General features: G+C 45.3%; 1 protein-coding gene across 1 annotated transcript; it reads right to left on the bottom strand.

Annotated features, from left to right (window-relative positions):
* Positions 1–33,904: 33,904 nt before the first annotated feature.
* Positions 33,905–213,799, bottom strand: SLC9A8 (solute carrier family 9 member A8). The gene is made up of 16 exons (XM_030212977.1): positions 213,437–213,799; positions 213,163–213,341; positions 203,476–203,556; positions 179,561–179,619; positions 146,850–146,933; positions 140,425–140,526; positions 137,128–137,162; positions 111,982–112,125; positions 102,082–102,220; positions 96,912–97,017; positions 68,828–68,944; positions 66,176–66,258; positions 45,741–45,852; positions 42,262–42,482; positions 37,593–37,739; positions 33,905–34,311 (listed from the first exon to the last, which is right to left on the bottom strand). The coding sequence occupies exons 1-16, from the start codon at positions 213,448–213,450 to the stop codon at positions 34,204–34,206; spliced, it is 1,731 nt and encodes a 576-aa protein (XP_030068837.1). The 5' UTR covers positions 213,451–213,799; the 3' UTR covers positions 33,905–34,203.
* Positions 213,800–286,828: the final 73,029 nt, after the last annotated feature.

A 286,828-nucleotide genomic window follows, 5' to 3' on the forward strand; every position in this document is an offset into this window, starting at 1 on the left:
TGGGTTGGCAACTAGGAAAACCCGGTTCAAATGCTACTGCTACTCCTTGTGATTTCAGGCAAGTCACTTACTCCTCCATTACCTCCGGTACAAACCAAGATTATAAGCCCTCGGAGGATAGGGAAGTACTTACCGTACCAGAATGTAACTCACCTTCAGTTCCTAGTGAAAAAAAGAAATGAGATAAATACAAAATTAAAATTTCCAGCATTCTGTTATGCAGGTAGCATAGAGAAATTTTCATTTCCAAACATTAGCAGTTAGCTACAGTTTTTGAGGTGGCATTCACTGCACTGAGTTATCTGCTGCATTAACAGTTAACATGGTTCTTCACCTTCATACTTAGGTTCTCTGATTACCCCATATACCGCTGTAGGTACCCTCCGCGCCCTTACATAACAGTCTAGTCTTACTGCACCCTTCCAAAGCAAAATGGGCGTCAACCAGATCCATTGCTTTTTATTTTCTCACAACTGCTTTGTGGAACTCACTGCCACAGCACCTGTGTTTGGAGAAATCTTGTCCTCTTTACTGTGCATCCTTAAAGACCTACTAGCTGGCCTTTGACAACTAATGGTCTAGCATCTGGCTCCTTCCACAGGCAAGGTGGCCTCTGAACAAAGAATAGGTATGAACTGAACTGTATGTTGCATATGAAGGCTGTAGTGCATGGTCCTGTACTGTTTGAGTGCCCTCTGGTTTGATTGCGCTATCCTGTCATTGTATGGAGTTCCTTTCTCTTTTTTATTTTATAGATTGTAAACTGCCTCGATTTGTTTCAATTAGAGGTGGTATATTAAGCAAAACCAATGATAAATAATGTCCTAAGCATTGACTGTATGGTGCAAACCCCCCCCCCCCCCTCCCACCACCATCACCATATCCCCTTCTTTATTAACTGTTTAATGACGGCATTACTGCATGCCAGCTGCTCAGGCAGTCTGGTTTTTTGGATATCCTCTATGCCTACACATACTATAGATTCACATACATTGGAAATAAGGTTTACAACTCTGTCTCATTCACATTACGGTTTTAATCATGAAAACCCAACTGATTAGAGCAGGTTTGTCCAAGTTCAGTCCGTGAGGGCTGCAAACAGACCAGGTTCTTAGGATACCCCTAAAGAATATGAATGAAAAGATATGCATGCCCAATACATCCATTATATGCAGATTCTCTCATGCATACTCATTATATTAATGTCAACTGAGTATTCTTTCCTAGTTGCACCCAATCTAATATAAAATAGTAACTATAGCTTACTACTTAATATATCAAAATTTCTATAGCCTAGTGCTTAGTGCAGTGGACTTTGATTCTGGGGAACTGAGTTCAATTCCCACTGCAGCTCCTTGTGACTCTGAGCAAGTCACTTAACCCTCCATTGCCCCTGGTACAAAATAAGTACCTGAATATATGTAAACCGCTTTGAATGTAGTTGCAAAAAACTCGGAAAGGTGGTATATCAAGTCCTAGTTCCCTTTCCCCCTTTCCCTTAGGACATCACAATATCAGAAGTGAGCCAATTATTGGGCAATCAAGCCATTGTGACATCACTGATGAGGTTGGCTCTTATTGGTGGAATGAGTGGAGGAGTAGCCTAGTGGTTAGTGCAGTGGACCTTGTTCCTGGGGAACTGAGTTCAATTCCCACTGCAGCTCCTTGTGACTCTGGGCAAGTCACTTAAGCCTCCATTGCCCCTGGTAGAAAATAAGTACCTGAATATATGTAAACTGCTTTGAATGTAGTTGCAAAAACCTCAGAAAGGTGGTATATCAAGTCCTAGTTCCCTTTCCCCCTTTCCCTTATGACATCACAATATCAGAAGTGAGCCAATTATCGGGCAATCAACCCATTGTGACATCACTGATGAGGTTGGCTCTTATTGGTGGAATGAGTGGAGGAGTAGCCTAGTGGTTAGTGCAGTGGACCTTGATCCTGGAGAACTGAGTTCAATTCCCACTGCAGCTCCTTGTGACTCTGGGCAAGTCACATAACCCTCCATTGCACCTGGTACAAAATAAGTACCTGAATATATGTAAACCGCTTTGAATGTAGTTGCAAAAACCTCAGAAAGGTGGTATATCAAGTCCCATTTCCCTTTCCCCTCTACTATACATGAAAATACCTTCCCACAGTCTTAACCATGCACTCCTCCCATACATACCTAAAACAAAATATATTAAAAAAATACAATCCCTCTATTCCCAGTTGTACAAACAAGCTGCTATGATGAATAAACACATATACTTATGAAGCCCTATATTAAAGTTCAAAATCTTCAGTCATATAAAAAAAATAATAGCGCTAAAACAAGGCTCTTCCTTTGGATATCTTTGGTGATGTATACTAATCAGAATGTTCATACAGCGTTAGTTTGTAAGTTCCACCAGATGAGAGCGTTGTCACTTGCTACTAATATTTCATCCATGGGCAAACTAAGTCGCCTCCAAAATATGTTGAAATGTTCACAACAATCTTGCAAAACTGCACCAGCTCCGATTTTCTTGTTTTGCAGTCTCTCCCGTCTTCATGAAACCCTTCATGAGGGATATCCTGAAACCCTTATCTGTTGCAGCCCTCAAGAACTGAACTTGGACAAGCATGGAGTAGAGGGAGTGCCAGAGGACCCAACTGTGCACCACTGGTCTAGGCCAGGAATATTGAACTCGGTCCTCAGGACACACCAAGTCAAGTTTTCAGGATGTCTTCAATGAATACTATATGCATGATGTAGATTTGCATGTACTACCTCCATAATACACAAATCTAGCTCATAAGTACATAAGTAATGCCACACTGGGAAAAGACCAAGGGTCCATCGAGCCCAGCATCCTGTCCATGACAGCGGCCAATCCAGGCCAAGGGCACCTGGTGAGCTTCCCAAACGTACAAACATTCTATACGTGTTATTCCTGGAATTGTGGATTTTTCCCAAGTCCATTTAGTAGTGGTTTATGGACTTGTCCGTTAGGAAACCGTCTAACCCCTTTTTAAACTCTGCCAAGCTAACCGCCTTCACCACATTCTCCGGCAACGAATTCCAGAGTTTAATTATGCGTTGGGTGAAGAAAAAGTTTCTCCGATTTGTTTTAAATTTACTACACTGTAGTTTCATTGCATGCCCCCCAGTCCTAGTATGTTTGGAAAGCATGAACAGACGCTTCACATCCACCTGTTCCACTCCACTCCACTCCACTCATTATTTTATATACCTCTATCATGTCTCCCCCGCTGCACCCTTTCTAGAAATGTTAAGTAGTAGTAGTAGTAGTAGATGCAGCGACCAGTGGGTAGCCTGAAAACCTGATTTGGTTGGTGTATCCTGAGGACTGGGTTGAGAACCCCTGGTCTAGGTTAGTGGTTCTCAACTCAGTCCTTGGGGCGTATCCAGCCAGTTGCGTTTTCAAGATATCCACAATGAATATACATGAGATATCTTAGTATGCCATGCTGTCTTGGTATGCAAATCTATCTCATGCATATGTGTTGTGGATATTCAGAAAACCTGACTGGCTGAGTGTGCCCTGTGGACTGGGTTGAAAAGCACTGGTACAGATAACCCTAACTTCCCCCCTCTAGGAAAGTTCCGAGGCTATGTGTAAGGTTTAGAGCATAAATCACGTTATCAAATACCCCTGGTGTTTTCACAATGGCAAAACGGGTAATTGTTTGCTATATGTGTCCAGGCTTTAAGCATCAGTCTCGAGGAACACTGAAATTCAGCGCCTTGCAGCAAAACCTGTAGTGCACATACTGAGTTTAGGAATTGCCAATAAATCTTCATGAAGGTGAGTTAAAAGCTCAGAGTCCCTATAACCCACCCACATTTAGTCAGTTTGGATCCTGTGTTCTGATGCTCCCCCGCAGCTAGATGTGTAAGTTGCAGTTGGTTAGCAACGAAGCACAAAAAAGCTACAGCAAGCTGATCCAAATTACTGTTAAAATGTAGAAGAAAAAATGGAACGTTGGAGCCAAAGAAATCATTGTGAGCACAGAGCAACTTTCCCCCTAAAAATATTTGTTGGAAGTGAAACTAAACCTGAAACCACCCAAAGAGATGAGAACAAATGATCAAGCTTCAAGGACAGAATATATTATCTAGGAGAATGCAGAAAAGCAATGTTTACTGATCAGGTCTAGCCTCTGAGATCTGCAAGATAAAGTTATCACCTGTCTCTATTGTCCCTTAAATAAAATATCCTTCAGAAGACGATAATAAGAAACCATTCCATGCAGATTTTCTTTAAATAATGAGCCAACAGTGGAACAAAACAGCAAGCGCAATTCTAAATCACTGGTTTTCTCTGCAGATGGTTGGTTAATGAATTGACCTGCATGACTTCTACGTTTTGGGAATCCTTTTCAACTTGTGCACTCTCACATATCTCAGTTCCGAGTGCAGTGTGCTGCCTGAAGGTCTGTTATCAGTCCTGTGCTAAATTTTGTCTTTTCTAATTTTTAGCGAGCTCTAAAGGGGATAAATGAGCACACGTTTGAGGCTTGTGAGCAGTAATGCCTGTGGTTAAACTATTCATACAGCTCTTTTTTTTAATATCTGCTTCTACACACACATACTATGGGGGTAATCTTCAGTCCGTGGCGGTCTGTGATTAGAAGCAGGGCCACCATGAGCTTTTTATGCTCAGATATACAGCATTGAACAAGCAGGTATTCGGCGGTCACTAGCACTTATCCAGGTAACAATATTCAGACCAGAGGCGTATCTGGACTCGGGCGGTAGGGGGGCCAGGGCCAGAGGGAGGGGGCACATTTTAGCCCCCCCCCCCTGCCGCCGCCACCACCGATCCCCCCGCCATTGCCAGATCCCCCCGCCACCAACAACTCTCTCCACCCCCTTCCCGCCGCCAACCCTCCCCCGTTGCCGTCACTTACCTTTGCTGGCGGGGGACCCCAACCCCCCACCAGCCGAGGTCCTCTCTTCTGTTGCAGGCTGCAAGTTGCAAAGCTTCCTGTTCTTCCGAGTCTGACGTCCTGCAAGTACAACGCGCAGGACGTCAGACTCAGTTTCAAATTCTGAGTCTGACGTCCTGCACGTTGTATGTGCAGGACGTCAGACTCAGAAGAACAGGAAGCTTTGCAACTTGAAGCATGCAACGGAAGAGATGACCTCGGCTGACGGGGGTTGAGGTCCCTCACCAGCAAAGATCGGCGACGAGTTGGTGGCAGGAGGAGGGGGTGGAGAGGGTCGTCGGTAGGGGGGGTCCAGGCCAAAATCTGCGGGGGACCAGGCCCCTGTGGCCCCACGCACATACGCCCCTGATTCAGACTGGTGCTAACCTAACTAACTGGATAAAGTTAGGGCAGCTTTTTTGCTGGTATAACTTGATCTGGATAGTTCACCAGTTAAGAGATTGAATATAGCCACTAACACTAGCTCTACCTAGACTCTGTCCCTGGACCACCCGAACACTGACTGGATAGAACTGAGGCAGTCTGCCTAGATGGGTGCTTATCGATTTCTTTGTGGATGTGACCCCATGATTGAGGCCAAATAAAATCGTGTGACCCAGTGGCATAACCATGGATGGGCCTGGGTGGGGTGGGCAGGAGTTTCCCTAACCACACCCTCTGCAAAGAAGAGCCTTCTCCGGAGTAGCCCCCGTGCTCTGGAATGCACTCTCTGAAAGGCTTGACTTAACACAAGACTATCTCTACTTCAGGAAGCAGGAGAAAGCTTGGCTCTTCAACCAGGCCTTTTAGTGTCCAATGTTCCCATCAATCTGTTCCTATATGGCTTATTACAGGAACATTGGACACTAAAGGGTTAATGGAAGAAGTAAATGGCACTAGCTGCACCTATTATAGCAGGACATGTTTATACATTCCTACCCTAGCCAAGATAATGTTCAAGCACCTTTCTGACCTCATTTAAAACTCTTTTTAACTAGTCCCTTATTTTCTTACTACTGTTACTCTATCTTATCTGTCTATATGTTCCATCTTTGCTTACACCCTATGCTGTCTATTAAAATTGTGTATTATGTTGGCATTGTAATGTAGCATACTGTGCCATACTTTGTATTGTTGTTTGAATATTTGTACTGCTGTAATTGTCTATTGCTTATGTTTGACTTATTCTTCTTGTACACCAACTTGAGTGAATTCCCTCAAAAAGGCGGTAGGTAGGTAGGCAATTCAGTCAAAGCGGTGTACAGCAAGAATAAGTCAAACATAAGAAATAGAAAATTACAACAGTAAAAATATTCAAACAATACAAAGTATACATTACAATGACAACACAATACTCAATAAAACGTTTTAATAGACAGCATAGGGTGTAAGCAAAGACGGAACATATAGATAAGATAGAGTAACAGGAGTAGGAGAATGAGGGACTAGTTAAAGGTACATGAACATTATTTTAGCTACAGTAGGAATGGATAAACATGTCCTGCTCTAATGTGCAGCTGGTGTCATTTACTTCTTCTGTTGAAGAGCCAAGCTTTCACCTATTTCGTGAAGTAGTCTTGTGTTAAGCGAAACCTTTCAGGGAGTGCATTCCAGAGCATGGGGGGCTGCTCTGGAGAAGGCTCGCTTGTGGGTATCACATCGTGTGATGTCCTTTGGAATGGTGTGGTTAGGGAAACTCCTTGGAAGAACCTTAGTGACCTTGAAGGTGTGTAGAGGGAGATCCTGTTCTTCAAGAACTCTCGGCCATTTCCCTTTAAGGGCCTTGTAGGTCAAACATACAGTGGGGGAAATAAGTATTTGATCCCTTGCTGATTTTGTAAGTTTGCCCACTGACAAAGACATGAGCAGCCCATAATTGAAGGGTAGGTTATTGGTAACAGTGAGAGATAGCACATCACAAATTAAATCCGGAAAATCACATTGTGGAAAGTATATGAATTTATTTGCATTCTGCAGAGGGAAATAAGTATTTGATCCCCCACCAACCAGTAAGAGATCTGGCCCCTACAGACCAGGTAGATACTCCAAATCAACTCGTTACCTGCATGACAGACAGCTGTCGGCAATGGTCACCTGTATGAAAGACACCTGTCCACAGACTCAGTGAATCAGTCAGACTCTAACCTCTACAAAATGGCCAAGAGCAAGGAGCTGTCTAAGGATGTCAGGGACAAGATCATACACCTGCACAAGGCTGGAATGGGCTACAAAACCATCAGTAAGACGCTGGGCGAGAAGGAGACAACTGTTGGTGCCATAGTAAGAAAATGGAAGAAGTACAAAATGACTGTCAATCGACAAAGATCTGGGGCTCCACGCAAAATCTCACCTCGTGGGGTATCCTTGATCATGAGGAAGGTTAGAAATCAGCCTACAACTACAAGGGGGGAACTTGTCAATGATCTCAAGGCAGCTGGGACCACTGTCACCACGAAAACCATTGGTAACACATTACGACATAACGGATTGCAATCCTGCAGTGCCCGCAAGGTCCCCCTGCTCCGGAAGGCACATGTGACGGCCCATCTGAAGTTTGCCAGTGAACACCTGGATGATGCCGAGAGTGATTGGGAGAAGGTGCTGTGGTCAGATGAGACAAAAATTGAGCTCTTTGGCATGAACTCAACTCGCCGTGTTTGGAGGAAGAGAAATGCTGCCTATGACCCAAAGAACACCGTCCCCACTGTCAAGCATGGAGGTGGAAATGTTATGTTTTGGGGGTGTTTCTCTGCTAAGGGCACAGGACTACTTCACCGCATCAATGGGAGAATGGATGGGGCCATGTACCGTACAATTCTGAGTGACAACCTCCTTCCCTCCGCCAGGGCCTTAAAAATGGGTCGTGGCTGGGTCTTCCAGCACGACAATGACCCAAAACATACAGCCAAGGCAACAAAGGAGTGGCTCAGGAAGAAGCACATTAGGGTCATGGAGTGGCCTAGCCAGTCACCAGACCTTAATCCCATTGAAAACTTATGGAGGGAGCTGAAGCTGCGAGTTGCCAAGCGACAGCCCAGAACTCTTAATGATTTAGAGATGATCTGCAAAGAGGAGTGGACCAAAATTCCTCCTGACATGTGTGCAAACCTCATCATCAACTACAGAAGACGTCTGACCGCTGTGCTTGCCAACAAGGGTTTTGCCACCAAGTATTAGGTCTTGTTTGCCAGAGGGATTAAATACTTATTTCCCTCTACAGAATGCAAATAAATTCATATACTTTCCACAATGTGATTTTCCGGATTTAATTTGTGATGTGCTATCTCTCACTGTTACCAATAACCTACCCTTCAATTATGGGCTGCTCATGTCTTTGTCAGTGGGCAAACTTACAAAATCAGCAAGGGATCAAATACTTATTTCCCCCACTGTAGAGTTTTAAATTTGGCTCTGTATTGTACTGGTAGCCAGTGAAGTTTATGCAAAAATGGTGTGATGTGGTCATATCACTTAAAACCTATTAGTCTTGCTGCAGTATTCTGAATCAATTGGAGCTGGTGCAAACCCTTTGTAGTCAGACCAATGTAGAGTGCATTCCAATACCGGGCAAAATGGTAGAGGCTATTACTAAGAATAAAATTACAGAGCACATACAAAAACATGGGCTGATGAGACAAAGTCAGCACGGATTTAGTGAAGGGAAGTCTTGCCTCACCAATCTACTGCATTTTTTTTGAGGGGGTGAACAAACATGTGGACAGTGGGGAGCCGGTGGATATTGTGTATCTGGATTTTCAGAAGGCGTTTGACAAAGTGCCTCATGAAAGACTCCAGAGGAAACTGGAGAGTCATGGGATCGGAGGTAGGGTATTACTATGGATTAAGAGCTGGTTGATGGATAGGAAGCAGAGAGTAGGATTGAATGGCCAGTATTCTCAATGGAGAAGCGGTAGTTAGTGGGGTCTCTCAGGGGTCTGTGCTGGGACCGCTGCTTTTTAACATATTTATAAAGGACCTAGAGATGGGAGTAACAAGTGAGGTAATTAAATTCGCAGATGACACAAAGTTATTCAGGGTCATCAAGTCGCAGGAGGAGTGTGAAAGATTACAGGAGGACCTCACGAGACCGGGCGATTGGGCGTCCAAGTGGCAGATGAAGTTCAATGTTGGCAAGTGCAAAGTGATGCATGTGGGTAAGAGGAACCCGAATTACAGCTATGTCATGCAAGGTTCCGTGTTAGGAGTCACAGACCTAGAAAGGGATCCGGGAGTCATTGTTGACAAGACGTTGAAAACCTCTGCTCAGTGTGCTGCGGTGGCCAAAAAAGCACACAGAATGTTGGGTATAATTAGGAAAGGGATGGAAAACAAACACGACCGCACCTCGAATATTGTGTCCAAGTCTGGTCGCCGCATCTTAAAAAAGATATAAAGGAATTGGAGAAGGTGCAGAGTAGGGCAACGAAAATGATAAAAGGGATGGAACGACTTCCCTATGAGGAAAGGCTAAGAAGGTTAGGGCTCTTCAGCTTGGAGAAAAGGCGGCTGAGGGGTGATATGATAGAAGTTTACAAAATAATGAGCGGAATAGAGCGGACAGATGTGAAGCGTTTGTTTACACTTTCAAACAATAATAGAACCAGGGGACACAAGATGAAGCTAGAATATGGTAGATTTAAAAGAAATACGAGAAAGTTTTTCTTTACTCAGCGTGTAGTTGGACTCTGGAACTCATTGCCGGACAATGTGGTGGCAGTGGCTGGCCTTACAGAGTTTAAGAGGGGTTTGGACAGATTTCTGAAGGAAAAGTGCATTGAACATTATTATTTTTTTTTTTTTTTTTTGGGGGGGGGGGGGGGTTGCCAGGTTCTTGAAGCCTGGATTGGCCGCTGTCGGAGACAGGATGCTGGGCTTGATGGACCCTTGGTCTTTTCCCAGTATGGCGGTGTTTATGTGCTTATGTTATGATGGCATGCACAACTGAGACAAGGCTTGCATTCTCAATGTAAGGAGAGAGGTAGCGTAGTTGTAACAAGTGATAGAAGCTGCTCTTGAAGGTTGCTTAGATTTGGGGGATCAGAGAAAGTGTTGAATTGAGCTGTATATTCAAGGTTCCTGACTTGTGATTTGAGGGGGAGTTCATATTTCCCAAAAGAAATTTTGATGTCAGGTTATTTCCCCACGTGTCAGGGACCCATAGAAGCTCAGTTTTACTTGGGTTCAGGCAAAGTTTGTTGTTTTTAGCCCATTCTTAAATTTATGTTAGGTAGTCAGTTTATTCAGGTCTGTGAGTAAGTCAGGTTCAATGGGTATAAGTAGCTGTACATCACATATATGTAGAACTGAGATCCATTGACCGAATCAGCTTGGCTAGTGGCTTGAGGTAGATATCACCCCTACCACTGCAATTTCCCCACCCCTAGCTGTCTGTTCGTCTGTCCAATTTAGATTGTAAGCTCTGTTGAGCAGGGACTGTCTTTTCATGTTAATTTGTACAGCGCTGCATAAGTCTAGTAGCGCTATAGAAATGTTTAATAGTAGTAGTAATATTGAACAGAATAAATGACCATATCAATCCTTGTGGTAACCCACAAGTTAGTGCCCATGATGGTGATGAGGTGCTTCTGATCTGAACCAGGCAAGTACTGTTCCACTGATACCTGTTTCTGCCAGTCGTGCTAGCTTAATATCATGATCCACAGTGTCAAAAGCTGCTAAGAAATCTAGCAGTACTAACACCGAGGCAAATCCTCTGTCTCAGTTTCTGTGAAGATCATCTAGTAGGAATACAAGGACTGTTTCTGTTCCATAACCAGGTCTGAATCCAGATTGACAAGGATCTAGCCAGTTTCTCTCTTCTGGCCAATCACTGAGTTGATCACATACTGTTTGTTCTATAAGTTTTCCTAAAAATGGAATGTTAGATACTGGCTGGTAATTTTCAAGTTTGTCCTGGTCACGGTTGTTTTTCTTTAGCAAAGGACACACCGCTGCCCTTTTTAATGCTGTTGGTAGTTGTCCAAGCAAACAAAAGGAAGGTTCAAATCTCCCGTAAAGTAAGACACAAACCACAACCAAGGCGGAAGATAAACCAAAACAGACCAGAAAAAACATAGGGAGTAAGAGCACCAAAAAAGTTTAATAGGACCCTACACGGTCCGTGTTTCGGCCAACAGGCCTTCCTCAGGGGTCCTGAATCTGACATTTACAGGTGCACCGCCGAGATACTCATGAAACAAAAAGCAAAATGTTCAATAATGAGGCCGTCACAAAAATGCTAGGGCTCAAAATGATTGGCATCCACCCGCTAATACTGTCTAATAGCGGACAAAAGCGCTAGCATACGCATACAAGAAGGAGGTATTGGTTCTTTCCCTGATTAAGTTCAATCCAGGGTTCCCTTGGCGTGCGGAGAACAAATATTTTGATCATGAGACTTAAAGGGGCTCCGTAGGATAGACCAGTTGTTCGATCAACAGGAATTGCTCTCTTTTCATGACATTAGAGTTATATTCCATAGGTGCTCAAAGTTTTTATGGGCATCTTTAGCTTAGGTACTATCTCACCTCAAAAGGGGTCAAGGGGGACTAAGAAGACTCCCTTCTGAACTGTAGATAGCAAGAGCAGGAAAGCTGCACGAACAAGGAAATGTATTTTCCAAGCTGAGCCCCCCAGCCTTTTCCCCCAGTTACGTGGTATGTATCCCTGATGCCTGTGTAAGCAAGTCACCATGGAGGAGACAGGGTGGTGTTCAGTATCACTGTCCTAGAGCAAGGGGTGGTCACCCTCAAAGGTGGTGACAACAGTGCATTGTGGAAATGATTGTCCTGGGTGATCAGACCTTCCAGATGGTTAAGAACTTGGGATTTATTTAGATCCTAGGTCTCTTAGCCTTCAATTACCAAGTGTTCTCTAGGATAAATTTAAATAGTCAACTGATCTCCAGCCTATATAACCCAGTGCTCTGCACAGCAGTAAGCACCACCCAGAAGATAGTAATGTACATTCCACCAGTGACTTCTGGACTGGTCAGAATGGTACATAAGTCTATCTCTCCCTGACGATAAACTGGTGGAAGCTGGATGAAACGAGAAAACTCTGAGGCAGCAATTCTGCAAATTAGTGCCTCCTTTTTGGCATCCTGATGCAGCACATGGAATGCCAAGTGCTATAATGGCATCAGAGTGCCCTGATGCTATTACAGAATACTAGTGCAAACCCACATTGGTGCACCAAAAAGGCATGCCCACTTTTGACAAGTCAGTGGCAGGCATAGGAGGGAGAGCATAGATCTGGGGATCAATGCACACATCTGATAGTATTCTGTAAGATGTATACATTGATGGGCTACACTCCCACATCCCACTCATGCTCCTTCCACATATACACTCCCCTTTCAATTGTGCATTGTTCCACTTATGTGAGCTTACAGAATAGTGCTTTGAACACGTACTTTCATAAGTGGCGCCTAATTCTGCTTTTATATTAGTCAGTTGCACTGAAATTCAGGTGTGCCTTATGTAGAATTGCCCTCCATGTATATTGGGGTGCTTTAGAAGCTGGATACAAATGGTTATACTGCACAGCCAGGTGATGGATGATAGCCATACCCCCATCCCTATCTTAGTGGAAGTAAGTGCAGTGATGAAGGCCTGGCAGCTAGGCCAGAGAGAGAGAGAAAAAAATAAACTATGGTGCTTGGCTTTTTTTGTAATAAATTGGGGGAAGAAGAGGTTAAGCCAGTGGAAAATAAAAGGAAGGGGGGGGGGGGGTTATGGTACATGATTTTTTGCTAACTGGTAGTAAGAGGCTCCCTAGGTCTGGAAGTACTACTACTACTACTTATCATTTCTAAAGCGCTACTAGACATACGCAGCGCTGGAAGTATGGGGAGTGGCAGTTCTATCCTGAAACCACTGAATGACACGTGCAGAAAAATAGTGGGGTATTTCCATCAGATCATGAGCTGCTGGAGAAGCAGGAAGCAGCAGGGGCATTAGCCCACCAGCTCATTCAGGATGTTGACCTCAGATGGAATTCCACCTCTCTGATGCTGGAGAAATTAACGGGGTTAACAGGCAGGACCCCATCAGATGTCATTTGATACTGATTTCTGTACTAAAAGCCCCCTGGAGCATTAGGATTGGATGCACATGGGTCAGATCATAGATTTCCCGAAGCCCTGAGGAACTGAATTCAAGAAAAGCCGCCCTGGGCGTTGTCATCCCGATTGTAATATCCTGGAGGCTAAGTTAGAGCGTTTTAGGCTGCGAGAACAATTAACCTCAAAGGTGTTGATGAATTCCTAGTGGCTGGAAGAATTAAATAATTTAAAAAAAAAGGTTAAAACCCTCATCAAGGAGGCTGCTTGCATCTTTTAACATTTTAAATAGCTATGAGTAATAGAATAGCTGCTATCCAAGCATCTGACCTCCTAACCAACCCAATGGCCTTTCCAGACAGTACCTGCTGCAGTAATGCAGTCAATCCTGATCTGGAAGAACTGAAATGCTGCAGTGTACCAGGGAAGCAAGAGAGAGCATGTTTTTAAGACAGGCACTGCAGCATCTCCATTACTAAGAAACAAATGTTTCTTAGTCATCTCTGCTGAAAGTCTACGAGCTGTACACAACATATGCCGTGCTGGCACGTACAACCACACACTCTAGCTGTGCTTCTGAAGGACTTATCGCTGCTTCAAATGGGCAAAAGATTAGGGTGGAAAGGAAATTTGCAGAAATGCCCACACAGCGGTGCCTCAAATTAATAGCAAACTCACCACACTGTTTAGTAATAGCGTGATGGCCACACTTACATATCAGGATGTAATCTAATGAGAAATCATTGTTCTCTGTAGGACCAGACGCCTGCTTTAATTACCACAATATAGAATATGAAAAATAATCGAGCAGTGTGATAAACTTGTTAAACAACACTGCTGTTGCACAGAAAGCGAACTGCTTCTTTTAAAACCCAGATTGCATTCTCTTATTTCCAAGTGAAGTTCATGAGTCGCCATGGAAAAACACATTCACCTTACAGTTTCAAACTCCAAGGTCCCTTGCAAAAGTTATAGAAATCATGTATAATTGTTAGAATGTTTGCTTTCAGACAATTCTGCTGTCTTTCCATTATCAGAAAATTGGAACTCTTTTCCATTGTGTCTTTGTGGTAGTACAGTAATATCTACAGACTTTAAGGCTAATTTTTTGAAACTAGCAAAAAACCTAACCACCATAGCTGTTTACATATTTTGTACCTGGGATGGTGGATGGTTAAGGGGTCCTTTTACTAAGGGGCGCTGAAAAATGGCCTGTGGTAGACGCATTTTGGGTGCACACAGAATTCTTTTTCAGTGCACCTACAAAAAAGATGCCTTTTTAAAAAAATTTTGCCGAAAATGGACATGTGGCAAAATGAAAATTGCCGCGCATCCATTTTGGATCTGAGACCTTACCGCCAGCCATTGACTTGGCGGTAAGGTCTCAGGCGTTAATGGCCTATGTGTGTAGCTGACGCACACCAGAAATTTAAAAATATTTTTCGGACACGCACCAAAACTGAAATTACCACAAGGGTCATGCAGTAACCGGGCGATAACTCCAATTTGGTGCACGTAGGGGCCTATGTGGCCTAGTAAAAGAGCCCCTAAGTTACTTGCCAGAGTCACAAGGAGAACCGGGTTCTCAGGCCACTGCACTAACCATTAGTCTACCTGATTTTATAACACAGACTACAGGGTTTACCGAGAAACAGCCAAGCACAAGTTACATGGTGAGATTGTGATGATCCCCAAAAGCACGCCATTGCACTTTTTAAAATCTAAAGTACCAGAAAGTAGTGTGTCAGTACATTCTAAAATCTGTTTCCAGGGAAACTGGAAATGTGCCTGGGGACCACGCAAGCGATAAATAAATAAAATGAGCAAGGATGCCCAATTTTAATGTGAACAACAGGCACATCTATTCCTCTTTAGGAAATCAATTTTCTTTTGCACATGCTCATATCCTGCTGTTTGTGACAGAATCATCGCTTCACTGGGGCAGCTGTAGTCGGCAGCTCTATGGACCAACTTGCTGCATCGACTGGGAGCATCCACGGAGAACACAAAGCAACATCCTCCACCGTTTCCCCCCCCCCCCCCCCCTTTGCATTCTGCTGTGTCACTCCCTGCGCATTAAGACTTGTCTGCTACAGCTCCTCCTTCCCACAGAGCTGTCACACTGCACCTGTTTCCCCAGGTCATAGTGAACACTGTCCACAACTTTTAATAGGAACTGTAAAGGGAAACTGCTTTCTTGAATCGGTTATTGAAAAGGAAGCAGCATTATACTGCACTAGTGATCAAATAACTACTTAGAGCTACCCCTATATTTGCCAGGTCCGAGAGAAGAGAGGGTCAGCCAGCAAGTGGGAACCCGCAGCTCTCTCCCCGTTTGTGAAAAGTGAAAAATAAAGATGTATTTGGAATTTACATTGCTGACGTTTTCCAAATTCAAGCACACAGAGAGTTACATCAGATACACAAGCTATCTATGTCTTACTAGCTACAAGGTACCTGTAGTAATGGAAGGTGGAGTGACTTGCCCAAGGTCACAAAGTATGAGACCCTTTTACTAAAGTGCAATAAGTTTTGCACTTACATTAAAGCATGTATGTAAACATACATAACATAGTAGATGACGGCAGAAAAAGACCTGCACGGTCCATCCAGTCTGCCCAAGAAGATCAATTCATATGTGCTACTTTTTTATTTGTACTGTCCTCTTCAGTGCACAGACCGTATAAGTCTGGCCAGCCCTATCCCCGCCTCCCAACCACCAACCCCGGCACAGACCCTATAAGTCTGCCCAGCACTATCCCCGCCTCCCAACTACCAGTCCCGCCTCCCACCACCAGCTCTGGCACAGACCGTATAAGCAAACGCAGGGAGTGTGCCCTGCATCTGCATTTACCACACAAGGCAGTCAGGTAATGCTCTACCATCATGTTACATGCAGTGCCTGATAACACAGGTGGTGGCAGTTAAGTTTAACTATGTTATCAGCAGTTGTGACAGCTGTCATGTGGTACTGACCCCCATGTGCTAGCTGTCACAGCTGACCACAGCTCTGGCTACCCATGCCATACCCAGATCCCACCCAGTCCATGTTAGGCAGTTAATGTAGGAGTTTTACCATGAAGCCTGCCTTTTTAGTTCAGAAGATAGTATGGGCCCTGCACTACTGTCTGTCGTACAGTAAACACCACATTAGCTGCTTAATGCAGCTGAGTAAAAGCACCACTATATTTCTGTTACTTCAGAGGGGACCCTATCAAAGCCCCTTGTTCCCTCAATTGCAAAGAGTGACTACCCCTCTCTCTCACTGCAAGTAAATTCAGCCCTGTCTATATCTAAGACGATTAAACAGGCAGAGGAAGGAAATGGCACTGAAAAAACAGCCCCGAAGAAAATTGGCATGGAACGCTATTCTATAAACAACACTCCAAGCTGCATGCCATTTAAAGACTAGTGCTTAGAGCTGATTCCTTGCTGAATTTTGATTGTGAGGATTTACGCCAAAGGCAATCTAGTGTAAATCTTGGCATGGGAGTTAGGCGTGGATGCCCAGAATTCAACAACATTGCACGCATCTTGGGAGAACTTCCCAAGCCACCCCATGCCCCTCCCTTGGCCATGCTCCCTACTGAGTTGCATGCCATGATTTCTGTGCGTGCGCAGTGCATGCAACTCCCAATCAAAGCCAATTAATGCCAATAATAGATTGTCGCAGCACAGCAAAAAGCAGAACAGTAGCCGCTGCAGTCACGAAGATGTGTCCCACACAACAAAGGTAACAAAAAAAGAACAGCTCACTGATGTCCTACATAAAAGGTGTTTATTAAAGAATCCAAAGACTCGACACAAGTCATGTTTTGGCTACACTGGCCTGCCTTAGGAGTCTTCAGTAGGATGACTCGAAACCTGCTGGCTATTCAAATAAACACCAATTATTGCACCTTTTAAAAGGTAAAATCAGTAAAATTACTAGCTCAAAGCAGCACATTTTAACACCAGCGCTGTGTGGGACACACAAATATTAAGATTGCTAGCATTTTATTTATTTATTTGCTGCATTTGTATCCTGTAGAGAAAAAAAAAGTGAGAACGAATGAGGATACCAAAAATGTATTTATTCATATAAAATGACCCGACACGGCTGTGTTTCTGCCCAAAGGCCTGCCTCAGGGGTCTTTAGCAATCGGGAGTAGTGTGATGTGAAGCGTGCACAGTGAAAAATTTTTTGTGATAGCCAGGAACAAGCCTGATATACTCCTCTCCGAAAAAGCGTGTGCAATTGCCAATTGCACACGCTTTTTCGGAGAGGAGTATATCAGGCTTGTTCCTGGCTATCACAAAAAAATTTTTTCTGAAGAGAGGAGACCCAAGAGAGTTCCGCTATACTATATTTTCACTGTGCACGCTTCACATCACACTACTCCAGATTGCTAAAGACCCCTGAGGCAGGCCTTTGGGCCGAAACACGGCCGTGTTGGGTCATTTTATATGAATAAATACATTTTTGGTATCCTTATTCGTTCTCCTCACTTTTTCTTCTCTACATCTCACGTTTCCGTGAGTGTTTTTACCTCCTTGTTTTTGTCGCTGCATTTGTATCCCACATTTTCCCACCTATTTGCAGGCTCAATGTGGCTTACATTATGCCGCAATGGCGATCACCATTAACGGAATGAGAAATTCAGAGTATTGTTACAATTAAGGTGCATAAAGAATATCAGGTAGATTAGAAGCAAATAAATAAATAATTCTTCCAAATATTTTATTAATTTTCAAAGAATACAAATAACAGGAAAACAATGATGGAAAAACCTAGGAAGCAAGAAACACAACAGGTGGGAAAGGAAAAAAAAAAGAGAAAGGAAAGAAGAGAAAAAAGGAGGGGAAAGCATCCAGGTGTTTAACAAATAAGTCCTTTGTACTGGTTTAAGGTGTAGCCTGAATAGTTTGGAGGTAGTTGTCCAAATAGACCAAATTTTTTTCTTAGATACTATCATCCGACTTTTCGCAGCCATGGCGAGCTCAAACTTCTGATGCTGCAGGACTGTATTCCACCATATCAGTAAATGAGATCAAGGACAAGGTATAACATCCAATAATAATAATGTGATTAAAGTAACCAGATTATAAAAGTTCAAAGTTGGTTTGTTCAGGTGTAGTTTTTAAAGTTAAGTCTTTATGAAGGATTTGTTTTATAAGTCTCTTTAAATAGGTTTGTCTTCAGTAGCTTCCGGAAGGTTGTCATATCATGCGTTATTTTTACATTAATTAGCTCATTAAGCAACTGAAATGTGCACATATCTAAAGATCATGCACAAATTTTGGCTTGCCTCTTTGAGTGCCATATATAGAATCCGGGGGGGGGGGGGGGGGCTGCATTTTTAAACCTCCATTGCATAGAGTAGTGCTGGGAATCCAATAAGAGACATCTAGGCTTCTCACCTACAAAGGTATATCCCAAGGGCTATTTAACTGTTTATCTGTACTTCAAACTGCTATGTGGAAAAATAAAAAGAACAGACAAAACAAATAGGAGGCTTCAAGTTAACAGAGCAAATGATGGCAGAGACCTGCATAGTCCATCCTGTCTGCCCTTTCAGGATTAAACACAGGCATCACAGAGGGCATTTGACAATTCACCACACTGCCAGCCACAGAAGGGCAGTTATACAATGATGTAATTGGAAGAGTAGTTTTGTATTTTGTCTGCAGTCTAGTCACATTCATTGTCAATACATGATTAAACCCACACACAATATTGTTATCAACATTTTATATGCTAATTTTAACCTTAAGATATCATCCCCTCCCCCACAGAGATACAAAACACCTGTACTCTTATCATTTGATATGAATGTGGTATAAAATACACATACTTGATCCTGATTTGATTCATCTTTGCCATTTTCAGGACAGACCATAGAAGTCTGCCCAGCCCTACTTCCCCACTACTGGAGCTGTCACTGAAGCCCTCTCCAGTTCTGGTCTTGCAAATCGATTATAGACGTCTCCCCAGCACAGGCCTTTCTTCCCAACAACTGGCGTGCCATCTTAAGCACTGCTCAGTTTTGTTTTGATTACATCCTTTTTCTGTATAAGGATTCTCTGTGTTTATCCCACACATTTTTGTCTCCACCACAGGCATCCAGCACCGTCTCTGTGGAAAAGTATTTCCTGATGTTACTCCTAAATCTACCACCCTGCAACTTCATATATTAATACCTGTCAAGTATTTAAATACACGCAAAAAATCCTGTTTCGCTAAAAAATGAAACGGGCGCTAGCAAGGCTATCGATGTAGACCACGTTGGAGTGTGCCTCTGCTTCTCCTCTCTCCCCTGCCCTCCCCTCCATGTCCAGCGATTTCCCCTCCCCTCCATGTCCAGCAATTCTCCTCTGCCCTCCCCTCCCGTGTCCCGCAATTCTCCCCTCGCCTCCCATCCCATCCATGTCAAGTGATTCACCTCTGCCTTGCTTTCCCATCCCATCCATGTCCAGCGATTCTTCCCCTCCCCTCCATGGCCAGTGACTCTGACCTTCCTGCTGCCCTGCCTTTAAGCCATTCATCTTACCTCAGGTTGCAGCGGCAGCAGGCTGGGCTTGTGCCGCCTCCAGTCTTCCCTCTCAGTGTCCCGCCCTCCTGACATCATTTCGTCTTTCTGCGAGGGCAGGTCACTGAGGGAAGGGAACGCTGGAGGTGAGCTGATGTTGGCATGCTGTTACAAACCCAGCCATCCAGGGAAGCAGAGTTACCAATTATTATATAGATCTGTGTCATATTACCCATATCCCTTCTTCCTCTAGGGTGTACATATTTAGGTCCTGAAGTCTCTTCTTATACATCTTTTGGCACAAACCCCAAACAATTTTTGTTGCTTTCCTCTGAATCACTTTAAATCTTCTTATGTCCTTAGCAAGATAGAGCTTCCAAAAGTGAATGTAATACTCAAAGTGGGATTTGACCTGTACAGGGGCATTAACATCTCCTGCTGGTTATGCCTCTCTCTCTCTCTCCCTATGCAGCTAAGCACCACCTTGTCACACTGGGATTAAGGTAGGGAGAACTTAAATTCAGTGAAACTACAGGGCGCCTGAACTCAAAAATGACCAGTGGAGTAGGTGAAACTTTAGGAAAGAAAGATTAGGTAGAATTCACTTGAGGATAATAACCATGTAATGTAAGTACTGCAAAAAAATCTGCCCCACAACCAACAGCTGGGCTGAGAGGGTGTAGATGGGCAGCAATGAAGTGTGTTGGCCAACACAAAGGAAATGTCATGGAGAATGTATACTATAGGACTTATTTTCAAAAGAAAACTATATCCAAAAAGTGGCATAAATCTGTATTTGGATGGTATTTTTTTTATATAAAACATGTCCACAAGGTGTCACTCTTACACCACTACTAGTACAATTAGCAGACAAAGGTCATATTTACTCTTTCATCTGTTAATATAAATATTTATAGCATTATGATTGTAATCTGTTAAAAATCACTCTCCTCCTTCCAACCATTTATTGCTCTTATCCAAGTCTTTGACTCTTCTCTCGCCTTCTCTGCTCATATCCAGCAGATTGCCAAGACCTGTTGTTTCTTTCTTTACAACATCCGTAAAATCCGCCCCTTTCTTTCCGAGCACTCTACCAAAACCCTCATCCACACCCTTGTCACCTCTCGTTTAGACTACTGCAATCTGCTTCTTGCTGGCCTCCCACTTAGTCACCTCTCCCCTCTCCAGTCAGTTCAAAACTCTGCTGCCCGTCTCATCTTCCGCCAGGGTCGCTTTACTCATACTACCCCTCTCCTCAAGACCCTTCACTGGCTCCCTATCCGTTTTCGCATCTTATTCAAACTTCTTCTACTAACCTATAAATGTACTCACTCTGCTGCTCCCCAGTATCTCTCCACACTCGTCCTTCCCTACACCCCTTCCCGTGCACTCCGCTCCATGGATAAATCCTTCTTATCTGTTCCCTTCTCCACTACTGCCAACTCCAGACTTCGCGCCTTCTGTCTCGCTGCACCCTAAGCCTGGAATAAACTTCCTGAGCCCCTACGTCTTGCCCCATCCTTGCCCACCTTTAAATCTAGACTGAAAGCCCACCTCTTTAACATTGCTTTTGACTCGTAACCACTTGTAACCACTCGCCTCCACCTACCCTCCTCTCTTCCTTCCCGTTCACATTAATTGATTTGATTTGCTTACTTTATTTATTTTTTGTCTATTAGATTGTAAGCTCTTTGAGCAGGGACTGTCTTTCTTCTATGTTTGTGCAGTGCTGCGTACGCCTTGTAGCGCTATAGAAATGCTAAATAGTAGTAGTAGTAGATTAAACACAGGCATCACAGAGGGCATTTGACAATTCACCACACTGCCAGCCACAGAAGGGCAGTTATACAATGATGTAAGTGGAAGAGTAGTTTTGTATTTTGTCTGCAGTCTGGTCACAATCATTGTCAATACATGATTAAACCCACACACAATATTGTTATCAACATTTTATATGCTAATTTTAACCTTAAGATATCATCCCCTCCCCCACAGAGATACAAAACACCTGTACTCTTATCATTTGATATGAATGTGGTATAAAATACACATACTTGATCCTGATTTGATTCATCTTTGCCATTTTCAGGACAGACCATAGAAGTCTGCCCAGCCCTACTTCCCCACTACTGGAGCTGTCACTGAAGCCCTCTCCAGTTCTGGTCTTGCAAACCGATTATAGACGTCTCCCCAGCACAGGCCTTTCTTCCCAACAACTGGCGTGCCATCTTAAGCACTGCTCAGTTTTGTTTTGATTACATCCTTTTTCTGTATAAGGATTCTCTGTGTTTATCCCACACATTTTTGTCTCCACCACAGGCATCCAGCACCGTCTCTGTGGAAAAGTATTTACTGATGTTACTCCTAAATCTACCACCCTGCAACTTCATATATTAATACCTGTCAAGTATTTAAATACATGCAAAAAAGCCCGTTTCGCTAAAAAATGAAACGGGCGCTAGCAAGGCTATCGATGTAGACCACGTTGGAGTGTGCCTCTGCTTCTCCTCTCTCCCCTGCCCTCCCCTCCATGTCCAGCGATTTCCCCTCCCATCCATGTCCAGTGATTCTCCTCTGCCCTCCCCTCCCTTCCGTGTCCCGCAATTCTGTCCTCCCCTCCATGTCCAGCGATTCTCCTCTGCCCTGCCCCTCCCACCCGTGTCCCACGATACTCCCCTCCCATCCCATCCATGTCAAGTGATTCACCTCTGCCTTGCTTTCCCATCCCATCCATGTCCAACGATTCTTCCCCTCCGCTCCATGGCCAGTGACTCTGTCCTTCCTGCTGCCCTGCCTTTAAGCCATTCATCTTACCTCAGGTTGCAGCAGCAGCAGGCTGGGCTTGTGCCGCCTCCAGTCTTCCCTCTCAGTGTCCCGCCCTCCTGACATCATTTCGTCTTTCTGCGAGGGCAGGTCACTGAGGGAAGGGAACGCTGGAGGTGAGCTGATGTTGGCATGCTGTTACGAACCCATCCATCCAGGGAAGCAGAGTTACCAATTATTATATAGATCTGTGTCATATTACCCCTATCCCTCCTTCCTCTAGGGTGTACATATTTAGGTCCTGAAGTCTCTTCTTATACATCTTTTGGCACAAACCCCAAACAATTTTTGTTGCTTTCCTCTGAATCACCTTAAATCTTCTTATGTCCTTAGCAAGAAAGAGCTTCCAAAAGTGAATGTAATACTCAAAGTGGGATTTGACCTGTACAGGGGCATTAACATCTCCTGCTGGTTATGCCTCTCTCTCTCTCTCCCTATGCAGCTAAGCACCACCTTGTCACACTGGGATTAAGGTAGGGAGAACTTAAATTCAGTGAAACTACAAGGCGCCTGAACTCAAAAATGACCAGTGGAGTAGGTGAAACTTTAGGAAAGAAAGATTAGGTAGAATTCACTTGAGGATAATAACCATGTAATGTAAGTACTGCAAAAAAATCTGCCCCACAACCAACAGCTGGGCTGAGAGGGTGTAGATGGGCAGCAATGAAGTGTGTTGGCCAACACAAAGGAAATGTCATGGAGAATGTATACTATAGGACTTATTTTCAAAAGAAAACTATATCCAAAAAGTGGCATAAATCTGTATTTGGATGGTATTTTTTTTATATAAAACATGTCCACAAGGTGTCACTCTTACACCACTACTAGTACAATTAGCAGACAAAGGTCATATTTACTCTTTCATCTGTTAATATAAATATTTATAGCATTATGATTGTAATCTGTTAAAAATCACTCTCCTCCTTCCAACCATTTATTGCTCTTATCCAAGTCTTTGACTCTTCTCTCGCCTTCTCTGCTCATATCCAGCAGATTGCCAAGACCTGTCGTTTCTTTCTTTACAACATCCGTAAAATCCGCCCCTTTCTTTCCGAGCACTCTACCAAAACCCTCATCCACACCCTTGTCACCTCTCGTTTAGACTACTGCAATCTGCTTCTTGCTGGCCTCCCACTTAGTCACCTCTCCCCTCTCCAGTCAGTTCAAAACTCTGCTGCCCGTCTCATCTTCCGCCAGGGTCGCTTTACTCATACTACCCCTCTCAAGACCCTTCACTGGCTCCCTATCCGTTTTCGCATCTTGTTCAAACTTCTTCTACTAACCTATAAATGTACTCACTCTGCTGCTCCCCAGTATCTCTCCACACTCGTCCTTCCCTACACCCCTTCCCGTGCACTCCGCTCCATGGATAAATCCTTCTTATCTGTTCCCTTCTCCACTACTGCCAACTCCAGACTTCGCGCCTTCTGTCTCGCTGCACCCTAAGCCTGGAATAAACTTCCTGAGCCCCTACGTCTTGCCCCATCCTTGCCCACCTTTAAATCTAGACTGAAAGCCCACCTCTTTAACATTGCTTTTGACTCGTAACCACTTGCCTCCACCTACCCTCCTCTCTTCCTTCCCGTTCACATTAATTGATTTGATTTGCTTACTTTATTTATTTTTTGTCTATTAGATTGTAAGCTCTTTGAGCAGGGACTGTCTTTCTTCTATGTTTGTGCAGCGCTGCGTATGCCTTGTAGCGCTATAGAAATGCTAAATAGTAGTTTTTCTCAGGGTTGAAAACATGATGGGATAATTGGTAGTGATAAAAATAGAATGGCACTGTAAAAGCATAGCTAATACCCTAATACAAGCCACAATCCACTCTTACTTTTTATAACAAATCTTTTTAAAGGGAAGAAAAGACCTTAGAGGAATAATTAGAAACAACATGAGTATTAACCTGAATGCTTTTAATATTAAAATTCAATCATGGTCTAAAAAAGGTCCTCAAATTTTCATAAAAATATTTTGAACTCCTGAATCAGCACACATTAAACGATGAAAAGTGGCAAAACAAAATTCTTCTTATAACATATCAAAATACCACTGAATCTAGTCTTCAAACTTCAACGTGACACAGATCTCTGTTGTTTAAGCAAAAATTGTTACCACACATTCTAGATTTAAGTGTCCATGTTATTAAGTCTCTGTTGGGAAACTTGTTGTTCCCAGATTACAGAACAGAAAAGCTGCCTCAAAAACAGCAAAAGTCCCTTTAATCTCTCAGCAATTGACATATCAAGCTTCTTTTGAAGTCCTCAAATGTTAGGCCTTCAACATGGATGAGAATGAAATCAAAGCAAAATGTCCTTCCAACTTTGAACAGAGAGCATAGAGGGGTGCGAGCTGCAAGAAGCAGGTACAATCAGGCAAAATGCATAATCTAAAGGCTGATCCACACTCAGCAAAGTTGTAAGATTTTGCTTTTGTAACCCTGACAGAGCCTGAGGGCGAAACATGGCCACGTCAGTTAACCTTGTAATAAACCACTTCTTCTGTTACCCTCCTGTTCCATTTTTTTGTCTTTTTTGATCTGCTTTTTTTCTTTTGGTTTGCTATTTCGGTGGCAGATCTTTGCCTTTTTTGTTTCTGTCACCAGAGACTTATACAGATACTTCCTGTGAGTGTCACTGGAATGCTTTTGTGCTTCATTTATATATTCTGATGTTTGCCAACATTTGCTTATTTCTGATCTGAAGAAGAAGGGTTACCTTCGAAAGCTAATCAAAAAAAGTATTGTTAGTCCAATAAAAATGTATGATCTTATTTGTTTTTCTATGTTTTGTCTTATTTCTATTTATTACCTTTAAAAGTGGACTAACACGACTACCACATCACTCTTAATTCTTAAAAAGAGTTATGCTATAGAGCCTGAGAAGTGGCTGCTTTCCATAGAAGATAAGGATCTTGCACCACAGCCATAGAAAGCAATGTGCACATACAACAGAAATGGATCAGTAGTATCCAGCCAGAGACGGTTCAGGCGTCTACGGTGAAAGCCGGGAGAAAGATATCAATATATATAAATGGCGAGTGTCGTACTCACTTGCAAATGCGCAGTAGAGACCCTCTCTGCTCCGGCCCCGCGTCAATACGTGATGACGAGGGCGGAACAGAGAGCGTCTCTACTGCGCATTTGCGAGGGACACCGCCGTCGCTAACGCTCCCCCCACCCACCTTCCACCCGGTCGGGCCCTCGCTCCGCTATTGAAACAGCAAGGGCACGCAGCACACAGCTCTGCTGAGCTGCCGTCGGCCTTCCTTCTTCTTCTCTGCCTGTGTCCTGCCCTCGACGACGTTACGTCACACGAGGGCGGGACACAGGCAGAGAAGAAGGAAGGCCACGGCAGCTCAGCAGTAGAGCTGTGTGCTGCGTGCCCTCGCTGTTTCAATAGCGGAGCAAGGGCCCGACCGGGTGGAAGGTGGGTGGCGACGGCTCAGGGGGGGGGGGAGGGACTTTCAACCTCCCCCCCTCCTATATTAGCCCGTTTTTACGGGCTGAACGGCTAGTACATCCAGAAATGCAACCATGCTCTACATCCTGGGATGAAAGGATGCTCTGCACTCAGAGATAGAAGTAGGATTAACCCAATATAGGAATTGGGCTCTAACTCTAGAAGAAGAAGTGAACAAAACATCTGGAGATAGCTTGTTCACTGTGCACAGAGTCAAAGCTTGTTCACTGGGTCAAAAGCCAGAGAGACCCAAGCTGGGGAACTAGTGAAGAAACTACTCCCGTTAACTAGAGTAAGCACTAAGACACTCAGAGCGATGATGGTGTCTCTGACATACTGCTGTACTCTACAATTAGAAACAGAACTATGTTCAACATGCAGATATGGGCCACAGCCCTCCATAAAATGATGAAACCGCGCTCAACACACAGAAATGGAGCCACACTCAACAAACAGCATAGCCATATTGGTCAGAGCAATGGTCCATCTAGCCTAATATCCTGTTTCCAACAGTGGCCAATCCAGGTCATAGGTACTTGGAAGAAACAGAAACAGTAGCAACATTCCATGCTACCAATCCCAGGGCAAGCAGTAGCTTCCCCCATGTCTATCTCAATAGCAGACTATGGACTTTTCCTCCAGGAACTTGTCCATACCTTTTTAAAACCCAGATAAGCTACCTACTGTTACCACATCGTCCAGCAACGAGTTCCAGAGCCTAACTATTCATTGAGTGAAAAAATATTTCTTCCTATTTATTTTAAAAGTATTTCCATATAACTTCATTGAGTGTTCCCTTGTCTTTGCTGGGCAAAAGTAGACATGGTAGAAAGGACACAAAGACGCCATAATGAATAACCACAGAGTGCTGCACACACAAAAGTCACTCGCTGAAGAATGTGAAGTGACCGAGGAACAGAAAGAAAACCATTTTTTTTTAAAACAATGAAAATTAGTCTGCTCTCCTATAAAACTAAAAACAGTTTACTCAAAGTTAGGAGGAAAGTAGAACATACTTGTCCCACTGAAAATATCCCAGAAGCTGAGGAAATCTTGCTCTATTCCACTTCGAATTGTTGCCGTGCCTCAGAGGCTTACAGGCGAGGGAGGGGAGGGACTCAGCATCACCGGGTGTCACTCTAGTGGGTGGATGAGGGACCCAGCTCCACTGGGTGTCATCCTGAATTAAACCAGAACCTTGGCAACCATCAAAACCCTTGCTCAACTGGCACCCAGAACTGGCCGGGACAGGACCTAATAGTAAAGCACCAAGAGGAGCTGCACAGTACATCCTCCAACCGGTAGGAGACAGAGAAAATTCTGAGCATTCCAAGATGCAAGATACCCTTAAGAAGCAAATTACATGGAACTATCTCCTTCCACTGATGGATGGACACAACCCATTAGAGTCTGGACTGTCTGATATGGATGACAAGGAGCACAGGATTGGGGGAGGGGCAAGAGAGAAAATGACACTGGAGGGCCCATCTAGCTGTCGGTGCCAAAAAGCTTCTGTTTCTTCATTTGGCATGAATTAAGGTCATACTACTTTAGAGGGTTTTTTCCCCTCCTCAGTAACTCCAACAGTTAATGCAAGATTTTTCACATTTGGATCAAATAAAAACCAGTGACTATGCTGCCGATGGGTGATTTCTTTTTACAGTTCACATTATTTTATTTTTGGATACATAGTAACATAGTAGATGACGGCAGAAAAAGACCTGCATGGTCCATCCAGTCTGCCCAACAAGATAAACTCATATGTGTATACCTTACCTTGATTTGTACCTGCCTTTTTCAGGGCACAGACCGTACAAGTCTGCCCAGCAGTATTTCCCGCCTCCCATCACTGGCTCTGGCACAGACCGTATAAGTCTGCCCTCCACTATCCTCGCCTCCCAACCACCAACCCCTCTTCCCCCACCTGCTCCGTCACCCAATTTCGGCTAAGCTTCTGAGGATCCATTCCTACTGCACAGGATTCCTTTATGCATATCCCACGCATGTTTGAATTCCGTTACCGTTTTCATCTCCGCCACCTCCCGCGGGAGGGCATTCCAAGCATCCACCACCCTCTCCGTGAAAAAATACTTCCTGACATCTTTTTTTGAGTCTGCCCCCCGTTTTCACATTTGGATCAAATAAAAACCAGTGACTTTGCTGCCGATGGGTGATTTCTTTTTACAGTTCACATTATTTTATTTTTGGATACAAACTGAAGATACCAAGAGACGGTGAAAGTGCTTGTACTATCAGCATCTCTTGCCTCGCCACCATCATAAACTTTCATCAGTCACATCACATTATATAAAATAAGATTCTATCCACTGGAATGATTTGCTGTAGACGAGTTAGTGCAACCTTAAGATCATCGCCCTGGCCATTAACAGGACAATTTTCAAGTATCTGTGGCTAGTTTTACCCGTGCGCTTTGTATCAGTTTCCCTTTAAAAAGTGCCCATGAAAACAGTTTCCAAAAAGAAATGTGCTTCCATTATCTAATCAGTACTTTTTCCTTGTAAAATAACATCACATTTTGTTGCCTCCCCTGACCACAGATTCACACAATACAGTAGAAGCATATTGGAACAATATCCATACTTTCAAGACCTGTGGAGACTGAGAAATTTCCAAAAGTTCATATACCTGGGAAGATCAGTATTTACTCAAGTTAATGGCTTCTGAAAGTTGCCCTGCAAATGAAATTCAGCACCACTAGACCCTCCTTAAAAATCAGAGCACTTAATATTAAGCAACTCTTGATATACTGATTGTATTTACGATGAAAAATGAGAAAGATTTTCTAAAGGTATTTGCCTGGTTGAAAGCCATTCCTCTCTGTCCACCTAAAAATACATATGGGCTTCTTCAGTGTGTGCACTTTTAACAAGTTTAAAAGGACACATAATTGCAGAGGGGAGCTGAAATTTAGTTCAAGGGAGGCGACACCATTTATACATTCATTTTTCCAATCATATATGCATGGTTTTACCTCCCATTAGTCATATATATGAACAACAGATGCAAAATAAATGCATTTTTAACATACACAATTTTCACACATTTATTAAAGGGCATCTGTACCTTGCAACTAGATGGGCTATTCAAAATGACCCTTCCCATATTCTCAGTTGGTACTTCCTGTGTGTATATTTCCATGCCTGTGCTTTTGTAGAAATACCAGCAGAGGGCAGCAGATAGACATACCAATAAAGTTAGCTCCCATGACCCAACCTCACAAGTACAGTACATAAGTATTGACATACTGGGACAGACCGAAGGTCCATCAAGCCCAGCATCCTGTTTCCAACAGTGGCCAATCCAGGTCACAAGTACCTGGCAAGATCCCAAAATAGTACAATACATTTTATGCTGCTTATCCTAGAAATAAGCAGTGGATTTCCCCCAAGTCCATTTAATGGTCTATGAACTTTTCCTTTAGGAAGCCATCCAAACCTTTTTTAAACTCCACTATGCTAACTGTTTTTACTACATTCCATAGTTTAATTACAAGTTGAGTGAAGAAATATTTTCTCCAATTCGTTTTAAATTTTCTACTTTGTAGCTTCATTGTGTGCCCCCTAGTCCTAGTATTTTTGGAAAGCGTAAACAAGCAATTCATGTCTACCCATTCCACTCATTATTTTATAGACCTCTATCATATCTCTCCTCAGCTGTATTTTTCTCCAAGCTGAAGAGCCCTAGTCACTTTAGCCTTTCCTCATAGGGAAGTCGTCCCATCCCCTTTATGATTTTCGTTGCCCTTCTCTGTACCTTTTACATAACCAGTAACAGTATTCCATATTGATATGTTCTCTATTTCACAACTAACGCTCAACACTCACCTGGTCAAACACAATCTAAGTATTACATGATATACTACAGTAGCATCTGATGATCAAAATGACACAAAGTACTGATAAAGAAATGGACACTCAGCAATGGTCATAGCTCCTCGGAAGCTGTCAGATATGCAAATCCACAACTCAGGGACCTAAATCTTTGCACCTGTGAAAAAAGGTCACTGAAAACTGGTAATGTGAATATTTTCTGGTAGTTCAACCTGTTAAATTTTACACAGCCGTGGAGATAGAGGGGAGAGGTGGGATTCCAGTGCATGCTGTATGAGGTTACACCTCAAATAGAAATTTGGTTGTTGAACATGTTATAAAGACCATCTCTGGATGAAGGAGGAATAATGCCAAAACGCCATTTTGTGCTGGACTGCATTAAAAGTTTTGTTTGGCTGGTTTCCACATTGAGAAAACTGTGGTTTCGTTATTGTGGCCATTGAGGGATCATTCGTTATCCTCTGTTCCAGCACTGATGCAGATAAGTGGTCAAATTGTTGCCATTTTCTTGTGGTTGGACACATATATTGACTGATTTTATGACTGCTGGTGACACGTTTTGTGAAATTAAAATATGTTTGGGAGCAGATGATTGAGAATCACATAAAAGGTCAGGTCTGTCCTTCCCTTATCCCTTACTTGTCATGTCTGTCTGTCCTGATTTAGATTGTAAGCTCTTTTACATAGTAACATAGTAGATGACGGCAGAAAAAGACCTGCACGGTCCATCCAGTCTGCCCAACAAGATAACTCATATTTGCTGCTTTTTGTGTATACCCTACTTTGATTTGTACCTGTGCTCTTCAGGGCACAGACCGTATAAGTCTGCCCAGCACTATCCCCGCCTCCCAACCACCAGCCCCACCTCCCAACCACCAGCTCTGGCACAGACCACTTATCTGCATCAGTGCTGGAACAGAGGATAACAAATGATCCCTCAATGGCCACAATAACGAAACCACAGTTTTCTCAATGTGGAAACCAGCCAAACAAAACTTTTAATGCAGTCCAGCACAAAATGGCGTTTCGGCATTATTCCTCCTTCATCCAGAGATGGTCTTTATAACATGTTCAACAACCAAATTTCTATTTGAGGTGTAACCTCATACAGCATGCACTGGAATCCCACCTCTCCCCTCTATCTCCACGGCTGTGTAAAATTTAACAGGTTGAACTACCAGAAAATATTCACATTACCAGTTTTCAGTGACCTTTTTTCACAGGTGCAAAGATTTAGGTCCCTGAGTTGTGGATTTGCATATCTGACAGCTTCCGAGGAGCTATGACCATTGCTGAGTGTCCATTTCTTTATCAGTACTTTGTGTCATTTTGTTCATCAGATGCTACTGTAGTATATCATGTAATACTTAGATTGTGGGAAGGGTCATTTTACATAGTAACATAGTAACATAGTAGATGACGGCAGAAAAAGACCTGCATGGTCCATCCAGTCTGCCCAAGACAAACTCATATGTGTATACCTTACCTTGAATTTGTACCTGTCCTTTTCAGGGCACAGACCATATAAGTCTGCCCAGCAGTATTTCCCGCCTCCCAACCACCAGTCCCGCCTCCCATCACCGGCTCTGGTACAGACCGTATAAGTCTGCCCTCCCCTATCCTCGCCTCCCAACCACCACCCCCTCTTCCCCCCACCTGCTCCGCCACCCAATTTCAGCTAAGCTTCTGAGGATTTTGAACAGGGACTGTCTTTTCTTCATGTTCAATTGTGAAGTGCTGCGTACGACTGGTAGCGCTATAGATATGATTTGTAGTAGTAGTCTTGCAATGTGTGTATATCCCATAAGAAGCCCTATAACCATGGCAAATAAGTACGATCTCTGTTGCTCTCATACGAAATAAAACAAAGAAATTATTATTTTACAGAAGGATAATATACATTATTTAAAGCCTTTACAAATTGCTCTCTCAATGGATTTCCCCCTCCCCCTCCCTACATTTTTGTATCACATTTGTTACTGGGGAACCGATATTTTCCCTTCTTTTTTTTGCTTGATTTATTTAGAAGAGTCAGAATTCACCACAGCAGTAGCAGTTATCAAGCTGGGAAATGAACTGGTAATTACACCTGTCCGGGTGTCCATCTAGTGCACCGAGAGGATGGACAAAGAGTGGGGGCAGGGGCAAGAATGGGTAAATGGGGAGGCCTGGTTCAACTATTAACATTAATAAACAAACGTATATTCCACCATATACCTCTCGGTTCACTGCGAATTACATTTGCTAAGAAGCTGGACATTTCCAGGAAGTACAAAAACTAATCAATAGAGCAAAATAATAATAAATAATTAACTACAAAGGTGACAACCTTGCTAATCATCACAGTTCAGGACAAATTTCTTGAATAAGTAGGTTTTTATTTGCTTACGAAAATGATTGTAATTTGTCACAGAAAGCAGTAGAGCTTGAACGTGCTTATCCAAATGAGCTGCTTGATAGGAAAACAAAAAAACATCTAATAATTTAGTTCTTTTAAAATTCTTTAATGATGGAAATGGGAAAGGGAAATGGGACGATATACCGCCTTTCTGTGGTTTTTGCAACTACATTCAAAGCGGTTTACATATATTCAGGTACTTATTTTGTACCAAGGGCAATGGAGGGTTAAGTGACTTGCCCAGAGTCATAAGGAGCTGCAGTGGGAATTGAACTCAGTTCCCCAGGATCAAAGTCCATTGCACTAACCACTAGGCTACTCCTCCACTCATTCCACCAATAAGAGCCAACCTCATCAGTGATGTCACAATGGCTTGATTGCCCAATACTTGGCTCACTTCTGATATTGTGATGTCATAAGGGAAAGGGGGAAAGGGAAATGGGACTTGATATACCGCCTTTCTGAGGTTTTTTTTGCAACTACATTCAAAGCGGTTTACTTATATTCAGGTACTTATTTTGTAGCAGGGGCAATGGAGGGTTAAGTGACTTGCCCAAAGTCACAAGGAGCTGCAGTGGGAATTGAACTTAGTTCCGCAGGATCAAAGTCCACTGCACTAACCACTAGGCTACTCCTCCACTCCAAAAAGCAAATAAGGCCAATGTTCTTGTAGCTCTAAATCTTTGTAAAGTCTACATAATCCAAACGATAGGGTGGAGCTAAACCATACAATATCTTATAAATAAGACCAGAAAATGTAAACAACACCCTAGCATTCACAGGGAGCCAATGAAGCTTTCTATAATAGGACACTGCCTGAAAGGACATGACAAGGCTTATTTGGATGAAGCCAGGGTTGGCCGAGTTGCGTTCCCCATGAAACATAAGTCTAACATGGAATAGTGGAAGGGGGCTTTGATGTGCTCTCAGGTACAAGGGACAGGAGGATGGTGTGGTTACACTTCTTAGCTACTGCCAAAAAAAAAGATAAGGAATGATCTTCTGAAGACACACAAGCCTGTGGAGCTGACAGTAGAGAGGTCTCTTCAAGCAATAGGTTTGACAGATAGGGAGGGCCAAAATCTTCATCCCTGATGTTATTCTCTTCTGTAAGGTGTATGTGAGGGGAAGAGGTTGCAGAAAAATATATTTATGAAACAAAAAGGGACATTCATTTCCTCCTCTTCAATGGCACAAGAAATGGATGAAGGATTCCCAGTAATTTCGAACATTTGGAAAAATGCTTCTGTTAAAAATGAGCTCCACTTTCAATAATTTCTAACGTGCTATGCCAAACCCCAAACTTTGAAAACTACACTTAACTACTCTGCAGTATTCTGAACCTGACACTTGTTTCAAGCACAGTCAGAGGTGAAACATAGATACCACTACAATTTATCAAGCAGACGGGGTTTTCTTTTCACTTACAGATCAGATATAATTAACTTGAAATCCGAAGAAGTGATCTTCAATTACTAACTTGATAAAAAGAGGATTTTGCCACTATTATCTTCTGACAGTGGCGTTCCTAGCCTCGACGGCACCCGGGGCGGATCGCCGATGCGCCCCCCCCCCCGGGTGCAGCGCCCCCCCCCCCCCACGAAATGACACCCCCCCCCCAGGGTGCACGCCGCTGGGGGGGGGGTGCCGTAGCGCGTGCCTGTCTGCTCCCAGTTCGCTATGCTCGCTAAATTCTCTCGTTCGCTGCAGCTCCCTCCCTCTGCCCCGGAACAGGAAGTAACCTGTTCTGGGGCAGAAGGAGGGAGCTGCTGCAGCGAACGAGAGAATTTAGCAAGCGAAGCGAACTGGGAGCAGACAGGCGCGCGCTGCGGCACCCCCCCAGCGGCATGCACCCGGGGCGGACCACCCCCCCCCCCCCTTGGTACGCCACTGTCTTCTGATACAGCTTCCAGTTATTTCAGAATCATAAATACTGTAAGAGCCAGGAGGTAAACTGCTTGAAATTCAAGGAGTAGCTCTTTCTAAAAATAGTGCAAATTGCGGTCATTTCTTTACAGAATGCAACTAACCACACACAGAAACTATCATAAATCTTGAAGATGTGTCTGCTTAGCACAGCATGTGTGCGTCAGTCCTGCAAAGGGTTCAGTTCTCTGAAACACAGGCTCTTTTCAGATTCCCAGAATGTACTTTGTAAGGCTGTTAGAACTGCTTTGTCCCTTTATAGCAGCTCCTGCTCGTCGTCTTCAGATCCGGACGGTCCCTGCCGTACCTCTTCATACCACTTGTTGGTGAGGCTTTTCATCTGAATTCGGCCATGGTGGAGGTCCTGAAGCAAAGGGAAAAAAACATGTGACATCTAGAGGAGGATTGCTGCTCTCTCTACACACAAACACATACAAGCGACATACCTAAGAGTTCACATACAAGACAATCTGTAAAGCATTCACATTTTCATCATCCACACGTCCTGCACATTAACACCAGGAATGCAAATGCATACTGAAACAGGATCAAATATACACAAGACTCCTGGCCTTTTCCTCCTTTTAAAAGAGGGGTGGAGGTGAGTTTCTGGGGTCTCCTTCCCTTTCTACCCTTCTCCCCCCACTCCCCAATGTTCTAGATTTCTCAGCTCAAATGTTTTATGGCTCAGTAACTGAAGTTATTGCAGCTTTGCTTAATTAAATAAAATAATCCCCCACCCCTCCTCCTTTGTTCTTTTATTTCTAATAGATTCTTTACAATGGCAGAGAACAGTATCACGCTAGTTTTATTAGGGGTCCACTTGGTTCTCCGAGTATAGGACAGAGATCACCTGCTCTACAAACACTTGTCCCTAGCAGCTCACTCAATTTAAGCTGTCCCTTCCTCACTAAAGCCCCAATGCTCAGAAGCAAATGCAGATGCTACAGGCCATTAACACCGGACTAGTGCCCGCATTTGCTACCGCCGAATGCTCAGTGCCAGCTCTGAGAATAATAAGTATGCAAATGCATGCTAAACAGGTCATCAATGCTCAGTGGGCAGCGCACCAACAAGGGCACTCCTCCCACAGCAAAACCAACGCCAGCACGGAGCTAGCATTAGGATTGTGACACGCAGGGGAAGAATAGGGAGCCCTGTCCTGTCAAACCTAAGCCCTGGTGGTCCGGTGAACCCCAGACCCCACCAACTTCTCAAAAAAAACATAAAATCATGGTGGTCCAGTGGCACCCCTGGCCATGCTCCCCCATCCCAAAGACTAGCCCTGGTGGCCTAGCGGTGTCCCCACAACCCCCTCCTACCTTGACAGAGGAGGGATGGAGTCCTAGTCCCTCCTCCTGCTGAGTGTGCCACCAAAATGATGATGCACTGGGTGGGGCTTAACTACCATATAAGGGAATAATATGGTAGTTTAGCCCCATCCAGTGCATTCTCCTCTGTGGTCCAGCATTTCTCCCTTTCTCTTCACTCCCACCCATAGTCCAGCATCTCTCTCTCTCTCCCTTCTACCCCTGGATCCAACATCTCCCTCCTTCTTCAGTTGTTGTGACAATGGAGTTGCTATGGAGGCCATTAATGGCATGCATTCTTCTTTGCTAGCAACTGCTAGGCAAAATGTTAAAGATATAATGATTATTTCTGAAGCTGTTCTTGCTCAAGACCAGGTTCAACAGCTCTTAATTCCTTAAAGACCAAGGTGCAGACTATGGAGAATTTAGAAATAGCTGTTCTTAAGGATAAAAATTATACCCATCGTCATTTAATATTCCCTTATCTCCTGTTTGTTCTGTCTGTCTGTCTGTCCTAATTAGATTGTAAGCTCTGTCGAGTAGGGACTGTCTCTTCATGTTCAAGTGTACAGCGCTGTGTATGTCTAGTAGCGCTTTACAAATGATAAGTAGTAGTAGTAGTAATTTGGAATATCTGGAAAATCAAATTAGGACACATAATTTGATACTGCTAAACTTTTCTAAGTCTCCTTTCGTATCTGCTTTGGATATGTTTAAGAAGTACTTGGTAGCAGTTGTAAAGATGCCTGCAGATTCATTGTCCCCTGTTACGAGAGCCCAATATGTTATGGGCATTGGAAGATCCCAAACAATTACAAGATTTTCTAAGGGCTAAGCAAGATGTTAATATTATGCAGCTCATATGTTCACTGCTTGACTGGCTAGATATAGTATCTTGGGAGGTGACTTTTCAGTTTTAATTTTGTTAATTCATTATATTTCCCTTATTCTTGGGTCTAATTTCCTACGTTGTGGATGAAATTATGTTTTCTTTTTCCTTTATTATATACATTTTTATTGTTTTTTTTGCTAGGATTTCTATGTATATAACAAAAGTACAGGGAAGAAGTATAAAACGGGGCAGACCCTAAAACATCAAGTATTCAAATAAACATCTTTTTCAGTGGCGTTCCTAGGGGGGCTGACACCCGGGGTGGATCGCTGATGCGCCCCGACCCCCCCCCCCCCTGCGAAAGGACACCCCCCCAGGTGCATGCCGCTGGGGGGGGGGGAGGTGCCGCGCGCGCCTGTTCTTCGTTCGTTCCATGCTCCCTCTGCCCCGGAACAACCTGTTCTGGGGCAGAGGGAGCATGGAACGAACGAAGAACAGGCGCGCGCAGCACCCCCCCCCCCCCCCAGCGGCGTGCACCCGGGGTGGACCGCACCCACCGCCCCCCCCCCTATGAACGCCACTGATCTTTTTAACTAATTAAAAGACACAACGGCATCAGATGTTCATAAAAAGAGCTCAGCTATTCCAGATCAAAACTTTATAACTTTTCATCAATCACTTGCTGAGGTATCTGTTTTTTATTCATCTAAATCTTTTATTTTGTAAAAGAAACAAGTGAAAAGGAAAAGAAAGTGATTACTTATCTTTAACTGTGCCAAACGCACTCCATGCTAGCAAACTGGCAGAAAAAAAAAACACCAGATGCCCATACTGGGAGAACAATGGCATTCTGGTCCAAGACCTGCGTCCGGGGTTATCAAATGTAGTCGCAAATGCAATCAAAATTGCTGGCAATCAAATAGCTAGTGAAAAAAAAATGCTCTCTTCTCAGGTTCAAAGCACGGTTATTTTCTGTTTGGGAGGGTGTATAGATTTTTCCCCCTTTATCTACCTAGGATTTCTATGTATTCCAGAATTATGGTGAAATTATATTATATATTGAAATCTTAAATAAATAATTTTAATAAAGAAAGAAAATAGTCTAACCCCAAGGCATCAAATCTCCTAAGGACTCTACATCAGGATCCTGCTACCAAGCCAGTCATGTGGGGAGATAGAAAAACAAAACAATTTAACCTTTTAACTTCAACACAATTGAATTCAGGAGAATTCTGAGCTAGAATGCATCCTAATGGCCCCCACCCCACCCCCTGTGCCATGGCCACTATAGGGGAGACAATGGAGGGGGAGCAATTTTTGCATCCCTGGTTCCCTTGCCCCCTTTCCTCGGGATGTCCTGATTGTATTTTTGTTCCATTCCAAAACACATTTTACCAAACAAAATGATGGGATTTAAACATGCAGTGGTGAATTACCACGTTCATTCTTTTTGGTTCTATCCCCCCCCCCCCCCCCCCCTTGTTCTTGAAAATAAAGACCTACTTCCTGTGTTAGCCTTCGAGTGAAAAAAGGGTTCAAATACTTGGCATCGAACCACATAAAGCCTTTGAGATCCTGCCGCTTGATGTACTGGGCTTCGTACTCTTCCTCGGTAAGTTCAGACAAATGCTCTGATTCAATAGTATTACCCTGGAAATAACGAGAGAGGCACACACATTGATTTTTATAAACTCCAGCACTTTACAGTATGTGCATATGCAAGTATGTTTTAATAACTTACAGTGTACTATGTTTTACTTTTTACATTCTTTTTTGAACACTTGGGGCTTTCTGGTTTTTTTTTTAATCTCATATAGAAGATATGAGAATCAACATTCAGATGTGTCACTTCTTCTAAGAAAAGAAACCAAAGTGTTGGAGGCAATGTGAGATAAAAGGGGATATGTTTCACGTGTGGTGGGCCTGTAGGCATGCTCAAAAGTTTTGGATCGAGGTGGTGGGTTTCCTGTGTGAAGTGACGAATCAGATATATCCCATGGGGGTGGAGAGCTGTCTGCTTCACTTTAAACCTCCAGGGATCAAAAAACTTACGCACAGCTTTGCCACTCAGCTTTTTGTGGCAGGCAAATTGGTCATTGCCTCAGCTTGGAGGAAGCCCACGATTCCGGGGGTACACACAGTCCGGGAAAGATTGGATAGAATACAACTGATGTCAAAACTTACAGCCATGAGAAACGGTCGAATCATACATTACCATAAAATATGGGATCCATATATTAAATGGAAAGCAACTACTGCAATATAAGACCTGTTGCATACCCAATATGACGGGGGGTGGGAGGGTTTAAAAGGAGGGGAACATGGTTAATCTAAGCAGTTCAGCTGATGTTTTTAGATGATGTTTGAAATCTTTATGCTGTTGGTTGAAGCCATGTATCTACAGAATTAATATATAGGTGTGTACTGTGTTTCAAAATGTTAAAACTATAAATAAATATTAAAAAAAAAAAAAAAAAGAAAAGAAACCAAAGTAAAATATTACATCAGAGAAGGATAATTTATTTTGGATCAGATACAATTTTTTTGGCTGGGGGGGGGGGGGGTGGTTGTGGAGCAGATAGACAAGCAGCTGATACCCCCCTACAAGGAGAAGATTTACCCATGGCATGTGCTATTTTCCTATTCAAACTGGAACACACAGCACACGCCACATGCGCACCATTAGAAAACCTGTGAATTTTCTTCCAAAAGTCTTTCTGCAAGACTAAGTAGTTTAGGGGAAATTTTATAAAGTCATTTTCATATGCATGTAGCGTGACATAAACATAGAAGATCCCTATATAGCAAAAGGATGGAATCAAAGCAGAACTTAAACGTGTATCTCCATAATTCAAAAAAAGGCACAGAGAGGGATAAACTGCCCAGAGCGACAAGTACAATTCCAGGCACATTACTGGGCAGACTAGATGGATCAGACTGGCCTTTATCTGCTGTCATTTTCTATATTACCAACTGGTGTAAAAGTAGGTGCCATGATATAATGATGCGTACTTTGCCAGTAGGCGTCTACAGGGGCGGAGCATGTGTGGAGTTTGCAGGTATGATTGTAAGTTATAAAATATGGGGATAATGTAGGCTCAGCAGAAAACAAGTGGGAAATTGACCGTGGACTCCAGAAACGAGAGTGACAACCTTGATACTTTAAAGAAGATTTATTGATAAAAAGACTCGTGGGATCTCAAGAGTTTTCCACTTTGTTGGACTTCTACAATGTGGGCTCAGTCATTTACATCTGTTCAAAAGGTAGGCGCAGCTTCTGCTGCTTCCACTAGCAATTTATAAGGATACGTGGAGGGGCATAATCGAATGGGGTGCCCACATTTTCCTGAGGACGTCCCGGTGAAGGGGCGAGGAACCCCGTGTTATCGAAACAAGATGGGCGTCCATCTTTCGTTTCAATAACATGGTCGGGGGGATGCCCAAATCTCAACATTTAGGTTGACCTTAGAAATGGTCGTTCCCGGTTTTCGGTGATAATGGAAACCGAGGACGCCCATCTCAGAAACGACCAAATCCAAGCCATTTGGTTGTGGGAGGAGCCAGCATTCATAGTGCAATGGTCCCCCTCACATGCCAGGACACCAACCGGGCACTCTAGGGGGACACTGCAGTGGACTTCAGAAATTGCTCCCAGGTGCATAGCTCCCTTACCTTGGGTGCTGAGCCTTCCAAAACCCACTCCCCACAACTGTACAACACTACCATAGCCCTAAGGGGTGAAGGGGGGCACCTACATGTGGGTACAGTGGGTTTCTGGTGGGTTTTGGAGGGCTCACATTTATCACCACGTGTAACAGGTAGGGGGGATGGGCCTGGGTCCGCCTGCCTGAAGTGCACTACACCCACTAAAACTGCTCCAGGGAACTGCATACTGCTGTCAGGGAGCTGGGTATGACATTTGAGGCTGGCAAAAAATATTTTTAAAGTTTTTTTTTAGGGTGGGAGGGGGTTAGTGACCACTGGGGGAGTAAGAGGATGTCACCCCCGATTCCCTCCGGTGGTCATCTGGTCAGTTCGGGCACCCTTTTGAGGTTGGCTGCAAGAAAAAAATGGACCAAGTAAAGTCGGTCAAGTGCTCGTCAGGGACGCCCTTCTTTTTTCCATTATCGGCCGAGGACGCCCATGTGTTAAGCACGCCCCAGTCCCACCTTCGCTATGCTTCCGACACGCCCCCCGGGAACTTTGGTCGTCCCCGCGATGGAAAGCAGTTGAGGACGCCCAAAATCGGCTATCAATTATGCCAATTTGGACGACCCTGGGAGAATGACGTCCATCTCCCGATTTGTGTCGAAAGATGGGTGCCCTTCTCTTTCGAAAATAAGCCTGATAGTTGCCTATATGTGTCTTTATTAAATGGTGTCTCCTTTCCTCTCACACTAGGCACCATGAAATAGAATTATTCTCTTTCGGCTACAATCACCAAATGGCGCTCAAAGATCAGTGCCAAAAAAAACCGGTGCTCAATGCTACTCTATAATAGGCACTCAAAGATGGGCGACCTTTACAGACAAGCATCGACAGTTGATTTCAGTGCTCAAATTTCGGCACCAGCACCCAATTTGGATGCATGCCCCCCAGTATTCTATAACTTTGCACGCAAATTTTAGGAACGCCCCTTACCCGCCCACGCACTTCCCATGGCTACATCCCCCTTATGAGTTACGCACTATGGGATTTGGGTGCACAGTGTTATAGAATAGCGCGTAGCAAGATACACACGCACATTCAAATTGGTGCCAATTAGTACCCAATTATTGGCACTAATTGGTTTGCTAGTTGATTTAGTTGGGTGCACATCTTTTGGGTGCCATATATAGAACCCTGGGGTTTATGTCAACAACAGCAAAGTCTGAGTCTCAAGTGTAATGAGAATTCATGAGATATATTTGGGTTTGCTTGACAGTTGATGAAATTAAAGGTCTGACTTACTAGGCTAGTCCTGTATTCTACAGATATCAGTTCAGAGCATTTCTCAGTCTAAGATCATATTCATGCATACACCTTCTCCACATCAGGCCCATTTGGAATCAACCTGTCATGACACTTTTTTTTATACCACTCCCTTTCTCTGGAATTTTCTTCTACTGGACTTGTGTATGGAGCAACCTTTTATGAAATTCCACTCAGCTCTCAAGACCCATTTATTTGAGAAAGTGTATGGTACTCAGGGCCCGATGCACAAAACTTACCCGGCAAGCAATGTGCAATTTTGACTGGTTCTAGCCAGTTTAGTGAGCACGGTATAGAGGCTCTGCGTATTCTTTACCGTTCACGGAAGCAGCCAAGAATCGTATGCAAAATTATTACAATGTGCTGATTAGTACTTAAATGTGCATTCTGAGTGATGCACAGCTGTTTTCAAGCAATGCACTGAAAGGGGTGTCTACCTTTTACGAAGAAATTTTAATGGAAGGTCAGGAGCCGTCTCATAGCATGGAGATGGCTTCAGCATTTGCATGTATGTGTGTCTCACACATAGCAGCACTGTGAAAAGGCAGTCTTGGAACAAAAAAAGCACGTTGGGGCATGCCCACAGCATCTATACTTTAGAAAAAAAAAGCTACACATGGCTTTCATACATGCACATATAAACAATAACCCCCCCCCCCCCCCGGGTAAGAAAGTTGGCGTGGAACTCCACAAAAAGAAACTTTCATGGCCCAGGTGGTTTATTGCTTGTAAGTATGTATGAAAGCCATGTGTAGTAGCAGTGGAACGCTATGGAGACTCAGCCATAGCACACGCTATTCTGGGCATGCTCATAGCATCCACCCTGAGCAAGTGACTGTCCCGCATATGCATGCGCTCGCATTTTCCCTAATTGAGCTGCTGGTTGTAATTCTGAGCAACTCATCTGCATGAGATTTCCTTTCAACATCGCTCGCTATTTCAGAATCGTTAACTTTTACCAGGTATCAAAAAGCAACGGGGTTTTTTTACGGAGACTTTTGTGCATCGGGCCTTAGACAGCTAACTGGAAAGTGAAGGACAGATTAACTTGTTCTACAATCTTATTTTATTCTTTCCCATCCTGCTTAAGAATTTGGCATTCCTTTCTTCCTTTTAAAAGATTGTTTTATGTGTTCTGTTATGCTTGTCAGGAGGTGCGGTATTTCAACTTTAATAAATCATAAAACAAACTGAAACAAACCATTTTTTCTGTTTTGCTCAGGTTAACATCTTTCTTGTTTCTCCTTCGAGCTTTTGAATCTTCAATGTCAATCAGTCTAATGAGTGGCATTGTCCCGCCTCCCAATAGCAAAATCGTGAACAAAACGATAATTATAGTTGTTGTCCCGATAAGCTGCCGTTTTTCTATTGGCTCCAAACCCAAATGAAGACTGAGAGCATATGGAATGGCACCTCGTAAACCTATCCAAAGAGGCAAATGAAGACTATGATTAAATACTCTTCACATCTCTACGAACACATTGATTATTCATTTTCAAGTTGCTTAATTTTTCCTAACCAAACGTTTTTTTAATTTGATATTTATAAGTATTTTAAACATAAATCAAGTAATACTTTACTTGTACAGAATCACTGATGAGGAAACTATTCCACATAACCAAACATTTTAAAACATTTCTACAATAATTAACTCCCTAAACCCTTATTTGTCTTGTTTGACTGTCTTGAATACAGAGTAAGCTCTACAGTGGCGTTCCTAGGGGGGCTGACACCCGGCCGCCCCCCAGGTGCAGCGCGATCCCCCCTGGCGAAGGGACCCCCCCCCCCCCCGCGAAAGAACCCCCCCCCCGGGTGCATGCCGCTGGGAGGGGTGCCGTGCACGCCTGTCCTTCGTTCGTTCCATGCTCCCTCTGCCCCGGAACAGGAAGTAACCTGTTCCGGGAAAGAGGGAGCATGGAACGACCGGACAGTCGCGCAGCACCCCCCCAGCGGCGTGCACCCGGGGCGGACCGCACCCACCACTCCCCCCTAGGAACGCCACTGAAGCTGTATAGAGCAGGGACTGTCTCTTATATGTTTCATGTATAGAGCGGCACGCATCTAGTAAGGGAAAGGGGAGGGATTTGATATTCTGTCTTTATGTGGTCACAATAAAAATTGTTTACATATTATACAGAGGTACTTATTTTGTACCTGGGACAATGGAGGGTTAAGTGACTTGCCCAGAGTTACAAGGAGCTGCAGTGGGAATCGAACCTGGTTCCCCACGTTCTCAGGCCACTCCACTAACCGCTAGGCTACTCTATAGAAATAAGTAATAGTAAGCAGTAGTAGTTAAAAATGGGTCAGAAGTGAACCCACTATGCAAAGATTGAAAGTAAGATCCAACTACTTATTTATACTATCCCCACCTGTCAACTTCCCTCTAAAAAGTGTTTGAAACACCCCCTTCCTCCTGTCTGTGGCTTTCCTTGTAATACTATGCCACAAAACAAACACTCCATTTGAATGTAACAGCTTTTTGTGTGGATTGTTATGTATCATATGCCCCAGATATTAAATGAGACAGTAAACTCTTTGGGAAAGGGATCTGCCTTTGGCACCTGAATTTTAACTTTCCTTGAACCCTGGATAACTGAATCCAAAATCCAAACTATGATTACGCTCTTACAGTTTCAGGATCATCCACTGAGAAGTTCTGAAATCATGGCAGTTGCACAACAAAAGCCCTCTTACTGAGGGCAAATGGAATATGCATAATTTGCTAGCTTTTCAACCAATGGTGCCGTATGAATCTGCAGTTACGATGCTTCAGCTGCTCTCTTCTATGCTTTAGTACAGTGGTTCTCAAACCTATCCTGAGGGACCACCAGCCACTCAGGTTTTCAGGATATCCCTAATGAATGTGCATGAGATTTGCATATAATAGAGGCGACAGGAATGCAAAGCCTTGGTCTTTAACTGACCCAATATGAGCGATTATCATCACAGAGGACCAAAATGTGACAAATGACAGTGTTCTCACAACAAATACAAGATTATCATAGACCTAGGCAACAACGTTGAAACGTAATGAAACGACTTCATTATTAAAATAAACTAAAATCTCTTAATCCTTTAACTGAGCATTCTGACTATGTCCAGGGAAGTTGACAAGCCTGAATGCTGCATCTCTGCTATATACTATCATACAATAATGTATAGATGCCTCTGCCCATTTTTGAGTATTTAGCATTTAGAAGAATGAAGTCCCACACAAACCAACTTACGCCATCATTCCTGCCATCCAATTGCCACTATAAAAGATTTTGCCAAAAATTACAGTAGATGCTCATAGCAAGAAATACAATTGTATATTTGTGAAAAAAATATAATCATTTTCAGGAAAAAGAGGAATGAGAAACAGAGATCTGTCCAGAGGCAATGAGGTCAACATCTGAAAGGATTTGACCTACTAAGTGAGGCTTCAGGTGGCTAGATTGAACATACCAAGCAGAGTGGCTAATTTTAGGATGCTAAGTTTCACCAGGTGCCTAAATCTAGCCAGGCAAATTCTGGGTGAGCTGAAGAGGGAGGGCTGGGCAGGTGGGGAGAAATGGCTAGTACCACCAATTTTCAGTGGTAGCTGGCCAAATCCCATTTCCCTTTCTCTGAAGGTAGAGTCAGACAGAAAGGTCCACAGCCCCTCATTACCCTCCCTCCTGTAGGATGCTGCTGGCTACTTGTAGGATCCGTCTTCCTCCTAGTCAAAAGTAAACTGCAAATTGGTTTATGGCAAAGTTGTGGTTCCACTATCCTGCCCACCTCTCAGATATTTATAAAAGAGTATGGTTCTGGGTCATGTATTTGGATATACTGCCTTACATAAGTACGTAAGTATTGCCATACTGGGACAGACCAAAGGTCCATCAAGCCCAGCATCCTGTTTCCTAATCCAGGTCACAAATACCTGGCAAGATCCCCCCAAAAAGTACAAAACATTTTATGCTGCTTATCCCAGAAATATTTTCCCCAAGTCCAATTTAATAATGGTCTAAGGACTTTTCCTTTAGGAAGCCGTCCAAACCTTTTTAAAACTCCGCTAAGCTAACCACCTTTGCCACATTGTCTGGCAACGAATTCCAGAGTTGAATTACACGTTGAGTGAAGAAACATTTTCTCCGATTCGTTTTAAATTTACTACTTTGTAGCTTCATCGCATGCCCCCTAGTCCTTTCTGTTGTTCTGCTACAATCCTCTGTCACAAACATCTGGATGGAAGCCGAAACAAGAGGGTGCTCTCCCCGTCTGCTTTCCCACAAAAAATAAGAAGCCTAGAGATCCTGATTTTAGTCTTCTATTCATGACTCCCCGTCAGTCCCTATAGAAGCCACTTAACTTTCCAGTGCTGAAATGCAGTTTAGACGTCATAAGCATGAGACTTACAGTATCTGTGTATCTGGATAACAAGAAAAGAGTAATACAGTTGTATAGGATAAAAATGATCAATATCCCCCCCCCCCACCCCCAGTAGCTCTGCTTTTTGTAAATAATTTTTCTATGGTTTAACAAAACAGCTGGTGTGGAAGAGTCACAAAGCTGTCCCCAAAAAGGAGGGCCTCACACATTCCCCCCAGAGACACTACAGAACACAGACCTGATCAACACATTGTGCCATTACTTTTAAATGTATATAGTCTGTTATCCTCAGTTACAAGAAATATATTTATATATATTTACCACTGAACCACATGATAAACATCATTTTAGGAGTGATCTTATGATCCCGAAAGAAATTCAGGAGGAAGGAAAGTGGGAAAATATTCACTGCTCGGCCCAACAGAACAAGCACCTGTGTATGGAAACAAGTTCACTACATTAGCAAAATGAGATGTTCAATGCTTTACCTACAGTAACATATCTCTTATCTGCCATCACATGTCTATGTTTCTAATTCCACTGTGATATAACAGGAAGCAATTCTTGAAAATTCTGAGCAACAGCGACCTATGAATAGCTGTTAAATGAGGTGAGATGGTGTTAAAATCACTACAGCCAGTCAAAAATGTGGGGCAGATTATGGAGGGACTCACAAGATGCTGCGTCACACAATACGCGTTGGTGGCCAAAAAAGCCAACAGGATGCTAGGAATTATTAGGAGAGGGATGCTGGTGGTTGGGAAGCGGGGATAGTGCTGGGCAGACTTATACGGTCTGTGCCAGAGCCGGTGGTGGGAGGCAGGGATAGTGCTGGGCAGACTTATACGGTCTGTGCCAGAGCCGGTGGTGGGAGGCAGGGATAGTGCTGGGCAGACTTATACGGTCTGTGCCAGAGCCGGTGGTGGGAGGCGGGGCTGGTGTTTGGGAGGCGGCGATAGTGTTGGGCAGACTTATATGGTCTGTGCCAGAGCTGCTGGTGGGAGGCGGGGCTGGTGGTTGGGAGGCGGGGATAGTGTTGGGCAGACTTATACGGTCTGTGCCAGAGCCGCTGGTGGGAGGCAGGGATAGTGCTGGGCAGACTTATACGGTCTAGGCCACAGCTGCTGGTGGGAGGCGGGGCTGGTGGTTGGGAGGCGGGGATAGTGTTGGGCAGACTTATACGGTCTGTGCCCTGAAGAACGCAGGTACAAATCAAAGTAGGGTATACACAAAAAGTAGCACATATGAGTTATCTTGTTGGGCAGACTGGATGGACCGTGCAGGTCTTTTTCTGCCGTAATACAATACTATGTAATACAATACTTTATAATTTCCATCAATAATAGACACAGATTAAGAAAAAAAAATCTTCATGAGTTATATTCCTAACAATTGCCTGAACAGATATGAGTTTTTATTCTGAAGCAAATGGCAACTAGGAGACAATTCCAAGTTTTAGCTGCTAGATAAGGAAATAACAGAAAGTAAATTTGTTTTTACTTTACGTTCACTGCAGAAGGAAAGTGAATAATTATTTATTTTGTATTTGCTCACACCTTTTTCAGCAGTAGCTCATTTTCAACAAGAGAAGCCCTAAGGGACGGTGAGAAGGATGACAAGTAGGGGGGGGATCATTCCATGGACAATTCTGAATATTAATATACATCATTTAAAGTAGATATAGACCTCTATTGGTAACCAATGCAAGCTTTTCACCCCCTTTTCAAACTTGCCGCAATTCACACTGTCCTACTGTTCCTGTTAGAGGACGTTTTTTTCTCTCTCTTCCTGAATGTCTTGTATGCTGCCCAAAACCTCTACTGCTCAATATACTCTTTTCAAACTACCAAAACAAAACAAACTATAACAAACAACCTACCAAGATTTGAAATCCTAAACAGAAAGAGGCAAGAGAAAACCATATGGTACTTTGTTGAGACGTACAACAGGGTTAAAAAAAACAACCCCCCCCCCCCCCCACATAAACATTATAAAGAGCAGCTGGGAAACACCTATGATCATCTATAGTAGGGTGGGCAACCACGATCCAAGGGCCATAATCCAGTCACGTTTTCATGATTTCCACAATGAATATGCATGAGATTGATTTGCATACACTGCTTCCATTGTATGCAAATAGATCGCATGCATATTCATTACAGAAATCTTGGAAACCTGACTGGGTTGTGGCCCTCAAGAACCATCGTTGCTTATCCATGGTCTACAGAACATAAAAAACATGGAAGCAAAGCAGCACTCGTATTAGCAGACCAAGAAATATTTGCGACCTGAACAGAGCAGTGGCGTAGACAAGGATCCACTTTGGGCTCAGGCCCACCCAGTAGCAGCCCACTTATGATGTGGCTGGCAGGGATCCCCACCAGCCGAAAACTCCCAACAACTGACCCTCCCGCTTACCTTGTAAATAGATCTTTGCCTGCAGCGAGCAGCGACTGATACATACTGCTTGCACCGGCCCCACAGCCTTCCCTCTGATGTCTTTCCACCTATGCGGAAACAGGAAGTTGCATCAGAGGGAAGGCTGTGGGGCCAACATGAGCAGTGTGTATTAGTTGCTGCTCGATGCAAGTGAAAATCTGCTATTTAAAAGGTATGTGGGGGAGGGGGATGTTTAAGAGATCATGACATGCAGGCGAAAGAGGGAGAGACCAAATCACTTGTGGGGCAAGGCAGAGTTCTTCTGCCCACCCATCTTGGGCCCAGGCCCACCCAAAATTGGGTGTCTGGCTACGCCCCTGGAACAGAGAGACCAGAAAAGAAGTAAGATGCAGAGAATCCGGATCCACAATGAGGCCGCTAAACCTTTTCAAACACCCATATGGTGAAAATAGATTTGGCTTAAAAGAATGATCAAAACCAAACTGAAGCTGTAATAGAATCCATCGAGTCACATTTCACAATGCCTTCTTTGGGACTGATATAGCCTGTGTGGAAAATCAAACTCATCAGTACTGACAGTGAACTCCCCTGCCCCCCACTATCACCACTTCACACAAGGAGTGATAGAAGCACAACGTATGTCACAGATGTGAAGGACCCACGAAAAAGAAACCTGATGTGCACTGTAAGAAATACAGTGGCCCTCATGATCCAAAGCCCCGCGCTGTTCCAAACAGCGCTCTAAAAATAGCGCTGGAACAGCGCAGGGCTTTTCTGCATCGATGATCAGAGATAATGCATGCAAATTTAAGTAGCGCAATTATCTCTGATCAAGGGGTAGAAGTGCGGGAGAATTGTACCTGAGCATGCGCTCAACACAATTCTCCCACACTTGTTTGACAGGTCTGGGCTGTCAAAAGCCCAAACCTGTCAAACACAGGGGCTGGAGGTCCCAAGCCCTGACTACCCCTGCCTTGAGCAAGGCAAAACGGGGGCTGGAGGTCCGGTGGACCTCCGGTCCCCCCGACGATCTCACCTCCCCAAGTTCAGGGAGGGCTGGAGATCTGGTGGGTCTCCAGCCCCCCGAACCCCCAGAAAATATCAAGTGGCCGCCGCTGGCCAAACCCTCTCCCACCCAGCGAGCGACGGGGGTGGGGTGGGGCTGGAGGTCCACCCCAACTCCCCCCCCCCTGCGTTGTCGTACCAATCCCTGGTGGTCCAGTGTGAGTAGGAGTAGTGACAACCCCCCTCCCCTTCCCCCTACCCTCTCCCACCCTCCCACCCAGCGAGCAAAGCCACCCCAACTCCCCCCCCCCCCAGCGATACCAATCCCTGGTGGTCTAGCGTGAGTAGAAGTAGTGACAACCCCCCCTCCGGCCCCCCCCTACCTTTAGTTGGAGGAGGGACGCAGCCTGCCTCCCTCCTCTTCCAGTGGATGACATCGCAAAATGGCGGCGCTCAGCCCCGCCCATTTCACCCTGGGATACGCTGGGTGGGGCTACAAACTATGTAAGGGAATCGCTCCCTTGATATTTTCTGGGGGTTCGGAGGGGCTGGAGACCCACCAGATCTCCAGCCCTCCCTGAACATGCTGGACAGGGCTCACCATTCCTCCCCAATGATCGGCGCAAACCCTAACGCCAGCTCAGAGCTGGTGTAGATTTTGCCGCGGCCAGTAACCCAATCTTTGGCGCGCTGGACGCTGATCATTGGGGATGAATGTGTTAAGCGCTGATTAGCATGCATTTGCAAGCTACTTGCGCTAAGAGCCCTCGAGTGCATTGTTTCACACGCTCGAGGGCTCTGATCATGGGTCGGCAGAAAACTCCGCGCTAGTATGGCGTTAACAGCCTCTAGCACCGGAGTTTGCTTTTGATCATGAGGGCCAGTGTTAGCTAGAGTGTGATTTAGTGGAAAATAACCTGCAGTGCAATGTGTGAACTGTACAGTCACATTGTCTTGTTAATGTAGTCAAACGGATGTACATGATTACTTTAGGAAATTATTAAAAACTTTTCTTTTCAAAAAGTTCCTGCAACAAGACAATGGAAAACAGGAATAACCACTTTTATGCAAAATGCTTTTTCAAACGTTTTCCTGTACAACTGCTTATAATTTGATGTTTGTTACACAATACAACCTTGTAAAATAATTCATAAACTAATTTTTGTAAAGTTTCATACGGCAGTATATAGAAGATTTACTCGACATTTTTTCCTTTATCAGAAGATTTATGTATGTACTAAATTGTCTGGATTGTAAGCCACATTGAACCTAAACTCTGTTTGGGATAATGCAGGATACAAATGTCATTACAAACAAACAAACAAACAAACAAATAAATAAAGGTCATTTCCTGTTCCCTCCCAATGCTCAGAAAACAGTGCACAAAACAAAGCCACCTTACTGCTGAAAAAAATAACACCAGCTCGGAGCAGGTGTGAGGGTGTTTGATTTCTTATTATTCTTCCTTTAAAATCTGCTGGGTTTTATATAATTTGGAAGCACAAGAGCCATGCAAGCCCCTAAGCACCAGTAGTAAGAAACAAATGTGCACGAGTTCGAGCAAACCTGAAAGTGAAAGCACACATTGGCACCTACTCCCTGCATTTAAATATAAGCCTTCCAAGTAAAAAAAAAAATTTAAAATGAAAAGCTTACATTTAAAGGCACAAAAAATAGATGCCAATGTGTCACTTCACATTGCTTGGTGCATGCGCACAATAGGCTTACCACAAAACTCTTCTGTGCATGCGCATAGCACATCCCCCCTCCTTGCTTTTGCCTTAACAGCGTGTATCAGGGGCGTAGCCAGACTTCGGCGGGAGGGGGGTCCAGAGCCCGAGGTGAGGGAGCAAATTTTAGCCCCCCCCTGGCGCAGCCACCCCCCCCCCCATTTTTGACCTCCCCACCACCACCTTTGACCCTCCCAAGCGCCAACCCTTTTGACCCCCTCTTCCTGCCGCCACCAAACCTACCCCGCCGCTGGGTACCTTTGCTGGCGGGGGTCCCCAACTCCCGCCAGCTGAAGTCCTCTTCTCTGGCGCGGCCGCATTGCTGATCTGCAAGGGCAGGCTTCTGTTGTACGTGCAGGACGTCAGACTCACAGAAACAGAAGCCTGCCCTTGCAGATCAGCAATGCGGCCGCGCTGGAGAAGAGGACTCCGGCGCGGCCGCGTTGCTGATCTGCAAGGGCAGGCTTCTGTCTCTGTGAGTCTGACATCCTGCATGTTGGGGACCCCGCCAGCAAAGGTTCTCGCCAGCGGCGGGGGAAGGTTGGCAGAAGGAGGGGCTAGGGCCAAATCTATGGGGGCCCATGCCCCCGTGGCCCCACATAGCTACGCCCCTGGTGTGCATATAATTTGAATACCATTTCTTTGAGCATTGGCGAGCTAATTTTCTGTGCTGTTCCAGCGGTATAGTTTCAGCGCTGTTGGCTTACCGCGGGAGTTCCGAGCATGGGGTTGCAAGACCTTTCTCGGTGACCCTCCCCTTTGTGTGACCTGCCGTTGTAACAGATTATGTTAGTTGAAGCTTCAACTCCTCTTCTTCCCGCAACTGAATGGCCGGGTCCCCTCCTTAATACTGAACATAGCACAAAAGTCATCCACTGATCATGAGCAAAGCAATGAATGTGAAAATGACAATCAAAGATTTTGGAATACTGGGGCTAGCTGGTCAATTAAATCAGTAGATTCAGCATGTTCCAGCTTCATGTCCTTGTTTAAAAGGTCCATTATTCTCTACAATTAAGTTTTCATTCCATGAGTAGTCACAAAGTGACACAGGATGTACTTGAAGTATATATAAAGTATTCTGTTCTCTCAACCACAGGAAATCGCTGCCTTTCATTCAGAATGAATGTGTGAAATAATTCTGAAAATACAGGCAGTTGGATCGCTGATCACAGAAAGATGGAAAGGAATGAGGCCTTGTGGGAGCTGAGAAATAATTGATCATAATAAATGGAAAACAAATTCTAACATTTTAATCAGCCAACAAGCATTTCTTTAAGCTAACAAGCCTCACTTGCAGAATGTTACCCAGGTACAACTCTAGCACCTCACTGAGCAGACCAAATGAATCATGCTGGTCTTCATCTGCTGTCATTTCTACATTATGTGATACAGTGGCCGTCACTATCCTCTGTATTAATTTTAAGTTGACCTGATAGTTTCCTTCAGATGCTTTGGACTAAGCTCAATCAGAACCAGCTTCTCCTAAGCTTTCATTTGCAACTCCTACCCTCCCTCCCCCACAGAGCACAGTTACTGAAGAAATAGTCAGGGTTGCCAGGTGGAAATTTTTTTTCCCACCCAAACGAGCCCAAATCCAGCCCAAAACCCGCCCAAACTCAAACCCCGCCCCTGACACCCCCACCCCCGCGTCATCACCCCCGCCCAAAACGTCACTAACCCCGCCCCTGCAGCCAAAAAAAACGCTCAAAAAACTGCCCAAAAGACACAAAACAAGCCCAAAAAACCACAACCCACCGCAGGCAAAAATTTCCTGTGGCGGGTCGCGGAAAACCGCCCACCTGGCAACACTGGAAATAGTCTATGGCCAAGGCTTGTGAATACAACTTTCTCTGAATGCACTGAATCTGACCACAAGGTGTCACCGTGAGATTGACAGACAGAGCAACCCCCCCCCCCAAACCCCCCCCCCCCAAACAAACAAACAAACTGTATTTACTTGTGTGGCACCAACCTAAGGATTGCTGTCAAAGGATCTTAAGCCAAGAGACTATCTGACCTTTCACAAACGTTGTAAAGCCTGGCTTTTTGAGCAAGCTTTTCAATAAAAAAAATCTCCGATAAAATAGATGCCAGTTTTTCCATCATGGATTCCTGGGCAAGGGCGTTTCTGTTTAAATTTAATCAAGACAAAACACAATGTCTAATCCTTTCATCTCAGCACAATAAAGTCGTCCAGAGTACACTCCACATTAAGGGCTACAAGCTTCCGATTTCCAATAGTCTGAGAATCCTTGGTGTAGAGTTGGATAACCACTTACACCTGGACAATCAGGTAAAACTTGTCACAAAAAGAATGTTCCACGCAATGTGGAGGCTGAAGCGTATTAGGCACTTCATAACAAGGGATCTATTCCGTACCCTAGTCCATTGGCTGGTCCTCTCCCATATAGACTACTGTAGGGGGATCTATGCTAGTTGCTGAGACTACATTCTGACGAGGCTTCAGACAGCTCAAAACACAGCTGCAAGGCTTATTCTGGGGAAATCGCGCTTCGACAGTGCTACTACTACTACTTAGCATTTCTATAGCGCTGCCAGGGTTACGCAGCGCTGTACAAGTTTAAACATGGGGAAGGACAGTCCCTGCTCAAGAGAGCTTACAATCTAAAGGTGACAAACTATGTAGTCAGTGTAGGTATCATGAATGGGGAGGGTGGTTAGGCGCCAAAAGCAAGGGAGAAGAGATGGGCTTTGAGTAAGGACTTGAAAATGGGCAGGGAGGGCGCATGGCGTATGGCGACAGTGCTCACCTACTACGTTTTCAACTACACTGGCTCCCTATAAAAGACTGTATTGCATTTAAAATCTGCTCACTAACACACAAGATGATTTATGGTGAAGCCCGACTACATGCACCATCTTATCGATCTACTGTCAAGAAATGCCTTAATCACTGCAAGGACCTACCTCAATCTACATTATCCCAACTGCAGGAATGTTAAATACAAGACCCTTTTTGCTTCGTCCTTCCCCTACATCCGTGCAAAAACCTGGAATGTTCTGCCGAAACAACTAAAACAGCTGGTCGACCATCAACTGTTCAAGAAGTCCTTAAAAACATACTTATTCGATAAGGCTTATTCCACTGTTTAACATCCGTCTCCTGTAGACTGAATAGGTTATTCGCCGGTTGCTTCACCCCCTGTTATCCCATGTTCCTTCCCCTCCTGTCACATTCTGTATCTGAGCCATCTATATATTGTATTGTATCCTCTTGAATCCATGTAAGCCACATTGCGCCTGCTCTTGTGGGAAAATGTGGGGCACAAATGCACCAAAAGAAAGAAACAGATTTCTTTTTTAAATTTCTCATTTTGTTGTCTTAGTTTCGATTATCGGCATGTGTTCTGATTCTCCTGTGTCTTCTTGAGATTGTCTCTGGTTTTATGTTCTATTGTATTTTGTGTTACTCTTACTGTAAACTGCCCAGAGTTTATATGATTAGGTGGGTAAAAATCAGAGAGAGAGAACAAGAGAGAATATTAAAAATCAGTCATGAATCAGCTCCCATCTATAGCACTGTCATACCGGGGTACAAATTATATCGTAGTGATAGGGTGAATCGGATTGGTGGAGGGGTAGCATTGTATATTAACGAGAGCCTTGAATCAAATAGATTGAAAATTCTGCAGGAAGCAAAACACTCCTTGGAATCACTGTGGATTGAAATTCCATGTGCAAAGGGGAAAAGGATAGTGATAGGAGTGTACTACCGTCCGCCTGGCCAGGACGAACAGACGGATGCCGAAATGTTAAAGGAAATCAGGGACGCAAACAAACTGGGCAACACAATAATAATGGGGGATTTCAATTACCCGCATATAGACTGGGTTAATGTAACATCTGTACACGTAAGGGACATAAGATTTCTTGATGAAATCAAGGACAGCTTCATGGAACAGCTAGTTCAGGAGCCGACAAGAGAAGGAAAAATACTAGACTTAGTCCTTAGTGGTGCTCATGATCTAGTGCAGGGGGTAACGATACGAGGGCCGCTTGATAACAGTGATCATAATATGATCGGTTTTGATATTGGCATTGAAGGAAGTGAAACTAGGAAATCAAGTACGCTAGCGTTTAACTATAGAAAAGGTGATTACGACAAAATGAGAAAAATGGTGAAAAAAAGACTGAAAGGAGCAGCTCGCAGAGTAAAAAACTTGCATCAGGCGTGGATGCTGTTTAAAAACACCATCCTGGAGGTTCAGGACAAATATATTCCACGTATTAGAAAAAAGGGAAAAAAGACTAAACGTCAGCCGGCGTGGCTAAACAGTAAGATAAAGGAAATCATTAGAGCCAAAAAACAATCCTTCAGAAAGTGGAGAAGAGAACCAACTGAAAGTAACAGGATAGATCATAAGGAATGCCAAGCCAAATGCAAAGCGGAGATAAGGAGGGCAAAAAAGGACTTTGAGAAGAAATTAGCGTTGGAAGCAAAAATACATAGTAAAAACTTTTTTAGATACATTAAAAGCAGGAAACCGGCCAAAGAGTCGGTTGGGCCGCTGGACGAAAATGGTGTTAAAGGGGCGATCAAGGAGGACAAAGCCGTAGCGGAGAAATTAAATGAATTCTTTGCTTCGGTCTTCACCGAGGAGGATTTGGGGGGGACACCGGTGCCGGAAAGAATATTTGAAGCGGGGGAGTCGGAGAAACTAAACAAATTCTCTGTAACCTTGGAGGATGTAATGGGTCAGTTCAGCAAGCTGAAGAGTAGTAAATCACCGGGACCTGATGGTATTCATCCCAGAGTATTAATAGAACTAAAAAATGAACTTGCGGAGCTACTGTTAGAAATATGCAATCTGTCCCTAAAATCGAGTGTAATACCGGAAGACTGGAGGGTAGCCAATGTTACTCCGATTTTTAAGAAAGGTTCCAGAGGAGATCCGGGAAATTATAGACCGGTGAGTCTGACGTCGGTGCCGGGCAAGATGGTGGAGGCTATTATTAAGAATAAAATTGCAGAGCATATACAAAAACATGGACTGATGAGACAAAGTCAGCACGGATTTAGTGAAGGGAAGTCTTGCCTCACCAATCTAATGCATTTTTTTGAGGGGGTAAGCAAACATGTGGACAATGGGGAGCCGGTTGATATTGTATATCTGGATTTTCAGAAGGCGTTTGACAAAGTGCCGCACGAAAGACTCCTGAAGAAATTGCAGAGTCATGGAATCGGAGGTAGGGTATTATTATGGATTAAGAACTGGTTGAAAGATAGGAAGCAGAGAGTAGGATTGCGTGGCCAGTATTCTCAGTGGAGGAGGGTAGTTAGTGGGGTCCCGCAGGGGTCTGTGCTGGGTCCGTTGCTTTTTAATGTATTTATAAATGACCTAGAGATGGGAATAACTAGTGAGGTAATTAAATTCGCCGATGACACAAAATTATTCAGGGTCGTCAAGTCGCAGGAGGAATGTGAACGATTACAGGAGGACCTTGCGAGACTGGGAGAATGGGCGTGCAAGTGGCAGATGAAGTTCAATGTTGACAAGTGCAAAGTGATGCATGTGGGTAAGAGGAACCCGAATTATAGCTACGTCTTGCAAGGTTCCGCGTTAGGAGTTACGGATCAAGAAAGGGATCTGGGTGTCGTCGTCGATGATACGCTGAAACCTTCTGCTCAGTGTGCTGCTGCGGCTAGGAAAGCGAATAGAATGTTGGGTGTTATTAGGAAGGGTATGGAGTCCAGGTGTGCGGATGTTATAATGCCGTTGTATCGCTCCATGGTGCGACCGCACCTGGAGTATTGTGTTCAGTACTGGTCTCCGTATCTCAAAAAAGATATAGTAGAATTGGAAAAGGTACAGCGAAGGGCGACGAAAATGATAGTGGGGATGGGACGACTTTCCTATGAAGAGAGGCTGAGAAGGCTAGGGCTTTTCAGCTTGGAGAAGAGACGGCTGAGGGGAGATATGATAGAAGTGTATAAAATAATGAGTGGAATGGATCGGGTGGATGTGAAGCGACTGTTCACGCTATCCAAAATACTAGGACTAGAGGGCATGAGTTGAAGCTACAGTGTGGTAAATTTAAAACGAATCGGAGAAAATTTTTCTTCACCCAACGTGTAATTAGACTCTGGAATTCATTGCCGGAGAACGTGGTACGGGCGGTTAGCTTGACGGAGTTTAAAAAGGGGTTAGATAGATTCCTAAAGGACAAGTCCATAGACCGCTATTAAATGGACTTGGAAAAATTCCGCATTTTTAGGTATAACTTGTCTGGAATGTTTTTACGTTTGGGGAGCGTGCCAGGTGCCCTTGACCTGGATTGGCCACTGTCGGTGACAGGATGCTGGGCTAGATGGACCTTTGGTCTTTCCCAGTATGGCACTACTTATGTACTTATGTACCTACCACTCTAAGCGCGGGGTACAAATGTAATAAATAAATAAATTCCCAGATGAGTTATTGTAGACTGCCTCAGAGAGCGAGAGAGAGAGAGAAATAAATCATTGTATGTATTTCCACCCTGGGACTGTAGCTGCTGACTGGCCAAGCTCAAACCCATGTCTCCCTCCAGGAAATGTGTGGTCCTGCCACTGTTGGGTCTATATTCCATATACTCACACCAAGGCTGACGAGACATATAGGGGGGAATTCTATACAGGGTGTCCAAAAATAAGCGCCCGAAAAGATCGATGCTATTCTTAAAAGACTGCGCACCCTTCACAAAACAGCGCTTAGGCCAATTCTCTGGGCGTCAGACTTGCTGAAACCTGGTCTAAATCCTGGAGCCCAAGTTGGGTGCACTGACAGGAGAAATTCAAGGCAAGCTCTCTCTTTATAGTAGGGAGAGTTAATGGTTATTTATCATGGCTGAGGCTGAGCAACATAGCTTTTCACCTCTGGGTCACCATTTTAAATCTAGAAAAGGCTGGCTATAATCCAAAAGCCCTCTACATAAAAGACTTTGGTGGTCTTAGTGAAATTAGTTGATCTCAGTTGAGCTTCCCAGTGCACCCCTGAAAAACGTCTCTTGCATTGTGTTGTAAGGATGTGTGCAGACAAAAAAACCCCCAAAATTAGGTTCATTTTTCACTTGTACTATTGCATTTTAAAATGTACTAATGGACTTACTGTGTATTAATTTGCTAGTGGGTGTTACATCAACTTAGCACTCTCAAGTTTTAAGGCATGCTAATGAACTGACTGCCTCTAACAAAGTGCATCCCTATTAGATAGTAATTGGCCCCCTGGTGGCAAACAGAGTGGAGTAATGAAAGGTATGGCAGCAAAGTCCTCTCTCTGAAGAGGAAGGAGGCTTTTATAGTATATAATACATCAAAAGGGTGCTCGGGGAACTTTGTACTGCCTGTGCATATCTGCTCTGAAGATGAAAAGAGCACTTCCAGCCAGCATTTCTTCACAATCATTCAATTTGCTGCAAGATGATGATGAATGGTGACATTACAGCTTCATAATACCAAGCTCCCTTCCATTAAAACCAACAGCATAAAAAAACCTCCTACATCAAGATTTTGTTTTAGAGATGTGGTTTCCTGTAACCGCTTCCGTTATGTCCTGAAGGATTTTACTCATTTCTTTTGTTACCTCATATGCCTGCCATGTTCGTTGTTGTTGATTGCTGGTTTTATAAAATTCCAAAACTTAGAAAAAGAAGTCTTACGAGGCAATCACACCAAAGATACATAGTACATACATAGTAGATGATGGCAGAAAAAGACCTGCACGGTCCATCCAATCTGCCCAACAAGATAAACTCCTATGTGCTACGTTTTGTGTATATCTTACCTTGATTTGCATCTGTCATTTTCAGGGCACAGACTGTAGAAGTCTGCCCAGCACCAGCCCCGCCTCCCAACCACCAGCCCCGCCTCCCACCACCGGCTCTGCCTGTACCAGCTACATAAAGTCCATCTTACCATAAAGCTACACCTATTAATGGATTGAGAAACTCCCTTTTAACACATACTGTAAGGACAGTATCAACAAAAATACAATCAGATTTATGTTTTTCTTGTAATTAAAAAAAACCCCTAAACTAATAACCTCCTGCCTTTCCCACTTTATATTTGTACAGCCGGGCAGGTCTGCAACCCAACCTCTTTTCCACTTGCTTTTGTTCTGGAAGACGTCTTAAGTTCAAAATGTACACACTGCTTGCTTTGGTTTGGCCCTTATTTGATGAGATTGATTTACTTTGGTGGCGAGGGCAAGAACAGTGAAAAAAAAATAAAAACAAATCCAACATGGGGAGGAACTCAACACAGTGCTTTCACTGCAAACCGAGGTTCCTGATCTAGGAGGAAGTCAGCAAACTGTGTGAGGCCTTAAGCCATTTGCCCCTTAGCATGATTTAAAGTAATGCTTCTCAAGTTAGGTCCTGGATCACTTACTACTACTACTTAATATTTCTAAAGCGCTACTAGGGTTACGCAGCGCTGTACAGTTTAACAAAGAAGGATAGTCCCTGCTCAAAGGAGCTTACAATCTAAAGGACGAAATGTAAAGTTGGGGCAGTCTAGATATCCTGAATAGAGGTATAATGGTTATGTGCCAAAGGCGACATTGAAGAGGTGGGCTTTGAGTAAGGATTTGAAGATGGGCAGTGAGGGGGCTTGGCGTATGGGCTCAGGGAGTTTATTCCACGCATAAGGAATAAACTTCTTGCCAGTCAGGTTTTCAGGATATCCACAATGAATATATGCATGAAAAAAGTTTGCATATAATGGAGGCAGTGTATGGAAATCAAGTTCATGCATATTCATTGCGGATATCCTGAAAATCTGACTGGCAAGGGGTACTCCAGGACTGGACTTGGGAAACACTGATTTAAATAATGTAGCTTGTGTTGCCCTACTATGGTGATATTTAGGTCACTGTGGATTATATAACAATGAGATGCAAAACATGCACACCAGTCACATTCTAGGCTTAAAATGGCAGTAAAATGGCTGTGGTTATTTTACAGTGCCGAGAACATCAGGCCTCAAAGCTGCAGCTTGATGTTCCAGGCCTAGATCCTAAAGAGCTGAGAATATCCGCCCACTCCCGATCAAGCCCTCTCCTGGTGACATCCCCCCCCCCCCCCACACACACAAGAGCCCCCTACCATCTTTCACCACCCACCATCAGCATCTCTGGTGATCCCACAGTCTACGGACAGCATTGATCTCCAGTCACTCCTGCCCTGCCACCGTCTACAAAATGGCTCCTGTGATAAATCAAAGTGTGGTAAAAGCTTGCCTTTTACCACACCTTGATAACCTCCCCCCTACTGTCGTCTGGCAATTGTGATAGGTTTCCAGTAAGGAAAAATGTTCATCGGACTGCTGGTACTCCTACTTAACCTTTCTATACCGATACTAGGAATATGCAGGGATGTACAAATACCACAAGATCACAAAAGACATTTCCTATATGGCTTGTGCTAGAATCTATATCAGACCCTCAGAGCTAGAGAAGTGTACACATGCATTCACTGTGCTTAACTTGGCTCATAAGACATGGAAACTCGTGCAGGGCACAAGGGCTCAGCAAAGATGAGAAAAACATTGGCCTGGACGTAGATTCAGTCATGAAGACAAAAACAGATACAGTCAGCACAAAAAAAAAACATTTGACAAACAAAATAACAAGCTGCACCAATAAATCTGACATCCTTTATGGTGAGGCCCCAGGATACATGACAGACCTCATCGACCTCCCAATAAGAAATACATCCAGATTAACACGAACGTATCTAAACCTCCACTACCCCAAGCTGCAAAGGACTCAAATACAAATCAACTTATGCATCCAGCTTTTCCTATATATAAGCACACAAATATGGAATGCACTACCAAAAGCCGTGAAAACAACGTATAACCATCTAAACTTCCAGAAATCACTAAAAACTTACCTGTTCAAAAAGGCATACCCTACTGACCCTACTTAAATACATGAACCCTGCAACACTACGAAACCAAAAAACGTAATGGACATGACGTAACTCTTCCTCTATACGATTCCCTAATATGTTGTTCTACTGGAAACTGATCCTACCATAACATCACCGTGTAACTGTTTACACCGGAATTGGCGAACGCCTTTACGGTACTATGTAAGCCACACTGAGCCTGCAAATACGTGGGAAAATGTGGGATACAAATGTAACAAATAAATAAATAAACAGCACAAATTACCTAACATGGCACCATGTTTCGCCCTGAGGCTGCTTCAGGGTGTAAAAGGTGTTTGTGTTCGCAGGAATCGTGAGATGGAACAGGACGGAGTGGCTACATCACCAAAAGATCAAGTTCACACCTTAGGGGTAGAATTGGGTGCTGGTTTAACTTTTGAAAATCAAATACCACATTAGTTAGTTCTTGCTTCTAGTACTTTCGCCAGCTCTTATTTTTCTCAGACCGACTTGGCCAAGTTGCTTTATGCTTGCACCACATCACGGATTGACTATTATAATGCTCTATTTCAGGGATTAACGACTAACAGCATAAAGCAATTACTGCACGACTTCTGACAAATTCAGGGTATCATTGTTATTTGTTATTTATTGCATTTGTATCCCACATTTTCCCACCTCTTTGCAGGCGCAATGTGGCTTACAATCATCGTGAATAGTGGAAGCATGTAAGAAGATATACAATTAGTACTATAGAAGGATCTTGGGTAACATGATAATTAAAAAACATAATAGTAGTTTAACACGCGAACAGGGCCGTGCCTAGGGTCTCTGGCGCCCCCCTGCAGACTATCAGTTGGCGCCCCCCTGTAGACTATCAGTTGGTGCCCCCCCCCCCCGGACCTGCCTGGCAATGTGCTCTGCATCCGCTAGCGAGGCTCCAAGGTGCGTGGATGTCAAAGAATAAAGTGGTTGCTCAAAGCATATACTAACCACAGTTGCTCAACTGCAAAACACTATACACAAACCTGTGGAAAAACACACTCATAACCTCACCAAACCATAACAGCACTAATTCCAAGGACAGGATGAGCTACAACCTTATGCGTGGAAAGGCAGCACTGTAATTACACCGGGCTCTGAAACACACTACCTAGTGAAACAAAAAAAAACACCATAAAGGGCTGAAAATACTACACGCTAGCAGAATACTGCACCTTGATCACACATGAAAAACACATGATACAACAGTCATGACACAATGGACTAGAAATCAAAAAATATGAAGGCAAAATACTGAACTGGAAAGTTACCTCAAGAAGTCAGGCTCAGCATGCAGCAATACTAGAAAAATTGAAACTTACATGCAAAATATCACAGATGCACATTTCCAAAAACTGACATATTCCAATAAATTCTGAATAAAATACTTTTTTCTACCTTTGTTGTCTGATCATTTAGTTTTTCTATTTGCTTTGGTCCCAGTGTCTTCTGTTTTATGCAGTGTCTTCTTTCCATTTGATATTTTTTTCTCTCACCATGTCCATCATCCTCCTGTATCCTTATGCGTACTGTCTACCATCTGTAGCCCTGTCCCTATCCTTCAGTGTCCCGATCCAGCTCTTAAATTCAGCAGTTTCCCTCATTCTGCCCCCTCCTTCCAGCATTTTTCCTTTCTCCCTCCTTTCATCCAGCATTTCTCAGTTTGAGTGCTAGGGTCTTCCCCAGTTTCTCACCAGCAGCTTCTCTCTCTCTCCTGCCCATGTCCCCTCTTTCTCTCCCCATCTTTAAACATCTCTCTCTCTCTCTCTCTCTCTGTACCCCTCTTCCATCCAGCATCTTCTCTCTGGCTCTCACCTGCTCTTTTCCATGTCCCCTCTTTCTCTCACCACCTCTCTAGGTCTCCCCTGTCTTCCCAATCCCAACCCTGGGACCAGCATGTCTTCTTCTCTCTTCCCTCCCTCCCACCCCACTCTCTGGGAGTTCAGCAACTATTTGTCTTTCCTGTCTTCCTCCTGGAATCCAATACTGAGCCTGCAAATAGGTGGGAAAATGTGGGATACAAATGTAACAAATAAATAAAATAAATAAATTATACAGTACTGAGCCACCTCTCCCCCCCCCCCCCCTCACATTGAGCAAACTCCCCAAATTAGTGTCCAGGGGAGGGATATTTTGTATGGTGTGTTTTTCTTGCACTAAAGATTTGATTTCCATCTATTACGTCTCCTCCATTTTTTTGAGAAGAGCCTACCCTTCCCACTCCTGGCTTCTGCATCTTTGAGGTAGGATTCTAGGGCACCTCCACCCCCTTGGGGTCGGGTGCATATCTTTGGGCATCCATTCCTCACAGTACTTTTAATAATAAATAAGTACATCCCTAATGTCATGCCCTCTTCACTCATGGTGGTACAGCCGCAAGGGGAGAAGGCAGAAGGGCAGCACAGCTCTCCTCCTCCCCTCCCTCTCGGAACCGGGGAGTGTAGGACCCCTGCCTGGAGGTGTGTCTAGTTGCAAGAGGGGCTGGATCTCTGCCAGTTTTACCTCTCCGTTTGCGAGTCCGTCCTGCTTCCCCCCCTCCCCCTCCCGAATCAGATTCCTAGAAAAGCGGAGGTGGCACCAACCTGCGCACGCACGGACCCAGCTGGCCCGGATCCAGCTCCCAGCGCGGACAGGTGCTGCCTGCAGCACAGCCACGATCCGAATTATCGGAGCGGCGGGTCAGTAGGGAGCAGGGCTGGGGGGTGCAGATCGCCCTCTTTACCCCTCCCTCCCCTGGGAAGTCCGGCGGGGTGCGAGATCCTGAGCCGATTTCTGTAGGAAGAAGCTGCTGCCTCATCATCCGCCTGCCACCTCCTCTCAGGGAGTGGGGGGAGATCCCAGGTCGCCCCACCTCAACTTTTCGTCTGCCCAAGTCACTCGGGGAGAGGGGAAGCCGCCATACCTGGCAGAGGAAGGCGCTGCCGCTGACATAAGAAGAAAAAGAAGTGCGGGGCCGCAGCAGCCTTCAGACATGCGCTGTCGGCTCTGCTGGTCCTCTGGGAAATTGACGTCAGGGGGCATGTCTGAAGGCTGCTGCGGCCCCGCACTTCTTTTTCTTCTTATGCTGGCTGTGGAAAGAAGCGGCGCCGGCGGCAGCAGCAGTGGATCAGCGTAGATCTTGTTCCTGCCCCTGCTCAACAGCAGCGGCGGCAGATTTCGTCGGGAGTCTACTGCTAACACGGGAAGCGGGGTAAGCGCGGCGCCCTTGAAGGCAGGCGCCCCCCTGCGATGCTTACCCCGCTTACCGTGTTGGCACGGCCCTGCACGCGAACATGATAATGATGAAACAAACTAGTAGTTTAACAAGCTAATATTGTAAGGCATTTCTGGACAGTTGTATTGGGGTTCATATTTGTTGGTTTTTGTGGTATGCCTTGTTAAAGAGATGGGTCTTCAGTAGTTTGCGGAAGTTAGTTAGCTCATAGAGCGTTTTTAGGTTGCGTGGCAGCGCGTTCCAGAATTGTGTGCTCAGGTAGGAAAGGTTGACGCATGCGTTAATTTGTATTTTAGTCCTTTACAGTTGGGGAAGTGAAGATTGAGGAATGTTCGGGATGATTTCTTGGCATTCCTGGGTGGTAGGTCTATCAGGTCTGACATGTAGGCTGGGGCGTCTCCGTGGATGATTTTGTGAACTAGGATACATACTTTGAACGTGATGCGTTCTTTAAGTGGGAGCCAATGATCATACTACACCAATTCTTGCCACATTGCACTGGCTACCTGCTCAGAAACATTGTATTTTTAAACTGTTTGTTCCTGCATTTAAAAGTTTTTTTATTGGGACAGCCCCAGGATATTTTTGGAAGAAGATTTATCATGATGTTCCCAATCATCTTTTGCATTCTCAAGGGGAGAAACTTTTTATCCTCCATTTTTGCTCCTCAAATGGGCATAGTCCCACTCTGTTGTTTTTTCTTAGAATAACATTCCTTTTCTCTGTAGATCTACTGATGAGTTTTGATGGTTTAGGAAAGCAATTACGATTTTATTGTTCTATTTATTTTAACACTGCTTTGTAATTTGGTTTTCATTTTTATTTGACTGAGGGGCATTTTCAATAGGACTCTAAATCCAACTTTTGATGTTTTGCTGAAAACGTCCAAAAATCAAGTAGTGAAAATGACCATTTTCAAACCAGAACAATGTCTACCTTTTTTCTTTGAAAATGACCATTTCCTAGATGTTGCTGTGCTTAAAATGTGTATCTTATTAGACCATTTTCCAAAAAAGAAAAAAAAAAGTCCATGTGAAAAATGCACAGAATCAACCATTAGGACGTAGGAGGAGCCAGCTTTCCTAGTAGATTGGCTACACAAGCATCCCAGCAGAGCAGTGGGGCAACCTAAGGGGCACTGCAGTGGACTTCACATAAGAAGTCCTAGGTACACATCTCACCATTACCCCTTATATTGTATGGTGAGCCTTTCAAAACCCACAAAACACTTACTGTACCAACTGTACACCACTACAATAGCCCTTATGGCTGCAGGTGTCACCTATATAAGGGTACAGTAGGTTTGGGGGGGGGGGAGCTGACATTTTCCACGAGTGGAGGAGTGGCCTAGTGGTTAGGGTGGTGGACTTTGGTCCTGGGGAACTGAGTTCGATTCCCACTTCAGGCACAGGCAGCTCCTTGTGACTCTGGGCAAGTCACTTAACCCTCCATTGCCCCATGTAAGCCGCATTGAGCCTGCCACGAGTGGGAAAGTGCGGGGTACAAATGTAACAAAATAAAAGTGTAATAGAGTGGATTATGGGCCTAAGTCACCTTCTCTACAGTGCTCTGCACCAACCACTAGGCTACTCCAGGAACTTGCCTGCCATAACATCTGAAGCTGTCATAGAGGCTGGTATGTACTGTTTCATTTACATCTTTGTGGGGTGGGAGGGGGTCAGTGACCACTGAAGGAGTATGAGGATGTCATTCCTTTATTCCTGCAGTGGTCACCTGGTCATTTAGGGCAATTGTTTGTGGCTTATTCATTAACGAAACAGGTCTAGACCAAAACATACAACTTCTAGCCCTGGATGTTTTTGTTTTGGTCCGTTAAGGCAGAAAAATGTCCAAGTGTTAGGAACATCCAGATCCTGCCCTTAACACACCCCAATTCGCCTCCTTGTGATTTTAATGCACTTCTGATGGACTTCATAGAAAAATGTCTAAAAACTGGTTTCCAAAATACCAATTTGGAAGTTTGTTGTGAGAAAAAAATCGAAATGCAGATTTATGCCACTTTTTGGATGTTTTTCTCTTTTGAAAATGAGCCCCTATGTATGTCTTGTTATAATCTGCTCTGGGCTTTATTGGGAGGACAGGCTGAATATCAAAAATCGATAACTAAATAACTAAAATAAAGTTAAAATCCTCACACAGTTCCTTCTTTAAAAGTATGAGAGTCAGAGTGATCAGGTGAAGCCTGAAAATACCTACACCTTGGTGTCTGTACCACTGAAGCGATGACAGGGTGAAATGTGGCACCATGTCGGGTAACTTTTGAGGTTCACAATAAAGCATGTCAGATTTATTGGTGCAGCTTGCTGTTTTGTTTCACAAATTCAGTCATGATAATTTACCAAAGCTAATAAAAGAAAAAAGAAGTCATAACCAATTCAGTTTAGTGAAACAAAGGGGAATATTGTAATCGGAAATAAAAGAATGCTTTCAATAGTTAAGAAAATACTCACAATGCACCAGATGACAAATGAAATCTCAAATTTGTGAGGGAAGCTGAAAATTGATAGACCAAGAAAAGCAAACACACAGGTCTCTGTGAAGAAAAAGAAACCAAACAATATAATAAACAACTCCTTTTTTTGTCCTTGCACCACATGCTGAGAAATATAAAACATTTGAATCCTATTTTAATTGCTGTTGCAATAATTACTGAAAGATATAATTCATCTGAAACTGACTGTAATAATGGGGCGGTCCAATGGTTCTGCACCAGTGCAGGACACATACAGTAGGATATTCAGATATGATTCAGGAAGTCTACTTCGGCTCTTAGGGTTGGCTGGGGGGGTGGGGAAGAGAAGGAAGGGGGAATCTTGGTCATTGTTCAACAAATGACACCTGCTGACTGGGTTCCACAAGGAATCATGGCCTGGGCACCCTGAGGATTTTTGCTGCAACAGAAAGGCCGGAAGGATGGGGGTCAAAATGGGAGAAAAACTCAAGAGCAGTTGCTCCATTAAAAACTGGTTCTGACAGAGTTGGAAGCCCAAAGGAACAGGAGAATGACTAGGCCTGACAAATAAATTCCCTTTCCTGGTGGGGTTAAGGAGGGGAGGGGCTATGGATGAATGGATAGGTTGTTTGTGTACTTATTTATTTATTGAGATTTACTGATCGTTTTTAGAAGAGATTCATCAAAAGGCGCTGTACAGCAAGTACAGATTGGAATAAAACTTACAACAGTGCTAACGGAATAACAATAGTAAAATGACCAAACATCAGTGTAAATATAATCAATGAGATAAACTTGGAGATAGCAAATTGAATACTAGTAATAGCTCTAACATGATACAGTATCAGAAATCTACACATTTAACAGCACTGTAGAACAAATTATATAACAAATATGATAAACATCAGTACAATACAAATGATACTGTAATAGGCATCATGGAAGAACATTCCAATAATAAGATGTCAGCATACTACCAACCAAAAACTTAGTAAGCACATATTAGAACATTCAAATAACAGATATGATGCAAACGCTGTTCATACGATATAATGAAACACCTTGACAGGTAGCCAAGGGGTCAAGATTGCATAGTACAAAAGTCAATTGAGATAAACAGATGGGGTGGCTAAACTGTTTATCCCAATTGACTTTGTACTATGCAATCTTGACCCCTTGGCTACCTGTCAAGGTGTTTCATGTAATCTGTTTAGATGGTGCTGCTGATCACTATAAGCTTCACGCATCAATTGGTACATTTATATCCCGGAGTTCACCCAAACGGCGCTTTGAAAAAGATGAAGATATCTTCTATCAGAAGTTGGTTGATTATGTTCCTTGAGGATGCTGGAGCAGAGCAGTGTGGGGACGAATTGGGGTGACTCCTGAGGCAGGCCTGTGGCCGAAACACAGTACTGTGTCGTCTACATTAAAGCTGGTTCATTGTACATAATCATTATCATGTTTCCTGGAGTCATTGGTCCACTTCCCACTTCTCTGTTTGTGGCTAAACTGAAGGCAGATTAAATGTACAGCTGAATAAGATATGAGGAACTGGTATAAGTTACAGGGTCTGCAGTGAGTGGACAGTCAGTTGCCACATGTATTACCGTAATTTTCGGACTATAAGACGCACTGGACCATAAGACGCACCTAGGTTTTAGAGGAGGGAAATAGGAAAAAAAAATTTGGACTATAAGACGCACCTTTTTCCTCCTCTACAACCTAGGTGCTCCGGTGCTTCTTGTCCAAATGTCTCCCGTTTCCAGGGTCCGTCCATCCGTCTCCCTCCCGAGTTCTGGGATCCCCAGCCCGCCCTCTCTCCGAGATCCCCTTCCCTCCCGCCCGCCCTCCCAAGTTCCGAGATCCCCTTCCCTCCCTCCCTCTGAGTTCTAAGTAATTTTACCTAGTCGGGGCAGCAGCAGAAGCGAAAACCATGCAGCCTCGGCACATTACTCTTCCCTGTTCTGTTTTTCTCAGCTCTGGTCCCGCCCAGAGCTGAGAAAAACAGAACAGGGAAGAGTAATGTGCCGAGGCTGCATGGTTTTCGCTTCTGCTGCTGCCCAGACTAGGTAAAATTACTTAGAACTCAGAGGGAGGGAGGAAGGGGAGCTCGGGAGGGCGGGCAATCTCGGAACTCGGAGGGAGGGCGGGCTGGGAATCCCGGAAGTCGAATTTCTCTACGTTCGGACTATAAGACGCACCCCCCATTTTCCTCCCAAATTTGGGGGGAAAAAGTGCATCTTATAGTCCGAAAAATACGGTAAATGTTTGAGAGAAGAGCCAGGCTTTTCATCTGTTTCCTGAATAGAGGCAGTCTTGAACTAGGCATAGCCCCTCTGGGAGAAAGTTCCAGAGGCTCGCTGGAAGGTTTCACATCATGCAATTATATATAAAGAGATTGAGTTCAGGTTAAAGTAAAACTGTACTAAATTAAAGTACACTAAGCTTGAATGGAAGCTGGCAGGCTTAGTTTCAAAAATGAATGGCAGCTCAGTCACACCAGTGCTCTTGAAGAGATGGATAGGGGAACAAATGCCAAGCTGGTCGTGTAATACAGCCAGATCAGTATTGGTCCATCTTCTCAAAATATATATTCTGATTCGTATATTAAAAACAGCTCATAATAAAGATATTTTCAAATACATACCACACATAAAAGCAACAGTCCTCAATGTTTGTTGCATTAGGATCTGTGTAACTGGGGAGAGGTTATGATGTGTGTAGTGAGACATCACAATGCCTGAAAACAGGATTGCCATAATACCTGTAGATTCAAGACAAGTCAAACACAAGCAATTAATGCAAACTAAAGAATCGGTCAATTGATGTCAAACACAGATATTTTCAAAGCAAAAACAATAGTGTCATTAATAACTCACGAATGCAGAAGTAAACACGAAAACTATTTTCTAAGAAATGACCTACCATTCAAGTTATGTGACTGTATTATGTATTCAGAGCCTAATGCAAAGATGCCCAACCCTGTTCTCATAATCCCCCAGCCGAGTTTTCAGGTTTTCCACAATGAACATACATGAGACATTTGCATATACTGGAAACCCTGTTTGTTAATTTATCTCATGCATTGTCCTCCACAAAATTCAATAGAATTGCCATCTTAAATACCACATTAAACACTTGATGGATACTTGTTATTAGGTTCTCTTCCTCATATTATCAGGAAAAAATACAAGTATAACTCTCTATATACAGTGGGGGAAATAAGTATTTGATCCCTTGCTGATTTTGTAAGTTTGCCCACTGACAAAGACATGAGCAGCCCATAATTGAAGGGTAGGTTATTGGTAACAGTGAGAGATAGCACATCACAAATTAAATCCGGAAAATCACATTGTGGAAAGTATATGAATTTATTTGCATTCTGCAGAGGGAAATAAGTATTTGATCCCCCACCAACCAGTAAGAGATCTGGCCCCTACAGACCAGGTAGATGCTCCAAATCAACTCGTTACCTGCATGACAGACAGCTGTCGGCAATGGTCACCTGTATGAAAGACACCTGTCCACAGACTCAGTGAATCAGTCAGACTCTAACCTCTACAAAATGGCCAAGAGCAAGGAGCTGTCTAAGGATGTCAGGGACAAGATCATACACCTGCACAAGGCTGGAATGGGCTACAAAACCATCAGTAAGACGCTGGGCGAGAAGGAGACAACTGTTGGTGCCATAGTAAGAAAATGGAAGAAGTACAAAATGACTGTCAATCGACAAAGATCTGGGGCTCCACGCAAAATCTCACCTCGTGGGGTATCCTTGATCATGAGGAAGGTTAGAAATCAGCCTACAACTACAAGGGGGGAACTTGTCAATGATCTCAAGGCAGCTGGGACCACTGTCACCACGAAAACCATTGGTAACACATTACGACATAACGGATTGCAATCCTGCAGTGCCCGCAAGGTCCCCCTGCTCCGGAAGGCACATGTGACGGCCCGTCTGAAGTTTGCCAGTGAACACCTGGATGATGCCGAGAGTGATTGGGAGAAGGTGCTGTGGTCAGATGAGACAAAAATTGAGCTCTTTGGCATGAACTCAACTCGCCGTGTTTGGAGGAAGAGAAATGCTGCCTATGACCCAAAGAACACCGTCCCCACTGTCAAGCATGGAGGTGGAAATGTTATGTTTTGGGGGTGTTTCTCTGCTAAGGGCACAGGACTACTTCACCGCATCAATGGGAGACTGGATGGGGCCATGTACCGTACAATTCTGAGTGACAACCTCCTTCCCTCCGCCAGGGCCTTAAAAATGGGTCGTGGCTGGGTCTTCCAGCACGACAATGACCCAAAACATACAGCCAAGGCAACAAAGGAGTGGCTCAGGAAGAAGCACATTAGGGTCATGGAGTGGCCTAGCCAGTCACCAGACCTTAATCCCATTGAAAACTTATGGAGGGAGCTGAAGATGCGAGTTGCCAAGCGACAGCCCAGAACTCTTAATGATTTAGAGATGATCTGCAAAGAGGAGTGGACCAAAATTCCTCCTGACATGTGTGCAAACCTCATCATCAACTACAGAAGACGTCTGACCGCTGTGCTTGCCAACAAGGGTTTTGCCACCAAGTATTAGGTCTTGTTTGCCAGAGGGATTAAATACTTATTTCCCTCTGCAGAATGCAAATAAATTCATATACTTTCCACAATGTGATTTTCCGGATTTAATTTGTGATGTGCTATCTCTCACTGTTACCAATAACCTACCCTTCAATTATGGGCTGCTCATGTCTTTGTCAGTGGGCAAACTTACAAAATCAGCAAGGGATCAAATACTTATTTCCCCCACTGTAAATTTGGGGGAAAAGACTTCAGATTCTTGCAAACACTTTATGACAATATCATACGCTCTTAATGATGTCAATCGGATTGCACACTGCTACCTCTCCTCTGCAGATCTTTCTTCTGCTACAATTGGGATCAGGTGCAGAATCGTCATCAGTCAGAAAACCCCCCGTTATTGTGTGATAGTTAATTCCGCTAGTGTATACTGTATAGTCCTAGTATACCATGCTTACAACTTAATATTCATGCAACCAAAAAAGAACCTACAAGAAGGGCAGCAACAGACTTGTGTTCTACAATATACGCAGGGAATTAAAAAAATAGCCCGTATATTTAAATACCATTGGCGGATAATGCAAGCACATCCTGCGTTCCATGAATATAACTTACGTATTGCTTTCTCAAGGGGACAAAATTTAAGAGAACTAATGCAACCTAAGATACAAGCAGTGAGGGGGGGTCTATAGCTATAGAGGGGCATCGGGCTTGCGGTAATTTTATGTACTGCGAGACTATGATTACAGCTAAAGAATTCATAAACCCTAAAGATAAAAAAAAATGTACAAGCTACGATATAATACTGACTGTAACAGCAATCACGTTGTCTATATATTAAAATGTACATGTCTTGGTATTACTGTTACACACTCATGGAAAGCTTGCGGGGCAATGTGCCATTGTATATTGTTGAGCATAAAGTGGTTATTGTATTGATTTCGCAATGTTCAATAAAGACTTCTATAAAATTAAAAAAAAAATGTACATGTCAATTATTGTATATAGGCAAAACAACGCAAGCAGTGAAACGTCTGACAGATCATAAATTCAATATAATACATCAACGGAAAGAAGCCCCACTTGTAGCCCATTGTTTAGAAAAAGACACATTTAATGATTTTAAATGTATTGTGATAGATCAAATGGGTTATTCGATAAGAGGAGGAAAACAGAGACAAAGCTTTGGTAAGAGTAGAACAACGATGGATTTTTAGATTGACTACAATAATACCGCATGATTTGAATGCACTTCCTAAATAGCTTTCCTAAATGCACTACTTATCACAAATTAACTCCACCCAAATACAAATCTCTCTGCCTGTGTGGCTTAAGAGTAAAGTAAATCTTGCATACTCTTAACCCCATCATAGCATACCTATTCATACCAAATAAATCAGCATGACTCTTATTCTCTGTAATAATTGTGGTGCTTTAGTTTCAAGGCCAATCATCTGGACACTAAAAGCTTGTCCTATGTGTCATCAGCTCGCTAGTTTAAAACAGGAGCTTAGTAAACTAAAGGAGGAATTAGATGCACTTAAAGCAGCTTCAAAGACTCCACAAAATCATACTGCTCAGAATCAAACCAAATTCACACCACTGCCTCAAAGGATAAAACCACCTAAAAATAGATGATTCACAGTAGGCTCAGGCAGAGTTCGTTATGTGACACACAAGCATCCGCCCTCACAAGTTTTGCCCCTACAGAATTCTTTTGCGCCATTACAGCACTGTGATATGCCTGAAAATAGAACGGATGCAGAAGAAAAAGGAATGAAGGTGGAACAAAAAGATAGGAAGGTACCCAAAGGGTTAAGACACCCCCAAATCACTAATGTTAAAACACATACCAGGAAATGTAGATGGAATGCAATGACCACAAATGCTCGCAGTCTAAGCAATAAAGTTCATGACCTTCAAGCCCTGATGGTGGAGGCAGACTTAGACATTGTTGCAATCACAGAGACGTGGCTAAATGGTTCCCATGAATGGGATGCAAACATACCAGGCTATAATCTATTTAGGAAGGATAGAGAGGGTCATAAAGGTGGAGGAGTAGCTCTGTATGTGAGAAATGATATCACGGCGACTGAAATGACAGGGACCTGGGGAAAAGAAGAAGCGATATGGATCACCTTAAAAAGAGATGATAGAACCTCAGTCCACGTGGGTGTTGTCTACAGACCCCCGACACAACTGGAGGAACTAGATAGGGATCTGATCGCGGATATTCAAAAGTTAGGAAAGAAGAGGGAGGGGCTGTTGCTGGGAGATTTCAATCTGCCGGATATAGATTGGAAGGTTCCATCGGCGGAATCGGAGAGAAGTAGACAGATCGTGGATGCTTTCCAAAGTGTTTTGCTCAGACAAATGGTGACGGAACCCACGAGGGAGGGAGCGACGCTGGATCAAATGGGGATAGCGTGTCAAATGTCCGAGTGGGTGCCCACCTGGGCGGCAGTGACCATCAAACAGTTTGGTTTGATATGACTGCTGTAGTGGAGGGCAGCCACTCAAAACTCAAAGTCCTGGATTTCAAGCGTGCTGACTTTACTAAAATGGGGGAATACCTGAGGAAGGAGCTGATGGGCTGGGAGGAAGTACAAGAAGTGGAAGGACAGTGGTCCAGGCTGAAAAAAGCTATAAATAGGGCTACAAACCTTTATGTAAGGAAAGTAAATAAAAGCAAGAGGAAAAAGGAAACCGATATGGTTCTCCAAGCAAGTGGCTGAGAAAATAAAGGCTAAAGAGTTGGCGTTCCAGAAATACACAAAAACTCAAGAACAGGAACACGGGAAGGAATACCGGAGGAAACTAAAAGAAGCCAAGAGAGAGATACGTCTGGCGAAAGCGCAAGCGGAAGAACAAATGGCCAGAAATGTAAGGAGGGGTGACAAAAATTTCTTCAGGTATATTAGTGAAAGGAGAATGACTAAAAAGGGAATTGTTAGACTAAAAGATACTGCGAACCGCTATGAAGACAGTGATGAAGAAAAAGCAAATTTGCTAAATAGATACTTCTGTTCTGTTTTCACAGAAGAAAATCCTGGAGAAGAACCACGATGGACTGCAAAAAGTACAAATGAGATTGAAGTGGATAGAGCACTGTTCACGGAAGAGAGTGTGTATGAACAACTTGTAAAGCTAAAGGTGGACAAAGCCATGGGACCGGACGGGATCCACCCCAGGATATTAAGGGAGCTCAGAGAGGTTCTGGCGGGTCCTCTTAAAGATTTGTTTAATAAATCCTTGGAGACGGGAGAGGTTCCGAGGGATTGGAGAATGGCGGAGGTGGTCCCTCTTCACAAAAGTGGTGATAAGGAAGTAGCTGGAAACTACAGGCCGGTAAGCCTCACTTCGGTTATTGGAAAAGTAATGGAAGCGATGCTGAAGGAAAGGATAGTGAATTTCCTGGAAGCCAATAAGTTGCAAGATCCGAGACAACATGGTTTTACCAAAGGGAAATCGTGCCAAACGAATCTCATTGAATTTTTTGATTGGGTGACAGGAGAACTGAATCAGGGACGAGCTATGGACGTAATCTACTTAGATTTCAGCAAAGCTTTTGACACGGTTCCCCACAAAACTGGATGGGCTGAAGATAGGACCTAAAGTGGTGAACTGGATTAGGAACTGGTTGACAGACAGACGCCAGAGGGTGGTGGTGAATGGAGTTAGCTCGGAGGAGGGAAAGGTGAGTAGTGGAGGGCCTCAAGGATCGGTGCTGGGGCCGATTCTGTTCAATATATTTGTGAGTGACCTTGCCAAAGGGTTAGAAGGTAAAGTTTGCCTATTTGCGGATGATACTAAGATCTGTAACAGAGTGGACACCCCGGAGGGAGTGGAAAACATGAAAAAGGATCTGAAGAAGCTAGAACAATGGTCTAAAGTCTGGCAATTAAAATTCAATGCGAAGAAATGCAAAGTGATGCACGTAGGGAATAGAAATCCACGGGAGACGTATGTGTTAGGTGGCAAGAGTCTGATAGGTTCGGACGGGGAGAGGGACCTTGGGGTGATAGTATCTGAGGATTTGAAGGCGACGAAACAGTGTGACAAGGCGGTGGCTGTATCTAGAAGGTTGTTGGGCTGTATAGAGAGAGGTGTGACCAGCAGAAGAAAGGGAGTGTTGATGCCCCTGTATAAGTCGTTGGTGAGGTCCCAACTAGAGTATTGTGTTCAGTTTTGGAGGCCGTATCTTGCTAAGGATGTAAAAAGAATCGAAGCGGTGCAAAGAAAAGCTACGGGAATGGTATGGGATTTGCGTAACAAGACGTATGAGGAGAGACTTGCTGACTTGAACATGTATACCCTGGAGGAAAGGAGAAACAGGGGTGATATGATACAGACGTTCAAATATTTGAAAGGTATTAATCCGCAAACGAACCTTTTCCGGAGATACAAAGGCGGTAGAACGAGAGGACATGAAATGAGATGGAAGGGGGGGCAGACTCAAGAAAAATGTCAGGAAGTATTTCTTCACGTAGAGAGTGGTGGATGCTTGGAATGCCCTCCCGCGGGAGGTGGTGGAGAGGAAAACGGTAACGGAATTCAAACATGCGTGGGATAAACATAAAGGAATCCTGTTCAGAAGGAAAGGATCCTCAGGAGCTTAACCGAGATTGGATAGCAGAGCCGGTAGTGGGAGGCGGGGCTGGAGGTTGGGAGGCGGGGATAGTGCGGGGCAGACTTATACGGTCTGTGCCAGAGCCAGTGGTGGGAGGCGGGACTGGAGGTTGGGAGGCAGGGATAGCGCTGGGCAGACTTATACGGTCTGTGCCAGAGCCGGTGGTGGGAGGCGGGGATAGTGCTGGGCAGACTTATACAGTCTGTGCCCTGAAGAGCACAGGTACAAATCAAAGTAGGGTATACACAAAAGTAGCACACATGACTTGTCTTGTTGGGCAGACTGGATGGACCAAGCAGGTCTTTTTCTGCCGTCATCTACTATGTTACTATGAGTGGAAAGTGTTCTTGTAGGTATGGGTAGTTTTCCTTAGCAAAAGATAAAGGGGAGGATGTACCTTTACGTAGTGAGCCAGTAACCACTGGACAGGTGATCGGAGTGAAGGTTTAAATACCCCAACGCCATTTTCATTTAGTAGGAGTCCGGCAGAAGCAGATAGCAGGACTCGTGTAAGGTAAGCTTTATCAGTTTGCAACCTGTTAAGTAGCTAGCTCTCCGTGGTCCACTCTCTAACGTGATTTTATTGCACTTGGTTATAGGGCAGGTGTAGCAGTTAAGGGTGCGACTCCTGAGGAAGCTACGGAGAAGCGGAGGCTCTCTGTTGAGCGTTCCCGATATATTATCTCTACAGCCCAGATAAGTGTTGAATGAATATTAAGTTGTAAGCATGGTATACTAGGACTATACAGTATACACTAGCAGAATTAACTATCACACAATAGTGGGGGGTTTTCTCACTGATGACGATTCTGCACCTGATCCCAATTGTAGCAGAAGAAAGATCTGCAGAGGAGAGGTAGCAGTGTGCAATCCGATTGACATCATTAAGAGCGTATGATATAGTCCTAAAGTGTTTGCAAGAATCTGAAGTCTTTCCCCCCCAAATTTATATAGAGAGTTATACTTAAATACCAGAAAGTTGGCTTAAAGAGATTAATAATTTGAGGAATATTTGGCATATGTTTAAATGATGTTTATGGTATTACATTGTAGTATGTGAGGCGAAAGAAGGATTGTGAGTGTAAAGATTTCAGGTTTGTGTATTTAGGTTTGTTTCTTTATAGTCTGATATTTAACTTGCTTGTCTGAGGATGTTTGGTGCTTTGAGTAAAGTTATCTAGGTGTATTGGTTTATGCGTGTGATTTTGTAATGCTACTATTGTATTTATTGAGATTTGATGGTACTTGCTGTTTTAAGGTCATGCCAACCTCTCCTATGCAGCAGCACTTAAGCAGATAGTGACACTTGAATATCAGCACTGACTGCCCTGGCACTGTCCAGCATATAATACCGTCCTAACTATGCCCAGTTAGCTACCCAGGTACAACACTGAATATCAACCATTTCTGGATAACTTCCAGACACCCAGGTGTTCAGCGCCGGTTGTTGAACAGATGCTGACAATGAAAACCTGGACCTAATTCAGTCTTTGGTGGTCGGTGCTTACTAAAACGCTGATGACCGCAGCCTAGATATTGCCCCCATAGTTTCCTGTAAAGAAACAGAAAGAGATTAAGGGGGTCCTTTGAATAAGATGCGGTAAGCACTAATGAATTCTTACCGCAGGTTAAAATGCACTACCACGGGATCAGAACACGTTACCCATGCAGTAAAAAAAATTTTAAAAAAATTTGGGGGGGGGGGGGGGCTGGGGCATGTTGGGAGGCTAATCAGCATGTGGACATTTCCACGCGATAATGCATGAGCTCTTACCGCCACCCGCACTAATGGAGAAATTAGCATGTGGTCATTATTGGGGAAATAAAAAAATCTGCCTTTTATCAGCTCCACTAAAAGTGACCTTATCGCACAGAAAAGGCCTAGCGTATTCTTTACGTAGCACCTAGATTTAGGCGCAGTATATGCTTAGTTGATATCCCGGCGCCTAAAACAATGTGCGTCCATTTATACCAGTGAAAACATGGCATAAATTCTGGCTCATAGATTTAGGTGCAGAGGGCCATCTTCTATAACTAAGCGTGTAAATTTTGGAACGTCCACAACCAGGCCCCTTTTCATCTGCCCACATTAGAAGTTAGGAGAAGTGCATTAAAGAATATGCTCAACATGCTGTGCACATTAATTCTAATTTATTGCCAATTAATGCTCATTGTTGCTTGTTAAGTGCTGTTATCAACATTAATTAGCTGAAGCCAATTAAGTTATGCGCGTTGTTATAGAATCCGCCTGGATTTCAGTGCAGGTCTCTAGGTGCACTATATAGAATCCAGGGGTTTGGGGATACCGCAGGCCACTTTTTAGTACTGCTTGGTAAAAGGGTCCCTAAGATTAAAGACAGGGATATTCTGGTTAGGAAACTAGAAAATCTTGGCAACCAAGGAAGAAGGAACAACTTAAGACTTCTTAATTTTCCTAAAGCACCTTTGGTGCCTGCAATTGATATGTTGAAAAAATATCTTGGAGAAGTTTTATTAGTTCCAATGGAGGGTTTTCCTCCTATTGTTAGGGCTTAGTATATTACAGGAATTAAGTCTCGGACCTTGGAACACTAAACCTGAAGTTAATATCACTGAATTCCTGGAAAGTTCATTAGATGTTGTTACACAGCGTACTACTTTACTAGTATCATTTGCATTCGAATCAGATAGGAATACTATTTTTTATTGTATTTCAGACATATGAGTGATAAATTTCTAAGGGATAGGATTCAAATATTTCCCGACTTAAACAAAGACACACAGAAAAGAAGAAGAGAATTCATGGCTTTAAAACCTAGAATTCTCTCTTTGGGTGGTACTTATCTATTAAAATATCCTTGTATCTATAAATAATGTAAATTACTTATTCCTTGACCCGAAGAAAATGATGGAATGTATCTTATCTAAGGAAATGGGTGCTTTGCCAACCTGAATTCTCTGCCATTAGCGAGCAGACTTTTGTTCTCTTCTCTGAATTGATTATAGTATTTCTTTTTTTTAATTTCCTATATCTTGTCTCCAACAAATGTGGTCAATGTTTCAAAAGTTTAAATACCTCCCTAAGTGGGAAATATGTTTTTTTTTGCTGTGTAATGATTTTCTAATTTCTTGCATCTGTAAATTATGAATGTACTAGCCGTTGAGCCCGTGTAAACGGGCTAGTTTTGGAATGGGGGGGTGTTTCCGAGGCCCCCCCCCCCCAAGCACTGTCTGTTATTGAACTTACATCGCACCACGCAGACGCAGCAGGCACATCAGCAAAGCTGCCGTCAACGGACGGGCTTCCTTCTCTGCCTGTGTCCCGCCTGTGTAACGCGGCGAGGGCGGGACACAGGCAGAGAAGGAAGCCCGTCCCGAAGGCAGCTTTGCTGATGTGCCTGCTGCGTCTGCGTGGTGCGATGTAAGTTCAATAAGAAAGACAGTGCTCGGGCCGGGTGGAGGGGCAGCGGTGGCGGCGACTCCGGGTGGGGGGAGCGGTAGCAGTGACCTCGGGGGGGGGGGGGGGGGGCGGAGCGGTTGAAAGTACTTCTGCGGCATGCGCAGTAGAGACTTCCCGCTCTGTCCCACCCCCCTCATCACGTATTGATGCAGGGGCAGGGCAGAGAGGGAAGTCTCTACTGCGCATTTGCGAGTGAGTACGACACTCGCCTTTTATATGTTTGATTATTAAAAATATGTAATTAAAAAAAAAGGGGGTCCCTAAGTGAAGTAGCTTAGCCATAACAGGTGTTCTCCAAGGATAGCAGTCCTCTCAAGTGGAATGATAATATCACCCACTTGTGAGACCTGGTATTTTTTGTCCTTGGAGAACTAAATAAAAACCTTACACCCCTATAACCAGAGTTTGTACAGAGGATGTGTAAGCACAACTGACTTTGCTTCCAGGAAAGGTTGCTGCCGTAGGATGAGAACCAGAAATGTGATAGCTGAAACAAGCTTCAAAAACATGAGCACAATTCAAATTATTAATCCTTTTGTATTAAAGCACTTTAGAAAACTGCACAAAACACTAAGGAAGTCAGTGAACAAAAACCAAAGGATTAATGGAAATTGATGATCTCATATATACAGTTGACATTCACTGTACTCACTGCATCAGCAAATCTAACCTTGAAGTACAAGGTCGTACATTACCCAAAGGAAAAAAATGCAATTAAATTATGTCAACTGTTTCAAATAGATATTAAATGTGCAAACTTGGGCTTAATCCTTTCTCTGTTATTTGTGCCCCTCTCTGGGAAAAGGTGACTAAAGTCACCAGAAACAAAAAAATGATGTTTTAATGAATTCTGTTAGAGCAAACAATTTTAATACAACTGTGTAAACCAGGGGCGTAGCTAGGTGGGGCCACAGGCCCTCACAGATTTAGTCCAGGCCCCCTCTACTTTTGATCCCCACGCCGCCCCTCCCCCGCAAGGTACCTTAAAATTTCACTTAAGGGAACATGCAGGACGTCAGGACTCACAGCACAGATCAGCGAACGCGCCAGAGACCAGCGCTGAAGACAACTAAGGCTGGCGGGGCTTGGGGACCCCCGCCAGTAAAGGTATCTTGCGGCGGGGGGGGAGGGGTGGTGGCGGGGTGGGGTGGGGTCGAAAGTGGCGGGGGGGGGGGGGAGGGTTGGCAGCTGGGGGAGGCGGGCTAAAATGTTCCCCTCCTCCCGCTGAGGTCTGGCTATGTCCCTGGTGTAAACCCCATCCTTTTTTATGTGAAAATTTTACAAAGTTACAGAAATTCAAATATTTAACTTTTTCAGATTACTTATGGACCCGTCATGAAAAATCAGCTATTCTCAACATTTTGGTTCTGCTACTTTAGTCACCTTTTCCCACAGAGGGGCACAAATAACAGAGAAAGCATTAAGCCCAAGTTTGCACTGAAGAACAAGAATCTTCCAGTACTACTTCCTAGAACCTAACTTTCTGGAAAAAAAAATTAAACCAAGGTAAGAATGAATCGCCTAGACCAGTGCTTCTCAGCCCATCCCTTGAGGCACACCCATCAGTCAGGTTTTCAGGATATCCACAATGAATATGCATGAGAGAGATCTGCATTCCAAACAGGCAGTGCCTGCAAATCTCTCATGCATATCCACTGTGGATATCCCGAAAATCCGACCCCAAGGACTGGTATGAGAAGCAGTGGCCTAGACGGAGGATAAGTCAATCAAGTAACAAATACAGAGGTTGGGTTCATAAAACTAAGCATTAGGCTTTCTTTCAGATGCCTGACATATCATCCAGGAAGGGCAATCGAAGTTGCTTGTGATCTAAAAACTGAACATTACCCATTAACTTCTAAATGTGGAGAATGGCCACCCATTCAATTAAGGGAGGAAGTTGTCAATGTTGGCTATGGTTAAGACAGGTTATTTTACTACTGAGCCCACAGAAGACAGAGGAAGTACCTGTATATAATAGGTAAACCGCTATGGATCAATGAATTACCCTTATCTTTGCAAATTGTGGTATTTATCACAGGGTCTCATTGTGGTAAAATAATGCATCTAATTTGACTGAAAACAGTGTTTTGGATACGTTTACAGCTATCTGAATTTTTTGAACCTGGGGCAATAGTGCTTTTCTGTCAGGTCACTGACCTGAAACCTTTTTTCAATTCACTTCCTTTCCCCCATTGCCGCTTGGTGTGGAATGTGGAATCCTGACCTAGTACTTTTTGTTGTTAAAGGAAAAGTACCACTGACCTAGGGCAGGCTTCTTTAATACAGGGCTGGAATAGTCCTGTTTATTCTGATATAACTGATACCTTTTCACTGGTTGCTCAAGGTTAAGTGCAGGTACAATAGGCATTTGCCTTCAAAGAGGCATTAATAATAGGTGAAATCCATTCTTTTAGCCTTTAATTAGCCCCAGTGGGCAGGGGGCAGGTAAGCAGACTGCTGCTTTTAGTGGCTGCCAGGATTCTGATGACTTCCTCCCGGATCACTGGATGGAAACTAGTCATTAATGTCATAGGTGGAAATGAGAAAAACAATTTGGGCAGAGATGTACTGGAGCATCTATCATCTTCCTAATCTGAGAGATTCTCACAGACAAATATTCAATGAACAACACTCAAATGTGCATGCATGGTTGCACATAAGGCCACTGGAAGCGGATTGGAGGTTTGGAAGCGCTCAGAATAGCATTGGTTCTATTAAATTCTCATTTTTCAATTAATTCCTAGGTCTCCTTTCTGTTTTGCTCTAGTAAATCTTGGCATTTTATGATCACGGTTAACCCTCGGATCATTTAGGGGTCCTTTTACCAAGCTGTGATAAACACCAATGCATGCTTACTGCAGCTTGAAATGGCTAGTGCGCTAAAAAATTAAATGTCTAGGGTGGAGAGTGGGTCTGTGCTAATTCGTTAGCGCAGTTACACTACCGCATGAGCCGTTAGCTGGCGGTAAGGGCTGATGCACTAATCTTTGTTAATGGCTGTGCGCTAATCGCAACATTAACGCCAGCAAACCAAAAATAAGGGAAGGAACCCTCTAAAGTAATTCACATACACAAAAATATATCTAGCAAGAGTTCTCTTATATATGGTCCGCCTTCCAAATTAAATAGTATTACAAGGAGCAAAAAGCCTCAAGAAGCTCACAATTGCGATAAGCAACAAGAGCAGGGCTGCTTCATCAATGGCCCAAAAAACCTCCTTATGAAGGTCTTCATTCCAACATTAAACATGCTAACGCTTTCATGCTGTATTGTTGTGTTCCAAAGTTGTATGCAAAAAGTACTTAACTTTTTGGGTCTGAGACCTTACCGCCAGCCATTGATCTAACAGTAAAGTCTCATGCAGTAACCGGGCGGTAATGGCCTAGGTGCGCCAAATGCCACTTGGCACTTGTATCGGACGTGCACCAAAAATGAAATTACCACAAGAGCCATGCAATAGCTGTGCGGTAACTACATTTTGGCATGCGTAGACACTTACGCGGCTCAGTAAAAGGGCCCCATAATTTCTTAAATTATTAGAGGAGTATAGTCAAAATGAATAAACCTCTAAACTCCCTAGGCATAAAGGTAAATTTCTTTGAATAGAAATTACTTTGCTCAGATCGTCACCAGTCCCAAAAACATTTTTATATTTATTTTTATATTTCTGCAATGTTCTTTAGTTAATCAACGCAAATTCTTTAAACTGAACTAGAAATATAAATGCACTGATGTGATAAAAAAATCACATTTGGGAGACAATCAGTTCCAAATCATCATAAGGACAGAGTCAACTTTATTCTAAAAGTGGCATACCAAATGCTGAATGAATAAATAAAGTCATTCATTTACCTGCAATTCTATCTAGATCAGGGGTGGGCCACCACAGACCTGGAGAGCAATAACCCAGTCAGGGTTTCAAAGACTGTCACAATGAAAATGAATGAAATCTATCTGCACATGCAAATCAATCTTATGCATATTCATTGTGGTAATCATGAAAACCCAAACTGAGTTGTGGCTCTCCAGTACTGTGGTTACCCGCCCCTGATTTTGATTGCTCAGTGTTCACTTTTCTTCTTCCTGAGTTATATTGTGCCCTCTCTTTGCCTTATTCATTAGCTGCTTCTTTTTTTTTTTTGTTAAATTTGTACCCCGCACTTTCCCACTCATGGCAGGCTCAATGCAGCTTACATATTGTATACAGGTACTTATTTGTACCTGGGGCAATGGTGGGTTAACTGACTTGCCCAGAGTCACAAGGAGCTGCCTGTGCCTGAAGTGGGAATCGAACTCAGTTCCTCAGATCCCCAGGACCAAAGTCCACCACCCTAACCACTAGGCCACTCCTCCACTGTTGCTACTATTTGAGATTCTACATGGAATGTTGCTATTCCACTAGCAACATTCCATGTAGAGGTCGGCCCTTGCAGATCACCAATGTGGCCGCGCAGGCTTCTGCTTCTGTGAGGCTGACGTCAGACTCACAGAAACAGAAGCCTGCGCAGCCTTCTACATGGAATGTTGCTAGTGGAATAGCAACATTCCATGTAGAATCTCCAATAGTAGCAACATTCCATGTAGAATCTCCAATAGTATCTATTTTATTTTTGTTACATTTGTACCCCGCGCTTTCCCACTCATGGCAGGCTCAATGCGGCTTACATGGGGCAATGGAGGGTTAAGTGACTTGCCCAGAGTCACAAGGAGCTGCCTGTGCCTGAAGTGGGAATGGATCTCAGTCCCTCAGGACCAAAGTCCACCACCCTAACCACTAGACCACTCCTCCACTTCAAACTTCTTTTTACATTATACACTTTTGAGACAAACGTTGTGTCTTATGGACACACCCCTGCCTCTTCTACGTCTAAGCACCGGCTGTCATGTTCTACTCCTGCATTATTCAGATGACAATGGCTCTATTCATCGATACTGACAACAGCTGAAGTCACCAGGCAAAAGATACACTGAAATGCTTAATGTGTGTACTTCTCCAAGATGAAATGCAAATCAGAATGCAAAAAAATTGGGGCTCTGAATTATTCTGACTGACAACTAAATTATTCCAAAGCTTTTCTGCTGGCACAGTTCTTCATGCTTACTAGCAGTCCACTTATAACAAACATTGCATAGAAAGTGGATGGCTGCTGGCAATAAACAGCCATTACTAAATGTGAATTGCTATTTCAATCTATCAGACTCTCTTCCATGTTTTGCTGCCTGCTAAAATGCCCAGAAGCTGACAGAGCACAGTGGATTTCAATGTTTGTTCTTCCACACTGCCACCCCACTTGATGATGGGAAATTCACAGTTTTGTTTTGCTAATTTTATTTTTTGTTGTTTACTGAGCTATATAAGTCAACATGCCAGCGGCCACTGTATCAATTGAAAAGGAAATTGACAAAGATAATCTACTCTTTAAAAAGCCTTTAATGTGCTCAATGACATTATCAAATGTTTTAATAGCACACCTATTGCATTGTGGTTTACCATTTGATTACCGTGGCCTCCTCATAAATTTAAAAAGTACCAGTGCTGCTACAAACCCCACAGGTAAATTTTGTTTGTGGGGTTGTACCAATAAACAAAGCAAAACTCTGGACGGTTCTGCTTTAATTATTATTAACCCTGCTATATTTACCCACTGAAGTTTCCACCTGTTTTCTATGTAATGTTTTCACCTACCTAAAACAATGTACATAGTTCTGAATAATCTAAATTACGTACATTGCTCTATCTCCAGCCTCCTCCTTGCCCCTGCGAATGCCTCTGTGTAATTCAGGGGCAAATATGTCCATTATGGAACATCCCATATTTTTCTCCCCACACTGAGGTGCATCCTATTCAACAGTGATCACGGACGTCTAGCACTCCTTTAATTACTTTTTACACCGCACTGAGCCTCTTTTTCAAGACAGCAAGAGCTCTATACTCCCAAGGTTTTTCATTCACGTTAAGTTGCTTTTTTTCAACACTAAGGCCCCTGAGGCAGGCACTTGGCCGAAACACGGTGCCGTGTCGAGCATTACTAATAAACTTTTTTCCACTGTTAATTCGTCTTCCTGTTGTCATTGGAGGTGCCTTTCTGATCACACTACTCCCTTGCTTGGACTTTTCTCACATAGTGGATCACGGTCTTCCGCTTTTGCGGCCTCCTCCATTTTAATGTGCAGTAACAACATGCAGCAATTGCTGCTTTATTCGGTTGGACCACAATGGATGAAGCTGTACCTTGAAGTTTAATGCAGGGGTCATTACCACATAATAACTGCTAGCAGCAGTTCATTACATTCCCCGTTAGAAGCCGTGCTCTTAATGCATGGTAGCAACCATGCTAACTGCACAACTGCATTCCCTAAAGTGCAATATTAACAGATGTCCATATTCAAGAATCATCATTCAAAAGTATGTCCAACAGATAAGTTGCTTAAAATCTACTGAAAGCACTGTTGGGCATGTTTTTGGATGATATTTCTTGAGTATGGACACTTAATTAATTAATTAATTAATTTATTTATTTATTTGTGGCATTTATACCCCACTCTTTCCCGCTCAATAGCAGGTTCAGTGCGGCTTACATGTATGGTACAAAGTATAACAGAGATAATACAAAGTATGGGACAGAGTGTCGCATAGATGATAGAGTTACATAGAGTAGGACAAAAGTGATCGGTGTGGGGTGAGAATTGGAGTGTGGGTGGTGTTAGTGGTGTGACTTAGGATCGGGTTTAGGATTTGTCATTTGGGTAGGCTTGTTTGAAGAGTTAAGTCTTCAGCAGTTTTCGGAAGGGTAGGTGTTCATTGGTTTTTCGGATATGTCGAGGTATGGCGTTCCAGAGTTGGCTTCCTATAACAGAGAAGTTGGATGCGTAGTAGGTTTTGTATTTGAGGCCTTTGCAGTTGGGAAGATGAAGATTGAGATATGTGCACACTTCATAAGTAATTGATATTTTCCAGCATCATAGCATGGAGTGGAGGAGTGGCCTAGTGGTTAGGGTGGAGGACTCTGGTCCTGGAGAACTGAGGAACTGAGTTCAATTCCTACTTCAGGCACAGCTCCTTGTGACTCTGGGCAAGTCACTTAACCCTCCATTGCCCTAGGTACAAATAAGTACCTGTATATGTAAGCCGCATTGAGCCTGCCACGAGTGGGAAAGTGCGGGGGTACAAATGTAACTAAAAAAAAAAAAAGATATTATTGTATCAAACATTTTTAAAAATATGTTTCTTGTAGTGCATATCAAATCAGGGCTACTGAATACAATGGCAGGGGTTCTTTCCATTCATTGGCAGTAATCTTCTATTTTGATAATGCCTCAATGGGAAGCTGAAAAATGTAGAGATTTGAGGTTCTTTATTATTTATGATCCTTTTGTCTGTGGTGATTTCCTTGGCTTCTGTGTTTGATGTAACAGAAGTCTAAGTTTTCTAAACATCTTTTCATCCCTATTTCTCTATATAAAACGCACCTCCAACGTTCCATTGAAGCCTCACTTTCCCAACGTTCGAAAGTGAGGCGGCTGAGACCACTTTTTGCTCCATAAGTGTCTGCCCCGCCCACGCGTCAAATGTGATGACGCAGGGGGCGGAGCAATGACACATGCAGCAAAAGCACTCAATGACGCCCCCCCCCCGGCGCAACAACATGGCCCCCCCGCGTTGCCCCACCCCCAAAGCTGCAGAATGCAGGAGGTGCAACCCCCCCCCCACAAGCCACCCACCGTCGCGTTGCTTTGCCAGCGGGGGACACGAAACCCCGCCAGCACAAGTCCTGTCTGCTGACTACGGCGTGATCTTCGGCGTTGCAAGCCTCTGCAGGCAGGGCTTTTGTGCGTCTGACGTCCTGCACGTGCAGGACGTCAGACGCACACAACCCCGCCCTGCACAGGCTAGCAACGCCGAAGATCGCTGGAGTCAGTCAGACTCAGACAACACAGGACTTCTGCTGGCGGGATTTTGGGTCCCCCGCCAGCAAAACTACGCGATGGTGGGTGCGATGGCGATGATGGGTGGGAGGCCGGCGGCCGGGTGCATCGCGGTGGGTGGGATGGCGGCAGGGGGGGGTGCATCGCGTGGAGGAGGCGCTAAGCAGGATCTCCCCCCCCCCCCCCCCCCCCAAAAACAGAACTATATGGCAGCCCATGGAGGGATGAGGTGTTGGGTCTGGCTGGCTGGAGGGAAAGCATAGGAAGGGCAGGAGCTTTTGGGGGTGGCAGGAGGGGATCAGGGGATTTTTAAGAGAATCAGAGTTATGCAATTTTGAGCTGTCCTAATTTAACCCAGTGACCAATGTGGGTGGTCAGTGCTGAATATCATTGGCACTCGCATAAACCACAGTGCCTGCCCAGTACTGTCCACAGCGCCCCCCCCCCCCTCCCCAAAAGTCCCTTAAGCAAAAGTTCAGACACAAGGAGTGGGAGGATGAGGGCCGGAAGAGGTCCAGAGACCACAGATGGAGGCGGGGGAGGGGGTCCTCACAGCACAGACGAAGGGGGACGGGGATCCACAGCCCTGACAGGAGGGGAGCAGGGAGACATAAGAGGAGGAGGGGGGGAACACTGACCAGACAGAGAGATGAGGGATCCTGCGACAACACAGTGGCACAGGCAGACGGAGGGGGTTCTCTCACTCTGTGTCTCTCTCACTCTCAAACACTGTCTACAACACACGCTATGTCTCACACTGGATCACATTCACTATGTGTCACACAGTCACTCTCAAACACTCTCTCACTCTCATACACTCTCGCTGTGGCTCACATATCCACTCAAAACACACTGTCAATCTCACACACAAACACTCTCTAACAGACACACTTGCAGCCACAAACATTCAATCTGTCTCTCTCACATAGTCACTCTCACACAAACTCTCTCAAACATACACACTCCGAAGAAAACCTTGCTAGCGCCCGTTTCATTTCTGTCAGAAACGGGCCTTTTTTACTAGTGTATACTAATAAGGCATGATATCATTTGAAACCGAGGAGCAACATACCCTGGGAAGTGAAAGCACAAAGCTGATGCGACAGTGTCACACAGCCACACTGACAGCTTTGGCACCTCCCAATTTACTGCACATGATTTCTTCTCCCTTTATTTCTTCCCAAGCAATAATTCAAGGAAAGCCAGTTGCATAACACATCTCTATTAAACAGGGAGATGTCCTGCACAAAGAATGAACTCAAGCAGTAACTCTGATGCAATTTAAAGTGGTTAATTGTTTCAAAAAAAAAAATATGTTGCAAGGCAGTACTTATTTTACAGATGCCAAGCACTCATTCACCCTCAAACCTTAGGGAGCCGTGGGTGTGGGATAGAAAGAACAATTGAAGTTCAATCATATGTAAATCAGTAAAGTGGCATTTGCCACTGACAGAACAGCCTTAGGCACAAGAGAGAAGACTTCTGCGCACACAGGGTAATAGTCTGAATTTCCACATTTCTGGTCAATATGAATCTGGGGTGACAATTCATTACGGGTCTTGCTTTCATAAACCTGCTAAGATTATGCACTCAGGAATGAACAGAATGCTACTATTTGTGGATTATTTCTTTTGTATGAAGCTTACAAGAATGATAACTAAAGTGCTTCTGATTAATAGATATGAAAATGAGCATTGTATTACAGTGTGTATGATGTATAATTTTCTTATTAAGCAACAAGACCGTACTGGGATTTCCTGATGTGGCAATCCAGATTGGCACAGGATATATATAAAGGGGGGAATATCAGAAAACTATGTTGCTTTTTTGCTGGAAATTGCTCGATCAGTGGCTAAAGATGTGTCCCTGAGCTATAAATAAAAGACCTCGCCATGGGATGCAAGCTGAAATCGACTGATGCCCAGGGAGCCCTCCGACAGTCCCATCATCTGCCTGGCCTTTTGCTTGCCTAACCGCAATGTGTGTAATAATAATCGTAGCGCTGTTCTTCCTTCTTTCATGCATTACGGGCAAGAGATATGTACTGACAGGCTACCCTTCCTTCAGACACCTGCCAGTCAGCTGTAACAGGTGCTTTCTTCTTATTATTATTACAACTACTAGTACTGGAGAGTGCTAATCATTGTGGAAGCAGCATTTACAGCCCTAGATGGGGGGGGGTGCTAGCCATCCTGCTTCAACAACATCTGCCAGTCAGCTGTCAAATGCAGTCGTACCAGGCTCCAAAGGGAGCCAAAGTCCATGCATCCTGACTGTAATAGCTAGAGCAAGAGAAAAAATAAAAATGGGAACAGCTCCAGCTAAAGCGCCCGAAGGCTCATGACATTCGAACCCTGCAGGGCTGGGTATTGGAGCAGCCTCATCCAGAAAGCCCAAAATGAGTTGTTCAAAGCTTGTAGGAAATTGCTCTAGATAAATATTTTAAAAACGTTAAATTTATAAAGGACAAACATTTTAGACAGGGCATTCAAATATCAGAATTGCTTGTCTGGGGCTCAGGATGCTGTGAAGGGAATGAACTCCAAAATCCTAATGGCCTGGTTCCACAGGTACACACTGTATCTCTTAAAACCCTAGAATCCTGAGCTAGAAGTACAGAGCAGTTGCTAGATTGTACAGTAAACAAAGCATTAAGCAGCCAGAAGCTACACCCATGCAATGTTTTCATTCCAAGTGCATTCAAATCTATCACTGTCAACATATATTTGAACTTATATGGAAACAGAAATTCTGTAACCTTGGAACTGGTTTTCTATATATATTTTTTTCTCTTCTTTTGAAATTGAACAGCTGTTATCATTGAAGTAAACTGCTGAGCAACCACGTGTGCCATGTTTACAGAATAACACCTAGCACTTATGCGCATACTTGAGAACTGAGGGCACCAATCCTGCAGGTAAGTGCTGGCATTCTGTAAACACTGGCACACAACTGGTGCTTTCATTTAGGTACGACTTATAGAATTGCACTTCATGGGAAGCGGGTGACGTCACGCGATAAGATGGCGGCGTGAGTGAACAGCTCTGCATGCCCAGCAAACAAAAGCGTTTTATACAGCGATCTCGGAGCTCCAAGCCCCCAAAGTTTGACGGACCCCGATATAGGAAACGCGGGTGAGGCATATAATGGCCGGGAAAGAGCTAGGAGGCCCCCGCAAATCGCTAAAAGCATTTACTTACCAGCCGCAGCCCGAGGGAAACAAGATGGCGACGGGGCTACGGCCTGCACAGTCAGAGAACATCAGGCGGGAAGCGGAACGGAACGCGATGGCAGGCGAAGGCGAGCTTTCAACAAAAGAAATGCATGCGCTATTGGTGGAGATCCGGGCAGAAGTAAAAGGTGGCCGAGAAGATATTACTAAGCTGGCCACAGAGCTCCGCGGCGAATTGGCAGAGATGGGGAGACGGGTGTCAGAAGTGGACGAGCGCATTGATGAACATCAAGAAACTATAAGCACGCTGACATCCGCTCTCAGAGAACAACAGGACATTTGCGGAACGCTCATGAATAAAGTGGAGGATTTAGAAAATCGAAGTAGAAGATCGAATATCAGAATCCGAGGTATTCCGGAACAACCAGAGTACATAAACTGTGAAAGGGTTGTGCAACAAGTTGCCAGCATGATACTCTCGGAGGAGAAGCAGGCGATACAACCGGATGATATCAAAATCGACCGGGCACACAGAGTGTTGGGCCGTACCCGGGCAAACGTGCCCAGAGATATAATAGCATGCCTTTCAGAATACCGGATTAAAGAAGCTATTATGAGCAAAGCCCGCAAAATGGACATAATCAAATGGGATTTACTCCCAATTGAGATATATCAAGATGTGGCCCCACAGACGCTGAAACGCCGTGCAGAATTCCGGAACTTCACGAAATATCTACGGGATCAAGGAATAGTATATCGCTGGCAATATCCATTTGCGTTGTCTTATAAGGAGGATGGAAAGTGGAACAAACTTCAATCGGTGGAGGAAGCACGTGCAACCTGGCCAGAGGTGGAGGTGGCGCAGGACACTCCAGAGTATGCAACAGAGCCGGCAACACGTCCGAAACATCAAGGATGGACCCGGGTGACCAGAGGTAAAGGGCGCCTCACTCGACAACAATCAAGTCAGTTGCAGAAATCCACTTCCACAGATGGACTTTGACAGACAAACTTGGTAGGCTATAACCCTGCTTGGCTACGGGTGAGATACTACACACAGGTTCAATCTAATGAACGTGGACTTGGAGACACTATAGACTAGAATAAGATAACTAGAATTAACAGTTGGGCATGTATGTTGTCACCGCTCTCTTGTTTAATGGGTGGGATATGTTGGACCCATTGGATGAAAACGGGAAGGTGGGGAGGGGTACCAGGGTAACTCAGAAGGAAGGGGCTCATATAATATTAGGATGGAAGGTACATGAGGTGCAGGCCAAACAAACAAAGCATAAAGATATGGGACTAGGATGGCACAGGTAAAATGCATGACATTAAATGTCCGTGGCTTAAATTCTCCACAAAAAAGGAAAAGTCTTCTTAGGGAAGCCCACAGGGTGGGAGCGGATATTATCCTAATACAAGAGACACACCTGCTGGAGAGAGCTGAGCATTTATTAGGTACTCCGCGGTACCCTGTTCAGTATCTGGCATCTAATAGGCAACAGAGGAAGACAGCGGGAGTCGGGATAATGTTAAAACAAGGGCTGGCTTGGGAAACGATAGCGATAAAACGGGACATAAAGGGACGTTATGTAATCCTGGTGGGTAAATTAGAGGGTCAAATATATACTATAGTGAATGTCTATGCCCCTAACCAGGCCCAGGGGGAGTTCTTTGATCAGGTCAGCTCTCAGCTTTTAAAAGTAGTACAAGGAGAGGTTTTAATAGGTGGGGATTTTAATATCACTATGGATCCTGAGATGGATAATACTGGGTTGGCAGCTGGATATGCGCAGGCAGAACGGGACAGACTGCTTTCCTTCCTGAATGCATGGGGCTTGGTGGATATTTGGAGAGTCCTACATAGGGCGAAAAAAGACTATACATGTTATTCGGCACCCCATGGTACACACTCTAGAATTGATATGTGGATGGGTAGTGAGGGAGTGCTGTTGCAGGTCATATCCGCAGAAATAGAGACACGCACATGGTCTGATCATGCTCCGGTTCTCCTCTCTTTGAGGAGAAAACGGGAAGTTCGTGGGCAAAGAATTTGGCAGTTCCCAGATAACTTGTTAACAGACCCTAAGCAGATGAAGGCAATCGAAGGTGAACTAAAAGAGTTTCTTTCTATTAATGATACACCCGATATTACACCGGGGATATTATGGGAATCTTTGAAGGCCGTGATAAGGGGAAAGATGATATCTCTTCAGGCTTATCTATACAAAGATACTAAGCAACAGGAAAAAGTACTAAGAAACAGGATACAGGACCTAGATAACTTAGTGAAACAGCAGTGTGCTACCTCAGATCAGCACAGTGAGTTACATAAAACTAGGGTCCAATTGGCTGCTTTAGAAAACAAAACCATCCAAGAGCAGTTGCAGAGAGTTCAGCAAGAATACTATGAGTTCAACAACAAGGCCAGCAGGATATTGGCATACAAATTAAGACAGTTAGCTAGTCGCAATAATATCCATAGCATAAAAGATGAGGAAGGAAAGATATGGGACCAGTCAGAGGATATTCAAAGAGAATTTGTCACATACTATGAACGACTCTACCGGCTGGAGATCTCTCCATCGGAGGAACAGATCCGCTCTATGTTAGAGGCCGTAGATTTTCCCAGACTGACAGAGGCAGATCGGGCTATGCTGTCGGCCCCTATAGATCAGGAGGAAATAGACATAGTTATTAGGGGACTCCCGGGAGGGAAGGCCCCTGGGTTAGATGGCTTTGGCAACCGTTTCTATAAATGCTTTAGGACTATCTTGACCCCAGTGCTGACCCGAGTGTATAATGATATTACATCGGAGGCCATCCTTCCACACTCTTGGAGGTTGGCAGATGTGGTGTTGTTGCTTAAACCACAGAAGGACCCGCAGAGGTGTGGATCCTACCGCCCAATTTCCCTGCTAGGGACGGACTATAAACTTTTCACCACCATTCTGGCCAATAGGTTACAAAGAGTGTTACCCCGTTTGGTCCATGAGGACCAGGCGGGTTTTATCACAAACAGACAGACCTTTGATAACACCAGACGAGCGCAATACATATTGGATAGAATTCAGAAACTGGGGCAGCCAGCGGTGTTCCTTTCATTGGACGCAGAAAAGGCTTTTGGTAGAATGCTGTGGCCCTTTCTTTTTGCACTGCTGAAAAGAGCTGGTTTTGGTGGACAGTTTATGCATTGGGTATCAGCGCTCTACCGACAGCCACTGGCTCAACTTAAAATTAATGGTACTCATACTATGCCTTTTGAGCTGTTCTGTGGAACAAGGCAGGGATGTGCATTGTCCCCCCTGTTGTTTGTGTTAACCATGGAGCCGCTTGCTAGGATGATAAGACAGGAGCCGAGGGTACAGGGAATACACATAGGAAGTCAAGAAACTAAAATCCTGCTGTACGCAGATGATGTCCTGCTAACCCTGGCAGAACCAGGGACCTCACTACCAATGGTACTGGATATTCTTAATTCATATGGGGAAGTAGCGGGCCTAAAAGTTAACATACAGTGGGGGAAATAAGTATTTGATCCCTTGCTGATTTTGTAAGTTTGCCCACTGACAAAGACATGAGCAGCCCATAATTGAAGGGTAGGTTATTGGTAACAGTGAGAGATAGCACATCACAAATTAAATCCGGAAAATCACATTGTGGAAAGTATATGAATTTATTTGCATTCTGCAGAGGGAAATAAGTATTTAATCCCTCTGGCAAACAAGACCTAATACTTGGTGGCAAAACCCTTGTTGGCAAGCACAGCGGTCAGACGTCTTCTGTAGTTGATGATGAGGTTTGCACACATGTCAGGAGGAATTTTGGTCCACTCCTCTTTGCAGATCATCTCTAAATCATTAAGAGTTCTGGGCTGTCGCTTGGCAACTCGCAGCTTCAGCTCCCTCCATAAGTTTTCAATGGGATTAAGGTCTGGTGACTGGCTAGGCCACTCCATGACCCTAATGTGCTTCTTCCTGAGCCACTCCTTTGTTGCCTTGGCTGTATGTTTTGGGTCATTGTCGTGCTGGAAGACCCAGCCACGACCCATTTTTAAGGCCCTGGCGGAGGGAAGGAGGTTGTCACTCAGAATTGTACGGTACATGGCCCCATCCATTCTCCCATTGATGCGGTGAAGTAGTCCTGTGCCCTTAGCAGAGAAACACCCCCAAAACATAACATTTCCACCTCCATGCTTGACAGTGGGGACGGTGTTCTTTGGGTCATAGGCAGCATTTCTCTTCCTCCAAACACGGCGAGTTGAGTTCATGCCAAACAGCTCAATTTTTGTCTCATCTGACCACAGCACCTTCTCCCAATCACTCTCGGCATCATCCAGGTGTTCACTGGCAAACTTCAGACGGGCCGTCACATGTGCCTTCCGGAGCAGGGGGACCTTGCGGGCACTGCAGGATTGCAATCCGTTATGTCGTAATGTGTTACCAATGGTTTTCGTGGTGACAGTGGTCCCAGCTGCCTTGAGATCATTGACAAGTTCCCCCCTTGTAGTTGTAGGCTGATTTCTAACCTTCCTCATGATCAAGGATACCCCACGAGGTGAGATTTTGCGTGGAGCCCCAGATCTTTGTCGATTGACAGTCATTTTGTACTTCTTCCATTTTCTTACTATGGCACCAACAGTTGTCTCCTTCTCCCCCAGCGTCTTACTGATGGTTTTGTAGCCCATTCCAGCCTTGTGCAGGTGTATGATCTTGTCCCTGACATCCTTAGACAGCTCCTTGCTCTTGGCCATTTTGTAGAGGTTAGAGTCTGACTGATTCACTGAGTCTGTGGACAGGTGTCTTTCATACAGTTGACCATTGCCGACAGCTGTCTGTCATGCAGGTAACGAGTTGATTTGGAGCATCTACCTGGTCTGTAGGGGCCAGATCTCTTACTGGTTGGTGGGGGATCAAATACTTATTTCCCTCTGCAGAATGCAAATAAATTCATATACTTTCCACAATGTGATTTTCCGGATTTAATTTGTGATGTGCTATCTCTCACTGTTACCAATAACCTACCCTTCAATTATGGGCTGCTCATGTCTTTGTCAGTGGGCAAACTTACAAAATCAGCAAGGGATCAAATACTTATTTCCCCCACTGTACAAAAATCAGAACTTATGCCTTTACAATTTCCCCCAGGTCTGCAAGCTGAACTCCAACCTCTTTTTCCGTTTAGATGGGCATCTAAAGCTATACGGTACTTGGGGGTTAATTTGACGCCTAGCACCTCTGACCTTTTTAAAGAAAACTTTGTGCCCAAAGCCCAAGAGATGTTCCATGACCTGGAACGGTGGGGGGGACTAGGTATGTCCTGGATGGGGAGGATAGCAGCGGTGAAGATGACCCTACTCCCCAGACTACTTTATCTGTTCATGGCTATTCCCATCCACATTCCAAAAGCATTTTTTCGGGCGCTAGATCGGAAGGTTTTTGCCTTTATATGGAGGAGAAGACCTCCACGTGTCAAACGGAACGTGCTGTATCAATCTAGAAAGGATGGTGGAATGGGGGTTCCCAATTTTTGGTTATACTATAGAGCCACACTGTTGCAGATGTTGTCTATAGGACAGAAGGGGATACCCAAACCCTGGTCACATGCAGCACAATGGGGCCTGAGGGGTGTTCCCCTGTGGGCAGTGCCATGGCTCCCACTACCATTGCTGAGAGGCCTCATAGAGGGATTACAGGGACAGATGGGAGTGGCTCTGGGGGAGTGGGTCAAATGCAGGCAAACATGGTTTCCAGGTCGAAAGTATCATCTGAATACCCCCATAATTTTTGCGCTGGATTTCCCGGCAGGGAGGGAAGAAGGAGTATATGGGCAATGGGCCGCAACTTCACTGAGATTATTGGGACAACTATGGGACGATGGGCACTGTTACACATTTGATGATCTGAAAGATGAATATGGACTGACTGACAGGGACAGATTTCATTATATACAGGTTCGTGACTTTATACAGCGGAAAGCTAAAAATGAGCTGTTATTAGCTGCCACGGAACTGGAATTGGCAATGGGATCTGGATCAGGAAAGGGAGGAGTATCTAGAATTTATAAAGCATTAATACACCATTCTCTCCCTTTGACCCCATACACTGCAAAATGGGAGGCCCTACTATCGGCCACTTATGCACCCGAGAAATGGACTAAGATATATAAAAATCTATTGTCTTTTTCGGTGTCGACGCCCCTGGTGGAAAATGGGTATAAGATGCTATACCAGTGGTATCTCACACCGCACAGGTTGGCACGGATATATAAAACAGGGGCGTCGACATGCTGGCGGGGGTGCGGGGCACAGGGCACATTCTGGCACATCTGGTGGGAATGCCCGATTATTCAGTTCTTCTGGGTAAACTTGATAACTTACATTCAAAGTAAATTGGGAATCTCAGTCCAGCTATCCCCAGGCTTATGCCTGCTTAACATACATGAGGCAGGTATACGATATACACAGAACTGCTTGCTTACATATATAGCCACAGCGGCCCGTACGCTAATTGCAAGACAGTGGAAACAAGCAGTAGCCCCCACAGTGGAACAGGTGTTTGCGAAAGTAGACTTTTGTTGTGTGATGGATAAATTAACAGCTATGAGAAGAGGGAAGGTGATACGTTTTTTTAAAATATGGAGCAAATATATGGAATGGAGGGGCCTGCAGGTATACTAAGGCACATGGGCCACAGTAACAATGGATTATGTTATAAGGTTTGAGTTACCTTGGGAGGAGGGAGGGGAGGGGGGGCAGGGAGGGTGGGGGTTGAATGTTGTAAATTGCTTATATCTGATGTTATATGCAAAAGCGGTTATGGAAAGCAGATATCGTCTGTATTGTGAAATGTTAAAACAATAAATATATTTGGGGAAAAAAAGAATTGCACTTCATGGCTCTTTGATTAATCCCAGCTTTTCAGCCACCTGGAGAGACGCACCAGCTTCCTCGGGAGATAAATGTGGAGATAAATTGTCTACCTTACCTGACAATGAGATACCCTCAGAAAGTCCATAAGGAAGATAAGCAAAGATGATCATCATGCCAAACTCCAAGGAGGGTGTTTTCCTTAAATCGATATGCTTCAATACGTACAGATCAGTTGTTAAGGACAACATTAGAACACATATAACTAGTACTTTATTTGCAAGAGCCAACACTGAGGGGAAAGGGAATGGGATTTGCTATGTGGTTCCATTAAAGCGGTTTATATATTATATACAGGCACTTATTTTACTACCATTTTAAAACTGTTTTTACACTACTACTTATTTTAAACCTTTACTAATAAGAGATTTTTGTATTTTTACTTGCCAATACAATATAAAACAGAAAAGAAAAACAGTTTAACAAATATTTTTAACATGTGGAGTATAATTTTAAATGGCTCTATGAAAGCTTTCACAAAAAAAGTTACATTTGCTGTGATGCCGTAGGAGCTTTATGCATGCATGCGCTGAGAAGAATACGTACAGAAGAGCCAATCCTGCTTCGGGAACGCCTAGGAGTACAGGGGGTAATTCAGTACAGGTCGCCTAAATTTCGGTGCTAAGCGTGAATTCTATATCAGCAATTACACATGTAACTGCCATTATAGAATAATAGTGTCACTTGGCATTTACTCACTAACGTTTAGGTTTGGCCACTTACATTGTGTCGATGGCTGGCGTAAACATCCACGACTGAATGTTACAGTTAAGTGCGTAACTGACATGATTCTAGAAGCTTAGGGCTAGATTCTATATATGGCGCCTGAAAAATCCACACGGGAAAAAAAATATGCCTAGGCGTATTCTCTAAAGTATGCCTAAATTTTATAGAATAGGCTTAAATTTCCGTGCAGTATATTCAATTATGCTAAGCGCCTCTCCACATGACCGAAATTGGTCGTGTCCATTTAGGCCATGTTTTACTTGGTGTAAATCGTGACACCTATATTATTCTATAATAATGTGCATAGATTTTAGAAACACCCATTCCACGCCTATAACCATGCTCCCCTTTTCAACTATGCGACTTGGAATTTACGAGCACCATGTTACATAATAAGGTTAAGGATCCTTTTACTAAGCTGCGGGAAAAAGGGTCCCGCAGTAGTGGCGGGAGCCATTTTTCCCATGTGCCAGGGCTCTTTTATTGCAGCAGATAAAATGCCCCTCCCCCCCACAAAAAATGGCCACATGTTAAAATAACTTCCAACCTATGGTTGTCAATGCAATCCAGCATCTTTACATCCACCCACAATTCACCCCCCTCCCCCCCGTACCAGTCTACCTTAAAGGTGGTCTTCTATTGGTCCATGGCACTGGCAGCATTGCACATACACACTGTCTGCGGCCTGGTCTAAAGCTTTCCCTCTGAGCCGTCCCGTCCATGCAGAAACAGGAACTGATGTCAGAGGAGGCAGGACAGGCCAAAGGGACAGCTTCGGAGCAAGCCGCTGGCAGTGTATGCACAGTGCTGCTGCTGCTAGTGACCAACAGAAGACTACCTTTAAATAGACTGGGGGAAGGGGAATAAGCTGCAGACCAGTGAGGGGAACTGGAAGAGCCACTGGTGGAAGCTATAGCTGAGGTGGTGAGCTCCAGCAGCCACGAGAAGAGTTAGGTGCTGGTCGCCACCAAGTTTGTGTCGCTGCTCATGGGGTTGGAGGGGAGAGAGAGAAAAGATTGGACCTAGGAGAAGAGGAGAGGAAAAGGTGTTGGATCTGGGGGTGGGAGGGAGGGAGATTATCAGTTCTTTAGGGAAGGGAAGGCTGATGGGATTTGATATACTGCTTTTCTGTGGTTACAATCAAAGCAGTTTACAGATAATACACCTGGGCAATGGAGGGTTAAGTGACTTGTTCAGAGTCACAAGGAGCTGCAGTAGGAAATGCATATATAAACACACCTTCAATTGTGCAATTAATCCCGATTAGAAATTTTAATCGAAATGCAGCCTTAATTAAAACTAAATTCATAAGCACTTCTCCAGGTCTTTGTAGCTGGATCTGCATCTGGACTCGTGCAATAATTCACAGAATATGTGGACATAATGTACTATATTGGATGTGAGCGTCCCTTCCATATTACATCTGCAACTGGTATTTCATAACTGGTGTTGAGATATAACTTCACCCCTCATGTTTCTGATAATATCGGTTTAAGTATTGGGATTCTCCAGGTTTACTTCACTGATTCTACTTTTATGCTTACATTTGCTTAATTTACTATTGTTACACTGTTGACACAATGAAAGTGGTTTATGTCAAGCTATACCAGTTGTACACAATATTGGGTGAATCTCTTCAGAAAGGCGGTTAATAAATCCCGATTTAAAAAAAAAATACAAAGCTATGGAACAATATCGAGGGCATGATATTCTAAGGAGTTTGGCAAGACAGGAGAGGCTGCTGTCCAGTTAAACCATGCTGAGCTGGCTGGTCACCGATATTCAGCGGCACTTAACTGGGTAGTGCAGCTAAATACCTACGCTACCTGGCTATTCCCTAACTGGCAGAACCACAACTTAAGCAGCGATATTCGGTCTGCTAATTACAGTGGCGTATTTAAAGCAGGTGTGTCGGTGGCGTACACACCCCATCAGACCCACCCTCTGCCCCCCCCCCCACCTTAAAATCCTGTCGGCTGCATTCTTCACCCATGAAGAAAGGGTTCAGGGAGGAAGTCCCAGAGCAGGCCGCAGGTAGCCTATGAGTGCCAGCTCCCAGGAGAAGACTGCAGCCAAGAGGATTTTAAGGTACCAGGAGGAGGGGGGGCAGTGAGTGGTAGAGACGAGGGACAGCGGCACAGGGAGGTGGGGGGAGATGCCTCCCACCCTTTGAAAAAAAATTCCTGGCTATGCTACTGGCTAACCAGTTAAGTAAGCGCATAAAGTTAGGACAGCAAAAAGTCTGTGGAGTTAACCGGGCACTGGTCTGAGTATTGCCCAGTTCCTGGTTAAATTCTGGGTCAGTGCATATACCAGGATTTTCAACACTGGAAGCCGCGTATGCCCTGGCATTTAATATCCAGGGCCAGTTCAGCCTGCGATGATGAGCAGCTTTACAAACCACTTACTGCTGCAGGCTGAATATTCTCTCTCATATCTTTACCTAAGCCTAGTTAGCTTAAACCCACCAAGTAAAAGGATTGTGCTTGGGCTGGCGGGTTATAAATCATTGGCAAATAGGTAAATCATTAGAAAACCAGGACAACAAGCACATTTCCAGATTTAACAAAGGAGAATCTGTGTAATACAGTGAAGGCATTATGAGCTTAAATGCTTTGCTTCCATTTGGCCTTCAAGATGTTGTGCAATTCATGAAAATCTGTTACATGACAATTGGGGCTCTTATCTTGATTTACAGTGCCATGTTCAGATGAGATTAAATGTTCATGCCATAATTCTTAAATAAAAACAGGAAATAAGTCTGTGCTTAAGCTAAACAGACTATTTTATTCATTCAAAGCGTCTGCAGCTTGTTCGGACACTGACAGGATAAGTCTAAGGGTGGACTTGGGTTTGCCCCAGACAATCCAGCAATTGTTTCTATTTGAAAATTGAAGGCATCATTTCAAAAGCAACAAAGGTGTCTGTGGCTGGAAGCTCTCTGGTCGTTTAGCAACCACCGCAAGCTGCTGTTATAAGGCAGAGATAAAAGTGAAATGTGCAAATTAGATGTGTACTAAAAACTGTAATTTTCTGGCCACATATCACAGAGGCTCTTATGAATTAAACCATATTTGGTGTTTTACATGGGTTTTAAGGTGTTCTGTTAATGCTGAGCTCTAAAAAATTATGATTTCAGTTAATGCGGGTGTTGTTAATGCATCATAATTGTTAACATAGCAGATAACATGCACATTGTCCTGTATTAGTGGCATGGCTGCCTTCTCCCAAGTGTTAGAACATCCCCTACAACTGCTATGGAAGTTCTGCAGTATACGTACGTTAACTACAAAACCTTAATGCTGTTTAATATATAAGGCTGAGAGAGTACCAAAATTTCAGGAACTGATTTTTCCTGGGGCTGGTAAAAGTGCATTTTATCTTAAATCATATATGAAAAGAGGATGAATTAACAGAAGTCTGAAACTTGTGAGTGGTTTTGTGCAAGTAGAGAAAGGATTTAATGTAATGTAGAGGATGAGTTTGCCGGGTTCCCCTTCTAGGCTGCTAACAATTCAAACAAACTATTAACAAACATTTTTTTTAGAACTGTTTTATTTATTAGGACATTTCCATTCTTTTATTTAAGGTTTTCAAATACATACCTAGACTAGATATTGCACTGAACTGATCACGTAAGATTCATTCATTCATTTCAGTATTTATAAACCACTTAGGCCCAGACAATTTACAGTTTCATTTTACAGGTACTGGGTCTGTTCCTAGTGGGCTCATAAATAAGTACCTGTATATGTAAGCCGCATTGAGCCTGCCATGAGTGGGAAAGCGCGGGGTACAAATGTAACTAAAATAAAATAATCTAAGTAGTACATTGTACTACTGTTGTACCTGGGGCAATAGAGGGTTAAGTGACTTGCCCAGGGTCGGATGGAGCTGTAGAGGGAATTGAACCTGGTTCCCCAGGATCTCAACCCACTGCCAACCATCAGGCAGCAGCAGGAATCAAACCCAGTTCCACGGGTCCGCAACCCACTACACTAACCATTAGGCCACTCCTTCACTCCAGATGTGAGCTCCTGCTTACTGGACTGGATAGAGCAGGAAGTTTTCCTTAAGCGGTAGTCATGGACATCCAGAGGACAGCAGACATCTTCATAATGAATAGCTTCAAGGGAGCAGCATCCCATGCAGTTACTTAGACACAAGGAGCCATTCAGAGGGCTGCAAACCAGTCCAGTTTACCAGATAGCCACAATAAATTGTATGAGCTATATCTTGTATACAATAGAGCTACTGCATTCAAATGTTCTCACATACAATCGCTATGGAAATCTGGTAAACCAGACCTATTTGCAGCACTTGAGGTCCAGATGCCCATCCACAGGGTGCCCTAAAGAGAGTTCGAAGGAAAGGCATAAGGAAAAATATCTACTGGGGAGCAGACGAGCAGAAACATAGTAACTAGTTAAAATTTATGACCACCATAGAAGAGATGAGATTTCCAGTTTTCACAGATTTTTCATACCAGGTAAAAAGGATATTAAAGCAGATATAAGGCCTGTTAGTGTCCCAAGAGCTGCAGAACCAAAAAACATCTTAAGGAAGTATCCGAGGGCTTGGAGAAAGGTTTGCCATCCACTTACATTTGACATATTGTCTCTGGTTAATCCTTCTGCCGTGCTGTGAATCAAAAAATAGGAGAGATCAGTCCAATGCTCTAAACATTCATCTTCAATGGATGAAAAATGTAGCAGCCTCTTTATTACTATTTCTTTTAAAAGGGCTTTTCGTGCGATACAATAAACAAAATATCACAAATGCAGATGCTACCCATTAGGAGAAACTCTCTATCAGGTATAGTAGGCAATTTTCTGTCACTGAAGGACTTACAATCTATGTTTGCACCAGAGGACAGTTAAGTGACTTGTCCAAGATCAACGGCTGTCTTTCCTGAAGAGAAACTGTTGAACTCATGATTCTTAAGGTTCTCAAAGGATATTTTCGTTTTGCACAGTTCACATCAATATTTGCTGCATTTGATATAGATCTGTACATGAAATCATCTTCATCTATACACAAAACATTCACAGTTCAAAACTGTAGTTACATCAAGTGTCCCACAGAAATCTATCCCATGGAATGTCTCAGATTCCCATGGGATACTTCAGCAAAACCACAAGTTGGTCCGAGTAGAATGATGTTCCTGTATTTGTAAGTCTTAGCTCCTGAAGATGCTTATTAAACGAAACACGGCACCATGTACAGCTGAGATTCAAGTAAATCCAGATGTGCTGGATGTTTTAATGGCAAGGATAGCGACTTTGTATTTCTTCAATGGAAAGAGTAAAATCTATTGGACATTAACAACCAGTGATAAAGAGGTTTAAGACTACTATTCATCCAGTGGGTTGCAATGCCTAGAAAGGACACTGGAGGGTAGCAAGTTCTCCAATGATATACCTCTAAGGACTGTGTGAAGTATGAGATTGTTAAGCCACAATTAAGCCAATTGTTATTCTTTTAAGTGGGTTTTAAATTTACAAGATTTACAATAAAGTGTTGGATGTACAGTGCAATCCGCTTAAGTGCAAGGGTCTGGGACCAAAGAAATACATGCAGTTAACCGGAGCATGCACGTAATCGTTGTGACCCAAACAAGCTTGACATCTGATAAACATATGTACAGTACTGTTTATTATATGTACAGTATACAGTCTCCTTTAACTGCCGTTAGGCTTACTTGAAGTAATCAGTGATAGTCCGCTGTACATTATTGTCTGTGAGTTCCATAGACTACGTCTGCCAGATGGTAAAAACTGTCATAGCACTGACATCCAGTGGCTTCCAGATAGGCCCGCACGGTGTTCAGACTCTCCAGCGCTCTTGCAAAAGTGACAGGAGGTTGTTGAATTTCATCAGCATGTGCCTCACTGCTCATTTCATCATCTGTTTCATCATCAGCCGTTGCCTGTGTGTAGGCACATCTCGACATCAGTGCTGTCGTCAGCTGTTTGAAGATCGTAATCAACAGCTACGTAGTGATGAAACTACTCTTCAGTAACACCGGCTGGGATGTCAATAGCCTGTTCATCTGATGCGTTTGCAACAGCTGCATCTGTTTTGTCCCTCTCCACATCCTTAACAAAGCTTGCCCGCTTGTAGCAGTTCACAATGGTTGCCTGTGTAACATGATTCCAGGCTTCTTTCTACATATGTAGGGAATCCAACAGTGATAGATTACGAGCCAGTTCAACAGCACGTTTATCCTTGCCAGTCTGGTCATCCATACCGCTCATCAGACGACGTAGCACAAGAGCCCGATAATGTTTTTTGAAATTGGCTATTATGCCCTGATCCATAGATTGGATCAGAGAGGTAGTATTTGGTGGCAGGAAGACCACCTTGACGTTAGACAGCCTGACATCATCACTGTGTGCAGCACAATCATCACAAAGCAACAAAATCTGACGCTTTTGTGCCTGCATTCTAGTTAACTTCTTTAGCCACTGCTTCCAAATTTCCCCAGTCATCTATGAATTTGCGTTAGCCTCATATGACACAGGAAGTCACTTAACATTCTTGAAGCAACGAGGCTGTTTGCTCTTTCCAATGACGAGTGGTTCCAACTTCTCACTCCCATCCATATTGCAGCAAAGGAGGATCGTCAGTTGGTTCTTCAATGTTTTACTTCCTGTAGTTTCGGCTTGTTTGAATGCAAATGTTCCATCAGGAATTGCTCGCCAGTACAGACCGTTTTCATCAGCACTGAAAATGTCATGAGGTGCAAACTCGTTCAAGATGGTAGGAAGAACTGAAACAACCCAATTTTCAGCACCAAAGTCATCAGTGTCTTGTTTTTCACCATGCTGTTTCTTGAATTTTATGTTCCTCTCCTTCCATCTTTCCAACCATCCAACAGTGACTTTGAATCCAGTTAGTCCAAGACTTTCAGGTACCTGATTAGCTTTCTCCACAAGCAGTGGACCACTGACAGGAAACTGTCTGCTCCTGACTTGAGTAAACCACCAAAGAAGAGCATCTTCTACATCCTCAGCTTTTCCCGCCCGTTTTCGTTTCCTGTGTGGATTTGTATTGTTTTGCCAGTCTTCTAGAAGTTAATCTTTCTGCTTCAAGATACGTGAAATTTGCCTGGGATTGACACCACATTCTTTAGCAATAGATGCTTGACTTTGTTTGTTTTCTAACTTTTTAAGAACTTCTATTTGTTCAGCCAGTGTTAAAGTCTTACAGTTGTGCAATGACGAAGACTACTCCAGTGTACACTAACAACTTTCTTTCACTTATTCTACCTGTGGCAGTTAACCGAGATTTCAAATTTACCGCCCCTTTGTCACGTGCCAATTGGCTTCCATATTCCGTGCGTATGCTTATGCGGAGTTTTTCCGGCAGAGGAGCGGTCTTAAACCATGCATATAAGTGAATCTTGCACTTATCAGTGGTGCGCTAAACCGAAGTTTATCCCCATAGAAACTGATGGCGCCAAAAATGGGACCAAAGTCGGCATGCAGTTAATCAGAGAATGCGCTTATCCAACGTGCACTTAAATGGAGTGCACTGTATATTCATTAGGGATATCCTGAAAATCTGCCCTGTTTGCAACCCTTGAGGACTGAATTTGAACAAGCTTGCCTTAAGGTCTGACTTGCTTTTTACAGAATCGATTTTTTGGCAAAATTGGGTGGAGGGGGAGGGGGTAAGATGGATACCGGGCAGCACAAGTAGGTTCCCACAGAATTACATCATTGGAGCAAGACTCCGTGATCCAACTGCTAAACCGCAGGAAGATCTGGGGTGTCATTGAGCCTGGCAACACTATTAGATACAATCTATATAAATAATTCTCAACGTTCTGAAGCTCACTCTGTGGCAGGGAAACACTGAAGCCCTGTACTGTTGGTACGCTAGGCTGTCAGCACGCAACACTCACTCTCACACTCATAGACCCGCCCTCAGCCACGCCCCTTCGACATAATTCGCAACCCCAACGTTCTAATGAAGCCTCAAGAAAATCTGCAACTTCTGAGGTGGTCTAGATCAAAATTTCCCCATGACTGACTGTCTGCCCTGCCCTCGCGTCACAACGTGATGACGTCGAGGGCAAAGCAATGACACTCAAGACTTAACCAACCAATCAATACAAATCAGGCGCAACAGAAGCCCCCCCCCCTCACGCATCACTGCCTGCTGCCCTGAACACAAATTCACCCTCCTACCCGAGTCCCCGCTGCGCCTGCCTGCCTCAACTCCCCGTCCACCCTCCCTCACCTGCACACTGACTGAATGCTGCACACCACCATGTCTCCCCACTCCCTCCCACTCGCCACTGGACCCACTGCTCTCTCCCTCCCCCCTCCCCAGTCGCCGCCACACTGTCTGCCCCGCCCTCGTGTCACAACGTGATGACGTTGAGGGTGGGCGAACGACGTGTCTCAAGCATGAGGCGCCAACGGCCCCGTCCACCTCGCGGTCGCTGTCGCTCCCCCCTTCACTTGCCCCCCCTCCGTCTGCCAGCGGCCCACAGCGCGGCCCCTCACAGCGCCTCTCACCTCCGAGTGAAGGCGCTGCAGCAGGCAACAGAGGATCGTTTCCCTTTGGCCCTCCCTGCTTCTTTCCCTGTGTCCCGCCCTTGCAGATTTCACTCAGACGACGGCGGGACACGGAGGGAAGGAGGGAGGCCCAAAGGCAAACGATCAGCTGTTGCCTCTGCTGCAGCGCCTCCACACAGAGGTGAGAGGCGCTGTGAGGGGCCGACCCCCCCCAAGCAACACTGACCCCCCCCTGAAAGCCCCTGAACCCCTTCCAAGCCCCCACCGTCGCTGCACCTCCCACCCCGCCCCCTCCGAGTCCTCCCGAATACTACACAAAGAAACCAAAAGCAACAGAGCATGTTCACACCTCCTCCCACCAGAAAGAACAGGTGAGCCTATTTAGTTCCCTGTAAGCAAGGAAGCCAATTTGGTTGATCTCTATTTCCACTCTCCTGCGCAGCCGTCATTGCTATACACTCAAAATAAAGCAAGCAAACGTATGAGCTGCTGCATCCAGGTTGTCCTTCTTTATTATTGGTCCATCTGTAACAACTGTAAACCTGTTTCATTTGGACCCCCCTCCAAGCCCACAGCCACTCCCTCACAGTTCGCCATCCGCCCCCCCCCCCCCCCAAACATTCACATACACACACTCTCTAGTGCAGAAACAAAAAAAAACAACTGGTAGCCACCAAAAACACTACCTGAAGGATCCCTCACTTTCAACCCATCACCACTGGAACGCAGAGCCCCCCCCTTCAAAACCCCCTCGCCACTCCCTCACAGTTCACCGTCCCCACCCCCCTTCCCCCTAACATTCTCACTCACACACACCATCACACCCTCCCAACTAGCCAACCCCACCCACCCCTCCCTTTCCCACCCCTCAAACAACATTCTGAAAACAAAACCACAATATCTATCACACACACAAAAACACTTCACTAATGACAACAAGCCACAACACGACGTGAAGGCAGTGGGCCACCACAAGCAGGCGGCGGCCAACCACAGGGTCGAGGACAACACCTGGAAACTTATGCACAAAGTGGTGAGTTGCAGGGGAGTGGGAGAGGGGAGGGAGGACGGCCTGTAAATCGGACGACAGGAAAGGGGGCCGTGAAACTCGGAGGGGAGAGAGGGTGGTGTGGGACTCGGAGGGGACAGAGGAAGACAGCGAGGGAGGGGGGGGGGGTAATCTTGCTAGCGCCTGTTTCATTTCATACAGAAACGGGCCTTTTTACTAGTAGCTATAAGCATTATGTTTTTATAAACAGGTATTTATTTCATGGCAAGGAACAGGTTGAGACTATAAAAATCTTTTTAGGAGTCATAGTAACATAGTAGATGACGGCAGAAAAAGACCTGCACGGTCCATCCAGTCTGCCCAAGAAGATAAATTCATATGTGCTACTTTTTTTTATTTGTACTGTCCTCTTCAGTGCACAGACCGTATAAGTCTGGCCAGCCCTATCCCCGCCTCCCAACCACCAACCCCGCCTCCCAACCACCAGCTCTGGCACAGACCGTATAAGTCTGCCCAGCACTATCCCTGCCACCCACCACCGGCTCTGGCACAGACCGTATAAGTCTGCCCAGCACTATCCCCGCCTCCCAACCACCAGCTCTGGCACAGACCGTATAAGTCTGCTCAGCACTATCCCTGCCTCCCACCACCGGCTCTGGCACAGACCGTATAAGTCTGCTCAGCACTATCCCCGCCGCCCAACCACCAGCCCCGGCACAGACCGTATAAGTCTGCTCAGCACTAGTCCCGCCTCCCAACCACCAGCCCCAGCACAGACCGTATATGTCTGCCCACACTAGCCCCGCCTCCCAACCACCAGCTCTGCCACCCATTCTAGGCTAAGCTCCTGAGGATCCCTTCCTTCTGCACAGGATTCCTTTATGTTTATCCCACGCATGTTTGAATTCCGTTACCGTTTTCACCTCCACCACCTCCCGCGGGAGGGCATTCCAAGCATCCACCACCCTCTCCGTGAAAAAATACTTCCTGACATTCTTCTTGAGTCTTCCCCCCCTTCAATCTCATTTCATGCCCTCTCGTTCTACCGCCTTCCCATCTCCGGAAAAGGTTCATTTGCGGATTAATACCTTTCAAATATTTGAACGTCTGTATGTTCCTGTGAAAGGAGATCTATATAAAACATATCTTATTGTGTTTTCAGAGTCACAAAAGGTCATAGCGTACCCTAAACAGTTAAATACAACCTTAAAAGTTCATTCAGTTCTTCAAACCATTATTTGCTTATTTTTAAGTTAACTACACATTCTATTTTAAGAATCAGAACAAAAACTAGTTGTAGTTTTAATCACTTCCTGAAACAAAACACTGCAAGAGCTATAACCTAATTCTATTATTTAAGGAGTGAATGCATTTAAAAAAATGGAAGTAGGCCAGTAACATAAGCAGACATACAACAGAAGCCAACAGGAAACTGTAAAATGTATTCTCTACAGTTACTTTTAATCCTAATTTTCTATGTCAAAATTTCTCTAGAATAACAGCTCAAAGCATCAGTTTTCACTTTTTTTTTTTAAAAACTAATGACACAATACTTTAGCTGGGTCGCAATTAACCACTAGCAGCGTACAGTTTTATTACTACTGAAAAACCATCCCAGTATTTTTTTTCAATAGGCCAAACACCATTGTACAACTTGAGCACAATTCTAGTGAGTTCCCTGCAACCCCCCCACACCAAGTTATAAATAACTCAAAGCTGTAATTTTTATCTCCGATGACAACTATGTGAATTCCTCTTTCCCTTCCAACTGGCAACTGGCTGAAGTGATTTGAGCTGCAAAATATTTGCCATCTGTGCATGGTGGATTAATGTTTAGCCCACTAGAATACGTAGCAGACTTTATTGTGGGTAGTCTGCATTAAATAGTTCAACTGGGAGTTCAACTGTAGATTTGACGATTAACGCATAAAGCATCTGAAAAATTCTCCTCAAGTGCACAGAATACAAGAAATCCCTTGTAAAATTAATCAATCTCTGATGCCCCAGCAGTAGCATATCCGGAACAAAGTTCATACAGTTGAGCTACATATATTATTCATTTTTTATCAGTGACACAAACTTCTGCAAACATCTGGCCCAATGTCAAGAATTATGCTTTCTGAACAATTGTTCTAAGTAAGAAGAATTTCATCCCATGCTGAGCTCTTCTGTTAATTTAATGGCCTCAAGACTGACCCGAGTATCTGACACCATAACTGCCTCCCCCCCAACACACACAAGTGTCCAGCATCTCTCCCCTTCCCTATTCCCCTCCATTTTGTTCAGCATCTCCCCTTTCTTCCCCTCCACTCTCTCCCATGTGTTGTTTGGCATTTCCCCTCCACTCTCTCCCCTGCAGTGTTCACCATCTCCTCTTTATTCCCCTGCGGTGTTCGGTATCTCCCCTGTCCTCCCCTCCACTCCCCCCCCCCCCATGGTGTTCAGCATCTCCCCTTCCTTCCCCCTCCTCACCTCAATGTTCCTTTCCCTCCCCATGGTCTGCAGTGGTTTCCCTTCCCTTCCTTACCCCCTCCAAGGCTGAAATGATGCAGCAGTCAATGTGCCTGTACAACACTCACTGGCTAGCCCTGCACCAGCTACAATATCTTCCACAGGCCTCCAGTGACTGCCATGTCAGTGCTGTCCTCAGCAAACATCTAGTACTCAGGCCGGCCCTGGTCTGTCTGGACCAGCACTATAAGACCTAGAAAATGCTGGAACTGGATGTATTATAAATAAGCCTTGAGTGGGAGCCCAAATTCTTATTGCAGTATTGTAAAGGTCTTAAATGCATTCCAGATCACAAACTAATCTAGGGACCATATTCCCACACTTTCCTGCCAAACATGCCACCACACCACTGCATCTTGTAGGCAGGTGCTATAACACCAGCAGGAAAAACAAGAGAGACCGGTGTCAAGAATCTGGACAACCAGTAGTAACTTGAACAAAGTTTATTCAATTTAGAAATTGTGCCCAACATGGTTAAATTTCATCCAAGTAGGCTGCATCAGGGATCACATAACGTCAGAACAGATACTGTTCACTCAAGTCACAGCAACAAGACTAAAACAACTGCCACTTCCTCACAGCAACACTACCAAACTCCTTTTCACAGACGCTGTCGCAGTGCATAAATAGCAGCACGCAAAGGTCCACATGAGCACCCAGGTTATTAGTAGCTAGGTCTCAATGCATAAAATGAGACATATGCTAAAATAGCACAAGCTGTGGTAAGATAACCCGTTTAATGACAGTCCACGTTGATAACTTCCTCCCTTTGTGTGTTGATCCCATCAGTTGATAACCCGTTTAGTGGCAGTCCACGTTGATAACTTCCTCTCTTTGTGTGTAGATCCCATCAGTTTGAAGTCAAAGTTCACCAATTCTTAATCAAACATTCAATTTTCCACAAAAAAGTGCAGAATCCAAATTCAAGAAAAATCTTCCTAATTTGAAATATTCATGTCTGTTGTCTCAAGATAGGCCTTAAATATGTATTAATGTATAAAAATATATATATTTGTAGCATTTCCTTTGTTCATCACTGGATCTCTGACTCTGAACAAGCTAAGAACAAAGGACTTGCATGGAAGAGAATTTAACATTTGTACAATAAAAATATCTAGCCCAGTACAGCCGATGCATGAGCATCAACACTCCAGCACTGAGAACTGTACTTTCAGTACAATCTTCCCATTTGAGACAGAGGAACGCTGAAGACTTCATTGATGGTACTTTCCGAGATGCTTGAGCTGTCATTTACTCACTAAAGTTTTAAATCTTTAGAGGCGTGTAGAGCTTGGATTCTGGTGCCCTACTATAGATATGATCAGAGAGATGTGGCTATTAAGGTTTGAGAAGTACTGACAAGTCTCCACTTCAGTAGGCTTCTATAAAGAAATCAAGTGTAGAGAGGGGGTCGTTTTTAGGGTGTGCAGGAACAGGTATATTTATAATCATTTCAAATATTTAAAAAAAATCTCCAAGGAAACACATGACTATAGCTGATATACAGTACAACAAATATGTCCCTAGATTGTAATGGATTTTACTGTGAAGCCCTCAGGACATCCAAAAAAGTGACACAGAAGAATTAAAATTTAATACTTAATTGGTTAAAACAATAAAACACTAGGATTTTAAAAAATTGGTATCGGTGCATTTGTAGAGAATCCTATATAATAAAACTCACCCTCAACGTTCTGAGGACACTGACGTCAATGTCAGTTCCTCCGGGCACGTCCTTCCGGTTCGAAGGGTTCATGGTGGTGAAGCCACCGAAATCATTGTGTTGGGGCCCCGCCCTCGCGTCAAACGTGATGATGCAGAGCAATGGTGTCAGTGGCTTCACAACCAACGACTCAGCACATTGAAGGTGGCGTTGGCGTGCGTTGACGAGGTCCGCAACAATGGCGGTCAGTGCCTTCACAACGCCGAAGGGGTGAGCAGCGGGGGTTCGGGAGGAAAACCTTGCTAGCGCCCGTTTCATTTGCGCCTGAAACGGGCATGTTTTACTAGTTTTATCATAAAAAGAGAACATCCAATACATTCTATTAATATATTTTTATGAAGGACTATTACATATATAAAAAATCATATCAAATACAATTAGAAAACACACTTTTGAATTGCATTCATTGCTCAGATAAAAATAAAAGCTCCCATTAATTTTATGTCATGCTTCCAAAGAAGTCAACACATCCCTGAATTACTTGCATAACATTGCTGCATTATTATTCCATCATGTTTCTGTTTCTATGATCGAATACTAGAGATACAGAAAATAAAGAATAAATTCTTCCAGTTCACATTTCTGTTTTATCTTTTGCAATTTTGGTCAAATATTTTCCTCAAACACTTACTTTGTCAGTACAATAGAGACGGCATCATTTAAAATACTTTCTCCAAAAACCAACATGTTCAGCACAGGGTCCACATTAAGGGCATTAAAGATGGCAATTGTAGCCACTGGGTCAACAGCTGATATTAAGGAGCCAAACGCAAAACTGTGAAGAAAATGCAGAGTTGTTATTCTTTATAGGTTGAAAATGTGTAAGATTCCCCCCCCCCCCCACACACACAAAAAAAAATGTCTGAAAATATGGAGCAATCTAACCCCCGTTTACAAAGCCACATTAGCGGCTGCCACATGGTGTCATGGGCTGTGAATGGGCTGTGTCAGCATTAGAGCACTGGCAGCCGCTAGCGCAGCTTTGTAAACAGGGGGGTAAGTTTATCATGGTTTTACATACACAATGACTATAATTTTGTAACAGATTGCCTAACTTATTTTTTAAAAGAGAAAGTACAGACAGTCTACAGAAAGGACCTGTACACATTTTCACTGCTCTCAGACATGCACAAATTTGATATTTTACTTTACATGCATAAGTGCAAACCTTGTCCAAATTTTATCCCTAGGAACACCTCCAATCAGATCGGATAAATGTACATATATCCAATGTGGTAAGATAGCCGCTGTCTAGAGAGTCACAGAGCTGCTGCTCCAAGGACCCCGGATGGGATACAGCCTAAAACGGGACCGTTCGACTGTTCGAGCCGCACACAGAAGGAGCTGTGGAACACAGGACATCTCCACTGCATCAAACGAGCTTCTACCCAAACAGGTCGGTGCCGAAAACTGACCACGACTCCCTCCCTACCTTGTGGCCGTGGAACTGGAGGGAGAGCGGCCCGAGCCCAGGGCACATCACAAGCATCCCTCGACAATCCTCCCCAGACGGGTCGGTGTTGAAAGCGGCTCCCTCCCAGCCTCAGGATTGCAGCACAGCTCCGGACCGGACGTCAGCACCCACCCACACCCCAGCATCGCCGGCAGTGCCCCTACACAACCTGTGTAACGAGGGAAGAGCCGATGAGTTGCTGCCAAACATTATCGATTGCTGCCTGTCTGATAGATAGGATCTGAACCAGACAAGTACTGTTCCAGTGATACCTGTTTCTGTCAGTCATGTTAGCATGATATCATATCTTATCTCCGCTAAGCCATCTCTTCTCCAAGCTGAAGAGCCCTAGCCGCTTTAGCCTTTCCTCATAAGGAAGTCGTCCCATCCCTTTTATTGTTTTTGTAATCCTTCTCTGTACCTTTTCTATTTCCACTATATATATATATTTTTGAGATGCAGTGATCAGAATTGCACACAGTATTAAGAGTGTGATCGCACCATGGAACGATACAAAGGCATTATAACATTCTTATTTTTGTTTTCCATTCCTTTCCTAATAATTCCTAACATTCTATTTGTGACCTGGATTGGCACTGTTGGAAACAGGATGCTGGGCTTGATGGACCTTTGGTCTTTCCCAGTATTGCAATACTTATGTACAAAAAGTTGAAGTTAATAAGTCAGTCTCTGTTTACGTTCCCATTAAAAAACAAGCAAACCTATGAGCTGCTGCATCCGAATTGTCATTCTTTATTGTTGGTAGCATTTTTTATTTAATATCACTTATATTTTTAAACATGCTGGCTTGTGCAGCATACAGATGTACAAAGAGGAAGTATAATAATGGAATAACTTTTCATAGGTAGAATAGTAATTTGTTATAAATCGTAATCAGTGTGTCATTTGGAGGGGCTGGTTATAGGGACACCCTGGCACTGTTCTATTTGTGCAGAGAAAAAGATGGAGACCCGTGTGGCTGGGGGGTGACCTGAAAATTTGCTCAGACATGAAGGGTGCCGTGAACTGAAAAGGTTTGGGAACCACTGTCCTAAGGGTTCCAGGTTTAATGTCAAACACTCAATCAGTGCACTTGGCTATCCTGCACAATCAAAACCTACATTACTTGACTACTTCAGGAAGCAGGTGAAAGCTTGGCTCTTCAACCAGGCCTTTAACGGAAGAAGTAACTAACATGCTAGTCTCACTCACACACACAAGGAGTGACTCGGGCTGCACATACTGCAGCAGGACATGTTTATTTATTTGTTACAATTGTATCTCACATTTTCCACCTATTTGCAGGCTCAATATGGCTTACATAGTACCGTAGCGGCGTTCGCCGGTTCCAGTCTGAACAAATACATAGTGTGCACAAGTACAGGTGTGATTGTGGTAGAATATGGTTCATATATGGTAGATACATTGAGGAAACATTAGGTAGGAAGAGGGAGAGTTGGGGTGAGTCCGTCCACTCCTACCCTAGCTGAGATAATATTTAACCATCTTTCTGACCTCATGTGCACTTTCTTTAAGTTAGTCACTTTATTTTCTTGCTCCTCTTACTCTCTTACCTATCTATATGTTCCATCTTTGCTTATACCCTTCACTTTCAATTAAAATGTTCTATTACGTATTGTGTTGACATTGTAAGTAGTTATACTATGCCATACTTTGTATTGCTATTTGAATATTTTTACTGCTAATTCTATGGCTCATGTTTGGTCTATTCTTACTGTACACCGCCTCGTGTGAATTCCTTCAAAAAGGCGGTAAATAAATCCTAATCAATAAAAAGAAATATTTTGTAATGTTATGAAGAAAAAAAGCATCGGAACGGTAACAGAGATAATAAGACACCATCACAAATTAATTTCATTTGTTTTGCAGCTACAACCCAAATGATATCTTAACCTCATTTTAGCTATAAACAGAAATCAAACATTCAAATTTTTAATACCCTAAAACCCACTACTCCCAAACCAGCCAAGAGTCATTTTTTATATTACTACTACTTAACATTTCTAGAGCGCTACTAGGGTTGCGCAGCGCTGTACAAATTAAACAAAGGAGGACGGTCCCTGCTCAAAGGAGCTTACAATCTAAAGAATGAAATGTCAAGTTGGGGCGGTCTAGATTTCCTGGGTAGAGGTGTAGTGGTTAGGTGCCGAAGGAGGGTTGAGAGGTAAGGAGGGGCTGCAGATCGAGTACATTACCATAATATTACTACATACCATGGAACCATATCACAAACAAGTTTTGTTTGGTCTCTTTCAGCTGATTTTGCTGTTTAATGGTTCTTCCATATTAAAAGTAATATCACTTAAGAGACGTTCCTGCAGTTTGAAACCATATATTCGGATCTTCAAATGTAATAAAACTATTATACAGGACTTTCAGAGAACCAGAAAAAAAAATCCACTAAGTTCAAACAGAAGAAAAAAAAACCTGAAGGCAGCCCTTAATTAAATAAGATCACTATTTACGAATACTCCTGTACCTTTATATAACCAGCATTCATTTCAGGAAAACAGAACCTACTATTTTAGGAACCAAAATGTTGGTAATATATAGGTAGACAAGATTTCATAAACCATGACCACACTCTAATAAAGGTAAAAGCATGACGGGCACCTTCTGTCTTGTAATCAAACTTGATGGATTTCTTTGAGGCTCTGTGAGAGGAAACCCAGAGCTGATTAAACTCTCTGTCTTTTTGTGGCTATAGCTTATTTTCTAAATGTCTAATGTTTAACCAGTTATTCCACATTTCTTTGAGTTTTCAGTACAGCAGGAATTGCTAACCACACTTTTGGGGAAATTATCAATGTGGGCTACGATTAAGATGGGTTATTTTACCACTAACTCATGCTATTTTAGCACAGGTCCCATTTTATGCAATGAGATCCAAGTTACTAATTACTGGGGTTAACAGTGAAATAACATCTTAAAGGCAGCCCATGTTCATAACTTCCCCCCTTAAAATCTTAATCCCTGCCCAAACTAATTAATATGGAAGAGAGTCCTACAGCAGACTTGTGCCTGTGTTTACTAGGGCGCACTATAGGCAAGTTAGCGTTTTTAACGCGCGCCAAACACTAACGTGTCTATAGGAATGTATTGACGCGTTAGTGTTTAAACGCACCTTAACTTTATAGGCGCGTGTTTATAGTGAAGTCTTAGGGAAGACCATAACACGGTCCTCCCCTGATAACTACCTAGTCCCAGAGAAGGCTACAATATTCTTCCCTTTTATCCTTCCACTTGCCATAAGGAATATAATAATTTGGACAGGTGAGGCAATAGGGTGTTTGTCTCTTAACAGTTACCCCAAGATACAGTGGACCAGCCATTCCCCAAAATAGAGTGTAACAGAATAGACAGAACAAAGAAATCAGAAAAGATATAGACTATGTTTCTTCAGAAGGAAAGGTCTTTCTTACCAATAACAAGGCAATATGGCAATACAGCAGTTAGGCAAAGTAATTAGAGTAATCGGATAGAGTAATTTAGGTCAAATAATTAGGCAGTGTAATTAGGCAGAACAATTAGAAAGCAATTAGACAATAGCTGCAAAGGCTTACACTCTGTCAATCATCTCACCCCTCTGACTAGATACAGTACCACAGTGGCTTTATATACACTGGACTGAGTATCAATCCCCCTCCCAAACCATATGGTTTGCGACTTCAGCTAATTTCTGTGTTACATCATTGTTTACCTATAATGGTACATGTTATCTGAAAGTTATGGAACATGGAACAATATTTATAGAACTCAGCATCTTATAATAAGTCCAATAGATATCTTGAAATTTTTAGACTTTTTTTTCCATACACGGATACATAGGTGCTGTACCTCTCGTTACTGCATTCTACCTCCACTTAATGCACACTTTCTATTTCGCCATGACTGTTAACATCATGTCTCCTCTAACCTTCACTTTTCAAACCACCTATTTTTGTTTTGTTTTCTTCCTGTCATCTATTCTTCAGACCCTGTACGATTGATGGGTACAATTCATCAGTTGTACAGGTGCAATATGACGTAATTCTAAGTCCCCAGTTGACACTTATCTTTTCCTTCGATCTTTGTAATGTCCTTACATGCACAAGCTTAGCTCAAGAACGCAAATATATCACTGAACACATATACATCTGTCCTGATGACCAAACTGGCAATAATCTTGTTTACTATAAACCTTGAACCATGACTACCCAAACCACACACGCATCACTATGATCTCAAAATTCTTAATGCTAATTCTGTTCAGGATACTATATTCCATGAGACTGGATATTAAGTTTGTAATACATGGTTAAACTGGCTACACTACACTACTTCTTCCCTTAAGATTTCTAATTGCTACATGTATACAAGACCCCGTCCTACACCTCAATTATTTTCCTTTCCTTTTAATTTCAAACAACATTATAATACTTGCTTGTGTATGCTATTGTCTTTTACCTCTGAACGCCCTAATTCAACTTTATGCAAGTCTATTTACTCTTTGTATCTACCTCTAACTTTTAATTCCTTGTTTCCTCTTTCTTTTGGTGTGCGTTTTAATCTGACCTTTTCTATATGCTTGCAAGGCTACACTACTCAGGCATATTCTCGCTTTCTAGAAAATGCTACTAATTTTTCTGATACTTTTAACCCTTCTGACCTCCCAATGCTTAATTTCTCTAGACTCCACTATAAACACGTGTTAAAAACGCTAACACGCCTTAGTAAACATACGCCTTGGTAAACTAATTTTTTTCTCACTCACCTTTTAACTTTTAAGTTTAGCAAAGCAGACAAAACAAGAAAATCAGAAAACCGTGGTATAATCACATTTGAGAACGCAAACTAAAAACAGCTGGCAGGAACAGTTAAAACAAAGAGAAAAATTCCACAGCCAAGAGTCAGGCTAAAACAGGATTAGAAAGGTACAAAGTAGTGGGAGTGTGTGTAGGCAAAATAAAACTGGTTTTTACGCCAAATTTTTCCCTGATTTTCAGGTGAGGTTCTTCAGTTCATTTCACACATTTGTTTTAATAGCATTTTAATGCACGCTAATGCATTTTAACATGCACTACAGGGTACTTTTACTAAGCTGCATTAAGCACTCACCTGTGCCTAATGAAGCAAAAATGGCCTAATGTTGGACAAACTGAAACAGTGGTCTTCACTAATTTTTTAAGTCGGAGCCACTTTGGATCCAATGAGCTAAAGTAGAGCTGCCAAATATCTTCCTATGTGAGGAAACGACACTGCTGACCAGTGTGTGTCAATTATTATTATTTATTGCATATGTACCCCACATTATCCCACCTTTTTGCAGGCTCAATGTGGCTTACAGAGTGTTATTATGATATAGTCATTACATGATCTTAAATACAGTCGGTAATAAGCTGAAGGTAGATGAGGATTTAAATGGAAAGGTGATAGGTAAGGTCGTTTGAGAGGTGTTTTTGAAGCACTTGGGTGGTTTAGGAGTGATTAGTTTCATTAGGATGTCTTTTGTAGGCTTTGTTGAAGAGATGTGTCTTCAAAGATTTGCGAAAGCTGGTTAAGTTGTCCATGGTTTTCAGGGCCATGGGTAGTGCATTCCATATCTGTGTGCTTTTGTACGCAAAGGTAGTAGCCTATGCCTGTTTGTATTTAATTCCTTTACAGCTGGGGAAGTTCAGATGGAGGAATTTGCGGGCTGATCTTTTGGCGTTTCTGGGCAGTAAGTCCACTAGGTTTAACATGTAGAGTGGGGCATCTGCGTGAATGATTTTGTGTATGGTCGTGCAGATCTTGAACTCAATTCATTCCTTGAGCGGGAGCCAGTGTAGTTTCTCTCTTAGGGGCAAACCACCAGCCTGCCTGCTTATTGGGTGTATCCTCAAGGAGATTTGGGCATTTCATATACAATCTCTTCAACTATTGAGAAATGCCTTGTCTTTCAAGCATGTGTCACTTCCTCTCAGCCACTTCCCTCTTTTTGTCATAAATTTGGTTACAGAGGCAGAGAGTGGCAGGAAAAAAAAAGCCAGAATGAGGAGGAGGGCCACCACTGGCCCCCAGGCCTTGCATTGAAGAACACTGCACTAAAACGTTTGAGTTAGTTTTTTGTTCCATCGATGCATGCTGTGTGCTATTTTTTAAAACATTTTTTTGGGGGGGGGGGGGGGGGGGGGGGGAGTGGCAGGACAGAGAATGAGCAACTTTAGTACATGCTAACTGAATAATGCAGACTTAACATAAGAGTCCTTACCACCTACTAAATAGGCAGTGATAAGTGATCCTGCGTTAATTTATAAATGGTCATATGCTAAATGCAGACATTAATGCATGGCCAGAAATTCAACAATTAGAAAAATGCCTATTTTACAGCCAAGCTAAAAACGGGCTTAGTGCACAGGAAAGTCCTGTGTTAGGGCGCGCTAAGCACATTTACTACTGCAGTATAGTAAAAAGGCCCCTCAGTGACTTAGAGGGGTATTTTCGAAAGAAATGTCTAAGTTGGGATTTGGACATCTTTGTAAAACGTCCAAATCTGGAGGCGGGGAAAAGCATATTTTCAAAAAAAGATGGACGCCCATCTTTCGTTTCAAAAATACCAAGGACGTCCTCAGATTTGGACGTCTTTGAGTTTCGGTGATTTTCGAAACCAAAGACGTCCAAGTCAAAAATGTCCAACTGCAAGCCATTTGGATGTGGGAGGCGCCAGCATTTCTAGTGCACTGTTTCCCCTGACATGCCAAGTCAGCAACTGGGCACCCTAAGGGGCACGGCAGTGGACTTCATAAAATGCTCCAAGGTACATAGCTCCCTTACCTTGTGTGCTGAGCCCCCCAAAATCCACTACCCCCAGCTGTACACCACTACCACAGCCCTTACGGGTGAAGGGGGGCACCTATATGTGGGTACAAAGGGTTTCTGGTGGGTTTTGGAGAGCTCGCTGTTTTCTCCACAAATGCAACAGGTAGGGGGGTATAGGCCTGGGTCCGCCTATCTGAAGTGCACTGCACCCATTAAAACTGCTCCAGGGACCTGCATATGCTGTCATGGACCTAAGTATGACATCTGAGGCTGGCACGTAAATTTTTAATGATGTTGTTTGAGGGTGGGAGGGGGTTAGTGACCACTGGGGGAGTAACAGGAGGTCAGCCCCGATTTCCTCCAGTGGTCATCTGGTCATATCAGGCACCTTTTTGTGCCTTATTCATAATAAAAACATGTCCAGGTGAAAACGTCCAAGTGTTAGTCATTCACATCTCTGCTTTTTTCCATTATGGCTCAAAGACGTCCAAGTCTTAGGAACACCCAAATCCCGCCTTCACCACGCCCCCTTAAGATTTGGATGTCCTTGTGACAGACTTTCGCTAGAGAGGTCCAAAATCGGGTTACTACTACTAAACATTTGTAGAGCGCTACTAGGGGTACGCAGCGCTGTACAGTCCCTGCTCAAAGGAGCTTACAATCTAAAGGACGAAATGTCAAGTTGGGGTAGTCTAGATTTTGATTATACCGATTTGGATGTCTCTGAGAGATGGACATCCAAGTACCGATTTATGTCGGAAGATGGACGTCCATCTCTTGAAAATGAGCCTAACGTGTTAATTTATCAGTTAGTGCTCTTTGCATGGTACTCAATTATCTTAAGTTTTATGTCATGGGGTTGGGTGGGAGAAGGGAAGGACTAGGGAGAGGATTAGGTTTTTTTTGGGTGGGGTGGACCTAGAGAGGGTTTATTTTATACTGGGTGTTTAAGTCATTAGGACAATCGCCATTGGCGATTGGGGGGGGGGGAGGGTCATAAGAGCCTAGTTCTGCAGTGTTAGTTATCGTACAATGCCATTTGACTATATGAAGTCTCTTTATTTTTGTGGTATTACTTTCATAACAATAAAAGATTTTCTCTAAATCATCTAAGCATGCACTAAAATTGTTAAGGCACACCAACGAATGCACATCCATAGTAAGTAGTGTCCTCAGATCAAATCAATTGTCCTAGCTCTTCCTTTCATGTGAAAGAAAGAGATATCTGAAACCTTGACAGACTTGTCCACACCATTGTTTCACCATCAGGAAATTGTAGGCGGAGCACCAGAAGCAAAAGGAGCTTTTTATGATGTACCACGCCAATATTGGCAGCCCAGTAAAAAAGAATGCAGAAAAAAAGGTGAGAAAAGTACAAGTGAAGCAACAACAGCTAAACACTCACCACAAGCCAGAACAGTGGTACTCAGGGCTGCCGAGAGGGGGAGGGGGCAGGGGGAACAAAATTCCCCTGGCCCGGGCCTCCAAGGGGGGCCTGGCGCCACAGTCCCACCCACCCTCTGTCGACCGTCTGCCACCAGGCCGGGTCCCCTGCATTGAAATCACAGCGCCCTCGTCTGACGTAATTTCCATGAGGGCGGGACACAGGGCGGGAAGGAGGCCCGAAGGGAAGCGATCTGCTGCCCTGCTGCCTGCAGCGCTTTCACACAGAGGTGAGAGGCGCTGTGATTTCAATGCAGGGGACCCAGCCTGGTGGCGGACGGAGAAGGGCGGGTGGAGGGAAGAGGAGCGGCGACCTCGGGGGGGGGGGGGGCTCCAGGGGCGGCCTTGCCCCGGGCCCAGCCCAGCCTCTCGGCGGCCCTGGTGGTACTAGAGGACAAGCCCATTATTTATTTAGTTTTTTACACTGGGCTTGATATACTGTACTGCCTAAGCCAGAACTGGCGGCGTGCCAAGACAGTTTACAATAAAATAAAGGAACTCCAATGATGTAATTTCATATAAGCAGCAGACACATGGCAGAGGGAGCAATCCAAAGGAGAAAGGAGAGAGGAATAGCAAGTCAATGGGAAATAAAAACTGTAATAATAGTATAGCACAGTTAAAGGGGGGGGGGGGGGGAGAGAAGGGAGCTGAGCGAAGCAGTATAAGGTGTTTAGAAAGGCCTGGGTGAACAGATAAGTCTTAAGGGCAACTTTAAACCTGGCATAAGAAGGTTCTAGGCGTGATCGTACTGGGAGTTTCACACATTGGGGCTGATGTAGCTAAAGGAAAAAGGCATGAGTTTTATCCAGACAGATTAAGGATGGGGGTGGGATGGAGAGTTGGCCAGTACTGGAGGAGCACAGCAACCTGGTAGGGATGTAAGGGATGAGTAGCCAACTAATGTAATCAGAGGCAGATGGAATATAACCTTTGAAGACCAAGGAGAGAATTTTGAAGGTAATACACAAGGAAACTGGAAGCCAGTGTTCTGCTTGCAGGAGAGAAGTAGTATGGTCGAACAGTTAGAATTGTGGAGTAAGGGGGGGGTCACGTGATGCTTGCGAGCTGAGCGGACGTCTCAGGCTCCGCTCCCGCTGCTGTAAAAACCCCGTTTTTGCGCATTAAAACCCCCAAGCACGCCGCAGGAACAGCTGAGGGGTACCCGCTCCTTACCGGTAACAATCGGAGAGCTGAATAAGCGCTGGCGGTGAGAGGGAGCGGTGTTATGCCTGTGAAGACACAGCGGCAGAGCAAGCAACGCGTGGCCATGGCGAGTCCCAAGATGGCGGACAAAACAGAACCCGCAGGGACCCTGACCCTGCCGACCGCGGCGATTCAAGAAATCACACAACAAATCACTGCGAGCTTAGATGAAAGACTAACTAAAATACAGACCTCAGTGGACTCCATTAAAGATGCGATGGAACGCCAAAATGCCAGACTGCAGCAGGCAGAGGACCGAATTTCCCGCCAAGAGGATAAATCGGAGGAGATGCAGGTCCGAGTGGAAACGTTGGAAGCGCGCCAGGCCCAGCTTTACCAGCAGATTGATGATTTGGAAAATCGTAGCAGGCACAATAACGTCAGAATTATCGGCCTGCCAGAAGTGGTCAAGGATGCTGAATTGCGGAATTTAGTTGAACAATGGCTGCCTGGCCAGCTGGGACTCCAGTCGGCAGACGCGAGGATGCTGGTCGAGAGGGTCTATAGAGAGGGGTCCCAGCGCGAGAAAGACATGCGCCCGAGACCAGTAATTGCGCGCATCCTTAACTATGCTGATAAGGAAAAGCTTTTCCAGGCTTATCGCAGCAAGAAAACATTGGAGTATGATGGTCACAAGCTTTTGTTGTTTCAAGATTTCTCTGCATGGGTCACAGAGCAGCAAAAGAAGATGGGCCCTCACTGCAAGAGACTGTTTGATAAGGGGGTGCGCTTCGCCCTCCTATTCCCGGCGAAGGTGAGGATCCTCCACGACAACAAAACGCTGTTCTTCACGGACCCTAAAGAGCTGGAGGCCTTTGTCAAACGCCTGCCGTGAGGAGTTCTTCAGGGAACGTGCTTTGATGGACAGGACTGAGAAACTGGGCTTCTCGGTGTTTGTGGCAGATGGCACGTAAGCACTGGGGGCCCTGTGGATAAAGGAACTATAATAGCAGCCCAGGGATGATGTGGCCTCTGCGGTTTCGTGGGCGCTTCAAGCTGCCGCTTGCACATATTAACGGGTGCCTTAAATCTGTGGGTGATAAGGGGGAGCACAGTTACTCTAAGTTGTTTTTCTTAAGGTTTTCTTTAACTGGAGCCATGCGTTGGAGGGGGGGAGGCTGGGGCTGGAACGGGGCGCCGGCACCTGGACTATGAGGATGGCCTTGCTATGTTATACAAAGTATGGCTCCAGTCGATGCATTGATAGTTGAAAGTTATATTGGTTGCATTGTCATATAGTTTACTACGAGTCTGTGCATAGGTTTTATGAGGGGATATTGGGGGTTTTCCCTTTCTTCTTATTTCCATTTGTCGTTAGATGCATGGATGGTAGGGGGATGGAGCCACGGGTGGGCGGTTACTGGTGGGTTATAGGAGGGAAAATAGCTCCTGGGTGGGGGTTCGGGAGGGGGGAGTATGGATGTGTGAGAGGGGAGGGTTGGGGGGTGGAAGGGAGAGAGGGAGTGGAAGGTGTGTGTGTGCAGTGTAGGGAGGGGGGAGGGGCTGGGAGGAGTTTGAAAGATATGCGAACCTTGAAGCCTAAAACTGTGGTTAAACTAAGCGAAGCAGTCAGACGCAGCATATGTTTGTTGATGAATGTTTGGTGGCCGGATGGTTGGCGCAACCATTCCCGCAGGCTGTGCTGGGAGGCCTGTGAGAACTTTCATCAAGAATTGAGTGCTAGAATTTGTGAATGCTTAAAATATGGTTAATTTAAAGATCATTACCCTTAATGTTGATGGGATCCATTCTCCCATCAAGCGCACAAAACTACTCTCCTGGCTGTCCAAAGCGGGGGCAGAGATTGCTTATTTACAAGAGACACATCTGTCAGCGGCAGAACATCAAAAACTCAGAAGGGGATGGGTGGGGGAGATGGGATATTCCTCCTACAATGCAAGACAGAGAGGGGTGGCTATTTTGATACATAAAAAACTTCCCTTTATTGTTCATAAAACAGTAGCTGACAAAGATGGGAGGTATGTCTTGGTTCTGGGAGAACTTTGGGGACAAAAACTCTTACTTTGTAATATGTACGGGCCCAACGTATACTCCCATAAATTTTTCTCTGAGTTAGTGGCCAGAGTGGTCGCCTACTCTGAATACCAGCTGATCGTAGGGGGGGATTTTAATGTTGTAGCAGACCCCTCAATCGACTGCAAGCCAGCAAAATGTAAGGGTGGGAACTGGGAGCACAAAGGGGTGAATTTTGTATGCAATCAGATGGGGCTAGTGGATATCTGGAGGCTACTGAACCCACAGCAGGAGGAGTTTACGTTTTATTCACATCCTCATGGGGTTTATTCTAGATTGGACTACCTCGGTGGACCTCTCCCTGTCCGCTCGGATCTCCAGAGTGCAAATAGTAAATCATACTTTAAGCGACCACCAGGCAGTGGAGATGGTTATCCCGTGGTGTGCGGAGCCGAGCGAGCGGGTGTGGAGGTTCTCCCCTTTGTTAAGCACTGATAGAGGTTTCCAGGAGTATATGCGGGCTAAGTGGGTGGAGTATCAACAGCATAATCAGACACCAGATGTGAGCTCGGGAACATATTGGGAAGCTTCCAAGGCTGTTATGAGAGGGCACCATCATAGCGTATGCGGCAGGTACAAAGAAGAAGAGAGAGGCGGATTTGTTGCGCCTGTCTCAAGAATATCACCAGTTACACCGGAAGCACATTTTTCAGATGAACGAGGCCAATAAGCTTGCCCTGAAGCAGGTTAAACAGCAGATAGATGAGATCTTGCGGCAATGGGCTGAAAGGGATATATATTACCAGCGGTTCCGACTTTTTAAATGGGGTAACAAAGCAGGCAAGTTGTTAGCCAATTTGGTGCGGCCCTCGCGAAAGAGACAGAGTACTTCCATTATTCAGGATGAGCAGGGGAAGTCATACACTACAGAGTCCGAAATTGAACAACAATTTGTGGACTTCTATAGTTCCCTGTACAGGGCTCGAGATTTTGACCAGACCAAGTATGAGGAATTTTTTCAAGGATTGCGGCTCCCACGCCTGGATGGGGAGCAGCTGGCCCATCTGAATGCCCCCATTTCGGAGCAGGAGATAAGGGAGGGCATAGGGGCCCTGAAGCTGACTAAGGCCCCTGGGCCCGATGGCTTCGGGCCTGAATATTATCGCATTATGGCAGACTTGGTGACACCACCGATGAGGGCCTGGTTTAATGATCTGGTTGACAGGGGGGAGCCTCTACAGCATAATGAGGCCCATGTGGTGCTTTTACCGAAACCGGGGAAGGACGTGGCCAGGGTGGGGTCTTACCGACCAATTTCGCTATTAAATCAGGATGTTAAAATCTTGGCGGCTATCCTGGCCAGGCGTCTGAACCGGGTCATACTTACTTTAGTACATGAAGACCAGGTGGGCTTTGTGCCGGGGAGGCAAGCCTCTATGAACATCATACAAGCCTTGATGGCCATCCATGAGTGTAAGAGGATGGAAGGCTCGGCGGCTATAGTAGGGCTGGACATGGAAAAGGCCTTCGACAGTATCTCGTGGCAATACTTGTTCGGGGTGCTGGAGCGGTTCGGCATTCGTGGGGCCTGCTCTGAATGGATCCGGGCACTTTATGCCAATCCCTCAGCATGATTACAGATAAATGGGAGGCTCACTGATTAATTTACAATTCAGCAGGGTACAAGGCAGGGGTGCCCCCTTTCGCCACTCCTTTTTGTGCTAGCTATAGAGCCTTTGGCTGCAAAGATCCATGGCAGTGAAGAGGTTCGAGGTATTCGGGTAGGGGGTAGGGAGTTGAGGGTGAATCTCTTTGCAGATGATATTTTACTATATGTTGCCCATGCTCCAAGGGATTTGGAGAAGGCACTCTCTGTGGTTAGAGGCTTCGGGGATATCTCAGGACTCAGAGTTAACGGTATAGTTAACTATACCAAGTTGGAGCTGCTGCCCATGACGGATACTCAGGGGGCGAGGGGGATGGTGGGACTTCCGATACAACCGGTGGCAGGGGCAATGAGATATCTGGGCATCTATTTAAGTACTAACAGAACTACATTTTATAGAAAAAATGTGATAGATGCTCTGGACAGAATCAAGAGTTTGTGTGACAGATGGAGGGACTTGCCCCTTTCGCTGATGGGACGAATAGCATTAGTAAAGATGGTGTTGCTTCCCAAGATTTTATACCCGATACAGTCTGCACCGATCTGGGTTCTCAGACGGGAAGAACGCATGTTTCGGTCCCTTATTAGGGCTTTCATATGGAGGGGGAAGGGGGCACAAATAGGGGTCTCTAAACTATGTCACAATAAAGACCGAGGGGGTCTGGGATTACCGGACTTATGCCGGTACAACGTAGCGGCGTTAATGCGCCTTATTTATGAGGGAATGGGAGGGAGCAACCGCTTCTTGCCTAGAGAGGGATTAGGGGACTAGAGTCACCCGTGGACTTTTCTTAACCTGCTCCATGTGGGATCGAGTAGTGACCCTTGTATGTCACATAAGCTGGCTTTTTTACGACCCCTACGGAGAGCTTGGATGTGGTGGAGAGGTCAGCAGCGGCGCTCCTCGGATGCCTCACCATACTTGAGTATGACGGGTAATGCGGCATTCCCAGCGGGCATGGGTTTTTCTATTTTTTCTAAGTGGGCAGATTTAGGCTGCAGGATATTGGGACAATTTTTGGAAGAAGGGTCGGGCGTTTTCTTGTCTTTTGAACAAGTTAAGGCACAGTGGGCCGTACCGAATAACAACTTATTGCAGTACTTGCAGGTCAGACACTATTGGTCTACTATACAGGCACAACACGGAGACGGCTGGCTCTGGGGCCCCTTAGATAAGATTTTGTTACGTATACCCACTAAGGTTAATAGTTTATCTACTTGGTATAAGATCCTAACAACGAACGGGCAGTGGGGGGAAATGGAACAGCTGGTAATTCGCTGGAATGAGGAAGTAGGATCTAGGTACACGGAAAAGGAGTTTGGGAAACTTTTCACTAACCTGTATAAGATGGTTAGAGCTGACCTGCAGGAGACACAATACAAGATCCTCCATAAAGCATATATTTCTAGAGCAAAGGGGGCAGCCATAGGACTTTGGACAGATGATAGATGTCTTAAATGCAAGACTGAGGGGGGAACCCTTATACACTCTTTCTTGGAATGCTCGGCTCTATCACTGTGGAATGTGGCTTTTCAATTATTGGCTGCCGTGTTGCAGTGGGAACTGGAGTGGGACTATGCAACTCTATTGTTAGGGGATCAGTCATTATTGGTGGCCCAGGGACTGCGATATCCACAGCGCCGATTTGTGTATGTCTCTCTGCTGCTGGTTAGGAAAACAGTTTTGCATTTTTGGATATCCCCAGAGCCCGTACCTGCAGAAGCATGGAAGGCAAAAATGAGGGATGTAGGCAAATATGAGAGTCAGATCTACAGGGGATCCCCCAAACTGGCCAATAGACAATACACTTACATATGGGCTTCGTGTTTAAACATTATGGGCTAAGGTTTCTATGATAGTAGGAGGGGAGGGGGGATAGGGGGAAGGGGAAGGGCATGGGCAGAAGGGTGTATGGAGTACGAATATTGTGATGGGATGTATATGAATGACGGTTTGCTAGTGTGTGAAAGTGTAAAAGGGGGTCATAAAAGAAAACTCAGTATGGAATGCATCTCACCATTATGATTGTGCTTCATTGTTTTGTTGAACTTTGTGCCAGTATTGGAGTGAAGAGTGAACTAGATGATGTCTTTCCTGTTTTTCATGAGTGTATTGTGTACTGAAGAAGTTAAAAAAAAAATTAAAAAAAAAGAAGGGACTGACTTAGTGTGCGGGAGGATCGGTGCTTGGGGGGAGGGGAGAAGAAATAAGAGTGGAAGGTTGTGGTTGTGTACCTGAAAGGATACCACAGATGGGATTCGAAAGGGAGAGAAAGCGGATTCAAGCAGAGAGAGAGAGACATGCTCCATATTTGGCGGTCCTGCCCAAAGATTCAGACCTATTGGTCGGAACTGCTAGGCATGTTTGCACAACTGACTGGGGTACGTTATCCAGCTAAGCCGGAGTTCTGTCTGCTGCATATCCGCCCACCGGGAGTTCGATTGCCAGAGCATCGGATAACATCGATGTGGCTGGGAAAATTGCATTGGCGTCCGCATGGAAAAGCTCACTGGCGCCACCAATACTAAAAGTGGTACACAAGATGGACTCTCTCTATCAAATGTCCAAAATGACAGCCATGCGATCTGGACACATAACAAAATTCAACCTGCAATGGGAACGCTATAGAACGTGGAGATTCCAAGGAGGGATAGATCTGGATGCCCCCAAGTTGATTGTTCCGAATCTGTGAAAGATCTGCCCAGCGATTTAGACGTTCAGACTTTTTGTTGGACTTAGGGATCTGACATCAGGGGAGGGAGGGCAGGGGAAACTTTGTTAACTGTTAAATGAAGGCTATATACAAAATGTATGCATATATTTGTTTAAAAATTTTAATAAAAATATTCGGGGGGGAAAAAAGCAGAAAGAGAGACATCTCCCTAACACTCCCCCAATCCAGATCCTCCCTCACAAACTGGATCATCCCCTGAAGTTTTGATTCTGTTAAGTGTCTTTGACGGAAGATCAAGACACCCCGTATTTACAGGAAACTACAGTGATTCATTTCAGTGGAGTCAGGGGGCGATTGTCTGTCTTGGAACATATACAAGTTCTGCAGGTGGTTTTTCTTGGATTTTATTTTTGACTTTGATGTTTTTCTTAATTTATTATGTGTGCATGTAGATATGCAACTTCTGTTTATACGTATATGTAAATGGATTTTGTTTTGATCAGTTTTGATTTATGTACACTGGAATAAATAGAACGTCACCCCAGAATAAAGATATGAATTTAACCAGAAAAAAAAAAGAATTGTGGAGTAAGGAGATAGCTGTAGACTGCACCAGTTGGAAGCATTTCCGTTAATAGAGAAGGAGGCCAGTGTAAAGGGAGTTGCAGTAGTCAATGCGAGGGATGACTAAGCTGAAGATGAGGACGCGAATGGCAGTCAGAGCTAGGATCCCTTGAAGGCACGAATGCAATGAAGGGCGAAAAAGGCAGCGCACAGAACAAAGTCAGTTTGTGGTTTGAAAAACAGATGTTGGTTAAAGATAACTCTTAGAATTTTAATAGAGTCTTTGAGTGGCAGTGGGTGGTTGTCAATGCATGGTGGTGAAGGGACTGCCGAGTAACATAGTAACATAGTAGATGACGGCAGAAAAAGACCTGCACGGTCCATCCAGTCTGCCCAAGATAAACTCATGTGTATACCTTACCTTGATTTGTACCTGTCTTTCTCAGGGCACAGACCGTATAAGTCTGCCCAGCAGTTTTTCCTGCCTCCCAACCACCTGTCCCGCCTTCCATCACCGGCTCTGGCACAGACCGTATAAAAGTCTGCCCTCCCCTATCCTCGCCTCCCAACCACCAACCCCTCTTCCCCCCACCTGCTCTGCCAGTGTAAAGGGAGTAAGGATTAGGAAAGTAAATAGTCCCACATTTGCTAGCATTAAAGAAAAAGCAGTGCTCTTGCAGTCAGACTGAGACTTTTGAAAGACATTCATTCAAGTCAGTAAGATTGGGGAGGACTAGAAGCTAAGCGGTAAAGGATCTTTTTCCAGGACAATCATTCTGGATAATAGTACTTTTCTGCGAATTTCTAGAGTACTTACTGACAAGTTGTGGAGAAGATTAATGGAAATCATACAAAGTACATTTTAAAATGACAGGGCTGGCCCCAGCTGTAGTGAAGGGGATCTGCACTAGAGAGCTGCAAGTGAATGGGTATTGCGTGAATCCTGCAGAACCCATGGGATTCCTACTGGGATGGAAGACATTGCCATGGGATTCCTGCAGGAATGTAGCAAAACTTCTGGTGACTCCAGAATGAGGCTTGGAATACACTGAGCGAGGCAGTTAGAGCGCCAGAATGAGGCTTGGAACGTACAGAGCGAGGCAGTTGATTTGAATGGTCTGTAAGAGCTAGAATGCTAAGTAAAAAATAAGGGCCTGAAGCACAAAGCTTAACGTGCTTGCAATGTTTGCTTCAGACCAGTTGGAGCAGGTCTAAAGCAAATGTTATTTAACGTCTAATGCACAAAGGGGTTCTGCATAGCTTTAACCATTTGCGGTAGCTGCTAGTAATATTCCAATGCAAATGTATTACAATGAGATCATTAATATTAAAATGAGTATTCTGTGCAATGCACAGAAAGGAGCACCTACCTTTAACGTGCAAAATTTTCCGGCAAGTCTGGAGCTGTCGTTGGGTGAGGAAGACTTCTGGGAGGAGCACTCTTCTTGTATTTTTCAATAACAAAACTTGTCCGAGAGCAGAGAATAACTTAAGAGGAGCAGAGAAACAAGAAGACAGCCAATTGCCTGGGGAAAGCACCTATGATGTCAGCTGGGGGAGGGGGGGCTTAGCAGACAGCCAGTTGGCTAAGGAAAGCACCAATGATGTCAGGGGGCCAGAGAAACAAGAAGACATCAATGGACTTGGTGGGGGGGAACCCTATTATTTATTTGTTACATTTGTATCCCACATTTTTCCACCTAATTGCAGGCTCAATGTGGCTTACATAGTACCGTAAAGGCGTTTGCCAAGTCCGGTAGAGGAACAAATATAGGGTTATGTTATGGTCGAATAAGGTAGGTATGTTTCAGGCACATTAGGGTTGAAGATAGGGAAGGTTATATAGTGTCCAATATGATCTTTGGTTTTGTTGTGTTGCAGAGTTCAGGCCTTTAGGTTGGGTCGGTAAGGTACGCCTTTTTGAACAGGTTGGTTTTTAGAGATTTCCTGAAGTTTAGATGGTCGTAGATTGCTTTCACAGCTTTTGGCAGTACGTTCCATAATTGTGTGCTTATATAGGAGAAGCTGAATGCGTAGGTTGCTTTGTATTTGAGTCCTTTGAAGTTTGGGTAGTGGAGGTTTAGGTATGTTTGTGATGATCCGGTTCTGTTTCTGGTTGGTAGATCTATGAGGTCAGTCATGTATCCTGGGGGGGGGGGGGGGGGGGCGAGAAACAAGCAGACAGCCAATCAGCCAGGGGAAGCCCCTATGATTTCAGCTGGGCAGGGTCTTTCAGCACGGAGGAGGTTCCCAAGAGAAATCATGGGGGGCAGACTGAGGGAAGACAAGGAAGCTGTAGGAGGAAGGTGGAGCCAGCATCAGAGCTCTGCAGAGAAAAGGAGACATGGGGGACAGTGGAGCCAGCACGGGGAAAGGAGAGAGTACAGCAGCGAGATTCATGTGTAGAACATGGACACTTACCAAGAGACCATTCTGTAAAAGTACCAGGGCTTTCCATACCGAACTGCTTGTTGAATTTAGGTGAATCTCATTTGCATGCGATATTCTTTGAGCATCGCTTGCAATTTAAAAATCGGTAACTTCTGATTTTGAGCATCAGCCCCTAAGTTATCACTATGCCAAGTGTTATTATTTATTTATTTTTTAAAAAATATATTTTCCACACCATCCACAGTTCTGGGTAGTTATTAGTCAGCACACATTTGATGCACATCTCAATCACAAGCTGTGCCTATGTGGACGAGACTCCAAGCGCTCCTGTAAAGGGGAATATAATAGATCCTGACATCTGAACTGTACTTTTAAATATTTATTCACAGAGCAAAACAAGGAGGTCCTTTATACAAGCTATCATTTTCATCATCTCAAGTGCTCCCTTAACAACTAACACAAAGGGCCATGTTTTAAGACAGTAAATTTATTGTGCAGACAATAACAAACGCATAAGAGTGAAAACATGCTGCCTGGGTGGAAACTGGAAGTAGTAACTATACAGCCAGTGGTTTTCACTTCATTATAAAACACTGTGACACAGTGCCAAACACTTGGCTCTGAAAGAGCTGTTTACTTTGCATCTGGCTCCTAAACTACAACCACATGGACAGTGTTATTTATGGCTCTGATAAAAAATACAGACATAAATAAATAAAATGTCAATGTCTCAGACCACACCTCCTCCAATTTTTCCCTATGTTTACCCAACCCTATCACCTGATTATCTCAATCTAGCCCCTCCTCCTACCTCTTATACCCTTCTCCCTTATAATATTACCTATCCACACATCTCCTTTACTCTGGTAAGCTTAGACAGTATTCTCTCCATTATACTTTTTAATCTTACTACTATGTAAGCCGCATTGAACCTGCTATGAATGGGAAAGTGCGGGGTACAAATGTAACAAATAAATAAATAAAATGTTGGAATGTCAGAAGAGATGATTTTTGTTTTGATCTAAAAAAAATTCCTGCATTTAAATGCTATGAGATAGCCTCAATGTCGCTGCAGCTTTGCAGATCTTCCTTTAACAAACCTTCCTCCCCACCGACACACACACACAGTACAGTGTAACAAGCATGCTGCCCCAACCTTGAAGATCATCACTGCCTTGCACCTGCTCATTTAGATAAGATTTCAGCACTGATGCCCTGCTGGCAGTTTGACAGTTTTTGGAAGCCGTCTATTTTTAAACCTGCTCTGACCACTTTACTGGGAATGTATGCACAGCAGTTTCTGCAGCTGAGTCAAAAACTAAATCGCCCCCTTGCTCAATTAAATTGTCTTTTACGTATAATGCCAGTACCCTTGTTATCATGCTCTGACCACCACTTCAGCATGTAGAAAAAAGTTCTGAAGAATTACATAGATAACAGAGCTGCAAAAAAGCAAGACATTTCTTACCATGAACGTAGGCGCAGTATTGGAAACAATGACCAATAAATTCTTTGGTACAGTGAATTACCAAATTTTGGTATATTTGTCACATGGAACATTTGGTTGCACTTAAGAAGCAGACTCTTACCAGGTGGGAGGGTGTCTGGGCACCTTTATTTGATTGCTTTTTCTACCAGAGGGCGATTTTATCATATGGTGGGCGGTTTCTTTATCTTGACTGTAAGATCCATTCATGTGGATGGGGGAGGGGGGTTGGTTTTCTCATGAAAATGTTCTTTAAATTCTTGGCTCTTCCTAACACTGTTATATTTGCCTAATAGTTCTCAAGTGTAAGCTATAATCTCCCTTTTTTGTGTGTTATACGCAGAATTTGTTGGCTTGTATATTCTTTTGTTTTTGGATTTTCAATAAACTGCTTCTAAAAATAAAGAAAGAAAAAAAAAAATCTCATCGCTCTCATGGTTCACTCTGGTTTATACTTTTGAACTTAAGTCGACACCCTTTGCTGTTTATTTCCTCATTTTTAGTATATCTAAAGGACTTCTTACCTCTGTGTGTGGTTATTTAAGACTAAGAGAAACTAAAATGGCTGAAACTACTATACAGTTAGAATATTTAATACCACAGAACCTTGACAGGTTTGGCTAAAACTGAAGTTTTTATTAATGTGACAACTGTACACTACCATAGCTCTGCTTTTAGTAATCCGTACATCTATAGCTATTTCTCTCTTGCTCTCGTTATTGGTGCATTACCACAACTGTCATGACTTATGGTGCTCATTTCTTCGACTAGTAACCCCCCTTCTGACCAGAAATAAGGAACAAAAATCAATAACACTCAAGAATGAACACATTTTGCAAAATAAGATTTCCCCCCAAATCCCTCACAATTCATAACAGATACAAAAAGATGCACTTTCAGTCATGTCGAGAATAAAAAGAGGCTACTTACTATAGGGTCCTTTTACTAAGCTTCAGTAAAAAAAAAAAATAGGCCTTATAAACAGGGGTATAGCTAGGTGGGGCCATGGGGGCATGGGCCCCTGCAGATTTAGCCCTGGCCCCCGTTTTCACAGCCCCCCCGGCCGCTCCTCCCCCGCCACATTCGACCCCCCCCCCCCCCCTCACACCAACCCTACCCCGCCGTCAGGTACCTTTGCTGGCAGGGGTCCCCAACCCCCACCAGCCGAAGTCCTCTTCAGCGCCGGTCTCTGGCACTTTGCTGATCTGGATTCAGTTTCTGAGAGTCCTGATGTCCTGCACGTTCCTACGTAGGAACGTGCAGGACATCCGAACTCACAGAAACAGAATCCAGATCAGCAAACGCACCGGACTCGGAGACGGGGTTGAAAAGGACGAGGAAGGGTCGGCGGGGGGGGCAAAAGTGGCGGGAGGGCTAAAATGTGCCCCCTCACCTCGGGCTGTGGACCCCCCTCCCGCCAAAGTCTGGCTAAGCCCCTGCCTTATAGAACCCTTACATTGGTCTTCCCCATGTGCTAAGGCCTATTTTTACTGTGGCCGTAAAAACGATTGGGGGGGGGGGGGGGGGGGACTCACCTTTTTGATACTGCTTTTAACTCCTAACCCTTGTTCAGAACCCTTATGTTATCATCCTCACTTTAATATTCCCTTATCTCTTGTTTGTCCTGTTTGTCTGTCCTAATTAGATTGTAAGCTCTGTCGAGCAGGGACTGTCTCTTCATGTTCAAGTGTACAGCGCTGCGTACTGTTTGGGCCTGTTGGTGCTGCTTCTCAGAACCGAAAACCCAACATCTCACCCATACAAATTCCCCAACTGGTTTCTTAGCATCACCGGCCTGGTAAGTACCAAAAACAACTATAAACAAAAGAAGCTTCTTACATTACTAAAGTTTTATTCTAATCCAAGAACAGGAAAATAAGAAATAATAAAAAGTTTAGGAGCAGCGCACAAGAAACAAGATGGTGAGGGAGCATAAACAAAAGGGAAATGCCATGGAAATGGTCGTATATTCCTTTGCCCTAATAGAGGCTGGGGAAGATTTTCATCGACCCCCCCTCACTTTCCAGACCGGGCATTTATATAGGGTTTCCAGAACTGAAGTACAAAGAACTGTTTTTTTTTTCTAAGGAACACATCATACAGGAATACGTCATGCAGGATGTGTCATTTGTTACAATTGCCAAAAGGCACATAAAATATATATATATATATTGCATTTCTCTAAAAGATACATCCTCAGTTCTTTGGTAAATAAGCACATCCTCAGTAAAACAATCTTTATCTTACTTCAAAGGATCATGCATGTTCATTTTGGGTATTCTGGAGGCCTGACTGGCAAGGTGTGTCCTGAGGGCTGAGTTGAGAACCCCTGCTGTGGCTGGTGGTTGGGAGGCAGGGATAGTGCTGGGCAGACTTATACGGTCTGTGCCAGAGCCGGTGGTGGGAGGCGGGAATGGTTGTTGGGAGGCGGGGATAGTGCTGGGCAGACTTATATGGTCTGTGCCAGAGCCAGTGGTGGGAGGCGGGGCTGGTGGTTTGGAGGCGGGGATAGTGCTGGGCAGACTTATACGGTCTGTGCCCTGAAGAGGACAGGTACAAATCAAAGTAGGGTATACACAAAAAGTAGCACATATGAGTTTATCTTGTTGGGCAGACTGGATGGACCGTGCAGGTCTTTTTCTGCCGTCATCTACTATGTTACTATGTATGATTCAGGATTCCGTTCCCACCAACCCCTGCAATATGCCATTCTCCTATCCTGTCCTGACTGCAGAATTCTGTCTGTCTCTCTCCTCTGCCAGGTACCCTGCCCCTGTCACATGGAAATTAGTTCTGCAACCTAAAAGTCTCTAGAGGCTCTTTGAACACACTCATTGTAAACAGTGAATGGCATGACTCAATGTCTTTTAATTATCTGCCCAGAGGAAGGTAGGGAGGGGTGAGGTACTTGCTTGACATCAAATGGCCTTGCTTATATCATTATAATCCATAGAAAAAAAAAAAGGTTTTCACCTCTTATGGTCTGTAGATTAATTCTTTATATTAGATATTTAGCAGCCCTGAAACTGCATGGTCTACATCAGTGATGGCGAACCTATGGCACGCGTGCCAGAGAGGGCACGCAGAGCCCTCTCTGTTGGCACGCGCGCCAAGCCACTTTCCCTTCATCCTTCATGCTACAAAAAGATAAAGAAAAAAAAACCAAGCAATCGCGGCACCGCGCGCCGTCCAGTTCCAGCCCCCCTGAAATTTAAAACTCATACCTGTCCTGCTCGGTGTTAAGGCAGCGTCGGCAGTAACAGCACCAGTGAAAAGCGTGCTAGCTCGGCGCGCCTTCAGCTTCCCTTCTGTCTCTCAAGCTCTGGTCCCACCCTACCCCTGCGCTAACTGGTTATCACAGAAATGCCCATTCTCTGCCCTGACACACACACAAAAAACCCCCAATTCTTTGTAGCATGCAGTTTGTGCATGCACATTGCAAAACTACTATTTTTTGTTGCATTAGATGCGTGTTAGCACCTAATTGCGGCTTAGTAAAAGGGCTCCTAAGTATGCTAATATGGGTTATTAGTAAAATGGGACCTTAGGTAAATAATGCACATTAACATATGGTAGCATACGGTAATTCAGTAGTGCCTGTTAGTAAATGTTTCCGAATCTCAAAGTCTCTAAATAAGACCACACTTACAAATGGACACAAGTACATATGGAGGGCAGTACTGCCTGCAGCCAGAAAATTCGACAATTTCCCTTTGAAAATGAGGGTTAGCATGCACAATGTGGATATAAATTATCCCTGTATTTTGTGCCTGCAATTAAGCAGGTACAAAGTTTACGCCATAAAGTGTGCACATGATTTGAGAATATAATTACTTCGTGTACTTTCCTTCCCCCAACCCACGTTTGCCCACGCTTACTCATATAGGGGGGCAGTGGGATGCCGCAATAATCAAACTGTATTTTTACAAACATTTACCAAGGAAATGTTCTTGATTATTGTCCTATAATACTTTCAACTAAAATTAAAAAAAAAAATTAAGCCTTGTTATAAGGAAGAGACATAATACCCTTACTTTCCCCATATAGACTACATCATGGATATGACCTTGAGTTCAGAAAAAAAAGTTAGCCAATGCACAGCACTATTGTAACTCTCTTACCTGTCTGTCATTGTAAGCTTATAAATTACTTCAGCCTACAAGAAAAATACATCAGAATTAAAAGGAAGCATACATTTCAGTTCAGTCCTGTTATGATCTTTTTTTTTTCTTGTAAAGATATGATATCTCAATATAAAGCACAATACACTAGCATAAAACAATGCCAAAACCCTCCATTCAATGATTGCTAAACTGAGGGGTGACCAAGAGGACAGCAGCTCAGGGTATGAAGCCTCCCCAGAGTGGCAAAAATGACCGGACACATAATTTGGGGCTGGCAAAAAACCAAAAGCCAAGAAGAGTGCTGCTTTCCTCCAATCATCCAGGCTGATGAGGGAAGAGAAATAGGGATCCCAGTTGTAGGGCGTAGAGAGAAAAAGGAGCAAGGGTGAGGGTGGGATGAATTTCCCGCACCTGAGTGCCAGTATGCCCTATACAGCTCTGTTATGCATCATTGTTATTTTTAACATATTAACTATCATTGTGCCCCCATGATATGTCCAGCAACATCAGGATGACCATCATAAACCTTTCTCCTAGTCATCTGCTCTGCAATTGGTTCTTCACTTGATCTCCTCTAGGGTTGCACTAGTTTATAGAATGAGGACCCAGGAAAAGAGCAACATTAGGTACCATGAGCTGGCAGAAAGAAATAGTAAATCATCCTTCTGACTCAACCTGGAAAGGTGAGATCAGGACAGGACAGTTATTTTACAAACTGGGTAGAAAACAGGGAGAACGGGAGGTGGGATTGATGGCCCTCCCACAGTCTTCTGAAACCCATCAAGTGTCTGGAAGGTTCTATCATGACACCCTATCCCTTTTCTCTTCCATCAAGTAAATTTGGAGAAACCTTTTTTTTTTTTTTTTGGAGGGTTTGTATCACATGCCTTCTCTGAACTGCATTCATCTTCTGTATAACCCCTAGAAATTGACTACATTTTTCAATGTGACGACTTACAAGTGTCCTATATAGAAGCAAGGCTACATCCTTTTTCCTGTTAATACAACCGAGCACATGGTCAGTTTTTCCACCTGCTTCATTAAGTTGACTGCTATGTTAAAGTCATCTAAGATGACCACGCCTAGATGCCTTTCTCAGAATTCTTGCATCCGAAATGATTATTACATAACAAATTTCGTTTTCCAAACCTCTGATTATTCTTCCAGATTCCTCAAGTTCCCTCTGATTTTTGTACCCCTTTTTGCATCTGTACCCTGGTTGCAGACTTAAAGTTTACAATTTATTTATATTCCACCTAGACCTAGGCGGATCACACTCTGCACATAATTATTTTTAAAAAAACCACACAATTTACATAAAACCACAATATAAAAATAACATGCTGCCTGGTTCCCATGATATCATATACCTCTAAGTCAAAGTGTTTATACTGGCCACTATATTGTTTACCCATAAGCTTTACAAAATAAAAATCCCTTCAAAAGTTTCTTAAATTTTTTGTTTGTCCTTGAGAAAGTCTAAATCCCTGGTTACATACTACACATGTATTAATTTGCTTCTTGAACTTATTGTAATTTGTGTTATATTCTGTACATTATTATGTTTTATTCACTTTATTGTTTGTTAGTAAGCCACATTGAACCCGAGTCTATTTCGGGCTAATGTGGGGTATAAATGTCATGAACAAATAAATTAAATAAATAAATTTAGTGGTATCTGTTGTCAATCTAATCCACATATGGAGCTGGTTCCAAGTTATAGAACCTGCAATTGAGAAGGCACTTTCCCTAAATTCATTAGAATGCATTTTTCTCAGGGCCAGAATATGTAAAAGCTGCATGACTTCTAAGTGCGCAATTTGGAGTTATACATTTTAAATACTGTTGAAAGATAATGATCCAAGTCCTGTTTTATAGCTTTACTAGTAAAAAAAAGGCCCGTTTCTGACACAAATGAAACGGGCGCTAGCAAGGTTTTCCTCAGAGTGTGTATGTTTGAGAGAATGTATGTGAGAGTGACTGTGTGTGAGAGAGAGAGTGAATGTGCGAGTGTGTGTGTGAGAGAGAGAGAGTAAGTCTAGGTGTCTGTGACAGAGTGTGTGTGTGAGAATGAGAGTGTGTGCAAGTGCGTATGTGAGACACAGTGTGTGAGAGAGAGAGAGTGTGTGTTTCACACAGATACAGTGTGTGTGAGAGAGAGAGTGTGTGTGAGACACCGACTCTCTGTGAGACTGAGTGTATGAGACCGTGTGAGTGACTATGACACATAGAGAGTGAATGTGATACAGTGTAAGACAGAGTGTGTGAGAGACAGTGTGTGAGAGTGAGAAAGACATTGACTGTGAGAGAGAGAGAGAGAGAGAGAGAGAGAGAGAGAGAGAGAGAGAGAGAGAGTGTGTGACAGAGATACCTCCCCCCTCCCCCCCACCTCTGGTGTCAGGCCACCTCCCTCCCTCTCTCTGGTGTCAGGTCCCCCCCCCCTCTCTCTCTCTGGTGTATGAGCGTTACTGTGCAGGATGCTGAGCTCTGGTTGTGCTTCAAGGAACTGACCAATCCTATTTAATAGAATGCACCTCCAACATTCTGAAGCCGAGAAACCTCGTGCGGTTGGTCACTTCTGCTTGTGACAAACCCGGAAGTACGTGATGTCAATTCAGGAGATGGATACAGAGAGCAAGAATGCCTCAGCCATGCAGTCAGCTTCAGAATGTTGGAGGTGCATTTTATTATATAGGATGTAGCATAAGCAATATTTTAAACAAAAAACGTTCAACCGGCAACCAATTAACTGTTTTAAGACTGGAGCGATTAAAAATAAAACGAGGACATCTGGATACAAACAAGCCTAGCTGTGGCATTTTGTATGATCTGCACTCCCATCCCAGCAAAGCCATTAATTAAAGTAATGAAAGTAGCAGTCCAAGCACCGAGCCCTGGGGGGGGGGGGGGTGGGTCGGCCATTTTACCTCCGAAAACCACACTCTCTATATTCTGCCACTTGAAGATTCAATTCATAACCCTCTGACCCGCTCCCATACCTCCCAACTTGTGTATCAGTCTTGAGAACACAAGCTGCAAAAGCTTTATTGACATCCAGAGAGGCAGTATTTATTGCACATTCTTGATCCAACACTTTTGTTATCTCATTAAAGGACTCAATCAGGCTGGTTCAGCATACTCCTCCATCGCCTGATGTTCTCATATTCATTTCAAGGAGGTGCACAATCAATGTACACTACTGACTTTACACTAACAAAGTATCTGCTCTCTCCAATCCCTTGGAATCTCCCACATTGTCAAAGATGAGTTAAACAGAATTCCAGTGTGGCTTACCTGACCTAGAAAATAAATTCCACCTCCAACAATAAAAGCGGATATCACTGTGCCAAACACAGCAAATAAAGTGATAGAACCTATGTTCTGAAAGAAATTACCCTAAAAAAAGAAAGAAAAAAAAAAAAGGGATAAAGAACAACATAATATCTCCAAAATCTATAGAGATACAAGCATACATAACATAACACAACTCTTCCGTTCTCCGATTCCCTATTGTGGCTGTGCCACGTGAACTTGATCTTACCACATCACCACTCTGTATTTGTTCACACCGGAGCCTGCAAAGGCCTCTCCCGTACTATGTATGCCACATTGAGCCTACAAATAGGTGGGAAAATGTGGGATACAAATGTAACAAATAAATAAATAAAACGAACAAACATGTGCTTGTCAGTGATAGCCTACACAAAACAAGTAGATTATTTTCTTGTTATTGGTTGAAGAATGATTTCTTTGACCACTGTTCAGTAACTAATTTTTTTTTTAAAGCATTTAGCTCACACCTTTCCAGTAGTAGTTTGAGGCGAGTTACAGTCAGGTACAGTCGGTATTTCCTTGTCACCAGAGAGCTTACAATCTAAGGTGTACACTTACTAAGGAGTGCTAAGCTGCCAATGCAAGTTATAGGTTGCACTAACTGTTAAGCCTAGTGCACTTTAAAACAGCCAATGCACTAATACAGTGCTTCTCAAACCTGGTCCTGAAGACACCCCAGCCAGTCAGGTTTTCAGGATATCCACAATGAATATTCATGAGAGATTTGCATGTACAGCCTCCACTGCATGCACATCTCTCTCATGAACATTCATTGTGGATATCCTGAAAACCTGACTGGCTAGGGTACAGTCACGACCAAGTTTGGGAAAACACTGCACTAATAGTTAGGCACTATCTGCTTAGCACGGGATGGGGAATGGGCCTGTCTCAACACTGGGCAGTGGATAACGCGCACTGACAAATATACAGTTAACTTTGGTTCATTCAGTGCCACCGTTAGGGGTGTCCGGGATCACTGTGCCTGAAAGTAAGGCACATTAGGGAACATTTCTTTGTAGAAACTGCAGTTATTACAGAACCACTGCACTGAAGGGAGGTTAATTATGGCTGTCAGTGGCGTACCAAGGGTGGGACAGTCCGCCTCTGGTGCACGCTGCAAGGGGGTGCAGTGAGCAGCCGCGTGGCTGTCTGCTCCGACAGTTCTCTGCTCCCTCTGACGTTATATCCTGTTCCAGGGCAGGGAACCAGTGGAGCCAACAGCCGCACATTTGCTCCCTGCACCACCAGGAGGAAAGAGCGATGCTGTGGGGGGGGGGGGGGGAGGGGGAGGAGATGCACAGCAGCGATCCGCCCCGGGTGGCAGCCAGCTTAGGAATGCCACTGATGACTGTTAACCTGCGTTAAGTGCAAAAAAAACTTAGCAATCTCTGGTAAATATCCCCTAAGTTTGTATCAGAGGAATGGAGGGCTATGTGATTTGCCCAAGGCTACATGGAGCTGCAGGGGGATTTGAACTCTGCTCTCTTTGGCTCCGTCTGTTTTTGTAACCACTAGACTACTCCTCCACTCTAAAGTATAATTAGTTGAATGACTGATTAAGTTACCCTCCTTGGTCCTTGTGACTTGTCAGTGAGGCACTGCACTGCTCTGAAGCTGTACTGTGAGGTCTTGGCAAAACAAAACCAATCTTGGAAATTGTGCAATTACATTGCAAAATAAAAGACAGGTTCAAGTAGAAACAGCTTAACCCATCAGTTTGTACTGTAACTAACAGAATATGGAACTGATCTCCGTTAGGCAGTGGTGCCACAAGCCTTCACTCTTAACTACTTTTTTTTTTTTTTACATTTTATTAGGTTATCAATAGAAAAACAAAATAAAACATGGAAAAGAAAATAAGATGATACCTTTTTTTATTGGACATAACTTAATACATTTCTTGATTAGCTTTCGAAGGTTGCCCTTCTTCGTCAGATCAGAAATAAGCAAATGTGGTAGCAGATAGTATATATAAGAGAAACATCAAAGCATTACTTTGACAGTCTGACAGAGTGGGAGGGTGGGGGTATGCATGGGGACATCAAAGCATTTCATTGATATTCTAACAGGATGGGTGTTGGTAGGTGAGAGGAGGGTAATAAACAGAGAAATACAACTTTATGGTTTATAATGGGTTAGAAAACCCAGGTCATTGTTAAGTCCTGTCTGTTGGGTGTTAAAATATTCAATCATTCTTATTTCAAAGGTCTTACGTTCCTGTATTGTTTTAAAATTACTTTTCAGTATTCTTACTGTGAAATCACTGGTGCAGTGTTCTGGTCTTGTAAAGTGTTGGCCCAGAGGGGTGGGGGCTTGACTGGCACCGGCTATTTTCATGTGATGTCATATACTATCTGCTACCACATTTGCTTATTTCCGATCTGAGGAAGAAGGGCAACCTTCGAAAGCTAATCAAGAAATGTATTAAGTTATGTCCAATAAAAAAGGTATCATCTTATTTTCTTTTCCATGTTTTATTTCTATTGATAACCTTTAAGAGTGGACTAACACGGCTACCACACCTCTCTACATTTTATTAATAAGAAATAGCAATATGTCCTCTAGATTGTTCACTTGTCTTTAGATTGTTCTCTTGTCTTTTAGATGGTAAGCTCTTTGAGCAGGGACTGTCCTTCTATGTTTGAATTGTACAGCGCTGCGTAACCCTAGTAGCGCTTTATAAATGTTTGTTAGTAGTAGTAGTAGTAATATGGATCCCTGTATACAATGAATAACACAAATGAAAAGTACACCATACAAGAAACCGTACACAAAGATCCGAAAAACAATCAAGACTAGTACTAATAACAATAGAGTACTAACTTCCAAGCACTTACACCCCCACCTAGTAACCCATAAAAATGATATTTAAACTCCTTTAAGCAGAGAAAGCCTTTATTCTTGTAGCTCTCCCTACAATAAATCAAATTGTCAACCCCCCTGTTGTATATCCCACATAACCCTTTAGCCCTACTTAACTACTTTTTTTATAACCACCTTCCTTACAGGGACTTGCTCAGCACCAGCCAGCCCAGGGAGAAGGTGGCTATGGGGATTCAGTTTGGATCTTTCATACGGTACTGTTGCCAAGTCATCAAGTCAGCCCTGCACTCTCTTTTATTTTGACCTGGCAGTTTCCTCCTGCCCCTTTTATACTTTCAGCTCAATCAGAGCCCTGATACTTCATTTTCAAATCCCTACATAATATCCTGCAAAACACACCTTCTCTGGTTTCTGCCAGCCAAGCACCAAAGCTCCTTTCTTGACACCCTGCAATCATGGGCCCTGAATCCAGACACCAGGTTATTGCCCTTAAGCAATGATCACAACTTTCCAGCTTGTCCCTTGCCCCCATCCAAAGTCTGTAATTGCAAGTTTCACGGCATATACTGCTCCAGGAGCTGAACCAGTGATCTACTAAATGTCACTGCAATGCCGATGAGCCAGCCCCTGATTCTATTTTCAAAGTAAAACATACATCTTAAAGTAACATAGCTTTAGGTATCAAATCCAAATGCCAACTATAGTTTATGTGAAAACAAGTATCTCAAGTGTTTCCGAGCTTCTGTTTTTCAGGGTCCCTTATTTTGCAATCCACAAAGCTTAATGAAGGCTCTGAACTGGGGCAAAAAAGCTTTCAAATCTTGACAGTAGCTGCAGTAAAACAGCAAAAGATTGCAATGCATTAACCCCACTCCCCCCTCCAAATAAATATCACAAAATCCTTTGTGTTCTGAAAAGCTGATGTCTGACATCACCATTAATCTACTGTGACCTCTAGTTATTATTTTTTTGTATTAATCTCTAGATGATTCTACCAGAAGGTCATAGTGCATTATCTTGAAAAACTAGATCAGCACAGTTTTGAAGTTTCTGGCTCAATGACTATTGTCCTTCTTATCTAAGAAGAGACATACTATTTTCTTCTCTTCAAGTTATGCAGAACATACAGTGTTCAGGGGAAGCCTTAACAGGGACTGCGGGAGATATAGGGCCTCATTTGCATAAATCAGCATCGGCTAAAAGCACAGCCAAAAAGCAGGGCCATGTGCAGAATATACACAGTTGCTCGATGATAAGAGCCTACTCTCAAGGGCGATGTATATGTAAGTTTTTACTGAGAGTTGGGTACTGAAAGCACACAGTTATGCCATCGATATAGATTTCTCTCCTCCCAAGCTTAGAATAACCTGCATTTCTTCAGCAGGAATGGAACAGCTACATATACATTAAGGTGCTTATTTTAGAAGAACTACCGTATTTTTCGGACTATAAGACGCACTTTTTTCCCCCAAAATTTGGGAGGAAAATGGGGGGTGCGTCTTATAGTCCGAAGTTAGCGTTTTTGGACCTCCGTCCCGTACTTACACGATTCCATGTTCCCTGGTGGTCTAGTGACGTCGGGGCAGGAAAGAGCCCCCTCTTTCCTGCCCATCGCGCTGCTCTCCGTGCTCCTCAATGCTTTCTGACGGTCTCGGCGAGATTCAAAATGGCCGCCGAGATTCTCGGCGGCCATTTTGAATCTCGCCGAGACCGTCAGAAAGCATTGAGGAGCACGGAGAGCAGCGCGATGGGCAGGAAAGAGGGGGCTCTTTCCTGCCCCGACGTCACTAGACCACCAGGGAACATGGAATCGTGTAAGTACGGGACGGAGGTCCAAAACTCGGATAAGACGCACCGGAGCACCTAGGTTTTAGAGGAGGGAAAAAGGAAAATTTTTTTTTTCCTATTTCCCTCCTCTAAAACCTAGGTGCGTCTTATGGTCCGGTGCGTCTTATAGTCCGAAAAATACGGTATTTGGGTTTTAGATGTGCATAAACATCTAAATCCTGATTTTTATGATCCTGGGTTATACTCATTTACAACTAAAAAAAATTGCATCTGGCAAGGTGGTGTGCTCTGGGTATGTTTTGGTGGGACTAGGGAGGGCCTAAAAAAACTATTTATTTATTTGTTCAGCACATTTGATATACCGCTGTGGCCTTCACATAGGCATAAAGTGGTTAACACGTTAAAAAAAGGCAATGATGATAAAAAAGAAAACGAAAGAGCAGGATGGTGAAAGTAAGAGAGGCCTAGGTGGTATTGAAGTAGGAGACAAAGTTTTCAAAACTTGCTTAATGGGGTGGGGGGAGGTCGTTCCACAGTTTGGGGCCTAGGTAGGGTTACCATATTTTGTCCCCCCAAAAGGAGGACACATGCCCTGCCCCACCACACACCCACCCCACCCCCTTTCACACCCGCCCCGCCCCGTCACATACCCCGTCGCCCCCCCCCCCCGTCACCGCCCTCCCCTTACTACTGCCCTGGTGGTCTAGTGACCTCTTCGAGGCAGCAGAGAGCCCCCTCTTTCCTGCCCGGAGCGCTGCTCTGCATACATCCTTCCTGTTGGTGATCCTGGCACTGATTCAAAATGGCCGCCGAGAGTTAAAGTCTCGCGAGATCACTTCCACTCTCGGCAGCCATTTTGAATCGGCGCCAGGATCACCAACAGGAAGGATGTATGCAGAGCAGCACTCCGGGCAGGTAAGAGGGGGCTCTTTCCTGCCCCGAAGGCGGAAGAGGTCACTAGACCACCAGGGCACTAGTAAGGAGAGGGGAGGCTAGCAATCTGCCCGTTTGTCCGGATTTCTGGACAAACGGGCAGATTGGCAAAACCCGCCCGGTTGCCTCAAAAAGAGGACATGTCCAGGTAAATCCAGACATATGGTAACCCTAGGCCAAGGTAGCTGAATGCAGAGTCACAGGTAGAGAAGAGTCGAATGCATGAGTGTGGAGGGAGTGAGGAGGTGGTTATCTGCAAAGACAATGGAGGGGGATATAAGGGATGAGGGGGATACAAGGGATGAGGGGCGGAGGGGGATACAAGGGATGAGGGGCGGAGGGGGATACAAGGGATGAGGGGCGGAGAGGGATATAAGGGATGAGGGGCAGATGGGAATCTGGGGGGAGTCTTTTACTAAAGCTTAGCTCGAGTTATCTACAGCAGGGCCCATAGGAATAAAATGGGCCTTGCTGCAGATAACTTTGAGCTAAGCTTTAGTAAAAATTGGGGTTGTGGCTTAAGAAAAATTGGTGAGTACTGGCTGAAGACTGTTCAACCATCTAAACTGTAGGTTATAACCGTCAACTACCCATTCATTTACTAAATTTGAACTAGCAAAGTAGATATTGAGATTACAGCTGCCTAACTAGCACTTAATTTCAAGTCCTGCCTCAAATATAAGGTGTATTGGGATAAGACAACATTTGTGAACACGTGTGACCTCAGGACAAGAAATTCACCACTGTATCACCATGTATGTCTGAAAGCTTCTGTAATGATTTATTTTAAGGGAAAATGCAGCATAAAAACACAAGCCTGACCTTGGTTTGTCATTCCTTACCTTGTGCAATGAATAGCCAGACTCAAATATAATGGGAGGGAGCAAAAGAAGAAAAAACATATTTGGACGAAACATTTCTTCCTCCTGCAAAACCAAATAAAAATCAACATGTAATTAACAGCAGAAACGAGTCTATAACTAAGATCAGTAACACCTAAGCCTACGAAGAATCAAGAGAAATAAAAGAATAATTTTTATTTCATGTGATCAAACCTAGTGGAAAAATACGCAAACTCCAAACCTTCAAGTTTGATTAATGAAATTCCTAAAAGACAGCGAGTGTAATATTTAGAACTATTGCTTGAAGGGAAAGAAGTGAGAAGAAAAGCAGAAGAAAAACAGCTGGTGATGGAGAAGAGAGTTTAGGAAAAAGTATAAAGAGAGAAAAAGAAATCGGAACAGCTGAAATCATTTTGAGCTTTTACTGGAAGAGGTCTAAAAAACATAATTTAATTAAATTTAATCACACATTTCTATTCCACCTAACACAGCAGCTCAAGGCAGATAATCATATCATTGCATTTTTACAAATTATAGAAATATAAAAATCTACTAGTATGATACACAAATGCAGGGCAAAATCTGCTCAAAGAATACCAAATGCACACAACAGCTACCAAGTAGCAATGTAGTTTTGTTTTTAAATATTATGTACTAGTAAAATAAGGCCCGTTTCTGTCAGAAATGAAACGGTCACTAGCAAGGTTTTTCTCGGAGTGTATGTTTGAGAGAGAGAGAGTGTGTGTGAGAGATGGAGTGTGTGTGTCAGAGAGTGAATGAGAGAGAGAGAGACAGAGTGTGTGTGTGTGTGTTTGTGTGAGAGAGTGTGTGTGTGAGAGACAGAGAGATAGAGTGTGAGAGACAGAGAGTGTGTCAGAGAGTGTATGTGAGAGACAGAGAGTGAGTGTGTGCCCCCACCCCCCTCTCTCAGGACCCCCCTCCCCCCCTTTATGGTCTGAGGACCCCCTTCCACCCCCACCTCTCTGGTCTCAGGACATCCCTCACCCCCTCTCACCCCCTCCCCTGCCCCCCCTGCAGCCATCCATGTCCACCGACCCTCCTCTCCCCCTGCCCCCCCTGCAGCCACCCATGTCCAGCGACCCTTCTCTCCCCCTCCAGCCACCCATGTCCAACGACCCTGCTCTCTCACCTGCCTCCCCTCCAGCCACCCAGGTTGTGTAGCGAATTCTTCGGGGCAGGCAGGAAAGATCCCCAGTCCTGCCTGCCCACTGCTGGCGCTGACCCTTCCCCGCTGCCAGATCGCTGTTCAAAATGGCCGCCAAGACTTCCAATGGCGGACTCGCGAGACTTCTGCTGTAGTCTTGGAGGCCGCCCTTGTAAGTGTTGGCGGCCATTTTGAACAGCGATCCGGCAGCGGGGTAGGGTCAGCGCCAGCAGCGGGCAGGCAGGACCAGGGATCTTTCCTGCCTGCCCCGAAGAATTCGCTACACAATCTGGGTGGATGCAGGGGAGGCAGGTGAGAGAGCAGGGTCATTGGACATAGGGGGGCTGCAGGGAGGGCAAGGGAGAGAGGAGGGTCGCTAGACTTGGATCAGCTGTGAGGCATGGAATGTTTTGGGGGGGGGAGGGGGGTTCCGCGGGTTTTGAAGTTCACAGCATAATTGCAACGGTAACATCAGTCTGACTACAGAGCTTAGCTCAGCAACTCAGAAGGAGCCACGGACACAGGCAGCAAGATTAGAACGTTGGCGGTGAGAATTATTATATAAGATGTTTTGATTGTAAGGATGCGACGACACAGTAGGTTTTTAAACCTGCGAACTGTATTATTTCATGACGTGTATTTCTCATAATCGGCCAGCAGATGGTGTTTCTATTGTGTTTTAAAGCTGTTGCAGAACAATCTTTTTCTTTTTCAGATTAAGCTTGGTGAAAGGAAATCTGCAATACCATTGGCCAGATCCTTTCAAAGCTGGTGTTCTGGGCTCTGATTGACCCTGGAGTTCAAATCTAGCTAGGAGGTACTGGATTGTCCCCAGTCTCAGATAGGGAGTGCAGAGGGTAAAACATCTCTGCTCTGAGGCCCTGTTCAAGGACTGTAAGCAGTTAATTTTCCTGGACTCCCCAGGTGCTACTCAGATAGTAATAGAGTGTTTAGACAGTTTAATATTGATCCGTTATTGCTTGTTGATTTTCCATCTTTTTAATATCATTTCACTGTTCTACTTTTTGATAATAAACCAATTAGTTTATTAGCTCTGTTGTCCTGGACTAAGAATCCTGGTGTTTTGTGATTTTGGGTCTGTGGGTGCTTTCTATGAACTGGGGGATCCCTGGGATTGTGGCCCCAGTGTCCTTAGAAACCACCAGGAAGATAATCTTTGTGGGTGGGAGACTCACCCAGAGGTGAGTAGAACCTAGTCCGTGGGGTTGGCTAGTATACAGCACGTGCCCAGGTGCAGGTGGGCCTGAGCAGTGCTGGGGGGACAGACCTTATAGGTGGCTGTGGGGTTGACCCCAAGTGGGTGCTAGGCGTTCCATGACAAACCCGCTTAGTGTTATGCAGGATACAAGTTTTTAAAATAAAATAAATTAGTAACCGTTCACAAAATGATACTATATAAATAAGAATAGACATAGTAGTAAAAGATGTATTGCTGATAATCATGTAATCTCCCAAGTAATACTTCTTAAATAACCATGTTTTTAAAGAGCAGTGAAACCGCATGTAATTTGTAAGCACTGCTCACTCACTCATAGCAGACGTGGAGCCAGGATGAGGCAGGTTGACGGCGCGGGGGAGCAATAGCAGACTTCCACCGGCGCACATTTTCAGTGCAACAGGACAAAAAAAAATAGGCGCCAGCAGAACTCCATTTGGGGGAGCGGCTGCTCCCCTGGCGCCCCACCTAGCTACGCCACTGATCCTTAGCACTGTGGACAGACTAGCTGGGCAGAATGGATGGGACAGGTGGTCGGTTTTTTGCCATCATCTGATCTGCTATTATTAAACACTACTTGCTCACACGCCCCCGAGCACTTTGCCTGTGGAGTGGAAATATATGAACCGTACCTGCTCCACATTTATTAATCCTCGCTTTCAGCTGAACTGGAATTGAATTCTGAGGCTGTGAAACTATTAATTATAAAGTTAATAGATTCACCCTGGCCTTCCTTTCTGCTGCTAGCTATTATTTTGAACCTCTGATTCATAAAGTTAAGAAGTCTCAAGAATACCAACACCGGGAAAAAAAAGATTCTGTTTTGTATAATTGAAAGATTCAAAGTTTAAGAGAAAAAAAATTCTAATTAGCAGCTCCAGGAAACAAAGTGGAATAACCTATTTCTGAAAGGGGAAATAACTGAGGAGGACAGCATCTGCTCAGTGAACTGGGCCCACAGGCAGCATAGAGACCTCTAGCTTTGCAGCTATAAGAAAAAGAATCACATCAGAATTATATATTCCCTGTTCTATGCACTCCGCTGATAGTACTTTAAGCCAATGGTCTTTCACACACAAACTGGTTGTACCATAAGAACCTAAACTGAAAATTCTGACATTTTTAGAGCAAGTTTTGGCGGTACTGATAAATGAAATGCAGAGAAATATGGATAATGGAAATGTCAGTTATTACATCTCTCCCAGCATTTGATTACTACTACTACTATTTAGCATTTCTATAGTGCTACAAGGCATATGCAGCGCTGCACAAACATAGAAGAAAGACAGTCCCTGCTCAAAGAGCTTACAATCTAATAGACAAAAAAATAAAGTAAGCAAATCAAATCAATTATCAGGATGGAGGAGAGGAGGGTAGGTGGAGGCGAGTGGTTACGAGTCAGAAGCAATGTTAAAGAGGTGGGCTTTCAGTCTAGATTTAAAGGTGGCCAAGGATGGGGCAAGACGTAGGGGCTCAGGAAATTTATTCCAGGCGTAGGTTGCACCGAGACAGAAGGCGTGAAGTCTGGAGTTGGCAGTAGTGGAGAAGAACAGATAAGAAGGATTTATCCATGGAGCGGAGTACACGGGAAGGGGTGTAGGGAAGGACGAGTGTGGAGAGATACTGGGGAGCAGCAGAGTGAGTACATTTATAGGTTAGTAGAAGAAGTTTGAACAGGATGCGAAAATGGATAGGGAGCCAGTGAAGCGACTTGAGGAGAGGGGTAGTATGAGTAAAGCGACCCTGGCGGAAGACGAGACGGGCAGCAGAGTTTTGAACCGATTGGAGAGGGGAGAGGTGACTAAGTGTTAGGCCAGCAAGAAGCAGATTGCCGTAGTCTAAACGAGAGGTGACAAGGGTGCGGATGAGGGTTTTGGTAGAGTGCTCGGAAAGAAAGGGGCGGATTTTACGGATGTTGTAAAAAAAAGAAACAACAGGTCTTGGCAATCTGCTGGATATGAGCAGAGAAGGAGAGAGAAGAGTCAAAGATGACCCCAAGGTTTCGAGCTGAGGAGACAGGGAGAATGAGAGAGCCATCAACAGAAATAGAAAATGGGGGGGGGGGGGGGGAGTGGGGGGGTGGGTTTGGGGGGAAAAAATGAGAAGCTCAGTTTTGGTCATGTTTAATTTCAGGTGGCGTTCAGACATTCACACAGCAATGTCAGACAAGCATGCTGAAACTTTGGTTTGGATGCACGGTGAGATATCAGGGGTAGAAAGGTAGATTTGGGAGTCATCAGCACAGAGATGGTAGTAAAAGCCATGGGATGAGATTAATGAACCAAGGGAAGAAGTGTAGATAGAAAAGAGGAGGGGACCAAGAACAGAACCTTGAGGAGCGCCAACAAGCAGAGGGATAGAAGTAGAAGAGGATCCACTAGAGTGAACACTGAAGGTGTGGAGGAAGAGGTAGGAAGGGAACCAGGAAAGGACAGAGCCCTGGAATCCAAGTGAGGACCCTAGATCAGTGGTCTTCTGGGACCACTTTGGATTCTGAGCTGAAGGAGAGCTGCCAAATATGTTCTCATGTGAGGCCATGACACTCCTGACCAACGTGTGTCAATGACATCCATCCCCACCAGCCCACCTTCAAGTGTCATTAGGGGGGGGGGGAGGGGTATTCTCAAGGTTATGAGCATTTCCAAACGCATTCTCTTTTTATCTACTGAGAAATGCCTTGCCCTTCAAGCATGTGGCTCTCTCCCCCCCCCCCCCCTTTCCCCTTAAGCCTGGGTAGAGAGGCAGATTAACAGGAAAAAAAAAACAAAGACAGTGGGGGCCACTGCCCTAGATCATAAAATTCTGGTATTCTACCTAATACAATCAGGTATTGATGGGGAACTAAAAATTACTTTTGGGCTTTCCTTAAGGATAGAATCTTCATGGCAGCTAACAGGAAGTAAAATCCCAGTTAAGACTGTTAAAACAGGGTGTACCCTCAAGGTTCACCTTTGTTGCCAATTCTATTAAATATATAAATACAAATTAGCAATAAGTAATGTTAGGAGTTTTAAAGGCAGTAGGAAAAACGGCAAAAAAGTTCTTCCACAGCAATCAACAAACAGCTAACAGAGTGGAGGAATGTACCAAAGAAACAAACAGAAGTCAGATATCTTCAAAAGATTTATTCTCCTTAAAAAGTAACATGAATCACCTGAACCCGACACGGTCCATGTTTCAGCTGTTGTGTCTTCCTCAGGGGACACAGCTATGTCACATATAAAAATATATAAATATATATTTATGAAAGCAATGTGAAATGAACTAAATAATAGGGAGAAATATAGCAGACAAGAAAGTGATGCGAGGGGAGTTGATGCAAATGGTGGTGTGAACATGTTCGTGAGAAGACAAGACTACAAGACAGAAACCACAAAATAAAAATAAATGAATACAAAGCAAATAAAGCTCAAGGTGTGTGAAGAATATAGAGTGCATAGTAAAATGGTACCAATAAACAGAGTGTACTAGAAAAAAGAACATACCGTGTTTCCCCGAAAATAAGACACTGTCTTATATTAATTTTTGCTCCCTAAGACGCGCTAGGTCTTATTTTCAGGGGATGTCTTATTTTTCAGGGAAAATTCAGGGTTGCCCCCCCACCCGAGGTCACCGGGCCCCCCCTCCACCCGCCCTCCGTCACTCCCGGCCGGAACTAACCTTAAACACCTCCTTTCACCTTCGCACTCACAGCAAGCAGCAGCAGAGAAGGCCACTCCTTCCTTCCGCGTCCCGCCCTCGCCTGATGTAACGTCTGCGAGGGCGGGGCACGGAAGGAAGGAGAGGTCTGCCCTGCTGCTGCTCGCTGCGAAGGTGAAACGAGGCGCTTCAGGTTAGTTCTGGGAGCGACGGAGGGCGGGTGGAGGGGGGGCCCGGCAATCTTGGGTGGGGGGCGACCTTGGGTGGGGGCGGCGGTCTTGTCCGGCTCTCGGCGGCCCTGCTTCAAAAGCAAAAGGAGGAGCTTCAGGTTAGTTCCGGGAGCGACGGAGGTGGGGGGGGGGGTCTTGTCCAGCTCTCGGTGGCCCTGCTTCAAAAGAAAAACTTTGCTAGGTCTTACTTTCAGGGGAGGCTTTAATTTTCGGGGGATGTCCTATTTTCTGAGAAACACGGTACTAGTGTGTCATTAACAATACTTCAAAGTATGTGATCATGGTAACAGGGAAATAAAACTTCACCAGAACCAGGATGAAAAACATGAACCTATAAATTAAAGTTATAGAGAAAATGAATTAAACAAACATATTGAACATAGGGGTATACTGAGAATAAAACTTCTGTGTTTAGTGCAAAAAAAAAGAAAAGAAAAAACAACATATAATACAATCATGTAAAACATTGAATTCATGTAATTAACTATGAGGGGCATAATCGAACGGCGCCGGCCATCTTCAGGGCCGGCGACGTAAGTGGACGGAGTCAACCGTATTTTCGAAAAAGATGGCCGGCCATCTTTTTCTTTGCTAATACGGTTGGGCCCGGCCAAATGTCAGAGCTCACCGGGTTTGAGATGGCCGGCATCGGTTTTCGACCATAATGGAAAATAATGCTGGCGATCTCAAACCCGGCCAAATCCAAGGCATTTGGTCATGGGAGGAGCCAGCATTTGTAGTGCACTGGTCCCCCTGACAGGCCAGGACACCAACCGGGCACCCTAGTGGGCACTGCAGTGGACTTCATAAATTGCTCCCAGGTGTATAGCTCCCTTACCTTGTGGGCTGAGGCCCCCAAAACCCGCTACTCACAACTGTACACCACTACCATAGCCCTTATGGGTGAAGGGGGTCACCTTGATGTGGGTACAGTGGGTTTCTGGTGGGTTTTGTAGGGCTCACATTCACTACCAGAAGTGTAACAGGTGGGGGGGGGGGGGGGGGGGATAGGCCTGGTTCCGCCTGCCTGAAGTGCACTGCACCCACTAAAACTGCTCCAGGGACCTGCATACTGTTGTCATGGAGCTGGGCATGATATTTGAGGCTGGCATAGAGGCTGGCAAAAAATATTTAAAAAAATTTTTTTTGAGGGTGCACAATCTACAGTGCCCTGAAGCAGGAGTCGAAACTCGGCCAGAGTCAGGCCGTGGCTGAGAGACGCAGTGACGATAAAGCTATAAGTTAAGTGACCCTAGTACGTTTAAAAGTGGAGAGCTAGGAGACACGAAATTTAAAATAAGGAGGTTTTTTTAGCCCATGATGATTAGGTAGATACTCCCTAAGTTGAAGTTCAACGAAGGAGTGATCTACCCGCATTTGAGGCTTTTTTTTCCCCTCCTATTTAATAATTTGTTACCTAGACGGTAGAACATATAGGAGTGTACTAAATTAAAAATAAAAATATTCTGATGGGAAAGTAGCCATGCCGCTGGCAAGAGGATTCTAAATGCAGCTATACTGCCAAGCTGAATGATGTGCATACAGCTGATAAGGCATGATGTTCTGACATTGATGTACAAGGTACAGTGGGGGAAATAAGTATTTGATCCCTTGCTGATTTTGTAAGTTTGCCCACTGACAAAGACATGAGCAGCCCATAATTGAAGGGTAGGTTATTGGTAACAGTGAGAGATAGCACATCACAAATTAAATCCGGAAAATCACATTGTGGAAAGTATATGAATTTATTTGCATTCTGCAGAGGGAAATAAGTATTTAATCCCTCTGGCAAACAAGACCTAATACTTGGTGGCAAAACCCTTGTTGGCAAGCACAGCGGTCAGACGTCTTCTGTAGTTGATGATGAGGTTTGCACACATGTCAGGAGGAATTTTGGTCCACTCCTCTTTGCAGATCATCTCTAAATCATTAAGAGTTCTGGGCTGTCGCTTGGCAACTCGCATCTTCAGCTCCCTCCATAAGTTTTCAATGGGATTAAGGTCTGGTGACTGGCTAGGCCACTCCATGACCCTAATGTGCTTCTTCCTGAGCCACTCCTTTGTTGCCTTGGCTGTATGTTTTGGGTCATTGTCGTGCTGGAAGACCCAGCCACGACCCATTTTTAAGGCCCTGGCGGAGGGAAGGAGGTTGTCACTCAGAATTGTACGGTACATGGCCCCATCCATTCTCCCATTGATGCGGTGAAGTAGTCCTGTGCCCTTAGCAGAGAAACACCCCCAAAACATAACATTTCCACCTCCATGCTTGACAGTGGGGACGGTGTTCTTTGGGTCATAGGCAGCATTTCTCTTCCTCCAAACACGGCGAGTTGAGTTCATGCCAAAGAGCTCAATTTTTGTCTCATCTGACCACAGCACCTTCTCCCAATCACTCTCGGCATCATCCAGGTGTTCACTGGCAAACTTCAGACGGGCCGTCACATGTGCCTTCCGGAGCAGGGGGACCTTGCGGGCACTGCAGGATTGCAATCCGTTATGTCGTAATGTGTTACCAATGGTTTTCGTGGTGACAGTGGTCCCAGCTGCCTTGAGATCATTGACAAGTTCCCCCCTTGTAGTTGTAGGCTGATTTCTAACCTTCCTCATGATCAAGGATACCCCACGAGGTGAGATTTTGCGTGGAGCCCCAGATCTTTGTCGATTGACAGTCATTTTGTACTTCTTCCATTTTCTTACTATGGCACCAACAGTTGTCTCCTTCTCGCCCAGCGTCTTACTGATGGTTTTGTAGCCCATTCCAGCCTTGTGCAGGTGTATGATCTTGTCCCTGACATCCTTAGACAGCTCCTTGCTCTTGGCCATTTTGTAGAGGTTAGAGTCTGACTGATTCACTGAGTCTGTGGACAGGTGTCTTTCATACAGGTGACCATTGCCGACAGCTGTCTGTCATGCAGGTAACGAGTTGATTTGGAGCATCTACCTGGTCTGTAGGGGCCAGATCTCTTACTGGTTGGTGGGGGATCAAATACTTATTTCCCTCTGCAGAATGCAAATAAATTCATATACTTTCCACAATGTGATTTTCCGGATTTAATTTGTGATGTGCTATCTCTCACTGTTACCAATAACCTACCCTTCAATTATGGGCTGCTCATGTCTTTGTCAGTGGGCAAACTTACAAAATCAGCAAGGGATCAAATACTTATTTCCCCCACTGTATATGAAATATAGTGCATCTGACAAACTGATAGGAGAACAGGAAATTGGGGCGAAACCTTGGTAGAACAGTGCTCTCTTAAGCATGGCAAATTATGGCAATGCCACCAAAACGTCTGTGTGAATACATAAAAATAAGGGAAAATGAATAAAACAAATGGAAAAGTAATACAATGCAAGTGAGAAAGTGAACTAGTGCAGCGTGATAAGCAAATGTAAGGACTCAAAAAGTAGATATAAACACTAGTAGGAAAGATTCCTGTGTATGGCGTATGGAAAAGATTATACCACCGACCAAAAGGCCGCCAAAAAGATATGCATCATTAGGGTAAGGGTTCACAATATGTGCAAGAGTGCTTATAAAGATAGCAAAAACAACAATTAGGACTAAGGGCGTTGATCTAAAAGTAAGTGTGGTGCTGTCCAGACATAAGTAACATAGTAACATAGTAGATGACGGCAGAAAAAGACCTGCATGGTCCATCCAGTCTGCCCAACAAGATAACTCATATTTGCTGCTTTTTGTGTATACCCTACTTTGATTTGTACCTGTGCTCTTCAGGGCACAGACCGTATAAGTCTGCCCAGCACTATCCCCGCCTCCCAACCACCTGCCCCTCCTCCCAACCACCGGCTCTGGCACAGACCGTATAAGTCTGCCCAGCACTATCCTCACCTCCCAACCACCGGCTCTGGCACAGACCGTACAAGTCTGTCCAGCACTATCCCCGCCTCTCAACCACCAGTCCCGCTGCCCACCACCGGCTCTGGCACAGACCGTATAAGTCTGCCCAGCACTATCCCCGCCTCCCAACCACCAGCCCCGCCTCCCGATCTTGACTAAGCTCCTGAGGATCCATTCCTTCGGCACAGGATTCCTTTATGCTTATCCCACGCATGTTTGAATTCCGTTACCGTTTTAATTTCCACCACCTCCTGCGGGAGGGCATTCCAAGCATCCACTACTCTCTCCGTGAAAAAAATACTTCCTGACATTTTTCTTGAGTCTGCCCCCCTTCAATCTCATTTCATGTCCTCTCGTTCTACCACCTTCCCATCTCCGGAAAAAGTTCGTTTGCGGATTAATACCTTTCAAATATTTGAACGTCTGAATCATATCACCCCTGTTTCTCCTTTCCTCCAGAGTATACATGTTTAGTTCAGCAAGTCTCTCCTCATACGTCTTGTAACGCAAATCCCATACCATTCTCGTAGCTTTTCTTTGCACCGCTTCAATTCTTTTTACATCCTTAACAAGATACGGCCTCCAAAACTGAACACAATACTCCAGGTGGGGCCTCACCAACGACTTATACAGGGGCATCAACACCCCCTTTCTTCTGCTGGTCACACCTCTCTCTATACAGCCTAACAACCTTCTAGCTACGGCCACCGCCTTGTCACACTGTTTCGTCGCCTTCAAATCCTCAGATACTATCACCCCAAGATCCCTCTCTCCGCCCGTACCTATCAGACTCTCCCCACCTAACACATACGTCTCCCGTGGATTTCTATTCCCTAAGTGCATCACTTTGCATTTCATCGCATTGAATTTTAATTGCTAAACCTTAGACCATTCTTCTAGCTTCCTCAGATCCTTTTTCATGTTTTCCACTCCCTCCGGGGTGTCCACTCTGTTACAGATCTTAGTATCATCCGCAAATAGGCAAACTTTACCTTCTAACCCTTCGGCAATGTCACTCACAAATATATTGAACAGAATCGGCCCCAGCACCGATCCCTGAGGCACTCCACTACTCACCTTTCCTTCACCACCACCCTCTGGCGTCTGTCCGTCAACCAGTTCCTAATCCACATATGTAATGCCACACTAGGAAAAGACCAAGGGTCCATCGAGCCCAGCATCCTGTCCACGACAGCGGCCAATCCAGGCCAAGTGCACCTGGCAAGCTTCCCAAACGTACAAACATTCTATATATGTTATTCCCGGAATTGTGGATTTTTCTCAAGTCCACAATTCCGGGAATAAGATATATAGAATGTTTGTACGTTTGGGAAGCTTGCCAGGTGCCCTTGGCCTGGATTGGCCGTGTAGTGGACAGGATGCTGGGCTCAATGGACCCTTGGAGTGTGGTTGTACAGCCAGAAATATGGGTATGTTAATTGAAAAATAGTGAGTAATGTGGATGTGAGAACACAAAATTATGTGCAAAAAGTGAAAAATATAACATCTGGAGACATGTTTGGGGCGAGATATGAAAAAAGAAACTAAGAAAAAAAATCAACAAAAGGCGGCATAGTATGGAAGAGATGGTAGTACAATTTAGAATAATAAATATAATGAGAATAATCTTATATTTAAAGCCCCACAACTGGAAGAAAAATTAAAATGAGACTAAGAGGGGCATAATCGAAAGGGGCGCCCAAGTTTTCCTGAGGACGTCCTCACAGGACGTCCCGGCGAAGGGGCAGGGAAACCCGTATTATCGAAACAAGATGGGCGTCCATCTTTTGTTTCGATAATATGGTCGGGGACACCCAAATCTTGACATTTAGGTCATCCCTAGAGATGGTCTTCCTTAGACTTGGTCATTTCTGATTTTCGGCGGTAATGGAAACTAAGGACGCCCATCTCAGAAACGACCAAATGCAAGCCCCTTGGTCGTGGGAGGAGCCAGCATTCGTAGTGCACTGGTCCCCCTGACATGCCAGGACACCAACCGGGCACCCTAGGGGGCACTGCAGTGGACTTCATAAATTGCTCCCAGGTGTATAGCTCCCTTACCTTGTGTACTGAGCCCCCCCAAAACCCACTACCCACAACTGTACACCACTACCATAGCCCTTATGGGTGAAGGGGGGCACCTTGATGTGGGTACAGTGGGTTTCTGGTGGGTTTTGAAGGGCTCACATTCACCACCAGAATAACAGGTGGGGGGGATGGGCCTGGGTCCGCCTGCCTGAAGTGCACTGCACCCACTAAAACTGCTCCAGGGACCTGCATACTGCTGTCATGGAGCTGGGCATGATATTTGAGGCTGGCATAGAGGCTGGCAAAAAATATTTAAAAAAAATATTTTTTGAGGGTGGGAGGGGGTTAGTGACCACTGGGAGAGTAAGGGGAGGTCATCCCCAATTCCCTCCGGTAGTCATCTAGTCAGTTCAGGCACCTTTTTGTGGCTTGGTCATAAGAAAAAAAAAAAAGGACCAGGTAAAGTCGTCCAACTGTTCATCAGGATGCCCTTTTTTTTTCCATTATGGATCGAGGAAGCCCATGTGTTAGGCACGCCCAAGTCCCGCCTTCGCTATGCCTCCGACACGCCCCCGGGAACTTTGGTCATCCCCATGAGGGAAAGCAATTGGTGACGCCAAAAATCGGCTTTCAATTATACCGATTTGGGCGACCCTGGGAGACAGTGTGCACCAACTTCGGAATTACCACCAAGCGCCCTACCGCGGCTTAGTAAAAGGGCCCCTGTGCCAGGCGCTAATGTGCGCCTAAAACAGCAACAATGGGCCAAAGTAAGATGTGCTAAAGTGTTGTGTGCTACTTCTGCCACCTGCGTGCGCTAAGCAGTCGCTATTTTTTTTTCTTATTTTGTTTTGAAGGGGGCATGTCAGAAGCAGAGAATGAGCATAGATGCAATAACCAGTTAGTGTGCTGATTAATACATCTGTAACATGGGAAACCTTATCGCCTCCTAAATAGGAGGTAGTACACAGGGCTGCTGAGAGACTAGGCTGGGCCCGGGGCAAGGCTGCCCCGCCTCCCCCCGTCACTCCCCCTGCCGCTGCAGTCCGTGGTCTCACCTGCCTGCCTCCACGGCTCCAGGCCCCCTGCATTCAAGGCAGCAGTCGCAGATCGCCTCTCTTCTGGCCTTTCCTCCCTGTGTCCCGCCCTCGTCTGATGTAACTTCTGGTTTCCGCGAGGGCAGGACACAGGGAGGGAAGGCCCGAAGGGAGGCGATCTGACTGCCGCTTCGAATACAGGGGGCACGGAGCCAAGGAGGCAGGCAGGTGAGACTGGGAACTGCAGCGCCGGCGGCCTGACCCCGGCGCTGGGCCCCCCTTGGAGGCCCGGGCCTGGGGAATTTTGTCCCCCTGCCCCCCCTCTCAGCGGCCCTGGTGGTACGTGCTCCCATGTCATTTTTTTTAAATGACTGTGTACTAATGTTAACATTAACACATGGTCAGAAATAAAACAAATAGGAAAAGCCTTTCTTGATGACCATGTTAGAAATGGGCTTAGCGCACGGGAAAAGCCCATTTCTTAGCGCAGCTCAGTAAAAAGGCCCATATCTTAGTTCCTCAGTATCACAGGGCTCTGAACATGGATTACAGCAGGAGTCACACAGAACCAGCAGTCTTTAAAAACTGTACTGTGAATTATATTTTTTAAATTAGCACTTTAGAATGAAAGTGTTTAACTCTACCAGAGTTAGCATCAATTTCTTGAGTGAACCAATTTTTTTTTATTTTTTTTTTATTATTTATAATTTTTACATTATTCATCAAGCTTTACATCTTGAACAGAAAAGGTACTTCATCAAAGAAACAGAAAAAAAAAACAAATACATCCTTAATTCACAATTAAGAGTTAACAGATAAGTACACTCGAGTCCTCAGTTTGTGATCCAAGAATTACACATGTGGAAAATAAAGAAGAGTATAATATTGAGAATTATTAAACCTGACTAAACAGAGAGTTCCTATTTCAATCATAGCTCTATATTCCCTAAAGATCTCAAACTCTTCTGGTAACGAGAAATTCTGTAAGTTGTGAGGATTCATAAAAAACATACTTCACTGACTGGTAACAAACTACGCACTTACAAGGGTAACGTAGGTAAAAAGTAGCTCCCAACTGAAGGACACCTGGTTTTAAAAGCAAAAATTGTCTACGTCTTCTTTGTGTTTCCTTAGAAACATCAGGGAATATACGTATTTTTAAACCCATAAATTCTTTATCTTTATTTTTGAAAAATTGTCTCATAATCCACGCTTTATCTGAAGGAAAGGCAACTGTTACCAATAATGATGCTGGAGACACTAATTCAACAGTTGGAGCCTCTAATGCAGCGGAAACATCTAATGGTTGATCTGAAGTATTTCCAGGCATTTTAGTTGGTAAATAATATGCTTGAATTAAAGGAGGAAGAGAGTCCTCCGGCATCCCCAAAGAGTCTTTGAAATATTTTTTTCAACAGTTCTCTAGGCGCAGTCGTAATTGCCCTAAGAAATTTAAAAATCTCAAATTATTATTTTTTTTTAATTTAGTTCATGCCTTTTCTGCAGCAGTTAAAAAAGCAAGTTACATTCAGATACAGTAGGTATTTGCCAAGGTATAGACTTGAAGGTGAACAAATACGATTTATTTGCTCAGGCTAATACAGGATATAAATGTCAAATAAAAACAAACAGCTTGCAGTTTCTGATTTACAAGTCTGTCTTTGCGATGAAAATGAAAACCAAAATCTTGAGGCAAAAATGTAAAACATTCTGACACACTTCCATTTTCAGTATCGGAGGAGACAAGAGTTCCAAGAAACTAACACTGAATAACACCACTAGCTGTTTAAAAATATCATGCTGGTAAAAAAAAAAAAAAAATGGAACACAGTTTCCCGTGACAGATGTAGCAATACAGTTTCAGCATGTAAAGAAAAAAAAATAGTAAGAAAATAGATTACATACGGGCTGATCAATGAAGATGTGGATGTCACCATGAAAACACTGGGATCTTTCCCAGATTAGAGGGGACTAATTTAATCTGAAGATCCCCATTTTAGGAAGAATGTGCAACTAGAAGTTACTTTAAATATCGCTGTGATTGTTAATTGATATAAAGATACGAAAGTGTAAAGTGTTTGGGATATGCTTTAGACTACTAAAGAAAAAAATACAGCATCAACCAGGTTGAAAAAATACAAGCAATGGGTAGATACACTAAGGTCCTAGTAAGAGCCCTTCCCTTACCGATTCCATAGCGAATAGGTAGGGAACGGCCATGCATCAAGGAAATGGAATGCAAATGAGCTGCTCGTTGTAGCTCACTTGCATTCTCTATTCCCTCGGAAGCCAGTTGGCCAGTCAAGCGTCATGCTGGCTGTTCTGCGCATGCCAAGGACGTCCTTTATGGACGTCCTTCACTAAAACAACTTTCCGGGAATCCATTTGGCCGAGCAGCGAGAAGCAGGAGAGAGACACGGAACTTAAGGTTGTTTTCAGCTTGTGCCCCCCCCCCCCCCCCAGGATCGGGACGTGCGAGGACGCAAATCAAAACTTTTTGAACATCCCTCCCTCCAGGTCTCTCTCAGCCAATCACAGTGCGTTTAGCTGTTACTGGTATCAGCTAAAAGTGCTGTGATTGGCTGAGAGAGACATCCAAAAGTTTTGATTTGCGTTCTCACACGTCCCGATCCGGGGGGGGGGGGGGGGCGCAAGCTGAAAACTGCTTAAGCGTCGCTTGCCTTTGTGCCAGGCTGAAAGAAAATAAAAAGCAGCTTTTCTGGGCTGGAAGGTTCATGTGAGAAAGAGACAGACATGGCAGCATCCAGTAACTCCAGCTTGTCAGGCTCCTCCGTATCGTCAGGTTAGTTTTCACTCTCTTGCCTCTGAACTGTTTTGTCTTTCCTGAATGGTATTTTCTGGCTTATTTCTTGGCTTCTAGTCTTACCAGTTGCAGGGCTAAATCCTGCGGTGCCCCACGCTCGTCATTAGCCTGCAGATTTGTAGATTAGCTTGTAGCCTGTAGATTTGTCCGATGCCCCTCCTCCAGGTCTCTCTCAGCCAATCACAGCGCGTTTAGCTGTCACTGGTGTCAGCTAAACGCGCAATGATTGGCTGAGAGAGACCCTGGAGGAGGGGCATAATCGAAAGAGACGTCTAAATAGTTTTTTGATTTGGATGTCCTCGGCACTAGAAGGACACCCATCACAAAACAAATCTGGGGGAAAAACGTCCAAGTGCTCGTCAGGGACATCCTTTTTTTTTTTTTTTTTGGTTCTGTGAAGGACATCCATGTTAGGCACTTTAGAAGGACGGCCCTGACGAGCACTTGGACGTGGCTAGGTAAGGTTTCCGGCTGGTTGTTTTGAGTGAAGGACATCCATAAAGGACGTCCCTGACGAGCACTTGGACGTTTTTTTTCCCCGATTTTTTTGTGTTAAATTTATAGAAGTTTTTAGAGGCGAATAAATCCCGCACAGCCCCAACGAGAGGTACAGACCTCCCGTTAGATTTTCCACGGTTAGGCAATCAGAAAACGGTAGTTCATCTCATTACAATACGATTTATACACATTGGGGTACTAATTTGATCATCTGCATTCCGTTTTCGTTAGCTGCTGCTACTGTGATTGGAAAATGGCTCGGAGAAGCCTTTTGTGCATGCCACGGTTTACTACTTGCTCGTTAATGGCTCGTTAAGTTTAGTGCATCTGGCCCGATGTATTTTCCACAACACCAGGTTTATAACATATACGCAGGCTGCAAAGAACAAATAATGAGAAAACTTCAGACAGCTCAGAATACAGCGGCCAGACTCATTTTCGGAAAACCAAAATACGAAAGTGCAGCACCATTACGCAAGAAACTACACTGGCTCCCACTTAAGGAACGTGTCACCTTTAAAATATGCACATTAGTGCATAAAATCATCCACGGTGAAGCCCCTGCATACATGTCCGACTTGGTAGACCTGCCACCCAGAAACGCCAAAAAATCATCCAGGACTTTCCTCAACCTCCACTTCCCTAAGTGCAAAGGCATAAAGTATAAAGGACTACATGCTTCAACCTTCTCCTACAAGAGCACGCAACTCTGGAACGCACTACCACGCGGCCTGAGAGCGGTCTACGAGTTGACAGACTTCCGCAAACAATTGAAGACCTATCTCTTTGACAAAACATACCGCTAGGAGCAAAACATATAAATCCCATATACATCACAACAATGCCTCAAGATATTACCCCACGTAACCCACGTCCCCGTACTCTCCCATTCAATATCTACCCACAGATAAAAACTGTCTACCCCATCGCTCACTTGCTATTATTCGATCAGCGTATTAAATCCCTTACACCATATCCTTTAGTTTCCACGCCCCAAAGGCGACTGATCTGACCTTGTCTTCCTTTATCTGTTCACAATGTAACCCATAATCGTAATGTAATGTAAGAAACTGTATTTCCATCATTTACAATGTATTGTAAGCCACACTGAGCCCGCAAATAGGTGGGAAAATGTGGGATACAAATGCAACTAAATAAATAAATATTAACATACATTAATGAGATTGTACATTGAGCCTGACACTGTTGGGAAACTGCGGGGTACAAATGAGATAATAAACAAATTTAAATACATGTAATTTAAGGCTCCTTTTACAAAGCTGCACTAGTGATTGCAGTGCAGGAAATGCAACGAAGCCCATAGGAATTGAATGGGCTTTGCCGCATTTGCAGTGTCAGAATAAAAGGAGTCCTTAATGTTATTCTGAATAGAGACTATTTTTAACTATACACATTAACTACTTTTAATAGCCCTTAATCTTCAAATCAGTTAATCCCATTACTCTAGTACTTTCCTTTTGCATGGGTACTCAACATAAAATTAAATACATAGCATAGACACCTTTAGCTATTGCTAACTCATTAAGTGGGTCTTTTATGTAGGCACGTTGGCGTTTTTAGCACACGCTAAACGCTAAAAAGACACCGATAGGAATACACTGGTGTCTTTAGCGTTTAGCGCGTGCCTATTTTTAACGCGCGCTAAAAAAGACAGCACGCCTATGTAAAAGACCCCCTAAGGACTCACTGGCTTGTGGATGCTCTTTGCTCTGCAGATAGTTTTTGCTTGATGTTCCTTCTTTCCACCATATAACATCTATATTTGACGTTGAAGGCACCATGTTATGGATTACCCTACCAACAGAACTATGAAAATTGCCTCTGTAATCCAATTTAGAAAACAACTGAAAACGCCCCTATTCATGCATGTTTTTGCTTCTGCTTAACTTATTATTAAAGCACTACTGTACTGCTGCTAAACTGACATATATACAGCGATTATTGATCTATACATATGACACTGTTTTTGTTTTAATTTTTTATTTTTTTTTATTAGTTTGTACATCTTATTGCATTTTTATTGTTAACTGCGTAGAATTGTAAGATAATGAAGGTTACAAAGTTTTTAAATAAATAATTCTTATAACCTTTTCACACATTATGGGGCCCCTTTACTAAGCCGCATAAGGGAAAGGGGGGAATGGGACTTATATACCGCCTTTCTGTGGTTTTTCCAACTACATTCAAAGCGGTTTACGTATTATATATAGGTACTTATTTGTACCTGGGACAACGGAGGGTTAAGTGACTTGCCCAGACTCAAGGAGCTGCAGTGGGAATCAAACCCAGTTCCCCAGGATCAGAGTCCGCTGCACTATCCACTCCTCCTCCTCCATAAGGCTCTATGCGTGCCCAACGCGGAGTGGCCTAGTGGTTAGGGTGATGGACTTTGGTCCTGGGGAACTGAGGAACTGAGTTCGATTCCCGGCACAGGCAGCTCCTTGTGACTCTGGGCAAGTCACTTAACCCTCCATTGCCTGCCACATTGAGCCTGCCATGAGTGGGAAAGCGCGGGGTACAAATGTAACAAAAACAAAATGGTGTGCCCAGCTACCGTGTGACTCTTTCTGTAATTTCATTTTTGGCGCGCATCCAATACATGCGGCAGAAAAATCATTTTTATTTTCGGACGCGCATATTGGACACGTGCCAAGTGACATTTGGCGCACATAGGTCATTACCGCACAGTTACTGACTTTACCGCTAGGTCAATGGCTGGTGGTAAGGTCGCAGACCCAAAATGGATACGCGGTAATTTTGATTTTTGCTATACCCTAGTCTTCCTCATCCCTATCTTATCCACTTGTACCTACCCCTCCCTTTGACTTTATTGAATCCGTTCCCTCCCTGAATTGTACCATTTGTAATATTGTAAGCCACATTGAGCCCGCTTTTGTGGGATAATGTGGGGTATAAATGTACCAAAATAAATAAATAAGGCATTTTTTTTACAGGTGCGCCCAAAACACACATCTACACTACCGCAGGCCATTTTTCAGTGCGCCTTTGTTAAACAGCCCCTATGTTTTTGACCTGTAACGTGCTTTGAGCTCTCTTGGTGGACAAGAGTATGAAACAATGATGTACTATAGTATCCACCACAGGAACTACGGATACTCGGACAATGTTTGGCATTCAGTGATTAATTTTTCATAGTGCATGACTTGTTTTTCAATATAGCAATCAACAATTTCACAGTGCGTAATAACCCTGAACTTATGACGTTTTGATGAGGATAAAGCTTATATCTGGCCAGGCTTCTAAGAAGTAGAAATAAAAATTGAAAGCTCTTGCCCGCACATCTTGTTCTTTTGATAACTGCAGCAGCCAAATCAAGTCCTTTTAATCAGCAGGAGGAAACTGAGCGCTCCTAGGCTGCCTTCTTCCATCTTAATGCAGTTCTTTGTCTCTAGGGACTAATAACAGAGTGTTCTCCATACTTTGTGCTAAATTGTTTCTCAAGCCATCTAGCATCACTCTCCAAGTTTAATGCTTTCGCACTTCATGTCAGGTAATCATATCACATTTAAGGAGATTGGGTGATAGAAGTCACCAGAAATACAAGATATCTTTCTAAAGCAAGGTGATTGAGGAGCTAGGTTATCTTTTTTTTTTTTTTTTGGTTACATTTGTACCCCGTGCTTTCCCACTCATGGCAGGCTCAATGCGGCTTGCATGGGGCAATGGAGGGTTAAGTGACTTGCCCAGAGTCACAAGGAGCTGCCTGTGCCTGAAGTGGGAATCGAACTCAGTTCCCCAGGACCAAAGTCCACCACCCTAACCACTAGGCCACTCCTCATCTTCCTAGGTCCTTCTAATCCTCTATATGTAAATAAAGCAAATCTTACTTAGCAGTATGTGAAGATAACTGTGAATAAACGTACAGAACTCAAATGACTATTGTCATGAGATCAAAATGGTGTGTTATGTAAATACTGACTTCACAACAACCTCATCTCTCTATATAAAATGCACCTACACACACTCACTCACTCACAGATACACTCACTCAAACATACACACTATGAGGAAAACCCGGCTAGTGCCCGTTTCGTTTCGGAAAAGGGCCTTTTTTACTAGTCTAATATAAAAGAAGCTGGAATAAAGGAGCCTGCTACCTGACTTCATGTATATGAGACTATAAGCAAAGAAAATCTGATGGAGCAAAGAAATCTTTCTACAGAGACTGAATAACAAAGCCCAAAACTGGTCAAATCCTAACCTAAGTTAACCAATGAATGAATACAATGCAACAATTTATTGTCCTGAGATATCAATCTGACCAAGGTTCCAGCAGCACAAGCAAAGATAACTAATGGTGAAAAGAACCCAAACTAGTGAAGCAGAAAATATCTTGTAATTTGAAGTATTTGAGGATAATAAGCATTCATAAGTACATAAGTAATGCCACACTGGGAAAAGACCAAGGGTCCATCGAGCCCAGCATCATGTCCACGACAGCGGCCAATCCAGGCCAAGGGCACCTGGGAAGCTTCCCAAACGTACAAGCATTCTATACATGTTATTCCTGGAATTGTGGATTTTTCCCCATTTAGTAGAGGTTTATGGACTTGTCCTTTAGGAAACCATCTAACCCCTTTTTAAACTCTGCCAAGCTAACCGCCTTCACCACGTTCTCCGGCAACGAATTCCAGAGTTTAATTACGCGTTGGGTGAAGAAAAAGTTTCTCCGATTTGTTTTAAATTTACTACACTGTAGTTTTAAATTCGGATGCAATAGAAGACTTGCTTCCTGATATGGTCTATGAACAGCCAGATGTATTTATAGAGTAAACAGCAATATTCTTGAGACACACCGCTTTGGGCAAATGTCTTCAAAAAGGTGGCAAATAAATCCAAATAAATAAATAGAATAATAGATTATGTCAGACAAAGATCACAATGTTCTGCCTAGCAAGGTGGTCGGGGTTATAACCAGGACAGGAGTTAGGGGGAAGAGGACAATTGCCCTGGGCCCTGATACCACAGGAGGCCTCAAACAAACCTGAAGCTGGTACAGCCTGTTGGGGGGCTTTTGGGTCCTGTGTAACAGTGGCCCTGGTTTTAACTATTGCTCAATGCAGATTAACCCCTGCACCCCCCCCCCCCCCCCCCCAATTTTCTTTACAATGCAAAACAATTACTTCCCTGCTGTTTTGAGCTGAAGGTCCCAATTTTCTGGTTCCATCCCATGCCTTTTTCAATTCTATCATCAAAGAACATAACACCAATCTAAAGAATTTACTACATCTGCTCCCTGCACAGAATGCTGATTAAAAGACAGAGGATCCTCCAAAAATCAATCAAACAGAACGATTATCTTTACAATCCAGCCAGAGCATTACAATTGTACACCGAGGCTTTGCATAAAATTAAAAGTTTGATTTCATGTCAGATGGGATATAATTTTATAACTATGCAAACACAAAGAAAATATGCATGCAGACTGGCAAACCTACTATAATAAAAGTCACCCTCAACGTTCTGAGGACACTGACGTCAGTGAAGCCAAGCCCTGACTTCCTTCAAAAAGGTTCGAAGGTTTGCGGTGGTGAAGCCACCAAAATCACTCCGGGCCCCACCCTCGAGGGCGGAGCAATGGCAGAACAACGAAGGGGTTGGCCAGGGAGGGGGGGGGGGGTGTTGGCGACGAAAACCTTGCTAGCGCCCGTTTCATTTGCTCTGAAACGGGCCTCTTTTACTAGTTTGCAAAGAAAAGGTCCATGTATACTTCTGCTTTGAAGATTACCTCAGGTAATTCAGACACTTATATAAATGTTTTCTAGATTACCTTAGGTAGGTTTACCATATGTCTGGATTTTTGAGGTCGTCATGACCAGGCAACCGGGTGGGTTTTGCCAATCTGCCCGTTTGTCCGGATTTCTGGGCAGGCTGGTGGGCGGGCTAGCCTCCCCTCCCCTTTTTGAAAATAATATAACCGGGGTTACCATATTTTGTCCCCCAAAAAGGAGGACACATGCTCTGCCCCCTGTCACATTTCCCCCTCCCCCTGTCACACACCCCGTCACCCCCCCTCCCCTTACCTTACTAGCCCTGGTGGCCTAGTGACCTCTTCCGCCTTCGGGCCAGGAAAGAGCCCTCTTTTTCCTGCCCAGAGCGAGGTCACTAGACCACCAGGGCTAGTAAGGTAAGGGGAGGGGGGGTGACAGGGTGTGTGACAGGGGGAGGGGGAAATGTGACAGGGAGCGGAGCATGTGTCCTCCTTTTTGGGGGACCAAATAGGGTAACCCTGGTTATATTATTTTCAAAAAGTAGGAGCATAAATACTAAGCCTCATGCCTGACTATGGAAGTACCTTTGCTTAGGCCTGGGTAAACAAGTGCACGTACAGAATAAACGCACAAGCCAGAAATCTTATAAAAGCTTATTTTTGATTGTACAGTTTTTGTATTTTGTGAAAATAGGTACTTTAGAGCTCATCCTAGTGTTTTGTGTAAAGAACACTGTTCACATAGTCAGGCCTTGTAATACTCATGAATGAATAACCTCATTCCCATTCATAACATTTCTTTGAAGGTACCAAGCCAGGGAATATAAATTAGACGTAAAACAGCTGGCAAAAACAGGCTTCAACAGCTGCTGTGGCAGAACGAAGGCACCAACATCTCATCTGCTGTGGGACTACATGAGCAAAGAGCACGCAGGAGTGGCTGTAAAGTTCCCCAAACGGAGCCAAATGATAAACTAGGTCATTTTTTAAGATGACGACAAAATCTTAAAATGGAACGGCTGAGCACTGACGATATTTCTGTTGCATATTACATTGACCACCAAGTTGCTCAACTTCATTCTAGAGGCACGAACATAGATTTTCTTTTTTTTTTTTTTTTTTTAAGACATTTAGAAGTCTTGCAGTGATAATGCGGCCTAGAAATAAAGCCGAGATCACCGTGTCATTCAGTACTGTGAGAGAAAGCTATTAAGAGATCATTGTTCTTTGGTAAGTTAGTTGTATACTAGCAAAGATCCACTGAATCAGTGGAAGGATTTGTTTCAATTATTTAGTAAGCTTTATTTACCACCTTTTTGAAGGAATTCACTCAAGGTGGTGTACAGTAAGAATAGATCAAACATGAGCAACAGGCAATTACAGCAGTAAAAATATTCAAATAACAATACAAAATATGGCATAATATACTATTTACAATGTCAACACAATATGTAATAGAACATTTTAATTGGCAGTGAAGGGTATAAGCAAAGATGGAACATATAGATAGGCAAGAGAGTAAGAAAAGTTAGAAAGTAATTAGCCTTCCCACTGGGAACTCACCATTACATTCTCTCATTCACATACACTCTCCGCCACCCTCAGCACTGGGGCCAATGCAGAAAGCTTACACTGAGACATATGCTAACGGGTTTGAACACAGCTTCCTACTGTAAGCATCATGCTCAATTTTTGCTCACCAATGCAGTAAACAAATTATATGCAAACAGGATCTGCACATAACTTGCGTTTGTGCTAAAGGGCAGCTGGTTCTGTGCACATATCTGCACGTGTGCAGAAACACCGTTCTGTGTATAATATTTTTGCAATGCTTACATTTATGCAAATACCATTGCAGCACACACGCAGGTGTGTGTTAGTACAATTTATTTCTGCTCAGATATGTGAGCAAATGCAGCTGTCCTTAGTGCATAACTATCACCTCCCCCACTGTCTTTTTGTTACCCATGCTTTTCATGGACGACATGAAAAAAGGTGGTGGATCCCCTATGCTCACATGAAGAAGAAAAGCACCCAATATAAGTGAATAAGTATTATGTGTTTTTATTAGTGTAAGAAACAAATCCAAGAGTGTGGGTTTCTAGCAGTAATCAGTTGGGGTTTGGCTAAGGTGGGTGCAGACCCCAACACCATTACATTTTCACAGATGCTACTGAAAAAAAGAATCACTTGTGGTGGTGGTAAAGTTTCGTCTTTAAGGCTTCTGTGCATTTTGCATTGGCACAAGAGTGCAGGTGTGGCCTAATGGTTAAAGCACCGGTCTTGACATCCAGAGGTGGCTGGTTCAAATCCCACTGCTGCTCCTCGTGATCCCGGGCAAGTCACTCAACCTCTGTTGCCTCAGGTGCAAACTTGGGGTCTCTTTTACAAAGCTGTGCCACCGAATCTTGGTACGGCAAATGAGAGGAAGCCTGTGGGAATCACTTGCGTGGCGTTGTAAAAGAAGCCCTTAGATTTTGATCCCTCCTAGGACAGGGAAATGCCCAGTGTGCCTGAATGTAATTCACCTTGAGCTACTACTGAAAAAGGTGCGAGCAAAATCCAAATTAAAATCCAGGATTTTAAATATGCTGTGTGCTAGTGTCTAAGGCAAAGTTTTGAACAAGGTTAGCTTTGTCTGCAAAACCCCTTTCTCCATTTTGCACTCCTAAAACTGAATGCTAAAGCCACACTAACGCTGTGCAAAGCTTGACATCACTTTATTGTGGTAGCCCCTGAATCTGCCTTCCTCATAGCCAGCAATCGCTCTCTATGAATACTCCTTGGGGCCGATATTGAGACTGCGGGAGAGAACCTGGATAACTCCCGCGGTCAATGGCAAACCCGGAAATTCAATGTCGGGGCCGTATCTGAACGGCACTGAATTTCGGGGGGGTGTGGGGTTCGGCCACTAAAAACATAGCTGGTTAAGCCGATATTTATCGGATGACTGGCTAAGTTACAGAGGTGAAAGATAGACTTGCTATTTATGCGGATCTTTATGGCTGCTAAACTTAGCCAGTCAGCCAATGAATACTGGCACTAATCGTCTGTCACGCGATATAGCCGTGACTGGGCTAGCCGCCAAGCGGTAACATTCAACCAAGATAGTCAGCTATCTCAAACTGAATATTAGCTCTTAGGCAGCTTAAGGCTATTTAACCAGCCAGGAGCCGTTCCTGGCTGGTTAAATAGTTTTAAATATCAGCCGGCTTGTGCCTAGAATTAAACACTGTCTCCATCACACCTTCTTCCCGGCAGTCTCTCTCTCTTCCTGAGACCACCCAATCACATTAATTGGAGGGAATTGTTCAGGAGGTTTGCACTGGGAAGACACCATAACTATTCTGAGCCCATGACCTATGTGATCATACTGCCCTAAAAAGCCAGAACACAGTGGCCCAAGCTTTTGTCAAAATTAAGCTTAACTCGTCAGATGTTACTGTGTATTTCTTAATATGGAAGCCATTTAACATTTTGATAGATTTCCAAGGATGTAGCAAAAGTCTAAACACAGTATCTCTTAATAACATAGTAACATAGTAGATGACGGCAGAAAAAGACCTGCATGGTCCATCTAGTCTGCCCAAGATAAACTTATATCTTGAATTTGTACCTGTCTTTTTCAGGGCACAGACCGTATAAGTCTGCCCAGCAGTATTTCCCGCCTCCCAACCACCAGTCCCGTCTCCCATCACCGGCTCTAGTACAGACTGTATAAGTCTGCCCTCCCCTATCCTAGCCTCCCAACCACCAACCCCTCTTCCCCCCACCTGCTCCGCCACCCAATTTCAGCTAAGCTTCTGAGGATCCATTCCTGCTGCAGAGGATTCCTTTATGCATATCCCACGCATGTTTGAATTCCGTTACCGTTTTCATCTCCACCACCTCCCGCGGGAGGGCATACAGTATCTCTTAATAAATGGGAGATATGTTAAGGTAAAATTATGTATAATCATACCTGATAATTTTCTTTCCATTAATCATAGCTGATCAATCCATAGACTGGTGGGTTGTGTCCATCTACCAGCAGGTGGAGATAGAGAGCAAACTTTTGCCTCCCTATATGTGGTCATGTGCTGCCGGAAACTCCTCAGTATGTCGATATCAAAGCTCCATCCGCAGGACTCAGCACTTAGAGAATTACACCCACAAAGGGACACTCTGCCCAGCTCACCACCGCCGAAACGGGGGAGGGGAAGTAACCCAGCTCATCCCCACACAAGTGGGGGAGGGGAATCCGTCCAGCTCATCCCCGCGGAGCGGGGGAGGGACACCACACCCGCCGATGCGGGGGGATCTGGCTTATCCTGCAACCGCAACCGCGGGAGGAGCTGACTGACCCGAACACCGCCGAAGCGGGAGGGGTACAAAGCTGCCCTACAGCCGCACGAAGCGGGAGGGAGTGCCGGCAGAATTTAAATCTCAATCCAGCCCCGTAAAACGGAGGGGAGAGGAATGCAGCAGCTCACTGTAACACAAACTCGTCTCAACTCTTCAAGAATCCAAGTGAAGGAAGAACTTGAACGCGAAGTCTTTCTGAAGTAACTGAAGACTAAACTTGAACCTGAAATGCAACCAGAATAAAACAGTACAGATATCTGGGAGGGGCTATGGATTGATCAGCTATGATTAATGGAAAGAAAATTATCAGGTATGATTATACATAATTTTACCTTCCATATCATCAAGCTGATCAATCCATAGACTGGTGGGATGTACCGAAGCAGTACTCACTCAGGGCGGGACATAGAAATCCCTGACCTCAACACTGAAGCTCCAAACCGGGCCTCCGCCCGTGCAGCCACAGTCAAACGGTAATGCTTGGAGAATATATGAGCCGAAGCCCAAGTTGCCGCCTTGCATATCTCTTCCAAGGAGATGGATCCGGCCTCTGCCATCGAGGCCGCCTGAGCTCTCGTGGAGTGAGCCTTCAGCTGGATAGGCGGCACCTTCCCCGCGGCCACATAAGCCGCTGCAATGGCTTCCTTGACCCATCTTGCCACTGTAGGCTTAGCAGCCTGCAGACCCTTACGAGGACCTGCAAACAGGACAAACAGATGATCCGATTTCCGGAAATCATTGGTCACTTCCAAGTATCTGATGATGATTCGTCTCACATCCAGATATTTAAGAGCAGAGTACTCCTCTGGGTAGTCCTCCCTACGAAAGGAAGGGAGACAGAGCTGCTGATTCACATGGAAGCGAGAAACAATCTTGGGCAGGAAGGAAGGCACTGTGCGAATAGTCACTCCTGCCTCAGTGAACTGCAGAAAAGGCTCTCGACATGAGAGCGCCTGGAGCTCGGAAACTCTTCTGGCTGAAGTGATAGCCACCAAAAAGACTGCTTTCAACGTCAGGTCTTTCAGAGATGCCCTCGACAAGGGTTCAAAAGGCGGCTTCTGCAATGCTCTTAGCACCAGGTTGAGATTCCACGCAGGCACCACTGAGTGCAGAGGAGGGCGCAGGTGATTAACTCCCTTGAGAAAGCGCACCACATCTGGCTGTGAAGCCAGGGAAGCACCCTTCAGGCGGCCCCTGAAGCAAGCCAGAGCCGCTACCTGGACTTTAAGGGAACTGAGCGACAGGCCTTTCTCCAGACCTTCTTGCAGGAACGCCAACACTGAAGCAATTGGAGCAGTGAAGGGAGAAAGTGAGCCTGCTTCACACCACGCTGCAAAGATACGCCAAACCCTGGCGTAAGCAGTAGAAGTAGAGCGCTTCCTCGCTCTCAGCATAGTGGCGATGACCTTGTCTGAGAAGCCCTTCTTCCTCAGACGCTGCCGCTCAATAGCCAGGCCGTAAGACCAAAGGGGGAGGGATCCTCCATCACCACAGGACCCTGATGTAACAGGCCCTGCTCCACTGGCAGCCGCAGAGGATCGTCGACTGAGAGCCTGATCAAGTCCGCATACCAGGGACGTCTGGGCCAATCCGGACCCACCAGGATTACCCTGCCGGGATGCTTTGCCACCCGGTCTAGCACCCTGCCCAACATGGGCCAGGGCGGGAACACATAGAGGAGCTCTTGTGTCGGCCACTGTTGGAGAAGAGCATCTACTCCCAGGGATCGAGGGTCCCGTCCTCTGCTGAAGAAGCGCGGCACTTGGCAATTGGCCGATGACGCCATCAGATCTAGGCTCGGCTGGCCCCAGCGCTTCGTGATGTCCAAGAACGCCTGAGCCGATAGCTGCCACTCTCCGGGTTCCAAGGTATGGCGACTGAGAAAGTCCGCCTTGACATTCATTACTCCGGCAATGTGGGCCGCTGAAAGCTGCTCCAGGTTCGCTTCCGCCCACTGGCAAAGATTCATAGCCTCCTTGGCTAGAGGGGCGCTCTTGGTACCTCCCTGGCGGTTGACATAGGCCACAGTCGTGGCATTGTCCGACAGTACCCGTACAGGCTTCAACACCAGTACCGGGATGAACTCCAAAAGCGCCAACCGAATGGCTCTGAGTTCCAGGAGGTTGATAGACCACTTTGCCTCTGCAGGAGACCAGAGCCCCTGCGCTGTCCTTCCCAAGCAGTAGGCTCCCCAGCCCGACAAGGAGGCGTCCGTCGTGACGACAATCCACTCTGGGGTCACCAGAGGCATTCCCGCAGACAACTTGTCTGTCTGCATCCACCAGCTCAGCGCCTTGCGCACTGCTGGGTCCAAGGGAAGTCGCACAGCATAATCCTCCGACATCGGAGTCCAGCGCTGCAGCAAAGAGTGTTGAAGTGGTCTCATATGAGCCCTGGCTCAGGGCACTACTTCCATCGTGGCCGTCATAGAGCCCAACAGCTGCACATAGTCCCAAGCCCGAAGAGGAGAGGCTACCAGGAACTGGTCCACCTGAGCCTGAAGTTTGACAATCCGATTGTCTGGCAGGAACACTCTGCCCACTTGGGTGTCGAATCGAACTCCCAGGTACTCCAGGGACTGAGTCGGGCGCAGCTGGCTCTTCTCCCAGTTGATGATCCATCCCAGAGAGCTCAAAAGAGCAACTACCCGGTCCACAGCTTTGCCGCACTCTGCATAAGAGGGGGCTCGGATCAACCAGTCGTCCAGATAAGGATGGACTTGTACCCCTTTCTTTCGTAGGAAGGCCGCGATGACCACCATTACTTTGGAAAAGGTCCGCGGAGCAGTAGCCAACCCGAATGGGAGGGCTCTGAACTGGAAGTGTCGTCCCAGGACTGCAAAACGCAGAAAGCGTTGATGAGGAGGCCAGATGGGAATATGCAGGTACGCTTCCTTGATGTCCAGGGAAGCCAAGAACTCTCCTGCCTTCACTGCCGCTATAACAGAGCGGAGAGTCTCCATGCGAAAGTGCCGCACTTTCAAGGCCCGATTGACCCCTTTGAGGTCGAGGATAGGCCGGACAGAACCTCCTTTCTTTGGTACCACAAAGTAAATGGAGTAACGTCCCTTGCCAAGCTGACTTTCTGGCACAGGAACGACCGCGCCCAGGCGGATCAGATTGTCCAAGGTCTGCTGCACTGCCACAGCTTTGACCGGAGACTTGCAGGGGGAGAGTACAAACCCGTCTTTTAAGGGTCGGCAGAACTCTAGCTTGTAGCCGTCTCTGATGACTTCCAGCACCCACGCGTCTGAAGTTATTGTGGTCCACTCGCCCAGAAACGAGGACAGCCGTCCTCCAATCTGCACTGGGGGGTGGACCAAGGCCCCGTCATTGGGTACGAGACCCTGGGGGAGGACCGGAGTGAGCACCTCCGGGACGGCGGTCTCTGCGAAAGGAATGCTGCTTGGGGGAGAAATTCCTCTTGAAGGAAGAGGGGGCAGAGGAACCCGACTTGCCCGGGCGATACCGACGGGCTTCCTGCAACCGTCCTCTGGAGGTACCGGGACGAGTACTAGCCCGAGCCCTGACCTCTGGTAATTTCTTGCCCTTAGACGTGCCGAGATCGGTCACGATTTTGTCCAGCTCGACCCCAAAGAGCAGCTTGCCTTTAAAAGGCAATCTAGCCAGGCGGGATTTAGAGGCGTGGTCAGCAGACCAATGTTTCAGCCAAAGCCACCGCCGCGCAGAGATTGTCTGAGCCATGCCTTTAGCTGAGGCCCTCAAGACATCATACAGCAAGTCTGCCAAATAGGCTAAGCCCGATTCCAGGGCCGGCCAATCAGTCCTCAAGGAATGATCCGAGGGGGAAGCCCGCTGCACCATAGTCAGGCACACCCTGGCCACATAGGAGCCGCAAACTGAGGCCTGCAAACTTAAAGCAGCCGCCTCAAAGGACGACCTTAAGGCCGCCTCCAATCTTCTGTCTTGGGCGTCCTTTAGGGCCGTGCCACCTTCCACCGGCAACGCCGTTTTCTTAGTCACCGCAGTGATTAAAGAATCCACGGTAGGCCACAGATAGGCCTCACGTTCACTCACAGCCAAAGGATAGAGGCGGGACATAGCCCTAGCCACTTTAAGGCTCGCTTCCGGGACATCCCATTGAGCCGAAATTAAGGTGTGCATGGCATCATGCACGTGGAAGGTTCTAGGCGGGCGCTTCGTCCCCAGCATAATGGCAGAGCCAACAGGGGCTGAGGGAGAGACGTCCTCCGGAGAGGAAATCTTCAAAGTGTCCATGGCCTGTAACAACAGGTTGGGCAAATCCTCTGGGCTAAAAAGCCGCGCTGCAGAGGGGTCATCCGCTCCATCCGAGCGGGGATCCGTCTCCTCCAAGGAATCCGCAAAGGACCGTTGGGAGACCTCAGACACGCTGCCCTCATCTACATCGGAGGAGACAAAGTCCTCCAAGGCCTGGGAATCAACCCGAGGGCGTTTACCTCTGGGAACCTCAACCTCTTTACCAGACGAGGGAGCAGGGGCAGCGTTTTGCATGAGGAAAGCCTGATACAGCAGCAAAACAAACTCGGGGGAGAAACCCCCCAGACTGTGCACTTCCGCAGCCTGGGCAACAGCCCTAGACGCACCCTCAACCGGCGCTCGCAAGAGCGGGGGAGAGACATGCTGCGCATCCAAAATGGCGTCCGGCGCGACACTCCGCGAAGGAGCCGCGCGGGAAGAACGGCGCTTAACTTTAGCCGCTTTTGTGCCGTCGCCCAAATTAAGGGCGTTCATGGCATTAATGTCTCCAACCTCAAGGGCGGCCCACGAAGAAGCCGTCCGAGCCGCGTGGCCGGCCAAGATGGCGGAGGCGAGGAGCGGGGGATGGGCGTTTATGGCGGGAAAAACCGCCACGCCGGAGGAAGGACCGGGACATTCATCGGTCACGAAACTGTCACCCAACAAGGGCGAATCAGGCTGTAAGACCCCCGCATCCCCTCTAGAAGCGCTCAAGCGATCCGGGGAGCGACCCTTTGCGCCCTCGCCCTCCGACGCCATATGCCACGAGGAGAAGAATCGGGGAACCCCCTGCCCGCTATAAAAAGGTAAAAATTACCTGCTGTCCGCTCCGAGCTGTAACGAACTGGTGTCCCAGTGAGTAGCTGCAATGAACGTTTAAATAAACGTCGAAATAAACGCCTTTAAGGACGTTTAAAATTTTTTTTTTTTTTTTTTTTTTTTTTTAACGGAGCCAGCGGGAGGGGGGAGAAAAGGAGGGACCTGGCACCACCAGGTTTGCACTTGCTCAAAAGAGCCCTCAACCCCAGGCACTCAACAAAACCTAAAAATTAGGCTTGGAGGCCTAGCCAGAGCTGCTGCTGTGTGTGACCACCACCTGCTGAGATAGAGAACATACTGAGGAGTTTCCGGCAGCACATGACCACATATAGGGAGGCAAAAGTTTGCTCTCTATCTCCACCTGCTGGTAGATGGACACAACCCAGTCTATGGATTGATCAGCTTGATGATATGGAATACAGAACTCAGTACTGTATTAGTTTTGGTCAAGAATTACATCATGGGGATTTATTTTTTTTAAAAATCAGTTTTTTGGACTTCTCGTATTTATTTTCTCTACAGTTACTGTGTTTTGGCTTTTCAGGGCACTATAGCACCCCCTTATTGAGGTGTGGAAGGATCCAGCATGCTTCCAAAAGCTCATAAACTAAACTCTTTTTTCTCAGTAGTACTTTAAAAAAGGCAGCTGCTACAAAAACCCTCGTTTTTCCCAGGACAACTATAGCTTTAGAATTCTTGATTATTTGTTCTCAGCACTGCAGAACAAATTCAATGGAAAAATTTAAGGGATCAACAGAAAACAGTACGAAGTTCAGCAGCTCTGTCAGAAACAGCCCCGTCGATTGGCCAGTTTGGCTAATTCATTGTTTCTAGGAAATGTGACTGCACAATTTGTAGAGATCTACCATAAGGCATTTCATCTTTAAAAGCATATCTAAGAACAATTACTCCTATACACACTGCAGCGTCCTCACAACACAACACAATTAAAACATAGCATAGCAACAAAACAACAGCACATACCTTTACAACACAATTAAAACATAACATAGCAACAAAACAAAACACTACCACATACCTTCCAATTTGCTAGCTTTTGGGATTCGATGATTTTTATTATTGCTCCCATTAGGATTCCTAAGGATGGAAAAAAAAAACACTTTCAATAAACAGTATTTTCAGGTTTTACTTTGACACAGTCATTTGATTTCAGGATTCCATTTTTTCCCACATTAGTTAACACAAGAATATATGTCTCGGTGAGAGAAAGTCAATTTTTTAAAAGATTTATAAACACAGTCTCTAAGCTCATCTGGGTGTTATAGGCCTATTCAATGCGATGAAGGTAGATATTTGAAGGCCTTTGCATTCTTGTCTTATTTGGTTAAAATGACAGAACCCAGATGGCCTGTTTCGTGCACATTCCCAAAAGTAGATGCTTCAACACTAACCCATCTCACACCACCTCAATTCGGTCTGGGCAAACGTCACACATATACAGAGCATATGCAAATGAGTTTACCTTCACATTGGTGGCCTATTTCTGTTTGACACAATTCACTGTTTTTAGCGTTTGTTTCCCCATGATCAATGAATTATTCAACTGTTTCAGAAGTAATAAACTGATAATACAGTAGCAATGAAAGTTACAGATACAACATAATATTACAAGCCATCAGGGCTTGTAAGGAACAACCGTATAAGAATGTATATTCTTGTAAATGCAAAAAAAAAAATTTTTTTTTTGAACAAGTCTAATGATAATGTTAAGAAACATTTAGGGCCGGATTCTACATATCACACTCAAAAGTGGGCACCAGAAAAGATTGGTGCTGTGCAATTCTATAAGGGCGCACGCAAATCGCGCTTAGCACAGATCTTTCTGCGCCCTAATTCTGGATACCAGACTCACACCTCAGATCTGAGTCAAGCAGCGAACAGCGTGTTGCTGATCAATGAAGTGCCTGCAGTGGATGTGACGCAGTTTTCGAAATGCTGGCCATTGTCGAAAGCAGAGAGTGGATGCTGCTTGAGTGATACGGATATGGAGGCAGAGTGAATATGCCATTTTAGTCAATGGGCAAAAAGTTAAGTGATTTTCAATTATTAGAAAAAAAATTGTTGAAAATTTTGTCCCCCCTGTCCCCCACTCTCGGCAGCCCTGCTTCGACTCCTCTCTCTCCTTCTCAGCACATATTCAACAGGCTGCTAAAACCTGTCATTTCTTTCTCTATAATACCACCGAAATTTGTCCTTTCCTTTCTGAGCACACTACCAGAACCCTTATCCACACACTTATCTCTTGCTTAGACTATTGCAACTTGCTTCCCTCTAAGCCATCTCTCTCCCTTTCAATCTGTTCAAACTTCTGCTGCACAACTTATATTCCACCAGTGTCGCTATGCTCATATTAGCCCTCTCCTCAAGTCACTTCATTGGCTCCCTATCCATTTCCGCATACAGTTCAAACTCCTCTTACTAACTTGCAAGTGTATTCACTCTGTAGCTCCTCAATACCTCTCCACTCTCATCTCTCCCTACATTTCTCTCCGGGAATTCCATTCACTGGGTGAATCTCTCTTATCTGCACCCTTCTCCTCCACTACTAACTCCTGACTCCAGTGGCGTTCCTAGCCTGGATGGCAGCCGGGGCGGATCGCCGATGCGCCCCCCCCCCCCCAGGTGCAGCGCCCCCCCCCCCCCCCCCGCGAAATGACACCTTCCCCCACCCCCGGCAAAATGACACCCCCCCGGAGGTACGCCGCTGGGAAGGGGGTGCCGCGGCGCGCGCCTGTGGGCTCCAACTTCGCTAACTTCGCTCGTTTGCAGCAGCTCCCTCTGCCCCGGAACTTCCTATTCTGGGGCAGAGGGAGCTGCAGCGAACGAGCGAAGTTAGCGAAGTCGGAGAACACAGGCGCGCGCCGCAGCACCCCCCCAGCGGCGTGCACCCGGGGCGGCCCCCCCCCCTTGGTACGCCACTGCCTGACTCCATTCCTTTTATCTTGCTGCACCATATGCCTCCACTTGGGACCACAGTCCTTGAGCCATCTGGCCCACACTGTGCGCTCACCATCCAGAGAGACTGGCATGTGTTGTCACCAGCACCCAGTCTGGAGCCAGCAAGGAGACTTCTCTCCCTAGAATGACTGGCCTCAGCCACCAACGCATGCTGAATTTCACCTGAGCAATCCACTGTAGCCAGAGAAGATAGTCTTTGGATATTGGGACCCAGCAACTGAACAGGGACGCCTGAAGCCATCACTTGTGGAACCACGCCTGTTGAAACACATCCAGAGTGGAAGCAATGGAACCCAGAACCTGCATGTAATCCCATGCCTAAGAAGCAGGGATCTGAAGCAGTCTGGACACCTACAACACAATCCGCTGTCGACATGTCTCCGGAAGCTGCACCCTCCCTCTCTGCTGTCAAAAATGATGCCTAGATCCTTGAGGCACTGAGAGGGTGCCAGATGGTCTTGGAAAAAGTTTTAAAAAAGGACTCCAAGTTGCAATCCTGAATGTCTTTGACAGCAGTTCCACCCTCTACAGGGAGACTAGCCTTCTTGGTCACAGTTTTGACCAAAGAGTCTGCCTTGGGCAAACGCAATCGCAGAGACTCCAACTCTTGCACAGGGAGAGGGTAAAGCCAAGCCACAGCTCTAACCACCCGCAAGCCCGAGCCAGGAACGTCCCACTGCGCAGAGATAAGCACTTTCATTACCATATGAATATGAAAGTTCTTAGGAGGCTTCTTAGTGCCCAACATCATGGCATGAGAAGTAGCTTCTGTAAGAGTATCCAAACTGAGAGGCTCAGGAGATGAAATGTTAAGCATCTCCAATGCTTAAAAATGAGGGATGGCAGCTCCTCCTTCCAGAAGAATCTAGCTGCTGTGAAATTGTCTCCCTCCTCCAAGGGGTAAGAGAGCAAATGGCAGGAGGCCCCTGACATATGAGCATCAGAGTCACGGTCAGAAGGCAAAGATACATCCTTGAGGTCCCAATAAGAGTCTAAATGCACCCTTTTAGACTGCTGAGCAGCAGGAGGCTGGGAGGAGAGAAGCCAGATGCATTAAAGGACAAACGTCAGAGAAAACGGAGAGTCCAAGGAGGCCTGCCCACACATCTGGCCCCTCCAAGTTATTTCGAGGGCAAGAAACCTCTGATGGAGAGCAGCCCTGAGCAAAATCCCCTGAAGCACCTCCTGCTAGCGCTTTAAAGATGGCCATCATAGACAAGCAGTCCATGTGAATGTTCCCTCCCCACCCATGCCAACCCTGCAAACAATACCAAAGCATACAATGGGATAAACTATAAGTGACTGTGATATGTTGTTTCAGGTCTTTTCAAGTACAGAAAAATAATCAATAGTCTCACAGATTTTCACTGGAGACTCTTGGCCATAACTGGGAGTGTGGGAGAAGCAGACATAGCAATGGACATGATGTTGGGAAGAACATAAGGATATTTTTCTAATTATATAAAGATGAATTTAAGGATTTTTTTTTTAAAGACTATAAGGCCCTTTTATTAAATCTAAGGAGGGCCTTTAAGCTGTAAATTCAACGCAGCAAACATTGGAGACATTCCCCACACTTGCCATTATAGATGCCTGCTGAATTTGCAGGTACCTAGGTGACACTAAGTGCTTCTGCCCTAAGAGGCGGTAAGTGGTCCCACACTATCCGCTGTATAATTATGGTACAGCCAGAGACCCCCCCACTGGAATGGTGGCGGGCCCAGTCATAGAGCTCAGGCTGTTACAGACCTTGGCCGAGTCAGAAATCTGATGGCTGGCATAACTGGGAGCTTACTGGAAAAGTATGGCCTAGTTTGTAGCCCGGATTGAGGCCTAAAAGTTAGGTCAATAGATATGGAAACAAAATGGAGGATTTCAGCACAAAATGGAAGTCCGTATCTGTTACAAAGTGGAATTTTCTCTAATGTAAGTTAGAAAAACAAGTTGAGAAATGAGTGAGTCATGCCAGGTGCATAGAAAATAGGGAACTAGCTGTCCAAGAGAGGAGGGAGACTTTCCTGTGAGCAGGATTGTGGTCAGCTATGGTGTGAGAAAGGAAAGGCGTAGCAAGATAGAAGCTACTCATTAGCATGAGCCAATCAGTGACAACCATGACATTAGCATAGATCCAATCAGGTATATCTACTGTCATATTATCCATATCCTGAGGGCACCTATAAAAATCAGGGTTTTTCCTGGTTTAAGTTAGAGAGAAAAGGGTTGGCACTCTCTCTCCAAGGGAAACCAATGTGTCCAGCAGAATTGACAAATTACCTAATTGCTTTCCCTTGTAAAACCTCTAATTGGTAAAAGAAATTATAAAAGATTAGCAAATAATTAACACCTGTTTGCAGCTTATTATATTCCTATAATTAATTGATTGTACATGCCTGTTGTCAATCACTTATTTGACTTATACCTTGGCAAATAAACTCCTCATTCCAAATGATGATTTGTGGGCTTCACTTAATGATGAAAGGCTGTAAGTATAGATGCTTTTGCTGTATCAGGCTATCATTCGCTGCATTGTATAACCTGTAGCCTAAATCCAGTTTGTCATAAGGCTGGTATCTATTCCTTGCCAGTGCTGAGAGGCGGACTAATGCAGGTCCCTTAGACCCAACGTCTCTCTCAGTGGCAATTCCTTTTAGAACTTCACAACTCCTTGATTTCCCCAGTACTAGTGCTATTTAGAGATGGAGTCAGATTTAAGGTCACTTCAGCCTTCTTGGGGGGGCACGGGACCCCTCAATTCAAAACACCGCACATATGGCAATTAGCGCTTGTTATCTCCAGCACACTAATCCCATGGGAGGAGAATGGACTTTCCATGCCCATTCTCCTCCCATGACACAAAAAGCAGTTTACCCCGCATTAATTGTAAAATATGCAAAGCCCCTCAATGTGGTTATGTGCTTAAACTGTACATTTAGGCCCCGATGCTCAGAAGCAAAGGCAGGCCCTAGAGGCCATTAGCCCCAGACTAGCGCCCGCATTAGTGAGCGTGCCAAAGATTAGCACAAATAGTATGCTAAAGTAGCCAAAAGGATGTTAATAAGGTAATTTCCTATTCTCTCCTAATGCTCAGAGAACAGCACACAAAACGAAGCCACCCTTACTGCTGAAACAAAATAACATCAGCTCAGAGCAGGTGTTAAAAGAATCATGAGAAATCAAAATCTGTCGATTTTCCTTTAATTTTGTAGCAGAAGGAAGCTCGTGCAAGCCCCCTAAGCGCCAGTAGAGAGAAACAAATATGCAAAAGTCCAAGCAAACCCAAAAGTGAAAGCGCCCGTTTCCTGCATTTAAATATAAGCCTTCCAAGTTTAAAAAAAAAAAAAATTGAAAAGCTTATATTTAAAAGGCGCAGAAAACCGACACTAATGTGCGCTTCACGTTCAGGTTTGCTTGCTGCATACGCAGAGGAGCAAAATTATTCTGAGCATGCATCAAACACGTCCCCCCTCCTTGCTTTTGCTGTAATAGCACGCATATGATTTGTATACTATTTCCTTTGAGCACCGACGAACTGATTTTCTGCACAGTTCCAGTGATATAGTTTCTGCGCTGTTGGCTTACTGCGGGAGTTTATTTATTGATACTTATATCCCACATTAACTGAATTTATACATCCAGTTCAATGCGGCCAACAATCAATAATAATTTGATACATTGAGATTTCACGGAGACATACAGAAGTGACGGCATAAAGAAAAAAAAACAAGATTCCTAAGCAAGTAAGATAACCAGCATTTCTAATTTAACACTTGCATTAAACGTCTTGATATAGGAACATATTGAAAAGGAATGATTTCAAGAATTTCCAAAATGACCAGTAGTTACTGATGAGTCTAATTTCCCTTAGGATAGAATTCCACCATTTGGTGCCCAGATGAGAAAAATCTCTAATCAATACAGATTTATACTTAATACTTTTGTAACTGGGGACGTGCAGAGTGAGGTGGTCCCTTGCACCTGGTATAGCATTACGAATTAGAAGGTCTACCATGCAGTGGCGTAGCAAGGGTGGCTGACACCCGGGGCGGGTCGCCGCTGCGCACCCCCCCCCCCCCCCGGAGTGCATTATTACCACTGGCGCTCCGCCCGGTCGAGTGCACGTCGTCGCTGGGAGCTGCGTCGGATCCGTTGGTTCCCTGCTCTCTCTGCCCCGGAACAGAAAGTAACCTGTTCCGGGGCAGAGAGAGCAGGTAACCAGCGGTGCCGACACCCCCCAGTGGCGTGCACCCGGGGCTGACTGCCCCACCACCCCCCTTCGTACGCCACTGCTACCATGTCCAGCATATAATCTGGCGCCAGCCCATAGATGATTTTGTAGATGAATGTACAAGTTTTAAATATAATCCTTGCTTTGACAGGAAGCCAATGCACATCGAATTTAGAAACTCTGTAGATCAGTCTAGCAGCAGTATTTAAGAGTTGTTTGATAGACATTCCTTAGTACCAAAATACACTGCGTTGCAGTAGTAAAGCTGTGAGAAAACAAGTGTTTGTACAAGGAGTCGAAAGGTGAAGGTTGAAAAGAAAGGTCCGAACGAGGCATCAATGCTTAATGCCATTTAGGAAAATAAATGTATGTGCAAATCACTTTCTGCATATATTTATTTCACTCTGCAATAAAAGTATGTGAAAATCTATGTCACTGACAATTAGCTTTCTGGTCTCGAAAATCTAATGAAAAAATCTAAAGCAACTTAGGACAAATCTCTTCTAATTCTACATTTCTTCCACTGCTGTTGTCCTTGTGTTTTATGTATTCTAGCCTCAGAGGAAAAAAAAAAGAAAGAGTAATCGATCCAGATGAAATTTCTTCTTAGAATTTCTCCATCAGCAAAAAGAGGGAAAGGGGAAAAAAATAAAGATTAATTAGATATCCTATCTGTCTAAGTGCCTTTCAGGCCTTGCAGTGAACACACCATAATCTAATAGCAATAAAAGAGAAACACTATTTATTACTTTAGTTATTTAATTTATACAGTGGGGGAAATAAGTATTTGATCCCTTGCTGATTTTGTAAGTTTGCCCACTGACAAAGACATGAGCAGCCCATAATTGAAGGGTAGGTTATTGGTAACAGTGAGAGATAGCACATCACAAATTAAATCCGGAAAATCACATTGTGGAAAGTATATGAATTTATTTGCATTCTGCAGAGGGAAATAAGTATTTAATCCCTCTGGCAAACAAGACCTAATACTTGGTGGCAAAACCCTTGTTGGCAAGCACAGCGGTCAGACGTCTTCTGTAGTTGATGATGAGGTTTGCACACATGTCAGGAGGAATTTTGGTCCACTCCTCTTTGCAGATCATCTCTAAATCATTAAGAGTTCTGGGCTGTCGCTTGGCAACTCGCATCTTCAGCTCCCTCCATAAGTTTTCAATGGGATTAAGGTCTGGTGACTGGCTAGGCCACTCCATGACCCTAATGTGCTTCTTCCTGAGCCACTCCTTTGTTGCCTTGGCTGTATGTTTTGGGTCATTGTCGTGCTGGAAGACCCAGCCACGACCCATTTTTAAGGCCCTGGCGGAGGGAAGGAGGTTGTCACTCAGAATTGTACGGTACATGGCCCCATCCATTCTCCCATTGATGCGGTGAAGTAGTCCTGTGCCCTTAGCAGAGAAACACCCCCAAAACATAACATTTCCACCTCCATGCTTGACAGTGGGGACGGTGTTCTTTGGGTCATAGGCAGCATTTCTCTTCCTCCAAACACGGCGAGTTGAGTTCATGCCAAAGAGCTCAATTTTTGTCTCATCTGACCACAGCACCTTCTCCCAATCACTCTCGGCATCATCCAGGTGTTCACTGGCAAACTTCAGACGGGCCGTCACATGTGCCTTCCGGAGCAGGGGGACCTTGCGGGCACTGCAGGATTGCAATCCGTTATGTCGTAATGTGTTATCAATGGTTTTCGTGGTGACAGTGGTCCCAGCTGCCTTGAGATCATTGACAAGTTCCCCCCTTGTAGTTGTAGGCTGATTTCTAACCTTCCTCATGATCAAGGATACCCCACGAGGTGAGATTTTGCGTGGAGCCCCAGATCTTTGTCGATTGACAGTCATTTTGTACTTCTTCCATTTTCTTACTATGGCACCAACAGTTGTCTCCTTCTCGCCCAGCGTCTTACTGATGGTTTTGTAGCCCATTCCAGCCTTGTGCAGGTGTATGATCTTGTCCCTGACATCCTTAGACAGCTCCTTGCTCTTGGCCATTTTGTAGAGGTTAGAGTCTGACTGATTCACTGAGTCTGTGGACAGGTGTCTTTCATACAGGTGACCATTGCCGACAGCTGTCTGTCATGCAGGTAACGAGTTGATTTGGAGCATCTACCTGGTCTGTAGGGGCCAGATCTCTTACTGGTTGGTGGGGGATTAAATACTTATTTCCCTCTGCAGAATGCAAATAAATTCATATACTTTCCACAATGTGATTTTCCGGATTTAATTTGTGATGTGCTATCTCTCACTGTTACCAATAACCTACCCTTCAATTATGGGCTGCTCATGTCTTTGTCAGTGGGCAAACTTACAAAATCAGCAAGGGATCAAATACTTATTTCCCCCACTGTATATGTTACCTTCCACAGGCTTTCTGATAAGTAAGAATTCTGGCACCAGAAATATGTAGCATTCAGCTGCAAACATATTTCTTTAGCAAAGTGAGTGTAAAGTACATTGTGATAAAAGACCAAATTAAAATCATTAATTTTCAGCACTCTATAGAGCAGATATGAGCTAACGAGTGAAGTATGAACTGTGCCCTTAAAAGCGAAACTATTAATGCAATACTAATGTCAACTTAAGTACATAAGTATTGCCATACTGGGACAGGCCGAAGATCCATGACACCGAGGGCCAGATGCACTAAACTTAACGAGCCATTAACGAGCAAGTAGTAAACCCTGGCATGCACTAAAGGCCATTTTCCTATCACGGTAGCAGCAAACGAAAACGGAATGCAGATGATTATAATGAGCTGCACTACCGTTGCAAGGCTATTATAATGAGATGCACTAACGTTTACCGATTCCCCTTACTGTGGGAAACCTAACGTGAGGTCTGCACCTCTCGTTAGGCTGGGGCTGCTGTGAACGGACCCATGGAGACCAGTGAGAAAAGCGCCTAACATCCATGTAAAAAACAAAAAAACAAAAACGAACAAGCTGCGTGTCCCAAGTGCTCGTCAGGGACGTCCTTGCCTGTCCTTGCCTAATATGGACGTCCTTCAGGGACGTCCCTGATGAGCACTTGGCTTTCTTTTTTCCCTTCTGACGCCGCCGCTCCCCCCTCCCCCCTGCATTGAAATGACGGCTTCCCGCCGCCCCGGCCTCCCCACCATCCTCCGCACCCACGTGGCCCCGCCGACGCCGCTCCCCCCTCCACCCGCCCCCTCCATCTGCCACCGGGCCAGGCCCTCACAGCACCTCTCACCGCCATGTGAAGGCGCTGCAGCAGGCAACAGCTGATCGCCTCCTTTCGGACTTCCCTCCTTTCCTCCCTGGCCCGCCCTCGTCTGATGTAAGTAACTTACATCAGAGGACGGCGGGCCAGGGAGGAAAGGAGGGAAGTCCGAAGGAAAGCGATCAGCTGTTGCTTGCTGCAGCGCCTTCACAGAGGTGAGAGGCACTGTGAGGGCCCGGCGACCTCAGGGGGGGGGGGAGGGGGGAAGACATCCATAAAGGCAGTCCATAGGCACAGCTCATCTTTTTTATATATATATATATATATATATATATATATATAGTGAAGGACGTCCTTGGCATGCACAGAGCAGCCAGCATAATGCTTGGCTGCTCTGCGCATGCTCGACCGGCCGACTGTTTAACGATGGAATAGAGAATGCAAGTGAGCTACAGCGAGCAGCTCATTTGCATTCCTATTCCTGGAGATGCATACCCGTTCCTTACCGATTCGCTAAGGGAATCGGTAAGGGAAGGGCTTTAACGATTTTTTAGTGCATCTTGCCCCCAGTATCCTGTTCCCAATAGTGGCTAATCCAGGTCACAAGTACCTGGCAAGATACCAAAAAAGTGCAATACATTTTATGCTGCTTATCCTAGAAATAAGCAGTGGATTTCCCCAAGTTCATTTTAATAATTATAGGCCATCATTTCAAATGTGTCTATACACATTAATGGAGTAACCTCATTTTAACAAGGTAGGTCGTTCACAAGCTGGAAGCATTCTAGCAATTGGGAGAAAGCAGTCAGCAAGCGATGGTGTTCTAGAAAGAGAATCCCAGAGGTAATACCACTTCAAGAAAGAAAGGAACAGAAAAGGGAAAAAGAGGAAGGGATTTGATCTACCACCTTCTGTGGTTACAATCAAAACAGTTTACATATTATATATAGGTAATTTTTCTGCCCCAAGTGGGTTCACAATTTTATTCCGTTCCATAGTGTCACGTCTGTGGCTGTGACCACCCTCATACTTACCCTGTTTCTGGGAGTCAGTGGCTGCGCTGGCTTCTGCTTGTCTCTGTGTCTGTCTCTGTCTTAGTTTCTCTCTGGCTCTGTGTGCTGATTGCCTTACTGGACCTCACCTGTGTGGGCTATGCCTCTTCCAAGATGGCTGCCACCTCCTCTATGCCAGTATCCAAGATGGCTCCTGCTTGTCCTTCCTGTGGGCTCACTTCCTCTGTGTGTCAAGCCTCTGTTTGGAGGCAAGAAACTTCCTGCTTCTGTCCTGCTGGTGGTGACTCAACAGTTAGTTCCTTTATAAGGAAGGCCTGTGCTTGCAGTCAGGGCCTTCGCATGGTGTCATTGTCTGGTGTCATGCCCAGAGGCCGACAGGTTAGTTAGTGTGTTGCTGCGCTGCTTCTAAGCCTGTCTTCTGTGTGGGCTTCTTGCCCTTCTGTGTGGGCTTGCCCTTCTGTCTGGTACCTGTGGGCTTCTTGCCTTTCTGTGTGGGCTTGCCCTTCTGCTTAGTACCTGTGGGCTTCTTGCCCTTCTGTGTGGGCTTGCCCTTCTGCTTAGTACCTGTGGGCTTCTTGCCCTTCGGTTCCCAGTACCTGTGGGCTGCTTGCCCTTCTGCGTGGGCTGCTAGCCTTCTGCCTTTAGTCTGTGTTTGCAGCCTGCCCTACTCCTTACTTGTATATTCTGTGTGCACATCCTGAACCTTGTATATCCTGTGTGCACATCCTGGTTGCTATCCTTCTGCCTTTAGTCTGCGTTTAGAGCCTGCTGTTCAGCCCTGGTTTCCCCGTCTGTGTTGGCAGCCTGCCCTACTCCTTGCTTGTATATTCTGTGTGCACATCCTGAACCTGGTATATCCTGTGTGCACATCCTGGTCCCTGCTTGTTCGTCCTGAGTCCTGGTTTCAGCTAGCTAGTGTTATCCGGTTTCCCGCTCTGCCTAGCTACCTTCTGTCCCGTGTGTCTACCTTGTGCCTTGCTTGTAGATCCTGTGTGCTTATCCGGATCCCTGCTTATGTATCCTGATTCCTGTATCTGTCTAGCTAGCGTGTATCTTCTGGGGGATTTATCCTGTTACCTGCCTCGACCTAGCTAGTGGGTTTGCCCAGGGGGCATTCCCAGTCTCCCCTTCTTCCTTGCTTGCATGTCTGCCCTAGTCCCTGCTCCTGATAAGCTTCTGTCTGTCTAGTCTGTCTGGTGTGTCTGGCTTAGCGGATGCGTGCAGCGCTTAGTGTAGTCTAGTATTGTTCCCTCGTGTTTCCTAGACCCGAGGTGGGTCCTCTGGATCTTCAGTTCCGGTCTTGCCCTACAAGTCCTGTCGGCCGCCCGCACGCTAGAGCTCAACTCTAGCGGAAAGGTGGCTAAGTACAGGTGAAGCGGTTCCTGTTCTGCCGGTTCAGTTGCCTACTTCCAGTCCAGAGTTCCGGTCTGGTCCTTCCAGACGTCCAGTTCCAAGACGGTCTTGCCTGCCTCTGCTGCTCTGCGGCAGAGGCCCAAGGGCTCACGATTCCCAGTGCTGCCTTGAGGACCTGACAGCGTGCCAAGGCCCTCGAGAACGCAACACATAGATTTATAATCTGCCAAGTCCTCTACAGTTCAAGGCAGCTAACATAAGATAAAGCAACACAATCTGTAGCTAAGTTACACGGTTTAACAAAACGTCAATCAAAATCTACTGTAAAAGATATTTTTGAAATAAATAAGTCTTCAAATATTTCTAAAAGGTATAGTAAGAAGACAATGTTCTTAATGAAAGAGGCAGCAGGCCATTCCAGATCTTAATTGCTTCAGATGAAAAAGAACTCCCCCATAATCCTTTAAAATGAATATGCTTAAGATCAGAGTAGTCAAACTGAGAGGAACTTTTCTTTATATTTTTTTGGTCCTGGGGCAATGAGGGTTAAATGACTTGCCTAAGGTCACAAGCAGCTGCACTGTGAATCAAACTTGGCTCCCCTGTTTCTCAGGCCACTGCACTAATAGGCTACTCTAAACTGCTGAGAATTACATTCCCAGGAAGACTCAACCTAAAGCCAGCTGAGGAATTGACAGTAATTGGGGGATGCATGTGAGGCACATGGGGAGAGCCATTTTGGTCTACATCTGCTGCCATTTACTAGGTTAGTACAAACCTACTTAGACAGAGGAGACTACTAGGGAGACAGAAGGCTCCTCAAGAAGAAACGATCAATCAGAAGAGAGACTGCAGTGAAACAACAGCTGCCACTCAAGGTGGAGGACACCCTTCTAAGAGAGCTGGAAAGCCTAGTCCTGGGTGTGAGCAGTGTAAACTAATCAGCTAATTAGGCAACATTGATTATTGTTGTTAAGAGACACTTAATTGGCAAGGATCTGCCCTATGCCCTATTCTATAACATGCATGCGTAGCGTCAACTCGAAAAAGGACATGGCCAAGGTACAGGCATGGGCATTCCCAGAAATTAGGCTCAATGTTGTAGAATACCTGCATTTGCGTGACTTAACTGCCATCAGTTAGGTGCCCTTTACAGAATATTAGCATAGTGTAGATCATCCTGGCACCATTTATTGAATTTCCCCCATTGTGTCCTAAAGGAATTTCTTTTTAGCATAACATTAAATAGCTACAAGAAATCCGTCCAAAACTTAAGAGCTTACTTACTGGGGTGAGTACACTTGCATTTCCAGGGCTATATGCGGATCTCTGGAACGCACATGCCTGCCAAAGTCCTCCGGTCCCCCTGATGCCCCAATAATCTGATATGGACAGGACATTTAAACAAAAAAAATCCCACACAGCCATCTGTGGTGGTGGATGCTTGGAATGCCCTCCCGCGGGAGGTGGTGGAGATGAAAACGGTAACGGAATTCAAACATGCGTGGGATAAACATAAAGGAATCCTGTGCAGAAGAAAGGGATCCTCAGGAGCTTAGCCTAGAATGGGTGGCAGAGCTGGTGGTTGGGCGGCGGGGATAGTGCTGGGCAGACTTATACGATCTGTGCCAGAGCCGGTGGTGGGTGGCAGGGATAGTGCTGGGCAGACTTATACGGTCTGTGCCAGAGCTGGTGGTTGGGAGGCGGGGTTGGTGGTTGGGAGGCGGGGATAGGGCTGGCCAGACTTATACGGTCTGTGCACTGAAGAGGACAGTACAAATAAAAAAAAGTAGCACATATGAATTTATCTTCTTGGGCAGACTGGATGGACCGTGCAGGTCTTTTTCTGCCGTCATCTACTATGTTACTATCCAGCTTATAATTGAAAAAGAAAAACGCCTATATTGCGACCCAAATCGGGAGATAGACGTTTATCTCACAAAAACGAATAAAGCGGTATAATCGAAAGCCAAATTTGGACGTTTTCAACTGCACTCCGTCGCGGATGCGGACAAAGTTGATGGGGGCGTGTCAAAGGCGTGGTGAAGGCGGAACTGGGGCGTGGTTATCGGCCAATCAGAGATAGGCGCCTTTCGCCAATAATGGAAAAAAAATATGCGTTTTTAGCGAGAATTTAGGGCACTTTTCCTGGACCCTGTTTTTCCACGAATAGGGCCCCAAAAAGTGTCCTAAACGACCAGATGACCACTGGAGGGAGTCGGGGATGACCTCCCCTGACTCCCCTAGTGGTCACAAACCCCCTCCCACCACAAAAATATGCCGTTTCACAACTTATGTTCACCCTCAAATGTCATACCCACCTCCCTGGCAGCAGTATGCAGGTCACTGGAGCATTTATTAGGGGGTGCAGTGGACATCAGGCAGGTAGACCCAGGTCCATCCCCCCCACCTGTTACACTTGTGCTGGTAAATGGGAGCCCTCCACACCGCCCCCCCAAACCCACTGTACCCACATGTAGGTGCCCCCCTTCACCCCTTAGGGCTATAGTAATGGTGTAGACTTGTGGGTGGTGGGTTTTGAGGGGGATTTGGGGGGCTCAACACACAAGGGAAGGGTGCTATGCACCTGGGAGCTCTTTTACCTTTTTTTTTTTTTTTTTGTAAAAGTGCCCCCTAGGGTGCCCGGTTGGTGTCCTGGCATGTGAGGGGGACCAGTGCACTACGACTCCTGGCCCCTCCCACGAACAAATGCCTTGGATTTATTCATTTTTGAGCTGGGCGCTTTCATTTTCCATTATCGCTGAAAAACAAAAACGCCCAGCTCACAAATTGTCGAATAAAACATGGACGTCTATTTTTTCCCAAAATACGGTTCGGTCCGCCCCTTCACGGACCCGTTCTTGGAGATAAACACCCATGGAGATAGACGTTTTCGTTCGATTATGCCCCTCTATGTATCTCACAAGCCTTTTTTTCCCTTCTGAAAGTAGGCTAACAATATAATACAAATATTTTGCCTCAAATATTATCTTAACCACACTGTATACATAACAGATGTCAGCACTCCACGAGATTCCTGCTCAAGAATGAGGCTGTGGATTTTAAGGGGTTCTCTCTACTCATAGAAAATTTATAACAAAATGAACACCATGGTCTTTTCAACTCTTATATTTGCATAAGTGGTTCATAACTCAGCTCATGAGGCAGATCACATTCTCGACTGTGTTTTTCCCCCCCCCCCCCCCCAATACTGATGTATGAGGATGATTTATCCAGGATCTTAAAGACCTGGATACACCATTTTTTCTTAATGTTTTAAGTGGGTTAGTTGGGGATTATGCATATTTATTTCAGGGGGCAGATATGTCTTTTATAAATTAAAAAATTAAAGAGCTATTTTTGAAGGAGTTAGACATTCTCACATTACAGAACAGGAAATCCTTTAAAGGAGTATAAACACCAATTCCAGATGTTAGAGAAAACTCCAAATGGCATAAATCACAGCTAGTGGAGGACAGGGAAGAGTGTAAGGCCAAAACAAATCTTTAGCAGACAGCCATTCTACCACAAACAATATTACACTGGCCATGCATACTCTCCTTTAACATCAGCCCAAAGAACTGTTTCAGACAGCAAGAGATTCCTGTCCCCTCTTGAAGATGGATTGAATCTCACTGATTTTGTTCCCTTTTTTAGTACATAAGACTGTATTAATTCAAATTCCTTCAACAGTAGGTTAAGGCTTTAGGAATCTAAGATCTAGACCTGCATCCCCAAAAATCTGACGAACTTCAGGAGATCAACACTGAAGACTTCTTAATATGATTAAGCCTATCACCTATGCTTGTCATTCCTATACCTCCGGGCCTATTGTGGAAGCAAAGGAGGGTTTCACAGAGCTAACGAGACATCTTAAAAGGGTCATTTTAGCGGGACAGGATGTTTCTGAGCTGGGGTTCACATTCATTTTTTTTTATTTTCATCTGCTAATGAAGATCAAATGCTCATCATGTGGGGAAAGAAAAGAGTTAAAGGGAAGACTACCGGCTGGCCCTGCTGTCTCACAAACAGTGGGACTTCCTGATACCTTGTGGTTGGGCTGGCAGTAGCTGTTAATGTGGTGGTTGAGGCAGGCCTGGAGGAGCAGAAGAGAAGGTTAAAACTGTTTACCTCTCAAGCATCACTTACCTCAGGAGGGGGAAACCTCCCACCTACCTACTGCAGCAGTGTTTTGGATTTCATTTTTATGTGATGGGGACAGATATCCGGATGATCGATCAGGCAGAATAGGAACAGTGGTAAAAGTAGCCAGTGCATAAGAAAGGTGGATGGGGGGGGGGGGGGGGGGGGGGGGGGGAGAAGAGATGAGAACTGTGTTATAGGATGAAGGCGCAGCTCAGAGCAGTGGGATCTTAGTGGAGTGAATATTAAAATTTCCCCTGTTTTCCTTTGCTAGAGTCAAAGATGCAAGGAGTAAGGGGGAGTTTTCCCCCAACCTTTGGAATCTGTGAGTCCCACTTACATATTTCACTTAAAAGCATATCCCTCCAGGAAATCTGGCTTGTGGTAATGAGAAGTGAAGCCTCTATGGATGGGTATATGAGACAATTACAAGATTTTTCTCAAGAAATGGTTTTGAAGTTGAAGTTGAAAATGTACAGGGAACTGCATGGGAAAGCTGAAGCTTGTATATAGATGACATCAGTACAAACAGTGGAAGCAACCTTGGTTAAGAACAATGTAAACCTGGAGGATGTAATGGGGCAGTTCTACAAACTGAAGAGTAGCAAATCTCCTGGACCAGATGGTATTCATCCCAGAGTACTAATAGAACTGAAAAAATGAGCTTGCGGAGCTATTTTTAGAAATATGTAATTTATCCTTAAAATTGAGCGTGGTACCGGATGATTGGAGGGTGGCCAATGTAACGCCAATTTTTAAAAAAGGTTCCAGATGAGATCCGGGAAATTATAGACCAGTGAGTCTGACGTCGGTGCCGGGCAAAATGGTAGAGACTATTATTAAGAACAAAATTACAGAGCATATTCAAAAGCATGGATTAATGAGACAAAGTCAACATGGATTTAGTGAAGGGAAATCTTGCCTCACCAATCTACTACATTTCTTTGAAGGGATGAACAAACATGTGGATAAAGGGGAGCCGGCTGATATTGTGTATCTGGAATTTCAGAAGGCGTTTGACGAAGTACCTCATGAAAGACTCCAAAGGAAATTGGAGAGTCATGGGATAGGGAGGTAGTGTTCTATTGTGGATTAAAAACTGGTTAAAAGATACAAAACAGAGAGTAGGGTTAAATGGACAGTATTCTCAATGGAGAAGGGTAGTTAGTGGGGTTCCCCAGGGCTCTGTGTTGGGACCGCTGCTTTTTAACATATTTATAAACTAGTAAAACATGGCCATTTCTGACACAAATGAAACGGGCGCTAGCAAGGTTATCCTCCGAGTTCCAGCTTGGCCCCCTCCCTCCCTCCCTCCCCTCCAAGTTCCATGCCCCCCTCCCTCCCTCCGACTCCTCCCGCCCTTCCGGAAACAGGAAATTAGGACGGGACCAGAGGCAGAGCTGAGACAGAAGGGAAGGCAAGCTGAAGCGCCGTGCCTGCTCGCTTTTTACTGCTGCCGACGGACCCCGAGGTAAGAACTTTTTAATTCAGGCCAGCACGCAGGAAGGCGAGGGACAGACGGAGTACTAGGAGAAGAGGGTGGGCAACGCAAGTTGGGCTGCCACTCAGAGCGTAGAGACAGAGAGAGGGAGGGAGGCGCGGGGGTCTGGAACTCGGAGGAGAGGGAAGCCTGGAACTCGGAGGACAGTGGGGGAGGGAGGTGATTCTCCCGCGATTGAATCCTCACCTCCAACGTTCTGTGGCTGGCTGGTGCTGGTTTCCCTTCCCTCTCATTGGTCCTCCCTCTGACGTCATCACATTCCGACGTGAGGGCAGAGCAATGGGAAATGTGTTACAAACCCATGCATCCAGATGTAGAATGTTGAGATGCAAATTATTATATAGGATGACCTAGAGATGGGAGTAACTAGTGAGGTAATTAAATTTGCTGATGACACAAAGTTATTCAAAGTCGTTAAATCGCGGGAGGATTGTGAAAAATTACAAGAGGACCTTACGAGACTGGGAGACTGGGCGTCTAAATGGCAGATAACGTTTAATGTGAGCAAGTGCAAAGTGATGCATGTGGGAAACCCGAATTATAGCTACGACATGCAAGGTTCCACATTAGGAGTCATGGACCAAGAAAGGAATCTAGGTGTCATCGTTGATTATACGTTGAAACCTTCTGCTCAGTGTGCTGCTGCGGCTAAGAAAGCAAATAGAATGTTAGGTATTATTAGGAAAGACATGGAAAACAAAAATGAGTTTGTTATAATGCCTTTCTATTGCTCCATGGTGCGACCGCACCTCGAATATTGTGTTCAATTCTGGTTGTCGCATGTCAAAAAAGATATAGTGGAATTAGAAAAGGTGCAGAGAAGGGCGACGAAAATGATAAAGGGGGTGGGACGACTTCCCTATGAAGAAAGGCTAAAACGGCTAGGGCTCTTCAGCTTGGAGAAAAGGCGGCTCAGGGGAGATATGATAGAGGTCTATAAAATAATGAGTGGAGTTGAACGGGTAGATGTGAAGCGTCTGTTCACGCTTTCCAAAAATACTAGGACTAGGGGGCATGTGATGAAGTTACAATGGAGTAAATTTAAAAAGAATCGGAGAAAATGTTTCTTCACTCAACGTGTAATTAAACTCTGGAATTCGTTGCCAGAGACTGTGGTAAAGGCGGTTAGCTTAGCTGAGTTTAAAAAAGGTTTGTACGGCTTCCTAAAGGAAAAGTCCATAGACCACTATTAAATTGGACGTGGGGAAAATCCACTATTTCTGGGATAAGCAGTATAAAATGTTTTGTACATTTCTGGGATCTTGCCAGATATTTGTGACCTGGATTGGCCACTGTTAGAAACAGGATGCTGGGCTCGATGGACCTTTGGTCTTTCCCAGTATGGCAATACTTATGTACTTATTTATATGAATATTTCATTTACTGGCTATCAAAAATAATTGTTCAAAATAACATACATCATTAAAAATACCATAAAACACAACAGATTAAACAATTAAACATTTCTCATAGAGAATAAAGGAGCAGCCTAGGGGCAAGAGCTGCAGACTGAAAGCAAGGAAAAGCAGAGTTCAAATCCCACTGACACTCCTTGTGATCTTGGGCAAGTTGCTTCACCCTCTGTTACCTCAAAAATTAGATTCCAAGCCTTATAAGCAGTGGCGTTCCTAGCCTCGACGATACCCGGGGCGGATCGCCGATGCACCCCCTCCGGGTGCAGTGCCCCCCCCCAGGTGCACGCCGCTGGGGGGGGGGGGGTGCCGCGGCGCGCACCTCTTGGCTGCGAGTTCGAATCATGACGCTAATTCTCTCGTTCGCTGCAGCTCCCTCCCTCTGCCCTGTAACAGGAAGTAACCTGTTCCGGGGCAGAGGGAGGGAGCTGCAGCGAACGAGAGAATTTAGCGTATCGATTCGAACTCACAGCCGACAGGCGCGCGCCGCGGCACCCCCCAGCGGCGTGCACTTGGGGCGGACCGCCCCCACCTTGGTACGCCACTGCTTATAAGGACAGGGAAATGACTAATACAAGAGCTTGACCCGGGTATGTAAATAAGAATCTAAAACTTTCTATACCATCAAGAGTGCCCAAGTCCTTAAGGAAATGCCCAATCACCTGAACTGCTGAGTTTCAAATAAGTCAGTAAATCATAGCTCTTTGAGTAAACCTATGACATTGTCCACAACTTTACTTAAAGGTCTATTTTTTTTAATCCTTACTTGGCTCTAAGTCTCATGCAGGTACACTCTGTGCACATTATTTGTTGATGGTATTTCTAGAATTGATGATTGATGTGTTCTTTTTAGTGTTTATTGTTCTATCAAACTGAAATTCTAACACTCTTCCTAACTGATGTCTCATCTATCACTATGCTTATCTCTTACTACATATAGCCAGACATGAGTTAACATCTTCTTTTTGCCATCTAGTTTTACAAGATTTCTGTATTAAAGCATCTATATATATAAAAGGCACTTTGAAGCCTCAAGCCGGAAACTTGAGGCGCCCGAGATATCCGGTTTGGCCTGCAGGCTCCAGTCACTGTAGCTCCGCCCTCGCGTCAAAACGCGATGATGTTGAGGGCGGGGCGGCCCTCGCGTCAAAACGCGATGACGTTGAGGGCGGGGCGGCCCTCACAACCACGTCACTGAGGGACGAACGGAGGAAGAGAAGAGGTGTGCAACTCGGAACGGAGGCACGGAGGGGGTGTCTGCAACTCGGGAGGGAGGACGGGGGCGGGGGGGGGGGGATTACCCTGCTAGCGCCCGTTTCATTTTTTCCAGAAACGGGCATTTCTTACTAGTCATATAATAAAGCAACAAAATAGCAATGTTTCAAACATGCTACATGACAACTACTGCTACTTAACAAATGAAGAAAACCCTCAATCACCATGATCTCTGGACTGCTTCCACATAACTATTTTATTATACTGTGGTCAGGAGAGCAGCAGATGTTTCACTTCCACCTACACCTAAAAGATCAGCCACAGCATCTGTCTTCTCAGAAAACTAACCACCCTACCATAGCATGGTGAAGGCAGCAAGAAGTAGACAGTTCTGGGACAAGAATAAACTCTTAAGAACAGCCATACTGGGTCAGACCAATGGTCCATCCAGCCCAGTATCCTGCTTCCACCTGAAATTAAATATGACCAAAACCGAGCTTCTCATTTTCCCCCCCAAACCCACCTCCCCACTCCCCCCGTTTTCTATTTCTGTTGATGGCTCTCTCATTCTCCCTGTCTCCTCAGCTCGAAACATAGGGGTCATATTTGACTCTTCTCTCTCCTTCTCTGCTCATATCCAGCAGACCGCCAAAACCTGTCGTTTCTTTCTTTACAACATCCGTAAAATCCGCCCCTTTCTTTCCGAGCACTCTACCAAAACCCTCATCCACACCCTTGTCACCTGTCGTTTAGACTACTGCAATCTGCTTCTTGCTGGCCTCCCACTTAGTCACCTCTCCCCTCTCCAGTCGGTTCAAAACTCTGCTGCCCGTCTCATCTTCCGCCAGGGTCGCTTTACTCATAATACCCCTCTCCTCAAGACCCTTCACTGGCTCCCTATCCGTTTTCGCATCCTGTTCAAACTTCTTCTACTAACCTATAAATGTATTCACTCTGCTGCTCCCCAGTATCTCTCCACACTCGTCCTTCCCTACACCCCTTCCCGTGCACTCCGCTCCATGGATAAATCCTTCTTATCTGTTCCCTTCTCCAGTACTGCCAACTCCAGACTTCGCGCCTTCTGTCTCGCTGCACCCTACGCCTGGAATAAACTTCCTGAGCCCGTACGTCTTGCCCCATCCTTGGCCACCTTTAAATCTAGACTGAAAGCCCACCTCTTTAACATTGCTTTTGACTAGTAACCACTCGCCTCCACCTACCCTCCTCTCTTCCTTCCCGTTCACATTAATTGATTTGATTTGCTTACTTTATTTATTTTTTGTCTATTAGATTGTAAGCTCTTTGAGCAGGGACTGTCTTTCTTCTATGTTTGTGCAGCGCTGTGTATGCCTTGTAGCGCTATAGAAATGCTAAATAGTAGTAGTAGTAGTAGCTTCCAGCAGTGGCCAATCGAGGTTACAAGTAACCTGGCAGAAAAACAAATTAGTAGCACCATTCCACGCTACCAATCTCGGGGCAAGTAGCGGCTTCCCCAATGTCCATCTCAATAGCAGGTTATGGACTTTTCCTCCGGGAACTTGTCCAACCCTTTTTTAAACCCAGATACACTAATTGCAGTTAGCACATCTTCTGGCATCGAGTTCCACAGCTTAACTATTCTTTGCGTAAAAAATATTTCCTCCTATTGGTTTTAAAAAGCATTTCCATGCAATTTCATTGAGTGTTCCCTGGTCTTTGTATTTTTGAATGACAGAAAAACAATTCACCTCCACCGGTTCCACTCCAATCAGGATTTTGTAGACCTCAGTCATATCCCACCCACCACCATTAGAAGTCTCTTTTCAAAGCTAAAGAGCCCTAACCTCTTTAGCCTTTCCTCATACAGGAGCAGTTCCATCCCCTCTATCATTTTGGTTGCTCGTTTGAACATTTTCTAATTCCACTACATCTTTTAAGAGATACGGCAACCACAATTGAACACAATGAGGCCATAACATGGAGCAATACAGACACATTATAAAATTTTTGGTCTTATTTTGCATCCCTCTCCAAATAATTCCTAGCATCCTGTTTGCTTTTTTGGCTGCCACCGCACAATGGGCAGGAGATTTCAGCGTATTGTCTACAATGACACCTACGTCTTTTTCTTGAGTGCTGACTCCTAAATTGGACCCTAGCATTAGATAACTATGATTCGGATTATTCTTCCCAATGTGCATCACTTTGCATTTGACTGCATTAAATTTCATCTGCCATTTGGATGCCCAGCTTTCCAGTTTCCTAAGGTCTTCCTGTAATTCTTCACAATCCACATGTGTTTTGCCAACTTTGAATAGTTTCGTGTCATCCGCAAATTTAATCACCTCACTCGTCCTTCCGATTTCCAGATCATTTATAAATATGTTAACTAGAACTGGTCCTTGTAAAGACCCCTGCGGCACTCCACTATTCACCCTCCTCCATTGAGAAAAATGGCCATTTAATCCTACTCTCTGTTTTCTGTCCAATAACCAGTTCCTAATCCAGAACAGAATACTGTCTCCTATGCCATGGGTTTTTTTTAATTTTCTCTATAAAGAAAGGATGTATTTTCCTTAACAAAGGTGCATGAGAATCAGGATTTCCTCAACTCAAATAGCTAACACTTAAAAGTGATTCCCAAACCTCGGTTCCATGAGCACGAACTGAGTGTGTGCGGGAGTACAACGGTGGCTGAAGCATGTCACTGATTTCCTCACTGCTCAGGCAGCATGGCTAAACTAAATCAAAGGTAGGCCCCTCCAAAGTAATATGAGGTAGTTGGGGTGGTGTAGCAGGGGAAGGAATATTCTGAGGAAGTGGTGTGCTGGGAGGGAGGAAAGAGAAAGGGAAGCGTACTGGACCCAGGGGTGGAGAGGGAACAGAAAGACCCAAGACACTAAACTACTGAGTAGGGCAGGAGGGAAGAAAGATGATATTTGGGGGGAGGGGGTGTTCCTTGACATATGAAAAAATATTTTAGGGGTTCCACCATTGCAAAAAGTTTGGGAATCATCAACTTTAATATTAGTTTGCCAGGACACTGGCACAAACATATGCAAAGTGTGATACATAGTAACATAGTAGATGACGGCAGAAAAAGACTTGCATGGTCCATCTAGTCTGCCCAAGATAAACTCATATCTTGAATTTGTACCTGTCTTTTTCAGGGCACAGACCGTATAAGTCTGCCCAGCAGTATTTCCCGCCTCCCAACCACCAGTCCCGTCTCCCATCACCGGCTCTGGTACAGACCGTATAAGTCTGCCCTCCCCTATCCTAGCCTCCCAACCACCAACCCCTCTTCCCCCCACCTGCTCCGCCACCCAATTTCAGCTAAGCTTCTGAGGATCCATTCCTGCTGCAGAGGATTCCTTTATGCATATCCCACACGTTTGAATTCCGTTACCGTTTTCATCTCCACCACCTCCCGCGGGAGGGCATTCCAAGCATCCACCACCCTCTCCGTGAAAAAATACTTCCTGACATCTTTTTTGAGTCTGCCCCCCTTCAATCTCATTTCATGTCCTCTCGTTCTACCGCCTTCCCATCTCCGGAAAAGATTTTTTTGCGGATTAATACCTTTCAAGTATTTGAACGTCTGTATCATATCACCCCTACGTGCAAAGCTGTTATTTACAGTGAACTGAAACTGCACTGGGGAACTCCTTTTCAAATCACTCTACAGCTTGCATTTCAGAGACCACAAAGATCCACTAAATTAAACAAAAAACACATACTAACATGAATTATAACATCTATTCACATTACATCAGAGCCTTAATTCTTTTCCCATATTATACTGATGCCATCAAGAATAAAGTTAGCAAATAAATCTTCTCTTAATGCAGTAAATAATCATTTTCATGCATAAACATAAAATATCTCAACAAGACAAACACACCGCCTTCAATTAAATGATAAATGACAGGCCACTTACCTAAAGAAACAACAGCTACACTTTCTGGTAGGAAATGCAGTCTGTATTTTATCAGTAAGTGCACCAATATGATGCATATAGCTGAAGAAAAAAATATATAGTTAACATCTCAGGTAAATAGTATAAAGGCCAGATTCACACATTGTTTATCACAAGCCTGATTTCATGCAATAGGACTTATTTATTAATAGCAGAAATTAACAGTGTTAGCATTGTATGGTAGGGCAAACTAGTAATCCTAGCCCTATTCTTGTTGAAAATGTCAGCAAACATAAAAAATGTAATCTTTTCTAGGAAATTGAAATAAGGCAAACTTTTTACTGAAGTTTAAAGATGCAAACATCATAATCACACTACAATTGAGGAAGTATATCAATGCCAACATTAAAGTATGTCAGATCATAGAATTACACATAATACACAGCATAATCAGAGTAAACAAGTGAAAAAGAGATATATGTATATATGCTGGAATTTAAAATCTCTGAAGAATTATTGTACTTCCTCTGGAAGCAATTGAGAGAAACCGGGAACATTTTCAGGTATTAGTGGGGTGGGAATATTAGATGAGGGAGATGGGGAAGGGTTAGCCAAGGTTTGGTTTGCATTTTGTTACTAGTGAATACGCTACTGTATTTTTTGATTATGCTATTCTTGCTATATCGTAAGCTACTCTGGGTCCTTTCCGGAGGACAATGGCATACACCGTATACAAGTAATGTCAATTTGAAACAGAAGAGATAAAACACAAATAGCTGAGATGCCCATAGAAATATAACGGGCGTCTCAGTGTTTAGCACCAGTTGATTTTTAGCACAAACTAAAAACACTAGCACATCTTAGTAAAAGGCCCCCTCAGTTTGCAATAAATTCCTCTTAAGAACTGCCCACCATCGATTTTCAAATAATTGCTAAAATTCTATTTACTTTTTTTTTTTAATCAACTGTGGCACAACTGGGGTGAAAATTTCAACCGACTGTCCACGTGGAGTTGTGTTTTCAAAGCACTATTATGTAACTTTGGTAAGTCTGAGTGCTTGGAAAATACATCTCCAACTCCTAACTCAGAACCCACCAATTTATAGCTGTAGTTTGGATTATTTTCCCCTCTGAACTTGTCCACATTAACGTTAATCTGCCATTTGGATACCTAGTCTTACAAGATCCTTCTGCAAATCCTTACAATACTCAGTCATTTAAATAACTCTGGAATAATTTTGTATCATCCACAAATTTAATCACTCCTATCTCCAAATCATTTACAAATGTTAGACAATGCAGGTCAGGGGGAGGATCCAAGATGGCGACACCTGAAGAGTCATGGCGCTCAGCGCCTCCCGACAGAGTTGATTTTCTTTGAATCTGTCAATACAGAAGCATTAAGAAAAAGTGAAGAATTACCCCAATGAGTTCTCTTCTGTATCCCAGAAACTCATGACGGAATTTGTGACCACTGGCACTGTAAATGTGGACGGGAAAGACAGAGCTGGAGATAAGGCAATCTTTCTGGTGTCAGATAGGAGTCTGTGCCCCGACTGCTGATCTCCTCCACCTGAACCACTAAAGCAGGAAGACGCTGGGAAATGGTACAGTTTGCTATTGGAAGCTTCTGTACCGGTGGAGACCCTAACCATCTGTGGGGCATCGGAGGTGAAATCTGAAACCGGTACAAAGAGAACAGAAGATCAAATCTCTCCCCCAGGAAATCTCTTGGCATTTGTGAGCCTGAATGTGGAGATATCAAGGGGCTCCTCCAGACAGGTGTGTGGGGAGATGTGGCAAACTGTGCTAGCCAAGCCAAATTATTCCTTCATGGTCTATCTGGTCTTCCGTAGTTCCCATGGAGAACGCTGTTCTTTGACAGTCACACAGATGGAGATGGTGGTTACTGAATTACATGAAAAAGTGCAGTCCCTTAAGAAATCTCAGGATAAACCAGAAAAGGATTTGATGCTGATCTCAGAAAAGGCTAATTTTTTTAAAAGATATAACACATGCAATATTGAAAAACACAACTGGAATTCACTCTCAGCTTAAAAAAATGTGAAAACTATGCAAGAAAGGTGAACTTATGCTTTTTGAATTTCCAGTATCATCGTTGCAATCACCAGCTGCTTTGTTTTAAGAAATACAGTATTTAATGGAAATTGAATCTATTCCACAAGAAGCTATCCTTCTGACTAAAAAGATCTACTATTTACCTTCCAAAAAGGGGTCCTCTAGAATACTAACTAATCCTGATTAATCTGAGGTATTAGAAGTGTCGCGTTCTCGAGGGCCTTGGCATTCTGTCAGGTCCTCGAGGCAGGACTGGAGTTCGTGAGCCATTGACCACTGCCGAGGAGCGGCAGGCAAGACCACCTCGGGACTGGAAACACAGAAGAGCAGTACTGGAACTCTGGACTGGAGTAGTACAAGGCAGGCAACTAGAACAGATGAGACAGGAACAGCTTCACCTGCACCTAGCCACCGTTCCTCCGGAGTTGAGCTCCGAAGTGCAGGCGGCCGGCAGGACTTGCAGGATAAGGAAGGAACTGAAGATCCAGAGGACCCACCCTGGGTCTGGGATACACGAGGGAGACCAGACTAGGAACTAAACACAGACAGTGTGCTGCTGCACAGCCACTAGCAAGACCCAGAAGACAGACCAAGGAACACAAGGCGTACAGAAGCCTAGCAGGAGCAAGGAATAGGTCAGCATACACACTAGGCAGAACGGGGATCCGGGAATACCCACAGGGTAAACCCTCTAGCTAGGTGGAGACGGGATACAGGAATAACCACCTAGGAAATACACACTAGCTAGACAGATACAGGATTCAGGATATACACTCAGGATATACAAGCTGGGTAGGCACACAGGCAAGGCAAGGCAGGACCTAGGGTAAAGAGAGCAAACCAGGAAGAACAGGCCAGGGGTCTTGGGCTGGCAGCAGAGCAAACAGAGTAACCAAGGGTCTTTGAGGCAGACAGGAGAACAGACAGAGTAAACCAGGACAAAGGCTTCACCCCAACCCAGGGTAAGCCAGGGACAGAGGCTTCACCCCAACACAGGATAAGCCAGGAACAGAGGCTTCACCCCAACACAGGGTAAGCCAGGAAGGACCCGCAGTCCACAGACAGAGGCTTCACCCCAACTCAGGGTAAGCCAGGAAGGACCGCAGTCCACAGACAGACAGTGGCAGGGAAGACCCCCCACGGAAGGACAACAGAGACACAGAAAGAAGCTGGGCTAGAACCCAGAGAGAGGCTAAGCAGTAGTGCAGCAGACACTTACTAACCTGACCTGGCCTGGCCTAAGAGCATAACACTTCATGCAAAGGCCCAGAATGCCAGCACAGCACTTCCTTATGAAGGCTCTCACTGATGAGGTCACCAGCAGCAGGACAGAAGCAGGAAGTACCTTGACCCCAAAGAGAGGCTTGACACACATAGGAAGTGAGCCCACAGGAAAGACAAGCAGGAGCCATCTTGGAAGCTGGCATAGAGCCGGTGGCAGCCATCTTAGATGCTGGCTCCCTAGAGAGACATAACCCACACAGGTGAGGTCTAGTGAAGCAATCAGGTTCATGCTGGAAGCAGCCAGCACACCAGGACAGAGACAAGACTAACACACAGACAGCAGCAAGCAGAGCTGCTGACCCCCAGAAAGAAGGTAAGGCTGAGGGTGGTCACGGCCACGGACGTGACAAGAAGATAGTTAAAATTAACACAAGCTTTGAAAGACTCTCAACTTGAAGGGAAACAGCACGACTTTGATAGGGACACTGACATTGGAACCAGATAAATCATGGCTACTTAAAATATTTGGGGAGTTTTTTTTCGGAATAAGGAGAAATTGTTTATGGGACAGAAAATTTGGGTCTTTCCAGATGTTTTCCCGGTGATGCAAACTAAGCGTAAACAATTTTTAGCTCTGCATCCCGAGGTTAAAGCTATAGGGGCTACTCTTATTTTTTTTGTTTTGTTACATTTGTACCCCGCACTTTCCCACTCATGGCAGGCTCAATGCGGCTTACATGGGGCAATGGAGGGTTAAGTGACTTGCCCAGAGTCACAAGGAGCTGCCTGTGCCTGAAGTGGGAATCGAACTCAGTTCCCCAGGACCAAAGTCCACCACCCTAACCACTAGGCCACTCCTCCACTCCTTACAAATGCTTAATAAAAAAAGATGGAGGTTAGACATATTTTCTATGATCCTAAACAGTTAAGAAGCTTCCTTAATGTAAAGAGTTCTCCGGGTGCTATGGTAGTTACTATTTCTAGGAAACTTCAAATTGTAGAAAATGCAGCAGCCAAGCTAATAGGAGAAAGAAGGTGGGATGAACAAACCATGCCATTCCTACTTAAACGCTACTGGCTTCCCTGCAAAGCAAGGATGGAGTTTAAACTCCGCACCATGGTCTTCAGATGACTTTATGAAATGGCTCCAACATATTTACAATGTTTCACAAATGTTTATAGACCCAGCTCACTCAGATCTCTAGCAGACATCAGACTGGTACTCCCGAATAAATAAGAATGTCAATTGAAAAAGACTTAACAAGATGCTGCTAGGGAGGGGTGCAGAACTGTGGAACTCATTACCTTTAAAGATCAGAATAACACACTATATGAGATTCCTCCGCCTACTGAAAACATGGCTTTTCCAAAAATATTACGGTCAATCAGTCCCCACCCAAGGACCTCAATAATATATACAAAACAGGTGGGGGACCCCAAACAAGAGTACCATGGTAAAGGAAAGATCATGTGGACAGGCTAGGGCGTTCAGACCACATGTAATCTATAGAGTATAAGAAACACATTCCATGAGACAATAAAACAACCCGCAGTAAATTATGTAAACAAGAACCATTTTTGATGTTTGCCTACAATGTCCAACATTATGCAAATAAGCCCCATTAATACTATGATTATTGCTAGCATTATGCTAAAAAATTATTCCACTCTATGCTATTGTTCTATTATTAACTGTTGTTCTTCTCTAAACTGCTATTTTTAGAAAGATTTGTACACTGCCTAGAACTCGAAGGTTAAGCGGACTATAAATGTCCACATTAAATTAAATTAATTCAGGTAACGATGAGACATTGTTAATTTTGGCTTAGGTGTCCATTTACTTTCATTACAGAAAGATTATTTTCCCTTTATTTTATTAAAAGATCATGTCCTTTGTGTTATTTCCCCCTTTATTGTAAGCTAACAAAGATTTATATTTCCTCTATTCTTGTTTCATTTTGTAAGATTATGTTGTTATAATCTATTTCAGGATTTCAAGTTACTTTATTGAATGTAAATTGAAAACTTTATAAAATTAAAAAATACATAAATAAAATAAAATAAAGCAGTGCTGTTCCCAGTAAAGACCCTTGAAGCACTCCACTAGTGACCCTTTTCCACGCAGACAACCAACCATTTAATCCTACTCTGTTTTCTCTTAGTCAGTTTGCAATCCACAAAAGATCACCTCCAATCTCGTGACTCTTTAATGTCCTACAAATTCTATATAAAATACTTATAAAAAATATATATATACTAGTAAAAAAGGCCCGTTTCTGACACAAATGAAACGGGCGCTAGCAAGGTTTTCCTCGGAGTGTGTATGTTTGGGAGAGTGTATGTGGGAGTGACTGTGTGAGAGTCAGAGTGAAAGTGTGAGTGTGTGTGTGTGAGAGAGAGAGTGAGTCTGGGTGTGAGTGTGTTTGTGAGAGTGTGTGTGTGAGAATGAGAGTGTGTGCAAGTGTGTATGTGAGACACAGTGTGAGAGTGTGTGTGAGACACAGATTCTCTGTGAGAGTGAGTGTATGAGACCAAGCGAGTGTGTGAGTGACTGTGTGGCACATAGAGAGTGAATGTGATACATTGTGAGACAGAGTGTGTGAGAGTGAGAGTCAGAAAGACATTGTATATGAGAGCGAGAGTGTGAGCCTTGCCCTCCCAATCCATGCCCATCTGTCCCCTGCCCCCTCCATTCATCCTTTTCCAGCAATTTCCCTCTCTCCCTGAGCCCTGCCATCTCAATCCATGCCCATCCATGCTTCTCTGTCCCCTGCCCCCTCCATTCATCCTTTTCCAGCAATTCCCCTCTCTCCCTGAACCCTGCCATCTCAATCCATGCCCATCCATGCTTCTCTGTCCCCTGCCCCCTCCATTCATCCTTTTCCAGCAATTCCCCTCTCTCCCTGAGCCCTGCCATCTCAATCCATGCCCATCCATGCTTCTCTGTCCCCTGCCCCCTCCATTCATCCTTTTTACAGTAATTCCCCTCTCACCCTGAGCCCTGCCATCTCAATCCATGCCCATCCATGCTTCTCTGTCCCCTGCCCCCTCCATTCATCCTTTTCCATCAATTCCTCTCTCACCCTGAGCCCTGCCATCTCAATCCATGCCCATCCATGCTTCTCTGTCCCCTGCCCCCTCCATTCATCCTTTTCCAGCAATTCCTCTCTCTCCCTGAGCCCTGCCATCTCAATCCATGCCCATCCATGCTTCTCTGTCCCCTGCCCCCTCCATTCATCCTTTTCCAGCAATTCCCCTCTCTCCCTGAGCCCTGCCATCTCAATCCATGCCCATCCATGCTTCTCTGTCCCCTGCCCCCTCCATTCATCCTTTTCCAGCAATTCCCCTCTCACCCTGAGCCCTGCCATCTCAATCCATGCCCATCCATGCTTCTCTGTCCCCTGCCCCCTCCATTCATCCTTTTCCAGCAATTCCCCTCTCACCCTGAGCCCTGCCATCTCAATCCATGCCCATCCATGCTTCTCTGTCCCCTGCCCCCTCCATTCATCCTTTTCCAGCAATTCCCCTCTCTCCCTGAGCCCTGCCATCTCAATCCATGCCCATCCATGCTTCTCTGTCCCCTGCCCCCTCCATTCATCCTTTTCCAGCAATTCCCCTCTCTCCCTTCCATGACCCCCCTCGCATCCATGCTCTTCTGTCTCCCATGTCCCAGCATGCCCCGCCCCCTTCTTCCCCCCCCCCTTCGCATCCTTGCTGTCGTTTCTCCTCTGCCCTCCCGCTCCCATTGTTCAACTGCCCACCCTCTTCTCTTCCCCCTACATCCCTTTTTTTTTTTTAAATTTACCTCCGTGGCGGCGGTTCCGGCAGCGCAGCGTCAGGGAAGGAGGCGGCGCTCCTGACGTCTAGCCTTCCCTTCGTTGTGTTCCGCCTTCTTCTGACGTCATCCTTGACGTCAGAAGAAGGCGGAACACAGCGAAGGGAAGGCTAGAGACGTCGGGAGCGCCGCCTCCTTCCCTGACGCTGCGTTTTGTTTTTTTTTGCGCCGTCAACGTCATGACGTTTGCCCTGGACGTCATGACATTTGACGCGAGGGCGGGGCAGAGACGGCTGGCAGCCTGGCTGGCTTCACACCACGAACGCCACGAACCCTAAGAAATGTTTGAGTGACTTCAGAACGTTGTCCTCATTAGAACGTTCACGGTGCATTTTATTATATTAGATATCTCACCTTTATCCAATCTAATAAACTGATAAGGCAAGACTTGCCTTTGTTGATCCATGCTGACTCACTCCCAAAAAGCTACACCTATCTATATAGTCAGTCATTTTTTTAGAATAGCTTAAACCATTTTGCCCATAGGTTCACCAATCAGGTTCTCATATCACCCTGGAACCCTTACTGAATCATTCCAAGCATCTATTTTTTAGCTGCTGCAGCATGCCCAGCTGTTGATTTTAATGTATCCTAAAAGCTCACTCCAGTTATTAGTAGTTTTTGTTGAAAAGACTACTAATAACTGGAGTGAGTGATAACTTCAGAGGTTGGGAAAACCAATGGGTCCCATAAATTACAAAAACAGATCAGGATCAAAGCTGGAGCGGGCTTCGATGATCTTCAGTAGTTGAGAATTAGGACCAATGCTGGGCAAACTTCTACAGTCTGTACTCAAAACTGGCTCGGAATGATGTAGGTGTTCTAAGTATACCAGTGTTTAATCATGAAGAAGTGGAACCCGTGCAGCGTACCAGATTAAACTTTGGCCACCTTATTGGGTAGACTGGATGGACCGTGCAGGTCTTTATCTGCCAACATTTACTACATTACTATGTAATAACCCCACAACCAGTCAGGTTTTCATGACATCCATGGTGAACACAGCAAGAGATAAGTCTCTATATATCAGGTCTTCCATGTATACAAACATCTCTCATACATATTTATCACAAAGCAACCCAATGACCTAAACACTCTTCAAATGTCATCATTAAACAACCAATCTTCTCGATATATGATTACTAAATGGTTCCAAATATCTTACAAACTTTATTAAAGAATCAATAACATATAAAATCATATAAATTACTTATCACAAGATAATACTCTGCAGATTGACTCTGGTAATCGGTAAATGCTAAATATCAATGTTCCCTTTTCCAGATGATTATCTTCTCAATTAGAACAAGTTCTTTCAAAATCTGAATGTGCACAAGTCCATACTCCAAAACAGTTCAAAATATAACCCGTTGTCCTTATTGATGTTAAAGCTCACCCAAAGTATCACCAAAGAATATCATAGCTCTCCTCGCAATCAGCTTTACTCCTGAAATCACTGCTGAGGATCTTTAAAGTGCATAATCTAAGTAGAATGTATGCAGCATTGGCACAGTCTCTACAGGACCCGTTTTGCTAAATTTATTTCTGACATTTATATCCCACATTATCCCAAACAAGTCCAAGCTCAATGTGGCTTGCAATAAACAGTATAGGATACATAACAAAGAATGACTAAGAAAGTAAATGGAGTAGCCTAGTAGTCAGTGCAGCAGATAGGTTCAATTCCCACTACAGCTCCATGTGACCTTGGGCAAGTCATAACCCTCCATTGCCCCAGGTACTAAAACTTAGATTGTGAGCCCTCTAGGGACAGAGAAAATACCCGCATATAATGTATACAGCACTGCCTATGTCTAGTAGAACTATAGAAATGATTAATAATAGTAGTAGTAGTAATTTGTTGTAAGAATCCAATTTTACAATACAGTATCATAAACATACTGGGATAAGCTTCGTCAGGAGTTCTTATTTTATATTATGTTGTATAATGGTTGGCGTTTATGTATTGTGATGTTGATGTTTTGTTAATCTCAGAAAGGTCTCCTGACGAAGCATATAGCGAAACAGGTCCATTAATAAGAACAACAAGAGTTATATTTTGAACTTTTTTGGTGTATGGACTTTTGCACATTCAGATTTTGAAAGAACTTGTTCCAATTGAGAAGATAATCATCTGGAAAAGAGACCATTGATATTTAGCATTTACCGATCACCAGAGTTCCCCTGACCAGGGCCAATCTGCAGAGTATTACCTTGTGATAAATAATTTATGTAATTGTGGGATAGATTTTATATGTTATTGATTATTTAATAAAGTTTGTAAGATATTTGGAACCATTTAGTCACCATAAATTAAGATGCATATTTATCACAGATATGCTGAAAATGCATCTGGCTTGGGAACTGGGCAGGTTTGTTGAAATTAGTGGCCATGCCTTGGGATAGGACTGCTCTGTGCACTACCGTCACAACCGGCGAAAAAGGAGGCGGGGGTTTAAAAATATCCACAGTGAGACATACATTTTTTTAAAAATCTCTGAATATAATTCTGCAAAACAAACAAACACATTGACACTAAAACTTCCACAATGAACAAGGTGAATATTTACCTAAAACAAGCAGGCTAAAAAATATGGACATGCCACTGGATTGCTCCTCTTGCTGAGCCTGGACTCCAGTCTGCACCGGAAGGATGGGCTTTCCAGGAGTGGAGGGCACAAGTTTTGTGGCCATGGCGAGGGTGGTGTGTAGGGTGAAATTTGAGTCTCCATGGGTGGCATTAGGAAACCTATGAAACATGAAATGATAAATACTGAATAAGGACCCTAAAAAAATGACAGAAACACAGGCCACCACAAAGAGAAAATATAAAACCATACTAACGCGCTCATATCCATTGATGTCAGAACAAGGCGAGCCACCCGGACTCTTCCGCACTGTCCCAAAAAAGCGCCGGCACCGCGGACAGCAACACTATAGCACTGATCTGCGAGACTGAGATTACAGCAGCACGGCCATGTGAGCGCTTTCCCCCAAATTTAAACTCCTTTTTTATTTATTTTTTTTCCACCTTCCTACCAGCTCGGTTCCCCTCCCCCCTCTGCATTTACGTCCCCCAAAAGTACCGGGGAAGAGGCATAAGCACTTCCGCACACGGGCATCGGCGAGGACACGTCACAGCCCACCAACCAACCACTGCTTCTAGTTCCGCAGTCGCGACTACTTCGCATTAAGCGCGTCAAAACAGAAAACGTCACGGACTCGGACTGTTGATCGTCCGCTACATCCGGTTCGTTGACACCATTATTGCGCATGCGCATATAGCGTCTCTCCCTCTCCAGTCACAGTGCTCAAAGGCGCAGGGTTTGTATCAATGAGGTTTAATAGACAGGAGGTGAAGTGACGTCAAAACGCTGAAACCGATTAGGGCAGTCTGAGTTTTCCCTTACCCGCGGTGCTGTCATCCCCTTATACGCCAAAGCGAGCAAACCTATCAGCTGCAGCCTGCTGCATTCACCTTGTCGTTCTTTATTGCTGGTAGCATTTTTATTTCATCTCACTTATATTTTCAAACATGCCAGCTTGTGCAGCTTACAGATGTACCCAGAGGAAGCATAAAAACGGGATAACTTTTCATAGAGTAGTAATTAGTTATAAATCTAAATCAATGGTCAGTTGGAGGGGCTGGTTACAGGGACACCCTAGCATGTGTTATATTCGTGCAGAGATTTTTTTTTCTCCTGGTAATGGGCCACTAAAACAGACATCATGCTATGAGAATCAGGTGTTTAACATTCAGAGTTTCTATTTATTCATTTACTAGTAAAAGAGGCCCATTTCTGACAAATGAAACGAGCGCTAGCAAGGTTCCACGCCCCCCTCCCCCTCCGAGTTCCATGCCCCCCTACCTCCCTCCTGCCTCTTTGAGTTCCAGGATCGCCCCTCCTCTTCGAGTTCCAGGACCGTTCCCCCCCACCATCTAATTGAAACAGCTTTAGACTTGTTACAGATGGACCAACAATTAAAAAAAAATGACAATGTGGATGCAGCAGCTCATAGGTTTGCTTGCTTTGTTTTGAGTAAACGGGTATGACAGCTTTGCTGGGAAGGAGAAAGTCAGACCGTCCTACTTGGCTTCATTGCTTACAATGGATTAGATAGGCTCACTTCCACTCCTGTTTATTAAACCTCATTGGTTTGTATACAGGGAAGGGTAGTTGGGTTCTGAGTTGCATCAAAGTAGAAGTGGGTTTATGGGGGATGGGATAGAATGGGATGGGGGAGGGGTTGAAGATGTATTGCTGCTTTGTATTCTTCTGCTGGTGTGATATGTGTGTTGTAGGCTAGCCATGCAGTTGTGCTGTGCTAGGGAAAAGCATACAGTGGGGGAAATAAGTATTTGATCCCTTGCTGATTTTGTAAGTTTGCCCACTGACAAAGACATGAGCAGCCCATAATTGAAGGGTAGGTTATTGGTAACAGTGAGAGATAGCACATCACAAATTAAATCCGGAAAATCACATTGTGGAAAGTATATGAATTTATTTGCATTCTGCAGAGGGAAATAAGTATTTGATCCCCCACCAACCAGTAAGAGATCTGGCCCCTACAGACCAGGTAGATGCTCCAAATCAACTCGTTACCTGCATGACAGACAGCTGTCGGCAATGGTCACCTGTATGAAAGACACCTGTCCACAGACTCAGTGAATCAGTCAGACTCTAACCTCTACAAAATGGCCAAGAGCAAGGAGCTGTCTAAGGATGTCAGGGACAAGATCATACACCTGCACAAGGCTGGAATGGGCTACAAAACCATCAGTAAGACGCTGGGCGAGAAGGAGACAACTGTTGGTGCCATAGTAAGAAAATGGAAGAAGTACAAAATGACTGTCAATCGACAAAGATCTGGGGCTCCACGCAAAATCTCACCTCGTGGGGTATCCTTGATCATGAGGAAGGTTAGAAATCAGCCTACAACTACAAGGGGGGAACTTGTCAATGATCTCAAGGCAGCTGGGACCACTGTCACCACGAAAACCATTGGTAACACATTACGACATAACGGATTGCAATCCTGCAGTGCCCGCAAGGTCCCCCTGCTCCGGAAGGCACATGTGACGGCCCGTCTGAAGTTTGCCAGTGAACACCTGGATGATGCCGAGAGTGATTGGGAGAAGGTGCTGTGGTCAGATGAGACAAAAATTGAGCTCTTTGGCATGAACTCAACTCGCCGTGTTTGGAGGAAGAGAAATGCTGCCTATGACCCAAAGAACACCGTCCCCACTGTCAAGCATGGAGGTGGAAATGTTATGTTTTGGGGGTGTTTCTCTGCTAAGGGCACAGGACTACTTCACCGCATCAATGGGAGAATGGATGGGGCCATGTACCGTACAATTCTGAGTGACAACCTCCTTCCCTCCGCCAGGGCCTTAAAAATGGGTCGTGGCTGGGTCTTCCAGCACGACAATGACCCAAAACATACAGCCAAGGCAACAAAGGAGTGGCTCAGGAAGAAGCACATTAGGGTCATGGAGTGGCCTAGCCAGTCACCAGACCTTAATCCCATTGAAAACTTATGGAGGGAGCTGAAGCTGCGAGTTGCCAAGCGACAGCCCAGAACTCTTAATGATTTAGAGATGATCTGCAAAGAGGAGTGGACCAAAATTCCTCCTGACATGTGTGCAAACCTCATCATCAACTACAGAAGACGTCTGACCGCTGTGCTTGCCAACAAGGGTTTTGCCACCAAGTATTAGGTCTTGTTTGCCAGAGGGATTAAATACTTATTTCCCTCTGCAGAATGCAAATAAATTCATATACTTTCCACAATGTGATTTTCCGGATTTAATTTGTGATGTGCTATCTCTCACTGTTACCAATAACCTACCCTTCAATTATGGGCTGCTCATGTCTTTGTCAGTGGGCAAACTTACAAAATCAGCAAGGGATCAAATACTTATTTCCCCCACTGTATAAGAACTGCCATACTGTGTCAGACCAAAGGTCCATTAGATTCAGTGACCCATAGCAGCCCGCTCTGTGGGTGATTGAGCACCCCAATGTTGAGAAAATTCCTTGTATGTATCCAGGGAGGGGTTATTTTCACTGGGCTTAGGACCCCCAAGAATTTTGAAAAGTTGGCTCCCATGCTGTCTCCAATAGTAGACAATCCAGGTTACAAAAGTACCTTTTAGAATACCCCCCCCCCCCCCAAAAAAAAAAAAATAGATTCCATTCTGCTTTCTGCCATGATTTATGGACTGTCCTTCTAGGAATTTGTTCAAACCTTTTTAAACCTAGTTATGCTAACTGGTTAGTGATAGATTTTCATTATTGCTTAAGTTTTACATGCTGCTGTGCCTGTTGCTATGTCTGGGAGGCTGTGAAATGTAGCCCTGCCCTGTAAACCTGATGGGGATGTACTTTTAAGATATGCACAGCATATAAGGACTCCTTGTTGTTAAAGTATGCATGGAGAAAAATAATGGAGGGGGTCTTTGTATCTCTCTCCCAGAGCTTCCAGGATAAAGGTTCCTAGTGGAAGGTTTTAAACCACATCTGGATTTCTAACGCTATCAGACAGTCTCATCTTGGGGAAATATCTGCACTGAAATATTAATGGATAGAAACAGGGACGGCAGTGCAAATACCACAGAACTTTAGGATATAAGTTGAAAACCAGATTACTACTACTACTACTACTATTTAGCATTTCTATAGCGCTACAAGGCATACGCAGCGCTGCACAAACATAGAAGAAAGACAGTCCCTGCTCAAAGAGCTTACAATCTAATAGACAAAAAATAAAGTAAGCAAATCAAATCAATTAATGTGTACAGGAAGGAGGAGAGGAGGGTTTTATAGGCTGAAAAATCTCTGTCTGGGAACTGGCTAACTTGGCAGCTCTGCTCACCCCACCTTCCCATGCACAGGGAGGATGGCCACTTTCAGGCCATCTTGAAGCAATGTAATAGATTTTTTTTCCCTGAAGTAGAGAGGTGTGGTAGCCGTGTTAGTCCACTCTTAAAGGTTATCAATAGAAATCAAACAAAATAAAACATGGAAAATAAAATAAGATGATACATTTTTTATTGGACATAACTTATTACATTTCTTGATTAGCTTTCGAAGGTTTCCCTGAAAAAAGGCCTCAGGCCAGACATTTTACTTTAGAAAAAAAAAAAAGAAATGCGCTTGAATCTCTTGCTTTTATGATCCCATAACCAAGTGTATTAATCCAAATGGCAGATTGTGCACTACTCCTCTTCTGCTTTTTTCCAAATCTTGACATAGTGTGTTGGAGTCCGTGTATATTATTTTATTTATAGCAGTGGTTTAGGCAGGAGCCCACCTACTTTGAGTGCGGGCCCACCCAAAATTGCTACACCCTTACTGTGCCTGGTGGGGAACCCCAAGCCCTGCCAGCAGAAGACCACCTCCTCTGACAGCCAGTCGGTGGTAGTGTCATTCAGTTTTCACACATGCATAAAACAGCATGCGTAGGAGGCCAGTGGTGGCAGCAACCCAACAACACTGCCACTGACTACCAAGCTTGGGAGATGGACTGGTCACTGGAGGAGTAGGTCTTCAAATAGCGGAACTTAGGGATCCCTGACAGTTCAGGTATTTATATTTTGAGATGGGGGCCTAAGGAGGGCAGAGAGTGGGGGGAGGGGAGTGGAGGCAAAATTGGATATCTGGCTATGCCACTGATGTACATGATCTTCATATAGAGCCAATCATAAGCGCATTGAGGCTTTTGGAATGCAGAGATGTCAGTAGCCACTGGGACTGATCCATCCATTGTATAGCATATGTCATCCTGTGCTGGCTGTGCCTGAAGACTCTAAAGCTGAGCTGAACAGTACTAATGTTCTGTGAATCTGAAAGAAAGGTACCTGAAGCAGCACATGAAAGGTATGCAGGAGCCTGAGGACAAGCTCTGATGAAGATCAGGTACTGGTTGTAACAGCATAATAACTGTGCATTTTCTTTATGGTTCAACTATTTTATTGATCCCTCAATATATGGTACATCACAATAATTGCATTATTACAGAACGCTTAAAACGTACTGTGCTTTGATCTCATAACATTGAAGCTGTGTCAAACTTTTATTGTTTATCCCCCCTCCCGCCGCCGTCCCCCCCCCCCCCCCCCCCCCCGTTGTTCTTCACAGTTGCGGGAGCTTGTTGATTGATGTCAGGATGGGCTGAGACATATGTCCGATCTTATCTCTCCATGTACAGTGGTGGAAATAAGTATTTGATCCCTTGCTGATTTTGTAAGTTTGCCCACTGACAAAGACATGAGCAGCCCATAATTGAAGGGTAGGTTATTGGTAACAGTGAGAGATAGCACATCACAAATTAAATCCGGAAAATCACATTGTGGAAAGTATATGAATTTATTTGCATTCTGCAGAGGGAAATAAGTATTTAATCCCTCTGGCAAACAAGACCTAATACTTGGTGGCAAAACCCTTGTTGGCAAGCACAGCGGTCAGACGTCTTCTGTAGTTGATGATGAGGTTTGCACACGTCAGGAGGAATTTTGGTCCACTCCTCTTTGCAGATCATCTCTAAATCATTAAGAGTTCTGGGCTGTCGCTTGGCAACTCGCAGCTTCAGCTCCCTCCATAAGTTTTCAATGGGATTAAGGTCTGGTGACTGGCTAGGCCACTCCATGACCCTAATGTGCTTCTTCCTGAGCCACTCCTTTGTTGCCTTGGCTGTATGTTTTGGGTCAATGTCGTGCTGGAAGACCCAGCCACGACCCATTTTTAAGGCCCTGGCGGAGGGAAGGAGGTTGTTACTCAGAATTGTACGGTACATGGCCCCATCCATTCTACCATTGATGCGGTGAAGTAGTCCTGTGCCCTTAGCAGAGAAACACCCCCAAAACATAACATTTCCACCTCCATGCTTGACAGTGGGGACGGTGTTCTTTGGGTCATAGGCAGCATTTCTCTTCCTCCAAACACGGCGAGTTGAGTTCATGCCAAAGAGCTCAATTTTTGTCTCATCTGACCACAGCACCTTCTCCCAATCACTCTCGGCATCATCCAGGTGTTCACTGGCAAACTTCAGACGGGCCGTCACATGTGCCTTCCGGAGCAGGGGGACCTTGCGGGCACTGCAGGATTGCAATCCGTTATGTCGTAATGTGTTACCAATGGTTTTCGTGGTGACAGTGGTCCCAGCTGCCTTGAGATCATTGACAAGTTCCCCCCTTGTAGTTGTAGGCTGATTTCTAACCTTCCTCATGATCAAGGATACCCCACGAGGTGAGATTTTGCGTGGAGCCCCAGATCTTTGTCGATTGACAGTCATTTTGTACTTCTTCCATTTTCTTACTATGGCACCAACAGTTGTCTCCTTCTCGCCCAGCGTCTTACTGATGGTTTTGTAGCCCATTCCAGCCTTGTGCAGGTGTATGATCTTGTCCCTGACATCCTTAGACAGCTCCTTGCTCTTGGCCATTTTGTAGAGGTTAGAGTCTGACTGATTCACTGAGTCTGTGGACAGGTGTCTTTCATACAGGTGACCATTGCCGACAGCTGTCTGTCATGCAGGTAACGAGTTGATTTGGAGCATCTACCTGGTCTGTAGGAGCCAGATCTCTTACTGGTTGGTGGGGGATCAAATACTTATTTCCCTCTGCAGAATGCAAATAAATTCATATACTTTCCACAATGTGATTTTCCGGATTTAATTTGTGATGTGCTATCTCTCACTGTTACAAATAACCTACCCTTCAATTATGGGCTGCTCATGTCTTTGTCAGTGGGCAAACTTACAAAATCAGCAAGGGATCAAATACTTATTTCCACCACTGTATCTGAAAAACCACTCATCTAAACGGCATCCAGTCTCTGTCGAAAGGAGCGTCTCTTTGACCTAGGGATACCAGAACATGTCCAAGGTTCCCTGCAACATTGACTTTATACAAGATCCATTTTCCCCACCATGACACACTAGCCCCCAATCCATCCAACCGCCTCCCAAACCTACCCCCAAGCTGCCTCACTCTCCCTCCCCCCACCTACCCCCCTCCCCAGCAAGCAGCAAGCGGCTCCTGTCTCGATCCCCAATTCCAGGCAGCCTTCACTCCCCCCCCCCCCACCGTCCTGTGCATTTTCTTTATAAAGTGAATTTAATAGATGGACTGCATAAGAACACACACAAATGTTATTCAAAAGTGGTCTTTATCAGAAAGCATATGGGAACAAACTTAAAGATCTCAATACATATACTTTGGAAAAAGGCAGGCGAGGAGAAAGATTTAAATACCTCCATGGCCACGAATGCACAGGAGGTGAGTCTCAATTGAAAGGAAGCTCTGGAATGAGGGGGCACAGGATGGAGGTGAAAATGACAGACTCAGAAGTAACCTGAGGAAACAGTTCTTCAGAGAAAGGATAGTGAATTTGAGGAATTACATATGTAAACCGCTCAGATAACTTCTAATGGGCAGTATATCAAATAATAAACTTGAAACTTGGAATGACCTCCCAGTGGAGATGACTGGATCTGAATTCCAGAAAGCTTGTGACAAGTACATAGGATTTATAAAGGAGAGGAAGGGGATAGTAGATGGCATGGATAGTCCATTAGGTCATTATCTGCTGTCATTTTCTATGTAAAATATACACACCGTTTGACCTGTTATGCTGGAACTCTAAAAAGAAAAGTAGATGTCCACTTTTCTTTAGAATAGGCTCGGAAGGGGCACGTTCTTGGTGCCTAGAAATAGGTGCCTTTTCATAAGATTAACGTTAGGCGCACATTCTCAGTAGTGATTGGAGAAGCAGCAGACTTTTCACTGCCACAGTTCTCAAGTTAGTGGCAGCTTCAGCAATGATCAGAGTGACAAACCTCTCATTGTTCCAGCTCTCAGCCAGGCCTAGGGCCATCAGCATTCAGGATGTACTCTTTAAAGCAATGCCAGTGTGTTAAATCGAGCTGTCAATGATTATATATCTATTAAGTAGCATATTTTTGTTTTGTTAAATATAGTGATTTTGAAGCCCCCATACAAAAAGCTTATATTTCTCATCTGACAGAGATGGTGGGACCTCTGGTGGAGGGATTGCGGGACCGAAGGGATAAAATGTGCATGGCTTTGCACAGGATTAGCACAGCTTTAATACTCACAGATGCAACAAAGTGTTTTGTGCAGGAGCTAACCCTGTGCAAAGCCTTGCAGTTGAACGGGTAGATGTGAAGCATCTGTTTACGCTTTCCAAAAATACTAGGACTAGGGGGCATGCGATGAAGCTACAATGTAGTAAATTTAAAACGAATCTGAGAAAAGCTTTCTTCACTCAACGTGTAATTAAACTCTGGAATTCGTTGCCAGAGACTGTGGTAAAGGTGGTTAGCTTAGCTGAGTTTAAAAAAGGTTTGGACGGCTTCCTAAAGGAAAAGTCCATAGACCGTCATTAAATTGGACGTGGGGAAAATCCACTATTTCTAGGATAAGCAGTATAAAATGTTTTGTACTTTTTTGGGATCTTGCCAGATATTTGTGACCTGGATTGGCCACTGTCGGAAACAGGATGCTGGGCTTGATGGACCTTTGGTCTTTCCCAGTATGGCAATACCTATGTACTTATGTACCAGCATACTTAAAACCATGGCAATAAGGATATTTGCTGTTCTGCAGAAATGCAAAGTGTGCAGAAGGCTGAAAGGCAGAGCACAACACACAGGTTTTAACATTGTCTGAGGAGGCCAAGAAGGGTTAGCCCCATTTGCGCTAGCATTTGTGAGGATTTAGGGGCCCTTTGACAAAGTGGTAGTAGGGCTACTGTGTGTGTAGCGCGCATAAAATCAACACTTCCGCCCCGTTAGTGCACCCACCTGGTGGTAATTTCGAATTTGGCACATGCTGTTTCCCCACGGTAGAAAATATTTTCCTATTTTCTGCCGTGTGTGTGTGGGGGGGGGGGGGTGTTCCCAGGGGTAATTGGCAGCGCAGCCACATTGGCGCACAATGCATGAGTACCGCACGTGTAGCGCGTGGGCCCTTACCAGTAGGTCAGTATGTGGCGGTAAGGGCTCGGCCAGTAAATAGCTGCGTGCTACTTTTAATTTTAGCACTCGGCCATTTACTGCCCCCATTTTTTAAAAAGGCTTTTTTCCCAGCTGCGATAAACAATAGCCCAGCGTGCGCCAAAAACACGCTCCCACACTACCACAGGCCACGTTTTACAATAGCTTAGTAAAGGACCCCTTAATGCCTGTTGTTTGTTTTTTGCTACTAGCATACAGGACCCACAACTGTTTTTCTGGCCTCTGTGAAGAGGATTTTTTAATGTATTTATTTATTTGAATCATTTCTATTTCACTCTATGTACAATTCTAGATGGATAACAACATGAAAATACTGCCTCCACTGCATGCAAATATCTCTCATGAATATTCGTTGTGGATATCCTGAAAACCTGACTGGCTTGGGGTGCCTCCAGGACCAGGCTTGGGAACCACTGTATTAAAAGCAAAGGGGTCCTTTTATTAAGCAGTGGTAAGCGCTAGTGCGCGCTTACTGCAGCTTAAAATGGCTTCCTGCAGGACATGCGCCCTGCAGTAAATTCCAGATATGCGCCTGCTAATAAATATTTTTAAAATTTTGGGGGGAGGGAGCATGTCTGGGGGGCAGAGAGTAGGCATTCCTGCGCTAATCAGCACATCCACATTATCGTGTGCTAATTGATTGATTAGCTCAGAATTACCATGTGAGGCCTTACCACCTATGAGAGACATGTCGGTAAGTGCTCTCGCAGTATTTTTTTTAAATTGCTGTGTGCTAATGGCAACATTAACACATGGCCATTAATAGAAAAAAAAAAAGGAAATTGGCCATATTCTAACTGCTGTGAAAATGGACAACGCATGGGATAAACCTTCATAACGGTACACGAAGGCCACTTTTTACCGCAGCTTAGTAAAAGGACCCCAAAGTTAACCTTTAACAGGCAATACATTTAAAATTTAGCAGCCATTTGCCAGTCAGTATTTATCAATGTCATACTTAATTCCACTTTTTAAGATATATACCTATAAATCATATATATGTGTGCTTTTAAATACTCTTGGAAACACAATAAGGTGCTCATTTTCAAAGCACATAGACTATCGTAACTTTGTAAGTCTATGTGCTTTGAAAATTAGCTTCTAAATGAGCTAATGCACATAGATCATTAGTAACATAGTAGATGACGGCAGAAAAAGACCTGCACGGTCCCATCCAGTCTGCCCAACAAGATAAACTCACATGTGCCATTTTTTGTGTATACCTTACCTTGATTTGTACCTGTCTTTTTCAGGGCACAGACCGCACAAAGATCATTAGCAAGGAGTTCCAAAGTTGCAGTCCCGTCACTTGAAAGGTACTGTTTGTTAATTCCAATAAACTCATGGTGTGGAAAGATGGAGCGTCTATTAAATTTGTATTCATTGAACGTAAAGGTCTCGGAGAGTGATAGATCCTTAAAGAAGAAAAGACAGAAATGAGGGAGAGGTGAGCTGGAAGAGCTGGACTGTTCTGCACTATTGCTTGTGCTGCATTCCTGGGATTTGGATGGAGATCAGCACAGTGGGGTCAATATTCAAAGCAATTTCAATGGCCTGGAGAGGTTCCTGGTCATTTAAATAACTCTAATTTTGTACCTGAGGCAATGGAAGGTTAAGTGACTTGCCCAAGATCACAAGGAGCAGCAGTGGGATTTGAACTGGCCACCTCTGGATTGCAAGACCAGTGCTCTAACTACTAGGCCACTCCTCCACTATAGCAACATTCTATGTAGAATCTCAAATAGTAGCAACAGAATCTCAAATAATTTATTTGGATTTTACTCACACCTTTTTCAGTAGTAGCTCAAGGTGAGTTACATTCAGGTACTCTGGATATTTCTCTGTCCCAGGAAGGCTCACAATCTAAGTTTGTACCTGAGGCAATGGAGGGTTAAGTGACTTGCCCAAGATCACAAGGAGCAGCAGTGGGATTTGAACTGGTCACCTCTGGAAGTCAAGACTGGTGCTGTAACCACTAGGCTGCTACTCCTCCTACTCCTGTACACATTATCCCCCCGGATTCTATACAGAGCGGCCAAAATTGTGTGCGCAAGTCTAGGCATATTCTATATTTGTGCAATTTTGTACACAGTAAGTGCTCACACACTAATCCTATGCTACTTTCGTCATCTACTATGTAAGATATGTTACTATCCAGCTCATTTTTGAAAGAGATCCCCGGCCATCTTCCGACACAAATCGGGAGATGGCCGGCGATCTCCTGAAACCGGCCAAATCGGTATAATCTAAAGCTGATTTTGGCCAGGTTCAACTGCTTTCCGTCGTGGAGCCGGCGAAACTTCAAGGGGGCGTGTCGGTAGGATAGTGAAGGCGGGACGAGGGCATGCTCATGAGATGGCCGGCTTCGCCCGATAATGGGGAAAAAAAAGACAGGCTTGACGAGCATGTCGCCGGCTTTACTTGGTCCCTTTTTTTTCACGACCAAACTTCAAAAAGGAGCCCCAACTGACCACCGGAGGGAATCGGGGATCACCTCCCCGCATAGGTGCCAGCTTTTCAAAATTATTGGGGGTGCTAAGCCCAATGAAAATAACCCCTCCCTGGACACATACAAGGAATTTTCTCAATATTGGGGGTGCTCAAGCACCCACAGCACCCACAGAGTCGGCTCCAATGCCTCCCCGTACTCCCCCAGTGGTCACCAACCCCCACCCACCCAAAAAAACAACAACTTTTTTTGCCAGCCTCTATGCCAGCCTGAAATGTCATACTCAGCTCCCTGACAGCAGTATGCAAGTCCCTGGAGCAGTTTTTAGTGGGTGCTGTGCACTTCAGGCAGGTGGACCCAGGCCCTCCCCCACCTGTTACACTTGTGGTGGTAAATGGGAGCCCTCCAAACCCCCCCCCCCCCAAACCCACTGCACTCACATCTAGTTGCCCCCCTTCATCCCTAAGGGCTATGGTAGTTGTGTACAGTTGTGGGTAGTGGGTTTTGGGGGGCTCAGCACACAAGGTAAGGGACATAGGCGCCCCGTATAAAAGGCTTGGGGAGGCTAAGCCTCCCCAGCCCAGCTGTGACTTTCCCCGCCTTTCTCCTCCGGCTCCAAATTGTTAATTGTATCTTCCGCCTCCCGCCCCCGGCTGAGCCCGCCCTCAACTCCCCGACATACCTTCCATGCCGTTCTGGACACAGCCGCCCTGCATTTAAAGGTTAGTCAGCTGGTATTTTAAGTTGCTGCGGCAGCTCGAGTCCAGTCTCTCCCTTCAGTGTCCCGCCTTCCTCTGATGAGGTATTTCCTGTTTCCGCAAGGGCGGGACATTGAAGGGAAAGGCTGAAGTCGAGCCACTGCTGCATAGAGAGTGAGAGAGCGAGCAGGCGCAGGCCCGGCCTTCTGCTTTTGCCGCTGCTCCGATTTTTTTCTCCCGGCGCGTGAGGACCGGGTCCACTCCAGGATGACTTCCGCGCGGGTCTAGCCCCCGTGCATAGGTGCTGTTGGTGGCATGATGTGTCCCTCTCGGGGCTCGAGCAGGCACCTCACGTTCTGTCTGACGGTCGCTCTCCTGTTGGTGCAGGGTGAAGCTTTTATGAGAGGAGAAACTGCGGCTCAGGTAAGTTTTGAAGCGTCAGTATGGGGACGGTGCCTGGTTCCGAGTGGGATTTTATAGTCACTCCGCAGCTGGGTTCCTTTTCTTTGAAAGCCCTCAATAGCACACTGTTCGCTACCTCTTGATGTTTGGCATATGTTTGTGATTTTATTCAAATAGTTCTTGTATTAAACCAAAATTTAATTTGATGTGATCATTCTTATAGAATACTATTCTAGCATTAGTAGACTTCATGTCCAAAACCAAGCAGCACTGATTTATTTTATTTAGAGCACTTGATATACGGGTCAAGCACATGGTGGCACAAGGAGGTCTACAATACAAATAAATGAAAGACAAAATAACAATGTTATAATTTCTAAAATTTTGCATAGAGAAATGAAAGATAATGAAGGCATGATTATATCTTCAAAAGAAACAAAGAAAAGAGTGTAGGAGAAGGAAGGGAAAAAGCAAAAGCAAGCATATGCCAGCTTTTGGAAATGTGCATCTGTGATATTTTGCATGTAAGTTTCAATTTTTCTAGGATTGTTGCATGCTGAGTCTGACTTCTTGAGGTAACTTTCCAGTTCAGTATTTTGCCTTCATATCTGTTGTGTCATGTGTTTTTCATGTGTGATCTGGGTGCAGTATTCTACTAGTGTGTAGTATTTACAGCCCTTTTTGGGTTTTTTTTTGTTTCACTAGGTTTTAGAGCCCGGTGTAATTACAGTGCTGCTTTTCCACGCATAAGGTTGTAGCTCATCCTGTCCTTGGAATTAGTGCTGTTATGGTTTGATAAGGTTATGAGTGTGTTTTTGCACAAGTTTGTGTATAGTGATTTGCAATTGAGCGATTGTGGTTAGTATATGCTTTGAGCAACCACTTTATTCTTTGTCATATGATACATATCTAATATCTAAATTTAATAAATGGTATTAATTGTGACTATTTTATTTTTACTTATTTTTTTCCTGCGTGTTAGACAATTATGGATGTAAGCTCCACCCCTAACCCCACCCCCTTTAGCCTCCCCAAACAGTTGGGCCACCGACCGCCTATGGAAAGGGAGCTCTGTACCTGGGAGCTATTGTTATTATTATTTTTTTTAATTTTTAGAAGTGCCCCCTAGGGTGCCCGGTTGGTGTCCTGGCATGTGAGGGGGGGCAGTGCACTACAAATGCTGGCTCCTCCCACGACCAAATGTCTTGGATTTGGCTGGGTTTGAGATTGCCGGCATTAGTTTCCATTATCACCGAAAACCGATGCTGGCCATCTCTGACATTTGGCCGGGCCCAACCGTATTAGCGAAGAAAAAGATGGCCGGCCATCTTTTTTGAAAATACGGTTGGCTCCGCCCATTTGCGAAGCCGGCCCCGGAGATGGCTGCCCATAGAGATGTCCAGTGCCGTTCGATTATTCCCCTTCACGTTACTGATTATCATACCTACACTCACTCTCCGCTCCAAACACGCTTCCAGTGCTAAAAAATAAATAAAGGGCCCGATATTCAAAGCGATATAGTTGGGTGCTGATCAGTTAAATCACTTGGTCAGGACTAGCCGCTGATGTTCAGAGGCACTTAACTGCCTAAGTGCTGCTGAATATTGTGGTTAGCGCTGAACATAAAGCTGCCTATGGTGGGGGTGTTCCGGGGGCAGAGTCAGCATTTGGCCACTTAAATGCTGGTATTTAGCCCTTAAGCGGCCAGGTTTACTGCATAAAAAGCTGTCCTATTTTCATGAGGTAACCCATAGCCCAGCAGTTCCCAAACTGTGCACCGCAGCAAACTCTCAGCGGTGCCTCGGCGCATCGCTCCCTATTTTCCCCTCCCGCAGATCCAGCATCTGCCGCTTCCTGCTTCTTCCCCTGCCACCGCTGCACTGCTTGCAGCTTACATTTTCGTGCCATCCGTAATTCACACAGGCACTGCTGGGACTTCCCTCTGCTGCGTCCGTCCCTCGCAACAGGAAGTTGCATCAGAGAGGGCCGGACGTGACAGACTGGGAAGGCCCCGGAGTGCCTGTGTGAATCGCGGACGGCCCCGAAAATGTAAGCTGCAAGCACTGCAGCGGCGGTGGGGGAAGGAGAAGGAAGCAGCCATGATCCTGGACCTGCAGGAAGGAAGGTAGCGAGCGATGTTGGATTTAGGGAAGGCAGAGGTGTGCTGGTGTGAGAGGAGGGGACTGCAGGGAAAGGGAGACCCATAGGGGGTGCCACGGAGACCCATGTGGCTGGGGGGGGGGGGTGCCACCAACTTAAAAAGTTTGGGAATCCCTGCCATATCCGCTTAAGTCGATATTCATCACTTAAATGGTCATGTGTTAACCAGCTTAAAAATAACTGGATATTGAAAGCCGAAGCCTGCACTGGTCCTAGCTTTGAATATCAGGAAATAACACCATCAGCGGAGAGCAAAACGCTCACCGCTGATAACTAAATATTGACTTTATTTTTTTAGCGCACTGATCCTGAAATGACCATGGGATGCCTGAGCACGTCTTGCAGTAGTGCAATTTAACCTGTGGTAAGCTTGCGTTAGTGCTTACTGTAGCTTATTAAAAGGGCCCATAATGAAATACAGAGTTTTAACATTTATCAAACAAAATAAAACATGGAAAAGAAAATAAGATGATACCTTTTTTATTGGACATAACTTAATACATTTCTTGATTAGCTTTCGAAGGTTGCCCTTCTTCCTCAGATCGGAAATAAGCAAATGTGCTATCCACACCCACCCTGTTAGAATATCAATGATATGCTTTGATGTCCCCATGCATACTTCCTACCCACCCCCCTCCTCCCACCCTGTCAGACTGTCATAGTAATGCTTGAATGTTTTCACTTATATACACTGTCAGCTAGCACATTTGCTTATTTCCGATCTGAGGAAGAAGGGCAACCTTCGAAAGCTAATTGTCCCGTTCCGGGCCCTTACCTGGGGCTCCACGGGCCGGAGCGGGAGACTGTGGCGCCCGAGGACTCCGGGCCGACCAGGGAGGACGGTCGCGGAGATCGCCGCGACCGCAAGGTGCTCCGAGGCCGGCGACTCCAGGGAACTAGCGCCGGTCTCGGAGAGGGAGATCCGCCGGCCAAGATGGCGGCGCCGGCGTCGACGCCCTCCTCGCAGCAGCAGCACTCGAGAGGAGGCTCCGCCCACTCGCGCCGGATTGGCGCATCCACGTGGGAACTCCGCCCCTCGGATAGGAGGGCCAATCAGGGAACCGCTGCCGGCCTGGGCGGCGAGGATTGGTTCCAGCTGTTCCCCAGGCCAGGTCGAGCGGGGAATTTAAACTGAAGCACGGAGAGGGTCCAGTGCTTCCGTTTTCGTGTTAGAAGCCTTCCGGTTACGATTGCTAAGTCGGAGTTGATTCCTTGATGAGGCTAGCCGTCCTGCTAGCTCATTACCAAGCCTGTGTTTATTCCTTGAAGAGGCTAGCCGTCCTGCTAGCTCATTACCAAGCCTGTGTTTGTTCCTTGAGGAGGCTAGCCGTCCTGCTAGCCATTACCAAGCCTGTGGTTGTTCCTTGAAGAGGCTAGCCGTCCTGCTAGCCAATTGTCAAGTCTGTGTTAGTTCCTTGATGAGGCTAGCCGCCCTGCTAGCCAACTGCCAAGTCTGTGTTTGTTCCTCGAAGAGGCTAGCCGCCCTGCTAGCGATCCCCAAGACTGTGTTTCTCCTTTGTGGAGGCCAGCCGGCCTACAAACTGTTTCCTAGACTGTACCTGCCTCGGCTATCACCTAGTCCGGCCAACCGTCACCCCGTGGTTCCAGCAGTCCTGCTGGCCGCCAGCAGCTGAGGGCTCAACCCTCGGTGAACGGCGGTCGCCGCGGGTGAAGAGTCGGGGTGCGCGGTAATCTCCTGGGACTAGTGAGGCTCAGGAGAACTTAAGAGCTCACCTACCTCAGAGTGGCATCAGGGCCGCGACAGAAAACGGAAGCCATGAGCTCGCCGACGCAACCTGATCTACGGGACCTGGCTAAGGTGCTCCAGCAGCAACAGGAACAGCTTAATGCCCTGTCCGGGGCTCTCCAGAATGTTTGCTCCCAACTCTCCACGCTCCAGGTACAGAACCAGGCCGCTGCGGTCCCTGAGGCCGTAGCGGTTCCCCGTATGGGAGGGTTCCGCATGGGACCTCGGTTCCCTGAGCCAGCACGTTACGATGGGAACCCGGAGGGTTGTCGGGGGTTCCTTCATCAGTGCAATCTAGCCTTCCGGATGCAACCAGAGAGTTTTGCGTCAGATCAGAGTAAGGTTGGTTATGTCATGGGTCTTTGTACGGGGAGGGCCCGGGACTGGGTGGTTCCTCTGGACAACCAGCATGACCCCATTTTGGGGGATTATAACGAATTTCAGCGCCAGTTCCGGATGGTGTTCGATATTCCGGGACGACCCTCCTCCGTGGCATCCGAGCTGCTCCGGATTCGTCAGGGGGAGGGGACAGTGGCCGACTATGCCATCCGGTTTCGTACGTTAGCCGCTGAGCTGCGGTGGGATCCGGAGTCCTTGACGGCCATTTTTAGAGAGGGGTTACACGAACGAATCAAGGATGAATTGGCGGGAAGGGAGACTCCCGGGTCTCTGGATGTCCTCATTTCCCTCTGTATCCGGGTGGACACCCGATTCCAAGAGCGGGCCAGAGACCGGGTGGAGCGGCAGAAGTGGGGACGAGGTTCCGCCAGGACGAGCAGGGGGCCGGCGCCCCGTCAGGTGAACCGGGACTCTGCGGAGCCCGGAGAGGAGCCCATGGTGCTGGGCCGACAACGGTTGAACCCTGCCGAGAGACAGCACCGACAGTCTAAGGGACTGTGCTTCTACTGTGGGCAGGCTGGGCATTTCATCCGGACTTGCTCCATCCGGCCGGGAAATGCGCTCCCCAAGGCACCCTGAGGGGAGGGTTCTTGGGGCACTCTGCTCCCCTACCTGAGACTTTGCTCCTCCTACCAGTGACTTTACGGTGGCAAGAGGCCCAGGTTCATACCCGAGCCCTGGTGGACTCGGGATCTGGGGGTAACTTTATTGGGCTCGAACTGTTGCAGCAGATGGGATGGCCTACGCTGCCCCGCAAGCCGATCCTGCGGATAACCTCCATCCAGGGTACTACTCTGCCCCAGCCGGTCACTGAGATTACGCCTATGTTGGGTTTGCAGGTAGGGGAGGGCCATCGAGAGGAGGCTGAGTTCCTAGTATTACCCCGGACCATCCACCCGGTGGTTCTGGGCTTGCCTTGGCTACGACACCACAACCCGGTAATCAACTGGACCAGGGGAGAGATTCAAGTTTGGGGCAAGACCTGCCAGGAGACCTGCTGTAAGGACCGGGGTGGTAGCTGTCCGGCCTTAAATTTATTGCCCGGAGAGGGAGCTGATGAATTGGGCTCCCTGCCTCTAGAGTATAAAGACTTTGCTGATGTGTTTAGCTCCAAGGAGGCGGAGGTATTACCCCCACACCGGCCTTTTGACTGTGCCATTAATTTGAAAACCGATACAGTTCCTCCCCGGGGTCGCCCATACAAATTGTCCCGAGGGGAGGTTAAGGCGATGCGGGAGTATGTCCACGAGAATCTCCGGAAGGGGTTCATCCAGCCGTCGACTTCCCCAGCCGGAGCAGGGTTTTTCTTTGTCACCAAGAAGGATGGGACCTTGAGACCTTGCATAGACTATCGGAGACTAAATGCCATCACCGTAAAGGACCGGTTCCCGTTACCCCTGATTCCCGAACTCTTGGACCGTCTGCAGGGAGCTCAGATCTTCACGAAGTTGGACTTACGGGGAGCTTACAATCTAGTACGAATCCGATCAGGGGACGAATGGAAGACGGCCTTCAATACCCATGAAGGGCATTTTGAATATCGGGTAATGCCATTCGGACTATGTAATGCTCCTGCGGTGTTTCAACGGCTTATCAATAGTGTCCTAGAAGAATTGCTCAATTCCACAGTGATCGTCTATCTGGATGATATCCTCATCTACTCTAAGGACCCCAGGGAACATCCGGGGCATGTCCGTGCGGTGCTGGACCGCTTACGCCAAGCCCACCTATTCGCGAAGTTAAGTAAGTGCGCGTTCCATCGACGATCGCTACCTTTCTTGGGGCATATCTTACTTCCAGGGGGGTTAAAAATGGAACCAGACAAGCTCCGGGCCATTCGCGAATGGCCACAACCAAAGGGGCTGAAAGCCTTACAACGATTCTTGGGATTTGCTAATTACTATCGCCAGTTTATCCCACAGTATTCCCGGTTGACCATCCCGCTGACGGAGCTCACCCGGAAGGACGCTCGGGTCCGGGACTGGCCACTTGAGGCGCAGGCGGCGTTCCAGCAGGTCAAAGAGGCTTTTGAAACCGCGCCCATTCTTCTAACCCCCGATCCTGAGAAGCCATTCACGGTGGAGGTGGACGCGTCCGCTTTAGGGGCCGGGGCAGTCATTTCCCAGATTAACCCCGAGGGTCGGCGCCAACCGTGCTCCTTCTTCTCACGCAAATTTTCTGCAGCCGAACGGAATTATACAGTTGGAGACAGGGAACTCTTGGCCTTGAAACTCGCACTACAAGAGTGGAGGCATTTACTGGAGGGAGCAGAACACCGGTTCACGGTTATCACGGACCATAAAAACCTCCTATACCTTCAAGAGGCCCAGCGGTTGAATCCCCGACAGGCCCGATGGTCATTATTCTTCTCTCGATTCCATTTTCAACTAGTATTCCGAGCGGCTTCCCAAAACACTCCGGCAGATGCACTCTCCCGGGCCTTTGAAATCCCCGAGGAGACTCAGGAGACTCAACCTATGTTAGATCCCGCTTGTGTCAGTACGGCCACAGGGGAGGTTGCCCCGGTCAAGAGATTCGTGGTGGCCGCCGACCGGAAAAGAGTGTTGCAATGGGGACATGCGTCTAAGTACGCGGGACACTTCGGGTTCCACAAGACCCTTCAGTTCATCACGAGGCAATTTCGATGGCCACAAATGAGACGAGACATCTTCCAGTTTGTCACCTCGTGCCCAGTATGTGCCCGGACCAAGCCAGTAGGAGGACCCCCTGTGGGAGACCTACAACCGTTACCCATACCGACCAGCCCTTGGTCGGAGATTTCCATGGATTTCATCACCGATTTGCCTCGTTCCCAGGGTCAGACGGTGATCTGGGTGGTGATAGATCGATTCTCGAAGATGGCTCACTTTGTTCCCTTCACGAGCGTTCCGACAGCAGCAGCCCTAGCTCAAGCCTTCATCCACCACATTTTTCGATTACATGGACTACCCATTCGGGTCATTAGTGATCGAGGTCCTCAATTCACCTCTCGTTTCTGGAGAGGATTATGCAAAGCCTTGGGGATGGAGAGTCATTTCTCATCCGCGTACCATCCGCAGACCAACGGCCTGGTCGAGAGGTTAAACCAAACCCTGAAGAACTTCTTAAGAGCTTTTGTCAACCAACGACCGGACAACTGGGTCTCGCTACTTCCATGGGCCGAGTTCGCGTATAACCAAAGTGACCACTCATCCTCAGGACAGTCCCCATTTTTCCTGGTATATGGACGACATCCAAGGCTTCCAGGGCCATTCTCGACTACCGCCATGACACCAGCCGGGGACCAGGTAGTAGCCGATCTAAAGAAGGTCTGGAGGATTGCTAGAGAGCAATTACAGAAGACCGCTATTAAGGACAAGCGCTTTGCGGATCGCCACCGGCGGGCCGCTCCCGTGCTTCACCCTGGACAAAGAGTATGGTTAAGCACGAAACACCTAAGAATCCCAGGATCCTCCCGAAGGCTAGGACAGAGATATGCGGGACCTTATGTGATCCAAGAACGAATCGGACCCGTAACATATCGATTACGCCTACCCGCCACCCTACGGGTGCATAACGCCTTCCACATCTCACTCCTCAAGAGGTTTCAAGAGTCCAGGTGGCACCCGCCTCCCGTCCCGGAAAGAGATCTCCAGGTGTCCCCAGAACCGGAATTCGAGGTGGAGGAGATTCTTGACTCTAAGTGGCGGCGGGGAAGACTGTATTATTTGTTATCATGGAAATCTTTTGGTTCCGAAGATAATTCCTGGGAACCCGAGGCTAATGTTCATGCTCCAAGATTGGTCCAAGCCTTCCACGCCCGATATCCATCCAAACCCGGGCCCCGGAGGAGGGGGGCGTCCGGGGAGGATACTGTCCCGTTCCGGGCCCTTACCTGGGGCTCCACGGGCCGGAGCGGGAGACTGTGGCGCCCGAGGACTCCGGGCCGACCAGGGAGGACGGTCGCGGAGATCGCCGCGACCGCAAGGTGCTCCGAGGCCGGCGACTCCAGGGAACTAGCGCCGGTCTCGGAGAGGGAGATCCGCCGGCCAAGATGGCGGCGCCGGCGTCGACGCCCTCCTCGCAGCAGCAGCACTCGAGAGGAGGCTCCGCCCACTCGCGCCGGATTGGCGCATCCACGTGGGAACTCCGCCCCTCGGATAGGAGGGCCAATCAGGGAACCGCTGCCGGCCTGGGCGGCGAGGATTGGTTCCAGCTGTTCCCCAGGCCAGGTCGAGCGGGGAATTTAAACTGAAGCACGGAGAGGGTCCAGTGCTTCCGTTTTCGTGTTAGAAGCCTTCCGGTTACGATTGCTAAGTCGGAGTTGATTCCTTGATGAGGCTAGCCGTCCTGCTAGCTCATTACCAAGCCTGTGTTTATTCCTTGAAGAGGCTAGCCGTCCTGCTAGCTCATTACCAAGCCTGTGTTTGTTCCTTGAGGAGGCTAGCCGTCCTGCTAGCCATTACCAAGCCTGTGGTTGTTCCTTGAAGAGGCTAGCCGTCCTGCTAGCCAATTGTCAAGTCTGTGTTAGTTCCTTGATGAGGCTAGCCGCCCTGCTAGCCAACTGCCAAGTCTGTGTTTGTTCCTCGAAGAGGCTAGCCGCCCTGCTAGCGATCCCCAAGACTGTGTTTCTCCTTTGTGGAGGCCAGCCGGCCTACAAACTGTTTCCTAGACTGTACCTGCCTCGGCTATCACCTAGTCCGGCCAACCGTCACCCCGTGGTTCCAGCAGTCCTGCTGGCCGCCAGCAGCTGAGGGCTCAACCCTCGGTGAACGGCGGTCGCCGCGGGTGAAGAGTCGGGGTGCGCGGTAATCTCCTGGGACTAGTGAGGCTCAGGAGAACTTAAGAGCTCACCTACCTCAGAGTGGCATCAGGGCCGCGACACTAATCAAGAAATGTATTAAGTTATGTCCAATAAAAAAGGTATCATCTTATTTTCTTTTCCATGTTTTATTTTGTTTGATTTCTATAGATTCTACATGGAATGTTGCTATTCCACTAGCAACATTCCATGTAGAAGTCGGCCCTTGCGGATCACCAATGTGGCCGCGCAGGCTTCTGCTTCTGTGAGTCTGCGCAGCCTTCTACATGGAATGTTGCTACTGGAATAGCAACATTCCATGTAGAATCTCCAATAGTAGCAACATTCCATGTAGAATCTCCAATGGTATCTATTTTACTGTCATAGTAATGCTTGAATGTTTTCACTTATATACACTGTCAGCTAGCACATTTGCTTATTTCCGATCTGAGGAAGAAGGGCAACCTTCGAAAGCTAATCAAGAAATGTATTAAGTTATGTCCAATAAAAAAGGTATCATCTTATTTTCTTTTCCATGTTTTATTTTGTTTGATTAATATAGATTCTACATGGAATGTTGTTAGTGGAATAGCAACATTCCATGTAGAATCTCCAATAGTAGCAACATTCCATATGGAATCTCCAATGGTATCTATTTTACTGTCATAGTAATGCTTGAATGTTTTCACTTATATACACTGTCAGCTAGCACATTTGCTTATTTCCGATCTGAGGAAGAAGGGCAACCTTCGAAAGCTAATCAAGAAATGTATTAAGTTATGTCCAATAAAAAAGGTATCATCTTATTTTCTTTTCCATGTTTTATTTTGTTTGATTTCTATTGATAACCTTAAGAGTGGACTAACACGGCTACCACACTCCTCTACTTAACATTTATCATATATCGGACTTGATGAATGTTAAAAACAACACTTATTTTCCCCCACTGTGGGTGTAAGGGGGGGGGGGGCTCAGAAGATCAAGGCAAAGTCGTCTCTGCCGAAGGACTATTAACAGTGACTTCTCAGAGTAGCACAGCATTTAGCAATTTTGCTCCTTCCCACTCTCAACATTCTGCTCAGTGTGTTTCTTATTAATTACTGGATTCCTTCTGTGTGTATTTTTATAACTTTCATATGCAGTAGGACAAATTTGCAGTAGCATAGAAGTTATAATGAGACTGATGGACATATTATATTATATCCCTGTTTGTGCCTGAAGTACCAGATTTAAAAATGGTAATGATTATAGAGTCAACGTTGTAAAGAGGGCTGAAAGTGTCTGATCTTTTAAGTTTTATATTTAACTATATAACCTTTGTCCTTCAGACTGCTTGCAGCTCATTATTATGCAAAATTAATAACAGGGCTTGCAATAAACGTCACAAGCTGCTTTATTCATGGAACGTTAACAACATCCCCTGAGGTTTATTTATTTAATACACATATTTTTTTTGTTACTTCTATTTGGCAAACCAAAGTGATTCACAACAGCAATTAACGATATAACAAAACAGAACCTAAGCTCCCCACATTGCCTGATAAAGTATTCTCTTTCATCATTCCCAATCTACCTCCGTGGGTAATCAGAATGTGCTCCTTATCTTGCCAAAAAAAAATACTAAGAGTTGTGCTCTTTATATATCTATCGCATTAGATTGTTCTAGAATGCCTGAAAGGTCCAAACTGGCCACGAAGATTCCGCCTCCACTCTACTCCTTTGGGAACCTGTCCTTGCAGTAAGAATGCAAAAAGCTAGCTTTCCCAGCAGGGATACCCAGGACCTCTCAAAGATATCCCTTAACTAGTTCCAAAGAAGATAACACAAAGAGCTTAGGGAAGGAAGATGGATGGGCAGACTGGATAGGCCAGGCTTGTCCAACCTTTTTTTTCTATTGGGGGGGGGGCACATTTAATATTTCCTAATATTTGGAGGGCCAAGACACGTGTGTGCATGCATGAGCACACTCATACATTCTCTTTCCCATGCTACCCTGCTTTCACCCATTCTCTCTCATGTTATCCCCCCCCCCCCCCCCAGCCTTCACTGAATACACTCCATGAATGAAGTGCCAAAAAAATCAAAATAATGCAACACTTCGGGCTCCCTGACAGACCTAGATTACAAGTCCAGCAGCTTCCTGAACCGCCCCCCGCCCCAAGAAGCCACACTCTGCATACAGTACAACATCAGAAAAAAAAACCCAAAAAGTGATGCATGTCCCTCTGTACTGCAGAAATGTAGAGAGCAGATATACATTTCAAAAACTGGTATATTCCAGTTGCAACATCATAAATCAATAATTGGCTCTGAATCTACCCCAAACCAAGTTTATTATCATTAATCACTCACTGTCTCATTATTTGTCTTCATAATTGCTGTTTAATGATACTGAGCTTCAAATCAATACTTTCAAACATTGGGCGTAAAAAAATGAAAGCAAATATGTTTTGGTGATTTTGTAAATTTCTGTTTCTGGAAGATTATTTTAACTTTAAACATTTTTTTTTTATTGAGCATTAACAAACATCAAACATGTAAAATACCAACATTTCTCATTCAATTAAACCCAACGCAGTTGTCTTCAAAGCACACCAACACAAATAAGAATTCCCCTTCTCTTCCCCCGAAAGTAGGAAAATACACACTGTGAAGTTGACGTTTCTTCTAACATCCCATCTCTTGCCATGATAATCCCTTTCCCCAGCACCCTACTAACTCCAATCCTTATCCCACTCCTAATTCCACGTGTCTCCCATCGGTTCCAGTGAGCAGAGACAGTATAATTTTGTTCTTTTTTTGCAACATTCAAAAATGGGAGGGAAAAGAATTCTCAGAAAAATATGACTCAGCACCCTGCCAGACACTACCTTCACTCTGTCTCGTTCCCCTCGCCTGATGGAGACTTGCTTCCCTGACATGAGTGGCCTGCAGAAGCTCCGGGTTAAGTCCTCAGATAAGATCCACTTCCCTGCCGCAACCGGAGCTTCTACGAGCCAAGAAAATGAGGTTGGCAGGCTGAGTTCTGGTCCACAGGCCACGAGTTGGACAAGCGTGGGATAGGCCATATGGTATTAATCTGCCTTCATTTTTCTACGTTTCTATAAGAGAGAGAGGAAGGGATAGGCATGGCTGGGCAGACTGGATAGGCTGTATGGTCTTTGTCTTAATTTTCCTATGGTTTCTATATAATTATTTGCTGCATTCTTTAGATTTTCAGACTTGTGAGGGAGAACGTCTTTATCTTATCTGCTCTGAACTTGCTGGATGTGGGCCACACTCTGCTGAGTTTGGCTATAAACTGAGCCTGAGCCAGTGCCTTCTTCCATTTGCATGTGTTAATCTGCATCCATACTAACCAAGACCGAGGGAAAATTTGATTTTTCAAAAAATTACAAGGCAACTCTGGCATTGTCCAAGGACCACATCAGAAATAGAAACCCCAAGAAACCAGGATCTGCCGGCAGTGCAGCACTATAAAAAAAAAAAAATGCATTTCCTCCTGTACTGTTCAAAATACAAAGAAATGTACATTCCCAAAGCTGACTGTACTGATCTCTCATGAGAAACTATTACTTGTATCTGTACTTGGTAAGCAAGTAAAAATACTTTCTCATCTGCACGTGGCCTTGGTTTCTTTTATCCTCCCAAATTGTGGATGGCTGGTATATGCTAATTTGGGAGGGGTACAGCAGCCTAAAAACATCACATATTTCACTCACTAAAAATGTGAAATAAAATTCCTTTTTATATATATACCTTTCTTATAAGTACATAAGTAATGCCATACTGGGAAAAGACCAAAGGTCCATCGAGCTCAGCATCCTGTCCCCTGACAGCGGCCCATCCAGGTCAAGGGCACCTGACAAGCTACCTAAACGTACAAACATTTTGTACATGTTATTCCCGAAATTGTGGATTTTTCCCAAGTCCATTTAGTAGCGGTCTATGGACTTGTCTGTCTTCTTCTTTTTTTTTTTTCTAATTGGGTTAGTCTTGGATTCTGTTTTTCACTTTTCCTTTGTCAATCTTTCCTAAGAACATAAGTACATAAGTATTGCCATACTGGGACAGACCGAAGGTCCATCAAGCCCAGCATCCTGTTTCGAACAATGGCCAGTCCAGGTTGGCAAGATCCCAAAACAGTACATACATTTTATGCTGCTTATTCTAGAAATAAGCAGTGGATTTTCCCCAAGTCCATTTTAATAATGGTCTATGGACCTTTTCTTTAGGAATCCATCCAAACCTTTTTAAACCCCGCTAAGCTAACTGCTTTCCCTACATTGTCTGGCAACAAATTCCAGGGTTTAATTACACGTTGAGTGAAGAAATTTTGAAAATGAGCCCATTAGTAACATACAGATCATGACATATTCCCCTGGTGACTAGTACGATTTGGGTGTGTGTACAGAATAAAATAAATACTACCAAGTTAGGTACCAGTTATGTTTTAGAGAGGCTGGTCTTGGTTTTTGAAGAAAATGAAAATTGTTTTATTTTGCAGAAAAGTAAAAGTATATTAGTACTGGTCAGAACCAGACAGGAACCGGCCTTCAGCTTAAGACAGAAGTCTTCCACAACTTTAGTGCTGATCTTCTCCAGAGTGTACCTGTTTTCTAGAGCAGTTCACTACTCTGAATAAATCACCTCTAATATAATAATGGTGGGTAAAGATTAAAATGGCCCATCCAGCCTGCCAGTTGAGATTCATCCTTTTTGGTGGGTTTGTATACAGAATTCCCAAATGCAACTCAACATCAACCATGCCTTTGTCCATTCCCTCTACCCAACCTTTCAAGCCCCTCTTATGTCTGTCTGTACCATATCTAAAAGCCAGCACAATGCTACCATAATCATATTTGTTGTTTAGAGTGCAGATTACTTCCATGCTTTTTTGGTAACTGCTGCTTTACGTAGGTTAACTTAATGTGACATTGTTCCCATCCTTTTGCTACTATGGATCCTCTATCTTTTTCCCACGCTTTTTGAATTAGAGAGCTGCACGGGGATGGGGATTGCAGGATTCCCACAGATATGGAAGAACTTGCCATGGGGATGGAATAAGATATAATGGGATTCCATGGGGATGGAAGAAGTTGCTGTGGGATTCCTGCAGGAGTGTAGTCAAAATCTCTGGTGACTCCAGAATGATTATTTATTATTATTAGCATTTGTATAGCGCTACCAGACGCACGCAGCGCTGAACACCTGATACAAGAGACAGTCCTTGCTCAAAAGAGCTTACAATCTAAATAATACAGACAGACAAGACAATTACGGGTGAGGGAGTAACGGGAGCTAAAAAGCACAATCAAACACACTGAACTGGGCTCGTTCATGCTGTATGTGATGTAATTTGTGACTTTCTTGCCTCTGGTGAGCAGAAAACATACCACTGAATCATCAGGGAACTGCTTACAGAAACTCTTAAAAGGCACCTACCCATCCCCTTCTTAAAAAAAAAACAAACTAAAAACATAAATTGAAACAACAGGATATAATACGGAGGGTGGGGGGGGGGAAGCAAAGAGACCAAGCAAGACTGCAGACAATAGGAGCTGCCGTTCTGAGGGAAATATCTGGTACTATCCTTTCAAAGGCCAGGATCTGGATAAAACTGTCCCAAGAGCATATATAAGCAATAACGTTTAGCATGATTACTTTTCTCTCATGTAATTCTGCAACTTGTGTGATATCTAAACATTGTACCAAATTAAACACGGAAACTTGAATGCCAAAATCCAGCTCCTGAGGCCGACCTATTCTCAGTACTTTGACTGTAAGGAATGAAAACTGTTAAGCTTTGTTGATCTTGCACCAGGCATTTTGTCCTGAAGAAAATCAATACTTATAAATGCTTAAAAAAAATGTGTATTATGTCTTAATACATTAGAAAAGTGGCATGTCATTAACAAGGATTTTGATGATTACGCTAAAACAAAGCTGATCAGAATTGCAGGACATCTTATTCCGTGGGGTTCTGAATGAGACTTGGAATCCACTGAGAAAGGCAATTAGAGCACCAGAATGAGGCTTGGAATATATGGAGAGCAAAGGAGGTTTTATGACAGAATGAGCCTATCTGGCCCATTCTGTGGGCTGAAGCCAGTGGGCGGAGCTTGGCACCATATTGTGTGCCCCCCCCCCCCCCCAAAAACAATTGCAGATGCTATAGAAAACAATAGCAAACTTGTGAGGTTTATGAGACTGCCTATGTGTGGGGGTTCATTTTTACAGCTATTTTATTTATTTGAAAGCTTCCCATGTGTAACCCAAGGATTTTTTCATCTCTGGGGGGTCCTGGTGCATGAGCCGTGGTCCGAGGGTGCAGGCACTCAGGAGCTGTGGCAGGCTCGATTGTTGTAGGGGAAGCTTTAAGGAAGGCCCCAGCTCTGCCTGAGCCTTGGGGCTGAGTGGTGGGAACCCCCACCCCTAAAGGTTAAAAGCAACCTTGGGTTACATAATGGAAGCTTTCAAATAAAAAAGCTGTCAAATTAAAAAAAAAAAACATGCACATACAGGCAGTCATAAACCTCACAAGTTTGTTATTGTTTGCAATAGCGTCTGCGAATATTTGGGGTCACACAATATGGTGGCTGCGTGGGGAAGACAGCTTAAACTTTTTTACATCATGCAGTCTCCTGTCATAAAACCTCCTTGATGGAAAGAGGCAGTTGGAGCACCAGAAGGAGGCTTGGAATCAGGGTTGCCAGGTGGAAAATTTTTTTCCCACCCAAACGAGTCCAAAACCAGCCCAAAACCCGCCCAAAGTCAAACCCCGCCCCTGACACCCCACCCCCGCCGTCATCAACCCCGCCCCCGCCGTCATCAACCTCGCCCCCGCCGTCATCGGCCCCGCCTCTTCCGTCACCACCCACGCCTCCCCGTCATCGGCCCCGCCCAAAACGTAACTAACCCTGCCCAAAACGCCACTAGCCTCGCCCCCCGTGGCCCGAAAAACCGCAAAAAAACCCGCCGAAAGACCCCAAAACAAGCCCAAAAAACCGCAACCCGCCACGGGCAAAAATTTCCCGCGGCGGGTCGCGGAAAACCGCCCACCTGACAACACTGCTTGGAATGCTCAGAGATGCAGCTGGAACACCAGACAGAGTCTTAGAACACTCATTGGTTGAATAGTGAATTACCATCCCCAAAAATATGAGAGGGTGTCGGGTTTGGGAAGAAACAGAGGGCTGCAAGTAAATAATAACATTGCTACTGGCAGATACAGGTGGGGATGGAAGAGATTAATTGTGGAAATGGGTAGGGATGAAATGGATCTTAGCAGGTATGGGTGGGTATGGTTTAGATTCCATCGGGGATGGGCCAGGATGGGTAAATGTTTGTCCTTGTGCTACTCTCTATTTTGAATTCCATTACACTGTGTACTAGGTTGATCCATGCACTATGTACTGCGTTGACCTAAGATGAGCATGCATTGACTTTGCTTAAGATATCTACCCTTATCTTCTATTCCCCTTGTCTGAGCTATGCACATAGATAAGAAGAAAAAAAAGATCTGAATGTTCCTGCAGTCAAAAACTAGACACCTGTTACCACTTGATGGGCAGACACTATTTCTGTTATCAGAGCTATGCTTGATATGATGATTAAGGAAGGACTTTCAACCTCCCATTTGGGTGAGAGGAAGAGGAGGAGAGGGAAAATAGAATCACAATCTGCAGTCCTGGGACCTGGACAAACAGAAGGTGGCTCACAATTGGTCTGACACTGCAACTCTTGATTATAATCAGTGGTGATGGTGGTGATGGGATTATATTTTATTTTTATTTTATTTATTGCATTTGTACCCCACATTATCCCCCCTTTTTGCAGGCTCAATGTGGCTTACGTCATTACATAATCTTAGATACAGTTGGTAATAAACTGGAGGTGGAAGAGGAGTTAGTTAGAAGGTATTAGGTAAGGTCGTGTTAGAGGTGTTTTGAAGCGTTTGGGTGGTATACGGAGTAATTTGTTTCATCAAGGATTATTTTTGTAGGCCTTGTTGAAGAGATATGCCTTCAAAGATTTGCAAAAGCTGGTTAAGTTCTTTTTTCTATTTTCAAAATCAAAATGTGTTTTACTTTATTTTTAATAGCACAAAACAAGGTACATTCCCCAGGTGTTCTGTGTTCTAATTAAAAAAAAACAAACTAATTTGAAACGTATAGTAATGCTAGATGATACATGACCCCATTTACAGGGATGATAATCAGAAAAACAATCGTAAACCAGGTCTGCTCTCTGTCCACATATTTAATAAACCTTGGTGTGCAAAAAGTGAACTTTGGGATGGTCTGTTTGCTTTGCATCTACTCTGCCTTATTGGGAAATGTACAAGTTAGAAATCATTTTCTACTCCTTGTTCTCCTATCTGAAGCTGTCAGGTCTGCTCATCCTGCACCTCTCTGAGAGAAGCTGGAGGGCAAGTCATTGACCTGAGATTCTGTTGCCTTGTGTGAGTTCCTACATATGTGTTCTCTCAATATTCACTCAACATATGCTCAGTTCACTCATTAAGCCATCTGTGAGATAAAAGACTTTCTAGAGTGTTGGGGAGAGGGCGGGGGGGGGGGGGGGGGAAGTAGTGAGTCAGTTAATTTTTATCTTTCAAGGCAACAGAATGCAACTTGAAAGGTACAATACACAGAACACAACCTTCTGCTAATAAAAATGATAATTAGTCATTATGAGTGTTCTTCCTCCATACAAACCCAAAGTGTTTTACAATTTAATACTTCAGAAATATTTGCACAGCCACCTCTGGGGTGGCTCATCTGTCACTCCATTTGGACAGCATACTAATTTCCAGAGGGGATTATGAAGCAATATGTTGTAAGTAGAAACATTAATAATATAACTAATTATATTAACAACTCAGGCACATGGACAAAGAGGGGTATATTCAAAACCACAATTTTGGCCACATAAGTAAAGGGCCAGTCTTAGAGAGGGGTGGTCGCACAGGGTCCCGCAACTCCACATTTTAGTAGAGAGCATCAGGCAGCGCCAGTAATTTTCATATCCCGTCAACTGCCGAGCCCAGAGCCTCCTCGCTGTTGCATCCCTCCCTCTTTTGATGTCTCTTTCTGCTTCCACAAGGACGAGATGCAGCAGCGAGGAGACTGTGGGCTCGGCAGCTGACGGGATATGAAAATCGCTGCTGCTATCTGCCGCTCTCTACTGAAATGTGGTGGATGCACATCAAGGTAGTGGAGGAGTGGCCTAGTGGTTAGAGCACCGGTCTTGCAATCCTGAGGTGGCTGGTTCAAATCCTCCTGCTGCTCCTTGTGATCTTGGGCAAGTCACTTAACACTCCATTGCCTCAGGTACAAACTTAAATTGTGAGCCCTCCTGGGACAGAGAAATAACCAGTGTACCTGAATGTAACTCACCTTGAGCTACTACTGAAAAAGGTGTGAGCAAAATATAAATAAATACCGTATCTTGTTAAGGATGTAAAAAGAATTGAAGCGATGCAAAGAAAAGCTATGAGAATGGTATGGGATTTGCGTTACAAGACGTATGAGGAGAGACTTTCTGAACTAAACATGTATACTCTGGAGGAAAGGAGAAGCAGGGGTGATATGATACAGACGTTCAAATATTTGAAAGGTATTCATCCGCAAACGAACCTTTTCCGGAGATGGGAAGGTGGTAGAACGAGAGGACATGAAATGAGATTGAAGGGGGGCAGACTCAAGAAAAATGTTAGGAAGTATTTTTTCACGGAGAGAGTAGTGGATGCTTGGAATGCTCTCTCGCGGGAGGTGGTGGAAATGAAAACGGTAATGGAATTCAAACATGCGTGGGATAAGTATAAAGGAATCCGGTGCAGAAGGAATGGATCCTCAGGAGCTTAGTCAAGATCGGGAGGTGGGGCTGGTAGTTGGGAGGCGGGGATAGTGCTGGGCAGACTTATACGGTCTGTGCCAGAGCCGGTGGTGGGAAGTGGGACTGGTAGTTGGGAGGCGGGGATAGTGCTGGGCAGACTTATACGGTCTGTGCCAGAGTCGGTGGTGGGAGGCAGGGATAGTGCTGGGCAGACTTATATGGTCTGTGCCAGAGCTGGTGGTGGGAGGCGGGGCTGGTTGTTGGGAGGCAGGGATAGTGCTGGGCAGACTTATACGGTCTGTGCCAGAGCCGGTGGTTGGGAGGCGGGGCTGGTGGTTGGGAGGCGGGGATAATGCTGGGCAGACTTATGCGGTCTGTGCCCTGAAGAACACAGGTACAGATCAAAGTAGGGTATACACAAAAATTAGCACATATGAGTTATCTTGTTGGGCAGACTGGATGGACCGTGCAGGTCTTTTTCTGCCGTCATCTACTATGTTACTATGTAAATAAAGGTATGAGGTGAGGTTCCAAGAGCTCTAAACCTCCTTTTAAACTCTGATAAATTATGGCTTGTGGTGGGCACAAGCAGTTGGGGGAGGGGTGGGCAGGGGGCCCCACCAAACTGGTCTGCACAGGGTCCCGCAGTTTTGCACTTTCAAATTTGGATTTTCCATAAATTAATCTGGCCGCTGTGTGTATATCACACCTAGTGTTCCGTGCCTAAATCTAAGCTTATTCCATAAGAATGTGCTTATGTTAATTGGCTTAACAAGCCAATCAGCATTGTTAACAGCACTTAACAAGCATTAATGAGCACTAATTGGCGATAGTTAGAATTAATGCACATAACTCACTAACAGGGGCATTTTCAAAAGAGAAGGGCGCCCATTTTCTGACACAAATCGGGAGATAGACGTCCTTCTCTCAGGGTCGCCCAAATCGGCATAATCAAAAGCCGATTTTGGGTGCCCTCAACTGCAGTCCGTCGCGGCGATGACCAAAGATCACGGGGGTGTGTTGGAGGTGTAGCGAAGGCAGGACTGAGGAGTGCTTAAGAGTTGGGCGTCCTCGGCCGATAATGGAAAAAAGAAGGCCGACCCTGATGAACATTTGGTCGACTTTACTTGGTCCCTTTTTTTTTCACGACCAAGCTTCAAAATGGAGCCCCAACTGACCAAATGACCACCGGAGGGAATCGGGGATGACCTCCCCTTACTCCCTCAGTGGTCACCAACCCCCTCCCACCCTAAAAAAAAATAAATTTGTTGTCAGCCTCTATGCCAGCCTCAAATGTCATACGCAGCTCCATGACAGCAGTATGCAGGTCCCTGGAGCAATTTTAGTGGGTGCAGTGCACTTCAGGCAGGCGGACCCAGGCCCATCCCCCCCCTACCTGTTACACTTGTGCTGGTAAATGTGAGCCCTTCAAAACCCACCCGAAACCCACTGTACCCACATGTAGGTGCCCCCCTTCACCCCTTAGGGCTATGGTAGTTGTGTATAGTTGTGGGGAATGGGTTTGGGGGGGATTGGGGGGCTCAGCACCCAAGGTAAGGGAGCTATGCACCTGGGAGCAATTTGTGAAGTCAACTGCGGTGCCCCCTAGGGTGCCCGTTTAGTGTCCTGGCATGTGAGGGGAACAGTGCACTACAAATGCTGGCTCCTCCCACAACCAAATGCCTTGGATTTGGTGATTTTTGAGATGGGCGTCCTTGGTTTCCATTATCGCTGAAAACCGGGGACGACCATCTCTAAGGTCGACCATCTCAACATTTAAGTCGACCATCTCTAAGGTCGACCTAAATGTTGAGATTTGGGAGTCCCCGACCGTATTATCGAAACGAAAGATGGACGCCCATCTTGTTTCGATAATAGCGGTTTCCCCGCCCCTTCGCTGAGACGTCCTTAGAGATGGGCGCCCCTGTTCGATTATGCCCCTCCACGTGTATGCTATAATGAACTGGGCCTAAATTCTAAAGCGCACAGTTCAAAAGGGGCATGGCTATGGGCGGGGAAATGGGTGTTTCATGGGCATTCCCAAATTTAGGTGCATTGTTATAGACTGTGGCCTAGTCTGCATAAATCTATGCACAGGGATTTATGCCACATTTTCATTGGTGTAAATGGATGCGCAAAATTTTAGGTGCTGGGTTATCAACTAAGCGCATTCTATATACTGCACATAAATATTGTAGAATACACTTAGGCAAAAATGATTTCCACGTGGATTTTCCAGGTGCCATATATAAAATCTCCTAATAAACCCTAGTATTCTATAGCCTGTGCATGTAACTTCTAGTCACACATCTAACCCACTCATGCCCCTCCCATGTCCAGGCCCCCTAGAGGTTGTGTGCGATAGAAATTGCGTATACAACTTCTAGAATAATGACTAGGGCAGTAGTGCACACAATTGCTAATTGTGCCAATTACCACCAATTTAAGTCAATAATTGGCTTAAGTTTCTATAAACTGACCTTATTCTATATGTGCAACTTTGCACACTAAGAGCCAATGTCTATAAATGGTGCCTTAAAATGAGCACCGAAGAACCACGCTCTTAGCGTGATTCTATAAATTATGCCTAAAATTAGGCATAGTTTACAGACTATGCTCACATGCCATTTGTGAGACTAAAATTTAGGCGCACCCCTTTAGGACACCTAAAACCAGGCCTAAATACCTGCGCGATCAGGTGTACTCCATAATAGTGCTCATAGTTTTTTGAAACTCCCATGTCCCACCCATTCCACGCCCATGGCCATGCCCCCTTTTCAGCTACACACATTAGAATTCACGTATACCATGTTATAGAATATGCCTAGAAAGTTGTGTGCATAAATTCTAATTAAAGCCAATTAGTGCCACTAATCGGTTAAGTGTGGCCAAATTAAAGCATACAACTTAAGGCACCATTTATAGAATTTGGGGGTAAGTGTAAAGTTGGTCGCCCAATTTTACAGAATTAGGGGTTATGTTAAGTGTCTCAAAATGTTTTGTTCAAAGCAACGCAAGAAGTCAGAGGTACCTTGGGAGCGGAATGCTTCTGGCTGTTAGGTAAGTGCTCTAAGGCAGTTGCCTTCAAGCGATGCCCCTTTGGGAATAAATAGTGTGTCACAGCCATGTTGGACAGTTTCCTTCATCATACAGCCCTAACTGTTTGGGAATCATGTATGAGGTGCCCAACAGTGCTGCTGTCAGTAGTTGGGTTGCTGTAATTTCTTCCAATTTTAGACAGTCCAGTTTTCTTCTGAGTCCATGTGGTATTGTACCTAGTCCCCCCCTTGCAAAATTGATGGGGTTATATATTTTAAATTTTAAAATTTCCAAGTTAAACAAAAAAACATGCTCAACTATATATTACTTTCTTTGAATTTTTTAAAAACAAATACTGTATGTTCTGCATACACAAAACACAGTATTTCAAAAGTGTACACTGTAAGACGTAATTTGCATGTTGCATTCCACTCTGATGTTAGATGGGTGGAATAGGGGAAAGGATTTTGGATTTAGTGCACTCCTTTTCAGTAGTAGCTCAAGGCAAGTTACATTCAGGTATAATAGGCATTTTTCTGTCCCCAGAGAGCTTATAACATGTGTTTGTACCTGAAGCAATGAAGGGTAAGTGATTTACCCAAGATCACAAGAAACCACAGTGGGATTTGAACCTGGCTTCCCCAGTTCTCAGCCCACTGCTCTAGCCATTGGGCTACTCCTCCATTTTGGGTTTGTTTTTTTCAAATACACCTTCTAAAACATGGAGAACATCTCTTGAGTCGTTCCAGCCAAAGCATGTACAAAGGAGCAGAAAGAAACTTGAAAAAAAAGAAAAATGACAGCACTGCATCGTGAACCAGTCAGAAGCTTTGCTACCAGGTGCTGCACATATGGAATACATATGGCTTTGGTACAAGCATCCACTTGCAATCACTTTCAGACTTTCTGTGAGTCTTTTCTAAAGCTGTTGCTTGGGGATGTTCAGTTTGAACTTATGTCGGAAGCTCTGATATATGATACTGCAAGACGCAGTTCCAGAACCTTCCTATCTTTATTGTGTATCATCTCTCCCTATTGCTTGTGCAAGCGACACTGCCCTTTGCCCTCAGCATACATGCTTTTTGAAGCAAAGAAGCACAAACACTATCAAACCAGTTGAACCTGACTATGGCATACTTTGAACTTAGTTAATTTATTTCAAAAGAGTCATCTTACTGCTTGGACATTTTTACCTATTATTGCTTTGCATTTTCGTTATAGTTCTCTTATTGTAATTTGCTTTGAAAGTTTGATGTCAGCCACATTAAACCCAAACTTGTTTAGGATTATGCAGGTACAAATGCCATAAATAAAAGGAGTCATTAGCAATTCCAAAGGCCATTCCTTAGCAATAACATAATCCAGGGTCTTTCCGTCATAGCTTCTTAAGTCTTTCATTTAACTCCAGGGCCAGCTCAAGGGTATCTGACATCCTAGTTGAGGCTTCAATTGTGTGCACCTCTAGCAAGGGGTAGCTGAAGGCCCTACTCCCCATATTCAGCACCTCCCTTTCCCTTTTCTGCACCTTCAAAGTCCACCATCTCCTCTTTCCTACTTACCCCCACCCTAAAGTGTTCAGCATCTTCCCTTCTTTCCTCCTGAGGTGTGCGGCATCTCCCCATACACCCATCCCCATTAGGTGTTCAGTGGCTTCCCTTCCATACCTCCTCTGGGGTGGCACCAGCATGCCAGTGTCTTCAGAAGTTTAGAGAGGGTAAGCCCTGGCAGATCTTCAGCATGTGTAATTACTGAAGACCCCATGCACATTGTTATGAGTCTTCTGTAAACTCATTGATTTTGACTGGAATGTCGGCACAAGTACCTATCCACAAATGCACTGTGCTTGTAATGAATAATCTTTTTTTATTGACTTTTAACAATAACATTAACATAATATTGTTCATTACAAAATATCATATGTAAAGACATATACAGAAATATCGAAAATTATATAATAAAAATATCGATAATCTCTTTATCATTGTGATTGGCAACGTGAAGGGGCATAATCGAACGCGAACGCCCATCTCCATGGGCGTCTATCTCAAAGAACGGGTACGTGAAGGGGCGGGACAGACTATTTTCGAAAAAGATGGGCGTCCATCTTTTTTTTCTCGATAATACGGTTTGTGCCGGGCAAATGCCTAGGATTTGTGCGGATTTGAGCTGGGCGGTATCGTTTTTCAGTGATAATGGAAACCGAAGGCACCCAGCGCAAAAAGGAAGAAATCCAAGGCATTTGGTCGTGGGAGGGGCCAGGATTCGTAGTGCACTGGTCCCCCTCACATGCCAGGACACCAACCGGGCACCCTAGGGGCACTTGTAACAATTAAAACAAAATTAAAATACCTCCCAAGTCCATAGCTCCCTTCTCTTGGGTGCTGAGCCCCCCAAAACCCACTGCCCACAACTCTACACCATTACCATAGCACTTATGGCTGAAGGGGGGCACCTAGATGTGGGTACAGTGGGTACAGTGGGTTTTGGGGGCGGTTTGGAGCGCTCCCATTTACCAGCACAAGTGTAACAGGTAGGGGGGGGATGGGCCTGGGTCCACCTGGCTGAAGTCCACTGCACCCACTAACAAATGCTCCAGGGACCTGCATACTGCTGTAATGGAGCTGGGTATGGCATTTGAGGCTGCCATACAGGCTGGAAAAAAAAAGTTGTTAAAGTTGTTTTTTTTATGCTGGGAGTGGGTTAGTGACCACTGGGGGAGTCAGGGGAGGTCATCCCCGATTCCCTCCGATGGTCATCTGGTCGTGAAAAAAAAGGGTCCAAAAAAAGTACCCTAAATTCTCACTAAAAACGGCTACTTTTTTTCCATTATCGGCGAAAGCCGCCTTCACCACGCTTCCGACACGCCCCGTCAACTTTGTCCGTTTCCGTGACGGAGTGCAGTTGAAGATGCCCAAAATCGGCTTTCGATTATACCGATTTGGGCGCCCGCGGGAGAAAGACGCCCATCTCGTGATTTGGGTCGAAATATGGGCGCCCATCACTTTCGATTATAAGGCGGATAGTAACACAGTAGATAATGGCTGGTAAAGAATAGGGATGGACAGCCAGAAACGTTTCGTGTCATTTTCGTTTGGATTTTTTTTGGTCCAAATGAATGTGGGATAAACATAAAGGAATCCTGCTCAGAAGGAAGGGATCCCCAGAAGCTTAGCCGGTGGTGGGAGGCAGGGCTGGTGGTTGGGAGGCAGGGATAGTGCTGGGCAGACTTATACGGTCTGTGCCAGAGCTGGTGGTGGGAGGCGGGGCGGGGATAGTGTTGGGCAGACTTATACGGTCTGTGCCCTGAAAAAGACAGGTACAAATCAAGGTAAAGTATACACAAAAAATGGCACATGTAAGTTTATCTTGTTGGGCAGACTGGGTGGACCATGCAGGTCTTTTTCTGCTGTCATCTACTATGTTACTATGTTACTATGTCATTAATAGTGCACCCTCTTCTTAAATAGTGCACATTAACCCCCCAATTCTATAAAATGCACTAAAAATTGCACAGATTTGGGCATGTGACCAATTTGCACACGCAATTCAGTTGAATAATGAGTTAGTTAGCATTGATAATTGGCTTTTTAACAAGTATTGGCACTAATTAGATTTAATTGAAATGTATGCATGTAAATTTAAGTACAAAAAGGGGATGTAGAAATGGGAGAGTCATGGCAGATCAGGTCGTTCCTTTAAGTTATACACATAAGAACATAAGACTAGCCATACTGGGTCAGACCAGTGGTCCATCTAGCCCAGTATCCAGCTTCCAACAGTGGCCAATCCAAGTCACAAGTACCTGGCAGAAACCCAATTAGTAGCAACATTTCATGCTACCAATCTCAGGGCAAGCAGTGGCTTTCCCTATGTCCATCTCAATAACAGACTATGGACTTTTCCTCCAGTAATTTATCCAAACCTTTTTTAAACCCAGATACACTAACCGCTGTTACCACATCCTCCAGCAGCAAGTTCCAGAACTTAACTATTCTTTGAGTGAAAAAAATATTTCCTTCTATTATTTTTAAAACTAGTTCCATGTAATTTCATTCAGTGTCTCCTAGTCTTTGTACTTTTTGAAACAGTGAAAAATGGATTCACTTTTAACTGTTCCACACCACTCAGGATTTCACAGACCTCAATCATAACCCCCTTCAGCCATTTCTTTTCCAAGCTGAAGAGCCCTAACCTCTTTAGCCTTTCCTCATATGGGAGGAGTTCCATTCCCTTAATAATTTTGGTTGCTCTTCTTTGAATATTTTCTAATTCCACTATATCTATTTTGAGATACGGCAACCAGAATTGAACACAATACTCAAGGTGAGGTTGCACCATGGGGCAATACAGAGACATTATAATATTCTTGGTCTTATTTTGCTTTCCTTTCCTAATAGTTCCTAGCATCTTGTTTGTTTTTTTGGCTGACTCCGCACACTGGGCAGAAGATTTAATCATATTGTCTACAATGACACCTAGATCTTTTTCTTGAGTGTTGATTCCTAAGGTGAACCAAATCAGGTAACTATGATTTGGATTATTCTTCCCAATGTGCATCATTTTGCATTTGTCCACATTAAATTTCATCTGCCATTTGGATGCCCAGCCTTCCAGCTTCCTAAGGTCTTCCTGCAATTTTTCAGAATCCTCATGTGTTTTGACAACTTTGAATAGTTTTGTGTCATCTGCAAACTTAATCACCTCGCTCGTTGTTCCGTTTTCCAGATCATTTATGAAATATGGTAAATAGCATCGGTCCCGGTACAGATCCATGTGGCACTCTACTATTCACCCTCCTCCATTGAAAAAAATGGCCATTTAACTCTACCCTCTGTTTTCTGTCCAATAACCAATTCCTAATCCACGGAAGGACATTGCCTCCTATCCCATGACTTTTAAATTTTCTCAGGAGTCTTTCGTGAAGAATTGAAATAGGAGGCAATAAACCTCTCAGGAGGTCAAAAGCTTTCTGAAAATCCAGATACACTACATCAATTGGCTCACCTTTATCCACATGTTTATTTACACCTTCAAATAAATGAAGCAAATTGGCGAGGCAAAACTTCCCTTGGCTGAACCCAATCTGACTCTATACCATTAAACCATGTTTGTCTGTGTTCTGTAATTTTATTCTTTATAATAGTTTCCACTATTTTCCCCGGCACTGAAGTCAGGCTTACTGGTCTGTAATTTCCTGGATCACCCCTGGAACCCTTTTAAAAATTTGACATTACATTATCCATTCTACAATCTTCAGGTACTATGGATGATTTTAATGACAGGTTACAGATCAGCAATTTCATGTTTGAATTCTTTCAGTACCCTGAGGTGTATGCCATCCAGTCCAGGTGATTTATTACTCTTTAACATGTCAATTTGGCTCAGTTCTTCTTCCAGGTTCACCGAGATTTCTTTCACTTCCTCTGCATCACTGTGTCACTGTGGAAAACAGCTGCAAGTTAAGTGACTTTTGTTAAATTTGGTGATGTCTTTGGACTGTTTTGAAAATTTTTATAAATTGAAAGATTTATAAAACTAAAAAAAATATGGATCAAAGAAGATGTGCATAGCGTTGCTTTGAAGATTTTGGATTGCAATTGGGCTCATTTTCGAAAGAGAAGGACGCCCATGTTTCGACATAAATCGGAAGATGGGCGTCCTTCTCACAGGGTTGTCCAAATCGGTATAATTGAAAGCTGATTTTGGACGTCCCCAACTGCTTTCCATCGCAGGGATGGCCAAAGTTCAAGGGGTGTATTGGAGGCGTAGCGAAGGCGGGACTTGGGCATGCCTAGACGTCTTCGACCCATAATCGAAAGAAACAAGGACGTCCCTGATGAACACTTGGACGACTTTACCTGGTCGTGTTTTTCTTATGACCAAGGCACAAAAAGGTGCCCGAAATGACCAGATGATCACCGGAAAGAATCGGAGATGACCTCTCCTTACTCCCCCAGTGGTCACTAACCCCCTCCCACCCTCAAAAACATCTTTAAAAATATTGATTGCCAGCCTCTATGCCAGCCTCAGATGTCATACTCAGGTCCATCACAGCAGTATGCAGGTACCTGGAGCAGTTTTAATGGGTGCAGTGCACTTCAGGCAGGCGGACCCAGGCCAATCCCCCCCACATGGAGACGCTTCCGGGTTAGAAGCAGGAGGTAGCGTGTTTGAATCGCTACCGCTGCTGTTGAGAGTGAGACAGAGGGAGGAGGTAGATCGTGGCGGCGGTAGGCAGCGTCTGGGAAGCGCTGCCGTCAGAGAGAGGGCGGGCATGTGGAATGGGAGGGAAGGATGCATGGGGGTGAAGGAGAATCGCTGGACACATGGATGGGATGGGAGGGGAGGGGAGAGAGGAGAGTCACGGGATGGATGGATGGAGGTGGGGGTCAGGGGAGAGAGGAGAATTGCTGGGGATGGATGGATGGAGGTGGGGGGCAGGGGAGAGAGGAAAATTGCTGGGGATGGATGGATGGAGGTGGGGGTCAGGGGAGAGAGGAGAATTGCTGGGGATGGATGGATGGAGGTGGGGGGCAGGGGAGAGAGGAAAATTGCTGGGGATGGATGGATGGAGGTGGGGGGCAGGGGAGAGAGGAAAATTGCTGGGGATGGATGGATGGAGGTGGGGGTCAGGGGAGAGAGGAGAATTGCTGGGGATGGATGGATGGAGGTGGGGGGCAGGGGAGAGAGGAAAATTGCTGGGGATGGATGGATGGAGGTGGGGGTCAGGGGAGAGAGGAGAATTGCTGGGGATGATGGAAGGATGGAGGTGGGGGTCAGGGGAGAGAGGAGAATTGCTGGGGATGATGGATGGATGGAGGTGGGGGGTCAGGGGAGAGAGGAGAATTGCTGGGGATGATGGATGGATGGAGGTGGGGGCAGGGGAGAGAGGAGAATTGCTGGGAATAGATGGATGGAGGGGACAGGGGCAAGAACAGAATTACTGGGGATGGATGGATAGGGGCAGGGGAGAGAAGAGAATTGCTGGGTATGGATGGATGGAGGGAAGAGGAGAGTTGCTGGACATGGGTGGATGGAGGGAACAGGAGAGAGGAAGGTTGCTGGACATGGGTGGATGGAGGGGAGGGCAGGGGGCAGAGGAGGGTTGCTGGACATGGATGGATGAAGGGAAGGGCAGGAGAGAGGAGGCTGCTGGATATGGATGGAGGAGAGGGAAGGGAGAGAGAAGAAATGCTGGATATGGATGGAGGGAAAGGAAGAGTGAGGAAGGAGATGAGATGAGGGAAAAGGAAGAGAGGAGAAAATTGCACATGGATGAAGAAAATAGGCAGAAGCTGGATCCACTGGACAGTCAAGTCTACGGAGGACCCAGAGCAAGAAATGAAGAAGAAAGGCGGAAAGTAAAGAAATAAATGGAAAGGAAGCCCTGGAAACGGAGTAAAGAGGACAGAGAGCAGCAGAATCAGATACTGGGCCAGTATGATCAGAAAAATAAAGTCACCAGACAGCAAAGGTAGAAAAAAATCATGTTATTTTCATTATAATGATTGGAACATGTCCACTTTGAGAATCAGGTGCTCAACATTAAAAGTTTATATTTATTTATTTACTTATTTATGGCATTTTATCCCACATTAAACATGAATTAGATTGGAACCTGGGATCATTTAATGTTTTTTTTCCTGGAGAGAGTAATGCATTGCCTCCCCCACCCCCAGGCTCTCTCCCCGGCTATAGTCAGCTCTGCAATTTTGAGGGGAGGTGCACAGGTGGACGGGGGGGGGGGGGGGGGGGGGCGCAGAGGTGGACCGGGGAGAGAGCCTGTTGTTAAACATTTACCAGCACACCACTGTCTAGTGCCCACCCATCCAACCTGTTGGCTCACCCAAAAATTGACTTCTGGCTACGCCACTGCAGTGCACTATGAATGCTGGCTCCTCCCAAGACAAAATGCCTTGGATTTGGTCATTTTTGAGATCGGTGTCCTTGGTTTCCATTATCGCCGAAAACCGGGGACGACCATCTCTAAGGACAACCTAAGGATGACCATCTCTAAGGTCGACCTAAATGTTCAGATTTCGGCATCCCCGACTGTATTATCGAAATGAAAGATGGACGCCCATCTTGTTTCGATAATAGTGGTTTCCCCGCCCCTTCGCCAGGATGTCCTTAGAGATGGGTGCCCTTAGAGATGGTCGTCCCCGTTCAATTATGCCCCTCTATGGTTCATAAATGTTTGATAGCACGTGTGCCCTATCAGGATAAAAGTGCATACTATGGAGTAGATTCTATATATCATGCCTAAAACATCAACGCTCAAATGAAATACGTCTAGGCAAATTCTATTACTACTACTACTTATAATTTCTACAGCGCTACTAGAAGTACACAGCACTGTACACTTAAACATAGAGAGTCCCTGCTCGACAGAGCTTACAATCTAATCAGGACAGACAAACAGGTCAAATAAGGGATAAGAGAAATACTTATGGTGGGAATGATAAAACAATTGTACTGAACAAGTGAATAAGGGTTAGGAGATAAAAGCAGCCTCAAAATGGTGGGCTTTTAGACAAGATTTGGAGACGACCAGAGCTGGAGTTTGACCTACTGGCTCAGGAAGTCTATTCCAGGCATATAATGCAGCAAGATAAAAAGAACAGAGTCTGGAGTTGGCAGTGGAGGAGAAGGGTAAAGATAAGATAAGAAAGATTTACTTGATGAACGGAGTTTCCGGGGATGAATGTAGGAAGAGATAAGAGTGGAGAGGTACTGAGGAGCTGCAGAGTGAACGCACTTGTAAGTCAATAAGAGGAGTTTGAACTGTATGTGGAAACGGATAGGGAGCCAATGAAGTGACTTGAGGAGAGGGCTAATATGAGCATAGTGACATTGGGGGAATATAAGTCGTGCCTAAATTTAGCTGTACTTTTATAGAATAATCCTAAATTTCCATGTGGTTTATAGAATATGCTGAGTGCCCATCCGCGCAATTAAACGTAGTCAGGGGCAGTTACTCCAAGTAAAACTTGGTGTAAATACTGATGCCTAAATAATGCATGGACCAGGCGTATTCTATAAATCACGCATAGGTTTTACAAATGCTCACGAGCCGCTTATTCCACGCCCATGGCCACACCTCATTTTCAACTATGCGACTTAGAATTTATGCGCATCATATTATAGAATACATTTAGACAGTTCTGTGCATAAATTCTAATTAATGCCAAGTAGTGTCAATAATTGCTTGTTAAGTGGCAATTATTGGCGCTGACTGGCTTGTTGCTAATTAAGTTGCTCGCAATATCCAGAATATGAATGGATTTGCAAATGTGACAAGTCACACTATACAGAATCCGTGGGTAAGTGCACGTGGAGGGGCATAATTGAACGAAAACGTCTATCTCCATGGGCGTTTATCTCAGAGAACGGGTCCGTGAAGGGGCGGACCGAACGGTATATTCGAATAAAATAGACGTCCATGTTTTATTCGACAATTTGTGAGCTGGGCGTTTTTTTTTTTCAGCGATAATGGAAAATGAAAGTGCCCAGCTCAAAAACGAATAAATCCAAGGCATTTGTTCGTGGGAGGAGCCAGGATTCGTAGTGCACTGTCCCCCCTCACATGCCAGGACACCAACCGGGCACCCTAGGGGGCACTTTTACAAAAACAAAAAAAAAGGTAAAAGAGCTCCCAGGTGCATAGCACCCTTCCCTTGTGTGTTGAGCCCCCCAAATCCCCCTCAAAACCCACTGCCCACAAGTCTACACCATTACTAAAGCCCTAAGGGGTGAAGGGGGGCACCTACATGTGGGTACAGTGGGCTTGGGGGGTTGGACGACTAATAAGCATTAAGCAACACAATTGTAACAGGTAGGGGAGGGATGGGCCTGGGTCCACCTGCCTGAAGTCCACTGCACCCCCTAATAACTGCTCCAGTGACCTGCATACTGCTGCCAGGGAGGTGGGTATGACATTTGAGGGTGAAAATAAAAAGTTGTGAAACGGCATATTTTGTGGTGGGAGGGGGTTTGTGACCACTGGGGGAGTCAGGGGAAGTCATCCCCGATTCCCTCCAGTGGTCATCTGGTCATTTAGGGCACTTTTTGGGGCCTTATTCGTGGAAAAACAAGGTCCAGGAAAAGTGCCCTAAATTCTCGCTAAAAACGCATATTTTGTTTTCCATTATCGGCGAAAGGCGCCCATTTCTGATCGGCCGATAACCACGCCCCAGTCCCGCCTTCACCAGGCCTTCGACACGCCCCCATCAACTTTGTCCGCATCCGCGACGGAGTGCAGTGGAAAACGTCCAAATTCGGCTTTCGATTATACAGCTTTATTCGCTTTTGTGAGATAAACATCTATCTCCCGATTTGGGTCACAATATAGGCGTTTTTCTATTTCGATTATAAGCAGGATAGCGTGCACTCTTTATAAGATGAAAGCACACTGTTCCCGGAGGACAACATTCATTTCAAATGACAGCCCATCCCTAGATTTATGTCCAAGGTAAGGACTGGTAATGTTTCAAACCTGAATAAATTTAACACTTCAAAGTTCTGCTTTACATTACAATGCTCAAATATAACATAAAATAAATCGAGCTGTATTCCAAACCTGTACCTTTATGGAGCTTTGTAAATTATACATCTTTTGTAATCCCATTTATTACCAGAAAAACACTTTCATTCATATACAGGAATGAGTCACCAGCACTCTGAATTAAACCCTGTAGGAGCCAGTCCAGTATGTTCCTCTGCATTTTTTCTTTAACTTTAAAAATAAAGTGAAGCCTATTATTCAAATCGCTTATTCAAAAAGGGCAATGATTAGATAAGCCAGTCTTCAGCATATATAGAGCAGGGGCGTATCTGCTATGGGGCCACAGGGGCCTGGCCCCCGCAGATTTGCCCCTGGACCCCCTTACCAATGACACTCTCAACCCCCCTCCTCCTGCCGTCACTCCGCTGTTGCACCTTACCTCCCTTTGCTGGCGGGGGACCCCAACCCCCGCCAGCCGAAGTCTCCGTCCTTCCTTCCTTCCTTTGTTTGAGATTGGTGGTTTCTGACGTCCTGCACGCACGCACGCACAACGTGCAGCGTGCAGGACGTCAGAAACCACCAAACCCAAACGAAGGAAGGACGGAGACTTCAGCTGGCGGGGGTTGGGGTCCCTCGCCAGCAAAGGGAAGTGAGGCATGACGGCAGAGTGACGGAAGGAAGGACGGAGACTTCGGCTGGCGGGCCAGCCCCCGCCAGCAAAGGGAGGTGAGGCGCGACGGCGGGAGGAGGGGGGGGGTTCAAAGTAGTTGGAGCTGTCTTCCACGAGAGGGGGGGTTTAAAGTAGTCGGGAGGGGAGGGGAGTGGTGGCGTCGTCGTCTTCAGCGGGGGGGGGGGGTCAGTGCCGCCGGGGGGGGGGGCTAAAATGTGCCCCCCTCCTCGGCTCTGGCCCCCCCTACCGTTGAAGTTCAGATATGCCCGTGATATAGAGGGGCATAATCGAAAGGCGCTGGCCATATAGCTGGCCGGCCATCTTCAGGGCCGGGGCCGTAAGTGGGCGGAGCCAACCGGATTTACGAAAAAGATGGCCGGCCATATTTTTTTTTCACTAATATGGTTGGGCCCGGCCAAATGTCAGAGTTTCGCTGGGTTTGAGATGGCCGGCATCGGTTTACGGCCATAATGGAAAATAATGCCGGCCATCTCAAACCCGGCCAAATCCAAGGCATTTGGTCGAGGGAGGAGCCAGCATTTGTAGTGCACTGGTCCCCCTCACATGCCAGGACACCAACCGGGCAACCTAGGGGGCACTTCTAAAAATTAAAAAAAAATAAAAATAGCTCCCAGGTGCATAGCTCCCTTACCTTAGGTGCTGAGCCCCCCAAAACCCCGCCAAAACCCACTCCCCACAACTCTACACCATTACCATAGCCCTTATGGGTGAAGGGGGGCACCTACATGTGGGTACAGTGGGTTTGGGGGGGGTTTTGGAGGGCTCCCATGTACCACCACAAGTGTAACAGGTAGGAGGGGGGATGAGCCTGGGTCCACCTGTCTGAAGTGCACTGCACCCACTAAAAACCGCTCCAGGGACCTGCATACTGCTGTCATGGAGCTGGGTATGACATTTGAGGCTGGCAAAAAAATGTTTTTTAAATTTTTTTTTGGGTGGGAGGGGGTTGGCGACCACTGGGGGAGTAAGGGGAGGTCATCCCCGATTCCCTCCGGTGGTCATTTGGTCAGTTGGGGCTCCATTTTGAATCTTGGTTATGAAAAAAAAGGGACCAAGTACAGCTGGCGAAATGCTCTACAAACCTGGCTTTTTTTTTCATTATTGGGCGAAGCCGGCCATCTCGTAAGCACGCCCCCATCCCGCCCCGTCCCACCTTCACTACACTACCGACACGCCCCCTTGATGTTGTACCCGGCCAAAATCGGCTTTCGATTATACCGATTTGGCCGGGTACAGGAGATCGCCGGCCATCTCCCGATTTGTGTTGGAAGATGGCTGGCGATCACTTTCGAAATGAGCTGGATAGTAACATAGTATATGATGGCAGAAAAAGACCTGCACGGTCCATCCAGTCTGCCCAACAAGATAAACTCATATGTGCTACTTTTTGTGTATACCTCACCTTGATTTGTATCTGCCATTTTCAGGGCACAGACCGTAGAAGTCTTGCCCAGCACTAGCCCCGCCTCCCACCACCAGCTCTGCCACCCAATTTAGGCTAAGCTTCTGAGGATCCATTCCTTCTGCACAGGATTCCTTTATGTTTATCCCACGCATGCTTGAATTCCGCTACCGTTTTCATCTCCACCACCTCCCGCGGGAGGGCATTCCAAGTATCCACCACTCTCTCCGTGAAAAAATACTTCCTGACATTTTTCTTGAGTCTGCCCCCCTTTAATCTCATTTAATGTCCTCTCGTTCTACCACCTTCCCCTCTCCGGAAAAGATTCATTTGCGGATTAATACCTTTCAAATATTTGAACGTCTGTATTATATCACCCCTGTTTCTCTGTTCCTCCAGGGTATACATGTTCAGGTCAGCAAGTCTCTCCTCATACGTCTTGTAACGCAAATCCCATATCATTCTCATAGCTTTTCTTTGCACCGCTTCAATTCTTTTTACATCCTTAGCAAGATACGGCCTCCAAAACTGAACACAATACTCCAGGTGGGGCCTCACCAACGACTTATACAGGGGCATTAAAATCTCTTTTCTTCTGCTGGTCACACCTCTCTCTATACAGCCTAGCGACCTTCTAGCTATGGCCACCGCCTTGTCACACTGTTTCGTCGCCTTCAGATCCTCAGATACTATCACCCCAAGATCCCTCTCCCCGTCCGTACCTATCAGACTCTCACCGCCTAACACATACGTCTCCCGTGGATTTCTACTCCCTAAGTGCATCACTTTGCATTTCTTCGCATTGAATTTTAATTGCCAAACCTTAGACCATTCTTCTAGCTTCCGGCACCCCAGTGGTCACTAACCCCTCCCACCCTAAAAAAATTTTTTTAATATTTTTTCCAGCCTCAAATATCATACCCAGCTCCATGACAGCAGTATGCAGGTCCCTGGAGCAGTTTTACTGGATACTGCAGTGCACTTCAGGCAGGCGGACCCAGGCCCATCCCCCCTCACCTGTTAAACTTGTGGTGGTAAATGTGAGCCCTCCAAAACCCACCACAAAACCACTATACCCACATCTAGGTGCCCCCCTTCATCCTTAAGGGCTATGGTAGTGGTGTACAGTTATGGGGAGTGGGTTTTGGGGGGGTGGGTTGGGGGGGTTCAGCACACAAGGTAAGGGAGCTATGCACCTGGGAGCTTTTTCATAATTCCACTGCTGTGCCCCCTAGGGTGCCGGGTTGGTGTCCTGGCATGAGAGGGGGACCAGTGCACTATGAGTGCTGGCTCCTCCCACAACCAAATGGCTTGCATTTGGTTGTTTCTGAGATGGGTGTCCTCGGTTTCCATTATCGCCGAAAATCGGACACGACCATCTCTAAGGTCGAACTAAATGTTGAGATTTGGGTGTCCCCGACCGTATTATCGAAACAAAAGATGGCCGCCCATCTTGTTTTGATAATACGGGTTTCCCCGCCCCTTCGCAGGGATGTCCTGCGAGGACGCCCTCAGGAAAACTTGGGCGCCCTGCTCAATTATGCCTCTCTAGGTATCTCCTTGTTTATTTATTGTGATTTATTAACAGCGTTTATGAAGAGATTCACCCAAGGGCTCACAATCTAAAGGACAGATTAAAGTAGTCGCTGTTTACAACTCATTCCAGAGCCGCCGAGAGACACAGCTGGGCCCAGGGCAGGGCTGCCACACCCCTCTCATTTGGTCTGTCCCCACAATTGGTTGCCCCCTACATTCGGGCCACTGCCCCCATCCCAGTGGCATAGCCAGACAGCCAATTTTGGGTGGGCCTGAGCACAATGTGGGTGGGCACAAAATTTTCTCTCTCCCCCCCTCCCAGCCAAGCATCTGTTCCCTCTTTCTACCCTCCTCACCCTCATAGCCTATTTCCCTATACCTTTTACCTCCCACCACCATCTTCCTGTTCCATCTCTCTCCCCTCTCCCATTGTCCAGCATTTTCCCTTTCTCTTCCCTACCATCCATTGTCTATCTTCTCTTCCTGGATCCATCTTCCCTCTTTCTCCCCTCCCCCGCTTGTGCATCTCTCCTTTCCTCTCCTCTTCTCCATCTTCTTCATGTCCAACTTTTCTCCCTCTCCCTGCCTTGAGCCCCTGGTTTAACATCTCTCTCCCCCCCCCCCCCCATCTCTCCATCCTTCCTTTCCCTCACCTCAATGCCATGTTCAACATTTCCCCTCATCTCTCCCTCCCTTCCACTTTCATGTCCAACACATTTTTTTCTCTCATGCCCTTTCCCTCCCTCTCCCCATCCCACCCATATCCAACCATTCTCCCTCTCTTTTCCCTTGCAGCATCTCTCCGTCCCTCCCCCTATCTGTCTCACTCCCTCATCCCAACAGTGCTCCTGTCTCTCCCTGACCCCCCCCCCCAGCACACACACACACACACAACAAACCTACCACCCGCCAGCATGCTGCAGGTTTTTTTTCCCTCCCTTTCCCCAGACACCACTCACTGACATGCTGACTGCATGCCTTCTTTCCCTCGGGCCCTCTTCAAGAAGGCGGGGCCAGCGCAGAGGAAGCAGTCGCAGCAGCATACAGCCCTGGCAGCACGCGGATCCGCTGCAGATAAGCAGCAGCAGAACTCTGAGCCAGAAAGATGATGACTGGAGTGGAGGGCAGCAGAGTAGCGGCAGGACGACCCGGTGCCGTGCAGCTTTCCTGTTCAGGTAGACTGCGGCGCTGCCCGAAGGGGAGGGAGGGCCCGAGGGAAAGAAGGCCTGTAGCATGCACCGTTGCTGGGTGGGCCTGAGGCCAAAGTGGGTGAGCCCCGGCCCACCCAGGCCCACCCGTGGCTACGCCCCTGCCCCACCCACCCCCTTACCTTCCTGTGTCTGACTCAAGGAGGTTTGATGGTCTGTCTACTTTTCCTTCGGTCTGTCTTCTCCTGCTCCACTGTGCCGGGACCCGGATGATTGCATTAATGCGGTAACCTGGGTCACCCGAGTTATCGCATTAATACAATCACCCGGGTCCCGGCACACAGGAGCAGAACTGGAAGCAGGAAGGCAGGAAGCTTGCCAGAGCTGGGCCCCCCATGGAAGTCGGGCCTGGGGAATTTTGCCCTCCTTCTCGGTGGCCCTGACTCATTCAGAATGTTGTGGCATGTCTTCTTACAGGGCATTCCCAGTATGATCATAAAGCCAGCTCTTTTGGCACTGCAGTGGTTACCAGTTAGTTATTGTCAGTGCATTTTATCTAGCAAAAAAGGTGCCGGTACTCAAATGCTAGGCCACCCTTCAGGGGTGGGGTGATCACTGAAGGACCATTCTATGACAAGGAAGAATTGCTGTATAGAGCCGGTGCTCTTTCATTAAAACTTGCAGTCCATGGGTCAATTTTAGCAGCCAATGAAAAAGGTGCCGGTACTCAGTACCCCCTCAAAAAAAGCCCTGGTTATTGTACTTAGCATGAAATCATATTTATACACAGCTTATTTCACTCAGGTGTTCCATTATATTTCTTCATTGTGCTGACTCCAGCCTCTTCCTCAAATGTATCCTGCTCATGATATAGGAGCCAACTACATTTACCTTCATCCTTTTCGCACCATCTTGAGGGTACAAGACAATACCGTTTTTCATACTTAGGACTAGGGATGGGCTGTCCTTTAAAATAAAGGTCTCCCGCCAGTAATAGTGTGCACTCTTTTCCTCCTAGGGTGCACGCACAAACTTTATGCATAAGTAAACCACTGCTCATGCACACCTGGCCTATTGGGAAAGAATGCGCACTCTGTACAAAGAGGGCACAATATCCCCAGGATTCTCTATAGCCAGCTTATAATCGAAAGTGATCGCCGGCCATCTTCCGACACAAATCAGGAGATGGCCGGCGATTTTTTAAAAGCGGCGAAATCGGTATAATCGAAAGCGGCATTTTTGACTGCATCGCCACTTTCCCGTCGCTTTGCCGGCGAAATTTCAAGGGGGTGTGTCAGTAGATTAGTGAAGGCAGGACATGGGCGGGCATGGGCGTGGCTACCAGATGGCCGGCTTTCGCCAATAATGGAAAAAAAAAGCGGCGTTAAGCAGTATTTTGCCGGCTTTACTTGGTCCTTTTATTTTCACGACCAAGCCTCTAAAAGGTGCCCCAACTGACCAGATGACCACTGGAGGGAATGGGGGATGACCTCCCCATACTCCCCCAGTGGTCACCAATCCCCTTCCAAACTAAAAAAATAAAACTAAAAACCTTTTTTGCCAGCCTGTATGCCAGCCTCAAATGTCGTACCCACCTCCATGACAGCAAAATGTGTTGTATCCTCCGACAGCCTTTCCTTGGTTGCGATGTGGCTCTCGGGTGAGTGTGACACCTTTTCTGTTAGGTGCCCTGCAGAGTCACATTAGCAATGCATTGTGGTGGGTGTAGGGTACTGGGCTCTACTCTACTCCCATGGTGCTTTTCCCCCCCTGCTAACTGGGTCAGAGTGTGCCCTGTTTTGTTTCCTGTTGTAGTCCATGCGGTAGTGGCCATTTTTGTAAGCCAGTTTTAGTTCCCTTTCCTGTGTTACCCACGTTAGAGAACGTAGTTCTTACCTTCAATGGTGCTGAAAGGTAAAATTATGTATCATACCTGATAATTTTCTTTCCATTAATTATAGCTGATCAATCCATAGACTGGTGGGTTGTGTCCATCTACCAGCAGGTGGAGATAGAGAGCAATCCTTTTGCCTCCCTATATGTGGTCATGTGCTGCCGGAAACTCCTCAGTATGTCGATACCCAAGCTCCATCCGCAGGACTCAGCACTTAGAGAATTACACCCACAAAGGGACACTCTGCCCAGCTCACCACCGCCGAAACGGGGGAGGGGAATTAACCCAGCTCATCCCCACACAAGTGGGGGAAGGGAATCCGTCCAGCTCATCCCCGCGGAGCGGGGGAGGGACACCACCCCTCCGATGCGGGGGGATCTGGCTTATCCTGCAACCGCAACTGCGGGAGGAGCTGACTGACCCTAACACCGCCGAAGCAGGAGGGGTACAAAGCTGCCCTACAGCCGCACGAAGCGGGAGGGAGCGCCGGCAGAATTTATGTCTCAATCCAGCCCCGTAAAACGGAGGGGAGAGGAATGCAGCAGCTCACTGTAACACAAACTCGTCTCAACTCTTGAAGAATCCAATTGAAAAAACTTGAACACGAAGTCCTCCTGACCAGGAACTGAAGACTAAACTTGAACCTGAAATGCAACCAGAATATAAACAGTACAGATATCTGGGAGGGGCTATGGATTGATCAGCTATGATTAATGGAAAGAAAATTATCAGGTATGATACATAATTTTACCTTCCATATCATCATGCTGATCAATCCATAGACTGGTGGGATGTACCGAAGCAGTACTCACCCAGGGTGGGACATTGAAATCCCTGACCGCAACACTGAAGCTCCAAACCGGGCCTCAGCCCGAGCAGCCACAGTCAAGCGGTAATGCCTGGAGAAGGTATGGGCCGATGCCCAAGTTGCCGCCTTGCATATCTCTTCCAAGGAGACGGACCTTAAGGGTTTGCAGAACTCTAGCTTGTAGCCGTCTCTGATGACTTCCAGCACCCAAGCGTCTGAAGTTACCCTGGTCCACTCGCCCAGAAACGAGGACAGGCGTCCTCCAATCTGCACTGGGCCATGGACCAGGACCCCGTCATTGGGTACGAGACCCTGGGGGAGGACCGGAGGGCGCACCTCCGGGACGGCGGTCTCTGCGAAAGGAATGCTGCTTGGGGGAGAAGTTCCTCTTGAAGGAAGAGGGGGCAGAGGAGCCCGACTTGCCCGGGCGGTACCGACGGGCTTCCTGAAACCGTCCTCTGCAGTTACCTGGGCGAGCACTGCCCCGAGCCCTGACCTCTGGTAACCTCTTGCCCTTAGACGTGCCGAGATTGGTCACAATTTTGTCCAGCTCGACCCCAAAGAGCAGCTTGCCTTTAAAAGGCAACTTAGCCAGGCGGGACTTAGAGGCATGGTCAGCAGACCAATGCTTCAGCCAAAGCCACCGCCGCGCAGAGACTGTCTGAGCCATACCTTTAGCCGAGGCTCTCAAGACATCATACAGTAAGTCTGCCAAATAAGCCAAGCCCGATTCCAGGGCCGGCCAATCAGCCCTCAAGGAAGGATCCGAGGGGGAAGCCCGCTGCACAATCGTCAGGCACGCCCTGGCCACATAGGAGCCGCAAACTGAGGCCTGCAAACTTAAGGCAGCCGCCTCGAAGGACGACCTTAAGGCCGCCTCCAATCTTCTGTCTTGGGCGTCCTTTAGGGCCGTGCCACCTTCCACCGGCAACGCCGTTTTCTTAGTCACCGCAGTGATTAAAGAATCCACGGTAGGCCAAACAAAGGCCTCCCGTTCACTTTCAGGCAAAGGATAGAAGCAGGACATAGCCCTAGCCACTTTGAGGCTCGCTTCCAGGACATCCCATTGAGCCGAAATTAAGGTGTGCATGGCATCATGCACGTGGAAGGTTCTAGGCGGGCGCTTCGTCCCCAGCATAATGGCGGAGCCAACAGGGGCTGAGGGAGAGACGTCCTCTGGAGAGGAAATCTTCAAAATGCTCATGGCCTGCACTAACAGGTTGGGCAAAACCTCTGAGCGAAAGATCCGCGCTGCAGAGGGGTCATCCGCTCCATCCGAGCGGGAATCTGTCTCCTCCAAGGAATCCCCAAAGGACCGTTGGGAGAACTCAGATACGCTGCCCTCATCTACATCAGAGGAGACAGAGTCCTCTAAGGCCTGGGAATCCACCCGAGGGCGTTTACTTCCAGGGGCCTCAACCCCTTTATCGGACAAGGGAGAAGGGGCAGCGTTTTGCATAAGGAAGGCCTGATGCAGCAGCAAAATAAACTCGGGGGAGGAACCCCCCAGACTGTGCACTTCAGCAGCCTGGGCCACAGCCCTAGACGCACCCTCAACCGGCGCTCGCAAGAGCGGGGGAGAAACATGCTGCGCATCCAAGATGGCGTCCGGCGCGACACTCCGCGAAGGAGCCACGCGGGAAGAATGGCACTTAACTTTAGCCGCTTTTTTGCCGTCGCCCAAATCAAGGGCGGCCATGGCATTAACGTCTCCCAGCTCAAGGGCGGCCCAAGAAGAAGCCGTCCGAGCCGAGTGGCCGGCCAAGATGGCGGAGGCGAGCAGCGGGGGATGGGCGTTTATGGCGGGAAAAACCGCCGCACCGGAGGAAGACCCGGGACACTGACCGGCCTCCAAACTGACACCCAACAAGGGCGAATCAGACTTTAAGACCCCCGCATCCCCGCTAGAAGCGCACACGCGGTCTGGGGAGCGATTCTTCGCGCCCTCGCCCTCCGACGCCATAGGCCACGTGGAGATCGATCGGGGAACCCCCTGCCCGCTATAAAAAGGTAAAAATTACCTGCTTCTCGCTCCGAGCTGTAACGAACTGGTGTCCCAGTGAGGAGCTGCAATAAACGTTTAAATAAACGTTGAAATAAACACCCTTAAGGACGTCCAAAAAAATTTTTTTTTTTTTTAACGGAGCCAGTGGGAGGGGGGAGAAAAGGAGGGACCTGGCACCACCAGGTTTGCACTTTGTCAGCAAGCACCCCTCCGTGCTGTCCGCTCTTGCTTCGACACCTCTCTGTGCTGGCCGCGCTCCGCTCAACACCTCTCTGTGTGGTCTGCGCACCTCTGAGCACCTCTCCGAGCTGTCCTTCTTCGCCCACACAATTGGGGCTAATCCATCTCCTCAACAGAACTGTTCCAGCTCACTTGCAAAAAGCAATTCACAGTACTGTTTATTCTGCAGAGCACTTTTATTTCAGAGCCCCACCAGCGGGCGCATAGAGTATGCGCTGTATTCCAGCTGCTGGTCTCTGTACAACTTACTTCCCTTCTTCTTCCCCTCTCCCAACAAGCCCCAACAGTTCCCAAAAGTTCAGTCTTGAGACTCCAAACCCAAATGAAATAGACCTTTGAGTCAGTCAGTTCCTCTACTCACTTTCTCCTACTGCCTAGGAGATAGAGGCATTTTCTCCTCCCTCGCTTGTCAGACACCAACACTCTGACAACCTCCCCTCCCAAAATGTCCAGACTGACCTTCTTCATGTAATTACCCTCTGTCCTGAGCAGAAGAACTCCATTTGCTCTTGTTCAGCTTCTTTCATGGCATTTTCACAGTCCTCCTCTAGCTCAATCTCCTCCCACTCCATGGAGTCTTCCCCCACCCTCTCTCCCAGGTGCTGCTCCTCCACTTGATTGTCCTCCATCTCCCAATCACCTGCTGACCTTTCTGCCTCCTGGGAGTTGGAGTGCTGTCCCTCATGTTCCCTCCTCCCTTGCAAGTGCTGCTGGGTTCTGTAGTTCACTTCCTTTCTTGCAAGTCTCCTACCCCCTTTCCCCGGCAGAGAGTGATCTTCCTTTCTAGACCTACTGCCCCTGTCAGCTCTTCTCTGCCTTCCCTCTACCTCCTCCTTACAACTTGCTCAAGAAGAGCCCTCAACCCCAGGTACTCAACAAAACCTAAAAATTAGGCTTGGAGACCTAGCCAGAGCTGCTGCTGTGTGTGACCACCACCTGCTGAGATAGAGAACATACTGAGGAGTTTCCGGCAGCACATGACCACATATAGGGAGGCAAAAGGATTGCTCTCTATCTCCACCTGCTGGTAGATGGACACAACCCACCAGTCTATGGATTGATCAGCATGATGATATGGAAGAGGGCATTGTACACCATTGTGCCAGCTCTGACCTACTGCTAATCTTAGCACCAGAGGACTCTTTGCCAGTGGGGCACAACCTCTGATCTGCAGTTAACTGTGAGTAAACGTGCTTATTTCAAGAAAGGACTTTTTCAGAGAGATTAGTCTTCAGGTGTGAACTGGTGTGCCAAAGTTATACAGCAGCAATAAGTCCTAGAGGCTGTATGCAGGTCTCTGGAGCAATTTTAGTGGGTGCAGTACATTTGTGGGTAGTGGGTTTGGGGGGGGGGGTTGGGGGGCTCAGCTCCCAAAGTAAGGGAGCTATGCACGTGGGAGCTTTTCTGAAGTCCAGCGCAGTGACCCCTAGGGTGGCTGGTTGGTGTCCTGGCATGTCAGGGGGGCCAGTGCACTAAAAATGCTGGCTCCTCCCACAGCCAAATGCCTTGAATTTGGCCGGGGTTTGAGACGGCCGACATAACTTTCCATTATCACTGAAAAACAAACCCGGCCATCTGAAACCCGGCGAACTCCACGGCATTTGGCCGGGCTAAACCGTATTATCGAAAAAAAGAGATGGCCGGCCATCTTTTTCGATAATACGGTTCCGACCAGCTGTAGCGCCGCCGCCAACATAGATCGCCGGCGATCTATTTGGCCGGCGACGTTCGATTATGCTCCTCTAGGCCACCTACATGTGGGTGCCTAGGGCAGATGCATGGTCAAATTAATTAACAGGCTGTCAACAATAATTGGAAAATTTTGGATTTGCACATGCATCTACACCATTCGCTATGCTATTCTATTACATCCGCTCCTAAATTTCCTGGCACACAACTTAAAAGGGGCATAGGCAGCTATGGGAGGAGTATGGGTAGATCAGGGGGCATTCCCAGAAGTTAGGTGCAATGTCATAGAATAATTTATTTATTTATTTAGATTTTGCTTACACCTTTTTCAGTAGTAGCTCAAGGTGAGTTACATTCAGATACTCTGGATATTTCTCTGTCCCAGGAGGGCTCACAATCTAAATTTGTACCTGAGGCAATGGAGGGTTAAGTGACTTGCCCAAGATGACAAGGAGCAGCAGTGGGATTTGAACCGGCCACCTCTGGGTTGCAAGACCAGTGCTCTAACCACTAGGCCACTCCTCCACTGTAGCAACAGTCCATGCAGAATCTCAAATAGTAGCAACATTCCATGTAGAATCTCAGATAATATCAACATTCCATATAGAATCTCAAATAGTAGCAACATTCCATGTAAAATCTCAGATAGTAGGAACAGAATCTCAAATAATTTATTTGGATTTTGCTCACACCTTTTTTCAGTAGTAGCTCAAGGTGAGTTACATTCAGGTACACTGGATATTTCTCTGTCCCAGGAGGGCTCACAATCTAAGTTTGTACCTGAGGCAATGGAGGGTTAAGTGACTTGCCCAAGATCACAAGGAGCAGCAGCGGAATTTGAACCAGCCACCTCTGGATTACAAGACCCAGTGCTCTAACCACTAGGCCACTCCTCCACTCCCTAAGTTGGGCACTGGCATTGCACCAGGTTTCAGCAGTTGTAAATCCAGCACCCAGTGTTAGTCGTGACGTGAGATCTGTGCTAAGCTAGTATTCTATCATATCTCCCCTCAGCCGTCTTTTCTCCAAGCTGAAGAGCCCTAGCCGCTTTAGCCTTTCCTCATAGGGAAGTGGTCCCATCCCCTTTATCATTTTCATCACCCTTCTCTGCGCCTTTTCTAATTCCATCATATCTTTTCTGAGATGCAGTGACCAGAATTGCACACAGTATTCAAGGTGCGGTCGCACCTTGGAGCAATACAAAGGCATTATAACATCCCCATTTTTGTTTTCCGTTACTTTCCTAATAACACCTAACATTCTATTTGCTTGGTTAGCTGCAGCTGCACACTGAGCAGAGGGTTTCAAGGATGATACCAAGATCCCTTTCCTGGTCGGTGACTCTTAATGTGGAACCCTGCATCACGTAACTATAGTCAGGGCCGGTCTTAGGCAAAGGTGACAGAGGCAGCCGCATAGGGCCCCGTGCTTAGGGGGGCCCCGCGCGGCGCGCCTCAACTCTGCCTCACTCCGACCGACCCCCGCTCGGACAACTGCATCATGATCCCGCTCGGCCGCCGCCACTCCGCTCCCGCCACATTGCGGCACGGTGCCCACCCCCCGCTGAGCCCGCCGTCAGCAGCCTCCCGCCTCCCTGGACCCCAACAGTTGCACCAACGGCCCCGACAGACAGTTGCAGCGCCAGCATGACAGCCCCGGCTCCCAACAGAGAGTTGCAGCGACGGCTCACCCCAGCATTTCACTTCCCGCTCAATGTCCCGCCTTCTCAAGAGGTATTTCCTGTTTGGCGGGCGGGAGTCACTGAGTGGAAAAGCTGCCTGGAGCCTGGTCGGAGGTGAGCTGGTGTGTGAGTGAGTGCGACTTAAAAATAAATGAAGACAGTCAAGTGGAGCTCGAGCTGGAGCAAGTTTATGCCACTGCCATTCAAAGGCAAGCCAGGTATGATGATAGCTTTTCTTATAAGGAAGAAGGAAGTTTCAAACTCCTTTTGTGCCATTTTAAAGGTAAATACTATTGCAGTAGTCTATTATTCTCCCATCAGTGATTAAGTCAAAATTCAGTGTTTTATGAAGGGCAGTGACAGGAAAAGATCAAGAGGTTAGCTAAAGTGGTGCGTGTATGTGAGGGGTGGGGAAAGGGGCAAGTGGAGAGGGCTAGTAGTGTCAGACTTTACTGTTAATTTGCCCAAAGTTATTGAAAACCTAAAGAATCCCAAGTGGGCAGACTAAAAATTGTCCATCTAAAGGTACTTATCTTGCTAAGCTGGCCAGATCATGTGTATTTAGGAGAATTTGAGGTTCCAAAGCAAATAGCATTGTAGCCTCAAGAAAGAGGGACATTTCTCTAAGCATGTTCAGCTTAGGAGAGGAAAAGAGCACATATAAAATCCATTTCCAAGGAACCCTTTTAAATTAAAAAAATAGGGGAATTTGAAAGTACTGGATCTTTTCTTAGTATTTTTCCTTTATTCTCCTTTGTTATGAGAATTGGAACTACTAATTGTTGTGGACTTGAACTGAATTTCTGGGGGGGGGGGGGGGTTCATGATAGCATTGTGCTTATTATTTCAATCAGTTTTTTTGTACAAGTTGCACAAGCAAGTTTAGCTTCATTTGTCTTTATTTGAAATTTCATAAATAAAATTTTTTCTAAAAATGGAATAATCTTATCAATGGGGTGCAGCTATGGTGGGACGGGGCTAGGATGGGGCCCCACCAAATTGGTCTGCACAGGGCCCCGCACTTGCTAAGACCGGCCCTGACTATAGTTCGGGTTCCTCTTTCCCACATGCATCCATTTGCACCTGTCACATTAAACATCATCTGCCATTTGGATGCCCAGTCTCCCAGTCTCGTAAGGTCCTCTTGTAATTTTTCACAATCCTCTTGCGATTTAACAACTTTGTATAACTTTGTGTCGTCAGCAAATTTAATTACCTCACTAGTTACTCCCATCTCTAGATCATTTATAAATATGTTAAAAAGCAGCAGTCCCAGCACGGACCCCTGGGGAACCCCACTATCTACCCTTCTCCATTGAGAATACTGACCATTTAACCCTACTCTCTGTTTTCTATCTTTTAACAAGTTTTTAATCCATACTATAACACTACCTCCTATCCCTGCTGCTCTAACCACTGGGCTACTCTTCCACTTGTACTGAATTTTACATGAGAAGGCTTTCCTGCTTCTCTAATACACTGAATAGTAACACACCAGAATTGGGTCATTATGACCAAAAGAGACAGCGTTTATTAAAGATATTAGTGATTATGACTGGAGTTCTTTGGGGGTTTTTTTCCTCAGTTTCTCACTTGCTTATTTTCTAGGAAAAAACACCTGATTGTGTGTTCTAGAGACTTCTAGCTGAGCCACAGAGGCCACATACCAGTACTTCCAGTTCATGGAAACCTGAGATTCAGACAGACACACCCTTGCTAGTACAACAGCTTTTGATGGGAAATAGGAAGAAATATTTTTGTCACTCAAAGAATAGTTAAGCTCTGAAACTTTGCTGCTGGAGGATGTGGTAACAACGGAGGAAAAGTCCATAATCTGTGTGTAGTGCTACCCAGCTCCTTTTTACTGCCTAGTAGAGAATTTTACCCTAAGGTCTTTGCTCTTAGCAGTGGCGTACCAAGGGGGGGGCGGTCCGCCCCGGGTGCACGCCGCTGGGGGGGTGCCGCGCACCTGTTGGCTCTTCGTTTTCATGATTACTTCCTGTTCCGGGGCAGAGGGAGCATGAAAACGAAGAGCCGGCAGGCGCGCAGCACCCCCCCCAGCGGCGTGCACCCGGGGGGGGGGTTGCCGGGGGATCGGGGTTTTTTTTCGCTGGGGGGGCGTTGCGCTGTTCCGGGGGGGGGGGGCGCTGCACCCGGGGGGCGGGGCGCATCGGCAATCCGCCCCGGGTGTCAGCCCCCGTAGGAACGCCACTGGCTCTTAGGGTTGGATTCTAAAACTCATGTGCAAAAATGGGTGCCAGAAAAGACTATAATGATATAAGGGACCAAGTCTCCACTCCGGGTAGTTACTCTTAGTATCAATGCAAGAGACCGGTTATTTATGTAAGCCCAATATTGAGGAAAAAAGTTTTTCTAGGAGGAAAAAGCCTCAAGAAGCACCTTTTCCACTATCTAGGCGGAAGAGGGGCTAGGACTTCTTCATCATCGGCAAAAAACCTCCTGATGTCAATAGCTTGTCTTTTAGTTATAGTAATCAAAACGGGGAACCTCAACCACAGACACAATACCGTTCCTCTCAGTTAACTTTCAAAAGAAGTACTTAGCTTGAGGAGCGGGTCTTCCTTCAGTGTTCCTCCGTGTGTCGGACCCGCTCCTCAAGCTAAGTACTTCTTTTGAAAGTTAACTGAGAGGAACGGTATTGTGTCTGTGGTTGAGGTTCCCCGTTTTGATTACTATAACTAAAAGACAAGCTATTGACATCAGGAGGTTTTCTGCCAATGATGAAGAAGTCCTAGCCCCTCTTCCGCCTAGATAGTGGAAAAGGTGCTTCTTGAGGCTTTTTCCTCCTAGAAAAACTTTTTTCCTCAGTATTGGGCTTACATAAATAACCGGTCTCTTGCATTGATGCCAGAAAAGACTGGCACTAAGCATGATTCTATAAAGGGTATAGAATCATGCTTAATGCCGATTCCTGCACCCTAATTTTGGGTCTATATGCAAAAAGTCAATGCCTTGGAATCCCACAAAACAGGGATACAAGGGCATATACCGGCATATGTCCTTGTATCCCTGTTTTGTGGGATTCCAAGGCATTGACTTTTTGCATATAGACTTTGATAGTGTCTCTCCCATAGATTTCTTGCGGAGACCCAGTATTCGGTAACACACACAACTTTATCGAACTCCCCTGACATGCCCCTCCCATGGTCAGGCCCCCTTTTGAGTTGGTCGTGATGGGATTCGGGCACCATGCATTATAGAATAGCATGCAGCCAGATATGTGCGCAAATCCTAATTGGTGCCAATTAATGTCAATAATTGGTTGTTAGCAGCCACTTATGGCTAGTTAAAGGCTTGTTAGTCAATTAAGTTGTATGCCCATCTCAGGATCACATCCAAATGTGGGTGCCATGTATAGAATCCGTGGGTTAGTGCCTGCTTCATGCCCGTTTTCTGCTCCACACCCAGTGCCTGCAGTGTACCACATCTGCACGTCTCCACTCTGCCTCGAGCCTAGCTGCTCCGTCTCCTGATAATCACTGCACAATGACCTCCAGACAGAGCATGTACTACTACTGGGGGGTCAAACGTACAGGGCTTCACACTTCTCTAGGACATACCATAGGACACAGGTGCTACAATTATATACAATTGCAGAAGGTCCTTGTGAGCCTGGAAGACTGGGTATCCAAACGGCTGATGATATTTAATTTAGACAAGCAAAGTGGTGCGCATAGGAAAGAATAATCTTGATTATAGCTACATGGTGCTAGGTTGAACATTAGGAGTCACCATTGAGAAAAAGGGTTTAAGTGTCATCGTAGACCAAGGCACTCATTTTCGAAGATCATCATAAGCTGAAAAACAATAATGTACCACCTCTTGTGTTTTTTTTTAATGTATTTTTTAATTTTTTTACTGTTATTGATTTGGAGGAAAAGACTTCAAATGTCCCAGGCAGACAGTAAGTTTGATATCTTCAATGTCAACTTTTGTTGGACTCCATTCTTATCGTTGGTCATAAAAACCTCCAAATTGATTTTGTAAAATCAATAAATTGTGTTCCCTTATGTATATACCATCCAGCAATCACGCTGTAGTTGAAAAAAGAGACACTTAGCTTTACTAGTACCCAACAGGGCTCTCTGTTTCACTTATTATCAAAAAGCTTCTTCAAGGGGACAATGAGGCATATTTTCAAAGCACTTTGGGAGGCTAAGTTCCATAGGTTTCTATGTAACTTTGGGAGGCTAAGTGCTTTGAAAATGAGCCTGTAAGTGTTCCAAATCATCTGAAAAACGTATAATATAATGAACTAACAGCATCATTGCTATATATTTTTACAACTATCCACAAGAGAATAGAAAGCTACTTACTCTTTTACTTTCGTTCGGTGGTCAACGTGGCGCCTACTGACTCAAGAATGCCAAGCTTTCCCTAAACTGGAAGTGGAAATAGGACCATTTAAATGATTCTCTATCATAAATTACTTGAAAATGTAATCAAAGTCTATGTGATGATGATCAGTGTGAAAGTTAAAAAAAAATCAATTTGGAGTTTTTTATGACCAATGATAAGAATGGAGTCCATCAAAAGCCAACATTGAAGATATCAAACTTGCTGTGTGGCTGGGACATTTGAGGTCTTTTCTTCCAAACCAATAAAAGTTAAAAAAAAAAAAAAAAAAAAAAGTAAAAAAAACACAAGAAGTGGAAAATTATTTTTTTCATTTTATGATGATGTTATAAACATATAGTTTGCTGAAATTTACTCATTTTCAAAGCACATGGACATCTCAAAAGGCCAAAATTGACGTCCATGTGCTTGAAACATCCAAATCAAGATTTTGCAAAGGCAGCATAGGGATGTCCAACACTCAGTGGCGTAGGAAGGGGGGGCGGGGGGGGGGGGGTGGTCCGCCCCGGGTGCACGCCGCTGGGGGGGTGTCAGCTCCGCGCTGGTGCACTGCCCTCTCTGCCCCGGAACAAGTTACTTCCTGTTCCAGGACAGAGAGAGCAGTGAACCAGCGCGGAGCCGACACCCCCCAGCAAAGTGCAGTCGGGGCGGATCGGCCCTCCCGCCCGTCCCTCGCCGCAGGTATGTGCTCCGGGGGGGGGGGAGGTATGCGCTCCGGGCAGGAGTGCGCTCCAGCGGGAGGAAGGTGCGCCGTGCTGCACCCGGGGGGGTGCGCAGCTGCGACCCGCCCCGGGTGTCAGCTCCCCTCGCTACGGCTCTGCCAACACTGCAGTATACCCAAATAGCAAGGGGGGGTGTTCTGGGCATGTTTTGGGTGGGTGGGACTAAGAGAGACTGAAATCTAGATGTCCAACAGTGATTACCAAAGGGGAAGAAATGTCCATCTCTAAAAAGAAGGATGTCCTTATTTAGACCTGTTCAGAAATGTCTAGGTTACAGAAATGTGCTCTGATTGAGCTGCTGTCCACTGGAGGGATTAAGGCATGACACCTCCTTAATCCCCCAGTGGTTGCTGTTCTCTTCCCTATCCCCTGAAAATGAAACTGGAAGGAGATACCAGGCTCAGGACAGCTTCAAGTAGGATAGACATTCTTAACAGAACAGGAAGCAGATTGAGTAGCTCAGTGGCAGTGCCGTAGCGAGGGCTAATGGCACCCGGGGCGGGTCGCCGCTGTGCACCCCCCCCCCGGGTGCAGCACGGCGCGACCCCCCCAGGACCGCGAACCCCCCCCGGACCGAAACCCCCCTCCCCGGACCACATTCTTACCTGCGGGAGGGCCGATCCACCCCGAGTGCACGTCACTCGGAGCTGCGTCGGCCCCACTGGTCCCTGCTCTCTCTGCCCCGGAACAGGAAGTAACCTGTTCCGGGGCAGAGGGAGCAGGGAACCAGCGGGGCCGGCACCCCCCGAGCACGTGCACCCGGTGCGGACCACCCCTCCCGCCCCCCCCCTTCCTACGCCACTGCTCAGTGGTTAGTGCAATCTCATATCAACAATTTTTTTTTTAAATTGTGAGCCCTCCAGAAACAGAAAAATAGCGACTGTACCTAAATATATAAGCCACCTGCAAGGCTGAATGCTATTGAAGTGGTGTACATTCAGGCACAGAAGGTATTTTTCTATTTCTGGAGGGCTCAAAATTACAAAAGCAAAGAGTTAAAGTGGCATTTGAACCTGGATCCCTTGGTTTACAGTCAACTACTCTAACCACTAGGCTGACCCTCTGCCCTGCATGGAGGATTGTGTGGCCATTTTCTAAGAATGCTGCTATACAGACGTCCATGTCCTTTGTTTCCTCCCCCCCTCCCCTTTTTCAAAATGTGGATGTTTCAGTTTGTAAAACGGATGTTCATGCTGGCTATTTCCAGTGCATGGACATCTCTCTCACATATTTTCAAACAGGCTGTATCCTGTTTGAAAATACTTGTGAGATGGTCATCCATTTGGGACATTCTGACTTGGACATCTCTATTCTTCTGACTTGGATGTCTTTTGAAAATGCCCCTCCACACACTGAAATCTTTTGCCTAGTGTGTGGCAGCGGCCAAAAAAGCAAACTGAATGTTAGGAATTATTAGACAAGGAACAGATAATAAAACTATTATAATGCCTCTGTATGGCTACATATCGTGACTGCACCTTGAGTATTGTGTGTAATTTTAGTCACCGTATCTAATATAAGATTCTAGTAAAAAAGGCCCGTTTCTGTAAGCAAGGAAACGGACCTTAGGCAGGCAATTCCCCCCCCCCCCGCGTTACGGCCCCCTCGAACTCACCCCCTCCCGCGAACCTGTTGATCCCCCCCCACCCCGGAACGCCAAAAACTGCCGCCACCGCCGTTGTTGTGCTACCTTCCCTTCCCGTAGGTTCTTCAATCATCTTCTTAGAAAGTTTAACTCCGTGCGTCTGACGCACGGAGTTAAACTTTCTAAGAAGATGACTGAGGAACCCACCCGAAGGTAGTGCACAACAGCGGCGGGAGGGGGGGTGCGGTTTTCGGCGTTCCGGGGGGGGGGGGGATCGACAGGTTCGCGTGAGGGGGTGGGTTTCGAGGGGGCCATAGCGCGGGGGGGGGGGGGGGGACAGCTGATTCCGAGGCAGTGGAAGGAGTAGGGAAACACGTGCAGCCTTGCCTTGGAATCAGCTGTGTTGACGTCAGTGACGTCCGTGCGTGTCTGCCTCGCAGACCACTTGCAGCCAGGGAGCCTCTGTCCCAAGCATAGAACGTTGGAGGTGAGAATTATTATATAGGATAGTGGAACCAGTGGCATAGCTATGGGGGGGCCACAAGGGCCTGGGCCCCCCCAAATTGGCTCTGGGTCCCCCAGTTTGGCTGGTGGGGGTCCCCAACCCCTGTCAGCTAAAGCATTTGTCCCGCCCTGGTCTCACATTGCCTGGCGCCCTGTTCTGTTTTCAGTCGCTGTGCACGCTCATTTTAATGAACGCTTTAGCTGGCAGGGGTTGGACGTTAATAGCAACCCCTGGGTCCGATTGTCTGAAATAAGATGAGTATTTAAGTATAATTTATATAAAAGAATAAAACATAAAAAGAAAAGAAAATATTTAAAATGTGGCATCATGGTGAGCCGATGAAGAGTTGTGTGCAAGTTCTATTGCCATAAAAGTTGAGTTGGCAATATGCACAGCTGAGGTTCCTAAGCCAGTATAAGAATACCTTTATAATTGGATGAATGTATGTGGCGGATACAGTGGTGTTCCTAGGGGTGCTGACACCCGGGGCGGATTGCCGATGTGCCCTGCCCCCGGGTGCAGCGCCCCACCCCCCGGCGAAAGAACCCCCCCTGGGGTGCTTGCCACTGGGGGGGGGGTGCCGCGCGCCTGCCGGCTCTTCGTTTTCATGCACCCTCTGCTCTGGAACAGGAAGTAACCTGTTCCGGGGCAAAGGGAGCATGAAAACGAAGAGCTGACAGGCGCGCGGCACCCCTCCAGCGGCGTGCACCCGGGGCGGATCGCCCCCACCGCCCCCCCCCTTGGTACGCCACTGGGCAGATAGATGAACAGAGGAGAGGGAGCCATTGACAATATAGAAAGATATAATTTTTATTTTTAGGGCATCTGTATAAGTTTTGGCACTGACCACTTTACCTGCATATTCAGCGCTGGCTGCTATCCTGATCCTGACACTGAGTATCTGGATTTTTTTGACCTTCGCAGCTGGTGTTTAAAAAAAAACGCTGACCTCAGCAGCAGAATATTGACTCATATTTTGATCTTTAAATGACACCTTCTCCCAAAGTGAAAAGTTAACATCTTAGGATTTGAAGATGAAGGAAAGGCACATTTTCATACATTACCCAACACTAGGCCTAGTACCAACCAACTTACATTTCAATACGTTTGAGTTTATAAAAATCACTGCAGTCACACTGGAGACTTCACCTGTGGTAAGCAAATGTCGTTTGTTTTGAATTAAATGTACTTATTTGCATCAATACACTCCCTTCTGAATTTCTCTTACCCCGTATTTTTACCTCACTTCAAACTCCACCCACAGATAAAATGTTATACCCTATGTTCTCTTGATATTGTTCTATCGCCTTATCTTTCCCCCATTGTAACATCCCATGGTTTCTACGCCCTAACGATTTTTGACTTGACTTTGTCTTCCCATAACTCCTCACAATGTAACCCATAATCGTACTGTAACACACTGTATTTCCATCATTCACAATGTATTGTAAGCCACACTTGAGCCCGCAAATAGGTGGGAAAATGTGGGATACAAATGCAATAAATAAATAAATAAATTTCATATACCACCCTTCATTACGTACATCGCATTAGTCTCCAAGTTAAAAAAACAAACCCCAGTTTTAACAACTATTAAGTAGAGGAGTGTGGTAGCCGTGTTAGTCCACTCTTAAGGTTATCAATAGAAATCAAACAAAATAAAACATGGAAAAGAAAATAAGATGATACCTTTTTTATTGGACATAACTTTCACAGTGAGAATCCTGAAGGTAACTTTAAAACCATACAAAAACGTAAGACCTTTGAAGTCAGAATGATTGAATATTTTAACACCCAACAGAAAGGACTTAACAAGGATCTGGGGTTCCTAGCCCATTATAAACCATAAAGCTGTATGTCTCTGTTGATCACCCCACCCCTCACCTATCCACACCCATCCTGTTAGAATATCAATGATATGCTTTGATGTCCCCATGCATACCTCCTACCCACCCCCATCCTCCCACCCTGTCAGACTGTCATAGTAATGCTTGAATGTTTTCACTTATATACACTGTCAGCTAGCACATTTGCTTATTTCCGATCTGACGAAGAAGGGCAACCTTCGAAAGCTAATCAAGAAATGTATTAAGTTATGTCCAATAAAAAAGGTATCATCTTATTTTCTTTTCCATGTTTTATTTTGTTTGATTTCTATTGATAACAACTATTTAAATCTACCATAACCACCAGGTAAACAGCACAACACACTATAGGTAAGGGAGGGGTGGAAGTGTATAGTCCAATGTGGTGTAACCTAACAACAAGGTTCAAATACCTCTGCTGCTGCTTGCAATTTTGGGCACGTCCATTGCCTCAGCAGGTACACACTGAGGATCCAGTGTAGAACGTTATCCTTATTTGGCAGACTGACCCTGCTTGCTACATCCCAGGATGCACATGTGGGGTCAGGCACCACCATTTTGAAAGATGACAGTACAAAGGCAGGATGAATGGGTATTGCTCCTGCCTGTCAAGTTATAGAGTTTGGGAAGGCCTGGAGGAGGAGACAGGCTTCGGGGGGGGGGGGGGGGGGGGGGGGGAGGGGGGGGACTACTAGACACCAAAGAAAGATTTTTTATTAAGTTGGGGATTGGTCAGGGGGAGGGGAGTGGTTCCAGTAGCCACCAGGGCATTTTTGTAAAGTTGGCAGGAGGGAGGGAGATGGTCATGTATAGGAAGTGGAGTAGAGGGTCCCACTAGACACCAGGGAAATTCTTTTTTAAGTCAGGGGTCACACTGGTGGGGAAGGAGAGGTGTCACTACACATCAGGGAATATTTTTGAAAATTATCGTATCGGTGTGAAGGGATGTTTGGGTATGATGGGTGCGGTTCTGGGGTAGGCTGCTTCAAAGCCAACGCAAAAAAATATGTTGGTGGTATGTTTTGAACTGTCACCCTACCTGTCAGTGCTCATGTACTTCACATAGAAATCGTTGTATAATTCTCACTTATCTCTGTAATTTTTATTATTTTTTATAATGCTGTGAGCCCCATCCCCAACACATCGTGTTTAAATATATTAAAAGTGCTCAGTGAAATACATATTACTCAGGCGAGTCTACTGGAAACAGTAATATGTCTCATTTAAACATCATTGCACTTCTGCCCTCCCTTACCACCTCCGTGATAAAGTACATTTAGATATACTATGCTCTTATATGATAACCACTTAGCTGCAGGCAGATGCAATCCGTTGTTAGTCACGTTGTAGAGGCATGTAGTCCAGTAGTCGCCCGAGAACTAGATAGATATGTGCTCTTGAGAGAAAACGTTGTTTGCTCTCAAATCATCTTCCTAGCACAGTAAGCAGTGAATCTTCCAATCTCAGTACTGTCCTTCGTCCTCAACACACATGGTGTTTCGCTATGTGAGCGTCATCAGGAGACCCTAGACCCTTCCGGATTGTAATGCTGGAATGCTGCTTCTTCCTGAAGATGGTCGGCCTTCTGCTCCCGCGGTCCAACCGTTATACCCACGCCGGCACATGCGCGGTATTAAAATAATGAACACAGCTCATGACGTGCGCAGGATGCCTGTACCAACACCGGGGAGGGATGGGGTTCAAAGACAGGAGTGCAGATGCCGGGACGCTGTGGAGGAGAGGGAGAAGATGTGAGGTAGGTGAAAAAAGTCTGTGTTCTTAAAGATATCTCCGGAAAGACACGCTTAAATAAATGCAATAAGTAGGTACCATTAGTGTCCCTACAACTCCAGTTCTAGCTCCCCAAATGAAAAAAAAAAAATGTTTTTTTAAAAGCTACCTTCAAAGTTTTTAAAACAATTCTATCTGAACACTGACTGCCGCGCCCTCTGACCTGTTTTTCTGTGTCTTTTACACTCCCTTTCTCTTTTTTTATGTTTTCGGAATTCTAAATGTTTCATCTTTGCTTATATCCTTTACTATCAATTAAAATGTTCTATACAGCTTGGAGAAGAGACGGCTGAGGGGAGACATGATAGAGGTCTATAAAATAATGAGTGGAGTGGAACAGGTGGATGTGAAGCTTCTGTTCACGCTTTCCAAAATACTAGGACTAGGGGGCATGCGATGAAACTACAGTGTAGTAAATTTAAAACAAATCGGAGAAAATTTTTCTTCACCCAACGTGTAATTAAACTCTGGAATTCGTTGCCGGAGAAAGTGGTGAAGGCGGTTAGCTTAGCAGAGTTTAAAAAGGGGTTGGACGGTTTCCTAAAGGACAAGTCCATAAACCGCTACTAAACGGACTTGGAAAGATCCAAGATTCCAGGAATAACATATGTGGAATGTTTGTACGTTTGGGAAGCTTGCCAGGTGCCCTTGGCCTGGATTGGCCGCTGTCGTGGACAGGATGCTGGGCTCGATGGACCCTTGGTCTTTTCCCAGTGTGGCATTACTTATGTACTAAAATGTTCTATTACATATTGTGTTGACATTGTAAGTAGTATACTATGCCATACTTTTTATTGTTATTTGAATATTTTTACTGCTGTAATTATCTATTGCTCATGTTTGATTTATTCTTACTGTGCACCACATTGAGTCAATTCCTTCAAAAAGGTTGTAAATAAATCCTAATAAATACGTAATGTTTTATTTTACTTTTGTAACTTAGGTCTCTTTTTGTGCCTTTCACATTTCCTTCATAACTTAGGATTTTAATTCATTGTAAACCGCTTAGATAATACCCTTATATGTCAATGTCAATATTGTTCTTAATCACTATTTCCCCTAAAATTAGGGTTCAATGCGATGTACAAATAATACTAAAATAAACATAGCACTTCTGACATAATAGAAAATTAATAACAGATGTAGTAAATTAGTAACATCTTTGAAAAAGATGAGTTTTCAACTGTCTATATAATTTCAAATAGCTCATCTCAGTTCTAATAATGAATGGTATTATAACAACAGCAAAAATAGTATTATGTATCCTAAGAAACTGTGTTTTACCACAGGAGCGTAGCCAGACAACAGATTTTGGGTGGGCCTAGGCAAGAAGTGGGTGGGCACCAAGTGTTCTCTCCCCCACCACTGAAGGAGTGGAACGCCGGTACTACCTGAATACTACTGAGCAACAGGACAACCTCATGTTTTGTGCCTACTGATGGACTTTTACTTATGCACTCTACCTCTGCTTTTGGCTGTTTGGCCACACCTTATTACTGCACTGGACATTGTGCCTTATCCAGTTTTACTGTTTACTAACAAGACAAGTTGCTGTTTACTAATGTACAGACAGAATGCAGGGCTATTAGATATATAGCTTGTAACAGTAGTTTGCAAGGCCTATACAAGACCAGCTTGCACGTAGCAACGCCATCTGAATAGGCGACCTTGGAGGGTGCTGACACCCCCCTGCATTCCTGAGCCGCACCTTATCTCCTGTGCTAGAAAGGAGCATTGTGTGTGTACAGAATAAGCTGCTAAGTTTCGTTTTTCTTGCCAGTATCATTTCAGTGTTATGACGTGTGTACGTACTGGGACTACAATTTTGTACTGTAAGAACTACAAATGTTTACTGCGCATGACAAGTATGACGTGTAAGGGGCCAAATGCGCAGGCCCAGTAGGGAAGTATAAATGTAAGCGTCAGATGATTTATGACACACAGTGTCCCGAGGCTACTCGGTGCTGTTCACTTGCTAGCAATAAAGTTGCCTTGTTTGGAACCAAAATTTGCCTTTCGTCTCCTGATTTCCCACCTGTTTCATTGGCGACCCAGATGGGACAGAAGTAGAAAGGGGAATCGGATTATATTCTTCCCCTCCCCCACTGCAGTCGGATCGGGTCATCGATTCCCACCCGAGGAGGTGGTGAGTGGCCACCGCTGATTTCAGCGTCATCTCCCGGAGGAGGGCCGATCCACTCCGCCTGACTGTAGAGGGGGCTGTGTGGTTCCGACAAGGCACCTTTTTCCATTTCAGGGAGAAGCGCACGACGGCGCGGCCTGCGACCCCGGCGGACAGGCGAGTATACTCTACGTAGTGACCGGCCCAGAAAGGACCGAAGAAGAGGCGTGATCACCCTCTTTTAGCCAGTGACTAATACGGACTATTGGTATCCGACTAGGTCCCGAAACTCACTAGGCTCCGGCGACGAAACCGAGCGGCGAACGAACGGGGGGGTTTCTTGTGGCGTATGAAAGTGTGTGAGTGGGCTTGCAGTTCCAGGCCGGGCGACCGCGTCCTGGTCAGGCCGAGTGTTGACCCTTCTGTGTCTGGTGGAACGAGACCCCTTACTCCTCCACCTCCCCTTTCCCCCTTTGTCCGTCACCTGTCCTTTGGCACTCAGGTTAGGATGGGCGGGGGTGGGTCTTCACCGTTAGATTTAATGACGGAACACTTTAGCGAAGTGTTCGACCTAGATAAATGTAGCAGGGCCGGGATGATACAGAGATGTCAATTTATGTGGCCAGGGCTAGGAATTGCTGGATGGCCCCCGGAAGGGTCATTCGAGTATGAAAAAGTGGCGGCGTTCATGAATATTGTTATAATTGAGGGAAACCCCGGCTGTCCCGAGGACATTCCATACATAGAAGCGTGGTTGGATGTAGTCCGGGATCCGCCGGCTTGGGCCCAACGGAAGGTAGAAAAGGCCGCCCTTATGTTGGTAAAGCAGAGAAAAGGCCGGGAAAACCAAACTTAGAACCCTGCCGACCCATGCCTTCGCTCTCCAAAGCTCGGCAACCGCTGCCGTCCCGAAGGCCGCAGGGACCGCCCCCATACGGCCTACCGCCCCTAGCACTGAAGCCACTGAGACCACGCCCCCTGCTACCAGAGTCAAGGCAGGAACTACGCCCAGTACTACCAACACACTTTCTAGAAAAAAACCCCCAAAGAAAACCACAGGGAAAGTTCAGGGTTCGGCCGAGAAGAAGCCTCCAAAAGCCCCGATACTTGCTACGGCGGAGGCATACGAAGACGACATTGCGCCGCCGCCCTATGCTCCTATGTACCCTGACCTTACGGGCCTAGCAGAAGGCCCCACTGACGCCGAGACTTCCGGGTCAGAGTCGGATGCCGGGGAGACGTCCCGCCCAGCCTCACCTGAGTCACCTGGCCTCGCAACCACACGGAAGAGTAAACAGGTTGTGAAGAACATTACTCGGTTCCCCCAATCGAGTCCGCAACAGGCCCAGGCCCTTCCATCCAACCGAAAAGGGGGAACCTCCCACTTATTCCCAGTTCGACAGTCCACCACCTATACCCCTAACCCGGCGGAAGGGGGGGGCCAGCCCATCGAATCAACAGTTTATAGCCACGTTCCCTTCTCAAGTGCCGATTTGTATAACTGGAAATTCCATGGGCCGTCCTACGACCAGAAACCCGAGCAGCTGATAGAGCTGGTGGAAGGCATTATATACAGCTACAATCCAACTTGGGCCGACCTTAGGCAGTTGAGCGCCCACATCCTGACCTCTGAAGAACGCCGCCTTTACAACAAAATATGGAGCAAGCCATCCGGGATGCGAATCCGGCCCATGCCAATTTACAGAACCTACTAGAAACGGAGGCACCCATCGCTGCTCCCACGTGGGATTACCGAACCGCCGAAGGCCAAACCTTTATCCGCCGATACCAACAGGCGTACCTGGCCGCCTTAAAGAAGGGGAAGCAGAAGGTTACCAACATGGGAAAATCCACAGTGTAGTCCAATAAAAGGACGAAAGTCCAGGGGACTTCCTTGAACGACTTATGGAAGCATTTAGGAGGCACAGCCCGATAAATCCCGAGGACCCTAAGAACCTCCCAACCGTGGTTATGAGTTTTGTTAGCCAGTCAGCACCGGATATACGAAGAAAGCTACAGAGAACGGAGGGGTTCGAAGGGATGAGCCTAAGCCAACTGAAAGCTATAGCTGATCGCGTGTTCGGATATCGCGACCAGGAGGAGAAGGTGGAGGCCCGG

The sequence above is a fragment of the Microcaecilia unicolor genome, chromosome 8 (genome assembly GCF_901765095.1).
Source record: "Microcaecilia unicolor chromosome 8, aMicUni1.1, whole genome shotgun sequence".
Lineage (NCBI taxonomy): Eukaryota > Metazoa > Chordata > Amphibia > Gymnophiona > Siphonopidae > Microcaecilia > Microcaecilia unicolor.

Coding starts and splice junctions, on each gene's coding strand:
- SLC9A8 (XM_030212977.1), bottom strand. Junction 112,126..137,127: donor AAGCTTACAATGACAGACAG/GTAAGAGAGTTA, acceptor TTTTCTTCACAG/TTTTGCGTTTGGCTCCTTAA. Junction 97,018..102,081: donor CAGGCCTTATATCTGCTTTA/ATATCCTTTTTA, acceptor ACTGATCTGTAC/GTATTGAAGCATATCGATTT.